We start from the raw sequence: 209,841 nt of genomic DNA, 5'->3' as shown, positions 1-209,841 counted from the left end.
CCCTCCCTTGTTCTGAAGAGTGTCAGGTTTCAGAATGAGAAATGTCACAGAGTTCTTCCTCCAGGATATTCAATGACAGGAAATGGCTTATGTAGCTTCACAGCTATTCAGAAATAATTACATGAGGTCAAATGGATAATAAATAATAATAAACCTGTATACTGAATAGGGGTACTATATAATCTTTCCAAGCAATTTTCTTGTGCAGAGTTAATGACACAGAAGCATTTTCAAGGATATAGCCAAGTAATTCAGTCAAGGATTAAACAGAAGCGTGAAAAATGAATATTATTGTGCACACAAGCACTATCCCAGCTTATGAGTGCAGAAGCAGATGTGACCAATCATGCAATTTTATCTATTCCTTTCAAGATGTCCTTGTGCTCAAAAGGACTTATAACTTGGTCCTCATCAGGCTATTAATCACCCAGAAAAATATAATTTTGTTTTCCAACAGACTGACCTCACTCACCTCTATGATAACTATAGACCCTTCCATTAGTGCCTACCAGATTTCATGCACTAGTTTTTTTTAAAAAAAATTAATCTTGGAAAAAATGGGGGTGGGTATAACAAAATTAGAAACTAGAAAGTTGAGCAAGACTAAGTTCAAACATAATTTCCAAGAATCCTTTTAAATTCTAGAACTATTCAAAATATTCATTTTCTAGGAAAAAATGAATCTACTGCTGTGTTTGGACACTTAGACCTAAAAGGATAAGATGGCAGAAAGCATTGATTGTGTTTGATCTCGGGGAGGGGGCTGGGGGGGCATGGCCAGATCAACGTTGCTTGTGTCAGGGGGCCCCAGCACCCCAGAAAATGGGCTCCAGAGGTCTGTTTTCAGCTGTGACGGCCTCCTGCAACACTGTCAGTGAAAATGGGCCTTGAGTTTGACACCCGTGCTAGAATTTTACTAGTTTGTTTTTTTATAAAACAGGGCTTTGTGGTTAATCACATCATCATACCATTCTCTCTTATAGAAAAAAAAAAGCTTTCAATTCAAAATACCAGAGAAATCTCACTTTAAAACTCAACTGGATCACAGAGCTCATTGGATAACAAGGTACCAAAGCAGGAAATCCTATACCATTTCAGACAAATGGTTGTCCAATCTCTTAAAAAGAGCACCCACAATTTCTAGAGACAAGTCGTTCCACTGATTAATTGTTCTGCCAGGAAATTTCTCCTTAGTTTTCACAGGGTTGTTGGGGTGGGAATAAAATAGGAGAGATACTTGCTTAAACTATCCAGACCTCCTAGAGAAAAAAATGGAATTTCAGTCAAATAAATGTAACTAAATGAATTAGGGAGAATTATAGACTTATGAGTTGTAAAAGATTGCAAAGTTCCAATGATCAGAAACAAGTATGTTGAGATAGCACCGATATTGATTTAGCTAGCGTCATTTATGTGGCACCAATACTAATGTAGTTAGCTTCATTTCTATGGCTGCCACATCGTCTTCTTGAATTGCTGTCTGAATAAAGCACGGCAATTATTCATAAAAGACCAGTGGTGCAACTCCTGTTCGTACGAATAGTGCTTCCATGCATTCCCACAAGTGATTACTAGGAATATCCTGCTAGTATAGAGAGCATTGAGCATCGAAGCAGGCGAAAGCAAATCAAAAATATACTTGTGGGATAAGTGAGACTACATGTAATTATAGCAAAATCCAGTTTTCTTTTTGGAGTTCTTTCAAAGTTTCTAACTTTCATAATTATGCATTGAATTGTGATGTGAAAAATCTTGTTCAAAAATAAGCTCTATCAATTTTCACAATAATAAATTCTCTATATAATTAATATTCCATCAGTATGGTATTGAAAATTTATACTCAAAGTATTACTAAATATCCACAGCAACATTTCCAAAACATGCAAAGGTTTAGTGTTGGTATTAAAAGATGTTGGTTCACAACTTCATCTTCCTTTTATTTATAAAATAGCATATATTCTTTATTTACTCTTAATTTTTTAATTTCAGTATTCCAAAATATTTAATAGCCTATTTATTATGCTGAATAATCATTATTTCATTATTAGATCACAAAGATAATTCCCAAAGGTGGTTTGTTTGTCAAAGGAGTGAAAAAATGAGGCATGAAGATTCACACTATGAATGCAACTAATTTACTGAATGTGTGTTAATTGGGTTATAGTTTCATTAAGTTTATGAAGATAGGAAATCTAATATGAACATACTACAAACTAAAACTAAAGAACATTACTATTTTTCCACACTAAATATAAAATGCAGATCTTTTTACTTAAATGAGAATTATTTTCTAGTATTTTGTGTAGGATATATGTGCTATTTAAACTAATTTGGGATTAAATTAATTCACCTATGGAAGAAGGCCAAAGTCCTGTGATCATTTAGACATTCATCATAGCAAAGTAGAAAATATTATGTGGTTTTTATTGTAATCATGGCTAGTCTCACAGGGTGTTTGATTCTGGCTTCAGGAAATAGATTCAATCATTAATCCCATACTGCTCATCATTCTATTTATTTACTTTTAAAAAATATTCTTTTGAATCTTCTGGGTTTGGTTTAATCTGCAAAACAAAAAGAGTTACAAAATAAGTATTGAATTATGCATTCGATCAAGGCAATTAAATGCTGTACAGAGTCCCTATGCACATAAATATCAAACATCCTTTCTTATCTCTTATAAGATAGTAAGGAACTTAAAAGTATAGCTACTTCCAATTCATTCAGCAACTGTTCAAAACTGTTCAATGATAGTGAACAAGTACAGTACTTACAACCAGTTTTTAGGACCTACAGCCATCACAGTGTCATCTGTGGTCATTTGATTGTGGTCTGGGTGGCCAGTGGCCGGTCCTCAATTATGGTATCACAGCATCCTATGGCCATATGATTGCCATTTGCAACCTTCCTTGTCAGCTTTCTACAAGCAAAGTCAACGAGGATGCCGACAGAATGTTGCAAATGGCAACCCTACGATATCCTCTCTTAATTGCAGCAGCCACACAATTTCCATTGCTAAGCAGCGAGGTCACTTATCACATCACGCTTTAGGGCCACACTATTTAGCAATGAACATTGCAGTCAGAATTGCTGTTGTAAGGTGAGGACTACATTGTTTAGGTAATTTCTTCCCTCATACTGGCATCCAATCATAAGGAAGAGGTCTAAACAATCTGGCATGCAATAGTAGTAGTGCATGGAAGAACTCTAGATACTGACGGGGGGAAAAGATTTTCTATAATTAAAACAAGGAGCATTATGTTTTACATATTAGCTTTAATAACATACCGTGGGGGAGTCTGGAATCCAGTTTGCTGGACAGACTTCTCCATGTGTTTCTACATACTGGAATGCTTTCACCAACCGAAGTGTTTCTTCTACACTGCGACCCACTGGGAGATCATTGACACTTAAATGCTTGATGATGCCATTAGGATCCACTATAAAAAGGCCTCTTAAAGAAAAGTAAATGCATCTTTTTAAATTAAAAATATACTTCCTACAAAAATGGCTTTATAATGTAAAACATAAACTGAGATCTCATGTTTACCAGTATCCCCTTCTTCTTTCTCTACCAGATAGCAGTGAAAAAGGCAGTTGAATTTATGTAATTTGTTTGCTTGAAAAGAGCAAGTTCTAATTCTATTGGGAGGTTAATGTAGCTTCCACTGTATTTTCCACTAGTGTTTTAAATTATTGTTTATACCTACTCTGAATACTCTGAAGCCATAACAGACTTTCAGTTTAAATACAGCAAGAAAAAAATACTGCACATCAGTAATCGATGTCACATTTTTATATATGAAGATTTATATATGAAGTTTACCAGTATGAAAATGTTTAAAAGACCCTTAACTGACCAACTGTAATCAAGGCAGACAGACAGATTCATAGATAGTTATGTAGATAAGAGGGAAGGAGGGCATTTCAGCTCTTAGATTTGCATGGTAGGAGAGCTCTAACGTATTCCCAGTCTTACATTCTATCCAGGAGATTCCAGCAAAAACCAAAACATATAGTATTTTATTCTGTATTACATTCTATAAATAAAATATTTTTCAAACTTTTTAAAAGTCTTGTAAATGATTAAGACAACTCTTATTGATTGTGGGGTGTGTGTGTGTGTGTGTGTGTGTGTGTGTGTGTGTGTGTGTGTAAAATTACTGATCCTAAAAAATTAATCTCTTTCTCTAGTTAGCTAAGTCAGGTTAAGTGGCATTTTAAGAATCTGCTGAAAATATTATCTGATACAAGTATTCCTGTCTCTTCTGCAAGACGGCAAGCAGCTCGAGAACCAAACTCTGCTTGCCATGCCCAGGGAAGCCACAGCCACCAACCAAGTCCTAGTCACCCTTGCCATCCAGCAATTCATAGTCCCAGATAACCTTTGGCACTGCCTTCTTGCTCCCACTGCTGACAAGCTGTGGCCAGCCTGTCTACTGGTCTAGAGAGTGAAAAAGAAAAAAAGAAGCACAAAGCAGTTTAAAGAGGTCGGAGCATTTTAAAATGTCCATTTGCACCATATTCCTTTGTGCTGTAAAAAAAAGGAGGGGAAGCAGTTCAAAGGCAGCAGAACATGGAAAAATGCCCCTTTTTGTTGCCTGGTCCGTATGGGTTAACTTGGTGCTGCGAAAAAGGGAAAAAGAGCGGAAACAGCTTATTTCCCAACTCCCCTCTTTTTTTCCCAGCCCAAAGTCATGGACTTACCCGCAAGCTTCAGGAAGAGACAAATTTAGTTCACACAATGTACTAAACCAGGAATTTAGGTTTACAAACTACAACACTTGACTTCACACAATGTACTAAATTAAAATCTATTCAAGTATTTTATGGTATCATATATAAATCCCTATCCTATCTTACTAGAGACATTCAAGGTAAGTAACAAAACAAGATTCCTTACCTTAATGCTATCCCAGAGCTTTCTATGAGAACACCATAGTCTCGGGAAATCTGTTTTGTTAAATCTGATAGTAGTGGGATATTCATGTGGCCTAAACCACCAGTCTAAGGAAAAAGACAAACATTTAGCTTTTCTGTAGCCTTCCAGATTTTTACTATTAATCAAAAGATGATGAATGAAAAGTGAGTATATATCCCTCATACACTATATATAGTTTTCTATACCAAAGGCAACCCAGTAACATACAGCCCAGTTTCCATTTCCCCCAAACCTCAAGCAAAGAGCTGCAAAACTTTCGGTATTTCGTAGAGCCTTCTCTCCAAGATGGCAAAAAGGAAAATCTTATAGCAAGCAAGAGTAAAAACTCTTTTGAGTGTTTGGGAAAACAACACTTGTGGGTTTACTGAATTAACATATGATGGAGCCTCTGTGTATGTGTGTGCCTGCGCACACATTTGTTTTTTGCACAATGTTTTTGCTTCGTTGTTTCTCTGCTTTCCTTTTTTTTGTTGTTGTTGAAGTTCTGTATTTTAAATTTGGAAATAAAATTCTCAAGTTTTCCAAAAAAGAAGATTTTTGTTGTTTTCATAATTCATGATTAAATTGTTACCAGTGAATTAGAAGGCAATTGATTTTACCTATCAAATGGGCACAATAGGGTAAGGGTGGCCTATATAAAATCAACCTGCCCTTTTCATATGAAAGGACATAGATCCAATTATGCTGAGGCTACAGCGGTTTTTCATTAAAATAAACAGAAATAAAAAGCTTTTATTTATTGTTTTGTACCATGGGCATCAAATATTGCCACTAATAAGAGGTTTGGTCTAGTGGTTAAGGAACTAGGCTAGAAACGATGAGACTATGAGTGTCTCATGTGAGCTGGCTGGGTGACTTTGGGCCATTCACCCTCTTTCAGCCCAACTCACCTCAAAGAGTCACTGTGGAGAAAATAGGAGACAGGAGAAGTATCAGGTATGTTTGCCACCTTGAGCTATTTATAAAAAGTAATAAAGGTAAGATAAAAAATAAAATAATAAAATTAAATAAATTAAATAAAAGTTCAACCATCTGATTTTAAATTTTAAAATTGTAAATTTTAATTGTAATTTTGATATTAGTAAGATATATGCACACCTACCCAGCTGCCTGTACCCAGGTGTCTTAATCATACGGCATGCATCATCTGCTCAATTTAACTACAGCACAGAGCCAAGGAGATAAATGACCTGTCCTTGAAACAAGGCCAGCAAGTCTCCTTAGTATTTAGGGGCCATCTCCTAGACCAGTGATTCCCAAACTGTGAGCCGCGGCTCCCCAGGGAGCCAGCATCGCCATGGGCGCCGAATATCGCCCGCTGGGTCCGCGCTGCAGTTGCAGGTCGGATTTCCGGGGGAGCCGCGGGCGAAAAAGATTGGGAACCTCTGTCCTAGACAAAAGTGTATGGTCACCACTTGCATTTTAGTTGTGGAAACCCTGTCACACAGTCATAAATCTAGCTAGAGGATTAGACAGACTTCAAGGCTGTAGCATACGCAAACTAGTAAAGTATGTTTTAAAAACCTCAGCCCATTTCCCATTCATATTAGAATTACTTGAGGATATGAAAATAATTTATCAATGATTTTAAAGTTCCAGCCAGTGTTCTGCAGCACAGATTTTAATCTAGGTCTCTGAAAATTTACAGGTTCGATTGATAAAAGGGCACAAGATTACGTAACAGGACTTCTAGAGAAAAAGCAACAGAACCCCCAGACAGAAAAGTTCAGGAAATAGGTAAGAGCAAGATCCAATTTGCCCAGGCCTTCCAAATTTTTCCAGGAGAGTTGATTCTTTTAAGTCAGCAAGAAAGAATCACTATTTCAATAAACGGTCCCACCTGAGGGATGTTCTAAGTGATGATTAAAATCTGACCACTAAGTCACATTAATATACAACAGAATAATAAACACTAATTTTCTTGGTTCCATACTATATATTTCACACAACTGCTTTTTTATTTTACTAATAAAGATTATAATTATCTGTTTCAGAATTTTATATCCTGTTTTCCCAAAAATAAGATATCCCCTGATAATAAGGCCAATTGGGCTTTTGACCGCATGCGCTAAAATAAGCCTCCCCCCAAAAATAAGCTCTCCCTGAAAATATTTAAACACAGCTGGAAATCAGGTAAAATGGCAAGAGGAGCCCCATCTTGCTCCACATGCCCCAAAATAATAAGACCTCCCCGAAAATAAGGCCAAGCGTTTATTTCGGGGTTCAAAAATATATAAGGCAGGGTCTTATTTTCAGGGAAACACAGTAATTAGATTTAAAATAGTAGCAACTTTTGTAGCTATCAGTTACTTATGGCCTTGGGGTTGGGCCTCTCCTACAATGACAAAGCATAATAATTTAGACTGTTTTATCTTTCCTTTTCTTACTGGGCACTACTTTTCTTATGGTTTAGAATAGATTAGACAAAATGAACACTGGTGTCTGAAGCCGGTCACAATGATACAACAATTATGATATATGCATGCTGACATCATGATTTGATGCAGATTTTAATGCATTTGATGAAAATAACTGAGTCACAATACCCGTGAGAAGAAAGCACAAATAAAATTAAATATCGCAACAATTCAATTAATTTCAGAAACAGCAGAAACCATTAATAGCTCATTTTTATTAGGTGAAAGTGAAATGCCTATCTGGTAGGAAAAGCATACTATTCACAGCTGGAAAATGATCAAATTTCTGTTTACATTTTAAGAAAATCTTATTAAAACGCCCTTTAAGAAACTAAGAAATTTATATACGAAACTAATATTAATGTAAATAAGATGAATCTAGATTTTAAACAGATTTTAAGTATTTATTATTTTAAGTATTTAAGATTTTAATAAATATCCAAATAAGTAAAAGTAATTTTCTTCCACATTCAATATCCCAGTAACTGGGTCAGTCAAATTAGCTAGCATAAGCGGTGCTGTATAAATAGATAAAATTAAATATAATGTTAATGCAAGAATATGTGATAATGCAAGAAACTTAATTTCTACCTTTCTTGGTGTATTTATCCAGGCCAGATGACAGAAGTGAGAGTCCACTGATACAGCAACAACTTCACAATTCACATCATGGAATTCATTTGCTTTGTCACTAAAAGCTATAATTTCTGTTGGACATACAAAAGTGCTAGTGGGGGAAAAATACAGACAGAAAATGAAAAAGAATGGAACAGGCCTCTAAAAATCTTTATACCACTATGTTGTATAAAGTATGAGCAAAAGAAATATTTATCCATTTGAGGCACCCTGCTTATCCAAATAATTCCTTGGGACATAAATAGAAAGGACAAAGTTCAGAAGAATAATGGCATGTAATCTAGAAAAGATGCCAAAAATGTTGCTTTAAAGTTGAATCCCCAATTTCTAACAAATGTTTATAGCGTTTATCTGATTGCTATTTATCATTCCCTTATCATAATTGCCAAGAAATCCAAAAATATGCTGCAGTCTCTATTCCATATAAAGCCGCTGAAATCCACAAATGTTCCATCCTGTTTCATTACAATTCTTTTTTAGGGACAGGTCAAAGCATCATAACAAATATAAGATATAGAACATAAGATAAGAAATGTAAGATTTGAAGATCATAGAGTTTCCAAATTATAATTTGTACAGTTTTAGCAATCATACCACATCGAAAGCATCTGACAGGTGTTTTACAAATATTTATCTGGACTCTTTATGCAGTATTGTAATAATACTCATTAGGAGCACTATACGCAGATATCCAAATACTGTTACTGTACAAAGGCTAGCTACTATAAGATTCTGGGAAAGAATGCCTTTGATTTAAGGAATCTTCAGATATTATGTGTACAGTACTTGGAATCACATTTGCCCTTTCAATTTGCATCATTGCACAACCCTTCAATTCATGCTCAAAGCAGGTTTTATTCTACACTGATTTCTAATCTGCACTGTCCACAGTATGGCATCTGGGTCAGTAAAATTGAGACAATAAACTTCTCACATCTGCAAAACAAAATTACTGAAGAATTAAGTGCGTATATTTGTTTAATCCAATAACCTTTTGCCTAAATTATATAATTTACTTGTTTGTATGTAAATGTGGCATATACCACTTTATCTAGACAAATAAGCAATTAATATTCCAAGTCATTTTTTTCCATCTCTGAATATGACAGCCAATGTAGGAGGAGGTAGGAGTAGAAATGGGCAGATTCAGTTTTTAATCCACTAAGTCAGGGATCTCCAACCTTGGCAACTTTAAGCCTGGCGGACTTCAACTCCCAGAAAGTTCTGGAAGTTGAAGTCCTCCAGGCTTAAAGTTGCCAAGGTTGGAGACCCCTGCACTAGGTGACTGGGCCAGTCACTTTCTCCCAAGAAGCATCTTGACAACACAGAAGGACATACAGTGTAGTAGATTATGATCCATCACAGTCAAAACAACTTCAAGATATCATGGATTAATTGGAGATGATAATAATAGTATCAACAACACATACTCTCCTTAATCTGGAAAGGCATTCATAAGAATGTCTTTGGCCTATTTCTTATCACTGAACTTGTACATAAAGAAGGCCACCGTTACATTATAACCAGAATGCAAGTCAGGTTGAATTAACAAACAAGATTATCTGCCCAAAACATGAAGGCCAAGTCTACTTAAGAGATACAATATAGGAAAATACTTACAAATCCAAGGGATAGAAGAAAAGAACCAGGTATTTTCCTTTAAAGTCATCTAAACTGAGCTCCCTGAAATCTCCATCCACCACAGCTGTCCCCTTAAAAAATGGAGCATGCTGAGTGACAGCAGGAACAAACCTTGCAGCACCTAGTAATCATTAGGTACAGTCATGTGTTACAATGCAGATACTGTGTTTGAATTAGAAACAAGCAAAAGTCTTAACTTGCAAATTCATAAAAACAAAAGAACAAACATCTCAGTAAATGTACATCAGCATTTTTAGAAAATAAAAAAGTAATAATGTGCAATCACACACTTTTTAAAAAACTCTATTTTGTTTTTAAAAATGGTATTTTATGACCGGCTACACTCACCCCAAGACAGCCATTTTGTAAGAGTGCTATTACATATTCTCACAATTCCCCCAAAGGCTGAGACTTCAGTATGATGTGAATTAGCCACTATAGTCTCTAATCTATGCTCATTATCTAGGTCATGTTATGACTGAATATATTGTGTGCCAGTAACATCTCCTCTGTTTGGATGTCACTAAAGGGTCTACTATTGGGAAAAGACCTTTAGATGCACCAGCCATTCTAAAGGAGAAAGTATATTTGTCAGATAGCCAATTAGTGAAGGTTGATGTTCAGGGTGTTTATTTTTCTTGAAACCCGCATTGCTCCAACCCAAGGCCAGGATTCATACAAATATGGAGTTTGTAGCCCTGAACCTTAATGTAAATAGGAAGAAAAGTAGTCTTGCCTTCAACAAGGCTAACTCAATGAAGATGACAAAAAAATGTTTACCAGTACCTGAAATTTTAACTTTATTTTAAAATCAAATTATGCCTCTATACAAAAGAGACCATACTAACTTATTGCCAAATAAAATTGAATATACGAATATACCCACACCAGTCTGTGTGCAAACTATTAGAAACATTTAGTAGTACTGATGTATAATTTTGTGTATCTAAAACACAGTCCCTGATATTTCCATTGAATGGCTGTCCCCATTTATACCCGTCTGAAATAATTTAAAAATAATATCTCGTAACTACAGTAGTAATTCTGCAGTAGTAAAAACTTGTTGAACCCCACATCCATGAAACCTATGCTTAATTGACATAACAGAAAAGCAGGTCTGAAAAAATAGAAGAAACAGTAATACAATTTACAGCATTGTGCCAACTTTGGAATATATTCCAAGAAAACAGCAAAGTAATAGAATCATTGAGGTGAACGGCTCTTCTGGGTTACTTAGTCCAATTTCTGATGTGCAGGATCTACTAGAGCAGTTGTTTTTAAAACTAAGCAGCCTTAAAATGTGTGTGGATTACACAATCCATAATCCCAAAATAGCGTGCTACCAAGTTGTCAAATTTGAAAAAGACTGTGCTAGACTAGAGTATCTGACAAGATAGTTATCTAATTACTATTTGAAAAACGTTTCACATCAAGTGGCAGCCTATTCCACTGGCCAAAAAAAGCCTTCTTTGGTACTTAGCGTAAACCTTTTTCCTTAGTAGTTTTAACCCAGGAGTTTTGGTCTTTCCTTGTGGGACAAGAGCACATGTGTCCCATCTGCACACCATAATCCAATGTGTCCTCTGCTTTTTAGGTCACTGCAAATGGAAATGATTGCAGACTAAATCAGACAATATGCATGGGGGAGACAGACCCTTGGCCAGTAAGCACAGGGAGAAGAGTTTTTAAGCGGGGATTTAGAGTTCACCCGTGAACAATTCGGAGACTATCGCAAGGTGCTGATTATAAGCGATTTCATTCGCTCTCAGCCCCGGCAACTTACTAGTACTGAAATGGAACCGAGGCACAAAGGGCTTCGCGTCGGCTGTGCACTTCCGCCCACTCGCCACTGCCGATAAACACCTTCCGGCCACCGCGCTTGTTCTCCATAAGGTGGCACCGGTCCAACCACCCTAGGAAAAGAGGGCATGGCTCGGTATCAGAGGAAGACGGGCAGCGGGGACCAAAGGGTAACATGCACGCGAAAGATGCACCGCAGCGGAACAGAAGCAGCCTGAAATGCTCGGGAAAGACCTGCAAAGCATGCGAAGATCGAGCTCGTTTCTCCTCCCAAGAGCCATGAATGGAGGATTTCCCAAGATCTGGATGAGTAAAGGGGCAGGTGGGGGGGCGGGGAAAGAGTCTTATTAAATTGTGTGTGTGTGTGCATGTGTATATACATACAAACACACACATACATATATATATACACATACATACATGCATACATGCATACATGCATACATACAGTGTAAAAGGAAAATCTGAAGAAAGCAGCGTTGATGGGTCCATTTTGCAAAAAGCAGCCAAAGGTTCAAGACGGGGGAGCGAGGGGATCGATAAGGAATCTGGTCCTTGCCCCTAAGCAAGCCATTATTAGACCCTGCGAGCTTTTTCGTTATACTCTCGTGCAAAGAGCGCGCCGGATTTAGAAAACAGGACGGGGAGAGAAGCGCCGCGGGGCCTTCATGCTGTAACGGAGAAGCCCCAAGACTGCAGCCGCCCTGCCGAAGCGAAGCAATGCCCGAGGGTCAGCACTGGTCATTTTTCGGAGCCGGCGCGGCAAGCGAGGGGGTCGCACTTACGGAGGGTTTCAGTAACCTTCGGAGCGCCCCTGTCACGGCTGCCATTTTCAGCTTGAAGAGCAAACGAAGGGGGCGGATCGCACTCTGGCTTTTGCTGATGGAGATACCGGGGAGGAGCCGCGAAATCCCCATAACCCCAGGGGCGGCCTTTTCATAGGCCGGCGGAGCTGCGGGTGGGATCGGCCCAACCTTGCAAAAAATGTGGGTTTTCCCGAGGATAAGGAAAGGGTCGAGTTAAAGTTTGTAGTTCGGTCCGATTCTGGAGCTGGCACTGAATTTGGAGCTTGGTCTATCGGAAAACGAGAGACATCTGTTGATACAATGCACTGCACAATTTATTTTATTTATTTATTTTTATTTTTCAAATTTATATACCGCCCTATCTCCCTAAGGACTCAGGGCGGTTCACAGGCAGTTAAAATACATATAAATACAAATTAAAAAACAATTAAAAAACTTATTCTATTGCCCCAAATTTAAAATAGTATAAATAATAAAAACCCCTTAAAACCCATAACTTTAAAATCTAATCCAGTCCCGCGCAGATAAATAAGTGTGTTTTAAGCTCGCGACGAAAGGTTCGGAGGTCCGGAAGTTGGCGAAGTCCTGGAGGGAGTTCGTTCCAGAGGGTGGGAGCCCCCATAGAGAAGGCCCTTCCCCTGGGTGTCGCCAGACGGCACTGCCTAGCTGACGGCACCCTGAGGAGTCCCTCTCTATGAGAGCGCACGGGTCGGTGAGAGGTATTTGGTAGCAGTAGGCGGTCCCGTAAGTAGCCCGGCCCTATGCCATGGAGCGCTTTAAAGATTGTCACCAGCACCTTGAAGCGCACCCGGAAGGCCACAGGTAGCCAATGCAGTCTGCGCAGGATAGGTGTAACACGGGAGCCACGAGGGGCTCCCTCTATCACCCGCGCAGCTGCATTCTGAACTAACTGGAGCCTCCGGATGCCCCTCAAGGGGAGCCCCATGTAGAGAGCATTGCAATAATCCAGGCGAGACGTCACGAGGCGTGGTGACCGTGCATAAGCCTCCCCGGTCTAGAAGGGGGCGCAACTGGCGCCCCAGGCGAACCTGGTGGAAAGCTCTCCTGGAGACGGCCGTCAAATGATCTTCAAAAGACAGCCGTTCATCCAGGAGAACGCCCAGATTGCGCACCCTCTCCATCGGGGCCAGTGACTCGCCCCCAACAGTCAGCCGAGGACTCAGCTGACTGTACCGGGATGCCGGCATCCACAGCCACTCTGTCTTGGAAGGATTGAGCTTGAGCCTGTTTCTCCCCATCCAGACCTGTACGGCTTCCAAACACCGGGACAGCACTTCGATAGCTTCATTGGGGTGGCCCGGTGTGGAGAAGTACAGCTGGGTGTCATCAGCGTACAGCTGGTACCTCACACCGAAGCCACTGATGATCTCACCCAGCGGCTTCATATAGATGTTGAACAGAAGGGGCGAGAGAATCGACCCCTGCGGCACCCCACAAGTGAGGCGCCTCGGGGCCGACAATGCTGAGCTTAGGATCACAGGATGCCCAGATGTATAGCTATATATTCTAAATCGTCTGTGATTAATGTGTGTGTGTGTATATATATATGTGTGTGTATGCATACATATATATATGCATACATATATATATGTGTGTGTGTGTGTGTATATATATATATATATATATATATATATATATATATATATATATATATATATATTCATTTTTTTAAATTTGTGTCAATGTGTTCACACAAAAAAGTGACAATAAAGGCCATCTTTCAATCAATCAGAATAGAGCTAGAAGGGAACTCGCAGGTCTTGTAGTCCAGCCCCCTGCTCAAACAAGAGACCATATACCATTTCAGACAAGAGGCTTTTCTTAAAAGCCTCCAGTGATGCAGCACCCACAATGTCTGAAAGCAAGTTACACCTACTTACATCTTCTCTAACCATAATTTAATTTAACATGTAAACCTAGTCTGTGTTTTTCTTAGCTAATAGTTCTTTTTTTGGTACAAATCCCCATTAAATAATTATATTAAATAATTGTTTGACAGAATAAGTTCTGGTTACCTATGTTCTGTGAAGGCATTTCTGGGATCTCAGTAAGTCTGTCATTGTTTTGGGTCTCTTGATGAATAAAACAAAGGACTGTATTGTGCATTCTTAGGTAGCCTATTCAAAACTAATTCCCACTGATCTTTTTGGGCCGTACAGCATGCAATATGGGGCTGCAGAATAACAGACTATCGTTTCCTACTAGTCAGTCTGAATCCATAATTGGCCAGACTCAAGGGCATATAGCAGTATTTTTCAAAGTTGATGAATCTGGACTTTAACTCCTAGAATTCTCCAGCCAGGATGCTGGTATTTGAAATTTATTGGTCTAAACACCAGCATTTAACTTTTTTGTCCATGTCCATACCTAATCAAGGAAATACCAAGGAGAAAACCACACACCCTAACAACAGTGGCAGGGCAAACCTCACATTACTTAATCGGTAATGAAGAGTCTGAAATCAAACAGCCAAGCTCAGAAAAGTCTGCAAGCAAACACCTGCAAACACTCAAGACAGCAGCAAGGATTCCACAATTCATCCTTGAGGTACATGTATTTTCCTCTGTTGCAGAATTAAGATATGTTAGATGTTGATATACACATTGTACAGAATTTCACTGTGTTCCTTGTATCTCTGATCCTTGAATCAATTACTATCTGTCCATTGGTATTCTTTAGTTTAGAATACCATTTTATGACTGAAAATTCCTTCTAAATTTTAAAATATTTTGGAAAACCTGTCTTATTTTTCAATATGTTACCATTTTTACCTCTTTGCAGATATTATGATTCAGTTCCTTGTACCTTTTAACAGTTTTCTGAAAGTCTTTTAAGTTTTGTCCTGAGATTTTTGTTTGTGCTTCTTGACTTTGGCTTTTTTTCATTTCTTAGCAATTATCTCCATGGCATCCAGTTCGCTTTTTTCTGTTTCTTGATCTTTAGTACCCATATTTCCCTGGAAATAAGACCCAGTCTTATATTTTATTTTATTTTTGCTACAAAAGACACATTAGGGCTTATTTTTTGGGAAACAGGAGATCAGGGTGATCAGCTCACCTGAGCACGCCACTCGGCGCACACACAAGAGGTGGCGAGTGGACACAGGCTGACGGTATCTGGCTGTAGCCTGCCAACCCCTTAGTTGGCGCATTCTGGAGCTGCGCAGCCTGCATAGCCCACACAGCGCAGATGAATTGATTACCTGGCCAAGCAGCAGATGGAGGCAGAGGCACGGGCAGGGAGGCATTCGATCTGGACACGCAGCGTGGGCTGTGGGCAAGCCAAGAGATGGTGGGACAGACCGCCCACCCACTCCATTCCATAGACTCTTAGCTTTTCCACGGCCCTTGCTGTTGTGTCTTGTCCGCTCTCACCGCAGCAGGGGTCTGCTTATCTGCTCACGAACACGGAGGAATGTATGCCTCCCGGCCCCAGTCCTGGCTCCATGCCCAGACAAGCTGCAGAGGAGGGGGCACCTCCCGGTCCCAGCCCTGGCTCCATGCCCAAGCAGGGTGCAGAGGAGGGAGCATCCCCCGGCCCCAGCCCTGGCTCCATGCCCAGGCAAACGGAGCAGCTAGACCCCTCCCCCTCCTCCACAGCATGTGAGCCTGAGGAAAGTTTACTTCCAACAGCTGATTGGAGTGACCCTCGCATCAGAAGATTGGATAGGCGGAGGCAACAGAAGGAAGGGAGGGGCAGGCCTTAATGAGTGCTGAGTCATGGAGCCACACCCCATGGCCTATATAAAGGATCTGCTTTCTGGCAGTCTCTGAGTCAGGCAAAGTCGAACTTATCTTGCTGAAGTCACTTTCTGGTCTCCTGCCTGCTCTGAGGACTTTGCTAGGACTTTGGGCAGAGCTGCAGAGGCAAGCCTGATTCGGATTTCCCTGACCCGGCCGTCAGCGGAGGAGTGGGACACGACACTTGCGGTGTGTCCGGATTGCCTGCCTTCCCCCACCCCCCCACCTGGCCTTCTGTGCCTCTGCCTCTAATTGCTGCCAGTGCCACCGTGCAAAGATCAGCCTCTGATGGCCGGCCGGCTGCTCCACTCCACTGATTCGGCTTTCCCGCAGCTCACATAGCACAACCAGATCGCCTGGCTCCCCCCCTCTCCGCACCTCTGTCTCCACCTGCTGCTTGGACAGGTAATCAACTCACCTGTGCTCTCAAGCTGTGGCTGCCAGTCACGGTCGGCCCCTGTGCCCTCGCTGCCTCCGGTGCTGGCCACACACACACACAGAACTGATGATGACCTTAACTGGGGCTTATTTTGGGGGTATGGCTTATATTAGAAGCACACTAAAAAAATTAGGCTAGGGCTTATTTTCTGATTCAGAGAAACACGGTAGTCTCTTTTCACATGAATCCTTAACAGGTCCATTGATTTTGTTCCACAGCTTCTGATTCTCTATCTAGGTTCTGTTTGAAACTGGTAAGTATATCCTTATGATAATATTATGGAAACTGGTTTTGTTCTTTTCCTTTAGCTTGATTTGGAACTTGCCCACGAATAGTTCGTCATCGTTTGCACAATAAACCCTTGGCTACATCTTTGTTATTATAACTGATCTTTCCACAACCTTGTACCACTAATATAGTTAATTTGATTTTATTGTGTTTATTCCATCTGGTGTTTTCTAGTTATATAAATGTCATCTTGGTTGTCTGAAGAATATATTAGCAATGTAAATAAAATTATTGGATTGACAGAAACAGATAAATTGGTCCCCTGCTTATTTTTTATTCCTAATCCATATATAGTTCAACAATATTTTTCTCATTATTCCATCACTGGCATTCCAGTCTTCCTTGCATGTTCTGTTGATTTCAGCTTGAACCTAACCACTTAACCATACAAGTAGTAGTCTGCATCAGTAGTTAGGGCAAAAACTTGAATAACTTGAATAACTCTCATATTAGATATCTGGGGGGGAAATGTATATTATTACTATTATTATATACACAACAATGTGAAATCACAGCTGTCAGTTCTTTAGCTGGTGGTGGAATTTACATGTGAGTTCTTCTCAAGAACCTAAAATATTGTAATGTATCAACATAGTATATGTGCAGATCCAAGCAGTGGGACCTTTTGTAATTGACAAATGGAAATTTTGCATAGATTTTCTCAGTGCTGTCCATGATGTTTTGATATGGCACCCAATTTGTCAATAACCCCTGCAATCACTGCTACCAGTTTAGGCCATAATCTTTTAACTTCAGTTTTCAGACCTTGATACTTTATAATTTCCTCCAGTTCTGCAATCCCCTGATATTGCCATATCAATTATCCATACTTTTGTCTTTTCAACCATAGTTAAATCTGGTTGTAATGTGTCCAGAATTTATCAGTTTTATTTGGAAATGGCACAATATTTTACCCTGCTTATTTTTTACTACTTTTTCACCTGTATCATCGTCTTTTAATGACCCATAATCCCTTGTGGAGTGGAGTCTAGGCAACTGAATGGAGCTGAGTGTTTACTGGCCGTATGTTCTTCCTGTCGCCAATGCAGAGTTATATTCAGCAGATAAATTCTCATCGTGCCCAGAGAGAGAAATATCTGCCTCTACCTAGGATCGAATTTACAGCCCCTTGATTGCGAGAGTTCCGCCTGTAGGCCACCATACCACTCACTTTTTCACCTATATGTTCCTATCAATTTTCCGTAATTGGCTTTTGATAATTTTACAGATGTTCCAGTGAATAACTTTTGCATATCTGTGTTATGATGCTGTTCGTAATATGTTTGTGTGATCTTCCTGCACAAGCTAAGTATATGATTTTTTCTGCTTCTTTGCACAATCTGCATGGTTTTTCAGTTATGGCCTGGATTACATTGGTTTAAATAGATTCCTCTTCAGCAGCCAAATTCAAGTCTTTAGTTTCTTTTTTAATGTTTCAGTTGTAAACCTTTGCCAGGTTTTATCTTTATCCACTTTCTTCTCAAACTTTTGTAGAAATTGACTAGGTAATTCTTTCCCGTGCCAATATTCTTTTGTGTTTTATTACATGATTTCAATATTCATGTTTTCTTTGCTGTGCACTGAGTAAATTTCAGTTTTTAACTTGCATCAATGATTGTTCTTAGCTGTTTTTTACATAATCAGCCAATGCATGATTTTCTTCTTTAACAATTACTTGAAGTATACTTCTACCTCCATTTCTGCAGGACAAATATAATCTGTCAACATCATTCTGAGGATGTGATGCATAGCAAATAGTCATCAGTTTTCTTGTTTTTTTCAATCTAAACAGTCCAGTTCACCCTGTGTCCAGTTAATAATTCCATCAGCATTCATAATACAGTGAAGACTTTGATGGTGTTTCTAATGTTTAATTTTAGTTTTAGCAATTTTCTCACTGTTTCTATTTATCCTTACACTTTTAACTTGCCCATGCTTGATGATACTTAACTGTAAAATGCCCTGATCTTTGTAGGTTTTAATCCTGATGAGTCCTGATTGTTTAACCATTCAGCATTTCAATTCCATCACTATTCACCATTTTACTTTGATTTATTGCTACTGTGGCTGCAGCAATAAATACACTGCTACTGCCGAAGTAGCTACTCTAGCCCAAATTTAATTGCTATATATGTGCTAAAAATTCTTAAACCATTTGTTAATGACTGGATTTTTTCCCCCCGATTCTTCATAAAGCTTCAGATCATCTGTATAAAGCAAATGTAAGATTTTATTAGCATTTTTTGCTGTTTAATAGCAAAATTTATTATGGTTTGTTGCACATTTGGCCAGAGGACTGGATTTGGCACTTTTTTTTCAACCTATTGAGTCCTTCCCAAAGGACCTGAATAGACAGATGTTTCTTCAATAATATATTTTTTTTGTTTACATTTATACCCCGCCCTTCTCCGAAGACTCAGGGCGGCTTACAATGTATAAGGCAATAGTCTCATTCTATTTGTATATTTTTTACAAAGTCAACTTATTGCCCCCCCAACAATCTGGGTCCTCATTTTACCTACCTTATAAAGAGTGGAAGGCTGAGTCAACCTTGGGCCGGGCTCGAACCTGCAGTAATTACAGGCTTTGTGTTCTAATAACAGGCTTCTCTATTGCCTGAGCTATCCCGGCCCAATATTAAAGATATTTTCACAGGATATTAAGTTATACCAAGTAAAGCTGTCTTTTGCAATTGACAGTGGTGATTTTGTCAGTGCCTATAGTGCTCAAGTGGTACTACAGGTATTTTTTGGGATTGCACCCAAGGCACCTATTACTAGAACAGAACAGAACAGAACAGAATAGAATAGAATAGAATAGAATAGAATAGAATAGAATAGAATAGAATAGAATAGAATAGAATAGAATTTTATTGGCCAAGTGTGATTGGACACATATTTTGTATTGGTACTATCTTTGCTTTCTTTTGTCAAGTTCTTACACCTCTATTTGTGAGTATTTGTATTTTCTTCAGTTCTTTCTCTTACATTCTGCTGTCTCCAGATATTGCAATGTCTTTATTATCAACAGTGCTTAAGTCTAAGGTGCTATGTTTCAGGTGCTTCTCTCTTGAATTTTAAAGTCCCAGAAATACTTCAGCTTTTTTCATTTTTTATTATTTTGTTCACTTTATGGTTCCCACCAGTTTTTTCTTGCAGGCAAGTAGTATTTCTTGCCGATGTTCCAATACACCATTGTTGCTACTTTGTTGTACCGTTATTTGTAATCTGTTTGAAGTCTGTTTGAAGTCTTGCAGGAGTTAACTGGGTGGTCCACTGTTTCTTCACTTTCTTACCAGAGATGGCATTTGTTGTTTGTTGCTGTCTTCTCAATTCTGACTTTACATGTATTTGTTCATAAGACTTGGTCCTGTGCAACCAGAATTAGCCCCTTTGTCTTTCTTGAATTTTCCTGCTGTTAGCCATTGCCAGATCCTGTTATCTGCTTTGCCTGCTAGTTTTTTTGGGTACTGGCCATGTAATATTTTGCTTTGCCCAATCTCTATTGTATTCTTCATCTTCTTTTTCTTATAGATCCTTTTGATCTCTTTGGTATTTAATTAGCCTTCATAGGATACTAGTTTCAATGCATCTTCTTCACTGCTCTTCAAATATTTTTTCCAATGCCCTTTTTTCTTCCTTAACTATCTGGTGTACTTGCAAATTTCCATGACCACTTATGCTCCTTGGTGAATAGAGTCTGTCAGTGTCATTGCGTGGATGTAGAGCATGATTCATCATCATTATTATTATTCTGGTCTTCCTGTATAGGGCTTCTAGATCAGTTTGAGTCCAGTGCACTATTCTAACTATATATCTAATGATAGTATGTTGTTAAACTACTTGGCAATGAGTAAATGAAGACCAGTCAAATATTTCAATCAAAAACCTTCTACTGCAATCTTCCTTACCCTTTTTTTACCCACCATTTCTGCTATTCTTAGCTTCTTTTTTAGCCAAGCTGCATTCTTGAAGTATTTTTATGGGTTGGCTCTTATCTGTGCCCAGAACTGCACTGTTTTTTGTTGTCAGGTGTTGGATGGTTCGTTGCAGTCGCTCCATTAATGGATTGATAGAAATGTTTCTGCTTCAATTGAAATTGCAGATTCTGCCTATGGAGTGCAATTTGATCTTCCTATCTACTGACCTTGGCTATAGATGTTATTTGCTGTTTTATTATTTCCAGTGTTTCTTTAATCTTCCTTATTTCCATGTGATACTTCTTGATTGGGTATTCTTTGATCTTCTTGGTCTTTTCTTTATTCTGTTTTCTTGCTATTTTCTTTGTTCTAGCCTGCTTTTATCTGATCTTAGCCTGCTGTTCTTATTTTCCAGCCCAATCTTCCATTTTAATTCCATTTCCTTTTAATACTTTTGCTAGCTGTTTCTTTGAATCAAGCTTCAATGTAGTTTTCTTGATCCATGTGGTTTTCTTGATAAAATATGGGAGTTTTATTATACCCTTCTCCTGTGCACTATGAAATAATGCCTTTGTCATTATTAAAGTGATTGTCAGTTTCCAACAACTTCTTATATCACAATTCCTTGATATAGTTGCCAGCTTACTATCATTGGACCGCTGGGATGACATTCGCACATTTGGTGACTGGGTGTATATTCCCAAATTACTTCACTGATACCTTCCAGGCGCATGTGCACAAATACACATATGAACACAAGGAATCACAAGAAGCAACTTACTAGGCCTTGGGAAATATTCTATGACTATAACTTGTTGCTGGCAATCCTTATGATTTATATTAATATATTGACCATCAATTGTGTTGTAAATGTTGTACCTTGATGAACGTATCTTTTCTTTTATGTACACTGAGAGCATATGCACAAGACAAATTCCTTGTATGTCCAATCACACTTGGCCAATAAAATTCTATTCTATTCTATTCTATTCTAAATATAAAATGTTAAATTTGAAAGTCTATCAAGCTTTTTAAAACAAGATGTATTACCCTCTTAATGTGGCTAGGTGGCAGCACATTCTTTCAATAAAAACAGTGGTTTCCAGGCTGCTTGCCAGATGTTGTGCAGGAGGCCAGTACACTCCCAACCCACTGTTACGACACATCATGGAATGCTGAAACAATACGTCCGTTTATAGGACTGTAATCTCAACGTAGCCTTCCCAAATAATTGAAGGCAGGCAGACTGTTAAGTTATTCTAAGGGAGGAGGGCACTAAAAAGTATAATGCGATACAATTGTGAACTGTATATTACAGAAAGGGGGAGGGGAACTTTTCCCTAAAAAACTCTCCTGAATATAATTTGGATCAATTTTGTATGAACCACAACTGCCAGACATAATTGCATTTCACTGATGTCATTTGTTTGCAATTTTGGGTACATTACTAGCAGTAATAAATTCTGGGAGGCAATCATTTGGCTTCGAATGGCATTTATTAGGATTCATTTTGGAAAATATTTCCTTGCGTTTCTATAAATGTTGTTCAATCGGTCAGTTAAAAGAGCTTTTGTCTCTTTCTTTCTTTCTTTTTACATTTTTCCAACCACCACAAGCTCATGGAAGTTGGGACCCTTAAGGGTGTTTTAATAGCTACTGAATTGCTCGAATCCAACAAGCACCCTTTACTGCAGAAGCCTTCTCTGGAGCCCGAGCTGTATATCAACAATGGGGCCATTGACTCCCATAAAGGGTAGGATGGTATGTAAGAATGCCTCCTGCGGATAATATTTTGAAATTGTATTTCTCGTCTGAGAAAACGCAGTTTGAAAATTGTGGGGGGGGGGTGTTACACCCCCCTTCTCTTGTAGAGACAGGAGACAGTCTGTTGCTGCAGTACTCACAGCTGCAGACCTGCAAGAGGCCACTCAGCCGATGACTCATCGGCTGCAACAGCTCATAACGTAGACCTTCGTTTTATCCGTCCTCATTTCTCATTATAGGAAGGCCAAATTTCAGGTTTATATACTGAAAAACGTACTAACGCTTCCTTGGTAGTCTTCTGAAAGATGACCACTATCACCACTGTTATACCTTTTGGTGACCAAAGGGCATTTTTTAAGTTCCTCCCAAAAGGAAAAATATAACACTCCTTCTTTCTTGAATGATCCTGCAGCAAAGGTTTAGTGGAGATTTCCCCCCACCCATTCTCTCTTTATGCCTTCAGAATTTGAATGTTCCATTTTTCCTCAAGCCCTGCGCCAATGAAGTTTATCTGACAATCACTTAGTTTTTCTTTTAAAAGATCTCTTTATAATTAAACATGCAGATAGGGGGTTTTAACTACCCTTGCATAGAGTAAATAAAGGCTGATAAACTAAAGCTAAAGTTTAAAGGTTCTACTCTTATTCAAACAGATTGAATGTACGTCATAACAGAAATGATTTGTTTGTGCTCAGAGTATAACTGTATCAGGGTGCATAAGTAATTGTTATAACATTTATTAGTTGACCGGAACCTCTAGTCATTCCCATCTGCTGAGCAATATCTGCTAGTAACCTCAGGCTACATGGCTGGCAGCCTTCTTAGGTACAGTCCAAACATGAAACATGACCAGATGAGCTAATTCTACTTTATTGTAAGGCTACATTAACATCATCTTACAAAGTACAAAACTCCTGCCCTTTTCCCATCTGATAAATTAAGAGAATTTCTTTGTCTATTAGGCAGCTGTGGGCTATCCTGCCTCTTATCTGATCATTTTCTAGGTGGCATCTCTTCCCCCTCCCTTCTCTCCCTAGGTCATTCTCACATACCATTACAATGGCAAATAATAAAAGATACACTATTGAGCTTGTACCTCACCGACGCTTCTAAGGCCATAGATTCCTCATGCTGCTTAATCCATTTATTATCATTCCCTGCACTTTACCTCCTTAGTTGTTTTCCCATATATCTGTTAATTTCTTCAGGCAACAAAGGGTATGAATGTTCATATAATATAACATTTTTCTGAAGGAGAGCCTATTCATATCTATTCATATCTTCTGTGCTACAGTTCTTGTACTTCCTGACATGGTTCCTAATACACATGTAAGAGGTATCCAACACATTTGGCATGCATCAGTTCTCTTAAAAGCTGCTTAAGGATAATAATGCAAAGCATGTAATTCAGAAGCCATTCTATAGCTTATGCTTGGAATCCAGCTCTTTTAAGCCTCCTTTTTAAGAATGCTGTCAGTCTCATGACATAACTTTCGATACTCAGTAGCTGCAGGACAAACAAAACAACCATCAGATATGATATTTCACAGATATAATGATTGGGAGAGCTGCACATATTGCTGATGATTTACAAACAAGTCATAGTGTCAGTCATGAGAAACAGCTTGTTTCTGAGTTTAAAAATGGAAATGACCATTTAATGAATTTTGTAAAGACAGCAGAAAAGTATTGTAAAATATCCTAGTGATATTTTTTAAAAAAATACATAAAACTTAATGATGTTCTTCCATTTATGGTTTCTTCCTAAATCAGATAAGCTAGTACCATTTTGTTTTTATGTGTTTTAATGGTTTCAACTTTCTTCCAGAAGATTAAGGCAATATACATAGAACTTTGAAGCCAGCAACAGCAACACTATGAAGTAGTGTTATGTGAAAGACAGTGCTTGGCCCTGGGTCTCCTGGTGTGTTTTCATGGCTGGGTCATCATTCCTTAGCTACTGTGCTACAGAGTATGTTATATGCGTAGCTTTTTCCATTCTGCCACTGTCTGCAGATTTTGAACTACAGTTTTCAAACATCAGGCCTAATCTGTGTAGTGGTTTGAAGTGCTGAACATTCCAGGCCAAAACATCTTGAAGGCACTGCAGAAGATAAGATTGGAAGGCTAGATTCATATGTTGTGTTACACAAACCTTCCCTACCTTGGCATCTCAGAATTTCCTACTAGCATGGAGAATGCTATGGTAAGCCATAAAGTGAGAAGGGGATATTATTGATTCAGACAATGAATGAGTTAAAAACACCGATGCTGACTAATGAATACTGAAACAAGAATACTGATCTTTCATCAAGAAAAAAATCCTTGTATATGTGTGTGTGTGTTTTCCAAATGCCTACTTAATAAACAATGTCTCCCTACATTGGCACAAGCATATAAAAAAATTATAAAGATGCAACCATAAAACAAAACTTTTAAAAATGTCTAGAGTGCATCTTTATTCCTGTTTTGTTTTTTTCCTGAAAGACTTGGATGCATCAAAATAAATGACCGCAACACTTGAAACAATTCTTTTGTTGGAATTATTTACCCCATTATTTCCAAAGCTGGTCAAACAAGCAGCCCAGTAACAAGAATATGCAGGAGAAGTCAGTACTGGCCTGTATCGTACCTTCTGCCAAGCCCATGTATAGTTTGTTTTCTATATGCAGTACCATGCCAACCCAGCCATTTTGATTTGTAAACCATGTTTAATGTTTTCTGAAAATTCAATTGTAACAACCATAGGTAATTAATCTAAGATTCAATATGATACATGAACTCCATATTTGCAATGCTGCATGAAAGGGGAATACAGATATTTCCCTTCCAAATTTCCATATAACATTCTGTTAGCACGGTAGCTTTATCCTACTGTAATATATTTTGGTGTATCTTGCTGGATAGTATCTTAAACCTATTAAGTCTATGCTACAACAATCTGGATGACCATTAGATGATTGGAAAGAGATTGAGACATCTCTAAGCCTCTATATATTATGGTCATCTGGATTTTTGGAGTCCAGATTTGGTAGCATACAGTATAAAAAAACTTTACTTTTCACCCAAAAATCCTAAAGTTGCTTTGGAATGCTAAATGAGGTACCCAAAGGTATTAGGATGGAGAGAAGTCAACAAGTTGGAATTTAATGTAGTTAAACTGAAGTGCAATAAAGTTAAAAATCAACCAATCTCATTAGAGACAAAATATTGGCTTTGAGTATGTTCATTAATGAACTAAACTTCTGTGTTGCCTATTCCTGGAGGTGTAACTCTCCGGAAAGGCACCGGTACTATTGGTGGCTAAGAATCTGTTTTTTTCCAGCTAAAGCTGGTACACCAGCCAAGATCCTATTAAGATTTAACTTTTTTCACCAAGTCTCATTCAATTTAATGGAAAATGAAATGCTTTTGATTCTTTTTTTCAAAACAAAAAAATAATTTTGGTGAATTCTCATGGAGCATGTGGGATTCTCACACTGTTTTATTTTCAAAGTGATATAAAGATCCTGTCATTTATATGTCATTTTATTATATGATTATCTATCAATAGCTTGAAGCTTCTTATACTTCCATTGAATTCAATTTTTTAAAAAATCTAATAAAACTGCTTTCAGAGGTCTTTTTCAAATGAGAAAATACGAATTGTCAGGTAAGTTCCAGTCCGGAATAATTCAGCAATGTATAAGAGAAAAGAACAAACACAAAATACTCTCAGCAGGCTTTCAGCAAAATCAAGTTAAAAATGAACATTAAACAGGAACATGATAACCTGAAGTTTTCTGAGAATGAGACCGAAAATCAGAATCCTATTCTTTAATGAATAATACATTGTCTGCAAGCTCTAGTAACAAAGGAGTCAAGGAACACAGTGGGAAACAAAAGATCTAAGATTAAATATCAAGAAAACCAAACTAATACAAAATGTTCAGCAACCAGCCTTCATAATGACAAGATACATAACTGCCTTTTAGGAGCAACTATGAAAAATCAAGGAGCCAGAGGTATGCCACAGACTAGCACTTGGTAGATAAGCAGTGAAGGCCCTGGAAAATATGCTGAAGCATATTTATGCCCACAAAGACCAAAATCCTGCAGGCATTGGTTTTCCCTATGATATTGTTTCTGTTTTGCTTTTTGAAAGTCTTTAACCCTTTCTTTAATGTGCTGCAGGAGTTTATATCTAATTCTTGATTTCTTGACTAACCAAACAAATTTAGAGATTTCTTTTTGACATTGCTTAAATAGTATGCCACAGGGACGCGGTGGGTCAGGGGCTAGGACGTTGAGCTTGTTGATCAAAAGGTCAGCAGCTCAGTGGTTCGAATCCCTAGTGCTGCCGTGTAATGGGGTGAGCTCCCGTTACTTGTCCCAGTTTCTGCCAACCTAGCAGTTTCGAAAGCATGTAAAAAATGCAAGTAGAAAAAATAGGGACCACCTTTGGTGGGAAGGTAACAGCGTTCCGTGTGCCTTTGGCGTTGAGTCATGCCGGCCACATGACCACGAAGACGTCTTCGGACAGCGCTGGCTCTTTGGCTTTGAAACGGAGATGAGCACCGCCCCCTAGAGTCGGCAACAACTAGCACATATGTGCGAGGGGAACCTTTACCTTTACCTTTAAATAGTATGCCAGTCATCAGTAAAAGTAATGTCTGAAATTAACATAAGATTCTAGGTAAAACATTCATCTTGGCCAGGGAAATTCTTCCTTTCATTGACAGTCGTAATTTTTTTCCAGCTCAGCATATCATTTTTTAATTTCATTCCATACCTCAAGATAGTTATTCTGATATAGTATACAGCTCATATTAGTTGAAACCATACCCCAATATTTAATCTTTTTTTCAGTTCTGAATCCAGAGTTATTCAGACTTGGACATCTTGATCTTGTGCAGTCATATTTTTATCAACATCTTTATTGTCTGTATATTAATCTCAAAGCTGCTAATGCACTCTTTCAGCTTTCTCATTAGAAATTCAATCCCTTTTAGAGGGTCCTGTAAAATCAAAACCAAATCGTCTGCAAAAACTGTCAATTTAAAGATCTCGTTTTTTATTTTTAACTCCATTATCTTCTCATCTAATATTTCTAATGAAAATTTCAAGAACTAAAATAAACAAAGGAGGCAGGAGACAGTCCTCTCTTTTTCCTTTCTGAATATCATATGGTTTAATCAAATCATCATTAACCTAAATTAGTATTTCCCATTCATTTTATAAAAAGGCCATCCTATAGACACAAATGCCCATTTGATGCATTTCACAAACATACAAAAGAAGTTTATTTCTGCTTCCATCAAGGACTTGTATGCTAACCAACTTATACGTTCAAAAATAAGGACCTAGCTACTTTTCTCTTTAAATTCCTAAGCAATCCTTGAAGATGTGCAACTTGAAACCTTCTCAAGTCTTTTATAGTCCAATTTGCATGTCTGCTGTCTCCTGCCACATTCCACTAGACTGTAACTAAATGCAGCCTCATGACTTGGACAAAAGCCAGTCCTTTTCTCTCTCTCCCATCCCTCTTCTGTTTTATTTACAATTTTGCCAAATGAAGCAAAATTATTTCATGATTTAGAATGTTTTCTTTTGTTTACACTTCTTTGGGATAGAACCCTCTGGAATGGCAGTCCATAAATATAAATCTATAAAATACTTCCTGGGAGACAATATATACTAAAAACTCAAATAGATAAATGTGAAAGTCTAAGAAATTATTGCTGAGACATTTTGATTGTATACATTCTTCACTAGGATAGTACAGTACTTCCTAATGCTTTTTTGGTGTGTCTGTAAATTGTTTTGGATTACAGCTCTCATAATCCGATAACATTGGCCATGTCAACCAAGTCTAATGAGAATTCTAGCTCAAATATGAATGGCATAGGTTTGTCACCTGGGTTCCCATTTTTTTTAGGTCAAATGATTGTGCAGATCATATTGCTGTTGTTTTAATTCAATTAGTGCCATTTTGCCACAAAGATTAGCCACAGACTTGCTTCATCATTTGATATAGGAATGCCACTAGATGGCACTTCGGTACAACTCAAGGTCTAGCATGAATATTGTCTTGGTCAATTAAATGGACTTCAAGCACAGCTGTGGTTGAACTGAGATTGTTAATATTTCCAAGAATTAAAAGAGGTTCTTGATATGCTTGCTTCCAAACTGTAAGCTTTGGAGTCATATTTCTCATAAGATTTCATAATAGTTTAAGTAAACAGATTTAACTACAAGAAAGAAGGCACCAATTAGCAAGAGGACAGAACTAGGGTTGGTTCATATATTGCAGCAACTTCCACTTAATGTTAAAGGGCACTGAAAATTGCTTCCATGTGATCTTTGCAATAATTTAAAACTGCTTTCCATGTGATTCACCCTAATTGGTTGGCAGACTCCATGTTTGTGCCAGAATTATTGAGAATGTGGAATTAGGCGATCAGGAAATTCTCTTCCGAAATGACCCAAACTGTAGACAATCCAATAGTCTAGAACAACTTGCCACAGCCAGCTCACCATGGCCAACTCACCATGACCAACTTGCCATAGCCAACTCACTGCATGACAAGAGTTACTCTACTCGCTGTGGGACAAGAGTTACACTAATATTGAAGAAATGGTGGAATAGAATCATTAAAGAAAGGATATCAAATATTTTATTATTATTTTAAATGATTAAATTGAATGGTTGAATTGTCCCGCGGCAAGCTGGCTATGACAAGTTGGCCAAAGGGAGTTGACCATGGTGAGTTGTCCTATTCTGGATCCAATGGTAAATAATTGCATAGGCCACTCTTCAGTTTTAGTTTATGCCTAAAGCACAACCGAACCTCTTCTATAAAACCAGAAAGTGATTTTTTATTATTATTATTATAATAATAATAATAATAATAATAATAATAATAATAATAATAATAATAATAATAATAATAATAATAATAATAATAATATTTTAATTTGTATAAATTAAACTCCCAAAGGACTCAGGGCAGTGAACAGGCAAATAAAATACAAACAGAAACATACACAATATTAAAACAACCCTTAAGAAACTTATTAAGTTAGCCAGGAAATTTAAAATAACATTACACTCTATAAAATTACATAAATTTAAAACCCATTAAATTCAATTAAAATTTAAAAATCAGGCCAGTCCAGCCATACGAAATAAATAGGTTTTAAGTTCGCGGCAAAAGGTCCTAAGGTCAGGTAATTGTCGAAGCCCAAGGGGAAGCTCGTTCCACAGGGTAGGAGCCCCCACAGAGAAGGCCCTGCTCTTGGGGGCCGCCAGTCGACACTGTTTGGCTGACGGCACCCTGAGGAGTCCCTCTCTGTGGGAACGCACCGGACGCTGGGAGATAGAAGACGGCAGTAGACGGTCCCGTAAGTAACCCGGTCCTAAGCCATGGAGCGCTTTAAAGGTGGTAACCAATACCTTGAAGCGCACCCGGAAAACAACAGGTAGCCAGTGCAGTCTGCGCAGGATAGGTGTTACGTGGGAGCTCCGAACCGCTCCCTCAATAACCCGCGCAGCCGCATTCTGGACTAGCTGAAGTCTCCGAGTGCTCTTCAAGGGGAGCCCCATGGGGAACCAAGGAGCTGGTTGAGACCGACGCCGGGTCAGAGGCCGCAAAGGCACAACACAGTCCAAAGCTCCAGCCGCGGCCTGTTTCCGGGCCGCGACTAGTTCTTCAGTCGTGTCGTGGGCCAGATTCTCTGGAAACGGCCCAAGCTCCATCAGGAACCTCTCTGGGTCCATCAGGCGCCTGGGACGGAACCAACGCATTGGTTCCGTCTCCCTGCGGTGGTGGGTAGTGGTCAGAAAGTTTAGATGAAGGAGAAAATGATCTGACCATGACAAAGGTTCGACAACTAAATCATTTAAAACCAGATCATTCAACCACTGGCCAGAGATAAAGATCAAGTCTAGGGTGCCTCCCCCAACGTGGGTAGGGCCGTCAATTAATTGAATCAGGTCCATGGCCATCATGGAAGCCATGAACTCCCGAGCCACCGAGGATGCCACGCCGGTTGATGGCAGATTGAAATCCCCCATGACCAACAGTCTAGGGGTTTCAACTGCCAACCCGGCCAGCAACTCCAACAGCTCGGGCAGGGCTGTTGTCACGCAGCAAGGAGCCAGGTACGTGATCAGCAAGCCCACCTGAGTCCTACGACCCCACTTCACGTAGAGAGATTCACACCCAGCTATCTGAGGCACAGTGGTCTCCCTCGGCTCAAGACTCTCCTTAATAATAACTGCCACCCCACCACCCCTACCCTGGGCCCTTGGCTGATGGAATGCTCAGAAACCTGGTGGGCACATCTCCACTAGGGGAAACCCCCCTTCGATGCCCAACCTGGTTTCCGTAATGTCCATAACATCCGCGATCCCTTCCTGAATTAGATCTGAAATCAGGGGGGCTTTATTAACCACAGACCTGGCATTACATAACATCAGCCGAAGGCCCAAGTCCCGAGTACTCTGGCCACTCGGGTCACGGGAAAATCCTGGGGGGCCGGAGCATGCAATCGCTCGTAGACAGCAAGAGCGAACCCCCGAAACCTGATGTGGCCCCCCCTTTCCGTCATATCTGCCTCTCCCACTTACCATATTAATAGCTCGACCCTGATAAGCTGGAACGACACCCCTCCCCGCTACCTTCGGACCTGTTAAGTTACTGCCGCGAACACATGATGGACTTAGCACCCTCCCTGATGGGTTTCCCCACCCACCCATCCAGCCCCCCAACCCAAACCCATCAATTTCCCTCCCCCCCTTAAAATTTCTATTAAAACTCCCCCATAAAAAATGATTAAAACAGTTTGTTAAAAATCCCCTAAGCCTCCTAGATTTAGCATGCCAACTCTCGGGGTTCCAAAACCTGTCCTCAAGATGTGCCCTTGATAGTGTGGAGGACCAGACCTGCGAGAGAGGGGAATCTCGCAGGGCAAGAAGGTCCGCAGTTGAAAATCTTCGCATAAATAAAAAGTACAGTACGGTTAGCAGTCCATCCAAGCCGGTCAAGATGTCACTACAGCAGGATTAGGCTCCCTGGCTGGCGAGATAGACCGTGGACTTCCAGGACTCCGTGGGGCCGTTACTCTACCCCCAAACCCAAACGGCCACCACTTGCCCCAGGTCCGGATGACACCAGCCATTCTCCTCCAAGCCAGTCCATTCGGCCTCGATGTTAAAAGTCGATATGGACCTTGATGTAGAAAGTTGATATAGGTCAGAGACTCCATACCCGGCAACTCTGGCTCTTCAGGCCTAACCTTCGTGAGGGCCTCGACCCTCCAGAATAAACCCAACAGGCGAAAAGGCCATCGCGCTGCCAACGGCCAGGACTCCAAGCCGCCACCGCCGCCGCCGCCGCCATCTTGGGCAATCCTGGGCCGAACTGCAGAGGGTCTGAAAGAGGGCCAGCCTCGCCTCCAACTCCTTCTTCGATGGGCCGGACCCTCCAGATGACTCGTCCGACCCTCTGCCTCTGCCTCTCAATGACCGATCTTCTCCTCTCTCCTCTCCTCTCTGGCGTTGATGGAAAAAACCCTCAGGCATTGATAGAAAAGCCCTCAGCCCTTTTCGGTGGGGGGGGGCCCACCGCCGCCGCTGCCACCGCCGCCGGAACCCGGAAGCCAAGCCGTGACCGCAGCGGCCATCACCTCAGCCGAAGGCCCAACAGAAGGCCGAAGGAAACGCCGAGGGAAGCGCCGAGCACCGAGGGAAAACGTCCGGTCATTCCCTCTCCGACATTGATGGGAAAGCCCTCAGCCCCTGGGGGAGGCCTCCGCCGCCGCCACCACCGCCAGACCCGGAAGTCATGCAGCGTCCGCTGCGGCCGCCGCCCCAAGCAGGCCGAGGAAAACGCCGAGAGAACCGCCGAGCCTACCACACGTCCTGAGGCTCTCAACTCAGCCGGCCTCATCCTAAACGCCGCATCTGATGTTCCCCCAGCAGGGTCTGGGACCAGAAGGGCCAAAAAGCAAACCCTCCCGGTCCCAGGCCCCAGGAAAGGCCACCAACCGCTCCGCCGAAGATCTTCACCACGCCATCTTGGCGCATGCGCAGTCTAAGTTACTAATGATTGCAGGTTTTTTTTTCCTGAAGCATCTCAGATGGCATTACCACTTTATTTCACTGAAATCAGAACTTGTCTTAAAAATAAGCCATCAGAACCTCTCCATCCTCTGAAAATCGAGGTACCTTCAGATGGTTTAACAAAAGACAGGATTTGTTTTCTTCACCATGGCACTCTAGGGCAGGGGTCTCCAACCTTGGTCCCTTTAAGATTTGTGGACTTCAACTCCTAGAGTTCCTCAGCCAGCTTTGCTGGCTGAGGGACTCTGGGAGTTGAAGTCCACAAGTCTTAAAGGGACCAAGGTTGGAGACCCCTGCTCTAGGGCAAGTTTGTTTGCACTCCATATGGGCAGGTAATCTTCAGATATTATAAAAATGTTGTGAAAATAAACCAACAAAAAAAGAGTTGTTACATATTTAGGAATAGGCCCTGGTCCCAAACTGGCACCATGGGCATAGTTTGGCCTCATGCCCTATCCAAATTTAGTTATTTTTCCATTTCATTCAAAACAAAACAAAACCAAAAACTCTACACAAGGAATGGTAGCATGTTACAAAACATACCGGTAGCAAACACTCAGAGGTCTAATCTTGATTTTCAAGATTGGCTAGATTGCCACTTATTTCTCCAAGCATTTTAAAATATATATATATAACAATAGAAGTGTCTGTGCCTGGTATGCCATGATTTTATTCATCTATCCAGGCAAACAAAACAACAATAAAAGATTCAATGATAGTATTTGGGGTGCGATAGAGAAATTTTACCTTTTAGTAAATTGATTTTTTTATTAGCTAAACTCATTATAGCAGCCATTAGCCAAATGGACACAATACAGTAGGAAATGAGTTTAACTACTAAAAAATAGATGGTTTGAAGGTTTCAGGCAAAATCAGGATTTCTTCACAGATTACAAATGAGAAGGGTTTTACCCACAGTCTCCCAAAAGATGTTTCTTTTAACCCATATTTTTGCTATTCTGCCTCAATGCTGTCGGGCATAAAGAATCGGGACCTTATGTTAAGATTTATTGCTCAAGTTTATACACAAGAATCTAGTCAACTGATGGTTGGCTAAATTGGCACAGCACTAAATTGGCACTAGATATAAGTCAACTGATTTCAAAGGGGGGGCTGGACTTGGAACATTTGTGAACACAAGGATATTAAACTGAGTCCTCTCTTGACACCAGCCTCAGGCTCTGCCCCTTCTTCTAGAAATATTTTCTTGAAGCAATTTTACATGCATCTGGTTGTTGCATGTTATCCTAAATGTTTATGCCATAGATCCCTTATTTTTTTTAGGTTAGTGGGCACATTCCAAATTTTGAAAAACTGTCATTTTTAATTGACAGTTAACAGTTTATTTTGTTAGTCCAATTCTCTGGGATTGCCAGATAACCTGAACCGTGAGTCAGTTGACTAAAATATGGTTTAGGAGCCTGTGGTTCATTGCTTTGTGCAAACTCACCCATTAGCTAATTAGGTTACTTTAGGTCAACTATTATTTTTCAACCCAAACAATCTCATACCTATCTTTGTTTTATGGAAGCAGGATTATCTTAAATTCCTAGAGATGTGTGACATACATCCAATACATATAATTAAAGATTTTGATGTGTATTATCAGTTGGAAATTATATTAGGCCTCATAATGGCTGTGACGTGAAATCATATATTTTTGTTTCATGCTGCATAGTAGAATATTCCTAATAACAGCTTCATGTCTTGCCACTCTATAATTCAATCCATGATCAAAATACTATTTCCAAGTAACAATATTTCCAAATATGCATAACTTCTGAATGGTTAGTCATATTTACTTGGAATTTTTAGTTATTATATTAATTAAGGAAGACAGATTCCTAGCTATCAAACTGAATATGTATAATTAAGAGTATCATTTTACCACCAGATAAATCCTTTTGTCTCAACAAATAGCAGTACCTGGTTAATGTCATCTGGGGTCAGAAATCAATCAAGGTCAGACCTGGATAGTACTTGAATGGAAGACCTCTGGGGACAGTTAGGATGTTAAGTTAGACTGAAGGGAAAAAATGACAAACCCTCCACTTGTGTTTCAAAGAAATCTGCATGAACTTGCCCATGAAATCAGCAGTACTTTCTTTGCTTTATATGCTTTTTTTTTTACATTACAGCTATTCACACAAACACAGAGGCACAAACTGATTTTAGTTTAGCGTATTTGGGTGAGACACAGGGGTGAAATCCAGCAGGTTCTAACAGGTTCTGGAGAACCGGTAGCGTAAATTTTGAATAGTTTGGAGAACCGGCAAATACCACCTCTGGCGTGCTCCAGAATGGGTTGGGAATGGAGATTTTGTAATATCCTTCCCCTGGAGTGGGGTGGGAATGGAGATTTTGCAATATACGTCCCCTGCCACGCCCACCAAGCCACGCCCACAGAACTGGTAGGGAAAAATTTTGGATTTCACCCCTGGTGAGACCATCCTATAGCACTAGTTTGCTTCAGTATATCATGAAAACCTAGGATAAATAAAACATTCATTTGGAAGATTGTCCGAGGCAAGACAGGAGCGACAGTACAGGTAGTCCTCAAGTTATGACTAATTGTGACCAGAATTTTCATCCCTAAACAATGCAGTCATAAAGCATGATGTCATGTGACTGCATTGCTTAACAACAGTAATGCCAGCTGTCATTAACTGAATCCACCCTAATCCAAGCCACTTCTAGCTTGGTTCCTCCCAGCCCTGATCTCAGTAAGATAAAGGACTGTCTCCTTTTAACTACCCCACAACCACCTAACTCCCCACATCTCTATCTCTGTTTTGGATTCCTTGTAACTTTGTTGCTTGTATCATTATGATTTATACTGATATTGATTGTTTCCTGATTGGTTATTTGTAGCCTATGACTATCATTAAGTGTTGTATCATTAAGTGTTAAATTTGTACCCTATGACTATCATTAAGTGTTGTAAGTGTTGTACCTTGATGAAGGTATCTTTTCTTTTATGTACACTGACAAATTCCTTGTGTGTCCAATCACACTTGGCCAATAAAAATTCTATTCTATTCTATTCTATTCTATTCTATTCTATTCTATTCTATTCTATTCTATTCTATTCTTGCACTAACTTGTCACCCTGCACTGCCAACTTTGCTGCCTCCAATTTGCTCATCCTAGCACCCTGCCAATTTTGTCACCCTGCACTCACTGACCTTCATTTTTGATGACACCATTACAGGATCTAAGAGTTTTAGATAACTATCATTTGGCCTCCAACCATTTTAGGGAAGGTTGTTAAGACAATTGTGGCAGACAAACTTCACAGTGCTCCAGAAGTGGAAGGTTATTTGAACCTTTTTCAGGCAGGGTTCAGATCCAGATATGGGACAATTGAACCATTAGTGAGTCCCTTGGGTGACTTTGGTTGGGACCTGGATCAGAGCTGTGCATTGCTCTTCATCCTTTTGGATCTCTCAGTGACTTTTGATACCATCAACAGTGATAATTTACTGAACCACATATGGATTTGGGAACAAAGACCTTGTTTGTAGTGGTTCTGCTTCTTTCTCCATTGGTTTTAGGCATTTTGTAGCTATTTTGTGAAGGGCTTTGAGAGGTTAACCCAATGGATATGTGGGGTGTCACAGGACTTGGTCCTCTTTCCCAGTACTTTAACATCTATATGAAACCGCAGGGCAAGATCATCCAGCAGTTTGGGATGCTCATATTAGCTAACTTAACCATAAGGGAGATCTTTCTGATGCCCTATGAGTGCTTGGAGGCTGTAAAGATCTAGATAGGAGAGGAGACATTGAAGCTGAATCCAAGTAGGACAGAATTCATGTTCCAATACTGTAGGTGTTTTCTGTCAATGCCAGTGTTATTGTTGTATAGGCAAGGGAGCATTGTCATAAAGGAACAGCTTTGGAATCTGGAGGTCCTTCAGGGCTTATGTGTGATGGATTTTATCTATGAAGGGAAGTGGTGTGATAGACTATAGTGAAGAGCAGCTTCCAGGAAGGAGGAAGCACATTCCAAGGAATCGGACAAGACAAGAGGTAACAAAGACTGGAGCTGGATCAGAGAGAGAGATTTAGGATAGCCAGTCCTAGAATTTTCCCAAGTATATCTGTTAGGGTTGAAGTACCGTAGTATAGCATTCATCGGACAAAATGCTGTATGGTATAAGTAAATAAAAGAAATAAACTTCAGTTGGGTTGTTCTGTGTTATTCTTGGGCTGGGCCTGACAAAACAGTAGAAGCTATGGCTAAAGGATTTTGCCAGCTTTGGCTGAAGTGCCAATTGCCATCCTATCTGATTCAAGAAGACCTAGCTATATGTCCAGTAACTCATACTTTCATTACCTCCTAATTGGACTACTGCAGTGTGCTTTACATGCAGTTTACAGAATTCAGGAACTGCAACTAGTCCACGTTTTTATTGCTTGTCTACTTATTGGCTCCTGAAGTTGGAAGCGCACACTGAGGGTCCTTCATTGGTGGCCAGTTGGTGCCTGGATATAAATAAAGGTTCTAGATTTGACTTAAAAACTCTCCATGACTTGGCACCTGGACACTTGCAGGACTGCTTGCTCTAGCCAGAATCAGCCTGAGTCCTTGGAAAGAGCAACTTCTTGTGGTCTCCATCCAGTAGTGGGTTCCACTTACCTTCGTTACCAGTTTGGAACTGTGAGCATGTGTACATGGCGCTTCTGAGCATGCACAGAACCTTCTGCGCATGCACAAAGCGTCTGTGATGACGTCCGGGTGGGTGTACAGAGCCTCCTGCTGCTGCTACCAGATTGCCCAAACCAGGGAAAACTGGTAGAAACTCACCACTGTCTCCATCTCTCCAGAAACTAGGCTAAAACGTAGCTCTGGGCTATAGCCTTTAGGGAAATGACTGAAAATTGAATTTTTCAGAGGGCATTATGCTACCTTTTTGTTTTCCTTGTTTGTTGCTTTCATTGGGATTTTCTGATGCCATTATTTGTTTAAACCATAACCTGGATAATTTAACTGTAGTATTTTATGCACCCAATTTTGTCCGAATGCAGCAAATTATAAGTTTAATCAATTTAAAAAAAATGGGTTCATTAGTGTTCAGTCAACATGGTTAAAGCAAGCCATATAGTCTAAACTCATAGATCAACAAGTCCTCTTTTTCCTAAAACCTTAGTGGAGCTCAAGGTGCTAAAACGATCCACAGGCATTGTGCCTAATTCATTTGGCTTCCATGTCATTTATTTTCGTTGTTCAGGTAACAGGAACTTGTGCACATAGAAACATAACAGCATTTGAGGAGCTGTCAAAATATTTTCACCAGCAGCTTATTTCATTAAACCAAAGCAGCAGATTGATAGTCCTGGAACGGATTATGAATCATGATGGTCTTTCCTCCGTTCAACCGTGAGAATTATAAAAAAAAAATTTAAAAAAAGAAACCAGACTATTTCCGCTTCCCTTTATACTCTGGAGTTGCTCCATCATCCTTACCCCAGGAAAGCATCTGAAAAACCTGATCGGGCATCGGCGTGCTCACCCGCCCCCCCCCCCCGGACCGCCTGCATGTGCTTTGCAAGGAACGGATGCTGGCTGTAAACCCCATCGCCTCCCCCCGCCCACCCCAACCATTACAAAAAAAAAAAAAAACTACGTCTCCCGACACGCTCAGAGGAACGAGCCAGCTGTTGAGCATGGCGCTTGCGCAATGCTGCGGAACCCGCTTCGTAGTACCACACCCCCGCGGAGGGAGGGAGAGAAGCCCGCCCATCTGAAACCTTCCCAACAGAGGAGGAGGGGGCCCGGTGAGAGGGTGGGCTTTTCCTTTTTTTTTTGCTTTTACATGTAGGCGCCCAGAATGGAGTAAGCGAGATCCGCGAAGCGGAGGGGAGAAAGAGTTTCGGGCTGGAGGAGGGCGAGGGAGGGAAGCAGGCGGGCAAGCCAGCCGGCCAAGCCAAGCCAACGAGCGAGCAAGCGGTGGTTCTTTCTCAAGGCAGGACCTCGTCGGAGGAAGCCAGAGAAAGCAACGCAAGAATGCCCTAAGGGCAGGGGGTTGGTGCCGCGCTGCCGTAGTCGGTGAAGACGAAGCGCCAAGTGCCTCTGGAAGCTGCCCATCGTCCGCTGCCGCGCGTCGCGACCGAGCTTGTCAATGGAGCTGGAGAATATAGTGGCCAATACGGTTTTGCTCAAAGCCAGAGAAGGTAAGCTCGCTCGGCGCCAAGCATCTCTCTCCCCTGCCACCCCTCCCTTTGCCCTGTCGCATTTCGACCTGTGCGGAGCGATGCCAAGCGGCGGAGGCGGGAAGGGGATGGGGAAGCTAAGGCGGCATCCTCCGGGATTTCAGCGTGTGCGGTTGATGATCCCCTCGTTCTGGAGTCGAGTTTTGGGGGTTGAACGCGGTGCTTTCAGCCCGGGCTTCGCTTGCGGGAAGCAGAGCTAGGCGTTCCGCTAAGCCGGCTTGAGGAGAAGCGGCTCCTTCTCAAAGATTCGCCGCTGCCACCCTAGCCCAACTCTCCATCTCTTTCACTCTCGCCCCGCAGACGTGCGGGATTTCGCCCTGGATTTATGGCGTTTGGAAAGGTCGGCGGCGAAGGTTCGCTCTCCACGGGTGGAAGCACCCTCTGTCAATCCGAATAGTTCGGGAGCTCGATCGGGATCGACTCAATGGCACGAGGGGTGTGAGTGTGTGTGTCTGCCCAAAAGGGGGGGAGCCACGAGCTATCAGGAGCACGGAGGGGGTCTTCTCGTATTTTAAACCAATGTCATTAAACACGTCACTGAAACTGGCGGAGAAGAAAGGGGAGAGAGCGGTTCAAACGTAGCGAGGGCGGCAGGCAATTACTGAACCTTGCAAACTGCACATGAAAAACCTAACCGGTCCCCCCCCCGTCCCCGTCCCCGTCCCCGTCCCCACCCCCGCAGCTGCACGATAAAGCACCGATTAAAGAATGGGGGAAATCTGGTGGTGGAGGGTTTTTTTTGCATCAGATCCTGGAGTTTGGTGCTATGTGTGCGCATTTGCAAAATAGAACATGTATGGGGCATATTTGGAGCGGGTGAGGGGGGAGAGGGAACCACGCTTTTGCTGTCAGTCCTGAGCGATTAACAGAATTACGGCCATTCCGAACTTCCTCCGTGTTAACGAGTGATTCTGAATCCGTTTTACAACCTTTGGTCGCCTGGGTGAAGAAGAGGGTTTCTCTGCTTCGATGACTGGATACCATCTGGATTTTCGTTCTTTCTTTCCTTCCTGGCTCTTCCTGAACCTCTCCGAAGCGGAAAAGTGATAAAGCTTAGCTCCTGAGCGCGCAGCTTGCAGTCTTTGGAGGGGAGGTTTCATTCACTGCATTTGATGAATGAAAAAGAAAAATCTCCTAACTGGCATCGCGGGTTCCTATAATCTCTTGTAGCTGTGCTTGGAGGTCTTGGGTTTAGCAAATGCTAAGGGAGTGTTTCTTATCTGGGAAATGGGGGGAGGGCTGGGATGAGCAATTGCATCTGCTTCCAGGAAAAGCCATCCCTTTGAGGCATTTGTTTCCCCCTTGTGCCTTATCTACACAGTCTTTTAATCAAAGGGTGGGTGGGGTATTTAAAGTCAGCATCTCTCTCCTTACCTTTCCTTAGCAAACCCACACCTATCTGTTTAAAAATACAGGCTAATGTTCATTGGGCTGAAGATTCTGGTCTAAATTGGATAGGAAAGATTGGATGGATGGCTGCCTCAGGGAGCCTTTTAAGAGTTCCAGAAGTAGTAGTAGAATTAATATAACTTCTATACATTCGAGAAAACTGCTTCTGGTGTTTATGCGGCTGTGTCTCGTAGAGATCTTATCTAATAATCAAAAGTAATTGATCAGCCAGTGAACACAGTCATTACATAATAACCCAGAAGATACTTATGAAATTAATTATTGGGTACAAAAAAAGGTGAGGTAACATGCCAAGGGAGAAAGGTAGGGAAATAATTTGCTTTACTTGAAAAGAGAATCTGATAACTGTTTCTTACAAGATCTTCATCTCCTGTGAATCCTTACATGTTGATTAAAGCTTTCAGTCTAATGTTTCTATATGCTTGAATTGAGGATTAAAAATAAATGAGTCTCATCTCAGCCCTAGTGGATCCCTAGAATCAGGCCATAGTATTTCTAAGCAAGGAAGGAAATCTAGTTGCTGACTGAATGCTAAGAGAGAAAAGTGATCTCCGAACATCTGTGAGGAGCCACCTTGTGGCAGAACATTATTAAGCACCTTAAGGCTTGAGAAAAACTTCCAAACCTTATACCAGTATGTAAAATGTGTTTCTGTGTGGAATAAATATATGACTATTAGATGGTTGAGGATATAAATATTGCCTTCTTTATATTCATGTAAAGAATGTAAAGAAAACAATGAATGTCTTTAATTTGTAAGGGTGCTTTAAGTACTGGGTGATGATCCTCATACAGAGTTTTTATTTGTTTCTTCATTTGCTGAGTACTAGATCAGGATTTTTCTTTTCTTTTTTTTCAGATTGCAGAATCTGCTATTTAAAAAAAAATCCCAGACCCACCTCGCCAGGTCAGATAGTGTTTTAATGGTAGAAAATTGGCTGCATCCAAGTGATTTCCTTCCTTCCTTCCTTCCATCCTTCCTTCCTTCTGTCCTTCCTTCCTTCCTTCCTTCCTTCCTTCCATCCATCAATCCTTCCTTCCTTCCTTCCTTCCTTCCTTCCTTCCTTCCTTCCTTCCTTCCTTCCTTCTGTCTAGTGGACCCTTAGGATTCCCTAGAATGCAGTTTGAAAAACCTGTCCTAGACAATGTGTGAAGTGAAGCTTACAAACTATGGGCTCTTGGGTTATCCGTTATAATAGAACTTCAAGAATGATTCACCCAGTATATTATGGTTTTTTTAAAACATGCTGTTTTGACAAACCTTATGCTTCAGACATTATTCGCGTGTTCTGTCATGTGAGTACATTTCATGCTTTTCTTCCCAGAAGACCTAGGGGACTGTGTAGTGAAAAAGCAATGTCTGAATTGGCTCTTGTCGTCTGTCCTGATGATGGATTTTGACTTGACAAACTGTCTTCAGAGATTACATATTTCTTTGATTCTATTTTATATTACTTTATTTGCACAAAGGTTTCTGGGCTCTGAGGATGCAGTCTTGGATATTACCTTTTTATGGATATAAGTATTAGTGCAATTGTTGCAAAGGAAGATTACCATGAGTGCGTGAAACAGAACTTGATATGTGTAGTGATAAATGGGTATACTTTATCTTGTTCTATTATTTCATTTATACAAAACTATACTGATGACAAATGTTCATAGGGTTTCTGTACCAAGCTGTCTAGCACAATGTACTGAACGGCCATTTTTCCACTTTCAGAAAAAAAAATCATGATTTGCTCCTCGCCTGATCTTTTTAATCTGAATTATCTATTTTTTTAACCATATTTAATTTCATTTTATTGTTTTGGTTTTATTGGTAGTTATTTCCAAGAGCCCTATATATAGAAATGTAGGATGGAAATAAATTAATAAACATTTCATTCCATGAGAAATAGATGAAGATAATTGGGACTTCCATCTGAGATGAGCTTCAGTGACAGAGACTCTCTTAGTCTTTATAGGATTAGAACATTTTTAGTGGATTATAATTCAACATATCTGAAAGGTAACAAGAACAACACTGGATTCAATGATTGTAGTACAGTTCTATTTATAAAGGGTGGGTCTTTCAGTTTATAGCTGATTTCCCAATGAATTTCATACCAATTCAAAACGTAGGGTAATAAATATATATATCTTTGCCATCATGTTAGATCATATGTGAAAAGCTGTTTGGTGAAATTTTTAAATTGTTTAATGTAGATCTTCCTTGGATATATTCTAAAATGTCTAAAATTTCCAAAGGGTGTTTAGGAAATAAATCAGTCAGCCTAGCACCTATTGTGCAATAGTAGTTTAGTACTTTGGTTCTGTTGTTAGAATTTATGTTTTTGGTATAAACTACTGGGAATTTATTTTTTTTAGTATGATGGTATCTAAATATAATAAAATAACCAGTGGATCTAATGATAACATAATAAAGCAAACTGTGGATCTCCAGATGTCTCTCAGTTGACAGTCACAATGTATTTGGAGAGCACCAGGTTCAGAAAGGAAATACAGGAGAGTGCATTTTAGTTAGCACTTTTAAAAAATCAGTTAATGGAATTATGGACTGCATTCTTATGCAGATCTTTATGGACACAGGAACAGCATTTCAGTTTTCAGCTGTTTAATCGTACTATAGCTTATTGAATTTTAGCTATAATTTGAAAATAATAATTATTTCATAATTATTTATATGCACAGTATATATAGGACCGAAATATATATCAAAAACATCTGTATGGGTGTATTTTTGTATGTATATGTATGTACATATGTGTATACATCACACATAGTATAAAGAAGTAAGACAGAAACTAAAATTACTGTAACAAGAACTAACATAAAGAGAAGGGAACAAAAAGAAAAAGACGAAGCCAAAAATGTAGAAAAAAGAAAGAAAATCTAAATAAGTTATTTCCAATTTTCTTTTATAAGTTATAAGTACAAATGTAAATTAACCTTTTGCTCTATGATTATAACTTTACTTACATTTTTCTATAATTATTTCTTTTAAGCATTATATCATGCTTTCATTTTTTTTCCTGTTTCATGTAAAAAATCAATAAGGTTTACACTCAGTTTTAAGCATAGGCAATATATTTTCTTTAACAAAGCTGCCAATTTGGCTATCTTCATAATCCCTTCTTATATTGTATCTAAAATTGAATCTTTATACCTTTGTGCATATAATAATCTTACTGCAGTTATCGTATATAAAAAGTTCCATGATTTTATTCCAACTGTTTATTGATCAGTCTTTAAAGTCATCTATATTTTACCTGTTTTGTGTCTCCAGCCAGCATGATAAAACTCTTGTTGGTTACATTTCCAGCATAAATTTGTACCTTATATATTCTATGCAATTTGTCAGTGATATATACGAGCAATACATCATTGTATAAAAATTATCTTTAAAAATATAGTAATGTATATTTCAGTTCTTTCAACCACCTGTTTTCCCACTATTCCATTTGTATATTCTAAGAAACAAATACTTGTTCTATTTCACATTTCAATAAAAATTGATAAATTTTGTCAACACATTTATCATCTGTAAACAATCCTGTTTCAAATTCAATCTTATATAGTTCAATATTAAAAATTATTTTACCTACTTCATATTTTTCTAATAATGGTACATAAGAAAACCATTGACATGTGTATCCTTCTTCTGCCAACTCTTCTCTTGATTTTATTTACATTCTTCTGGCAATATTCTGGTATATCAGAGTTAGTTAATCATTTATGTTATTTATCATTTCTCCTCTATAAAATACTTCTTGTATTTGGAAGCCACAAAGGTATTTTTGGGCATAACCTAGATTTATATCTATTCCATATTGTGAATATGGACTCTAACTCAAGAGCCATAGTGGTGCGGTGGTTAGAATGCAGGATTGCAGGCTAATTCTGCTTACTGCCGATTGCCAGCAGTTCAGCAGTTCAAATCTCACGAGGCTCAAGTTTGACTCAGCCTTCCATCCTTCCGAGGTCCGTAAAATGAGAACCCAGAATGTTGGAGGCAATAAGCTGACTCCGTAAATCACTTAGAGAGGGCTGTGAAGTGATATATAAGCCCAAATGCTAAATGCTATTGCTAACAAAATTATTTTTAAAGTTACATTAACCCTAGTTTCTCATAACACAAATATTCATGTCACCCTTAAGTAAAGTCCTAACTTCAAAAGCTTTCTATTTCTCATCAGTATCTATTCTTCCATCCAAACTAACCAACAAGATGCAAAGTATCATTTCAAGTCAAGTAAACCCAATTGTCCTGTTTCTTTTAGACCTTATAAAATATTTAACTTGTTTCTTTCTCTGCTACACAAATTTAGATTTATATTTCAGCCATTATTTAGTTGGTACATTAGACGTCAAAATAGATATAATAGTGTGTTTTATATATATACATAAGCATTTTATATATAAGCATTTTATATATATACATAAGCATATACATTGCCTGTATAAAGTCCTAGATTCACTTTGTGATGCTTCCAAGGAGAGCTGTGACATATTCTTGCCTGTCATTTTTGAGACTGACTGCTGGTCAGTGTAGATAATAACAGTATCAACCAATTACGTGGACAAATCTGCTGCCCATGTTTCTATTGTTAACTTTTGAAAAACATGCATGAGTAAGCTAACTAATTTTTCAAATACACATTATCTCCAAACTGCATTATGAACACTACTATAAAAACAAAGTTTGTCTCCTGTCTTAATCATCTTATTTTTCAGCAACTTGGCCTCATCTATCAGAATTTAAAGCAAAATACTTTTTATCACAAGCTCCAGCATTTGCAGCTAAATATAATCTGAAATGTAGCCATGTCATACCTGGCCAGCAAAAATCTGAATCATTACTGAATATCAGCAGAGAGATGTAGAAAAACTTAACTTTTTGCTCCCATCTAGTGGTTGTCTTGGTTTTTGCAATCCAATTAGGAACTGTCTAATTCTATGTTAGCTTTAGCTTAAAGCTACGTTAGCTTTAAGAAAAGATATTCAGTATTTTGGATATCAAAGAAAAAAATAGTTGATAGAAGAAATCAATTCAGAATTATCATTTGAGAAATAAGTTCCCAGGTTCAAATTATTGTAAAGACATTATATCAATAACTCACAGTCAAGAAAAGTCTATAATGCTGGAAAAGATGGAAAAAAAGAGGGGTAGAAGGCAACTAGGGACAAGGTGTATCCACTTGATTACTGCAATGATTGGGGCACTATTGAAGGACATAAAGGGCCAAATCATCCTGGAAAGAGTCTACCGGTGTGTCCCAAAGGTGCTTTCTTTCAACCATACCCAGACGACTTGAGAATCTCCATAGACATATACCTATGTGGTTGCCAAGATTCAAAATTAACACATAACTGGGGGGGGGGAAATCACTCAACATTTCTATAAAATAATGTACTGCACACACATATAAAAGCTCAGTTGTAGGTGTTAAGACGAATAAAACAAGTTATGTAAAAAAGATTTTAGAAGTCCCAATGTTCTAAAATGCACTTGTGTAGACATTCAAGATAACTGCTTGCTTAGAGGCGATGGAGTTTGAAAAATGAGTGTTGTAGTGCTCACACAGCTTTTAGACTATTTCTGAGAAATAGATTAGAAGATTAATGTAATAGAGGGAAAGATTCATCTTTTCCAATTTTGCTTTTGCCTTCCAGCTTAAATACAGTAGCTTAACACAGAGTACAGTAGCTTAAGTACAGAGCTAAATAACTGGAGACGATAGTTCATAAATTCGAAATGAATAACCTGTTTAACTTAATCCCATTGTGAACAGGATGTTTTATATATCTAATCTTTATTGATCTATCAGAAAATGCATAGTTTATAAAATATTGTTCAAACACAATTACAATAAAGAAATAGCAATGTCCTACTACTATTATTTAAATTTTTATACCGCCCTGAGTCCTTCGGGAGAAGGGCGGTATAAAAATTTAAATAATAAATAAATAAATAAATAAATAAATAAATACTACCCAAACTTCATTTTGGAAATCTTTCTATAACTGTTCTCAGTTTTAAGTTGGGCAGCCAATCCATGAACTGCAGATGACCTATCTGCATGCCACTAGTAGATCCCAGGGCATCTCATAATAGATTAGGGCCAGCTTTTGGGAGTTCTGTTTTGGATGAATTATGGGACAAAATTGAGACATTTTGATCATACAGTGTCTATTTCAGTGACATACCACCAGCCACACCCCTTATGGCTCAGAAGCAGGAAGAAACAAGAAACAAAACTATGGTCAGCAAGTTGCCTAATCCTTTGCTCAACCAAAATGTAAATTTTAGCTTAGCATGACCTATGAATTCAGCCATTGTGATTTGTCTGTCAGAGTTTATGGTTTGATGCATATTTATCTCTAGTCCTTGTGCTTTCTTCTCAAGCCATAATTAAATAAAACATGACCCGATGCAATTTGTAAGCCTGGTCATGATGTTTAACAATAAACTTTACAAGTGTTTTCTGGACTGTGAGCTGTGAGTAGTCATTATTGGCAGTGTTTACCCTCAATAACTGAAGAAATTGAAAGCGGTTTCCATTACAGCTTCTGAAACTGAATGCCGTTTTAGTAGAATGGTTTTAAACTTCATCTAATGGGAAAGATATGAGATCAGTCTTCTTGTACTTAAACTGTCAAGTTTATTTGTCTTCATTTGTCAAAAGCTGATATCTGTTCATATGTTAAGTTCTATTAGCTTGAGTATCAAGTGATTGTACAGTATGTACAAATATACTATCCATGTGTAATATAAGGAGTGAAATGCATGTAATGCATTCACGTCTATGCAACTATCCAACTGCTAATTCTCCAATAACTGGATCCAAAATCCCAAGGAAATGATGTAGAGTCAATAACATAAGGAATAAAAAATAAAACAACAGTATAAATGATTTGACACAGACTCAGCAAGCTTGTTTATGATAAACTTTTCTAGTAAAATATTTTTTTAAACTTTGTATTTTGACTATAGTTTTCAGAAGGATAACCCCACAAGTCTTTTGCTGTCATCTGAAGCAGAGTACTGTAAGCCCTGAAAGCATATGCTATAGTTAATCATCAAAGGCTCTCATCTGTATTTACCAATACTTCTCCATAAGCAGTGAAAATGAATTGGAATGTTTATCATGTGGCACAAGGTTTGCAGCCCCAGGGCCACTTAACACCAAAATACATGGATATGGATTCCTGACCTTTCCAGACAAGAACTTCTAACATAATATTTGATTTAGCTGAAGAGGAAATAAAAGAACACATGATGAAAGAATAGCCATAATACAGTTTATTATAATTAAATACAAATGAAATACATTTAGTTCTTGCCTGGGCTTTATCTGCAACTTTCCTTGCCTGTGGTCCTAAGCTAGGTGTGTGGGGGGGGAACATTTGCGATCTAGTGCTTCTGTTTTCTGAAAGAAGGTTTCGTCACTCCATCCTGGCCAAGATATTACATCACAGCAGGATGCAGAATTTCTGCAATCTTTTTTTTTAAAGTCAGTGCCTTTAACGTGTTTTTTACAAGATTATGTGGTTTGAGTAGAAGAGCTGCAGCCTTCCAAAGCTGTATGTTCATTGGGTGGTAGTTATGCAAGACTTTGCATGACTAAAAGGGAAGCCAGACCTATACAGGAAAGCAGAATTTCAAATACTCCATTTCAACTATATATCTCTGTAGAGCTGTATTCTTGGGCTTGAAGGGGTTATAAAGCAAGTAAAATCCCATGAAAACATTGAGACTACCAAATCCAGACATGGTAGTCTTTATAGATCATCTGTGTTGATTCCAGTTCTGTCTAGCATCTGTTTGGGAAGACTTCCTGAGTGTTCTGTGTTAATAGCAAGGTTTGGTCTTTAACATAAAGAATCATATTATATAGAAATAGATGAACTTATTCTTGGTCCAGATACACTGCACTATATATGGAAACTGGTGAATCCAAGAGATTTATGTGACACCCTTTTGTGTTACTTCCTTCAGCTAAACACTAAATTTGGTTTCCTGCCATTTGGAGCTGAAAAATAATTTTAAAAAATGCTTATCCATTCTGGAAAAAAAATTCAGCTGTATGAAATATTCTATTTTCTCCAATGTTGTGCTTCTAAGTGTGTTATGATATAATACCCATTGTTTTGCAATATAGAACGGGGATTAGGTGATTGAAACCATTTAGATACAAGATGCTATCCTTTAATTTCAGTTCCAGTACATTTAATGCGTGCAGCAAAATCCTTGCTTTGCCAGTCAGTCTCTTTGAGCCCAACTCACCTCACAGCTCTTTTGGGTTAAATAGGAGGAGGAAGGAGTATTAGGTATGTTCACCATCCCGAGTTATTTATAAAATTTAAAACAAATAAATAAAATATGTAAGTCACCTTAATGATGTTCTTTAATATTGGATTTGGAAGGTTTGTACAAGAAGGAGTTGTCACATGCCAATGGCAGGAATGAAAACTTCAAGAACTGAAAATTACCAGCAGTTGTTACCTCCTGCTATGAGATTAAAGGTAATTTTTTCACACCACCATTGTGTGACAGCTTGTCATTGTGACAGCTGATGAAACAGGGGTTCACCATTTTGATCCAGAAACAAAGCACCAGTGCATGGAATATCATTATAAAGCTTTACCTGCAAGGGAAAAAAAATGTTCCATAGCTTGGTTTCCCATAGTTTCCCTGTAGTAGGAATTATGGGGTTTTCTAAAAAATTCAAATGGTGTTATTCATATAAATTTCCTTGAACTTGGCACTACTATTGACATAGAGCACTACATTGTATCATTAAAAACTTTGATCAAACAATATTTGGAAATACAAGAAGGAGAGTGTGCTACAAGATGACAACACGAGACCTTGTACTTCCTGAGCCACCCAAGAGACAATTGCGAAGTGAGACTAAACCATTTTATTTCAGCTGCATACAGTCTCTGGTGCCGTGTGAGTTCCAACTTTTCCTACAATTGGAGAAATACTTTCATGAACATCTACTTGACTAAAAGGCTTTGGTTGAAGACACAAAACATGGGGTGAAGTGATGGCTTAAAGAAGCTAGTTCATTGTTGACAGAAATGTAACTAGCAGTGGTGTTTATGTGAAAAAATAAATACAGTTAACAAAAGAACTCATTTTGAAGCTTTTTGTGTGTGTGTTTCATTAATTAAAATATCCCTATGTAACCTAAATTATGGGGGTGGAGACGTTACTTGTCATGCAACCCTTGTACAATCCATGAATTCTGTGGCTTTACCACTTCATTCCGAAAAGGCTAAGCAGGAACAGCAGCAGCTGATTGAAAATATGTCTGCTCTTATCTGATGTGGTGGCAACTCTTTCTAAATTTGGTTTTATCTGTTTTGCACACAAACAGAACACGAGCAATTAGCCAACAAGCTTTGCAGCTGCAAAACACCCTCTGTCCATGTGGAAAAGTCTACTGATGCGTGAACAACTGGAACTAATTAAAGTCATTCTTTTCATTACGGAGTGATCTAAAGAATGTGGTAAAAATGACAACTGCTTGAACCAACAAATATTTAAGTCTCATGGAATTTCTAGATTTTTTTTTTTTAAATAGACTGAAGAATATTTTTTCCTGTGCATGCATGACTTATGAGGCTATATCTCTACAATTCACTGCTCTAGCTTTTTCAGAAGTGTAAAGGAAAGCATTACAGCTTTTTGATCGAAAGGAGCATGGTGTGATTACTCAGAGCTGGCATCACCACTGCCTGCTGCAGGGGTTATTCAGGTGTCAAACCAGATTTGCAACCTTTGGCCTGCTTCCTCTTTTTTAGAAGGCAAATAATTTGTACTCATGTCCTAGCTTTACAGGACAGTTGATTCTTGCTACTGTATGCAATTGGCATCCTTCCAGAGTCCGGCTGGGAACACTGGAAACTGCCTCAGACTATTTATCTAGTAGCCCAATATAAATGTTCCTCTCTGATTAGCAGGAGCTCTCTGAAGAAATTTAAATGATTTTCTCCTTATGTATAGTATGTGGTGCATTAGGTAGCGGTTATACTTAAGAGCTTCTGCATATAAAATGTGGGCTTCTTCATTTCTGTAAGGGCAGGTTTACTGACAGGATCTCACTTCTAAACCATCCTTTTTAAATGATGGAAAAGGTTATGTTAGATAGTTCTGTGATAAAATATGAGTTGTCTTGAGACTACCAAATCCAAACATGGTAGTCTTTATAGGGTCACCGGTGTTGAATTCCAGTTCTGTCTAGCATCTATTTGGGAAGACACCCTGAAGCCTTGATGGCGAACCTATGGCACGCATGCCACAGGTGGCACACGGAGCCATATCTGTGGGCATGCGAGCGTTATCCTAGCTCAGCTCTAGTGCGTATGTGCATGCCAGCCAGCTGATTTTTGGGCCTTCCGGGCCTACCGGAAGTTGGGAAACAGGCCGTTTCCAGCCTCTGGAGGGAGGGGTGGGGAAGGCCGTTTTCACCCTCCCCAGGTTCTAAGAAAGTCTCTGGAGCCTGGGGAGAGCAAAAAATGGGCCTACTGGGCCTACTGTGCCATCATGTGCCAAAAGCGGGGGGAGGTCGCATGCCCAAGCCCGGGGGGTGGTGGTGGCCAGGGCACATTGAATTATGGGTGTGGGCCCCCGACCCCCCCCCCCGCGCTCTCCCCATTTTTGGCACACGATGGCAGAAAGGTTAGCCATCACTGCTCTAAAGGTTCTGTGTTAAGAGCAAGGTTGGGTCTTTAACATAAAGAATCATATTATATAGAAATAGATGAACTTATTCTTGGTCCAGATACACTGCACTATATATGGAAACTGGTGAATCCAAGAGATTTATGTGACACCCTTTTGTGTTACTTCCTTCAGCTAAACACTAAATTTGGTTTCCTGCCATTTGGAGCTGAAAAATAATTTTAAAAAATGCTTATCCATTCTGGAAAAAAAATTCAGCTGTATGAAATATTCTATTTTCTCCAATGTTGTGCTTCTAAGTGTGTTATGATATAATACCCATTGTTTTGCAATATAGAACGGGGATTAGGTGATTGAAACCATTTAGATACAAGATGCTATCCTTTAATTTCAGTTCCAGTACATTTAATGCGTGCAGCAAAATCCTTGCTTTGCCAGTCAGTCTCTTTGAGCCCAACTCACCTTTTGGGTTAAATAGGAGGAGGAAGGAGTATTAGGTATGTTCACCATCCCGAGTTATTTATAAAATTTAAAACAAATAAATAAAATATGTAAGTCACCTTAATGATGTTCTTTAATATTGGATTTGGAAGGTTTGTACAAGAAGGAGTTGTCACATGCCAATGGCAGGAATGAAAACTTCAAGAACTGAAAATTACCAGCAGTTGTTACCTCCTGCTATGAGATTAAAGGTAATTTTTTCACACCACCATTGTGTGACAGCTTGTCATTGTGACAGCTGATGAAACAGGGGTTCACCATTTTGATCCAGAAACAAAGCACCAGTGCATGGAATATCATTATAAAGCTTTACCTGCAAGGGAAAAAAAATGTTCCATAGCTTGGTTTCCCATAGTTTCCCTGTAGTAGGAATTATGGGGTTTTCTAAAAAATTCAAATGGTGTTATTCATATAAATTTCCTTGAACTTGGCACTACTATTGACATAGAGCACTACATTGTATCATTAAAAACTTTGATCAAACAATATTTGGAAATACAAGAAGGAGAGTGTGCTACAAGATGACAACACGAGACCTTGTACTTCCTGAGCCACCCAAGAGACAATTGCGAAGTGAGACTAAACCATTTTATTTCAGCTGCATACAGTCTCTGGTGCCGTGTGAGTTCCAACTTTTCCTACAATTGGAGAAATACTTTCATGAACATCTACTTGACTAAAAGGCTTTGGTTGAAGACACAAAACATGGGGTGAAGTGATGGCTTAAAGAAGCTAGTTCATTGTTGACAGAAATGTAACTAGCAGTGGTGTTTATGTGAAAAAATAAATACAGTTAACAAAAGAACTCATTTTGAAGCTTTTTGTGTGTGTGTTTCATTAATTAAAATATCCTATGTAACCTAAATTATGGGGTGGAGACGTTACTTGTCATGCAACCTTGTACAATCCATGAATTCTGTGGCTTTACCACTTCATTCCAAAAGGCTAAGCAGGAACAGCAGCAGCTGATTGAAAATATGTCTGCTCTTATCTGATGTGGTGGCAACTCTTTCTAAATTTGGTTTTATCTGTTTTGCACACAAACAGAACACGAGCAATTAGCCAACAAGCTTTGCAGCTGCAAAACACCCTCTGTCCATGTGGAAAAGTCTACTGATGCGTGAACAACTGGAACTAATTAAAGTCATTCTTTTCATTACGGAGTGATCTAAAGAATGTGGTAAAAATGACAACTGCTTGAACCAACAAATATTTAAGTCTCATGGAATTTCTAGATTTTTTTTTTTTAAATAGACTGAAGAATATTTTTTCCTGTGCATGCATGACTTATGAGGCTATATCTCTACAATTCACTGCTCTAGCTTTTTCAGAAGTGTAAAGGAAAGCATTACAGCTTTTTGATCGAAAGGAGCATGGTGTGATTACTCAGAGCTGGCATCACCACTGCCTGCTGCAGGGGTTATTCAGGTGTCAAACCAGATTTGCAACCTTTGGCCTGCTTCCTCTTTTTTAGAAGGCAAATAATTTGTACTCATGTCCTAGCTTTACAGGACAGTTGATTCTTGCTACTGTATGCAATTGGCATCCTTCAGAGTCCGGCTGGGAACACTGGAAACTGCCTCAGACTATTTATCTAGTAGCCCAATATAAATGTTCCTCTCTGATTAGCAGGAGCTCTCTGAAGAAATTTAAATGATTTTCTCCTTATGTATAGTATGTGGTGCATTAGGTAGCGGTTATACTTAAGAGCTTCTGCATATAAAATGTGGGCTTCTTCATTTCTGTAAGGGCAGGTTTACTGACAGGATCTCACTTCTAAACCATCCTTTTTAAATGATGGAAAAGGTTATGTTAGATAGTTCTGTGATAAAATATGAGTTGTCTTGAGACTACCAAATCCAAACATGGTAGTCTTTATAGGGTCACCGGTGTTGAATTCCAGTTCTGTCTAGCATCTATTTGGGAAGACACCCTGAAGCCTTGATGGCGAACCTATGGCACGCATGCCACAGGTGGCACACGGAGCCATATCTGTGGGCATGCGAGCGTTATCCTAGCTCAGCTCTAGTGCGTATGTGCATGCCAGCCAGCTGATTTTTGGGCCTTCCGGGCCTACCGGAAGTTGGGAAACAGGCCGTTTCCAGCCTCTGGAGGGAGGGGTGGGGAAGGCCGTTTTCACCCTCCCCAGGTTCTAAGAAAGTCTCTGGAGCCTGGGGAGAGCAAAAAATGGGCCTACTGGGCCTACTGTGCCATCATGTGCCAAAAGCGGGGGGAGGTCGCATGCCCATGCACGGGGGGTGGTGGTGGTGGTCAGGGCACATTGAATTATGGGTGTGGGCACGCGACCCCCCCCCCCGCGCTCTCCCCATTTTTGGCACACGATGGCAGAAAGGTTAGCCATCACTGCTCTAAAGGTTCTGTGTTAAGAGCAAGGTTGGGTCTTTAACATAAAGAATCATATTATATAGAAATAGATGACCTTATTTTTGGTCCAGATACAGTGCACTATATATGAAAACTGGTGGATCCAAGAGATTTACTTGACTCCCTTTTGTGTTACCTCCTTCAGCCAAAGTTTTTGTTTCCTCCAATTTGGAGCTGAGAAATAATGTTTAAAATGCTGATCCATTCTGGAAGGAATTTTCAGCTGTATAAAAGTATTATTCCCCCACCCCAATCTTGTGCTTCTGAATTTGCTATGGTATAATATCCATCATGTATGTATGTATGTATGTATGTATGTATGTATGTATGTATGTATTGTATGGCATAAATAATGAAAACTTTTGCAATATAAAATAGGGATGAGGTGATTAAAACCATTTAGAAGAAGCTATCTTTTAATTTCAGTTTCAGGATATTTATATTTAATATATGTAGCATCCAATCCTGCTATTTGCCGTATATAGTATTCACAATATTGTGAAAAATACTATTTTCCAAGCCAGTATTTTTGGAATTGTACCTCTTAATTTAGCAGCAAGATTTTGTAGTTCAAGGAAATTAAGGAGAAGATACATGATCTTACTTATTTTGGAAAGTGAGACCTTAGAAAAAGTGCAAAGACCAGCTAAGATGATTAAGGGCCTGGAGACGAAAACATATGAAGAACGGTTGGAGGAATTGAGTATGGCTAGTCTTGAGAAAAGAAGGACTAGGGGTGACATGTAGCATTGTTCCAGTATTGAGGGGCTGCCAAAATGAAGAGGAGGTCAACTTATTTTCCAAAGCACCAGAAGGCAAGACAAGAAACAAGGGATGGGAACTAATCAAGGAAAGAAACAACCTCGAATTAAGGAGAAACTTCCTAACAGTGAGAACAATGAACCAGTAAACCAGCTTTGCCTTCAGAAGTTGTGGGTGCTTCATCACAGGAGGTATTTAAGAAGAGACGAGACAGCCACTTGTCTGAAATGGCAGGGAGTTGGACTGGAAGACTCCAGGGTCTCTTCCAGGTCTGTTCTGATTGACTGACTTCAATGTTGGCAACTTTTTGAATTAAAAATTCTATTACTGAGTTCCAGGGGCTACTTGTTCTTCAAAGTGTACTGGGGGGGGGGGAAATCAGCTGGAAAGAAAGGAGTTGCGATCACACATTGCTATAACCACAATTGTTGAGGCAAGGTTGTTAAATAAGCTATAATAGACTTTCTACATCGCTCTAATCCATAAATTATGGTTTATAGACTAGAAAGACTGAATTCCCACATCACATAAAGTCAATAGCAACAAGCCCTCTTATGACTAATATATGAACTAAACATATTTCTTGATCCTTTTTTGTCTGGCTCTTTGTTTCTGAAAACAAAAACCATAGGCAGGATATTTTTGCTCTGGTTTTTCATCAGTCTCATAATTCAGTCTCCAGGTAGCATTAACTGTTTTAAGGGATGTCTATAAGAGCTTGATATATCTTCCATATGAAAATACTGCTTGTAAGACTGACACAATATTAACTCAGAATGTAACAATGATTTATTATTGTTATCCAAGCCTCTCACCCCCAAAGGTACAATACTGTATCCTGTGATCACTGAAGCTAATCTCACCTCACCTTTTGTTTGTTTTGAAACTTGCTTATTATATAATTCACAGTTTTTGATAGGTCCATTGTGATTTTCATGTATTCTATGTATAGCTTTTATGAAGCCTTAAACAGAGCAACTATCTACCATATTTTTTGGTGTATAAGACCCACTTTGCCTCCCCCAAAAGTGGGTGGAAATGTCTTATACAGCAAATGTTGTAAGTCCTGCCCACCCACTGGCCCCCACCCTTCGGCCTCTGCTTCCCAACAATTTACCTCCTTGCAGCAAACAGCAAACAGCCTGGTCAGCTTCAGCACAGCCTGTTTAGCACAAGCAGCTGATTGGCGGTTGGATTGGCCTCCCAGAATATCGCCTATCAGCTGTTCCAGGCTGCAGGGATTGCCATTGCCTGTCACCCCCGTCACCTCCCATTGCTGCTGCTGCCTATCACCACCTCCACACGCTTCATTTTCGGCCTCCGCACGTCCTGTTTTTGGTCCATTCCAGGTGGTGGGAATAGGCAGCGACTGCAATCGCCCCCCCCATCTGGAACGAGCCAAAAATGAGACATGCGAAAGCCAAAACGGGGTGTGTGGAGGCCAGGAATGGGATGTGTGGAGGCTAAAAATAGGGCATGTGGAGGTGGCGATAGGCGGCAACAGTGATGGGCGGTGACAGCAGTGACGGCAGTGGCAATCCCTGCAGCCTGAAACAGCTGATAGGCAGTATTTTGGGAGGCCGATCCAATCACCAATCAGCTGCTTGTGCTAAATCGGGCTGTGCTGAAGCTGACCAGGCTGTTTGCTGTTTGCTAAATGTAAAGGTAAAGGTTCCCCTCGCACATACGTGCTAGTTGTTGCCGACTCTAGGGGGCTTTGAATCTCCGTTTCAAAGCCAAAGAGCCAGCGCTGTCCAAAGACGTCTCCGTGATCATGTGGCCGGCATGACTCAACGCCAAAGGCGCACGGAACACTGTTACCTTCCCACCAAGGTGGTTCCTATTTTTTCTACTTGCATTTTTACGTGCTTTCGAAACCGCTAGGTTGGCAGGAGCTGGGACAAGCAACGGGAGCTCACCCCGTTACACGGCAGCACTAGGGATTTGAACTGCCGAGCTGCCGACCTTTCGATCGACAAGCTCAACGTCCTAGCCCCTGAGCCACCGCCTTTGTTTGTTTGTTTGTTTGAGCTGTTTGCTACAGGGAAGTAAATTGCTCTGAGGCAGATTTTTTCCCCCTTGTTTTCCTCCCCAAAAGCTAAATGCGTCTTATACTTCGAAGCTTCTTATAGCTGAAAAATACAGTAAATTAAAGAAAAACAACAAAGAGGCATATTTTATAGTTGGTGTTCTGAAGGATTCAGGCAATGCCAGTCTCTTAAACAAGAAAATATGCATTGCCAGTGTTATGTCTCATTTCGTAAAGAGGGCAAATCAATGGGATCTTCAGCATTTCTCCTATCTGATGTACTTTGAATGTTGGCTTGGTAGAAAAGTCTTCCATTTGTAACCCTCAAAGCTTTGGAGGAAGTATTATGGAGAAGGTGTCCTTGCTGGAGAAAAGCCTGCTCATCATGACTTTTACCAAAAAGAAATTACAGTGAAGGTCCGAGTTAAGGGGCTCGCTGAGGGCAGCCTTTTTTCCCTCCTATCCAAATGTGTTGGACATTGTCTGATATATTGTACTGTACTGTACAATACTGTACTGTACTGTATTGTATTGTACTGTAGAAAATTTCCAAAGCGAACTTTTGGAAAGTGTTTTTACTTCAGGTTACTGACCATTCCTCTAAGGCTAACTTGTACAGGGTGATTTGCATTGGAAAATGTTCTGATGTAAATTAAAAAATATCCTGCGTAATTAGCCTATGTAGTTTCCACCCCCCCCCCTTGCATAAGAATTTTTCTCTGGAGAATTTTCCAGTTCAAAAATTTCTGAAAACCCACATCATTGTGCAGTAAAGTGACAGGTTTGGCAGATCATTTCAGTTCTATTTAACTAAAATCCCAACACCAACTGTAGATCTTTACTTCAGCAGAATGTCTTAAGTAGTTTGCTTAAAATGCAACCTGTTCTTCTACTTGGCTATTTTCCTTTGGTGGTGCCCAAACATAGTTTAATTGGAGCCAAGGTTAAATAATAATTTGAGGGCTAAGAATCTGTCCTGGAAACAGAATGCCTTTGGACATGTGTAAAATGTCTTTTTATTACCATTTCATGCATCTTTGTTTAAGAGATATGGCTTCAGGATACAGCTTGGCACAATGTGATATAATGGCAAGAGCACAGTAGAAGCAGTGTGGATATTTCAGTGATTATGCTTTAAACATGTTACCTTAGTTGTTCTCAACCTGTGATCTGCGGAGCCTTGTCATCATATGGGGTCCGCAATTTAAATCTTGAGTTAAGCCTTGGTGGTGCGTAGCTATGTTCTGTGGCCACAAAAGGTATTTAAAGGGAGTCTGTAGTGAAGAAAAGGTTGAAAACCACTGTTAGCTTTTAGCTATTTTATCACTTCTACCACTTTAATCACCATATTGGGGGAAGGTGAATAAGACTTCAGAAATAAATGTCGCTGTCTGACCATTGAAGTAGCTTAGTACAAGGAAGGTTTTTAATCCATAAAACATCACATAGGCTCAGAGGAAATATCAAGGCAGGTAGCAAGCAAAACCAATAAGTTTCATGAAACTTGCAAAGATAAACAGATATAATCTAATGTAAATTATGGATACACTTATAGGATGAATTAGGTGGCAAAAATATCTTTCAGAATCCTTCTGCATCTAGGCTCTATAGAAATCCCATAGAAATATTAAATTTAAGTCTTCAGATAATAAGTTACTCCTGTTAGGAATGTGCAGCTTCCATTTGGTTATGTAGAGTATTTGAGCAACATATTGAGAGGTTTATCTGAAGTGAGTAGCCCTAGGAATGCTCGGGGAATTCAGGAGTTTCGAGGAAGGGAATGGGTGACTTGTGCCATTGCAAGAAGCCTCCTCTCATGCCACAGTTCTTATGGCTGCAGGACGGATTGTGGAACTCAAGAGCTCCAGAAGACCAGTTTAGGAGCTTCTTTCCAAGGAGCTGGGCAATAACTACATTGTGATTCTACAGACATGGATGAAGTTGATTTCCTTTAAGATAATGTCACCTATGAACTAGAAGCTCATTTGGTACCTTTCAGACATTATACAAGGTCTCATAATGGTGACTGTAGACACTGATTCACTCCGAGAGATTCTACAAATGAATTTAGAAACTAAATAAACAGCTAACACCTCTGAGTTGCATATAGCAATTCACAGATCTTGCCAAAGATCTCCACTTGATCACCACATACATATACATACACATACACACACAAATATTTACAATCTTCCTTAAGTATTCCTATCTCAAACGTTGTAACTAGCTATTATGACTTCACAATTCATTGATGATTACTGTGGAGACCAAGCTGCACAGGTGGCTTCCATACTACAGTTGGGATTATAATTTTCCCAAATACCATGTCCAGGGTAATATCCTAATAAAATATACAAGAGTATAGATTTGTTATCCAAATAGAAATGGATTAGAATCTTTTTTAAAAAATTATTGTTGTTTTTGTTAAGAGCATTGATTTTCATCTGGAACAGATTATATTTTCACTAAGGTGCACCTAAACTGATAGAACGTGACTCACATCATTGGCCCCTATGGAGAGGGTCCGCAACTTGGGCATTCTCCTGGATGCTCGGCTGTTGTTAGACGAACATATGACAGCCGTCGCCAGGGGAGCTTTTTATCAGGTCCGCCTGATTCGCCAGTTGTGTCCCTTCATAGACCAGGATTCCCTATGCATGGTCACTCATGCCCTCGTCACTTCCCGCCTGGACTACTGCAATGCTCTCTACATGGGGCTCCCCTTGAAGGGCACCCAGAGACTCCAACTGGTCCAGAATGCGGCTGCGCGGGTAATAGAGGGAGCTACTCGAAGCTCCCATATAACACCTCTCCTGCGCAAGCTGCACTGGTTGCCGGTGGTTTTCCGGGTGCAATTCAAGGTGTTGGTTACCACCTTTAAAGCGCTCCATGACATAGGACCGGGCTATTTATGGGACCGCCTGCTGCCACCGATAGCCTCCCATCGACCTGTGCGCTCCCACAGAGAGGGTCTCCTCAGGGTGCCGTCAGCCAAACAATGTCGGCTGGCGATCCCCAGGGGGAGAGCCTTCTCTGTGGGGGCACCTAGCCTCTGGAATGAGCTGCCTCTGAGGTTACGCTTACTCCCCGACCTCCGGACCTTCGGACGCAAGCTCAAGACCTTTTTGTTTCACCGCGCAGGTCTGGCCTAATGTAATATGATTTTTAATCGGGGTTTTATTATTGTTTTATTACTAATTTTAATGGGGTTAGCCAAATTGAATCAGATTTTTAAAATTGTTTTTAATTTTATTGATAATATTGATAAAATTGTTTTATGTTGGCTGTAAACCGCCCTGAGTCTTTCGGGAGAAGGGCGGTATAGAAATCAAATAAATTTAATCTAATCTAATAAAGAACCAAAGACCTTTCAGAAAAACACCACACAATCATGTCCCAAGCTATGGGACATGTTCGCTGAGGAACTAATGGGTCCCACCAGCCACCCTTGATTATTCCAGCATGCCAGGTCTTCTCTGTGTAAGAGGACCAGATATGAACTGTAAGCACCATAGGAAATATATCTACCTACTAATGTTTTCATTCAGTTTATCAAAAAAAAGGTGTAAGAGAAGAAATTACCTCCAACCTGGACTTTCTCAAGCCAGGTTTACTGTTTTTACTGCCTCCTCATTTGAAGCATCACACAGACTAAATAGTTGTTGGGGAAAAAAGTTGTAACTGGCATTTTGTCTCTAGTGACTACTTATTGCTAGGCTTTTTTTTTCACATTTCCAGTATAACTTGGGGGGGGGGAGAGAAGGAGGAGGAAGAAGCTTGAATTGGTACTGGGAACGTACCAGATTTGACATAATAATGCGTCTTGATTATTAAACTACAAGTCACATAATATATTGCCATTGAACACATTGGCTAATGTTGATTGAAGTTGACACCTCGGATTTTGAAGGGCAAAATGTCACCAGCACAGTTAATCCTATTGTTTTCCATTATCCACAAACATCAATAAGCAGAAGGTGTGCTTGCCAGCTGTTCTTCCCAACCATCTTTGACTTGCTTGTTTCTTTTGATTGTTCAGCTAGCCATCCACAATATGAACATTCTCCAGTTATGTGTACTTCAGCTTCAGAAATTCCTCAACCAGCAGGGTCATTACTGACAATTCTGGGAGCTGAGACCACTTATTAGAAAATGTGTGATTATTAACACAGATTATTAATGAGATTCATGCTGTGGTAGTGATGTGGCTGCCTAGACTAACTGGCATGGCTGAAAGAGGCCAGCTTACTCACACTAAACTTAGGTACAGTGGTGTAGGCTACTTTTGCTGACTGCCAGCTGACTGCAATTTGGCAGTTCAAATCTCACCAGGTTCAAGGTTGACTCAGCCTTCCATCTTTCTGAGGTCGGTAAAATGAGAACCCAGATTATTGGGGGTAATATGCTGACTCTGTAAACCGCTTAGAGAGGGCTGTAACACACTATAAAGCGGTATATAAGTCTAAGTGCTATTGCTACTTTGGGAGGAGCAGGCTGTGGTGCAAGTGACCAGCATGGAAGGCACCCAACATTGGCATTGAAGTGCAGAAGAGCAGCTTGTAGTCAGTGGTGGGTTTCAAATTTTATTACTACCAGTTCTGTGGTGTGGCTTGGTGGGCATGGCATGACTTGGTGGGCGTGGTATGACTTGGTGGGCATGGCAGGGGAAGGATATTGTAAAATCTCCTTTCCCATCCCACTCCAGGGGAAGGTTACTGCAAAATCCTCATTTTCTCCCAGTCGGCTCAGACTTGGAGGGCAGAGAATAGAATAGGCCAGGCAGAATTTTTACTACCGGTTCTCCGAACAACTCAAAATTTCCGCTACCGATTCTCCAGAACTGGTCAGAACCTGTGAAACCCACTTTTGCTTGTAGTAAGTGCAACTGTAGCACTGAAAGCATAAACTGATGTTTTGGTCCATAGATTAAAGTTCTATTGTTGCTGTGATCAGACCACTCTGGTTCATGCAGAATCCAAAGAATAAGTCCAATCTGTTGCATGTAGGAAAACAGGATCATATCATTTTGAAGATAGAAAAAAAAGGACAAAGCATGATAAGAATTAATTCGCAAACAATTCTAATTCTAACCTACCCCCTAATTACCAAGGGGCTCATGTGAGCTGCCCCCAAGCCTCTTGCCAGTAAGATCCTGAGCAATAGGGGTTCATTGAGATTCTTTAGTCAATTCACAGAAATTATAGGCAGGTCCAGGTAAACCTACTTCCCAATGCCAAAGCTGTGATGATAAAAAAAAACCTAGACTATTTTGGCAGGTCCGTAGCATTTCTGTCCAAAATACCACTACCCAGTCAACCTTCTAAAACATTTTTAAAAGGTGGAGAGCATAAAACCATTTCAGGATCAAAAGATGCTCCCAAACCTATGGCAGTTGCAACTTGTTTAGAAATGTGAGGTGAGCTAGAGATAGCAAGCTGTCTGTGTAAATGTATTACATCACTAATCATACTCTTCACCACACTATATACATTAATTTTCTTCATTGTGGCTTTACTAAGAGCTATGCAGTGTTGTGGAGAAGATAAAAACATCTCTTCACTGTGTTATCAGAGTTTCTGTATGTGTCGCCTACGCTCATCAAAAATCCTGTCTCTAATTTCAACCTATCTGGAAAATGTATTTCATAGAAGGATTATTTTCAAGGAGGAAGAAAAAAAATATGCCCCAGATTCAGTCTGTTTTTAATGCCATATGTTAGATGCAAGATTAATATTGTGGATGTTTTAGTAGAGGGCAAAAAATGATGGCATTGTTGTGAGAGGTTTCCATGCAGAATCTTATTCCTTTTCATCTGAAGGTTTGTGGTTTAAACATAGGAACAATTAATATAATATGGCACTTCCAGACCCCTATTTGATTCTTCTTTTAGAAATTCCCATCAGCTTCCTTACTTACTTCCTGCTTTTATTCTCTGGGCAAAAACTCTACTGTGTCCTGAATGAAAGAAAAATGTGTGGTTTCAAACTATATTGCAGCTGTTGAATCTACAGATGCTACTTTCTTTCTTTCTGTGCTTGGTATAGAAAAGAAGTCCATCATGTAAGACTGCCAGAAATCTTGGATGTGGCTGCCAAAATCCTTCCAAAAGTACCACAGAATTGTATTTATTTTATAAAGCATTTTGCATCCCATGTTTTTAATTTAATATAATATTATACGATTTAAGTATGTTACTTCCAGTCATCTCAACTCTAACCTGAATTAAGGGATTACAAGGCTGTAAAATTGAGTTACTTAATTTATGTTAATATTATTCAGATGGTTATGCTTTTTCAAAAAAAAAAAAATAGACACCATCTCATTGATGCTATCTCTTGGCCCATCAGTCAAAGCCAAAAGCTAAATGTTGCTTCCAAACTATAACCAAAAATTGCTACATCAAGGTGGTGGAATATGGATTCTAACTATCCAAACAACGCAAAGAGAGCAAATTCCATGGTGTGCTAAAGATGTAACCTGCAGCAACCATTTGGGGAATTAATTCTTCTGCTGTATCTAGGATTCCAGAATATTTTAACACAGTGGTGGTCAACTTTTTCTTTACAAGTAACTTTTGTGACAATGAACTACATGGTCAGTGCTAGGGCATGTCAAATTTTTCAACTTTCAATTTCCAAACATTAGGGGTGCTCAAAAATTGTGACATGCCTTGGGGATTGTAAAGATACTTTGCTTACTTTAATATAATTTAGATGTGCTCGTAAGTAACTACATAAATATCATAACTTTTTAACATTTTGTTTGTTTTATGGCCACATCAGGCCCCCTCAGGGATCCATGGGTTGAGGACCAGTATCTTAACATATTCGGAGTTCACCTCTTTTTCCTGACTGTTGATTCCACAGCTGAATGGCAATTCCGACTTGATAGTATTTACCAATATTCAATGAAAAGTTGCCTTTTGAGAATTGATATCCATTATTCTGTGCCTTGCACTATTGAGCAGGGCTTGCTATTCTTCTGTATAACATTACTATCAGCAGTTTGAAACCAACTTATTCTACCATCAACCAGCCTTCTCTCTTAGGACTAAACATGCCTAGTTTCCACTATTTCACCTTGCAAGACATCTCCAAGAAGCATCCTCATTGCCTTTCTTTACATTTTACACTTTTTCCTGGTTCTTTGACCAGCACAGACCTAAGAAAAAATATATATTAAACTTTATCTTCCTATGCCTGGTTTCACCATCACCATTTTTGTGGAAGCAAAGAAAAACTCCTTTCATCTGAAAGGGATACAGTGCTATTCTCTGTTTTAGCTCATGGAAGTTTCTTGAATCATTTTATATAGGGTGGCAATTTAAAAACCAAAACCAAAAGACGACTGTAGAGATTCTCAGTCATTCAGGTCATAATTGTCTCAAAGATGGTTTTTCAAAAAGAAACTGGTCTATTTTTTTTTCTCTGAGGAAGAAGTTAAGACACCACCTATCGCCTATCTACAACACAATCCTTTCGGCAGTTCCAAGAAGATTCCACTCCCATTTGCACTCTGATACAGGTGACCCTGAGAGCACAGGTAAACCTCAAAGTGGCATCAAGAGCTCTCAGGGAGAGTAATTACGACTAGATGACAGCAAAGAAATATGATCCTTTTACAAGATCCCCCATCCTGTAAAAACTAATCCTTCCATTGCCCCCACCATCCTGCCAGAACTGATGAAGCTTCTTAGATGAGAAGCAAAACATCTTCCTTGTGGTGGGGGAGTGGGGGGATAATCCCAGTTGCTTTTTGAAAAAAACACCTTTTGAGCAATGGTGGGATTCAAATAATTTAACAACCGGTTCTCTGCCCTAATGATTTCTTCCAACAATCAGTTCACCAAACTGCTCAGAAAGTTAACAAACAGTTCTCCCGAAGTGGTGCGAACTGGCTGAATCCCACCACTGCTTTTGAGACAAAAACAAAAGATCTTTGTTTAAAAAATTCTGGATCTAGTTATTGTGGTCTTACAAGGAAGTAAAGACAAAAGCCATGAGATGTACTGTATGGTGTATATATTGTGTATTCTTCCGTTTCTTCTTGAGATGAACAATTTGTAACAATTGCACCTGTTCTGATTGCTTCTTTTCCTCCACTGTGTATGTTGCAATATGTATAAGCCTGGCATGCGGGTGCGTATCTGTGGATGTATTGATAGAATCTCTGTCCCATTTCCTGACCTAGTAAACACTTTTGGTATATACTGGGAATCTAGAAGCCGTTCTTAAGCGACATGACGTCTGTTTTGTGGCCAAAATAAAAAGGGTTGTCTAAAACACTTAGAGAAGAGCTGGTAAAGCCTGTACATTAGCATTTCATTTATCTGTGCAAGAGGCTTCTGCCACCGAGTGACAAATCAGTCAATGCAAAATGAGCATCGAGGGGTTGCTGCAGCAGTTGTTTTAAAAACAGCAACTTGTGAATCGAATGTGTGAAAACACAGCCTTGGCTGAGAAAGAAATAAGTAACATCCAGTGAATCTTAAATCTTCGTAAATGTGTATATGGAATTATCAGGAGTAAAATGGTGAAAAACCATATAATAGCCAAAGTTAATTCATCTTACCTCTTCTGCACTTGCGTTTGGATGTAGCTAAATGTTCTTTTATTGCTTATTTTTTCTGAAATAGAAAAGCTATATAAGAAGAATATTCTGGCATTTATCCTTGACTTTTAAAGGATAATAATGATGTCAGGTGGCTCCTGCTTAATAAAATTTACCCTATTATTATTTTGGGAGAAATGAAAGCAGAATTGGGAGTAGGGATAAAAGAATGAATACAATAAAGCAAAAGGGCAAAGTATAACCCAGCATTTGCATTGCTGCTAATAACTTAAAATAATTTTGGGATCAATTTAAGAGTAAGCCAACACATCTTTAAATTTTATTTTTCATTTAAGGATCTCACTTCTATGAACAACAAAAAGTTGTAAATTGAAACTGTTAGAAAAGCGATTTCTTCCCACTTAGCCTGAATGAGATTCCCGTTTGGTGGAATTTTTAGTGTTTATGTTGTTCTGGCAGGAAGATATATCCTGAGAAATAAATACAGCTAGTCCTTGACTTATGATCACAATTGAGCCCAAAATTTCTGTTGCTAAATGAGACAATTGTTAAGTGAGTTTTCCGCATTTCAGACCTTGCCACAGTTGTTAAGTGAAGCACTGCAGTTCTGCTAGGAAGTGAATCTGGCTTTCCCATTGACTTCGCTTGTCAGAAGGTCACAAAAGGTGATCACCTGACCTTGGGACATGGCGACCGTCATAAATATGAGTCAGTAGCCAAGCATCTGAATTTTGATCAATGACCATGGGGATGTTGCAAATCGTAAGTCTGAAAAATGATTGTTGTTGTAAGTCGAGGACTACCTGAATGCTGAAGAAGGCAAATGAATATATGGAGTATTTTTTTAGAGTGGATATGCTGGGATATATAAAACAAAAATAATTTGTTACCATTGCTAAGAATCCTGTCTATAATTTTACTCTTCTACTTTGGGGTTTATTTAATTCTGGGTACATAAACTGCCTCCCAAATTTTCCAATTAAACTCTAGTATTTGTGGGCTGGATGGGTAACCACACCTTCATCCCATATCCCACAGTTATAATTAATACTTTCTGGGGATGTACCATTCAACTTAACATTTTCCTTTTGTGTAAGGCTGTGATGTTTTGTGCTTTATATATAATAATCTGTAATGAAATGTTCTGTGCAATTATGTAATGAAATACAGCAACTGATATAGTCAAACATTTCTGAATATCGTAATGTGTTTATTAATGTTGGTTTTAGGTGTTTTGGAAAGTAAGAGCTTTTTAAAATTGTAATATTTGTTTTTTCTAATATTGTTTTCTGAACACCTAGGAATTATTTCACTGTCTGCCTTCTACAACTGTATGACTGGTTTTACTGCCATTTCAGTCCTCATTTCACCTTTAATTTTGTGCCAGATGAATAACACCACTAAATAAACTGACCAGTTCATAATGTTCTTGTCCTACTTCAAAATTCAATTCCACTGCCAGGCTCTGCAACTTATGGTCATATCTCATTTTTTAATGTTTTAGTTTCTTACATTTGCAGCTCCGTCAAATGTGTATTTATTTAGAACCAAGTTGCACTAACTCCATTTGGATCGTCTTCTAGTAAACATATTCAGGGAGATAGATTTAAGCTGAACACAAACTTTAGATTTATGTTTATATGGGGAAAACAGTTTTCCCTTGATCATTACATCTTTGGCATTCAAAAGAAGAAGAAAACTGGTAAAACAAGAATTATCTTCCACTCTAGCAGTATTGTGATAAAATGAAAGTGGTAGACTTCAGTAGAAATACATTCCAACTACTGCTTTGATTTTTGGGTTTGAAAAGAAGTAACTATCAAAAAAATATTCCCTGTGCCAAGTTCCTTGAGTAGTATATAAAGGAATGTTCAGTCAAATTACTTAATCTCAAAAGTATTTCACAACTTTTTCCTTCTAACTTGGAATTCAGAAAAGAACAAAAAAGAGTCCATGTACATGGAACTAAATTTTGGCTTCATTAGAATATGATGATTTATGTAGACAATCACATATTAATACTGGCATTCAGCCTGAAGGCTGGTAAGTAGGGCTGAAATACACTGATTTGTTATATATTTATAAAGCATCCTGTTTTCAATTTCCTTCATGGATTGCCTGAAGAAATAGAACGCCATCTTAGTTGAGTCAGGGGCATTCGAGACTTTTCAGAATCATAAAGTCAGGGATTAATCTTCAAACATTAGGCATTGATATTGTAGGAATTCCATGTTGTCCTAATAGGTTCTGCTGAAAGTCATTCATATCGAGCTCTTAAATATATGTGCTTTGGATATAGTCATAGGATTGTGTATTCATCTGGAAGGGAGATGGCCTGAAAGTGAGAAAGTCCCACTGCCAGGAAGAATATTTGTCCAGGAAATAAAATAATCTCTTTCTCCTTTGTGGGACTTTTTACCAATCTGGGGCTGTCATCCCATTTAAGAATAAATTGCTTAGGAAAAAAATAGTATTTCCTTTAGGGATAAGGTTATATTGAAATGGGAATGAACTAAAATGCTATTTTGACTTAATATATCTCTTTTTTCCCCCCAAGTCAACTTGCATGGTGGAAATCTTGTGTTTATAGGACCGGAAAAAATGCAAATCACCCAAGGTAGTTTTCAATTCCACCTTCAGCAAATGTTCCCCTCTTTCCTGATGTCAAATCTGATATAGTGGTCAATCTGGAGAGCAGTGACCTTGATTTGCTTCGCCTTTCTGACTTTCATTATATGAATGAAGTCAATAGTCCCATCTTTTTTCTTAGTTTAGCTGACTCAGTGACATGATTTACTAAACACCTTCAAACTAGGCAATGGATGTTTTGCCAACAGCAGATGTATTATCTTCTATACGTGGAGTGTGTACATATGGAGCCTTATAGATAGCCCATTACTAGCTCAATTCTCACTTATCCTTGTTTGATATGTTTATAAATTTGTTCTAACAACAGTAGTAGTTTTCTTGCTATCACAATATTTACTCAGAAACAAGCCATGGATATTTCTTATAATGAAATCATTCCCAGAAAACATTAATAGAAGACTTCTTCCATTCACAAACTGCAGATTCTGATGGTGTGTGAGGTGAAGTACCAAGTATGTTTCTGGAGAATAATGATAGATGTAGTTTCCCGATCATTTGCTATAGTTTCTATGTTTCATGATACTAAGAAGGTCACAATAGAGCAAGGGGAGGGGACTATGGCCCCTTTATGACTTGTGGATGTCGATTCCCAGAATTCCTGAGCCAGTTAGGTGGGGCTACTCAGTACTTGTCCTGAGCCAGAACTTACCTTCGCTACCAGTTTGAAACTGTGAGCATGCGTGGCACTTCTGCGCATGCGCAGAGTGTCTGCGATGACGTCCGAGTAGGTGGGTGGAGCCTCCTGCCGCTGCCACTACTGGTTCGCCCACCACTGGGGCTACTCTTAACTAGCGATGAGCCCTTCAGGGAATAATATGGCAAGGTAGATGTACTTCCATACAATGCCTTACAAAGAAGTTACACTTTCATAGCAGGAGGTGCATTGGGACTTCCTCCATCTCCTTATGAGTGCCAGCCTTGCCCTCCTTACTCTTTAACATTCGCCTGGTGAACAGAAAGGTCGAAATGTGGTTTCTGTATCTTTTCTAGCTATCATGCAGAAGAGTTTAGAAACAGAGCTTGCAGAATGATGGCAGACAGCTGCAGATGTACTGACCTCACTCACAACCTAGGAGAAAAAAATACAATCTGTTCCTCTTTTCACAATAAGCTACAGCTTGTTTCCCTCCACACTTTTGTTCTAGCAGCTATTTACAAAACCAGCCTTCCTCACCTTTTGTTCTCTTCCTCTTTCTTGTCATGAGCAAACTCAGTATCCTTAACAGCCATCTCTAGCTTAATTCCTGCCAACATTTGACAAGGCCGAATCTGGGACTCTATTCTAAAAGCTTAAGAAATAATAAGTTGTCTTATTATAAGCTTTATATGAATCCCAAACCATTACTGCAGTCCAGATTAACTTCAGAAAATATTTATGTCTGTTTTAGTCTAATTTATAAAATTATCTTGTTGCAATAAATTATTCATATACTATTATGTATTGAATACATATAGTTGTGTTAAGCCCTGCTACAGTGAAACTAACCTTTAGACAACCCTAACTGTTAACTTCAACTGTTTTGGAAGGAAACTTAGAACATTTATATTTGAGGGGAGGGGCTTTTTCAAGTATTATGATTGGTTGAGGCCCTGTGGGACCAGAGTATAAATTACAGGAAATTGCCTGTTGTTACTCAGTTCCAGTTGAGTCAATAAATGCTGTTGTATCTATGGTGTCTGTTCTTGCCTGCCGTAGCCCACAACATAATATATACTACCTGAGTTTCTTTAAAGAAGTACAGGTAATCCCCCAGTTACGATAGTTCACTTAGCGACTGTTTGAAGTTATGACATAGCTTCCCCCAAATACTTATGACCTAGTCCCGAAATTATAAATGGTGTAGCACCACAGCCATTGTTCACGCTTATGAACTACGACAGAAGCACTGCAACATTCACCCTGCCTATTCCTCCCACCACATCCCGCCGGGTATTCACAGCCATTGGGCCTGTGGAGACTCACTTACCTAGCAACAATCTAGCAAGCTGTCACTTCCTTTGCCTGCTTTGGTGCATTTGCAGAAAACAGAGGCCTAAAGTAGTGTAAGATCACGTGAGAGTAGCAAAATAGCGCGCTATTGATTTTGCATGATCTTGCACTGATCTTGCACTATAGTACTTTAGGCATCTGTTCTCTGTGAAGCAAGGCCTGTACCAGATCCGGCCGAAGAGCACTTGCAAGCCAACAAGACTTTGGGGCAGTGAAATCGTGTTGCTTGAAGCCTCCCATCAGCTTGCAACATTTTGCACCATTCCAATCTTAGAGCAAAGGTACTTGCAAGCTGATGGGAAGCTTGAAGCAATGTGATTTTGCTGCTCCAAAGTCTTTTTGGCTTCCAAACACTTTTTGTGCTGAGATTACAAGCAGGCAAAGAAACCACGGCAGAAAGGCTAGAGAGGGGATACAGTGCAGGATGGGAATGGGGGAGGAGCAATTGTGTGGACCCCAGGGTAGGGAACATGGGGTGTCTCAGTGGGTCAGGGGAGGCCTTCGGTGATCTGAAGTAGGTGGCCTGTTCTTTTGCTAGACCCCCATTATCTTCCTCACCCTGAGATACCTCATGTGCCCTTAACAACTTGCGCATTCAATTACTGAATGTGTGAGCAAAATAAGGGCGTGATCATGGTCAAGTTATGCAATTCACTCAGGGGTGAAATGCTCCCGGTTCGGACCGGCTCGCACAATCTGGTAGCAATGACGGCTGCTGGTTCGGAGGACTGGTAGCAAAAATCCCTGGCCCCATCCCCCTGCCTCTGCTGAGCCGCACCATCAGCAGAGGGTTTTTTTTTTTACTTTTAAAAGCAGGTTTTTCTTCAGCCGAAACATGCCTTTAAAAGTAAAAAAAACCTTTGAGGATCCCGCCCCTCAGCTGAGATCGTCAGAGCCTTTAAACTTTTTTAAAAAAATTTTTTAAGGCTCCTCTGGCGATCTCACCTGAGTTCCTCATCAGCAGAACCTTAAAAAACATGTTTTCTGTAGAAAACATGTAGAAAACCTCCTTTTAAGAGATTCTAAGGCATTTACCTGATTACTGATCGACCGCATGGCTTTTTTCCTAGCCCGAAAGCCCCAGTTTCACTTTCAGCACCAGACAGAACTAATCTAAACTTAGCTAATCTATTTCATCACTGAGCAACTAATGCTGGCTGGCTTTGCTGGCTGAGGAACTCTGGCAATTGAAGTCCACAAACCTTAATAATAAAATAAAATATTTGTGCAGCTTTCTGAGATTTGGTGTGTTTCTGTAGTGTTTCACTCTAACTACACAAACACACAAAATCTCAGAAAGCTGTATGTGGTATTTTGTGTGTGTGTGTGTGTGTGTCAGTTGTGTTGTGTGTGTTTTAAGTGTGAAAGTTGATTTTTGAGCTTTTTGTGGCTGTGTGAAGTGTAGCTGCTTTTACATTGTGTGTGAGTCAGTTGTGTTGTGTGTGTTTAAAGTGTAAAAGTTGGTTTTTTGTACCTCTTATTGTTTTTTATACTTTGTTTATTATTTTTATTATTATTATTTTATTTGCATTTATATCCCGCCCTTCTCCGAAGACTCAGGGCGGCTTACACTATGTTAAGCAATAGTCTTCATCCATTTGTATATTATATACAAAGTCAACTTATTGCCCCCAACAATGTGGGTCCTCATTTTACCTACCTTATAAAGGATGGAAGGCTGAGTCAACCTTGGGCCTGGTGGGACTTGAACTTGCAGTAATTGCAAGCAGCTGTGTTAATAACAGACTGTCTTAGTCTGTTGAGCCACCAGAGGCCCAATTTATTGTTATTGGCCACGCCCACCAAGTCATCTGACCACCAAACCACGCCCACCAATTAAGCCACGCCCACAGAACCGGTAAGGGAAATTTTTAGATTTCACTCCTGAATTCACTCCTATTAATCCCCAGATTATGAATGTAATTCATATTACATTGATAACTTGAGGATTACCTGTATACTGAATGTTAAGTATCACATTAAGTTTTCAGTCCTATGCCTTGTGGAGAAACCTCCATTCTGATATTTTGGTATTGATGCTTACTGGCCATATAAATAGATTTTTATCATTTATCCAGCATTTAAAGGAGACCTTGGGTATTATGGGATTTCAGCTGCCTTTTCTCTGGAATGTTGTAGGTAAAACTAGATTCGAACCACAAATAGTTTTTCTGGTCATCTAATGACACTTTTCTTTATCACAGCTTGGGCATTTAGGAAAGAAAGATCCTTGACTCCAGTTGTAATGAAAGGTATACTTTTACTAAAGCCAAGTAGTTACAGCATAAACAGAGCCAGATCTGAATATTCCTGTGTAAACCCAGTTCTTTCGTAAATGTCCAATAGTATTCACACTAGGTGTTTTGATAACAGTCCTAAAGTTTGTTCAAGATTATAAGGCTGGCTCTCTATTGAATTTTGTTCATTTATAATGGTATTTATTTATTTATTTATGTATTTATGTATTTATTTATTTATAATTACATTTCTATACCGCACCATCTCCCAAAGGACTCAGGGCGGTGTACAGCCAATATTAAAATACACACACCAATACAATATAAATACAATAAATAACACTATTTAAAAACAATTAAAAACAGATATTTAGTGGCCGAATCCCTAAAACTGTCAAAGACCGATTAAAACCCATTAAAATTTCGCTAAAATATGTCTTAGGCTAGTCCCGCTCGGTGAAATAATAAAGTCTTCAGTTCACATTTGAAGGCCCGGAGGTCGGGGAGTTGGCGTAACCCTGGAGGTAGCTCGTTCCATAGGGCTGGTGCCGCCACAGAGAAGGCCCACCCCCTGGGGGGCCGCCAACCTACATTGTTTGGTCAACGGCACCCTGAGGAGGCCCGCTCTGTGGGAGCACACAGTTCGTTGGAAGGCAATCGGTGGCAGAAGGCGGTCTCACAAATACCCCGGTCCTAAGCCATGGAGCGCTTTAAAGGTGATAACCAGCACCTTGAATTGCACCCGGAAGGCTACCGGCAGCCAGTGCAGGCCGCGCAGGATGGGTGTTATATGGGAGCAACGCGGTGCCCCCTCTATCACCCGCGCGGCCGCATTCTGGACTAGCTGGAGCCTCCTGGTGCTCTTCAAGGGGAGCCCCATGTAGAGAGCATTGCAGTAGTCCAGGCGGGAAGTGACGAGGGCATGAGTGACCTTCTTGTAACCATTTCCATGGGATAACATAATTTAAAATTCAGGATCATCTTTCAGGTAAATTTGGTAGATATTAATTATTTGCATAATTATTCAGATTGTAATTCTTTATTGTATTCTGCTCTGAGTGCACTCTGAGGAGAAAGACATGATACCAATCAAATAAAACAACATATTCATCTGTTCTGAATATAATTAGCATTGCATATTATAAAAAAATAGGGCCACATTTTGTGGTTCTTCATATCAGTTTTATTATTATGGTTCCTTGCACAGTCAGCCAGATGTTCAGACTGGATTTGGCACTTTTATATCCATCTATGGAACCTGGGATAGACAGATGTGATGTTTTATGATGTTAAAAGATATTGTCACAGGATGTAAGCTATTCCAAGTAAAGCTGCCTTTTGCAATTGACGGTGATTTTGTCAATGCTGATGGTGTTCAAGTGGTATTCCAGTTGTTTTCACCCAAGAACACTATTACTATCTTTGCTACCCAATTCTTTCTCTTCTATCCTGCTGTTTCCAGGTACTGCCAGGTCCACTATCCCCAGACCTTTTTACCTTTCTTATCAATAGTTATTAAGTCTGGGATGTTATGTGGCAGCTGCTTCTCTGTTCAAATTCTAAAGTCCCAGAAAAGTTCTTCCTTTTCTGTTACTTTCTCTATTTAATGGTCCCACCAGAACTTGCTTTCAGGCAAATGGTATTGCAGATTTTCCAATACACCATTGTTGCTATTTTGTCATGTCTTTGTTTGTAGTCAGTCTATGCAATCTTCTTACAGTAGCTAACCAGAGGATTCACCGATTCTTCAGTTTCTTTGCAGAGATAGTATTTGCTGTCTGTTGCGGTCTTTTCAATTCTGGCTTTGTATGCATTTTTTCTTAAAGCTCAGTCTTGTGCAGCCACAGTTAAACTCAATTTCGTTCTTCAACTTTCCTGCTCTTAGTCATTGCCAGGTCTTGTTGTTATCTGCTTTTTAACCTGATTTTTTTAATGTAATACTGTGTCCTCTATGTCTTCTGTGTCTTTTGATCAGAAACTATTCTGTACTTCATTTGTTCTTTCTTATAGGCTAGTTTGGTCTTATTGGTCCTGTTGTGCTTTGGTATTATTGGTAATATGGTATATGGTAATAGTTTATAAATTTTGTGCTGCCATTTCCCCTATAACAGGAGTCCCCAACTTCCGATCCGTGAACCAGCCCTGGTCCACGACATGCCAGAAACTGGATCATACAAACAACTGAAGCCCCATCCGCGGGATGCAGGCAGCGTGTGAAACTACACCTCCTCCGGTCCACGGAATAACCTCTATCCATGGAACCGGTCCCTGGTGCCCAAAGGTTGGAGGACGCTGCCCTATAAGGTGACTCTGGACACCTTACAGATTATAAAAAGATAAATAGAAAGTAATTAATATATCAGAACTATGCAAATTAAACATTTTTAAAGTAGAGAAAAAGACAGGAGTAAGAGATGGCTAGCATAGGGATGAAGGCTTCTTACCCAGTCAACCACTTTGAGTTACAGTTGAATTTCAAATGAAAATGCCCCTGATATCCCCTTGCTGTGAAAATCTATAAGGTTTGATTCTAGCTTTGATTCAGAAGTCTTGTAAGTTAATAGTAATATTAAATGATAACTTGTTTATTAAATATCACTAATTGATTCTTTTAGTGAGTTTTTGCCAAATGTGGTGCTCATTAAATTATGAACAAGCACTCAATTTTCCAAAGCCTTTTAGCATTACACAATGGCTTACTGTGTGGGATGACAGGAGTTGTGGATCATACCTCGTGAAGAACACTAAGTGGAATAAACAAATCTTTGCCACCACAGGTTGTATTGAAATGAAAGTTACGAATATGACTTAACATTTTTGGAAGGGAACAAAATGTGGCAAGGAATTATATGTATGGGCTAAAAAAAATCATAGTGCTTATGCAGCAGTGCTGATGGACAAGGTATACAGTAACTCATAGGAATAAGCAATAAACCCTCATGTTTCATGGTCAGAATAATATAGAAAGTTTTTAAGTCAAATATGTAGAATCAGCTACTAGCATTTGTCATGAGATGTTGTGAGGGTTTGTTTCAAGCTGGGATTGAGTCCAATTTAAGAATAGATTTTGAAATTAGATCCAAATCTGTGGAGGGTTATAAATGAATTTTATAGTTTTTCATTGCAAAACTGACTGGCTGCACACAGGAAAATTGCTCTACTGTTAGGGGAGAAAGGCTCCCTTTATCTCAGCGGTTCTCAACCTGTGGATCGGGACCCCATTGGGGGTTGAATGACGATTTGCCAGGGGTCGCCTAAGATCATCGGAAATATGGGAAGTATACTTGCGAGTCGAAGAATCGTGCTCTGATGGTTGACTCCACAAGCCAGCTGCCGGCTCTTCAAATCGCTAGCCGAATTCGGCTTCAGGCGTGATGAATTAAAAAAGAGAGAAATCTTTGCTCTGATGTCTCCCTCTCAAGCCAGCTGCAATCACTCCCAATCGCTAGCCTAATCTGGCTTCAGGCGTGATAAACTTAATAGGGGAGGAGTCTCCGGTTTAATGCCTCCGTCCTCAAGGCAATCGCAAGCAGTTTAGATCGCTAGCCAATACGGCTTCAGGTGCAATAAATTCAAAATGAAAATAATTTTATGGTTGGGGTCGCCACATCATGGGGAATTGTATTAAAGGGGTCACCACATCGTGGGGAATTGTATTAAAGGGGTCGCAGCACTATAAAGGTTGAGAACCACTCCTTTATCTGAAGTCTTAGAGCAACCCCAGTCTGTGGATCAGCACTGGTCTGCGACATGCCAGCAACCGGGCCACAAACAAGCAAAGCCCCATCCACAGGATGCAGGCAGCACACAAAACCATGCCCCCTCCAGTCCGCAAAAAAACAAAAAACAAAACAAAACACCTTTCTCCACGGAATCAGTCCCTGGTACCCAAAAGGTTGGGGGCTGTTGTGTTAGAGGACCTCTACCAGGAATAGGAACAATATATAGAGTAGAATTCTTCATTGGCCAAGTGTGATTGGACACACAAGGAATTTATCTTTGGTGCATAAGCTCTCAGTGTTCATAAAAGCTATAAATGATAAATCATGATCATAGTCGTCATAAAAATACATTCATCATAAATCATAAGATACAATGCTTAGTGATAGTCATAGGATACTAAATAAGTAATCAACATGAATCATATTAGGAAACTAAATAAAACAATATAAATTGTAAAGATACAAGCAACAAAGTTATAGTCATAAGTAGAAAAGGAGATAGGTAATAGGAAGGATGAGAAGAATAATAGTAATACAGTCTTACTAAATAGTTTGACAGTGTTGTGGCAATTAGTTGTTTGGTAAAGTGATGGCATGGGGGAAAAAACTGTTCTTGTGTCTAGTTGTTCTGGTGTGCAGTGCTCCGTAGCATCGTTTTGAGGATAGGAGTTGAAACAATTTATGTCCAGAATGTGAGGGGTCTATAGATATTTTCACAGCCTCTTTTTGATTCGTGCAGTATACAGGTCCTCAATGGAAGGCAGATTGGTAGCAATTGTGTTTTCTGCAGTTCTAATTATTCTGATCCAAATAAAGCAGCTTCCTATTTTCTGTGAAAACAGAGCTTCATCCTTCTCGTTTGTTTATCCTCTAACTCCAGCTCCCCATATCCCTCCCCTTCCCCGTCAGATTTTTTTCCTCTGACACTCTTCCAGCCCTGCCAGAATTCTTTCACATTAGGAATGGATTTTGTTTCACTGGTATGGCTGACTTTCCCTTTCATCAGTATAAATATTCTTTGTCTAAATAGATAAGTGTGGTCCTAACAAAGGTCAGATAAGTTTTCTGATTTATTGCAACAATAAATGTAAGGGCTAGTCTAAGAAAGTAATAAAGCTTTAACTTACATGCTTAAAACAAACCAGTGTCACTGTTAAAGAAAACTTCATTGTTGTTCCATTTTGAGAAAGGTTTCTAATAACACTGGACATTGTGGCTACACTTAATGGATTTTAGACATCCGAAGACTTTTCTCTCCCTGTCTACAAAACAAAATAGTGACTTTTTCATAGCCAGAATTTCTGCTTTCACAATGAGCACAGTGAAAGTGAGAATTTACTAATATGGCGTTGGGAAGAACATCAGATTAGGGGACTGGAGGCTAAAACATATGAAGAACGGTTGCAGGAACAGGGTATGTCTAGTTTAATGAAAAGAAGGATTATGGGAGACATGATAGCAGTGTTCCAATATCTCAGGGCCACAAAGAAGAGGGAGCCAAGCTATTCTCCAAAGCACCTGAGGGTAGAACAAGAAGCAATGGGTGGAAACTAATCAAGGAGAGAAGCAACTTAGAACTAAGGAGAAATTTCCTGACAGAACAATTAATGGAACAACTTGTGAAGTTGTGAATGCTCCAACACTGGAAGTTTTTTAGAAGATATTGGATAACCATTTGTCTGAAGTGGTGTAGTGCCTAGGCAGGGGTTGGACTAGAAGATCTCCAAGGTCCCTTCCAACTCTGTTATTCTGTTATTTTGTTATTCTGTTATAGGGTTGAGTGAGGAAGGGAGCTCACTCATAAAACTTTAAAGTATCATGGCCAAAATTCTTGTGGCTTTGAGGAATGAGAAGCTGCCAAACAAAAATCTTGTAGCAAAACATCTGTTGTGATCTATAAAGGAAGATGTAAAAGCAAACAGAAATGGGATGTTATTGGTTGTGTTGTGACCCAGGTTCCTGGACCCGGACTCCTGGACTCGGATGATTCAGAAAGTGAGGGAGAAGACCTGGCCAGCCCTGCTTCTCTTGAGCCCTTTCCCTCCCTGGCACCCACTCAGAGGAGGGGCCGGCAAAGCCTGATTCCCTGGAGCCTCCTTCTGATTTGGCAACGCCCCAAGAACAGTTTTGGAGTGATGCAAGATTACGCAGATGTGATCGGCGTGCGCAGCAGCGGAAGAGTTGGGACAAAGCCAAGTCATAATTGTCATGCAGTGACATCTGCAGAGACTATAAATAGGAGGCGGGACTTCCTGGTTTTTTGTCTTGGACAAAGTAATGAATTTGCGTGGGCAATCTGTATCAACGGAGGGAAGAATATATTCGTGAGTAATTCTGGCCTTATCTGTAATTTCCTTGTTATCTCCAGAAACTTGGCAGGCCCGTGGGTAGACGTAGCCAGGACATTTATATATATGTAAATAAATCAGAAAAGGAGGCCTCTGACTGACTCTTTGCTGGGAGTATTGGGGGAAGGGAAACAGAACATTTTGTCCAAGACCCCGACTAAAACATCTTCTACCAAAGATCGACCAGGCCTTTGTGACCCAGTTTGCGGTCCCCGTGGTTCCGGTGGACCCTCCGATGCGGGTAGAGACAATTGATGGACGAGAACTGGTGTCCAGCCCCATTAAATTCGCCACCCAGCCTTTGCGCCTGGCTATTGGGGACCATGAGGAGGCGATCCAGTTTTATGTCACGGCGAACCTTCATTTTCCCTTGGTCCTTGGGATGGCCTGGCTTCGGACCCACGATCCTCAGGTGGCCTGGTCGCGGAACGCCATCTCTTTCCCGAGTCTGCAGTGCGTCGACCACATCCGCCACACCTGTGCCGGCCAGAACGTCCCCACCGCTGCCATCACCTTGCCTCCTGAGCTGACGGACTTCGCCAACGTGTTCAGCGAGAAGGAGGCGGACCGACTACCCCCGCATCGGCCCTACGATTGCCCCGTGGACCTTCTGCCCAACGCACCACTGCCTGTGGGATGCCTGTATTCCATGTCGGAGCCCGAGTTGGCCGCCCTCAGGGACTTCCTGGACAAAAACCTGGCCCGAGGGTTCATCCGGCCTTCAAAGTCCCCTCTTTCGGCCCCGGTCCTCTTCGTGAAGAAGAAGACAGGGGACTTGCGCCTGTGCTGTGATTACCGCCGGCTAAATGCCATTACGGTACGGAATCGCTACCCCCTGCCGCTCATCCAGGAGCTACTGGAGAGGTTGCGGGAGGCCACGATCTTCACCAAGCTCGATCTCCGGGGGGGCTACAACCTGGTGCAGATGCGAGAAGGAGACGAATGGAAGACGGCATTCGGCACCCGATACGGACACTACGAATACACTGTCATGCCATTTGGGTTGACCAACGCTCCCGCCGTTTTCCAGCACTTCATGAACGACGTGTTCCGAGACATGTTGGATCGGTTCGTGGTTATCTACCTGAACGACATCCTGATTTACTCCCGGTCCAGGGAAAGCCACCTTCGACACGTCGGTCTGGTTCTGCAACGCTTGCGGGAGCAACAACTCAATGCGAAGCTGAAGAAATGCGTCTTCTTCCGGACTTCCATAGAATTCCTCGGGCATATCATCTCGCCCGAGGGCATAGCCATGGACCCATGTAAAGTAGAAGCTTTGTGTAGCTGGGAAGCCCCTCGTCGGGTGAAGGATGTTCAGCGCCTGTTGGGCTCCGCCAACTACAACCGGACCTTCATCCCGGGCTTCGCCACACTGACGGCTCCACTTACCCAGCTCCTCAGGAAGAAGGTTGCGTTCCGGTGGGGTCCCCCGCAGCAAGAAGCATTCACAGCCCTCAGGAAAGCCTTCGTCACGGAACCCGTCCTGAGGCATCCCGACCCGCTCCGGCCTTTTGTGGTGGAAACGGACGCGTCAATGTGGCTCTGGGAGCGGTGCTGCTACAGGCTCCGGCGAATGGCGGCACACTTTTTCCTGCGCTTACTACTCCCGGAAACTCAATCCTTCCGAGCGCAACTACACTATCTGGGAAAAAGAGTTGCTGGCTATCAAGGCTGCATTCGAGGCTTGGCGACACCATCTGGAGGGCCCGACATCAGGTGGAGGTCGAGCGGACCATCGGAATCTCGAGCACCTCACCACAGCTCGGAAGTTGAACCAGCGGCAGATCCGGTGGTCGTTGTTTTGCCGGTTCAACTTCCGTGACCTACATTCCCAGCGGTTACAACCGGAGGGCGGATGCCCTGTCCCGCAAGCCAGAGTACCTCTGCGCCAAGGACCCCTTCCTCCACGGACAGTGCTGCGGCAGAAGCCTTGGCCGCAGCACGGAGCCAGTGGACTTGCGGGCCCAGGTGCGAGGCGCAGCGCCAGGACGCCTGGTCGCAGCAAAGGAGGCGGAGGTGGGCCCCGTCTCCTTGGACCTTGGAGGAGGACTTACTCAAGTTTCGGGGGCGATTATATGTGCCCACAGGACCACTCCGAGCCCTCGTCATGACCCAGTGCCACGACAACCCTGCAGCAGGACATTTTGGGTTCTTCAAGACCCTCCACCTGATGACACGGACCTTTTGGTGGCCCCGAGTGCGGCATGATATACATGCCTATGTGACATCCTGCGTACTGTGCCGGCAAGCCAAGACCGCCACGGGGGCACCTCCCGGGCTCCTCCAGCCCTTGCCGACACCCGACAGACCCTGGGGGGCGATCTCTATGGACTTCCTGACAGACCTGCCGCCATCCTCTGGGTTCACCACGGTGCTGGTGGTGGTGGACATGCTCACCAAGATGGCACACTTCATCCCATGCCGCGGACTGCCCACAGCCGCAAAAACGGCCCGTCTCTTTCTGTAGCACATCTTCCGCCTCCATGGTCTACCGAACAGGGTGGTTTCGGACCGCGGAGTTCAGTTCACAGCCCGCTTCTGGAAGAGCCTGATGGCCGCGTTGGAGGTGCAGGTATGTCTGTCGTCATCGCACCATCCGGAGACCGACGGGGGTACAGAGAAGGTCATCGGTATACTGGAACAGTATCTCCGTTGCTTCATCAACCAGCAACAGGACAACTGGGCCGACTACCTGTCCCTGGCGGAGTTTGCTTTTAACAACTCTCAGCACACCTCTACTCAGATGACCCCGTTCTTTGCCAATGTGGGGTACCATCCATGGCTCTTCCCTCTGGCACCACCGGACTCTCCTGTTCCCGAAACGCAGACCTTCCTGACGGAATTGCATGCGGTCCAACAGTTGGTACGTCAGCAGCTGAATCGGGCAAAGGAGGACTACAAACGGTCCGCCGACCGCTCCCGACGGGCAATGCCCCCGCTGGCAGTTGGAGACCGGGTGTGGCTCTCCACCAAACACCTCCCGTCCGACCGCCCGGTAAAGAAGTTGGACCACCGATTCATCGGCCCGTTCCCTGTCGAGGCAGTCATCAACCTGGTAGCCTACCGACTGACCCTGCCACGATCCATGCGGATCCACCCCGTTTTTCACCAGTCCCTTCTGGTTCCTGAGGCCACACCGAGTCCCCTTCGGTGCCCAACAGCACCCGTCACTGTCGCCGAGGACGGATCGGAGGAATACGAAGTCCACAGCGTACGAGACTCCCGCTGGCTGAAGGGTCGTTTCCAATATTTGATCGCGTGGAAGGGATACGGGACTGATTTCTCCTGGGTAGATGCCTCCGACATTCATGCCCCTGACCTGGTGCAGGCCTTCCATGAGCAGAACCCAGCCCGACCGCATCCCGATCGTCAGCCCCGGGGGAAGGGCCCTGCGGTGAGGGATAGTGTTGTGACCCAGGTTCCTGGACCCGGACTCCTGGACTCGGATGATTCAGAAAGTGAGGGAGAAGACCTGGCCAGCCCTGCTTCTCTTGAGCCCTTTCCCTCCCTGGCACCCACTCAAAGGGAGGAGGAAGGGCCGGCAAAGCCTGATTCCCTGGAGCCTCCTTCTGATTTGGCAACGCCCCAAGAACAGTTTTGGAGTGATGCAAGATTACGCAGATGTGATCGGCGTGCGCAGCAGCGGAAGAGTTGGGACAAAGCCAAGTCATAATTGTCATGCAGTGACATCTGCAGAGACTATAAATAGGAGGCGGGACTTCCTGGTTTTTTGTCTTGGACAAAGTAATGAATTTGCGTGGGCAATCTGTATCAACGGAGGGAAGAATATATTCGTGAGTAATTCTGGCCTTATCTGTAATTTCCTTGTTATCTCCAGAAACTTGGCAGGCCCGTGGGTAGACGTAGCCAGGACATTTATATATATGTAAATAAATCAGAAAAGGAGGCCTCTGACTGACTCTTTGCTGGGAGTATTGGGGGAAGGGAAACAGAACAGGTTGATGATGATGATGATGATGATGATGATGATGATGATGATGATGATGATAGGCCATTTTTCCTCTAAGGACCTTATTGTAGTTTACAAGGTTCTATTTTTTTCTCTTTTGTGCCCTCAGAACAATTCTGCGATGTAGCTGTAATTGGTAGAACTTCATGTGGTAAACTTTATGCCTGAATGACATTTGAACTTGACTCTCTGCTCCTAGTCTAACTTCTAAGCAAGGACTAGACAGCCAGGTGCCTTTCTGAACATACAGATTTCAACTATCATCAGGTACAACAGCAAGGAATATCTGACGTGCAATATACAGATTCATTATGACAGCACAAAATTACAGATAGTCCTTGACATACAATAGCTCATTTAGTGACCGTTCAAAGTTACAATGGCACTGAAAAAAGTGACTTGTGGCCATTTTTCATTCTTATGATTGTTGCAGTATCCCCATGATCACATGATTAAAATTCAGACGCTCGGCAACTGACTCATATTTATAGCATTTGCATAGTCCTGGGTCATGTGATCACTGTTTGTGACCTTCTACGAGCAAAGTCAATGAGAAAGCCAGATTCACTTAACGTGTGACTAACTTAACAACTGCAGTGCTTCACTCAACAACTGTGGCATCAAAAGTCGTAACATGGTGCAAAACTCACTTAACAACTATCTCACTTAGCAAAAGAAATTTTGGGTTCAGTTGTGGTTGTAAGTTAAGCACTACCTGTATATGCTAACCTGACAGTAGGTAATTATAAAAATTTCCATTAGCAATGGTATGAAATAATATGCTCAAATGTGTATGCAACTGTCCAATTGCAGGTTGGATGTGGGGTTTTTGTTCACTTTTTTAGAACTCTGTGCAAACATAAACTTGCAGTAAAAAATTGAATAAATGCACTTATGAAAACAATGTCCCATTGAAACATTGTTTTCATTGATTAAACAATGTTTCAATTACACTTCAGTTATTTCTCACACTGTGATAACTTTCATTTACAAACCACAGGCGCATAACATGCTAACTACATGGTACCTCACTGCTATAATGCTCTTATGTTATGGAGCTGCCCTTGCATTTAGTCTGGAGGCCAAAGCTGGTGCAGAATGGCACACCTGGCAGTGCTCATGTGATACTATTCCTGAAGCATCAACACCAAGGGATAATTAGCTGTTGAACTAAATACAAGGTTTCCTTTGGAAATACATGGCTTAAACTGGACTTCCCAGTGTACAGTATTATCTTTCTTGTTATAGGTTGGGTCAGTGCTGGGAAAGAACCTTGTTCCTGGACCAAGAACCACATTGTACATTCTTGTGACTTGTCATAGAATTTCTCAATGGTGCGTTGCACTCTTTCCTGAAGTTCATGAGGTGATTATAATTACATCTTTAAAGGCACCTTTCTTATCTCAGACTTTACTTGTGGAAATGCTGTTTTGAATTGTTCAAACAATTTTTTTGTTTTATGTTTAATTCGCTCTCTTTTTAAAATTGAAATTAACAATTATTTTAATCTGTTTATTATACTATTTGCATTTTGCATTTCTTTTTTTCTTTTTAGTTTACATTGTTCTAATTTTGATGCATTATATTGTTTCAATACAATTATATTTATATAGTATTAATTAAAGCTACGAACAGTCTATTGTGTAGATAATTTGGAAATCAGTTTACGATATCACAAGCATAAATTTTATTTTTCAGATATAACTAAGACATGTATTTCAGACATAATATTAGAGGAAAAAACTGCCATATTGTAAACATTTAAGCCCCCTTAGAAGCCATGCTATAAGTGATTTTATTTGCCATGTTGTGTAATATATTGTGTGTATAAGAATTCTTGCTTAAATTTTGTTAGACTTCTTTTGTGTACATGTACTGTTTTTCTTCAAGTTTAACCTACTTCAATCAGATATTGTCAAAACTGTATCTTTCTTCCAGTATTGAGAAAAAATTATCCTTGCTGCTGTAAACATGTATCTGATTAAATTGTTATTACGGTATATTTCTTGTTGAGTTTTTCTGAGATTATATCCCATAAGAAAAGTTGTGGTTTCATTTCAGATTTAAATCCCTTTTTTTAACCATTGTACTATATTTATTTTTACGAACTTTGGGTGTTTTTTTTAACATTTGATTAAATGTTCCTTCTGTTTTATGAAATTTCCAACATTTATTTCTGTATGATATGTCTTAGATATCATTGATAGAATTGTATGCCACTATCGAACATTTTGTACCAATTTTCTTTTAGATTATAACGTGGTAGTCATTGTAAACCTTTAGTCCATAATTCTTTCCATTGTTATAAGTATTCCTTTACAGATTGTATCAATGTTTTCATACGGTTTTCTCTTTCTTCTGTCTCTATATCATGTATAAGTACAAAATTAGATGCCCTAATAGGTATTGTTGATTTTGTTCAAGCATTTCAAATTCTGTCTTTTTTAAAATATCCCTACTTTTCTTTTTGAGATACGAATTTATCCTTCCAGCAGTTTGTAAGTATTCCAAGCAAGTTATCTTTCAGCCCTCACTGAGTAGTTCTTGCTGTATCTTTAATATGTTTTGGAATTTGAATAAACCATATCTGCATATGTAATTACATTTTTCCTGCTGTAATTGCCTCCAACATAAAAAGGATTTGTGGGGAAAGCTAAAGGTGAAATTGTTGGACTTATTATTATTATTATTATTATTACTACCCTTTGGGGAATTGCATGCTTTTATCAAATTTTGTCTATGGTTGTGTCCTTTTAAATTTGTATGTTTTGTGTCCCGATACCATAAATATCTATTAAGTCATTAACTAAGCTGGCTCCTTCCATATTTGCTATTTTACTATTTGGGGATTTTATCTGTTATCCATGCCAAGGAGCTTGCTTTATGATACAGCTTTTTGAAATTGTGTAGAAATTTTTGTTTTGCCTATTGATCTTTGTCCACCCACATGAATTTATTGACAGGTTGTTTCTATTCTTATAAATTTATCTCTGAAATTCTGATTGGCACAATTTGGGATAGTTTATTTTCAGTAGGAAATCCATTAAATTGACGGCTGCAATTTATTCTAACCAAGATTACCGTATATACTCGAGTATAAGCCGAGTTTTTCAGCACGTTTTTTGTGCTGAAAAACGTCCCCTCGGCTTATACTCGGGTCTATACGGCTTATACTCGAGTTTTTGTTTTTTTTTAAGCCCCTCGGCTTATACTCGAGTATATACGGCTTATACTCGAGGTTTTTTCTTCTTTTTCACATTTGCGGACGGAAGCCCTGCGGTGCAGTGAGAGGCGGGGGGGCCCGCCAGCCTTCTCAGCGGAGGGAGGGAGGGTTTCCCCAACCGGTAGGTGCCTCATTTCCCACCCTCGGCTTATACTCGAGTCCCCAGTTTACCCCAGTTTTTGGGGTAAAATTGGGGACCTCGGCTTATACTCGGATCGGCTTATATTCGAGTATATACGGTACTTTAAATTTCTCCACCTTTCAAAGTCTCCTATTATTTCTTTGTTGATTGTAAGCAATTTGAGATTATAAGTTTATAATTATAATTACTTAAATATATTAAATAATATGTATATATTTAAATAACTTAACATGATGTGTGAAGTGAGCCTGCTATGAAAAAACCCACTTCTGTTTCAATTCATATGATATGACAGGTTAGGATGTTTTGCTGTTTACTTAGCCATGGCAGATTTAGAAGCTGGATTTCCTGATGAAATGTTCAGTAATGGCATCTGGCCCATATTCTTACCCTTACTCCTGATATACTTCTACGTGCAAAGCACTCTAGCTATAGCCCACCTGAGAAGTCTCTGCTTTCTGGAAGGGGTTTTGTAGAAAATAAAGGCAGAAAGGATTCACTAGAACTGTGCAAAATCAGCCTAGCAACGGTGACTTGGAAAGACTGTAAAATTTGCTGCCTAACTCCATTCCTGATATATCACACTTCGAGTGCTGTCCAGTGAAATGCGAACTTTTTTTTTACATCAGCTTTGTGTATATATGTGTTCATGTGTGTGTTTGTGTATATGTGCTCATAAGCTATTCCAGCTGATTGCATCTGTCCTTGACTTTTTAAATATGGTAACTGTCTATGTTTATTTGTTTCAGTGTTTAATACATGGCAAGAGATGTTATCACTGTTAATCCCTGTGGGTTCTGGAAGAATTTCTGGTTGGTGAGGATTAGTGGTTCATTCCTTTAACTGGCTGTACACTCAGCTGGCTGCAGGAGCATTTCAAGGGCAACTCAACCATATAAAAGGCCCCGTCATTGACAAAAACCACAGACTCAAACAAGAACTTTGAGGGAAGTTCGGGCAGCTCTCCTCGTAATACATTTTCTTAAGCTCACCTAGCTCAGATGTAATTGCGCACAATAACAATACATTATTCCCCTTGTTTATTCTTTATATATTTTATTTTACTTCCAATACAGGGGGTGTCCAACCCTGACAACTTTAAGGCTTGAGAACTTCAACTCCCAGATATCATCAGCCCACAGGTCTTAATGCTGCCAAGGTTAAACATCCCAGTTCCAATGTTTCTCTTTCACTAATATGCACGATTTTCATTTTTCATTTTCCTCTGTGACTTCAGAGCAGAACAACAGTTAAAACTTTACCAGCTAATAAACAGTCAAAATTCTTTTGGTTTGCCGTGAGAGTTTCTGAATGTGGATTACAATGATATGGCTTGACTCTTGTCAATTAATGGTTATATGAATATTTCTTTACATTTGAGGAATATCCCTTGTTTCTTTCTTATAACTCTAACTGGCAACAACAAGGAACATTTCAACATTATGGAAAAAAGCCATTTTTTTTTTTAGTAATACATAATTATTACTAGACTCTAAACCCAAAATATTTTGTGAATTATTTGATATATGATAAAAAATTGGACTCTAGTCAGACAAGGCAGGAGTCTTAACCAATATTATCTGAAAAATATAAGTTCTCCCCCTCCTTAATTAAGGCAAGTTGTTTACCAATTCTAATAGTGTTATGAGATCTATTGTAGTAGAGCATTTTTGAAGTGTGTTTAATATGAATCTCATGGATAGATTTCACTATGCAGTATATATTTTTAAAAAGCCAGCATTGGCCATTTTCCATTTTTAAAGGAAAAAATAGCTCACAATGTCCATTTGTCATATTCAAATGTTCAATCTTTATATTATGACTTGTCTGAACAGTTTATTAACCCATTCCAAATTATAAGCTGTGAAGTATGTAATGCTGAATGTAGCCATAAACATCTCTAATATTATGGAAAAGAACGTCTGTTGACCTCTCTGTTTTGTAAATAATTTTCCAAAGTCTTCCAAATGAGATAAATTCAGCATGACAAAGCTCTTCATATTGTAAGTAAAAGCTTCACTTTTGACAGTAGATCAAAATAAATAAATATATACTTCATTAGTAACAATATTTCTTATCATACTACCTTTGGTTCTGCCAGGAAAAAAACCACTTCTGTTCTGTCTCCAGCCATGGAAAATATAAACCAGATAGCTCAGACTCACTAACACTATTCTGGTGATCAACCATCAGTGCCATGGTTTATCAGGTACATTAGCAAAGACATCATATGTTTAAAAAGTTGTGGTTTGTCTGACTAAGCAGATTAGAATAAGTGCAGTATTACAATGTTAGACACAGCGTAAAGATGGAGAGAAGTCTATCCTCGTGTTTGCGTATTTTTTTCCCGTCAGTGATTCAGAGATGGCTAATTCATCTAACCTTCCAGAGGCTTGTCAATTCCTAGAGCAAATTCCCTACTTGGATCTGCATGGCAGATCTTGTCTTTGATATGCCAACCTCCCTACGTGTGCAGGGCCTCTATTGACGTCAGCAAGATATACTGTCTCTCAAGGATAAGAGAAGTTTGGAGTCTAAATTGATCTTGTCAGCAGAGTTTTATCCAATGTTTTCAAAATGGTAAAGGATTTTTTCTCCCCTTTAAAAGTAATTACGTGTTTGATTTTCTTGGTAGAACTCACAACAATCATATTGGAACGTGCATTGTCTATATTTGGATGCTTTTTTTTTGAAGGTCAAACATTCACTAAATACTCTGATTAAAATATCCTCTAAAGTTTTTTTTCCCTTTTTTCCCTGTAGATGTAGCTAATTAGTTCTGGTGATCTTGCTGCATATTCTAGTGAAGAAAATATTTTGTTTTGTGATTGAAGACTGTGCGGAAACATTCTATTCATTCCAGCCTGCTGTGTGCTTTTGTTTTGTTAAGAATAGCACATCTGTCAGCATTAAAGCTCAATATTTGCTTTAATGTGTTTGTGACCTTTGGCATTTAAATTGAAACGCTAAAGATCGAACTATATTCAGATCAACCATCAGAGCTCTGGGAAGCTATTTTTAGAATGTGATACATTTGAAACCCTTAAATGAATGACAGTATCTTCAGTCAATTGTAAAAAAAATATTGCATTTAGTATGGTTAGTATGGTTGTGTGATATAGATGTTCAACTGCATTGCACATGCCTTATTTGTGATTTTCTTCTTGGATCTGTAATTCCAGTTGAGCATAAATTATGAAAGTTAACAATTCTCTACTGGGATTTTAGCATTCAGAATTTTTTATGATTCAAGTCTATTTTTTTCCTACTACTCCTTGATTTTCCCTTTACTGGCAGGGGAGTATAGGGGAAAACTGGAACTGTTTCTCATGCTTTGTGGAATGAAGAATGAATTACATATACATTCAGCTCTGAACTTCAGTCAGAGCCAAGACCTGTCAAGCTTTATGATGTTTGATGAATGTGCATATTCTTAATTTGAACAAAACATACTGCATGCTTAGTGCCTCTAAAGATAAGATGTGTGGTTTAATGCAGGGGTGGGAAATTTTTGTGGGCTTGAGGCCCCAATTCATCCTCCCAATCTCCTGGATAGTTGTAGGAGAATGTCTAAGGAAGCATGATCAACATTTTTGGAAATGAGAATGGGAGACCTGTTTATTATCATTCCTGTAATTAGATCTATTTCAATTCAGTTTGGCCATTTTGCTGCTTAATTTCAGTAGTGTGAGCTGGGGATGCTAGAAGTGAAGGCTACAAGTGTTTTCCAAGTCATTGCTGTTTCAGTTCTAAATTCAGCCAGGGCAATGACAAAAACTAAAGTAAGAATGTTTTCTCAGGCCTAATGAAATAAGGAAAAAGTGATATATGAGTCGTCATCTTCGTGTCAGTTTTTTTTTTAATCCATACTATTCTTTAAAATTAGTGGTGGATATAAACAAAATGCCTGTAAAGCTTGTTTACACTGTCCCCCCCTTTTGTTGAATATATCTTTGAGAATTGTCAGGGCTTTGGAACTAAAATCCTTTCACTGTGAGGCTGTTGTGACATCAGGGATTTCTGTGCCATAAAGACTCATACGTGGTAAGCAAATAGAAATATGGAGAAATAAATTTCTCCCTTCAGATTTAAATGGAAAAATCTATTGTCCTTGAAACTTTATTTTTGTATTATTTAATCATAAAATAATGAAAATCCAGGATTTTCTTCTAAATAATGAAAACAGGTTTTTTATCATGATACCTACATATTTTTTGGGTGTAATACCTACATCTGAAATATAAGCCTGTATAGACCCTATTTAGAATCTTATAGAGCTATTCCAGTCACAGATATTATTTCCCACCAAATGATTCTATACACTTAGAAGGTTCTAAACAGGCTCTGCAAAAGCCCATAACCCACATGCTTTTTTTTTTTTTTTTTTGTTTACATTTATACCCCGCCCTTCTCCGAAGACTCAGGGCGGCTTACAATGTATAGGGCAATAGTCTCATTCTATTTGTATATATTTACAAAGTCAACTTATTGCCCCCCCAACAATCTGGGTCCTCATTTTACCTACCTTATAAAGGATGGAAGGCTGAGTCAACCTTGGGCCGGGCTCGAACCTGCAGTAATTGCAGGCTTTGTGTTCTTAATAACAGGCCTTACCAGGCAGAGCTAAACCGGCTTGATGCCATCTCGAACATATTTTTAGTTTCTTTCATTTTTTTCTTATATTTATGAATCTTTTTTTTTTTAAATCTCTTCATGGGCACCCTGCCTTTCCATTGCAGGTGCCAGTACTGCAAAGGGGTCAGATAACCATCTTTATTGCTTTGGTCAAGGTTAGGCAATAGAGTTTGTTTTTCCAGGTATTTCCTAAACAGTTTCATCACAATCACTCTTCTTCTTTTCAAGCTGTACTCTTAAAGCAAGCTTTAAGTGTGTCAGACTGAATTATTATAACTCCCTGCTTTTCCTCCAGGTTTCCTACTATTCCCAAAAAGTAACTGGCAGCACATTCATTTTCAGGTCTGTTTTATGCCATTATCAGCTTGAAGAAAATCATCTACTAAGGATTCAAAGCTTTCCAAGAAGCCTGCCATGCCTTGCTCAGAGCCAACCAGGGTGAAATTGCCTTGTTAGTTCTGGCTGTAGAAGCCTTGAATTCTTCTTCACAACAGTCTCCTACAATTCCATCACATCTAGTCCAGGAGTGGGTTCTACTTACCTTTACTACTGGTTCGCAATGGGAGCGCGATCATCATCTGATGCATGTACAGATCATCCATGATGTTGTTCGGGCAGGTGGGCGGAGTCTCCTGCCGCTTTTAATACCAGTTTGCAAGAACCGGACCAAACCAGGAGTAACCCACCACTGATCTAATTCCACTATTGATAAATTTTGCAATTTGTTCCATCCAATCCTCACTGGTTGTTCTTCAGGTACTGAATTTAATATTAGAAGGAGAGGTTTTAGACCAAGGGTGTCCAAACTTGGCAACTTTAAGACTTGTAGACTTCAACTCCCAGAATTCCTCAGCTTTGCTGCCAAGTTTGGACACCCCTGTTGTAGACAGATGTCCTTTGAGATCTATTTTGTCCAAGTTGTCCTTTTATCTGTTTCAAGAATCAAAAATGAGATCCTGTTCTTTAACCATATCAGAATCATTTGAGTTCTCATTCAACATCTGAATGGTGTCTTATTCACTGGCCACTCTTCTACGCCGATCATTGTTCCTTTCAACACCTCAGCCACAAAGGAATGTGGTTCCTGTCTCTGGAATTGGCATGTTCACATCTATACATCATTTTCTTCTTTTGTTTTGTAGTCTATGAATCCATATCCCAATTTCATCTTTTACTACTTATCTTCTCCATAGCCAGGATTGTTGATATTCTTAAATTGATGTGTCTCACCACAAGCCCAAGCCTTTGTATGCTTGCTGTATTTTAGGCTGTGGATCAATCATGAGCATTTTTCCCTTTTCTTCCATCACAGTTTATAAGGGTAGCAAAATATATCACCAGAAGAACATTTTCCTACTGTTGCCATAACATTGTACACTTCAGCTGCTTGAACATAAAATCTGCCTAACAGGAGTCACATCCCATGTTACTCTTCTAAGTCTTTAACTTCAGTCATTTACTTTGTCCATTTTGGACATAATTGGCAATTGCCTTTCATACCTATTAATCACTTCTACTCTCCCAGGGCAGGTCCTCTTCTTAGTTCCTCTGTGTGCCAAACTATAGTTCCCTGTAGATGTTTCAGTCTTATCTCATTGGAGGTGTGCCATTCCTTACAAATGATACATCTATATCCAGCTAGAGAGTTCACATCTCTCTCTCTCTTTCTACATTCAATGTGCTTGATCCAAACTGGAAGTATTACAACACATCAACAAATTTCACTATGTCAGTTTTTGGAAGACAAGGCTATTTAATGAGCGTTTGGTACATTAACAAAAAGAATGACACAAAGTCTGTTCCCCTGTTCACCCTAAAGTATAGATTTGCACTGGTATTTTTATCACTCCATATTTATCCTGGCAAGAAGTGACAAATTCTCATTGATCAATTCAGCTATACCAGAATGGCTGTTCACTAATATAAACTGCACCCTCACCAAATTCTGTTAAGGTTAACGTAGGGACAACTTGTTTGCATCATGGAAAAACAAACAATGTATTATCTTTTTCCAGAATGATAGGATAGATTCTTAGTTTCTTACTTACATTTTCTTTTAGTTGGACTGGACCTATGTTTCTGCCCTTTATTTCCTGACCAGAATCTTGGCAAAGATCAAAGATTAGCAGGATGTGACTAACTGCTTATGTATTAAAAGTTGGTGGCCTTATCAGCCATCTAATTGCTGATCTGACCTCTACTCCAGGGACAAATCTTTCATCCAGATTGCTGTTGTTTCCAGATTGGAGGGATTCAATTTCTAGTCCTTGTGGGATGGCTGTAAAGCAGATTATGTTGGTTGCTAAATTAAAACTATTTGAGGAGTTTACCCACAAATAGCAATTTAACTCTGCAATATCAGGTCCACATGTTTTATCTTTACTCCATACTTGAAGCATTGAGGCTTGGTTCTCTTATAAATGAAGGGTTCAAACTTTCTATGGGAACTGAACTCAAATCCAATGAATCCTAACAGGAGGAATCTGGTGACATGGTGCCTCCCAGTGGTCAGTTTAACTGAAAATATCTATTAGAAGCCTTCCTCCAGAGAATTACAGTGGCACTTAAGAGTACCATCTTCACCCGTATCTTCAATAAATCGCTAGAGATGTGCTATGTTCCTTATTGCTTCAAATAGTCTATTATCCTCCCAGTGCCGAAGAAACCCACCATCAAGGAACTGAATGGCCACAGACCAGTTGCTCTAACATCTGTAATTATGAAAACCTTTGAAAGGTTAATGCTGTCTCACTTGAAAACCACCACGGATCTGCTGTTAGACCCCCTGCAATTTGCATACTGAGCAAATAGATCAACAGATGATGCCATTAATATGGCTCTGCACTACATCCTACAACATCTTGAATTTCAAAGGACTTACGCGAGGGTCCTCTTTGTAGACTTTAGTTCAGCATTCAACACCATCATTCCAGACACTCTTCTAACTAAGCTAAATCAGCTACAGGTACCTGAACAGATTTGTAAGTGGATCACAAGCTTTCTAACAGACAGTAAGCAGCAGGTGAAGCTTAGCAGGATCACATCAGATACCTTTACAATTAGCACAGGAGCCCCACAAGGCTATGTGCTCTTTCCACTTCTCTCTATATACCAATGACTGCATCTCAAATGATCCATCTGTTAAACTACTGAAGTTCGCAGATGTCACAACAGTGATCGGTCTCATTCAAAACAATGATGAATCCGCATACAAATGGGAGGTTGAACAACTAGCTTCGTGGTGCGACCAGAACAATCTGGAACTGAACATACTAAAAAATGTAGAAATGGTGGTGGACTTTAGGAGAAACCCTCCCATACTACCATCTCTTACAATACTAGACAACACAACACAGTATCAACAGTAGAGACCTTCAAATTTTTAGGTTCTACCATATCTCAAGACCTAAAATGGACAGCTAACATCAAAAATCTCATCAAAAAAGCACAACAAAGAATTTTCTTTCTGCCCCAACTCAGAAAGCTCAAACTGCCCAAGAAGCTGCTGATACAGTTCTACAGAGGAATTACTGAGTCTGTCATCTGCACCTCTATAACTGTCTGGTTTGGTTCTGCAATCCAACAAGACAGACACAGACTTCAGAGGATAATTAGAACTGCAGAAAAAACAATTGCTACCAACCTGCCTTCCACTGAGGTCCTATATACTGCGCAAGTCAAAAAAGGGGCTGTGAAAATATTTACAGACCCCTCACATCTTGGACATAAACCGTTTTAAGTCCTACCCTCAAAATGATGCCATAGAGCACTGCACACCAGAACAACTAAACACAAGAACAGTTTTTTCCCAAGCACTAAACAAATAATTCCCTCAACACTGTCAAATTAGTCTGTCAAACTAGTTACTAAGTCTGCATTACTATTAATCTTCTCATCATTCCTATCACCCATCTTCTCCCACTTATGACCGTATGACTGTAATTTTAAGATTTACTTACTTATTTGTTCCCTATGACTATCATTAAGTGTTGTACCTTACGATTCTTGATGAATGTATCTTTTCTTTTATATACACCGAGAGCGAATGCACCAAGACAAATTCCTTGTATGTCCAATCACACTTGGCCAATAAAGATTTTTTTTCCCTTCCTTCCTTCCTTCCTGCCTTCCTTCCTTCCTTCCTTCCTTCTTCCTCCCTTCCTTCCTTCCTTCCTTTCCATCTATCTAGCTATCTTTCAATGTTCAGTATTTCTGCCTAAATATGACCTATCACATTATCTGTTTTCCATACAAGTCCTTAGTAGTTTTGGACCATTTTTTAAAATGAATAGTTTTTTAAAAATCATTTTACTCAATGACTAAACAAACAAGTATGTTTTTCTGATTCATTTGTTTAGTTGGATTCTCTTTAGGTAATGTTGCGATTTGCATGGTGAACAGATAATATGCTAAGTCATATTTATGTAGAAATTTTAAAAGTTCAAAAAGGTTCACAAACTTTTAAGTCCCATTGTACCTACTAAAGTTATGCCAGTTGATTACATGGGTTCAACCCTCTATTTTTATCCAGAACTATGAACTAGATCTTTACTCCAGAGAGATGCAATCACTGAAAGAGTTGTTGTGCCTTCAGTATCTTATTATGACCAGACCTTCCTCCAAGAAGTTTGCTATTTGACAATGTAAAAGTAATTACTTAACTATAACTATAGTTGTTGTTGGAGGGAGACTGGCCAAGCCAGAGGAGCAGTCAAACAGGAATTAGTCTGAAACCATTTCATAGGCACAAGAAAGCAAGGTCTGATCCTCCATTAATGCTGTTGAACCTTATCTAGTCTGGACGAGGTGCAAACTGCCAATCTCAGAAGATTATTATGAAATAGGCATTGAGCAATGAAGTAGCTAATTTAAACTCTTAGGTGTGGGTTTGGTTGTGCCTGGCATTCCTGAATAATCAGCTATGCATTCACCCAGTTACTTGGTTTAGACAACTGTTCTTTTGAATCTGGTGTCTCAGGCTTAGGAACTGAAAGTTGGAGACAAAACCAATTGTGTGATACATTGGGGGAAAGAGAGGCATGGCTCTAGACCAGGGCTGTCAAGCTTGCAGCTGATAGGCCAGATCTGTCGTGTGCTGGCCATGCCCACACCTGGTTTAGCGAAGGGAAAAAAGTTGTGATACGTCACGTGACACCGCCATGAAGATGCGAGTTTGACACCTCTGCTGTAGACTAACAGGCTTATAAGAGGAACAGCACAACCCATAATACCCAATTCCCAAAGATTTGTAAAATAGCAAATACAGGGAAATAAATAGTTTGGGGGTAAAATTAAATTTAATTTTTAATTTTAATTTTTAAACTAAATTTTGCAATTTAAATGCAAATTTTAAATGTCTGCAATTTATAAGTGTTCCCAGAGTTGTCTGAGATGGCCTATTGTTTTGTAATTTGATGGAATTAAAACCATGAAATGGAAACTATATTTTGAAATATAGTAATGGTAGAATAATAGTATAATAGTAAATCTCTACAACTTCTACAAAAAGGAGCTATTTATTCCAAAAAACTTTTTATAACACTACTTATAAATAGAAACTGGAGATTGATGCTGTTATACAAACTATTTAACCTTCAGCATATTAAATACTGTATAGTTGTGCCAAAAGCAAAATATTTGTGAATCTTTCACTGGATTAATATCTTTCTAAATGCATGAGAATGTAATGGTCTTGGTTATGAGCTCATGATGCAGCTGTTATTCTTGCTAGCCTTGTTTACATTATCTTCTTTCTTCATGAAAAATGTTAAGAGAAGAAAATACTTTTGTCTTTTTGAAAGATTCCAATTTATTCTACCTAATGTAATTATTTTGAGATCATGGGAAAGCTATTTCTCAACTCTTAAGAATCACAATGGTGCCTGCTTCTCAGCCTTGCCAGCTTTAATCTGTATGGACTTCAATTCCCAGAATTCCCCAGCCAACAGATTAAAACTGACGAAGTTTAGAACACTGCAATAATGGATGAGTTATTGATGTTCTGGAATTTGCTGTTTAAATCAAATTGCTGCTTGTAAGTACCTTGCTATTACAAGTTAAGCAGAACTAATTATTTCATTAAAAGAAGGTTGAGACAAAATCCAGAAAAATATTAATAGATTAAAATTCTTTAGTAATTCATAATGTATAAATAATGTATTGTTTATAGTAACTGAAAGCCAGTTTGGTCTAGTCTAGTGGTTAAGGCACCAGACTAGAAAGTGGGAGACAGGAGTTCAAGTTCAGCCTTGGCCATGACAGCAAGATGGATGACTTTGAAACAGTCACACTCTCTCTCAGCCCAACCCACCTCACAGGGTTGTTGCTGTAGGGAAAATAGGAGGAGGAAGGTATGTTGGATATGTCTGTTGCAGAGGTGGGTTTCAGCAGGTTCTGACTAGTTATCAGAGAACCAGTAGTAAAACTTCTGACTGGCCCTGCCCCCATCTATTCTCTGCCTCCCTAGTCCCAGCTGATCTGGAGGAAATGGGTATTTTGCAGTATCCTTCCTCTGGAGTGGAGAGGGAATGGAGATTTTACAGTATCCTTTCCCTGCCAAGCCTGCCAAGCCACGCCCACCAAGCCATGTCATGCCAACCAAGCCACCCCCACAGAACCAGTAGTAAAAAAAATTGAAACCCACCGCTGATCTGTTGCCAAATAACTTAGGGCCTTGTTGCCTTGAGTTATTTGTAAAAATAATAAAAATGAGATTGTGCAAAAAGTGATATATATATATAAACAAACAAATTGCCTTAATGGCAGTTCTTCAACTAGATATATTTGAATTCACAGAACCAAACATTCAATTCTATTTGGATCGAAGTGACATTATTAAGTTGATTATTCAAACATAGTGAATTGTACTGGACAGTGTAGTCTTATTTTTCTTTTGGACTTTGAAAATATACTGCAGGATGCCTGTTTCAGAGGCTTGTGAAGTAAAGACCCTGAGGTATATATGTCTAACAATACTTCTGTTTACATAGAATTTATATCAATAGTCTCAAATCTTACCAAGGCAGTACAGATAGTAAATAAATTAATTCCAACTTACTTTTGATTAGCAGGTTAGCTATTGTTCATGGTTTTGGATCAAGATATCATTTTCTTCACAACTTTGGTACAAGGACAGTATAATTTTTTGTGCAACATTTGTCTTGAGCTCATTAGATAAATGTTAATCTACAAATCAAATAGATTGACAAGATTTTAGCATTGCACATATGGCCAAAAAAAAAGGTTGTTGTTCAAAATGTTGACTTCAAAGCCAACTATTTTAAACTAAAATAGTTTAAAATAAATAAATAAAATTGATGCTAACCTCTCCCTCTGTTCCATTTTTGTCTGGTTCAGATTGTAAAACCTGAATTATTCAGAACTAAAACTCCTGGCTTGGCTTTTCTGGCAAAGTGGCTAAATAAACCATGGAAATGTCTTTCATGATTTCCTTAGCATTATGTCCAAAAATAGGCTCTTTCAAGCCAAATCCTAAAGCCACATTTGTTCACGACCAGTGCATGCAAACACAGCAGGCCTTACCCGCTAAGAAGGCAGCTCACAAATTGTAATAAGTCAGAACATAATTTGTTTAGTTTGGCTTAATGTATTGTAGGAATCCAACTATTTTCTTTTATTCCAAGATTTATGGCTTAATCCAATGCATGAAACAAATGAATAGCTGAATGCTTGATATATAACACAGTGGTAATGCATAACTCATAATTCAGTGGTAAACACAGGTTTGGCATGCAGACAGTATCTCTGGTTTGATAAAGAGTATTTTTTTTTTCCGGGAAAAAAAATGACCCACTGATGGAGTTGGAGAGGTCTCTTCCATCATGGAGATCCTAGAAAGCTCCTGCCAATCAGAGCCTTTACCCTTGAGCGCAGTGCTCTAAAGGTGTAACTTGGCATAAGGTAGTCAAATAAACCCATATTCAGTATATTTCCTTTGGCTCACATTCAGAGCTCTCAGAATAAACTGGCACAATTCGGAGGCACACTTTGGAGATTGCTGTACTAAATCTTTGCATTCCCCCAACTTCTTACAATTAGATCTTGGCCAAGAATAAAGGAGCCATACGATTTCTCTTTATTTAAAATATTTCTTCTTCACCAAAGGTGTGTCTGTGCCAGCATGCATAATCCATGTAGTAGAGTGCAAACATTAAACAAACATATAAAAGCAGTAATTCAAAGTAATTCAAGAACCGGAATATATATTTAATTATATTTAAAACATCTTCAGAATGTCTAGGCAGAGGGGGAGGAGGAGGAGGAGGAGGATAGAAAATCATCCAGGCTCTTCTCCAGGAAGGAAATCTGGAGTCTGTGTGCTCTGCAAAAATACCATATTTCTGCAGGTATAGAGTACTGAACAACTATATTCCAAAAGTTCTTCCTTTTTAGAAAGTAAAACAATATTTTCATAGTTTTAAGAGCTATAACAAAATTTTCTTGACAGGAAAATTTTACTATGTTTAAATCTCTAATGACATTTAAAATGATGTGTTACCCAAGAGATTAATGATAGGATTAATGTTTAAATTCCAAGGCAAGTCTCCAAATATTGTTCAGGTCAACTAGGAAGCAGAACTGTTATTTCAAGAGATTGGGTATGAATTATACGTTATGGCTGTCCAAAGGTGTGTGTGGAGGGGGGTGGAACTACACATCTAAAGGCAGGAGAAAGCTGCTTTAAAGATTTGTTTAAAGCTCTTATAAACGCTTTTGGGAAACTTTAAAGAACTTTTCCGCTCAGTATCAATGTGACACAGCTACAATCTCCCTACTGCTGCTATGCCCAGGAAGGACTTAATGGGTTAGGATAAATTAAGGTAAATCTGAGTGGTACTCTTTCCAGAGTGGACTGCTCTTCCTGAGGCCATAGCACTTTTTTTGGCACCCAAACTTTTATTTGCATTGTATGCTTAATCACAAAGATACCTTTGCCTTTACATTCCTTGATTACATTAAGTGTTTTCTGTTCATCTCTTTATGAAAGTATATAAGCAGACATGTAAATTATCTCTGAAAGTCTTTGATAACAGATTCTATTAGCCAGTCTTCAACTTACAACTCACAATTGAGCCCGAAATTTATGTTGCTAAGTGAGAACTTTGTTAAGTGAGTTTAACTGTTGAAAACTGAATCAGGAGGTTATTTTACAATAGTGCTCAGAACTTCTGGTACTTAAGAATCATTTCTATGTTTATGGGACCCATGTAATTAGAATTAAAAAACTGACTTAAAAAAATTAATAATCCTTATTTTCAGGATGCAAACCACAGTAGAAGAGGGAAGTGATAATTAATAGTACCAAGGTCTCAAAAGGAATTAGGACAATAAACAGGGTCACTTTCCCTATCCTCAATAAACTTAAGTCCTTGCCCAGAATAATTACGGCAGTAATTTGCTAAATTCAAAAAAAGAAGAAATCTAGATAACCAGATAACAATTTTGTCTATGAAAGTTGGAATTACTATTATTTAAAGTATTTTGTCTAGAAATTCCACTTGGATTATTGACTGGGGGTAGGTAGGTGAGGATTTCAAATACTGTTTTAGATTCCACTAAAGAGTTAATACAGTCTTGACATAGTGTTCAGTTTTGACTAGCATTTAATGTCTTTGGCTTTTATGGAATCAAGATATCATCCCTCATTTGCCTTAAGGGGTTAGGAACCTATCCACTTTATTTTCCAACTTACAGACATTATTTTGTAAGTACATGGCATCATGGCTTGTGTGAACAACATTAGAAGAGAGGAAACAGCCATTAATCAATGTTATTCATTGTATAATTAAATCCATGACCTCTGACTTCACATCATTAACTGCTGGGCTCAGGGAAAGATTGCACCAGAACATCTGTTCATTGTCAATCTTCAGGCAGTTTTTATTTACAGAGGATCTTAGCCTTTATCTAGTGCCAGACATATAGTTACCCTTGTAATGAGAACTACTATTATACTACCCAGCTAATGCTATTTTAACCTGAAGATCAGCGACTACAATCATGAACCTCTCTCTCTCTCTTTTTCTGTGTAATGTTGGGGTTGTCAAAATCAAAGTTTATTTACTGATATTATTTAAATATCAGTACAGATTGCATGCTATCTTCCATTTTTTAAAAAAGCTTAGCGCTTTAAGTTCTGGTATATGAAACAGGTACTCAAACATAAGTTCTTTTGCTATTTGAATACAAGGGAGTTCTTAACTAAACACAGTTCCTGATCTGTATCACATTGAACGGTATATTCCCACTTTAAACTCTTCATTGTAAATATAAGGCAGTCTGGGGCGGGGGTGGTGGTGGCATGGATAGAATATTCAGTTCTACTTGTTGTCTGCATTTGTTGTTTTTTTCTTGAATTTCCTAAAAATAGGGTATGTGACATGTAGCATTGTCTAAAGAATAGATTTAGCTTTTACCTTAACCACGCAAAACACCATGCATATGCTGTATATTCTTGTTCTTCAACAGTATTTCATCCAAAATATAGCCTTCATAGCTCCTGAAGCGACTCCATGTTGACACCTAACACTTCATATTAATAGCAATGGCATGTGAAAGGAGTAATTTTGACCCAACATGATTATAGATGCACCGTAAGAAGTAAAAAAAAAACCAGAATAATGATTTACTTGATAATATCCGAAGTGTATAAGGTTGCTACGAGTCAACAATTAACTGATGCACATAATCAATGCAATGTCTTAGAACAGAAGTGGACTTTATTAGGCAGTAACTGATGCACTGATGCTGGAAACATTTCTTAATTATTCTTATTTTGTAAGAATGATCTGTGGTTTGGTAATTTACATGCAAGTAGATTTTATAATGATATCAGCTTTGTTGTAGCAATCTTCTGAATGTGTGACGATTTAAAAGTGGGTCAAGAAATGTCAGAATACATTGTAAATCAGTTTGATCTATTGTCTGCTCCATTCTTCGTGATTCACATAAAGCTCTTCAGGAGGGCATGTGTGTATGTTCAGATACATGCCTACAACAGTTTGGGAATTCTGTTTAATGAAGATAGTTTTGATTGCTTGAAGGTTTATAATTCTCCTACAGACTTCCACAGCAAATTTGCACAGATTGAAGTGCCACAGTTGAAGACAGAGCTAATGTGTACCTCCATGCATATTTCTTTATGCCACTTGTATTTTGGCTTTTTGCTCACAGTCCCATTCTTAGCTATGACTTGTTCAGCCTAACATTTGAAAATTGGCAAAATCAGGTTCCTTACTCTTGCTGTATAAAGCCATGAGTCCCACAAACCTTTATACTTAATTAGCTAAGCAGCAGTCAGATTTGTTCTGCTATTTGGAGGATTCCCACGTAACCTCAAATAACCATCTCTACTTCCTAGGGCTCAAAATGAAGCAGTAGAAATTGTATGGTCGATCTTCATAATGCTCTAAACTATTGCGTACCAATGACTAAAAACAGGACGCAAGAAGCTCTGTCCAAATGCTGAGCCTTTTATTTAGAAGCTTAGGAATTGAAACTTGTAAGAGCATAGATACACATATGTTCAACCAGAAAATTCCCAGACAACTAAGTAGCAAACATGGTACATGCTGGGTGATGATTTTTTTCAGTTTTTGTTAACAAGACAACTAGTGGGAATCCAGTGAGCGTCCTAGCATAAAAAGACACTGAGACTCAGTGAACTTCAAGAATAGTTCGTCATCTGAACCCTTCCGCAATCAGGAAAATTTCATTTTAGCTTTTGGTTTGGCCATTTTACCTGGTCTTACCTGTTTTGGTGCATAATGTCCTTCATAGCCTCGTGTTCTTACACGCACACACACGTACGTATATACACATATATTCCTGTCATCATGCCTAATTGCGTTTGAAGCAAGCGAGGATAGCTTCAAGACAGAGGCTGAAAACTGGAAAGGTCAGCCAGATTAAAGCAGTTGATTGGAAACCTCAACATAAAGACGTCACAGGGAAGAGAGTGCTGCTATATTGCACTTGGATACAAGCAAATGAGTCATCAAGAGATGCTCTTCTTGTAGGACATGGAACTGGAAGGGAGAAGCCATTGGCTGAATTGTACACCAATCATCGCTGTAACTAGGGAACGTTTCAGCCTTTTTTCTCCCTTAGAGCTTGGCAGAAATGAATTTCTAAAAAAACACCATAGTTTGGGTTTGCTTGTGTACATCTTTTCTGCGCAGAGTATTTGTGTCTCATGGTAACAATTCTTTGCTTCTGCTTCATTCATTTGCGTAATAATTACTTCACACTGTTTTTATTCCTCTTCATTTAATGCCTGTAATTGCTGTTTCATATTCTCCTTGATGCTGTAAGTAAAGGAATTTACAGATTGCCAAACTTGATAAGTCTTGTTGCTTGTTGCTTGTTGCTTGTTGCTCTAGTGATTATCCAGCTCAGTAAATTCCCTAGGAATATTACTGTAGGAATTGCAACTACAACCCCAATCATCCCATTAATAAAAGCTAATATATTTACAAGATCCCAGGTTAGAAAAGAAAGGATACTGAAGCAGAAGTTTTAGACTTGTAACTAAGGCATTTCCTAAAATATCTTTTTAAATGTAATACATTTGAATAAAATTAAGAATCAAAAGAAAAAGACAGAAGTCAAAATAATGTGAATTTTTTTAAGGAAAACTGAGATTTGTATATATATATATGTTTTCTAGAAGTTTTAGTTCTTTATCATGTTTGAAAAAATCTGTTATTGTTTGTTAAAATGTCCATGTTATTATTTGAGGGGTTTTTTAGATAAATTTGTAAGTGTTGCATTATGTTTTAGAACAGGGGTCTCCAACCTTGGCAACTTGAAGACTTGTCCACAAATCTTCAAGTTGCCAAGGTTGGAGACCCCTGTTTTAGAATGTTTCTGGCATTTTACAACTTAATGTTCTTTTTTATAAACTAGCTTGAGATTTGGCTACTGGGCTGTAGAGCAAATTTAATACAATAATAAAAGGCACCTGTGTGATGGTGTTTAATGGGTCGTGCCATGGTAAACAAATCAGGAAATGTAGGACAAGGTAGAATTATATCCTTTTTTCATTAAAAGGCTACAGACAATAAATGCAGAGATTGATCTGAGAAAGAACAAAAAGATGAGATATTGAAAAGAAAAATAAGATTAAAGATACGAACACTCAATAGGTCAAAATTTAAAGAATAAATTCAGAACAAATCTGAGGATGCCTTTATACATAAATCTAAAGTAGAATACAGTGCTAGCACCTTGCTTCATCCTAGATCAGGGGTGGGGAACTATGGCCCTTTTATGACGTACGGACTTCAACTTCCAGAATTCTTGAGCTGGTAAGGCAGGCTCAGGAATTCTGGGAATTGAAGACCACGGGTCATAAAGGGGCTGTATTTCTCTGCTCTGTCCTAGATGGTGGAGTGGTAACTGTGGTTCAGAAAACCTTTGTCTAGCTGTCTATATACCAGGTCTGTATACCATCATTTAAACCAGGGGTCTCCAACCTAGGTCCCTTTAAGACTTGTGGACTTCAACTCCCAGAGTCCCTCAGCCAGTCTTAAAGGGACCAAGTTTGGAGACCCCTGATTTAAACATTAAATGATGAACACTATTCAGCAACCCTCATATGGTGCATAATGTTAGATCTAGCCTTTTGGTTTGGTGCATGGGTTACTATTACTATTAAAGTGTTATTTACCTTTAATTCCTCCACAGAACTATATCAATCTAGTCCTTCCATGTGAATCTACTTATCTTTGAAGGCAAGCGGAAGTGGCTTGCTTACAGTTTGCAGATAAGCAGATGTGGGTTTTCTCTCTGGTAATTCCTCTTTGGTGAGAAATTCTGCTCCAACAGTCTTCTATTTCCTTTAGCAATATTTTAAATTTGGCATTGTTTGAAGGATAATCAAGGAGAAACAACCATTTGTTGTTCTAATACTTTGTTCTTTTGAAAACTTAACATCCAATAACTACTGAAGAAAGAATGTATCATCTAAGTATATGGGACCAGAAATTTCTCCCCCCTCTCCCTATATACTATACACAGAGAGAGATATAGACTATAGTTGTGTTGATGGATAAACATAACTGCTTCTTCCTGGTACCAGTAAAGATTTTTATCAGGACATGTTGCCATTGAGCATGTGAGTGATTTTTGTTGAATTCCAGCTGGAAGCTGATAAATAGGTTGATTCTGGCATTTTAAACTTTAACAGTATATTGTGAATATACACACAAAATCCCGCAGTAATCAAAAAGCTGCCATAGTGTGTTAATACCCAAAAGTCATTTTTAGAGAAAGGCATTCAAGTTAAATTGTTCCTCCTCCATCACCCAACTCCCTTTAATTCCCCAGAATGCTGTCTACTATTTTTTTTTTTTTGTTTACATTTATACCCTGCCCTTCTCCGAAGACTCAGGGCGGCTTACAGTGTGTAAGGCAATAGTCTCATTCTATTTGTATATTTTTACAAAGTCAACTTATTGCCCCCCCAACAATCTGGGTCCTCATTTTACCTACCTTATAAAGGATGGAAGGCTGAGTCAACCTTGGGCCGGGCTCGAACCTGCAATAATTGCAGGCTTCGGTGTTCTTAATAACAGGCTATTACCAGCTTGAGCTATCCGGCCCCTACTATGGTACTATGGTACCTTAACTTTGCTTTTATAGAAGTCCTTGATGCTCTCTTGATTGTTTACTTGTATATGTTTAATTACCCAATTTGTAACATCATTAATATTTTGAATGTGGGGTTTGCTCCCTGTTTATATATAATAGCTTGCCTGGCCAGTATTGGTTGGGATATAGTTTTGTCATTGGTAATTCCTTGATTAGGGTATTCTGCTTGGTTATTTGTATCATGTTAATTTCTGCTTAGCTGGGTGTTAGCTGCTAGAGAGAATCTGTTCCAGTAATGTTACCTTTTTTACTGCCTCCTTTGAATGGTGTGTAAATGTGGTTTTTCTCTATTTGTCTATTGATGGCTGATTTGTCTGAATACCAAGCTTTCAAGAATTTTGGATTTAGCTTGATCTACAGTTTCACAATTATAACTATGGTTGAATCTGTCCATGTGTTATGAGATTAAAGGGGTTTATTTGTGTCTTCTGATTGCTAGCTTATATTCATGGATTGTTCTGCAAATTATGCTTTTTGTTTTCAAATAGGCATTAATTCTAACACTGAGCTGCTTCCAGTCACCAGTTTTATTTCCCAAGAAAGCTTATAAACTCTATGTGGGATGCAAAGACATCCTGTGGAAAAGATGATGCTAGGGACTGTCTTTGCCAGATGCCATTGTTTTGGCAACAAGGGAGTTAGTGGCAAGCATATTAATTTCAATAGTCTGTATGAAGCCTATAAGAGATGATGAAATTTAGAAATGATATTGAAGTGAAACAAGGTACAAAGATTGTGTCACTGCTCTCATCATTGCTTAGACTAATTGGCCATCTATAACGAAGTTTTTGAAACTGTTGATAAGCAGAAACAGATCTCTGGAGTTGGTTGACAATTATGCAGCCCAGTCTGTACTTTGGTATCAATGTTGTATAAGGGGGTTTATCAAGCGGAAGAAATTCCTCGCTGTTCAATAGATGAGATACAAGATTTTGGATGATGCTTCCAGTTTGACTGGCAAATAGATGTGTGTGTGTGTGTGTGTGTGTGTGTGTGTGTGTGTGTGTGTGTGTACGCCCCCCCCACACACACACACAGAGCACAGTTTTTCTGCATATGGCTGCTTCCTGTTATACAGATGGCTGTCTGTGCAGCAACTGGCCATTCTGCTTATTTTTGGAACAAGAGGAGGAAGTGTTTACAATTGCCCAGTAACTGTTGCACATCGTTATAATCCGAGTCCTAGAAATCCCCATCAGTCAGTTTATGATACTGAAAACAATGGGTATTGTAAAACATGTACATGCATGAATGTACCAAACAACAGCTGGAGCGTGTGTGTTTTAGAGAGAGGCAGGGTATAAGGAAAATGAGAATTGGCTATAATAACAAACTTAATAACAGAATCCTTTCTTCTCCTGCAGGAGGTGGAGGAAAGCGCAAAGGTAAAAGCAAAAAATGGAAGGAAATCCTGAAGTTTCCTCATATTAGCCAGTGTGAAGATCTTCGAAGGACAATAGGTACAAACTTGCTTTTGTTTTTCAAATATTTAGTTTGAGAGCCTTTCTTATAACAAAGTAAAGCAGCTTTTTAATATGTGAACCATTACTAAATCAGGTGAAATCTATAGCCTTCAAAATGAACTTTTTAATATTACTGTAAGTAATAATGCAAAAATACTAGGTGATGCATTGTTAGGCATATGCAAAATCTCCTGCTTCTGGCTTGGAGGATTAATTTCCAGAAAACTACTGCATTATTCCCATTGAATGGATTATCATGTTCTGGGAGAGTTCCTGAAATACTAGTAGATCTTGTACAAACCTGCTATTCGTATTGTCATATTTTTATTTATGTGCTACTTTTTCAAAGATCCCTGTGCATTAAGGACAACAGTGGTTGGGCTGAGCTAATATGGTTTGCCATTTATACAGAAATTGTTGAGTGAGCCTACATGTTTGTGTTGGTGTGTGTAAGTTGCTACAAGAGAGAGGTGTACACAGAAGAACAGCTTTTTTCTGGAATTCTAGATGAAACAGAACAGTCTGTCTCTGTTTTCTCAACAGTTGGGTTTCTACTTCCATTTACACATATATCACTGAAATTTTGGGCTGTGGAATAATCTATCTTTCTACATGGCTCTTTGGGAATAGATGTCACAGTGTTTAAGGTGTTTGAAGAGCAGGATCTCTGGCAACATCAAACTGCTTTTATCGACTTTAAAAAAAGTAGGCTCCCTACTTCTCCCAGAGAGAAGCTCCCTTCCCAACTGAAGGCAGGCAAATGGTACTCAGGGTGTCCACTGTTAAACTCTACAACCATTGCTAGGAGTCAGATGCCCTGCAATTTTTGTCACACAGAATTAGGCTGTAATAAAATTCTGTCGAATATGGAAGAAGAAAAATGTTTCTCAAACATTTGAGAATGGCAAACAAGAACCAGATGGACATTCCAGCCTTATCTGCTAAGTGAGTCATTATTCCAACCTTTAGGAATTTTTGAAAATGAGGATCAAATCACTCCAGGAGACTCTGCCTTAATGTTTTCTCTGATACATGGGAAATGGAGTCCAGCATACTATAACTCCTTTTTCCTTGCATTAAATCTTTTTACTGAGACTTATGTATGAATCTCATACATAATAGCAATAGCACTTAGACTTACATACCGCTTCACAGTGATTAACAGCCCTCTAAGCAGTTTACAGAGTCAGCATATTGCCTCCAACAATCTGGGTTCTCATTTTACCAATCTCAGAAGGATGGGTCAACCTTGAGCCAGTGAGAATCGAACCCCTGGCAGTCATCAGAATTAGCCTATAGTACTGCATTCTAACCACTGCGCCACCATGTATCTCATTTCTTGTCATCTACTGCTGTTTGGGCCTTGACCAGGAAAAGGCTAAGAAGAGCAGAAATGTTTGTCACTTTCATTGGGTTGGCATGGTGTCCCATTTGGAGCCACTGCTTTCTGCTCCAGCTGAACCTGTCACCATGTAAAAGTTCTGTTTGGAGATGTAGAGAAGTTGTTGCAGATTTGTGCTGACCATGATTCTCTATTTCTTTTGCTATGATTGAAATATTGGGAACAATATTTTAATCCTTTTAAGGAATCCACCATCAGCATGAGAATACCAGAAGGTCCACCCTCAATCTATGAGCCCTAATTGAGAGGGGACCCATAAGAGTAGGAGAAATGCTGGGCTGTGGCTATAATGAGGAGGTACAGAAATCCTTGGTGGGATGCTCCAAACTGGGATTTTGAAAGACCATCAGGGGAGATCAAGAGAATAAGGAATCAATTTCCAGTATGATAGGCAGAGAGAAATACAGCAGGATTATAGTTCAGTAGCAATTCCAGGAAAATGGGGACCAGCAATTTAGCTCCCTTTTTCCAGCCCTGCAATCTTGTTTGCAGGTCATGGATCACATCTTTCAACAGAAACGGCATAAACAACATGAGCATCTTTTCTTTTGGGGCATTCACATTGGAACTTTCACCCAACTCCTTCCGCATAGCATTTTGAAAAGCAATGAAAATTGCCCTTCTACCAAATTTTAAAATCCAAGTAATTGCTTAGGTGTCCATCTTGGAGGATGAATTTTAACTTTGTATGTTGTTTTGCATTGTTTCAAGTTTTTTATTCTGCTCTATTTCACCCATATATTTATTTATATAAATAAGCCTACAGATTGCTACACAACAGCAGGCCTCACCTGCTTTACTTTGATCATGGATGAAAGGGTGGAATTTGTAGAAATTTAAATATTGGAACAGTTTACCGTGCACGAATGGCTGGCATTACTCCAAATAGTTTATCAAGAAATACAATCATTTATATAGTGATGCCCATAATGAGTTGGACTAAGATTTAGATGTGCCACTAAACACTTGAGTTATGAGTTCCAGTCAGTATATCAAGAGATGTATTTAAAATAAGGTCAGAAAGATGATTGAAGCTTTTTACATCTATTTGCTCTTCTGAATGGAATAAATTAGAATTGATTTTAGATTTGGTGAGATACAAATCTAACGTGCACACACACACACACACACACACACACACACACACACTCACACACACACACACACAGAAAACACAGTCAAGCAGCCAGAAAGTAATAGGTAAAAAATGTTAAAGACACGACAGGTGCAGAAACTGTGGCCATATCTAGTTTATAAAAATAACACCATTCAGTCCACTTTTCTGACCTTTCAAACTGCTTCTACCGTTTCCATAACTGATTTCATACACTGCGGTGTCTGTTTTTAATTTCTCACTGTCATCTTTTTGAGGAACTCATCAGTTCCATCAAATCACAACGTTCTTGGTCTTCCCAAAAAGGGGAATGTTATCCATTCATTATTAGTTTTGCAGTTTGCTTTCCATTCATTGTCTACACCTGATATATCACCTCAGGGTTGTTCTTGGTCAGGTCACTACTTGGTCAGGTCACTACATAAGTCACTACTTATGACTGAGAAAATAAGAAAAAAATCAATTAGCACTGTTATGATTAACGATCGTGCATGGATATCCTCACTTTTATTAATTGAAGTAAAACAGTAAACAAACCCATGCTTTTGAGGTTTATAGTTATTTCCTGTGAAACGTTCAGAAAGACGTGTGGCCTGTTATTAAAAGATATCTTGAATTAGCGGAAATTAAGTCCTTGTGGTTGGTTTCTGAGTAAGTTAACACCATGAACAGAGAATGAAATGCAAATTTAATGTCAATGAGATGATCAAAGATAATTCTAATCTCCTCTCTAAATATGTCTGATTGTGTTGTTCCCACCATGGGATAGGAGTGGGGTTTGGGGTGCACCAAACTGTGGATTTTCAACTGTGGATTTTTTATGTTGTACATCACCCGGAGTCACCTTGTGTGAATTGGGTGGCTATATAAATCTGTTAAATAAATAAATAAATAAATAAATTTCATGGCATTAAAAAAAAAAGAATAGAAAACCCTTTCTGGCTTTCATAAAAATATCTTTGGTTTAAAGTCATTAGTCATTGACTAATACTGTAGTGTAGGGGTGAGGAAAGATTGCCCTTTTATGACTTGTGGACTTCTACTCCCAGGATGCTACCTCAGGAAATTGAAGTCCACAAGTCATAAAGGGAACATCATTCGCCACCTCTGCAGTATATGAACTTATGTCTGTAGTCTGTTTCATTCATTGCATCCCCCCCCCACTGCAATAAAAGCACTTGTCTCATCTGAAAGCAGTTTTGATGTATGCGAAGTTTTCTAATCCTTGATGTTTATGGGAAGCTCTGATTGCCTACTAGTTTTATCCTTCAGACTGAGAGCAGACTTTCTGAACTGTCCTGAGAAAGCTTTGGAAAAGAGGGAATCATTTCAGCCACATTCCAGAATTTTGTATATGTTGTATTTTGTTTTGACTTGGTGATCTCACTCCAAAAGCAGCATTTCTGGCTTTGTTCACATCTTAAGCTTTTTAAACTGGGAAATAATGGACAGATTTATAATTCACAACTTTCACCAAGAACAGTCTGTATGTCACAAGAATTGGCACCTGATTAATAAACTCTAGTCTAGTCACAGGTGTAAGGCGGTGGTGGGGAATGATGGCAACTTTGACTTGTGGACTTCAACTCCCAGAATTCCTGAGCCAATTCTAGGAGTTGAACTCCACGAGGAATAAAAGGGCCACCGTTCCCCCTCCCTGGTGTAAGGCGTTCACTTTGAAAGCTGTTTCTGGGTGGAAGTGGGCTGAAAGAAATTACATGTATCTTGATTTTATCACAGACAGAAACAAAGCATAAATAATAATATATATTTTTTATCCCTCTCGAGTTATAGTTTTCCATCCAGTCAAAAACAATCATCTTTTTCCTAGACATCACATTTGGAACAAAAAATAGTTCACCAGTTCTCTCCAGTGTTTGCAATTCTAGCAAGAGTTCACAGTACCTTCTTATTTTGAAATACCTAAGTTACTGAATAGCAGTTTCCATACTAGTTGAAGTAGGATTTAGTATAACTGAATGTTATTATTATTTAGCTATTCTTGGATCTCTTCCCTTAAAATCTTGGAATCTGAAATTTATTTTCCTTGAGTGTTGTCCTAGAGTTGGATGATATGTGATGTATTTTCTGCCATTGAAGATTTGGATGGACTGCAATGGAAGCAATCAAGAGGATGGAAATGTACTTTCCCCCCCCCACACTTCATACCACCACAGAAACTATGCAGAAAACTTAGTTAAGGGAACCTGAAACGGAAAAGACGAGGATGCCTGAACTCGACAGCTTCCAGGACTTTAAGGGGTCACAGGGGAAATGAGTCCAAATGATTTCAGTCCACATTCTTTTGATATAATTTATTTCACAAAGCTTAATCCATGGATGACTATTTTTGCAGCAGCAAAATAGAAGAAAAACAAACAAGTTGTTGCTCTTTCAAAAGGATAGGCAAATCTCCCACACGACATAGCATTAGACCATCCGTGTTTGACATGTTTGTGCAATCAAAGCCCAGCGCTACCAGTATTGAGTTACATACTTGGTTTCATTTGTGTTTGAAAGTCATAAACTTTCCGCAGTGAATTCCCAGCCACGTGTTATTTAAATATAATTGTCAGCTGAATTTGTTCCAAAATATAGTACAATCACAAGGTACCATAGGAAAAATCCTTTTAAGACAGTTTTACTTATTTATTTGCTTTCTTGCTAAAGAAAAAAAACTATAAAACATGTTACAAAGTCTGAATGCTACAAATAGTTAAGCTAAATAACTAGATAAACACGTAAGAACTATTGTAAACTTTAAACCTTTATAACAGTTTATTCTGTTAGAAGAATAATAATAAAAGTATTAATAATTTAATACTTTTTGAAGTCCTACTAGAATTTGATTTGAAATAAATGCAATCATAATCCAACCCACTCAAAGAAATATAATAACAAGGTAAAGTATAATGACACCAAGTGATCTGTGTTTATTTCGGGGGTGGGGGGGAAGAAAAGCAAGGATTATGAGATACGTATCTTTTGGACTATAAAACGCACCGAGTGATCAAGGTAACTCCCCTGCCAGGTAACGCACCAGAGTATAAGACGCACCAAGATTTCGAAGAAGAAAACAAGAAAAAAAGTTTTTGGCCTCTGCTTGTACGGTTGTTGCCCTCCCTGACCCCCAGGAGCACTCTGCAGGCCTCCCAAACCCTGTTTTTGTGAAAAATGGGACTGTTTTTACCCTCATCAGCCCCCAGGAGCATTTTGCAAAAATGGGATGCGTGGGGGGGGGGTGTCGGGAAGCCAAAAATGGCCATATTCAGTCTATAAGACACACCAACATTTCCACCCTTTTTTAGGGGGGAAATAAGTGTGTCTTATACTCCGAAAAGTACGGTATATTAGCTAATGGTAATCTAGACAGGGTTCTGCGTACTTTACTGTGCTCAGTTGTAACCCAGATACAGAACCAGCCTACACAATATTTATTATTGAAAAGGATAGAAAGTTGGCAGTTGGATGCTTCAGGGTCTATCACAATCTTATTGGGTAATACAAACAGTAACATTATTTCATATTATCTTTCAGATAAGAAGACTCTGCACTGTGCACTGTGCTCAGACAGAGGGCTTTTAGCAAATAATTAATTGAACTGTCATTCAATTAAGTTCGAAAGATATATTTGTATCTCTTATTTTATTCAGAAAATTATGGAAGACCTGCTTGTTTTTCCAGGCCTTGGGGACAGGGTAATTGTGCCAGCTTCTTTTTTTTCTGCTTCGTTTTGTTTTACTTTGATGTGATTTGTATTTGTATTTTGCTGTTCTGGTCTGTTGTATTCTTTTTACATGTTGACGTTAATTGTAAGCCACCCAGAGTCATTTAGGAGTCAGGTGGCCTAATAAATAATTTATTAAAAAAATTAATAAAGGTCAACTTAACTAAATAAACAATGACCAACTTACAGATAGCAGAGACAAAAAAGAAAGGTACAGTATGGTCTCCATATCGGGTGAAATCCAGCAGGTTCTGACAGGTTCTGGAGAACCAGTAGCGGAAATTTTGAGTAGTTCAGAAAACCGGCAAATACCACCTCTGGCTGGTCCCAGAGTGGGGATGGAATGGAGATTTTGCAGTATCCTTTCCCTGCCACTCCCACCAAGCCATGCCCACCAAGCCACACCATGTCCACCAAGCCACGCCCACAGAATCAGTAGTTAAAAAAATTGGATTTCACCACTGCTCCATATGTATCTATCTGCTATTAATAGTAGCTTCTTGAGAAAAGATTTGCACTGGGAGATCTGTCAGACTACAGCAGGTAAATTAGATGAAAAAATCAGCTCCACAGTAAGACTAGAATCATATTTTATTAAAAAAGGTTATACCAGGGGTGAAATGCTCCCGGATCGGACTGGCTCGCGCGATCCGGTAGCGATGGCGGCTGCTGGTTTGGAGGACCGGTAGCAAAAATCCCTGGCCCCGCCCCCCCTGCCTCTGTTGAGCCGCACCATCTGCAGAGGTGTTTTTTTTTTTTACTTTTGCTTCAGCTGAAACATGCCTTTAAAAGTAAAAAAAAGCCTTTGAGGATCCCGCCCCTCAGCTAAGATCGGCAGAGACTTTAAACTTAAAAAAAAATATTAAAGTCTCCTCTGGCGATTTCACCTGAGTCCCTCATCAGCAGAACCTTACTTGTACTCTTACTTGTAGAAAACATGTTTTCTACAAGAGTAGAGATTCTAAGGCACTTACCTGATTACTGATGAACGCATGGCTCTTTTTCCAGCCTGAAAGCAGTTTCACTTTCAGCCAGACAGAATCAATCGCTTAGCTAATCTATTTCCTCGGTGATCAACTGGCTGGCTTTGCTGGCTGAGGAACTCTGGGATTTGAAGTCCACAATAAAATATAATGAAATAAAATATTTGTTCAGCTTTCTGAGATTTGGTGTGTTTCTGTAGTGTTTCACTCTAACTACACAAACTACACAAACACAGAAAAATCTCAGAAAGCTGTATGTGGCATTTTGTGTGTGTGTGTGTGTGTGTGTGTGTGTGTCGTGTGTATGTAAAGTGTGAAAGTTGGTTTTTGAGCTTTTTGTGGCTGTATGAAGTGTGAAGTGCAGCTGCTTTTACATTGTGAGTCAGTTGTGTTGTGTTGTGTTGTGTGTGTGTAAAGTGTGAAAATTGGTTTTTGGTACCTCTTATTGTTTTTTTATACTTTTTTATTTTTATTATTTATTGTTATTGGCCACGCCCACCCAGTCATCTGATCACCAAGCCACGCCCACCAATTAAGCCACGCCCACATAACTGGTAGGGAAATTTTTTAGATTTCACCCCTGGGTTATACTAATAGAATCTTATTGTGCTTGACTACCCTCGTTCTTATACCTGTGACTTAGGGAGAAATCTACCTAAACTGCTTTTGAATATTATCTTACTTCCCAGGATTTCCCAAATATCAACCATCTTTGCTAAGCAATGGTTCTTGCATATTGCATAAATGTTGCATTTATCTCTTACTCTCTACAGAATCAATTTTGCGGTCTCTCCAGATTGTGTCCCTGTATCTCGTTTCCCGTGGGAGATTTAATGAACCATGTGGTGGTCCTAATATTTATTTGGGGGACATAAAAATAGTAATGATTAGAAAAATGTCTATGGAGATTCTCAGTCATCCATGTCGTGATTGTCCCAAAGGTGCTTTTTCAAAAGGCAACTGGACTATTTTTTTCCTTAAACAAAGTCCAGTTGCTTTTTGAAAAAAACACCTTTGGGACAGTGATTAGAAAGTTCCTTTTTGCATTTGGGGCAATTTAGATTTCTTGATGAAAAGATTATCCAATCCTAGAGGGCTTGCTCACTTTGGCCATTATGGGATGTAGTGAAGAGGGAGGGGTTACATTCCAGAGGAGTAAGAGGCAACTCAGTCCAAATATTATGTGTTTGGAGGCAGCCCTTCCCGAATAAGTTCATAGAGTATATTATATAGATCAGGGGTCTCCAACCTCGGCAACTTTAAGACTTATGGACTTCAGCTCCCAGAATTCCTGCTTTGCTGGCTGAGGAACTCTGGGAGTTGAAGTCCACAAGTCTTAAAGTTGTTGGAGAGCCCTGATATAGATAGGGATAGTAGAGTCCTCAGTCTGGCAAGATTTTGTTTATAGGTATGAAAGAATAAAAGGTCACCTTGAAAGAATTGCCACGTTTCATTCTTGGATTTGGGCCTGTCATTGGCTTAGAGATTATTTTGTGTAATTATACCTCTGCTCAGTTATGTGTTGAATCTTGGCCCCTGGCTTTCATTTCTGGTAGTACCACAAGGTCTTGAATCATTTAATAGTCGTTGGGCTGCAAAGACTTTCTTCTTTGTGGCCTGTTTATTTCTGTCCACCTCCGGTCCTGCAAATGTTGAATCATAACCTGGTAAGTAATAATGTTTTTTTTCTTCCGTTCGATTGTGTCCAATTTTCAGAAACTGCCTGAATAAGTCCTTGCAATTTTCTTGGCAAAGTTTTTAGAAGTGGCTAACTATTGCTTCCTTCCTAGGACTGAAAGAAAATTGGCTTTTTGTCTAAAGTAGAATTAGAACTCATGGTCTTCTGTTTTCTAGCTTGATGCGTTAACCACTATACCAAACTGGTTCTCAATAATGTAATAAAGTGACATAAATACATCATTATAATCTCAAGGGCTCTCTCTGGCACAGTACATTTTGTGACATGAACCCAAATGCTTTTGTTAGTTCAGGGGTCTCCAACCTTGGTCCTTTTAAGACAAGTCTTAAAGGGACCAAGGTTGGAGACCCCTGGTTAGTTGACATTGGGGCAGTTGACATTGGGGCAGAAAAATGCTTTTATAAAGGTTGTTATTTAGTTTTATTTTCTGGGGCTTATCTAGCAAGTCCGAGCAATTAATACTTCCTTCTTATGGTCAACTACAATTTCAACAATTATTTATTTCCCCTTTCCCCACCCCACCCCACCCTCAGTGCAAAAATGTAACAACAAATCATGGATAACAAGCAGAAGAAGCCAAAAATAAAATGCACACACATATCATAAAAATAGTAAACAAAATAAAATAATTACGCTGCTTGTGGGGTTCACTCTTGCTGAGAAACTGCTGGAAAAACCAGATATTTCAAGTTTTCCCAAAAGACAGAAGAGTGAGGGCTGGGCCAGCCTCAGTGGAGACACGATATTCTTGCCACTTGGAGATGCATGTACAAATCCTTTTACTTTCTTTTACTTTTCTTTACATCATGGGAGGCCGCAGCCATATACAAACACACAACCTTTCCCTTCACACAAATAATAATATAAGCAAAAAACTCTAGGGGTTGGTAAGGGGCTGACCCCCCTAGGTCAAATGATCTCTTTGACATTTGGCCAAACTAAGAGAATCTCATCTCCCCCACAACTAAATATCTCTGTACTTTTCCACCACCCACCGTCCTACCCCCAGCAGATTTTGATCTAGGTTCTAGTCAACCTTGAACAAGATACAGCTGGATACGAGAAGCTTCACAAATTCCTTGATGAAACTCTTCCTATTACAAAGTCAGCTTAATAAATCAGTGAAATGTTTAATTGTGCACCAGAATGAGAGACCAAAACATACAATGAATTTTATTCCTGTTTATAGATTTCAGTTCCTGGTATTACAATTTCTCTCTTTCTCTTTCTCTCTCTCGATTATCTCATTTCTGGGGTTTTCTGCTCTTATGTGTCATTATACCATGGCTTAGAAAGGACCACACCTAGAGGAGAGTTTTTAATTCCATTCCCATTAAAGCCAACATGGTATTGAGGTTTTTCTATTTCATATAATTAAGGGGTTGGTTGCCAATTTAATTTGCCAAATGACTTCACAAATTTCTCTTCAAGGGACAAAACATCCTGTAAGTTAAAGTTTAAAAATCTAAAATAATTTCTATAATACGATTCAATAATGCATTTACTAGTGAGGTTTTTTTTAAAAAAAAAACTGTGAGAAGAATCGCACATCATTTAAATAGAAATAGTATATTGCAAGAGGCATTACTGAAATCTAAACAATTTCTGGATGTCTATAATAGGTGGAAGCTGTACATTCAAACATAGATTACAAATACAGTTGGGATTTTGGTAAACTTCTATTATGGAACATTGAAAATAAAGCTTTTCAGTGGGCTTTGGGGTGGAGTTTTAATTAGAAATGCATTCCTGAAAGTGACATATTTAGATAGAGACTATCAGCAAGTTAACTGGCAAAAGGAACTGGAAGCAAGCTATGTCTTGAGGTTATTCTTTGTTTTTGCATTTGAACTACTGGATGATTCCAGATGGAGACTTGCACAGTCAAAAAACATTGCACAATTATTTTGATTCTTTTCATAGTAAGGTTTAAAAAAAGGGGGAAGAAGCCATAGAAAAACATGAGCAAATGGGGACTACAATATGAAAATGTCTGTATCCTTGTTATCATTATCATCAGACTGGGACCCCTCAGGACATAAAGCAGTGTATAAAGCAGTTTATGAAACGTTCCTTCCTTCCTCACCACAACAGCTACGCGAGTCACTTTAGACTGAGAGAAACAATTGGCTAAAAATCAGCTTTCATGGCCAAGGGCACACCAGAAAACTTTCTCCAATGCAAGCCCAACACATTAACCACTGTGTCCCAAAGGAAAAAGAGCGGTCAAACATCCCTCTCTCAAGAGGGAGGGGGATACAATACCATCTATATTCTGTCTACAACACAGTTCTCTCAGTAGTCCCAAGAAGACTCCACACACCCATTTGCACTCCGATTTAGGTGATCCTGAGGATACAGATAAATCCCCAAGTGGCCTCAACAACTCTCAGAGAGCTAATGACTGACCTTCAGGTGACAACCAGATGACTGCAAAGAGAATAGACTCCTCCTATTCCCCACCATTCAGTCAGGATGGAAGATGCTTCTTGTATGAAAAGTGAAACATTTTCAAAAGGAAAAAAAAACAAAGAAAGTCCAGTTGCCTTTTGAAAAGCACCTTTAGGACAACCATGACCTAGATGATTGAGAATTTCAAAGCATTTAGCCACTGTGCCACACTGGGCTCTCTCCTAAGATTCTGGGAATGAGATGTGATTGCTCAAAAAACACCTTGGCTGAAAATATCTCTGGTTGCACATAATGAATTTTGCATCAGTGCATATATCATAAATGCCAAAGGGAACTTTATCCCTTTTGGAAATTATTTGGAAGTATTTATTTGCCAGAGTTTTCAGCATATTGTCTACTAAACTTTTATACATTTTATAAATATAGTACAGGGGTCCTAAACTTTTTAAACGGGGCCAATTCATGGTCACTCAGACTGTTGGGGGGCCAGACTGGAGGGCAGGTGTGGCTAGGTGGTTATTTGACTAGGTGGGTGTGGCCAGTTTAGCAATCCATTAAACAATGCACACAAATTAAACTTTAATTTGTTTTGCTCCTGGGGATATTTTATTCGCTTTTGTTTGCATGTTGATCTTTTGGTTGACTTTTTACTAGATCATTTTTTCAGTTGTTTAGGAATGTAGTGGTCTGCTTCAGGAAACTCAGTTTTGCAGCAATTCTTCTCAGCCCCAAGGAGCATACAAGCAACAAGTCTCTCTGCCCTTCTGTCTCTCTCTCGCTCTCTCTATTTATCTCTCTCTCGCTCTCTCTGTCTATCTATCTCTCTGTCTCTATCTCTATCTCTTTCTCTCTGGGTGTCTCTGTCTTGTCTCTCTTTCTTTTCCTCTCTCTCTCTCTTTCTCTCTCTCTCTCTGTCTCTCTCTCTCTGTCTCTCTCTCTTTCTGTCTCTCTTCCCTCTCTCTGTCTCTCTCTCTCTCTGTCTCTCTCTCTCTCTGTGTAGGCCAAAAATGTCTTGTCTCTCTCTCTTTCTTCTTCTCTATCTCTCTTTTCCTCTCTCTCTCTCTGTCTTTGTCTCTCTCTTTCTCCCTCCCTCTCTCTCTCTCTGTCTCTCTCTCTCTGTCTCTGGAGTCGGGGGAAGTCAAAAACAGGGCATGCGGATGTCTCAGAAGATCTCTGTTTTTTGCCTGTAGAGTGCTACTGGAGGTGGGGGAGGCAAAAAAGGGGCCATTTTTGGCCTCATGGAGTGTCCATGCTTCCCATATTTTACCTCCCCCTCCTCCAGAAGCATTCTGCAGGCCAAAAATGTTGGCCTTACCCTCCAGTTCCAGCCCATGGAGCTTGCAAAGGTAAGTCCTGTGCTCAGCCGAAGGGTGGGGGCTGGTAGGTGGGCAGGGTGATGTCGGCGGGGCAGCCTCGTGGTCCTGCGCGGGCTGATTTAATGTTTTCAGCCGACCGTATGAGGCCTGTGGGCCGTAGTTTGAGGACCCTGTTTTAATGGATATCTCACTTCCCAGCAATGGTCCCAAACTAGTTTTAAAAACTGCAAACTGGATATAATGCAACTGAGACATAGGATCTTAGGTGGAAAACAGACAGAAAATTAATTCCAGTGGGGAAACTAAATCTTCCTAGACTTAACAGGATAATTCTATAAAATCTATACAATTTCATAAGCCTTTTAATAATAATAATAATAATAATAATAATAATAATAATAATAATAATAATAATAATAATAATAATATTTTAATTTGCCGAAGGACTCAGGGCGGTGAACAGGCAGATAAAATATAAATACACACAATAATTAAAAACATCCCTTAAAAAACTAATTTAAATGCCCAAAATGTTAAAAAACGTACTCCCCCTTAAAATAACACAGTTTTCAAAACCCATCCAATAAAAATAAAAATCAGGCTAGTCCAGCCATACGAAATAAATAAGTTTTAAGTTCGCGGCGAAAGGTCCTAAGGTCAGGTAATTGTCGAAGTCCGAGGGGAAGTTCGTTCCAAAGGGTCGGAGCTCCCACAGAGAAGGCCCTCCCCCTGGGGGCCGCCAGTCGACACTGTTTGGCTGACGGCACCCTGAGGAGTCCCTCTCTGTGGGAACGTACCGGACGATGGGAGATAGAAGCCGGCAGTAGGCGGTCCCGTAGATAGCCCGGTCCTAAGCCATGGAGCGCTTTAAAGGTGGTAACCAATACCTTGAAGCGCACCCGGAAAACAACAGGTAGCCAGTGCAGTGTACAGAACCATCACAAAGGACTGACAATACAGCATCTTCGAGTAGATAAATGCCGAGATAGCATTTATCACCAGGAAAAAGAATGATAAGACAAATTACTCCTGAGGAACACAAGGAACAGATTTCACCACCCCCATCCCTGTTCTGTTTGGTATAAAAGAGAGCAGAAAGAAATGCCAACAGACTTTTGGGATTCTTTTTACTATACCCTACGACAATAAAGAATTCATGTAATCCTTACATTGTTTGTTTCTGATCCGGGCTATCTCAAAGTTCTGACAACATGTGGATTTTCTTTTTCTTCTTAGATTCTTCTACCGGGATTTCTCTCTTCAGTCTAGCTCTAGGAATATAGAAAAAAGTTGCTTTATGTCCTCCTAATTGAAGCTCAAAACTTCAAAACTACAGGACTTAACAAATCCTGGGCCAACTCTAAAAGACAAGATGAAATTGTGTAACTGTTACACCCAGTTTAAAGGGTTTAAATGAGTCTTATTCTTGGGAAAAGGGAAGCAATCACACATAAACGTCCTAGTAAAATTAAGGCAGTCCACTTTCCTAGAACTCAAGATATTTTTCTAAAATGGCTTGACATCGCCCTCCCCTTTCTGTGAGTCAAATTCATATTTCTTCACACTTTCTCACACTTCTTCAGTAGTTCTATTTTCTCTTCATTTTGTCCTCTCATCATCTCCAATATCTCAGAATCCTCTTATTGGTTCACCATTAGTTGACCTTGTCTTCTATCTTCACTGCTTAAAAGGTTACCTTGGCTTCAATTTGTGTTGGTATGCCTGTTTGAGTTTCTTTTATCCTTGCTTGATTGTATTGTTTCCCTGCTGTTTATCCAACTCTATTAAGGTCATAGGGAACAGAGAGACTTGTAGCTGGCTAACAAGAAACCTAGTTCAGGTTGCACAGACATTCTTTAAAATTCCCAACAGCAGTAATCTATGTGCAGATGGAATGGTTGAACCTGTCCTTAATTTTGAAACAAAAGTAAGTGCTTTTCAATGTAGACAAAAGTTAAGCTCTAAAAAGGCAGACCTGACTGTTTGGGAAACATTAAAGGAACCACTTACTTATGTCTTACCTATTTGACTCTGGCCATGACTCTAGTCCACAAAATTTTAATTTGTAGTGTGCCACAAATCTCTTCACTGGTTTATCAGACAGTTTTGTTTGCTAGAATTTTTTGTGCATTTTTGAAATAGTTTCTCTTAGAAACTATGGTCTCATTCGAGACAATGACGAATCCGCATATAGACGAGAGGTCGAACGACTAGCCTTGTGGTGCAACCAAAACAATCTGGAACTGAACACACACAAAACCGTAGAAATGGTGGTAGACTTTAGGAAAAACCCTTCCATACTTCCACCTCTCACAATACTTGACAACACAGTATCAACAGTAGAAACCTTCAAATTTCTGGGTTCTATCATATCGCAAGATCTCAAATGGACAGCTAACATCAAAAACATCATTAAAAAAGGACAACAAAGAATGTTCTTTCTGCGCCAACTCAGTAAGCTCAAACTGCCCAAGGAGCTGCTGATCCAATTCTACAGAGGAATTATTGAGTCTGTCATTTGCACCTCTATAACTGTCTGGTTCGGTTCTGCAACCCAACAAGAAAAACACAGACTTCAGAGGATAATTAGAACTGCAGAAAAAATAATTGCTACCAACTTGCCTTCCATTGAGGACCTGTATACTGCACGAATCATGAAGAGGGCCGTGAAAATATTTGCAGATCCCTCGCATCCTGGACATAAACTGTTTCAACTCCTACCCTCAAAACGACGCTATAGAGCACTGCACACCAGAACAACTAGACACAAGAACAGTTTTTTCCCGAAGGCCATCACTCTGCTAAACAAATAATTCCCTCAACACTGTCAGACTATTTACTGAATCTGCACTACTATTAATCGTTTCATAGTTCCCATCACCAATCTCTTTCCACTTATGACTGTATGACTATAACTTGTTGCTGGCAATCCTTATGATTTATATTGATATATTGATCATCAATTGTGTTGTAAATGTTGTACCTTGATGAACGTATCTTTTCTTTTATGTACACTGAGAGCATATGCACCAAGACAAATTCCTTGTGTGTCCAATCACACTTGGCCAATAAAATTCTATTCTATTCTATTCTATTCTATTCTAGAATGTTGAGGTTATACTTTATTTGCACTGATTTTATGAAGGCAATGATAATATATTCAGTTTCATATAAACATTTGAGGTTACATTTGTTGTATTCACAACACAGAGTTCCTCCATTATGATTTTACGTTAATAACAGGTATGTCCTATGCATAGAATATCCTATGCATTGCTACCTGTTGCTAATTCTCTGAAAAATTGGTCTGAAAAAGTGTGAAATCACAAAAATCTCATAAGATAAAGTACAAAAGGGCAGCAGTAGAGGACTGAAATCACCAAAACTTTTCCATAGGTAGAAGTGTTTTCACTAAGTGAAAGGCTAAGTTGAATACAACCTAGCGAAATAGTTACTACCTGTTTCAATACTTTTGTTTTCCCACATTCAGCGTATAAATTAAATGGATGTTCTTATTTATTTGCTTAAAAGATTTAACTGGCCACTCATCTTAAGCAACTCTGGGTGTCTCATAACAATAGTAAAAGCAGTAGCTATAAAACAACCATGAAACAATAAAACAGGAAAATGAGCCAACAGAAACCAAACTCCGTGTATGACTCATCCTCCCAGGATGCCCACAGCATCATGATTCTGCATTCATATGCATCCTTTTTCTAAAAGTGTTGTTATTTGGAGACTCTTTTACTTAAAATAAATATGGTCAGGACAGTTACCCATGCCAGAACAGAATAAACTGGTTTTTCAGAAATTAATGAGTGTTTTCAAGATTACTTTTCTGTTGATGTGTCATATCTAAGAGGCTGCTGAAATACCAATCAGCAGTTCACAGTGATAAAAATACACAACAAAACACACAACGAAAACACCCCACAATCTAATTAGATAAAGCATTGAATGCAAACAAAATAATAAAAACAATCTATAAACCCAGGCAAGATGAAATCATAGGCCAAATGTCTTCTAGAACAGGGATCTCCAATCTTGGTCCCTTTAAGACTTGTGGACTTCAACTCCTAGAGTCCCTCAGCCAGCAAAGCTGGCTGGGGAACTCTGGGAGCTGAAGTCCACAAGTCTTAAAGGGACCAAGGTTGGAGACCCCTGTTCTAGAAGAACTCTGTTTTGGTTGTTTCAGGAAGTAGTCCTTCAGGAATGAGCCTGAAAGTCCACTCAGAGGCTACTCCAAAGAAGCAGCATTGCCTCTGGAAAAAAAGCATCTCTGAGTTTTAGCTCCTCTCTATTCCCTAAGGGTGGAGCCATTAGCATCTCCTGGGTAGACTGATTCTATTGTGAGAATGTGGTCCAAGCCCTGGAGAGGTTTATAGATCAGCACTAGCCCTGTAAGTTGCTCCCCTACAGGAAAAAGGGGGCTGGAAAGTATAGAGTAGCATTTTCTTTTTAAAAAGTATTTGAAGTCTGTGAAGAAGGGGAAAAAAAGACATGTGGGCCAATATGATCCCTTGAAAAGTAAAACAGACTGCAAAACTCAAAATATCTGAAATTGGTACAATGAATATAGTTTTGCAGGGGTTTTTTTTTCTTTTTGCGTTTGACATTTTGAACATGCGATTTAATTGTGGTTTGGCTGGTTGTGGAAAATGAGAAGAAAATGTTCCTGGCTTTTTGGCAGAAAAGAAAGCGACAACCTTCCCAACACCCGAATTTCCTTTCGTTTAAGAAATGACTTCCAGAGTTGTCGTCATAGCGTCAGTAAGTTCAGATAAGAACATCATCATACCAAGGAACTAAAAATTCAGGGAGAAGGAACGGTGAAAACCAACAACTTGATTTGTTTCTTACAGGGCACGTCCCAACTATATCCAAGGAGAAAATTGTGACATAACTTTAATTTCACCCCACAAGAAATGTTACTCAATGGTCTGTACCACATCTGTGGATGATTGGGATCAATTACCCTCTTACAATTACAAACAAATCAGTTGTGATCTGTTCAGTTTACTCTCTGTGGACCTTCTGGAAAAAGCCAAGACATTGGGGCGTTGTCTGGGTGCTTTTCTTGATGTGGTAAAACAAGTATTTTGGACAAATTAATTCTTGAGTGTATGGGTGATATTTGCTTTCATATTCTTAAAATAGATTGCCTAGTTGATATGAATCTCTGTTACCATTGGTGGTGTAAGTACTTATGTCAGCCTGCCCCAGCCTTGGGCTGTCTGGTTGTTGGAACTACAATTCTCAGAAGTCTTCAGCCGATGTGGGCATTGACCCTGACGGCTAACAATTCTTTAGCTGTAGTTTAAGCTCAGCTGGAGGGCACCAAATTGGAAGAAACTGAGTTAATGAATATTTGAATTCTGAGGCTGAGTATCTTTTTCTGTAGCAAATACCCTGGAAGGCAGGAAGATTTTTATAAAAATGAAGCTGAATTGTTGGTCCGCCTTGATCTAGTCTTTCAAGAGCTCTTTTACCCAGACCCAGGTGTTTTTAAAAATTGATATTTTCATTGACCTACTTCATGTGGTACATTATTAATTGTTCATCTTCCGTAAGCAGGCAGTTCTCTTTCATTTCAGAACTTGCTAGAGATTTAAAATCTGGATTTTTCATTTCTCAAATCTCTGCCACAGAAACCTAGTAAAAATCGTACATGCATTTTTTTAAAATCCCATATGCAACTGAGAGAATATACCCAATTTAAAATACTAGTGAAATCATTCTCATATCATTACTCAATACAGATTTGGACTTCAAATGTCAGCATTTTGCAAAAGCAGCCCCTGAAACTTGGCACAAGCTTGAAACTAATACTTGAGAGACCCAAAATAGGTACAGGTTAAAATATTGCTTCATATTTTTAGTTTGTTTTTTTAGCAAAGACATAATTAACTTGAATTGGTTGTACTTGTATTTTTAGGCTTATTGAAATAAAGTATTACTTGCTTATCTCTGATACATGGGATTTTAATTTGACTTTAAAGGCCTTCTTGAAGACAGTTAAGACTTGACTGTTAAGACCTGTCTTTTATCCAGGCATTAGGGTTAGGATGTTCAGGGAACCACTTACCTTAGCTACTGGTTTGCAAATGAGAGTGCGTGTGAACACTTTGCTCATGCACGACATCTCTGCGCATGCGCAGGACCTTTTGCACAGGCACAGAGTGTCAAAAATGTGATGACATCCATGCGGGCAGAGCCTCCCACCACCGCCGCTACCTGTTCGCCCGAGCCAGATAGAACCAGCGGCATTTCACCACTGTGATTCCTCATTTGTTTGGCTTCCTCTGATACATTTTAACTTTATCTTCTAGCATATTGTTTTTATATTGCTTTTTGCAAATTGTCTGTTTGTTACCAAGATGTTAGCCATATAAATTTTGTAAATAAAATAATTCCTGATGAAATAGCAATAGCTTATTAGTATGGAGAACCAAGTAGAAAGAAATATTTTGCATATATTATTATAAGCAGTTTGCAGTTTTGTTTTAGCCCATCCAAATAATGAAGATAATTATATGCTTCCATGTATTTAATAATCACTTATTGATTTTGGCCAAACAGATAAAAAATGAGTCCGATTGTAACGGTTTTACATAGTAGCATAGTACGAAAGTTTAATGAAACACGTTTTAAATCAGACACGTTCAAGAGAAATAAGTTGTGGAAGAAAAATATGACAAGAAAAATATTGACATGAAAGAACATTTCTACAAGTGTTCGAATGTGTGAGCTGTTTTCACTACTTGGAACACTGAAAAAATCATGAGCCAATCTATGTTTTCCCTTTAGATCAGGGGTCCCTAACCCCTGGGCCACAGCCCACTACTGGGCCATGGTTTATTTGCAAATTGGGCCGTATGAATGGTTGATTTGGAGCAAGCACACATGCGCAGCTCAACTTGTGTGACCAGCAAACCGGAAGGCACTCATGCTCGTGCACACCAGCTCACTGCTCATGTGAGTTGAGCTGTACATGCTTGGGGGACCCAATTCCCCTCTTCCCCCCAGCTGGGCCACGAAACCGCAAAAATTTGGTGAAGTAATAAATGAAGTAGTCTCTTCCTCCAATTCATATTTTGACTACATGGTGAATCTGCTTATCTTTGAAATTATCTAGATCCCAGACATTCAATCATCCTTTATTAAAATTGCCTTTGATAGCTACAAAGATGATACAATTGATGCTTTTGAAGCTCCACAGTGATTAAAGGTTCTTTAGGAATTATCTGTGGTTCCTAAAATAGAATATTTCTTAAAATAGAGAATTGAGGGATCCTTTGCTGAATAAAGTTTGATTACAATGACTTTGATGCTGGTGATGTAACTCAGGAACTGGAATATTAACCCATATGGTTTTGTCTTGACCAATATTTGGATTTGCAATTGTTAGTACTTTTCTGGATCACTAATGTTAAGGATGCTAATATCACTGATGTTAAGGATGCATATATCCTTATATTCCCAATATCTGGAATCTATCAAGACATCAAGAATTGTGTCTTCTTGATGGAGATTGGCTAAAATAATAACTATTCAGCATTAAAAAGGGAAATCTCTACCTGGTATACATTATATTATTTTTCATTGGTTTAATTACTTTTTATTTCATAAAATGAGAATAGAAGATTTTCGAGCAATATGAACAATTTTTTATTAATTTTGTGATAACATGATTTCCAAACTTCCCTCCCCATTTTTGTTCACCTTTGGTTGCTTCATTTATTAATTTTTCAATTCAGTTGATCCTTTAATGCTGATGTGTGCATTTGTCCTTTTTTATTAGTTTACATAATAAAAGTATTTTTTTTTAATTTGAATTTATATCCCGCCCTTCTCCGAAGACTCAGGGCGGCTTACAATGTGTCAAGCAATAGTCTTCATCCATTTGTATATTATATACAAAGTCAACTTAATTGCCCCCAACAATCTGGGTCCTCATTTTACCTACCTTATAAAGGATGGAAGGCTGAGTCAACCTTGGGCCTGGTGGGACTTGAACTTGCAGTAATTGCAAGCAGCTGTGTTAATAACAGACAGACCTAGTCCGTTGAGCCACCAGAGGCCCCCCCCAAAAAAAGTAATTTTAAAAATAATTATAGGCTGTGAAGGAGGTATTATATATAATCAAGTTTTAAAGTGTTTTCTTCAATTCTTCTAACCTTGGTCATAGGTTGTTGTGGTGACTAACACACTACTGCAAGAGGCAATAAGTTCTAACAAAAGGCATAATTTCTGGAGCATGCATTGGCACTGCCTTTTCCATTGCTTTACTGTTCTGTCTACTCCAAAATCCCTTCCCTCAAGTAGCTTTTGAGTGCCCACTCAATTCCTGCTGAAGCAGAAAATTCTTTAATTTAAGCCCTGCCAAACGTAGACCACATGAGGCCAGAAGAAGGGGTGAGGCGAAACTTGTCTAATGAGGGATGACTGTCCATGATATCTGTGATTTTGATTACTGAAGAAAGACAGATAATTTTTTAATAATGTGGATTCTACTGCAGCTGAGCCAGAAAATGTATTGTTTTAAATTCTAGGACCTTGTTGGGTCACAATGATTGGAGTTGCTCTGAACTCCTGCAAGCCTCATAAAAGTTCTCATAGTATTCTTTATTTTTGTAAACTTTTACTTAAAGTTAGACTCCAAGCTAGTTTTAGCCAGCATGTTCAGTGTGCAAATATGGAATTTACAGTGATTAAAATTTGGAGTACTACTCCACTCTGTTGGGAATGGATTTCATTTAACAAGAAATATTGCAATTGCAAAGCATATAGCTTGTATTCAGATGGGTTCTAGTTCTTTCAGTTAAAACGGGGAAAACAAAGCTAAGAAAATATTACAGACTGTTATTCTGTCAGATTATACCTTACTAGGTTAGACAGACCAAATATTATTCTTTATAATTAATCAATTTCTTATATTTATATATTCAATACAAGAAAGTTGTATTGAATCTGCCTCTGGTGGCTCAGCAGACTAAGTCTGCCTGTTATTAACACAGCTGCTTGCAATTACTGCAAGTTCAAGTCCCACCAGACCCAAGGTTGACTCAGCCTTCCATCCTTTATAAGGTAGGTAAAATGACCCAGATTGTTGGGGGCAATAAAGTTGACTTTGTATATAAGATACAAATGGATGAAGACTATTGCTTAACACAGTGTAAGCCATCCTGAGTCTTCGGAGAAGGGCGGGATATAAATTCAAATTTTAAAAAAATTATAGCTTTTGTACATAATTCTCATTTTGCTTACCATTTACCTTTATGGTAAATTTCAGATATTATATTCATTTCATTGCATTACATTGCATTGCTAATCTAATTCCCAACTTTGGACAACTTACAATTAAAAACCAACTCACAAAAAGAAGAATACAGTGGATCAGAACAAAGTACAAAACCAAAATTAAACAAAACAAAAGCAAACCGGGCTCGACAATCTACAACAATTTCCATGTTGTCAAGAATAGATACCCTACCTCCCCAGTTCTTCTGTGCTAAGTGTATGCCAAGAGTTTCTACTCCCAGTAGGGTCCAATAAAACTGCTGTTGTTTTTCTAGTTAGAAAGGATATAGCAAGGACAGTACTTGGTTACAATGTAATCAATGCTGAATAATATTGATTAGTTTTGTGGGCAGCCCTTTAATATGACTATCATTCTAGTTAATGTTCCAATCACTGATGCAGAAGAAGAGGAGGTCAATGACTTCTATGATCAAGTTCAATTCAAAATCAGCAGAATATGCAAGCAAGAGATACTATGTGTGATTGATAATTGGAATACCAAATTTGGAAACATGAAAGAGGAAAATATCATTGGATTGTATGGTTTAGGAGAATGAAATGGCAGAGATAAGCAGTAGACCAGCTTATCAAATTCTGCTGCTCCAATGATTTCTTCGTAGCTAATACTTGTCTTCAAACAACGAAAATGATGCCACTATAATGGACATCACCAGATGGGTATGCAGAAATCAAATTGACTATATTACTGTTAAAAGGAGGTGAAGGAGCTCCATTATAGCATGAAAGACATGGCCAGGTGCTGACTGTGGAAGAAATCACAAACTGCTCATGTGGAAACTCTAAATTAAGCTAAAGAAGAAGAAGAAAGTTTACACACTATGACCTTGGACATATACTCACTATTTTCAGGGAGAACATCAGGACATACTTTGATGTGCTAAATTTCATTGACAGAGAGCCAGAGATACTATGGAGTGAACTTTAAAAGGGCCTTAAGATTGAATGTGAAAATAAATTAAGAAAGAGAAGAAAGCAAACTGGATGTCAGAACAAACTCTGGAAATTGCCAAGAAGAGACGTCAACACCTTAGAACTTGATAATGAACATATTAAAATGTGGATTGCTTTTTCCTTTTAGGATCAACCATTAACAATAAAGGGACAAGCAGTTGAGAAATACCCTGCAGATTAGCACTTGGTACAGGAACCATGAAGCGCTTGGAGAAGATATACAAATGTCATAATGTGTCTTGACCTACAGAGATCAGAATTGTGCAAATCCTGATGCCCTCAGATTCCTCCTGAGTGGAAGTGATGCCCTTCCACTCTATGGAAGTGAAAGTTGAAATTTGAAGAAGCAGAATAGGAAGAGCATTGATGCTTTTGAATTTTGGGTTGTAAAAGATTCCTGAAAATCCTTTGGAAATTAGGAATAGGCAATGTATAATAAAACCTTTGCTTGTGATCCTTTATTTTAGGATCTGAGTATTATCAAAATCTAATATTCACATTTTCAATTGGGTGCTTCTCATTAATGCCGGAGGCTTCAGTTGGTCCAGAATGCGGCTGCGCGGGTGATAGAGGGAGTCACTTGTGGTTCCCATATAACACCTCTCCTGCGCAAGCTGCACTGGCTGCCTGTGGTCTTCCAGGTGCACTTCAAGGTGTGGGTTACCACCCTTAAAGCGCTCCATGGCTTAGGACCGGGTTATCTACGGGATCGCCTTCTGCCACCGTTTGCTTCCCACCGACCCGTGCGCTCCCATAGGGAGGTCCTCCTCAGGGTGCCATCAGCCAAACAATGTCGGCTGACGGCCCCCAAGGGGAGGGCCTTCTCTGTGGGGGCCCCTGCCCTCTGGAATGAGCTTCCCCCAGGAATTCGTCAACTTCCTGATCTCCGGACCTTCCGCCGCGAGCGGAAGATGTATTTATTCTTCTGTGCAGGACTGGCATAGAATTAGTATTATTATTTGTAATTTTAAATGAGGTTTTATGGTTTTATGTATTTTAATTTAGGGGCCAAATTTATCAGTGTTTTTATTTGTATTGTATTGGTGGTTTTTATCTGGCTGTGAACCGCCCTAAGTCCTTCGGGAGAAGGGCGGTATAAAAATTAAATTATTATTATTGTTGTTGTTGTTGTTGTTGTTGTTGTTGTTGTTGTTGCAAAAAATTGACCCATTATTATTTTTCTAAAACTGATTTTTCAGTCTTATTACCTGATAGATGATGGTTGCCTGTGTGTGTCTGTTGGTGGGAGATATACAATGAACTGTTGGGAAATTGACAGCCTCACAAATATTTTTTTACCATTATCTACTTCATGGGTGTCAAACTCGCCACGTCACGTTGCCATCACGTGATGTTTCACAACATTTCCCCCCTTTGCAGAGCTGGAGTAGGCATGGCCTGCGTGTGACGCATCTGGTTCGCAGGCCACCAGTTTGACACCCTTGATTATTTCTACTTTCACTTACTCCAATAGCAGTATTTCTTTAATTATTTCTTTAAAGAGGTAATTTATATCTGTTTCAAAACCAGCTACGTATCTGAGATGGAAAGAGGACTTCTTTTTCTTATCCCCTTCATTCTATCTTGTCCACCTTTAAACTAATGTACATTAACTTTGACAGAAGCAGAGTTGCAGTAGCTTGCTGATCATGACCATCTGCATATATTAGAACCTCATAGGTTATGTTGTAACTGGCCTCTAAATGTACTCAAATGCTCAGTTCAACCAAAGAAAGACAATTTTGAGAAAGATCAAAGTGGGAATTTTAATAAACAATGTTTTCAATGCTGTTGAAAACATTGTTTATTAAAATCATGTTGGTTGTTGCGGCAGTGAGTAGCTAGGCTATTTTACATTAATTTGCATCATTAGTAATTTTTATAACCTTGAATGAGCCCATGAAACAGGAGACAACGAATCATTGTTTGTGTTGAGAAAATTCAGCAATTTCAGCACACATAATCTTTTTCTTCCTCCAATTTTAGATAAGCAAAGAGAATTAAAAGGCAGATGTCCAAGGCGAAATGACTTAGTCAAACAGATTAGCTTTCACCAAGGTACACATATAAATGGTGGGCAGGCATAGCTTAGCTTACCTTCCCCCTGCCCCCAAGTTTCACAAATGGCATTAATCAAAAGCAAAAGAGGAAGGCCATATTAGATGGCAATATTTATTGGAACAAATGTACTATTCACACTTGCTGTTCTGATTGCATATTCCTTTCTTCCTGATGAAAAACAATATTAGATTTTATTTATGTGTATCCCACCTTTATTTGTTTTTATAAATAACTCAAGGTAGCAAATGTATTCAATGCAATATCCTCCTCCTATTTTCACCCAGCTTCAAGGCTAAAGTGGGAAATCATGGTTTTCCGCTTTCTAGCCTAATACCTTAACCACTAAACCAAACTGGTTTTCATGCTGAACTGGGACAGTAGTTAGGCAATCCAAAACCATAGCTTCCATATGCCAGTGAAACTTTCCATTGATTAGGGCTGGAATAATTCTCATTAGTATCCTCTTTTTTTTTTCTATCATAGCACTATGCTTGCTAGAATAAATTTGCAATAGGCATTCTCTAAATGTAATACAAGCTCTGCCTTTCCACCATTCCTGCACCCTTTAAATCATGATTAGAAAAATACATTGAAGTAAATTATATTTTCTACTTTGATATTGCTGGCACTTTAAGGACTTAGTTAATTACTCAATCCTCAGTTTTTTGAAAACAGCTGCTCTAGAAGTTTTAATCTAAGAAGCTCTTGCCCTTTAAGAAAAATGGATGAATGTGAGAAGATCAAACTATACAAGTAGCTAAAATAGACTCACTGTTCATCGAATCATCATGCCTGTGCATCTCTTCTATCAAGACTCTCCAATTTTGTAGTGTCTCTAACTTTAATTTTTAAATTAAAATGTTTAGATATTGCATATGATGGTAAGAATTTTCAGGCCAGAATGCAGTACATATTACAAAAGATAAAACTAAAATTAGGAAATATAATAAACAGTACTTGAAAATATTAGAGCAGCAATAAGTGTGGTATAAGAGCATATTTTTCAAGGCTAAGTTATAACTTTTAAGTTCTAAATGCAAGGGTAAAACAACCTTTAGTTTGTACTGAAAAGCTTCTTATGTTGACGCCAGCCTGGGTTTCCAGGGGAAGGGGATTCCAGAGCCAGAGTGCTGAGACAGAAAAAGCTTCTCCCCTCTAACCATGTTCAAAATCTCTGATACAATCTAGAGGTTATAAGGCCAAACCTGAAGGATGCTGTTCCATATCCAATAAGAAGCTATTGTTGATATATCATAATCAAAAGCTGCTGAGAGATCTGAAGGACCAAAAAAAATATATGCACAGATCTCCTTCCAAATTATACAGCTTATTGCTTCCTGAGGTTCAATAGATGGAGACTATTGGCCATTTTAAGCCAGTTTTAAACAATATTTTATGATGAATGCGCTTAGTTGGCTTTATTGGGTTGTGCATTTGTTTTCAACTAAATCAGATATCACAGATACATTTTAGGTATGTGTTTGTTTCCCTTCCACCCGACAAAACATATGGAAAACTAATAATTGTAGAAATGTAAAATAATGATGTTTGTTTTGTAATAATTTTATTAAATGCTATTAAAAATACACATAAAAATGAACAAGAAGAAAGATAAAGAGGAAACAGAAATAGGGGTGTAGAAAGGTATAAAGAAAAAGAAAACATATATTCAAATAATGATTCCCAACAACTTCCTACAACAATATAACTCATTGAATTCTTAGTTTAACACTATGATAGTTTCCATTTTCCCCCCCAAAAGATTTTTTTTTCTTTTTCAAATTTTAATGATCAGCAAAACAATGTCACAATTTGATTCCCCTCCCCCCCCCATCTTCTACAAAAAATCTACAAAGAGGACTTCCGGTTGTAGGTAAATATATTTGGTGACTTTTCTCTGACAAGAGCCATTAATTTAGCCATCATTGCCAGTTCCATCATCTTTACTAACCATTCCTCTATTGTAGGTTTCTCAAAGTCTTTTTTTAAATAACTCAAGCCATCAAATATATCCAGCATGCCTTTCCTCCTTCTGTTTTCCCCACAACAACAATCTTGTGAAGCGAGTTGGGATGAGACAGAGTTACAGACCTAAAGTCACCCAGTTGGCTTTCATTGACTAAGGTGAGACTTACATTCTCTCTCACAGTCTCTCTCTTTGTAGCCTGGAATCTTAACCATTAGACCAAATTGTCTTTCCATAGCTCAGCATGCTAACGTCATGTTGCTGCTGTCATATATAAAAGTAAAAAAACACCTGATTTTTCCAATAGTTTATCCATTAACTCTAACAGTTCTAACTGGTCTGAGTTGTGTATTACGGTAATTTCCAATTTTGTTTCAATTTAATTATTGATTTCACTCTGATATTGAATAACATAATTTCAATGGTCCTGAAAAAATGCAGTAATTCTTCCTATTTTGCAAAATCTGCAAAAACAATTCACATAAATATTCTGATGCAAATATTTGTATGAAAACGTGTGTGTATGGAATTCTGCATTAAAAAGGGGGGGAATTCCATCATATGTTTGTGGAAAACCTTTTTTACCATTGTAGCATAGTTCACTGTAAGACATAGGAACATTATTTTTTTTCTTTTCTTTTTTCGGTTTTTGTCTTTTTTCATTATGTTTTTGGTTTTAAAAATGTAAAATACTCAGTAAAAACTATTTTTTTAAAAAGATACATTATTTGCAATACTTTCTTGGAATGATTCCATCCTGAATAAAATTCTGAATGAAGGGAGAGATAACAAAAAGAAAAAAAATGTTGGACATTCAAAACAAAGTTTGTCTAAAACCAGACAATGACATTTAGTATGTCAAATATGGGAAATGATTTTCATTTGCTTCTAAGAGATATAATTGACAAGCAAGAGAAATTAAACTGGCAAGACTTAAATAGCAGTTGAAAAGAATGATGTCATCAGATCTTGATTGCATCTATATTTTAATTAATTAGACCAGAGTCATATGCATCAAAGCTGCAGTCACTCCAGGGACTTTTTTAAAGATTTGTCAGAGTTTCCATTCTAAAATCCTGTATTATAAAACGATGCTAGACAGTTTTGAATTATGCAAGCGAATGAGTCTTTTTGTGTGTGTGTGTGTGGAACTAACTGGAAGTGTTTGCAATTTAATATACAACCTCTGGCAAATGATTAACTTTTCAAATAGGTAATGGTCTTCAGTATTGTGATAGAAAATTGAACATTGATGAGATGTATTTAAATGCAAATGTTCATAAAAGCTTCTTTTGGAATTTGCTTTATGCACCAGTACAGTAGTGGTGGTATGTCCCACAATGGCATAATTACTATCTTTTTTTATTCAAACTTTATATAAGCCTATGTAAAATAATAGACTGTTCTTAGTGTGAGAAGCATGCCTCTCTCTTCATCATGCCCACATATTTTTATGCACATGTACATTTCTATCTCAAAGGTAACGCATTGCCTCACATGACTATAGCATAAATTTGCATAGCAATGAAAAAAATGGACCCTACAGATCCTTGCTCATGTTTTGCAGTCAAGATCTTTCTTTATTTCACATGGGTTTTTTCCAATACCCAATTCAGTGGGCTCCCACACCCCAAAGGCCTCCTGGCCATTTTTTAGCCACCCAGACACCTGCAGACTCTTGGGTAATAGTCCCAGTTTGCTCTGTTTTACTATCAGGAATGAGCGTCTCCAATTCCTTTTCTCTTGGGTTGCTTCTAGTTTCCTATTTGGATTAGAAAACCTGTAACTCTCCTCACTTCCAGAACCTTTCTGCATTCATTCTTCTCCAAACTGGCATGCCAACAACCACAACCACCACCACACCACCACCCAACTGCTGCTGCTGCTGTTGTCCTTCTTCTCCTCTCCCTTCATTTTAGTGGTGCTGGATCTGGGTTATTTCTAGATACCATTAAACAGGATGTCAGTCTTGTTGCTCCTCAAAAATGCCATAAAATATTCAGTGATTTTTCTCAGGATTGGCCACTGACCAAGTTGAAGGAAAAGTGCTGAAGGTCTTTTTCTCCTTTGCTACTTGAATCACATTTCCTATTGTATTTTATAAAAGACACCAAATTGTATAAGCCAGTTTTCTGGGATTTAAACAAGTACCAAAATCAACTAACTGCTACACTGAATATCTAGGCAATGTTATTCTCCATGTTTGCTTGGGAGATTGGGAGCACATATTTTTGTTATGTAATTGAGTGATACAGTTGACAGACCATTAAGTTAGTATCAACTTTTAGCAACCACAGATTCATCTTATGGCCTGTGGGCCACTTCGGCTGTCCCTGTCTGTCTCATAGTGGTGACAGCAGGGGAGTAGGAGCAACAAGAGGTTAGACAGTGGTGGGGAAGAATGATGTGGGAGGGGGTTGTAGGGGCTGAGCCAATGGCACTGGCCCTTCATAACTGTCCCAGTTTTTCACGAGGGCCCCTAATCAACCTGTTCTGGTTGTTCGCTTTCATTCCACTGGTTGTCTTCTTTCATTCCATTTCATTCCACTTTTCCCAGCATTACAGATTTTTCAATAAAGCCATGACTTCATATAAAGTGTTCTGAATATAATAATCTGAGGCGCATCATTTCTGCCCTGAAGGTTATCTCTCCTGGATCCACCACATTGGATTGATTTAATCTGAGGACTATTTGTTGAGGTTTTTAAATTATCCACAGTATTATTATCCCACCTTTAGTTCAAAAGCATCAATACCTTTTGATTTTCTTCAACTCCATAACTCTATAAAAGGGACATCTTTCCTTTCTATAAAGGAAAACATCTTTCACAGGGAAAACTGTATATATCACTATGTAATAAGATTATCATCATCATTCTCACTTGTATGTAATAGATACAAGCAGCCCATGGGGATTGTCTGTTACAGTGGCTATAAGTGCACTTTTGGAGGACTTGAAAGACCAGGTTAGGGACAGATTGTCATGGAGAAATATTTTTATATGGTTATTAAGACTCAGGATTGACATTATGTCACATAATTTACCAATTGTGGGGAAATTATTTGTCCCTTTTTTGTAGGTTTTTTAAAAAAATGAAAGTATATTATGAATAGGTTCTCACAATAACTGTAACCCAAAAGATTGTATAGCAAGATTTAGTTCACTGGCTGCATTGGCTTGGGGGCTAAGGGAAAATGGCATTTGTTTATTAAATTGAAACCAGATACTAAGACTGGATTATTCTCCTTGCAAATAAAGAGAAATTAACATCAACACTAATCCTTCACTCCATATTGGCGTTGAGACATCTTTCAAAATCATTTTGCATTATGACATAAAGGTGTGCATTTCAAAGAAAATCAAAAGTCAAAATCTTGCCAGGTGTGCTTGAGCTTTAAGATTGCTAAAGTAGCTTTTTGGATTCTGGCCATGTTTATATGGTGGGTGTTCTGCAAGGAATAATGAGCACTGAGTTTAAATTTCTTTGAGAAGTGAATACCAAGATGATCCTTTGTGCTTAAACTTTATCAGTACAAAAGATTAACTCTTGCTATCCTCTCTTAGTGACTCCACTTGCAATGGTTGAGGTTCAAGCTATGCCTCTTAGTCTAACTTTTAATGGCAGCAGATGCAATGTTTATTGATTCAAATCAAACAGTGGATAAGTCCTTTTTAAAGAGTCTCCAGAATAGTATTTGAAGGGAAATAGCTTTCATCCTGTTTTCATTCATTAAAAGCTAGGTGGATCAGTGCATGTCATTATTGTATTTAAATGGAGGCAGCTACATTTGAATGCTTAACTCATCTCCATTAAAACAGCTGTAAATTTGCTTGTGAACTTGACAAATCAAAGTGCAAGAGGATTGCTGTGTGTGAAAAGCTTTTCTTTCTGAGGCAGAAAGGCTATTCAGGACTGGGTGAATTTTGAACAAATGGATACACCCAGGTGATGGCCAATTGATACCACAAAGCCTGTCAGGCATGATACCATGTAGGTCTCAATTGTCATTTTATCATACAGACTTATTTGTTCTTTTCCCGTCTCATATTTCAACACAAGTTTGTACCTTTTAACAATAACATGTTCATTAGCACGTAATTCTATTTCTAACACAGTGTTACTTTGTTCATAACCATACAAGTCTTTATTTATATATCAAATTTCTATGTTGCCCATCTCACCTAAGTGATTTTGGGCAGTTTACAATAAAAATCCACTTTAAATCTTTCTAAAAACCATTGACATGAAATCATTTGATTTTACAATCCATTAAGAAAATTCTAGTACATCATGGTAAGTTAACAATTTATATTTATTTGTCATTTCTCATCTATAACATGCTTCCTGGGCTGAAAGCTACAAAGGAGTTTTCAGGCAAAAATCTACATTTATATTAATTCCACACTCTTTAAGTATAACCCGTCTAATAATGATTTTTAAACTACATTCACCTTAGCTACCATTCCATTGATACTGGTGCGATCCAAATCTCAAATTATGGCCTTCTAGAACCTTCTATTCCTTGACAAAATCCACTTTTTCATCCAAGCTGAACAACAGGCAACAAAATATGACTCTAAGTCTTATCATCTCCTTTGCTTTTCATCTTGTTGCACTTTATATTTAACTCAAGTTCTTCCCCACTCTAAACAAATTTGGATATATCTTCTGCCATTGTTTAAATGGTACATCAATTTTCAAAATAAGTATTGTCTGGAGCAAAAATAACAATCTAGTTAAAACATTGACTTTAATCAGAGAAATTGTACCAACATGACAATTCTAATTTGTCCCATTTTGACATATCTTTTTTTAAAATTTCATTCTATGTCTTCACATAATTATTTTGAAATAACATGCTATTCTTATTTGTTACAGTGTTACCAAAGTATTTTCAAGATTAATCTTGAAATTTCCTAATGCATCAAATTCAAACTTCATCTCATGTCTCAAGTACTTTGTATGTGAAGTCCTTTTCAGTTTTTCAATGGACCTTCAAAAAAGATGAGGGATAAAAATATATTTCTTAGCATCAGGAATATCTCTCATTCACACTTAAAATGTGAAGTGCTTTGGAACAATTCTCTGTATGCTTACTTCATAAACATGTATTTTCCAGCAAATTAGTGATGGGCCTGATATACATCATCCCAGAACTATAGACCATTGTATTTACTTCATTTTACCTTCCTTTTAAGCACAAAGTCTTTGAAATCATTTTGTGCTTCTTAAAAGACAGCCGGCATTATGGATTTGTTAAAAAAAAAATGCCACCAAGTTCATTCTGTTCTGATAAATTAAGGTTGCCAAGGATTTGATGACTTAGAATGCCTGCTTTTGCATTTATCCCAGTTTATTTTTAATATGCCTTTTTTCAGGCTTGCTGTCATTACAGTTACCAGAAGCCCCTTTGAATATGAAGAAATTCAGGGCACTTTTAAAAAAGGCTACAGCACTTTTTTTAAAAAAAATGAAGAAGAAATGAAGGGTTCTTGCTATCAAAATAGAACAATGCCCACTGGACTATTCTGTTATTGCAGCCCAGATGCTGTAGCAGCAGATGTCAAGTTGTACAAGTCTTTCAGTGGTGTTTTGATGATACACTGTTTTTCTTCCCTTCTGCATCCAGATTTCCCAGGACATCTGGAACTATGTATTAAGTCTTGTAGACCAGTGGTTCTCAACCCTTTCTTCCCCACAGACCCCCCCCACACCTTTAAATATCTTTTGTGGTCCACAGACCATGCTCACAACACCCCCCCCATCTTGATTTAAATCATTTCTTAATCTTTGCAGACCCCCTGGGATGACATTGTGGTCCCAGGAGTCCGCAGTCCACACGTTGAGAACCATTGTTGTAGACCGGAGATGTTAAACTCATGGCCCGCAGTCTAGATGTGTCATGTGCTGCCCTTGCCCACATCCGGTTTAACGAAGCAGAAAAAAGTCATGATACATCATGTGACGACACGAGTTTGATACCCCTGCTGTAGACCATTGTTGCTGCACTTTCTATACTCCAGTCTCAGTCCATGAAATACTTAAAACATGAACTATTATTTTAAAGGCTAGTGCAGTTTCAGCATGGAAGCTGAATATTGAACAGTGATACCCAAGTGCCAACATCAGTATGCAGAGTATATGTTCACTGACCAGTGCAAGGATTTAGAACAAACTATTCACTAAACATGGATCAATTTTAGGTGCTAAAAAAATGTGCCCATGTAATCTCATCCTAGTGTTGAGTTTCTTTCAAGAAAAAAAGGCTTATCACAATAATATTGCTTATTTACCGGTAGTTCTATTCTGTTGCAGCATCTCAGTAGCACTAGAGCACTGTTGGTAGGATATCAGGTACAGGTCGTCCTTGACTTACAACCCTAATTGAGCCCCAAATTTTTGTTGTTAAGTGAGACGTTTGTTAAGTGAGATGTTTTGCCCCATTTTATGACATTTTTTGGCACAGTTGTTAAGTGAATCACTGAAGTTGTTAAGTTAGTAACCCTATCTGGTTTCCCCATTGACTTTGCTTGTCAGAACTTTGCAATCAATGAACACATGATCCCAGGACACAGCAACCGTCATAAATATGAGCCAGTTGCCAAACATCTGAATTTTGATCACATGTCCATGGGGATGCTGTAAAGGTTGTAACTGAGAAAAATGGTCATAAGTCACTTTATTCAGTGCTGTTGTAACTTTGAATGGTCACTAAATGAACTGTTGTAAGTCAAGGACTAACTGTACTACCCACATTTGCAGATGGTGGGAAAGTATTTAGAAGCATAATGCATTGAACTGTTGCAAGTATCTGTAAAGGACTCTAACGTTTTCTGATTACTGGAAACCCTCCTGAGATAGCTTTCCTATCTTATTTCTCTGATTTTAACAGGTTTCATCTGCACACTTTTAAGCCTGTTTTTGCAATTGTAAGAGCCAGAATCAATGCATTTTTCCTTTTCCTTTAATGGCAAAAAATAAAGTAAAATCAAAATTCTTGGAATGTGTTTAATTAAATCCTATACTAATTTCTGTGCAACCAGGATATGATCTCTAGTAAAGCTGACTAACTTCTATACCATACCTTTATGAGTTTTTAAATTTGCAGCATTCATAACTGGTTTGATTTTTTTAAGATTAAAAAAAATATATCATACATCCAGCCTTCCCAAACTGGACCAGATGTAAAAAACACTCCAGTGTTTCACTTTCCTTCCTTCTCTTGTTATTTCCTCCAGAGAGAGATTATTACAGTTTATGTGACAAGCAACCAATAGGAAGATTTCTCTTTCGGCAGTTCTGCGAGACTCGCCTGGAGCTGGAATGCTGTATTAAGTTTCTTGATTCGGTGGTAAGTTGGTTTTTCTCAATGCTTCAAGAGTTGATTGTATCTTGTGGGCCTCTCTGTACAGGTACAGAAATTTCCTTCATTTTTTGGTTCTTCCACAGATTGTACCTGCATAACTTTTGTAGTTCCACTGTTAAACTGTTTCCTCTTTCTGCAGACTTATGTATATGTGTATTTCTGTTTTCATGTTTACTTGTATCTGAATACGTATCAGCAATGTACAGGTAGTCCTCAATTTACGACCACAGTTGAGCCCAAAACTTATGTCGTTAAGTGAAAAGTTTGTTAAGTGAATATGTCTCTTTTATGACTTTTCTTGCCACCTTTGTTAAGTGAATCGCTACAGTTGTTAAATTAGTAACTAATTGTTAAGTGAATCTGGGTTCTCCATTGACTTTGCTTGTCAGAAGGTCACAAAATGGCTCCTGAATACTGCAACCGTCATAAGTGTGAGTTAGTCACATGACCATTGGGATACTTCAATGGTTGTAAATGTGACAAACGGTCATAGGTCACTATTTTCAGTGCTGTTGTAACTTTGAATGGTCACTAAATGAACTGTTGTAAATCGAGGACTATCTGAATATATTGCACTTATTGATTTGATTTCTGTCAAAGCCTTTAGTCCTCCATGCTCAATATACAACTGAGGAGCCATCTCGTCCCAATGGGACTAGACTCTTTTCTACCGTGGTTCCTGCCATCTGGAATATATCCAGCTTGAGATGAGGTGGCCTCCACACTCTTGGCCTTCTGGAGGTGCTTTAAAATTTGGTTCTTCCAGCTGTCCTGGAGCCCCAATAGAGGCTTCCAGACAGGAGTGGGCTTCAAAAATTTTAGCAAGGGGTTCTCTGCCCGGATGCTGAGTGGGCATGGCCAAGTGGGCATGGCCTAATCAGCCTCCTGCACCATGGTGGGGGGAGGGGCATTTTTGCCTTCCCCGGCTCTGGAGGCTTTCCTTGAGCCTCCGGGAGGACAAAAACAGCTTCTCCAGGCTCTAGAGGCCCTCTGGAGTTTCCGGCCTTCCCAAACTTCCAGTAGGCCCATTTTTCACCTTGCCCGAGCCTCTGCACACACCCTGCACTTACCTGCATCCAAAACCGGCCGTGTGGGGACTCCTGGGAGGCGAGGGGAGGGGTTGGCGGGGCCAACCAATAATGGGATTTGTCCAAACTGCACAGAATCTTAGCTAGAGGTTCTTCCGAACCCCTGTGAACCCCCTGCAGCCCACCCTTGCTTCTAGACCTGTGTGACTGGTAGGGTAGAGAGAAGATCACCACCCCTGCATTGCCCATCCTTTTGGAGTTTTTTTTTTTAGTTTCCTTTTTAATCCTCTTAATTTTAATCATTTTGTGCTACCTTTTTTACCTTATTATATTGCAAGCTGCCCAGAATCACTGTAAGAGTCAGATGGGTGGCATAAAAATTAATAAATAAATATATTATGTTAGAAATAGTTATATCAGGAATGGCTTCATGTGTGCTGGTTAAAAAAAGCAGAGGGCAGCCTTAACAGTGTGCTACACATAAAAACCGGCAGAGATTTGATTGCACTGTTGTGTCCACCATTTTATTCTTTTGACCATCCCTTGTGGTCAAAAATTTAGTTTTAGATATGAGTATCCATCCTAATGTTGCTATGTTAAACTTACACCTTATAAATTTAAAATTGGAGCTATTTAACATAGCATGTATAATAGAAAAAGCAAATCAAAAGGATTCAGCAGAATTCAAAAGGAATCAAAAAGCAAATACTTTTTTTGTAATGTTTCAGTGGCTGGTCACTGAGTGATAATGTTGCCGAATAACTCTGGGTAATATGTATCTATATAGCATTACCTGTGGGACAGTGATTAAAGCTTTGGTTCAATGTACACTGAGTCTTGGAGTAAACTAAACCACTAAACATAGTAGAATTTACTCAAGCAAATAAATGTAGGATTCAGAGAGTACAAAGCTGAAGTCCTCCACTGATTAGCTGTTCCATGAATTCTACTGGTACCTTAGGCAAGTCTCAGTCTATTTAGCTGAGCCACTCTCTTAAAGGTAAATACTTTCCAGTTTGTTGGATTACGGAAATAGTGCATGTCAATATTTTTCAAACATGGCAACTTTAAGATGGGTAGACTTCAACTTCCAGAATTTCCCAGCCAGCTGGCTGAGAAATTCTGGGAGTTGAAGTCCACCCATCTTAAAGTTGCACAGTTCAGAAACACTGGTGTATATGAAACCTGTTGAGAGCTTGGATACAGCACAATATAAACATCACTATTCCTTCATTCTATTGTGAGTACTAATATTGCTATTACCCAGACAGCCAGAAGACCATTATATCCTCCCATAAATCATTACATGGACAACTCTGTTTGTTGTACTACTGATATATTACATCTACCTGCCAAACAGTCTCTTGTCTATTGGAGGTCTCTCCATTTTAGGTCCTGAAAATTCTCTTAATCCTAGACTGTATATTTGATAAAGATGGTGAAATGGGATTATCTAAAAATAGAGGGCTAGGTTCACTGTTCTTGGTTTCCACTTATATGGAACTCCAAATGGTCCTTGACTTACAACAATTTATTTAGAGACCAAAATGACAACAGCACTGAAAAAAGTCACTTACAACCAGTCCTAACTTACAACCCTCACAGCATTCCCCAGAGTCACATGATCAAAATTCAGGCAGTTGGCAACCGGCATGTATATGCAACGTTACCAGCTAGTTTCCAGCAGTCAGTCAATGGCGCAAGCTGGATGTACTTAATGATTACATGATTCACATAACAACTGCAATGATTTGCTTAACAACCATGGCAAAAAAAAGTTGTAAAATCAGGCATGACTCAACCGCCTTGCTTAGCAATGGAATTGTACTCTTAAGTCAAGGACTACTTGTATGTAGATTTATACAGGTCAAAGAAAAATAATTAAAGTCCAAAAGACATCAACAAGCATTTCAGATTCTAGATCATAATAGAATAGAACAGATTTTTTTATTGGCCAAGTGTGATGGACACACAAGGAATTTGTCTTGGTGCATACGCTCTCGGTGTACATAAAAGAAAAGATACCTTCATCAAGGTACAACACTTAATGATAGTCATAGGGTACAAATTTACCGCTTAATGATACAACACTTAACGATAGTCATAGGCAATTATTAATGATAATTAACACTTAATGATAGTCATAGGCAATAATTATTATGATTAAGCAATCAGGAAACAATCACTTACAGTATATAAGCAACAAAGTTACAGTCATAAGTGGAAGGAGATGGGTAATGGGAGTGATGAGAAGATTAATAGTAGTGCAGATTTTGTAAATAGTTTGACAGTGTTGAGGGAATTATTTGTTTAGCAGACTGATGGCGTTAGGGAAAAAACTGTTCTTGTGAAAAGCCCTGCTGGACCACTGATTAATTGTTCTAACTGTTAGGAAAATCTGTAGCCAAGCAAATGTGGCCTCTTCCATTGCCCTTTGTAGCAGCTGCTATTCAGTATATGCTGACTGTGTTCAGGAGACAGTATGTGGCTCCCAGTAGTGGTAACCCAATCTTCTGTCTATTTATCCAGCCCCTTATTAAAGTCATCTAAAATTACAACCATCACTGTATCTAATAGATAAAATGCCATAGTTTATGTACTGACTATATAAATACTGACTTATATCCCCTGCCATATTTTCCATGTGCCTCATTTACATGCCCTACTTTACTCCAAACTAAGTATCAGTTATGGTCTTTCTAGATAGAGAAACACCTCTAATAATTTTGGGTAACCTTTTTTGTTTAGTGATTTTCATTATTACATTATTCTATTTTGAGACATGGAAACCATAGCATAAGTTGAGGGTACTCTGACCCTAGATTTAAATAAGAGCATTGCTATGTTCTCATGATAAGTGACAACACTTGGTGATTCTGAACCAGCCTCAGAAAAAGTAGACACAGGTGGACTTGGATAGGAAGGAGATTATACCTTTTAGGTTTATGGGTTAGAAAGTAACATACATATATACACATGAACACTGTATTAGAGCATGAACTCTCTCAAAATGGCCCTTTGGCACTATGAAGCATCATAGTGGAGGCATCAAATGGCAGTCGAAAATTAAAACTCTGGTCCTGGTGACTGACTCAGATTGGATCCTGAAAAAAGAACAATATTTACTCCAGTTAGGTAAATAACATTTTAGCAGGTTCTTCCTCCCCCTCCCATTTTTTTTAATGAAATACTTCTGTTTTGGGAGGAATTGGGGAAGAGGACTATTGCAGAATGTTGCTATTTTGGTTGTTCCGGGATAGCTTTTATTTCTCCATAAAACCTCTGGATATTGAGTGATAAGCTACATGAAACAACCTTTTGAAGCCAGCTTATATAACATAAGCCCTTGTGGGTTGTTATTTTTTTTTTAATCATCTGGAAGAAAAGACAATAAGGCAGAGTTACATTACATGTCATGGGAGTTCCCCAACCAAAATGGGTTGAACCCGAGGGGAAATTTTGATGGGGTCTGCCATGTTCTGCTGTTAAGACCACAAAATATCTGAACAAATGCACTTTATCAAGTTTGTGAATTTATTCCTTTATAGACTTAGAATAACTTTATTGTCATGATACACTAATCGGCATACATTAAAATGAAATTTCGTTGCATACAGCTCTCAAAGGGTCTCCACCTCCAATATACACTACTAAGCAGTATAGTTTCTAAGATTAAATAGTCCCACTTTAGATATGAAAGCCAGTTGTGTGACTTTCTCTCTCAGCCCACTTACCTCACAGGGTTGTTGTTCTGGAGAAAATAGAAGGAAGAAGAATAGGTATGCCTGCCAGCTTGGGTTATTTATAAAAATAATAAAGGGGGAATTAAAACATCAGAAATAAATAATAATAATTAAGCAATTCTTAGACGAAACTATTTATTTTTTTCTAAAGTAATATATCTTTTCAAGTGATAAATAAATAAAAAATGTGGCAAAGGGAAACATACTGAGTCATAAGGGTTAGTACCAGAATTGTGTTGGATAAAAACATGTCAAGGACCGTTATTCTGCCTCTGTGTATAAAAATGACTAGAAATTAAAGTAGAAATAGTTCCTCTTTAGATTAAAAGTATTTTGTATATCAGCAGGACTTCAGATTCCTTGCCACGTGCTATTCTCTCTTTGCAGCAGTCATGAATTGTGTTGGTTGAAGATAAGACTCCAGATTTTCTAAGATTTTTTTATTAAATAGCTCTTTTATGCCTATGATTTTTAATCTCTGAAATGAGTTCCAAGGGTGATAATGGTGGGATGATGGAAAAAGCATCATTAAGATGCTATAAACATTCTTGTCTATTGGTGCTTTGAAGAGGAACATGACCTGTGGCCTGATAAAATCTAAATGGATAAGAAATTTTATGAAAGAAGCTGCAAGTCTCTTTGTACTGACTTTTATGGGTATTTAATTGCTTCATCCTCTTCCATTTAATAGGGATGGAAGGGTTGTAGTCATGTCTATTTTAACAGTCAGTGTGTTTCTTATCTAAAGCATGCTTATCTTGCAGTATGAAAGTTTATTTCTATTTAATAAGGAAATGTAATTATACTGCTGATTTCTAAAATATTCTGAGATAATATTATGATATTATGATAAAAATGGCTGGTTCATCGTAGGTCCGTTTTTTGAGGTGATGTTAAAAAAAGCACACTTCATTTGCAGTAGACTGAAATGCTCTGCGGAATAGAGAAATAGTTTTACTCTGCTACCAAGAACATTTTCATGGTCTGAAATGAAGGTGATATGATATTCTAAGGACATTGTGCAGATGACCAACGTCCGTTCAGGTGGTCATGAGAGTTCTCTTTGGCAAAATCAGGAATCTAATTCTCCTGAATGTTTTTCACATACTGCATTTTTTTAGTAAACCTGAATCGGTCGATGGAGAAGGAATAATTTCATTTCTATTCTTTTTTTGTGCCATGTCCGTCATCGGCTGTTGGAAATCATGTTGACAATCCTATTTTTATCAACAGCCATACGAAAAAGTGCTGCTGAGTTTTGTCCAAACCAGTCCCTTAGATTTTAAAGCCATGATATTCTTCTTCTGCCTGGACCTCGTTTGCCTTCAATCTTTCCTTGTAGGATTAAGTAAAGTATGCTGTATTTTTCTGGGTGTCACATTACATGTCCAAAATATTCTAACTTTTGCTTTTTTATGATTTTGATGGTTTCCCTTGCTTTCCCAGATGGTTTATCACCTCCTCATTTCTGATTTTGTCAATCCAATTTATACATAACAGCCACCTGTAAATCCACATTTCAAATGCTTCTAGTCTCTTCAAGTGCCTTTTTGTCAGAGACCAACTCTCTACTCTGTAGAACAGGATAGAAAAGACGTAGCATCTGACAAGCCTGATTTTCAATCTTAGGCTTATGTCGTGACTGCAGAAGACATTTTTCATTTTGAAGAATGCAGTTCGAGTTTTCTCTGTCCTTGTTTTGACTTCAGTGGCCTTCATTTCGATATTATTTCTGGAAGTGCATTTTAAAGAACCTATGTAAAATATTTGAAGGAGTAGTGTGTGCATTAGTGCACATGAAATGCCTTTCATCAAATCACTTTGAAGAGGCAGCTTCAGAAGGTTTGCCCTAGTTGCTTTGTCCTTTTTCCTGTGTGATCAGAAACAGCTTCAGATTTGAACACAAAGTGTGTATTTCTTCTTTGAAAAAGCAGTGAGGATCTAAGAACTTTATTAATTAATTACATTAATTTCATGAACTGTGGAGTGCCCTAGATGTAGTTTATGAAGATGAAAAACCAAAATCTTTAAAGCTCTTTTTGAACATTATAATCCTGAGATGTTTGTTGATTCCTAGATAGTAAGATCAGTAATGCCTGGAAGATGAAATAAATGGGAGGATGGACAAAGAATGCACGTTCACACAGACATAATCACACAAATGTCACAATTTCCATACCTGAATCAGACATCCTGATGCTAATACTTAATTGTGGCATTTGTGAGGTTGCATCATTGTCATCAATTTGGTATCCCAGTGGTTTGATTTGGACACCACTGTGAGGTCCTGAACATCTGGAGGATACCAAGTTGAAGGATGGACCTATAGATCAATATTTTTTTGGAAGGGATGAGAAAAGGAATGTGTGGATTGGGCAAATGTTATTAAAACCATTTTCTCCATATTTAAAAATTTTCATTTTTCTGAATATTTTCCTCTTAAACATGTCCTAGATTCAAATCAGCTGTTGGTAAATTTAATAAGAAATGCTACCATGTTTCCTAAAAGCTGAAATTATTCTCATAAAGATGATTCAGCATGAATTCTGCAGAGCAAGATTGTCAAATTTGCATTTAGATGTATAGAAATTAATCAATTATTTGAAATATAGTAAGTTAAAGAACAGTTTCAAGATTTCTGCTATTCTTTTTACACTTACTTTTTAAATAAAACTTTTGACACCTTTTCAAAAGAAGATGCCTTCAAATCGTGAACTGCCCTTTTTAAAATAGGTCTGTAGCATCTTTCACAGGTGGGAAAATCTCTACCCACAAAAGCACTAGATTGCTAAAAGTGCTGGTTTGCCATTTAAAGCAATTCATTATCAAATATGATTTATTATATGATGTCATACCACATTGAATGTATATTTTTGCAGAGCCAAAGTTCATTGTCTGTCATTAATAAGAAGTAATTGACTTGGCATTTTTACCTGGGAGACTCTAACATTTGAGAATCCTTTTCACATACCCATGGAATTATAACCATGTTTAGACTGAAAATATCAAAATTACATCATTTTAATTAATTTAAATATTAACATATAACTACACACATGAATGAACATATGCAGATAGGATATGGTAAACTGGTTCCTCTTTAATATGGATCCTGCATAGTTTGAGTGGTCCCACCTGGGTCTTCATTTCTAGTTTTTTTCTGTCCACCTAAGTTTGTTCCAAAATTTCAGCAGACAGTTGACCTTTAAGGCTGAAGAGTATTTTGAGAGTGCATGTCTCATCAAGTAGAGATTTTCATAGTGCAAGCTACCTGATCCTCCTTGTATAGAGATGCCGTGGATTTAAATTCAAAATAGTTGAATTTTGTTATTATGATCCTTCCTCATATACATCTTTATGCAAAGAAATATAGGGGTTTGTAAAAGGTTTTACACTGCTATGCAGATCTATTCCTTTATCATGGTTTTATGTGAGGGGACCAATGTTTGTGCTATGTGGTTTTTATTTACAACCATGGAAAAAGTATATGAATATTTATATACAGTATATGAATACATGAACATTCATATTTATGCATGTGCAAAATACGAAGCACAATTTATCATTTTGCATCTTTTTTCTAGGCAGAATATGAAGTACTTCCAGATGAAAAATTGGGAGAGAAAGGCAAAGAAATTGTGATGAAATACCTCATCCCAGGGGTAAGGAACACTTGAAATCTTCTATGTTGCTGTTATGTCTAGTGAAAATTTTCTCAATAGTATTAATCTCTGCAACAAATGTTTTAAAAATTATCTGTGGAACTATCCTGGATTGATTATGCCTGGTTGGACATCTCTATTCCACATGTACCATCAACAGATGCTGTACCAGTAAGTCATTTTAGCCTGGCGTTGTCTTCCAGGTGCCGTGTTTGTATACACAGAAAGTAGATTATCTATTTTGGACGCCATCTCTTTGCTTATAATTATTCAATGACTATGTTTTGCCAAAAAGTTCCACTAGCTTTCTATGATATATAGTAGAGCTATGATGGAACTTTTGTTCCATAAACGCTTGAGTGAAGCATGCATTTAACTTTGCAAGACATTCTTATTGTCTCCAGCAGTTGCCAAGTCAGTGGAAGCTTCTGAATATGTGCAGAAACTGAAAAGTAGGTTTTTCCTAACTTTCAACTTATGACAGAGCTAAAAGAAATGAGGATGTTTCAGGTAGACATAAAGTTTTTCTTCAAAGCAATTTTCAACAGAATCACATCACTTCTGCTGTATAGAGCTCCTTGTGAGACAAATTGAAGTCCGTACCTACAGACTTAAACAGGAATGTATGCTGTTGAAGCCCAGGTATTTCACAGTGATAAAATTTATCTGAATATCATAATAAGAAGCAAAAGATCTTGGAACACTCATAACAAATTTAATTTAGCTGTAATCCCATTATAGATATATTTTCATGTGCAAAAGCAGGCTGAATTCTCTGTCAGTGGTTCTCTCCACTTTCACAGAAGAAAATTTAATAATTCCTATGAAGTAGGTTTGTTTATTTCATGCTCTTCTCTGTGAAATCAACTGTTGTCAATAAGCTAGCCATTTTATCTAGGAATATATAATCTAATTAGTATGGTAGGGTTATTTTTCTGAACAATAATTATTAATAAAATGGTGGTCTTCCAATGTAGTTTGCAGAATTTAGATTCTTTTTTTCATCCCTTTTGGTATTTTGATCTAGTGGCACAACTGTCCTTTTTTCCTGTACTCACTACTATTCACTATACATAGGTCAGTGCATTCATCATTCCTATGCAAGACTTTATCCATGTAAACACAGCCTGGGAAACAGTCAGTGAAATGAGAAAGGAAAGGAATATTAAGTCTCCTTCTTAAAGAAGATATTTCCTACTTTTTAAATGTTAACTTACAAATGAAGATGATATTTCTAACCACAAAAAGCTTTGTTTGAGCTTCCTGGGGAAAGTTTCCTATTAAAATGTACCACTTTTCATTTTATAGCCACATATGAGTTACAGCCACATAGCAGTTACTTTTCCTCAAGACTGAATGAAGCAATGGCTTTGCCACCAACATTCTTTTCAGTTCAGATGCTCCCTTTCATCTTGTATGAGGGAGTCATTATGCTTAAGCTGGGTTCAAATAATAAAGAAACATTTGAAAACTAGTCAACTTGGCTTAGATCTTGCTACTTGTAAGGAAATATAGGTGTGAGTCTGTACCCATTAGGTGGCAATCTCAGCAGGACCCAGATTCTGTTGAGTTAGTTTGATATTAGCAAATGGACTGAGACAATTTACTCTGTTATTTTCATTTGCTTGTAGCTTCAGTGTCAGAAACAGTGGACCAAGGAAGTGCTAAGCCTTAAATACCTGAAATCCCTAAGCTTTCTTGACTATGACTTGGGTCTGTGAGCATTGCTTATATTCCTTTTCAGTAAAAAACATGCCTGGCCCATGGAGCAACATTATGTCGCTTTTAAGTACATATTATTCAGAGCTGTGGTGGTGTAGTAGTTAGAATGCAGCACTGCAGGCTAACTCACTGCTTACTCCAGGAGTTTGATTCTGAGCGGCCCAAGGTTGAGTCAGCCTTCCATCCTTCCGAGGTTGGTAAAATGAGGACCCAAATTGTTGGGGGCAATATGCTCTGTAAACAGCTTAGAGGAAGCTGTAAAGCACTGTGAAGTGGTATATAAGTGCTATTGCTATTCTAAATGCTATTATCCATTCATTATGAGAACCAGAAACGAAAACCTATTTCTTTTTTAAACTAGATTGTATTTTATTTTGAGAACCTGAAAGCTAACAGACTAATAGGAACTAATAGGGAACAGACTAATTTGTGCCTAAAGACCATTGAATCCTTTTCTCTTAAAACTTAAGATAGCATTTAGTATTGTTGTCCAGTAGGACTGATTTCTTTTAAATTTTGAGAATAAATGTTTGAAAACTTTTGTTTACTAAAAATCTGGATGAGTGTTTAAATTATCTAGAGTATTGTCTCCTTTCTATATATAATGAAATGTAGTTAGCTTGGCCCAATATGTCATGAAAAGAGCAACTTTCCTCAGCCTCAATTCTCAGGCTCAAGCCAGGCTCCAGGGATAAATTCCCAGTTGAGTAAAGAAAAGTGATGTTCCTTGTATTTTGCAAGAGATACTGAGAGTATATCTCACTCTTCTCTATAACAGAGAAGCAATATTTCTGAACAACTCTCTTTAAATAAACCAAAGGAATTTCCACTTACGCTGTAAAGATTTTTTTTAAAAAAAGAAGAAAACTTGAAATAGATTTTTTTTTTATTGGCCAAGTGTGATTGGACACACAAGGAATTTGCCTTGGTGCATATGCTCTCAGTGTACATAAAAGAAAAAATACCTTCATCATTGCAAATATCTAGTTCAAATCTTTTATGTCATATATTAATAACATCAGTCTAGTCATGTTAAGTAATAAGCCAGCTGTCTCATGTAGCAGTAGTATTTTTGGAGAGAAAGTTTATTTCTCAACAAAAAATTCACATAACACTGAGTTGTCTTATGCCTATACAGGCACGTACACAAAACTGACACTGCATGAAGCATAGAAATGATTTGTACTAAAATGACCGTATGAGCCAAATATCACATCTTCTGGAAAATTCTATCCAAGACCTTAAAAGAATGAAGTGACAGTTCCCAGATACGTTTGAAAACTCATGTCTATATTAAACCCAAGTACCATTAAAAAAAACTACATAAATAAATTTAATACATTTATAAATAAATACAAGGCTCTTTTATTCCATGGACTGATTGAATTGTTCTGCTGCAATTTTAAAAAAAGTTTCAAATGATCCTGAGGCCAGTGACATATTCATGAATGAGAAATACTGCCTGAACCAGTTTTCACATTAACACCATTCCCTGTTGCTGCAGCTGAAAGCCTTTGAGTGGCAATAGTGAAAGTTGGGTATTGGCAAGAAGAGCATTTCTCAAAAGGAGACTCTTAAAGTCTTCTTTAAGGAGCACCTGGATGGAAAGCAAATATTGGTAGCCAAGAATTATATTCTTATGATTGCCATGTTTAGAATAATTAACCCAATTTTATTTTGGTAGTAATCTTGCAGGACATGACAAGAAATGAGGAAGGATAAAACATTTTCATACTTAGAAGCAATGGTTCAGATTTATTAGCAATGTATTCACCAGGATTTTTCTTTTAAAAAGTGAACTATATTTACCAGATGCAGACCCTAACTGATATTAAACTTGACTTCATGAAATAATTAATTTTAATCCAAAACCATTATATTTATTCCATCCTGGAGGAGTGCATATGGAAACTTTTCTTTCAAAATGAAAATGTCCAGCATGAATGAAAAGCAATCAAAAGACCAAGTTTAACCATTTCAAGGCAGAATTGTCCTTGTGGATGTTCCCATTTAAAAGAAAATACATCCAGTTCAGAAACTGATTTAACTCATAGGCAATCAGAAGTTTTAGTACTATGATTGTTCCATTATGGCAATTGTAAGAAGTCAAGTTATTCCAGTACATCTTTTCCCCACCACTGCTACTCCAAGACAGGTGATAATGTACTCAGATAAGTCAATTTTCTATATGATTTCTTGTGCAAAAAGCAGGTTTTGAGGGACTTAGGGAGGGGGTAAGCCTGTACAATTGTTTGGTTCTCTATAGGAATTTTAAAATAATTTTAATTAAAATAAGTTGAAAGAGAACTGAAAACGAAATTCCTATATTGAACCTCTTAGATACAAACATTTATCTGAAAAAGAATAGTTTTCAGAATTATCTTTTTTTCATAAAATCAAGAGAGTACTGCATGCAGATTAATTTACCTGTTGCCTCAGTAGGTGAAACTATAACTTGCAATAGATTTTGCTTGTACATAGTTTTGTGAAATGAGTAAGAGTATAGAATATGTCAGAGCATCCTCACTTTTGTTTCTGCTGATCTTTTAACCAAATACTCTTTTGTGTTTGGATCTGACTTTTATTGTTAAATCAAATTTTAACTGCAAAGGAATGTCTCTTTTAGTCACATATTCTGTATTGTGGGAAGCCATTCCCCTCCTAGAAGAATGAAATATTTTAGGAAATATTTAAAAGGCAGAATATTATATTTCCCTGGATGATAAAAGAATACACATGTTTTAAAGACAGAAAACAGTTCCCTGACCCCAGCAGATATTTGGTGCCCGTTAAGAAAGACTGGGCCAGCCTATCTACAAAGCAAAAGACCTTCAGCTCCAGGGTGATGGGATTAAGACATGACCCTCCAGGACATTATAGGATTATCATACAGACTCAGAAGGATACTAAACATTGGTAAATAGAACATTAATATAGGTTCTTACTGCCATCAAAGTTATTTTCAGTTATTGAAGAACAACTGCATCAGTTTTATGATCTGAATTCCTATTTGCTATTTTCTCTTGAGGGAGAAAAACCATAACCGTGGAAACATTGAAAGGTGAACAGGACAAGAATATCACCTTAATCTAGCCAGAAGTAGGAAGGGGGAAGAACAACAAATTGTCCCCTTTGCTTTTTAAAACAAGCGATGAAAGAGGGAGCTCCCACTCTTACAAAGAAGAACGCTGCTAAAGTTTATATGAACACGTTCTTTCTCCTTTGGATTGTTAAAACAGGGAAAAACTGAATTTGTTACCTAGCAAATTATCTTTTCTGAATCTTCTAATGAATATGACTGCCCAGAAATGTGAACTGGTATATCAGAAATAATACTGTAATTATGATTGAGAACAGTGAGGGAAATGCAGCAATGCTATACTATTGAAAAGGGTAATTCAAGGTCCTGGAGGCATACATTGAATTCTGCAGGTTAGCTGGTAGTTCTAACCCAACATGACACAGTCTGCATAGTTTCCAGATCTGCTGCTATGTCTTGGCGGTAGTCCATGCTGTATGAGTTAAGGAGAGCCTGGCATTTCAGTTGCTTTTCTTAATCATTAATGCAAATTAAGTGATGGCATGCAAAAAAAAGGCAGTTCTGGCTCACAGAAAATGTGTTAGCTCTAATTGGGTCTAAGCCCTAAAACAAGGCCCTATGTACCACTTATTAATTATATAGAAAAGTTTCTATAATAGTTGTAACGATAAAGACATCTTTGATCTTGCTGGAAGAAAAGTTCTTGGGTCAAATCTGAACCAGGTAACAAATAACACACCAGGTAGCTGTTTGAAAAGGAAGATAGCTTTATTCAACAGCTTAACATGGAGTATAGCAATTGAAGGTAGGCCACAAAGTTAGAACACTAAGAGTGGTAATATTTATAGTAATAAAGAACTTTGATTGTGAGGCATGTCAGATATGTAAATTGAGGTGTTCCTGTCCTGGGACTTGTGAAGCCTGAAAAGGAAGATTATTCATTGCCCTGTGGGATGTCTGGATCTTAGATGTGTATATCTTTTTCTCTGTGTGTAATTTTATGAGGGATCTGGTATGGAGTGCACTATTGTGATGAAAGATTTTCCCCTTATCTTGAGGGGATTCAATTTTATGTTTGTTTACCGGTGTCAGCTGACTGAAATGCTTAATTGGTTAAGTACCAATTGTAGCCCAAGCCTCAATGTGGGTGATAAAAGTTTAAGCAGTTTCTTTGTATCTTTATTTTGCACTTTCTTTGTATCTTTATTTGAGGTTGCCTGTAGATCAGGTATTATGGTATCCTATCCATGCCTTACTACTATGGGGAATGGTGCTTAGATCTGTAACTTTTCTTCTTTCTATCGTTCAGCTGCTTAGAATGCATGCTGGGTTAGGAGTCTCCCATTATAGTTTGGGAGACCCAAAAAACATAAGGTACTTGCCTTCCTACTAAGAAGGTAGTTCTGAATGGCAAAGGAACAGCCCAAGATGATGCATATTGATAACCTGTTTTTCCCAGAGTTATTTCTCCCTAAATGTCTGCTCCTTCTTCACACATACTCTGCAAGTGGCCAAATATTGAATCATCTTATTCAGGGGACGCGGTGGCTTAGTGGCTAAGACACTGAGCTTGTTGATTGAAAGGTCAGCAGTTCAGCGGTTCGAATCCCTAGTGCCGCGTAACGGGATGAGCTCCCATTACTTGTCCCAGCTTCTGCTAACCTAACAGTTTGAAAGTACTTAAAAAAAGCAAGTAGAAAAATAGGGACCACCTTTGGTGGGAAAGTAACAGTGTTCTGTCCACCTTTGGCGTTTAGTCTAATTCTTTTCTAATTCCTATCCCTTCAATTGAATGTGTGTCTCAACTCTTCTACCAACAGAATCTCCCAAGAATATCCAATATTACCCAAGACATTTCAAGTTATAAATAGAGCACACTTCTTTATTATCTGGATTGCATTTATATTAAACAATAAACATACCTATCTAGAACCAAGTGTATACATATACCAGAATAACTTCAAATTCTCTTCACCTCCTGCCCAAAACTCTTAAGAGGCTTTCTTGGACAATGTATGCTCTGTATGTATGTCATCCAACAGCCAGGGAGATTCTTTTTTAAAAAACCAAGTGCACTTTAAAGTCCAAAGTTATTCACACAATTCACACAATTCAACAATCTTACTTGCCTTGCAAAAATGTCAAGGAATAGCCTCCTCTTCCCTCTCTTCTTTTCTCATTTCCTTTTGCACCTCTTCCTCACTGGCCCTGACCCAAATCCAAATGGACTGCTAAGCTGTTCTTCCAGTCACGATTTGTTCACTCAGCAGTGAGATGCTGATCACACCTTATTCTTTTGGCCTCAGTCCTTTCTTCAGCTGGTCGATTTTCTTTATGAGTGGGACTTGTCCTCTGATCCACTTCCATTGACCCCAAATTGCAGACAGGTCTACTTTTTTCCTTTGCCTCTTATGAGTAATCTTTCCAGCCCCAACTGGAGAGCTTTGTCTTTTATCTCTCCTTGATTTTTATAGGCTGCCTGACTCATTAGGCATCTTTCTTTCAGACTTGAAAGTTTTGCTTCTTACTCTTAAGTAACATTCATGCCCCATGTTAAATCTTCGACTCCCTTCCTAAAGAACTAACTTTTCTTTTTCTTCATCCACTTTTCATAGTCATTTCATCTAGGCTTCTGTTCCTGTTCTCTGGGTCATCCCTTGCTTGTGTGAAACAGAGTCCTTTATCTCATTCTGTGACATCTTTACCCATTTCCCCTTGTTTATTTACATTTTCTCTTTCTTCTGTTCTGCCTCAGGCTAACTGCAATCTCTGGACATCCAGATTCCTAGCTCCTGGATTATTTCTTTCATTGTCATGGCGAATGTCTTATCAGTTTTCACCAGATTCACTCGTTTCCTCATCTTTATGCCATCCTTATATCATACCAATTAATAATTGTAGCAATATACATAATACAAACAACATCAAGAAATATGACAGTCTCATCAATATCATTGCTGCTTATTGCAGGGATCTCCAACCTTGGCAATTTTAAGACTTGTGGACTTCAACTCCCAGAATTCCTCAGCCAGCTTTACTATGTACAGTACATAATCCAAAATGTCTGAGATGCTTCTGTTGACCTAGAGAGCTTTCCAGATAAACGCTTGATTACAGCTTACACAAAGTACAAAGTTTTAAAAGCAACTGAGCTGCAGATCCCATCTCTCTCATTAAGTAGGGCACTTCCTTCCTTTTAACAATCCTATTCAAGTTTCCAATTGCCCATGATTGTTAGCTGTAGGAATCCCATCCCTGTTAGCCAGTAGATCAGACTTACCGTATTGATCCAAAGCCATGAACATGTTAATGATCAATAACACATGCTTTGTTTTAGCCTAAATTTTATACTAACCTATACAGGTGTTGTTGTTTTTTTAAATTAAATCATACCTAAACCATTTAAAAATAAATAAATAAACCTGTGAATTCTCTTAACAGACTGGGTGAAATATTACGAAGTCCTTCAGACCTCTTAAAAATAACATTTGGTATGAGTTTCTCTTCTTTAGGAGATTGCCTTTTATGCTGTGAACATTTTGTGTCTTCTCTAGTCCTGTTCTTCCATTGTTCCAGCTCTAACTTTTCTTTCCTCTCTAGCGGTAGTTTTTCTAAAAGAAGTCTAAATTGTATAGGAAATTTCCTGACCTGGAAATTTGCAGCTGAAACACCTACGTTTTACAGCTGTCCCCCCAGGTTAAGGAATGAGATATGAGATATGATATGATATATGGCCTTAGAGTATTCAGTTGAATAAGTGAGAAGCTTCAGACTGAACAGAAACTGGCAAGAGCAGTCTGGGCCTTTTCTTTTTTTTCTCCCTGATTTCCTCTCCTTGATAAGATCTGAGACTTTAGTAGTTCAGTTAAGCAAAAGTATTGCTCTCCTTCAGTATATCCAGTTCCATGTAGAAGTTGGAGAGAATGTGAAGCTAGTACTGTGAGCAGTTTGAACTCTTTTGTATATTTAGCTAAATTCCTGAAGAGGGGAACAGCTGGATAGAAGTTCAGGGGGAGAGAGAGAGAGAGAGAGAGGGAGGGAGAGGGAGAGGGAGGTTGAGATTGTGGAGTGTCATACTCTGTGATTTTGTCCCTTATATCACCCCTGATTCCCACTGCTGTTCTATTTTTGGCAAAGATTGCATTAGCAGAGCTAATTCTTTGCATTGGTTTACTATAAGCAGACTGTGCAATTATTTAAAAAAATGTATATCAGTGGGACTTAGCAGCTCCAGAATTTTTAAAAAATGAAGAGACTGCCTTGATTAAGTTTCTATTTCTTTAGAATCAGTAGCTTTCTCACGGTCTTCTCTATCTCTGCTTTCAAGCCTTTACTCAGCTGTTTATAAGCCAAGTGCAAGTTTAATTTTTTTTTTCTTTCTGCTTGTATATTAAAGAAACAGACAAAAATAAACAATATTGACTATTTCTCTTCTCATGTATAATTGGCAAATGATGATAGCATATGCCATTTTTCACACATCATTTTTTAAAGAAAATCAATTTTCAAAGATAGCGTAGTATGGACAACTTTTTACAGAATAATATTTGGTGGCATAGTACCACATATATAATCTATTTATTAAATGTGATTTTTGTCAGCGATCCAAAGAATCTGTAAGGCACAGTATTATGTTATATAGCTGAGCAGGATGAGCTTGTTTCAATCAGTATTCATATACAGTATATATGCTTCAGGGAAAATATGAGACCAACACATAAATGCTATGTTTTAGTAGCACACAACTGTATTCTTTCTACAAAAAAATATTTGATAAAAACTGATCAAGTTTTTCAATTATAGTACAGTAATTCATAATTTTCACCATTATTCAAACTTGCAATTTGTTCCCCCTCTTTTTTCCCAAGTTCATGGCAAAACACCATTTTTTTATCTAATCTGTTGCTACAAATATCTTGGTTTTGCATGTTTCTGCCCAGAAATTCATACCTAACAAAAAGATTGATATGGTCTCTTAGGCTCCACACTTTCAGACAAAGGGGAATTGAAGAGATTTTCTTCCTTTGCTCCCAGCTTAAATTTTCATTGTTTTAGATACTGTAAGGCTGTTGAGCAAATGGTAAACAATGCAATTATTATGGAAATGATAGATGCTCCAGTGGAGTATTCCTTAAAAATCAAAATTCAGAAGTAGTTGCTAAGTTATCAGACTTAAGTTCTGCCAGACCATTGTGAAAATTTCTGGGTGACACCAACATTGCTTTCCACTGATTGGATTTTTTATTATTATTATTTATTCATATTATGTGCATTATTGTCATTACAGTGATAATAAACTCTTAGTGACCATCTAGATTTTTTTCCCATGACAATCTATCCCTCATCTGGTCCTTCAGCAATTCTAACTGTGCCCTCATTACCACTGTAACTGAGTCTATCCTTCTTTATGCAGCTGTTCCTTCATTATTTTGTTCATAGATCCTGTTTTATATCCATCAAACTATTTAAAGCAAACGAAACATCGTGACTCTAGCTATTTCAAATTCTGTTTCACTGCAATGGGAGCTATGAATAAATACCATTTTTCATGCATCTGTGAACCTTTATTTGTATGTAATGCAAATGCCCAAACTATGAATAAAACTAAATGGGAATGGTTCAATAGTATAGTTATGCCGAGCTTTTGAAAAAGGTGCTTCACAATGCACTGGAGTGTGAACAAAGCACTTAACTTAACTTCAATGTGTTCCATTATTTATTGAAGCTCTGTTTTTCCAGTCAGGCTAGGTGACCATTCATATATATGCAGGGGGCAGTTGCAGGAGCCTTATAAAAGATCCTAATACATTAAGCAGTGCTGATGGACAAAGCACCTAAAAGAGATTTCTATCCTTACCGTTCTCTTCCCTGCACAGATGATGATTGGGTTTAGAGCTTTTGAAAATGTTTAAGCCTGGAGGTCCTTTTGTATCTGCAAATGTCTAGGACGGACCCTTTGCATCATGCTGGATGGAACTGTCCTTTAGGACTTCAGTTTATGAAAAATTACTTTCCCCATACTTTGGCTCTGCTTTGATGTTTTGTTTTGTTTTTGGCACTTTCAAGTCACTGTTGATTCCTGGCAACCAGCTGGGCAAGTCCTTGCAGTTTTCTTGGCAACATATTTGGAAGCACAGTAGCTTGCCATTGCCTGCTTCCTGGGCTTGAGAGACAGCAACTGGTCAGCTGCCTTTGTGTTTAAGGCAAGACTAGGCTCAGAGTCTCATAGTTTCTAGCCTGGTGTTTTAGCCACTGCTCTATACTGACTTTCTGTTCATAGCATTATTAGACCCACCATATTTTTCAGACTATAAGATGCACCTGACTGTAAGACGCACCTAAGTTTAGAAGAGGAAATCAACAACAACAAAAAAGGTTTTGCTTCCGCACACCCCATTTTTGGGCCTTTTTTCGCACCTTTTCCAGCCTTTTTCCTGTCCATTTAAAAGGCTTTTTTTCTGCCCATTTTCTAGGCTTTTTTGGTCCATTTTTGAGGCTTTTTTCAGCCTATTTTTGAGGCTTTGTTGGCCTGTTTTGAGGCTTTGTTGGCCCTTTTTTCAAGGCTTTTTTCAACCCGTTTTTGTGGCTTTTTTCAGGCTATTTTTCCCGAAAAATGGGCCAAAAAGCCTTGAAATTAGCCGGAAAAAAGCCTCAAAAATGGGCCAAAAAAGCCTCAAAACAAAAACATAAAAAATGGGCCGAAAAAAGCCTCAAAAACAGGCCAAAAAAAGCCAAAAAATCAGCTGAAAAAATCCTCAAAAATGGGCTGAAAAAAGCCCCGAAAATGGGCCTGAAAAAGGCCGAAAAAAGGCCCCAAAATGGGGCATGCAGAGGCAAAAAACAGCCGGTGGGTGGGCATGGCTTCGGCAATATTTGGTCTATAAGACGCAAAGATATTTGTTTCCTCCTTGCTATTTACAGTTGAAACATTTTGGTGGGTATTGTCAAATGAAACATAGCAGCCACCATCTAAAATTTTTTGCCAGTGTTGCTCTCAGAGTTACTCAGACTGCAGATCTTTACTTTATTAGACATCTGAGATGAAACAATTAGCAATTAGAAGACTGCAGATGGTGGCACAGTGGTTGGAATGCACTACTGTAGGCTAATTCTGTTAACTGTCAGCAGTTTGATTCTTACTGGCTCAAGGTTGACTCAGCCTTCCATTCTTCTGAGGTCAATAAAATGAGGACCCAGATTGTTGGGGCAATATGCTGACTCTGTAAACCACTTAGAAAGGACTGTAAAACCCTGTGAAGTGATATATAAGTCTAAGTGCTCTTGCTCTTGCTATCACTGTGTCTTGTGTTCCAACAGTGTTGTCTTGAGTTATGGATCCTTTGTAAATCACCTCATTTATGATTTATGTAGTGGTTTATTTGTTATTTTGTGACTCTGAAGAGAACCAGTTTGTACTATGGTTAAGACACCAGGCTAGAAACCAGGAGACTGTGAGTTTTACTGCCCCCTTAGGCATAAAAACTGGCTGGGTGACTTTAAGACAGTCTCTCTCAGCCCAACTCACCTTTAAGATAGTTGTGGTAAAAATAGGAAAAGAAAGAAGCATTAGGTATGTTTGCCGCCTTCTGTTATTTATAAAAATAAAGGTGACATAACAATAAATAAGTAATCAATAAACTAAAGCTCCCTCTGAACAACAGGTTTGTAAAACATTTAAAAAGAAAGCAATGAAATTCCAAAAATGCAATCAATGATAAGTTGTGTGGAACGAACTCCCCCCAGGACTTCGTCAACTTCCGGACCTCCGAATCTTCCGTCGCGAGCTTAAAACGCATTTATTCATCTGCACAGGACTGGATTAGATTTTAAATTTATACTGGTTTTAAATGGGTTTTATTATTTATATTGCTTTTTAATAATTCGGCCATGTAGAATAAGTTTTTTAACTGTTATTTTAGTCTGCATTTATATGTGCTTTTTTACCTGCCTGTGAACCGCCCTGAGTCCCTTGGGAGATAGGGCGGTATATAAATGTGATAAAATAAATAAATAAATAAATAAATAAATAATGTAAGCTACTGAAGTCAAGGATTTAAAAAAAAATCAGGATAGGAAGTTATAGGACTATTTCTAGTACTAAGGTCTTGTCCTGGAAGCAACTGCAGATGGAAAATGCATGAAGTTTTGGTTAAGCTCAGTTTTTCCTCCTTCATATACATCCCCCAAAGTAACCGTCCCATTTCTCTCCTCTCCCTCATACACCCACACTACACGTAACATCAAAAAGAGAAGATAGATTAGTTAAAGAAAAATGGACATATAAAGTTCTTCCCTTCCTGTGATCCATGGAATATACGGTGAAACTGGATACTTGTGCAGATTGCATCTGCTTCTAGTTAAGCCTTCAGTTCAGCCCCCTCCGGAGAGACTCTTGGGGTCAGTGCAATTTGAAATAGAGAAGCAGCAGCTTACAAGGAAAGTGTTAAGCCCACACCTTCTGTTATGGCTTCTTCACTCTCATTATGTTTAACTGAAGTGGCTTTTTTGGTGCAGATCATAGTGTAGGGCATGTTTGTAATGTGTCATTTGGTCAGAAATCTGTGGATGTCCTACGGCTAGAGGGATTTGGTGGTTTTCTTGCTTGAAGACTGTGAGACCCACACTTGTACTTTCTTAGGAAAGTGGTTCCTTCTGTGGTTTTTGACAAGCAAAACATTTTCTTGTGCCATGGAATGTTTGTTTTCTAAATCTTGCATGGCTTAAAAGTAAATGGAATATAATTGCTGAGTTAAAAAGCTACTTGCAGAAAAGCTCTCGACCTGCTAGCCAAGTCTCTGCCTTTAAATTAAACTAGTATCAGTCAATTAGGCTAAAACTGGACTCCGTCCAAAACATTGCAGAGCATCACGGATTAAATATTCTAGCACAGCTATTGTTTGTCTCAGTAGGTAGGGTTGAGGACAAACAGACTATACCACTGCAAGTATGCAAAGCTCTCCCTGGAAAAACATAACCACTTGGCGGGCTAGAAGCAGTGAGTGCGAGTGATACCACCTGAACGGATGAAATGATCAATGGAATTGCTTTTTCCCAAGAGTCTTGCTAGGAAAGCTGGAGTTTACCATAGACCTAGAAAGCATTCTTTGTTTTCCTCTTCTTCCACTTTCTGTCTTAGATTTACTTTTAGGTGAAGTACGTGTAGAATATTTCTATGTAAAATTAAGCTGTCTGCCTAGATTGAAGAACTGACTAAAACATTGTTGTGTAATAACAGCATCCATTTATGGACCTTTATGAGTGAGTGTTACAAGCATGTCTACAATCTGTTGCTTTATGGGAATCATTTTTTTCCTTTCATGCAAGAACGAGAAGTAACCTGTGATTTGGCACAGGTCATTTGGCATTTTGTGATGCAGCATTGACATTACTTCCTCTAATAGTAAAACTTGTACAGAGTTTTGTCTAATTATTAACATATTGGGATGCTTATCTATAGTCACTTAAACTTCCTTTGAAGATTTTTATAAGTATAGGGGGAGAGATATAGCAATCCAGATGAAAGCAACTTTTTTTAAAAAAAATCTTGTAATATCTTGGCTATGGATAAATGGTGCCTGAGCAAAGGTGACTAAGGCCAGTGACCATCATTTTTCTATGCTCTTTCTGATATTGGCTTCTTCCTTCCTTCCTGCATTGTCACCAAAGATGCAGCTGGCAGGAAGGGGTTAACTCCACTTTTTGTTAGAAGGCAAGGCTTAAAGCTGCTTCTTAGTCTATGGAGGAAATCTCTACTTAAGAATTATTTCAGCCAGCTTCAGCCCAAGGGCTAAAAAGAGAGGGGGAGAGATGACATAGCAAAACAGTCCAAATCCTGCCTAGCAGCCAGTTTCTTGATAAGCAGGAAATTGCATCAGGTAAACAGTCAGGGAAGAAATAATACTGTAACAAAGGAGCCTCAAAGAAGAAACCACACCCAACCAACACTTTTGTGAGGCAAGCTACTATATATAAATAACCAGCAACTTCACTCTTTCATGCTCTGATGATGTTACCTAGCATGGTAATGAAATGTTGGCAGAAAAACAACCAACTTCAGAGAACCACACAGTATCAACAATGATCCCAAAGAACAGGAAGCCACTTGCTGCCACCTATTTCTAATGTTGAACTGAAGATGCTATTTCTGGTCTTTTCAGAAATAATTTAGGAATGAACAGATACAAGACGTGAACACACTTTGTTAGATAAACTGGTTGACTCACCCTTGCCAGGATGTTGCTTGCTGCTGAAGGTCAGTGTAGCCCTGATACAACTATTCTTCCAAGAAATGAAGAAAAGAGTCTTGAAAGTAGTAGGACATAACACAAAGCACTAGCATTACATATCAGGGCTGAACTATTTCAACCTTGACGACTAAAGCATTGGTCATCTGACTTGTAAACAACCCTAACCATAATCCTAACCCTGAGAAAAACTCTTACAAGTTCTGCTAGAATCCAAATCCCTAAAAATGATGTATTGGCAAGTTTACCAGAAATGCTCAATCCATGGGTTCATTTATGATTTGCTTAAAATTTGTAGCCATATCTATGATTTGGGGAGTCAAATCATTAGGGCTTCCCCTACTGATACTTGAATCGTAATCCAGAGCTAGAATTGTAGCAAAACTTTTGGAAGGAAGAAGATATTTGGGGAGCAGCAAAAGGGAATTCCTACTTTCAGCCACTAAGGAAGAGCAGATATATGATACAAAAGAAGGTTATTTATTTGTTAATATAATAATAATAACAGAGTTGGAAGGGACCTTGGAGGTCTTCTAGTCCAACCCCCTGCCCAGGCAGGAAACCTTACACCACATCAGACAAATGGTTATCCAACATCTTCTTAAAAATTTCCAGTTTTGGGAGCATTCACAACTTCTGCAGGCAAGTTGTTCCACTTATTAATTGTTCTAACTGTCAGGAAATTTCTCCTTAGTTCTAAGTTGCTTCTCTCCTTGATTAGTTTCCACCCATTGCTTCTTGTTCTATCCTCAGGTGCTTTGGAGAATAGCTTGGCTCCCTCTTCTTTGTGGCAGCCCCTGAGATATTGGAACACCACTTCATGTCTCCCCTAGTCCTTCTTTTCATTAAACTAGACATACCCAGTTCCTGCAACCGTTCTTCATATGTTTATGAATATGGTCTATGCCTTTTCATGCCAAATTCTGAATCATAGAATAGAAAGCAGGAAATGAGAATTTAATTCTTTCCTCCTTACAGACAAGTGTCCTTGGTATTTTTTTTTTAATTTGCATTTATATCCCGCCCATCTCCGAAGACTCAGGGCGGCTTACACTATGTCAAGCAATAGTCTTCATCCATTTGTATATTATATACAAAGTCAACTTATTGCCCCCAACAATCTGGGTCCTCATTTTACCTACCTTATAAAGGATGGAAGGCTGAGTCAACCTTGGGCCTGGTGGGGCTTGAACCTGCAGTAATTGCAAGCAGCTGCTGTTAATAACAGACTGCATTAGTCTGTTGAGCCACCAGAGGCCCCTATTCATCCATTGTGCAAAAATTTGGTAGATGCAGCAGCCGGTGCTTCATCAGTTAAAGTAGCATTAGAAGACAAAATTCATGAATGAATAGGTTTTTGGGAGGAAGAAGTATAGAGATTGCAAAATAGTCTACATGCAAATGTCAACCATCTGTATTTAAGATGTACTTATTATTGGAGCTGTCCATATCAGATTGGAAAGAGTTATAGCTTCAATTTCTGTCCAGTGAATGAACCATTTTACCTGTTTTAAAAACAAATTTTAATCTAGAAGACTTTCCAGATTTAAAGTGTAAAATATATTGAGCAACATTTTGAATGAATTACATTAGTTAATTTGATGGCATTAACTTTTAAAATCTGGCAACAATGGAGACAATTCTATACTTAAAGAGCAGATTAAATAATTCAAATCATAAACCTAATAATGTGATTTTTAAATAAATATTTTTATTTAAAAATCACATTTTTCAGGTTTATAATTTGAATCTGTCCATAAATTTGTGTTGTCCCATGAGAAAAAAATAGAGTTTAATCAGATATCTTGAGTGGTTTGGAAACATGTACAATATAGTCTGTATGACACTAAACCAGAGGTCCAGACACAATCACTATATAGTAGCCAAGAATTAGGATTTATAGGACAACTTTGCTGCCATTTTAGCAGTCATCCAGATTTTTGCTGCTCAGATATGGTAGCTCAATATATGTTTTATGTCTCTGGTTTTTTTTTTAGCTTGTCATGTGAATTTAACCTCTGTTTTATGATTTAGTGCAGGGGTGTCAAATTCACGGTGTCACGTTTCATCACGTGACGTATCATGACTTTCCCCCCCCCTTCGCTAAAATGGGGGTGGTCGTAGCCAGCACGTGATGCATCCATCCCACAGGCTGCGAGTTTGACACCCTGATTTTATGTATTGTATCAGTGCAATCAATTGTTGTCAGCTAAAATAAAATAAAGTATGATATAACTTAGGGTATTTAATGAACTCAAGAGTTGTCTGTGGTCAAGAAAATCAATGATTTGGAATGTGGGCTATTGAATCCCATTTCAGGAAATTGTCATTGTGCAATTAGATGCTGAAGCACTTGTCACCTAATTGGTGGCATTGGCCATCCTGACTGAGGATTTTAAGAACTGTGATCTGACACAGATGGAGACCGCCAGACTTGAAAAGATAGGCAACACTGCTGTCTTATGTCACATTGTCCTCTCTGCTTCCTACCGTAATATGTGGAAAAGATTTGGTTGTGGTTTTGCTATTGCAGCATAGTGCATTTCCATAAACCTACATGCCAGCATAGTCAATAATATAGGGCAAGGAGCCCTATCCAGAGGTTGTTTTTCTACATTTGATAGAAAAGAAGCACAAACACTTTTATCTGTCTCATCCTCAACATCTTTTCTAGCTAGAAATGTAGACTACTTGAGATATATTTATATGCCACATGATGCAGTGTGCTTAACTGCTTCTCCCTATTTCCTCCATAGTGGGATAAGTGTGTGAATGGGGTAGAATGGTTGCATTGAAAATAATACTTTTGGAATAGGTCATTTAGGCCAACCTCCTGTTCAGTACAGGGATCAGTGCAGTGCAGGGATCCATACTGGAAAATACTAGGCGCCCCTTGAGGGCTGGACAGATACGAAGGAACAAATGTTGATTTCAGAAAACTAGCGGTCTTGTTTTCAATCTGCATTGAGATCTTCTATTAATTCATTAATCCAGCTCAGTTAATCAATGCATATGCTCCATGCTAAAAATAAATGTTCAGAAATTTCAATTTTGCTTCTAATTTTCCTCTGAGAATTCAGACATTAAGACATTAGATCTTTGTGTATGTATAATATGAAAGTTAATATTATAGTTGTCAGTCTTTGGACTCAAGAGAAAAGGGTGCTTTGGACTCACATAACACTTGTTGGCAACTTCTCAAAACAGCTGTATTTTTTCCTGAGATTGGGTAACTCTCTCTAGAGCTGAAAAGCAATCCTGGGAAAATAAATGTTTGGTTTAAGGGCTGTTGACTTTTCCCCCCTCAAATCTAAAGCATAACACAGTCTAATTAATACCAACATCGTTGATAAAATCGCTTCAAATAGCATTGCAATGTGTGCTGTGTTGTATTAAATAAGTAGAAAGCGCCTTATGAAAGGTATGACTTTGCAAGTATTACAATCCATTACCCGCAGACAATAAAGCTATTAACTCATAATGTCTAAGCCTATGGGGCAGAAATACCAAATCATCTACAGCAGCGTCCAGGAACCAGAGAGACAGAGGGAGGTTTTTCTGAGGACCAGAGGAGGTATGGTTGTGCAGGCTGCCTGCATCCCGCGGATGGGGCTTCACTTGTTTGTGCGGCCCAGTTTCTGGCATGCTGAAGCCCAGTGCTGGTCCACAGATTGGGATGGGGGATCCCTGATCTACATTATATAGAAATATTCATTAAAATTAAGTATCAAAATTTCTATCTGGCTGAATTGGATGCCTCCTTTCAACATCTATGATGTCACTATTTCTGATTTGAACTTAGTAAATCCAGGACGAGCTTACCTGAATTGATCACCTAAATAGATACTAAATGTTTGATTTGGCTACTCGGATTTCCAGAAAAGGACTGTAATCTAGATTAGGAAATTGAAAGAAAATACAGAAGACAAAAACAAACATTTCCATAAACCAGCCAAGAAAGGGCAGTGTCAAAGGTGTCAATTGTTAAGTCTTCCTGAATGATAAATAAATTATTGGAATTTCTCAGCTTTAGGAAAGGTTTGTTTGTTTGTTTGATGATGTCTCAATCAGCCTTCTGTGTTGTTTTTCTCCTAGCCTATTAGGTTCACAGACTGTACTAATTGGAGTTCAAGCTTAACTTGAACCAAGCTTTTCAAGAATGTTGCTTGTTGTTTTTATTTGAGATGTTCTCAAAATATGTTTGTTATGAAATATTTTGTATGGAGAATCATTAATACTAGAAAGTCAGGAAGATAATTGTGGACAATCATTTTTTTCCTCTGTACTACCTACAGCTCTCTACGAAATTCTGGGAAAGGATGCAGCAATTTTATCTCTCTCCATCAATATATACCACACTTCAATTTCTGAAATGATGACAAATGACTTGAAATGTTGTGATGTATTGTTGGACTAAATAACATTTCTTCCTGCAGAACCTAATTAAATTTGGCCTGCCACAGAAACACAATTACATATGGAAACCATTTCTCAAAAGCATCTATTTCTTAAATACTTGGAATAAGAAATGGAATATAACATTACTTGCCAGTGATATAACTCATCCCTTTAACTGGGTTCTTGTAGAATAAAACAACCTCTGGTTTACAACCACAAAAAATTATTAGCAGGTGCTTTAAAAGAAAAAATAAATAAATATTTTGTCAGATTTCTCCATTTTCATTATTTGCAAATACAGATACATAGGCACATATGCACACAATTAGTTCCCTATTTCAGTCATTCAAGTTTCATCAAAATAAAAGTGATAATCTGAATAAAATCAAAAGATACAGTTACATTACTTGTCCTTGTCCAAGCTAAAATAGGAGTAGCTACGCAAGTCCAATTTCAGGAAATATGCATAAGAAGAAGAAAGAGTCAGTATGGAAAGATGATTTAAAATATATTTATTATTAGGCACTTCAGATGGCTGGCAAGGCTTCAGTTTGTACACATAGCCATGCCTGCATTTACTGAGAGTGTGAATAATGAAATTTTTCCCCTTGTGCACTCTATATGGACAACACATTTGGGAAGTACCAGGTTGTGGAAAACTGGAAACATGTCTTTAAATGTTTTAGTGGTAATTGAATTATGTATGATCAGGAGTTGAGTTTTATTTTATTTATCTTCCCTTCCCTTCCAAATTATTTTCTCTGTTTCCTGATAGGTATGTTTTCTAAACGTTCTATGAAGCTAGACAAATAAACTTTCTACAAAAACATAAGAAAGCTCATTTTCATGCATAGAATCTATATATTAATTTATATGAGATATCTAAATTGGACTTTTAATATGTACTAAATGTGAATGAATTAAATATCGCACAGTTTCAGCTGATTTATGTTGTACTGATTATAGACTTTGTTACTTATTTTTAGCTTAAGTTTAATAGTTATTTGATTAGTGATGTTATATATCTTATCTTTATAACTATTTCTCATAATTAATAATATTTTAGAAAGCTGTAGCTTTCATAACATTTTAAATTCCCTGTTTATTTATTATATTATATTCTTTTCTCATTTTTATGTTTTATGTTGTTTTTTTTAAGTGTTCAATAAAGGAATAAAGAAAAGAGTTTATTTCTATTTACACTGCTTAGCAAATGTTCAGCAATATCACATAATGTATCAATCCAGGGGTTATTTTTCTCTTTTTAGATTGTATGCTATGATTATTATTTGTTTTTAAAAAAAGTTGACTCATGCTTGTAAACAAAAGAAAAATATCCACAGATTGATTCAGAAAGAAAAAAAAATAAGACATTACATCAAAAAATATTTTTTTAAAATAAATGCTGTTTGTTTCATGACTTTATAGTGGGAAAGGTTATTGCCTGGATTCTGCCTTTTTTTTTTTATGGTAGAAAGTTGAATGGAAGTTTCTGTGAAGTGTGAAAACTTATTTGGGTTTATAAAAACTGTAAATGAAGACATATACCCTCCCTAAAAATACATAAAAACAGTGTTTTTGATCAACTGTAAAGTAAGTAATTTCAGTACACCATATACTCACAAAACAAAGATGAAAAGAAGAACTGTACTCAACTTTTTATGAAAGAAATATCATAGTAAAAACATGGAATCTTGGTCGTGTTGTTTGTACATGAATAGGAAATCAGAATTTAACTCAAATCTTTAATATACCAAGTATTATAACTGCTGCACTTGAAAAATCAGAATCATCCGCTTTGTTACACTATCCTTGGTTGTCTGATTTAGAAAACTGGACATATGCACATACACGACACAGAGGTGGTATGTGTTTTGTGTGTGTGTGTGTGTGTGTGTGTGTGTGTGAACTTGATTTTGCCACTAGTACATATTTTCTTTTGCTTGCCACCTTTTTTCTCTGATGTGAGTTAATGTAACTACATGGTTGCCAGATTGCAGTGGCTGATTGTAAAGCATTCTGTCTTTTTTATAGTGTCAAAAAAATACTTTTTTTCCCTTTCCTTAAATCCTCATCTTTTCATAGAGTTGTCAGGAACAGAATAGATGCATACTTATGAGACTAATTTTTTTCTGGTTTGTGAGAAAAGAATCCTGGGTTGAATTTGATTATTGTATATTTCTGGAAAGTTTGTTAGTCATTTTTGTAGAAGGTTTTGGAATATTTTTGTTTATTAGTAATATATTGTCCTATAACCTCACTAGAATTGTTAGCTTGAAGCAGTATAGATGTCTCAATAATAAATAACTATGAATATTATTTTTGTATATTTTCTTACATCTTGGTGCTAAATGTATTCGGTTGTGAAGGAAATACTTTCTCCTGCTACATAATGAACTGATGATTCTCTCTCCTTTTTCATAGTCTCCAGTTTATGTAGCAGAAGCCAGTCAAGATCTTGTACAGCAGATAAAAGAAAAACTTGAAAATAGCCCATGTAAAGAGCTGTTCTCACCCTGTGTAAAGTAAGTGCATTCTGACATTCAAAGATTATTTTATTTTGTTGTTAATTTCCATAAGACTTGTTTTTTGTAAATACATTCTCAATAATAGGCTCTTTGTTATAATTTAACGTTATGAATATGAAAAGCATTCTACATACAGACTCAGATAATTTTGAATGATTCATGTCCAGACCAAAAGTTAGGTTTTATCTGGATATCAACTTGAGATATAGGTAGTCCTCAACTTCATACCACAATTGGAACCAGAATATCCATTGCTAAGCAAGGAGTTGAAGTGAGTCCTGCCCAATTTTACAATCTTTTTGCCATGTTGTTAAGTGAATCATTGCAGTCATTAAGAGAATCCAGTTCCCCCACTGACCTTGCTTGTCAGAAGCAGCTAAGAAGGTCACAAATTTATTATTTATTTATTTATTTAATTAGATTTTTATACCGCCCTTCTCCCTAGGGACTCAGGGCGGTTTACAGCCAAATAAAAACAAGCAGCAATATAAATACAAGATAAAATACTGTTTAAAAAACTTATTCAATTTGGCTCTAATTAAAATAAATTTAAAACAATAAAACCCCTTTAAAATTAAAACTATAAAATCTAAAATCCTATGCCAGTCCTGCACGAATGAACAAATATGTTTTCAGCTCGCGGCGAAAGGTTCGAAGGTCAGGCAGTTGGCGTAGTCCTGTGGGAAGTTCATTCCAGAGGGTAGGAGCCCCCACAGAGAAGGCCCTCCCCCTGGGGGCCGCCAGCCAACATTGTTTGGCGGACGGCACCCTGAGGAGAGCGCATGGGTCGGTGGGAGGCAATCAGTAACAGTAGGCGGTCCCGCAGATAACCCGGCCCTAAGCCATGGAGCGCTTTAAAGGTAGTAACCAGCACCTTGAAGTGTGCACCCTAAAGACCACAGGTAGCCAGTGCAGCCTGCGCAGGAGTGATGATGATCATGTGACCCAAGGATGCTGCATCCATTGCTGGATGCTGCATCCATTGTGAATACATGCCATTGTGAATACATGCCATTGGCTGAGTGCCTGAATGTTGTTTATGTGAGGCTACAACAGTTGTAAGTGTTCTGATCATAAGTCAGAACAGAACAGAATAACAGAGTTGGCCAAGATCTTGGCGGGCTTCATTCCAACACTTTGCTCAAGCGGGAAACCCTATACAATTTCAGACAAAATAGTTGTCCAATCTTTTTTTAAAAACTTTCAGTGATGGAATACCCATGACTTCTGGAAGGAAGTCCTTCATTATTTCCCCTGCTCTTATAACTCTGAATGGTCACTAAACAAATGATTGTAAGTCAAGGACTACCTGTATGTATGTCCTAGTCAAAAGATATTCCAGGATGGAATGTGACAGTAAAACAGGAAGTGGACAGTGAACGAAAGCAGGTAAAAGAAACGAAGGTGAAGACAGGAAGAGGCCAGATAGGCCTGGAAATTCCAGGCCCTAAGACAGACATAGCAATTGACCTGAAGGAAGGTGCTGAATTGATTTCCTCCAGATTTTGTCTCAACTGTGAAACTATAACACCTAAGACAGTCGGGTTTTCTGTTCAACTGAACTGTGACTTAGAACGTTTTGACCAGTGGTGAAATCTGAACTGGTTTACTACTGGTTCGCTGTGCGCACGTGCACAGTGCACACCACACACCAAATGTGTGTGGTATGCACTGTGCGCAGTGCACAGCAAAAGGAGGCATGCGGTAAGTAGAACATTGCGGGGGGTGATCAGCTGTGGCACGCAATCTTTTTTTTTACTTTTAAAAGCATTTTTGTACAATCTTTTCAGCCAAATAGATTGTAAAAAATGCTTTTAAAAGTAAAGAAAAAGCCTCTGACAATCGCGCAGCTCTGCTGGGATCGTCATAGCCTTTTAAAATCACTTTTTTTACAAACTCTTCGGCCAAAGTGGTTGTAGAAATAATGCTTTTAAAAGTAAAAAAAAGGTTCTGATGATCGCGCACCTCAGCTGTGATTGTCAGAGCCTCTTTTTTTACCTTTAAAATTTTTTTTACAACTTATTCGGCCTAATAGGTTGTAAAAAAAATGCTTTTAAAAGTAAAAAAAAAGGTTCTGACGATCACGTGGCTCAGCTGGGTATGGGCGGGCGGGGCAAGGATTTTTGCTACCGGTTCTCCGAACCACCTGCCACCATCGCTACCTGATCGGCCAATGCGGTCTGAACCGGGAGCATTTCACCCCTGGTTTTGACTGAACTTCCAAGTCATAATGCACTTCTTTTATGCACATAACAAAACACATTTTTTGTTTTGTAGTAATTTTTTTTATTAGGTTGTGGAATCCACATAGACAAAGAAACACGCAGATGTTTCAAAATTCCCTTCAGGTCTCAGAGACCTGAAATAGGAGGTCTATTTTGGTGGTGTCATCCTTTTGTTCAAAGAAAGGCTTACCGGTTTCACAGAGGACTTTATTTTTATTGTACCCTAGAGCTCCATGTGTAAATATTTGTATCTAGAACGGCTGATGCTTTTGTGGTGCTATTTGCCAGGCCTTAAGAGATGAAAATATCAAAAGAGAGAGATCATTAAAAGCACATTATTTCCAGCAGATGTTTTTGTTGTTCATGGATGCTTTACAGAGGTACTTGTAAAATTTAGAAGCTTTCATTCAAGTAATTATACTCCTAATTTTACTACTCTCATTTTGCTCTTTGATGGAAAAGAACTATATAAATTATTCATGGCCTTAGGAGCAATCTGATATTGCTTGGATTGTATTTTATAGTTAGGATAATATATATTAGATGGATGGAGCCATAAGAAAAAATAGAATGGGATTAGATAAAAAATACTCGATAAAAAAGTAACACATTATTCCTAAAATATGCTTTTCTAATACTTTTGAGTTAGTAGATTTAAAACTAAGCATCTTATCTGCAGAGAAACTGGGGCGCTTATCTAGACCCGGGAGCAAGCTTGTCAAATATTTCTTTCTTTTTCATCTGAAATAGGTCGGTTCATGAGTACCTAAGTGGAGAACCTTTTCAAGAATACTCAGACAGCATGTATTTTGATAGATTTCTCCAATGGAAATGGCTAGAAAGGTAAGTGACATAACAGTGGATGCAGTAAAATGTTTTTTAAATTAAAATATATAATTAAAAAGATAAAAGCAAAAAAGCAAAAAAGAAAAGAAGAAGAAGAAAAATGCAAAGTGTAGAAATTTGAAAAAATAAGACTATAATAAAGAAAAAGGAAAATGTATAAAGAAATGGCCCACCAACACAATAAGTATAAAACATTTTACAAATTCATCAACTCTTAAAATACAATAAATTATCTCTTTTTACCATATCACATCTCTTAACGATAAACAAATCTTTAAAGTTTTGTTTTTCAATACCAATGAACAAAAGTCCAGTAAAAGTTACCAGAGAAAACTGGTAAAATAAATAAATATTATTATTTTAACCTAGATCAAATAAGCCAACTTTATATTTTCCACTTTTAACAATCTTGATTTTTTTAATCCTTTCAAATCATGTCCCAGAACTTGATTTATTTTCATTTTTCTTTGTTCCTTCTCACAAAATTCTTCAGGACTATAACAAGTCTCTTTTGTAAATCTAATTTATCCAGGTCATCTTTTTAGTTTGTTATTTGTATATCCCTTTTCATATAATTAGGTGTTTTTTTCTATGTCCAGTGTAGCACCTTTTTCTATATCATTCTTTTAACCTGTCATTCTTTTAATCTTTCAGATCATTCTCAATCTTGTAGGTAAAACTTGTTTCTCTTTCATAAGATGCTTTAAACACAGTCTATCTATAGAGGCAGACACTCTTAAAATTAACTTCTAGATTAATTGTTCATAAATATCCTTCAATGTGTCCAACGTTAAAATATTTGCTTCATTCTGTAGTAGTAAGTCAAATTTAAACTTTCCTCTCTTTTGAATGTAGTCATTAGTTCCTTCCAGTTTCCTCTAATATCTAACCTTCAAAGTGTCATTGTATTTTTAAGAAAATTCTAAACAAAAGCGTTTTCCCACAGGAAAAAGTCTTATAATTAATTTCAAAATCTTATTTCAGATCCATCTGGATCCTTAGTAACTTTCCAAAATCAAAGTTCTAATGACTCCTTTGCTGGTTATTCCAAAAAAAAACATAATTAAATCCTTAAACATGTGTTTAGAATTTCTTTTGCTAAGAACAGAAGAAAATTTATCCAGGGCTGTAAAATATGGTGATTTCTAAATAACTAAAAAACAATTTCCTAAAATGATTAGAAAAGAAAGTATGTGAACCCTTTTGAAGACACTGACTGTTGTTTGAACAACAGCTAGGTATTCCCGAGCTTTAAACCCTCTCAAGGCCGTTGTCTTATGGTCTCTTCACGAGGACCATCTATCTGGAGTGCTTGTGGGCAATTTCAAGTCTTGTCCTTGTCTGGAGAAGAATTAAAAGAGCCGGTCTACTCAGTGGCTCTTCATTGTACTGTAACTGTCACTTTCAGTTTAACAGAGTTATTTTCAGTTTGCCATTTCTTCCTCAGAACTCCAGTGCAGTACAGCCTTCATCTGATACGGAACATGAAAAAGAATAAGCAGCAAATATTTTTAGTACAACCTTTCCCAATTTGCTGTCTTCCAGATTAAATTTCTTAATCCATATTCAGACAACTTTATCCATCAAAAGGTGACTAATGAAGAAGATAGATAGATAGATAGATAGATAGATAGATAGATAGATAGATAGATAGATAGGCAGGAAGGCAGGCAGGCAGACAGACAATAGATAGAGATAGATAGACACAACAATAAATAGAGATGATTGATAATAGACAAGTGATCTTCTGTGCAACAGAAAGACAGGCAGGCAGGCAAACAATCGAGTGGTTGAAAAGCAGTCATTTCCACAGCTGAATAATCTTTAACAAACAATTTGTAGATTGTGAAAAATGAAGGATTATACAATACTCACCCATATTTCACTTTTAGAAAAACAAGCAGTTAATTTGTTAAAAGGAGAGGGATTTTTTTTTAAAAAAAAATCAGTGTTAAGGATGGCAACGGCTTTGAAACTGAAGCTTAATAAAATGTATTAAAACATATTGTTTCCCTTTTCCAATTTTCTTTATTTCAGACAACCAGTAACAAAAAACACATTTAGGCAATACAGGGTATTAGGAAAAGGTGGCTTTGGAGAGGTGAGTAAATCTTCTTTTACAAACTCGCTAAGGGTAGCCAATTATTTTCTGCTGATAAATCTGATCAATTGAAGCATGAAATTGCATGATTTCATTCTTGCTGTTTAAGAGTTCTTAAACTTGATCCATTGGGTGTGTGAGAAAGGGTTTTTTTTCTCCATGTTTTGTAATGAATTACAGGTAGTCCTCAGTTTACAACCACAATGGAGCTCAAAATTTATATGAAAAATTTGTTAAGTGAGTTTTTCCCCATTTTTATGACTTTTCTTGCCACACTTGTTAACACAGCAGTTGTTAAATTAGTAACATAGTTCTTAAGTGAATCTGGTTTCTCAGTTGACTTTGCTACTTTGCTTGTCGGAAGGTCGCTGTGACCCAAGGACACTGCAACCGTCATTACTGTGAGTCAGTTGTCACGTATCCGAATGTAAATCAGGTGACCATGGAGATGCTGCAAAGATTGCGTGAAAAATAGTCATAAGTCACTTTTTTCAGTGCCGTTGTAACTTCGAACGGTCACTAAGCAAACTGTTGTAAGTCAAGGACTAACTGTGCTGATATAGTTTTTTGGATTCTGGTCTTAACTATTGGAAGTGAAGATGGAGTCTCCGTACAAAGTGGCTATACTGTAGATGTAGTCACATTTTACCGTCCCAAGCATTGGGTGGGTTCCCCAAAGATTTTTACCAAATTGAAAATAAAATATTATTAAATTCACTAATACTGATGATATTAACTATGTTTTATTATTATCAATACTATTGCAGCTTCCCACCTATTTTTTTGCCTTGGCCTTTCTCACTTTTAGAAATGTAACATTCAATATTTAAATCAAGGGTGTGAAACTCAAGGCGCGGGGTCGGATCTGGCTCACAGGGTGCTTAGATTTGGCCCACAGTGTTACCCTGAAAACAGCAAAGGACCTGCCCGTGTGCCTCTACCAGTGAAAATGGGCTCCCAAGCTCTGTTTTTGGCTGCAACAAAGTTCCCGAGCTCTATTTTCGCTGGCAGAGGGTTGCAGGAGGCTGTCACAGCCAAAAACAGGGTTTGAAAGCCCATTTTCAGGCGCCCACAACATGAGTGACCTCAAGCTGGCCACACCCACCCTGGCCCCCAAGGTCCAACACAACTCTGATGCGGCCCTCATGAAATCGAGTTTGACACTCCTGATTTAAATCAATGGCAAGTGATCTTCTGTGCAAACATCCCTGATTTACCTGGTGTCCCAGCCTGAGATTGTCATATGTATTATTTCTCTAAATTAAGAATATGGAAAACCAGACCTGTTGCATTGGAAGATTTCCTTTCATCATCCTACTAAATGTGTTTAGTTTCCAGTCAAAAGGATTTTGTTAAAAACAAAAAACATAGTAGAGATTGATTTGGCTCTGTTAACTGATGATTTGTCCTGTATCTTTTTTTTTTCCTATTGTAACTTTCCTCTTTTCAGGTATGTGCCTGCCAAGTACGAGCAACTGGGAAAATGTATGCATGCAAAAGATTAGAGAAAAAAAGAATAAAGAAGAGGAAAGGTGAATCCATGGCCCTAAATGAAAAGCAGATTCTAGAAAAAGTCAATAGTCAGTTTGTAGTAAGTATTGCCAAATTTGTAATGGGCATCAGCTCTTATTAACAGGTCCATCAGTGAAGGGCACTTATAACAAAATGTATGCAGCTGTACTACTTCCAGTCTGCATCGTGACTTAGATCAGGTTTCTGGTGCTAGCTCTGTATGAGTTCTTCAGTTATTACTTTTGCAATCGCAGTGGGTTTTTATGTATCGTTCACTGGAATTTGACAGCACTGTGTGGTTCCAAAATAATTGTTTATGGAAAAAACGGTGCTGCAAACTGCTCACTCTACAATGGAATGCATACTCCTATTAGCTCTCTACAAGACCCTACCAGAGTCCAAAACTCTAGAATCTGCCAATCCTCTTTTATTAGTTGTAGCTGGTGCTGCTGGTTCTGCTGGAAGAATGTGTCGTAATAAATAAGACAATACTTAATCTTGAATCAATAAATTTCCTAACTTTTTCCTGAAGAACTAAATCTGCAGTACTGTGTGTTACACATCTTATGAAAATATCCGACTATGAATGAAGACAAATATATGTGTCCGAGGATGTTGCAGGATCTTGCTTGATCACCAGGACCAGATATCTAGTCTTCTGAGCTTTCGGACTTGTGCTGGAGCCTATTCTAAGAACTTCATTGAGGATGGGCTCCAGTATGAGTCCAAAAGCTCATAAGGTTAAACCTCTGGTCCTGGTGGGATTGGATCCTGCAATATCTGCCTGTATTCTTGCCCTGTGGTCTTTTTTTTTTAAAAAAAAAAGTAGCCAGGATTCTATCCCATTTCTTCTTCCTTTTAACTAAACGATGTCATGTCTTTTCTAACACAAAATGCTAGCTATGAGTGAATTCTGGGCATGAATAATTTTTGAACTATAACTGTTATTTGACAACTCTCATTCCAGGTCAATCTAGCCTATGCCTATGAAACAAAGGATGCCCTCTGCCTGGTTCTAACCATCATGAATGGGGGAGACCTGAAATTCCATATCTACAATATGGGAAACCCAGGCTTTGAAGAAGAAAGAGCTTTGTTTTATGCTGCAGAGATTCTTTGTGGCTTAGAAGACCTACACAGGGAAAACACTGTGTACAGGTAGATTTTCTTTCATGCTTTCAGAAACTCGCATGGATTTGCAGCTTTAGAGAAATTCTGTTGTTTTTTTTAAAATATAATAATTCCATGTTCAATTAAACAGTTTGTCATCCGGGTACAGATATCTGTATAGAATGATAATCAAAATTTACAACAATATTCATTACATTAACACTGATTCTATATTTAAATGATAATATTAAACATAATAATCATAATATTTGCTCCTCTTTCTTAACATATCTTCTTTATTTCACTAAACTTTTTCTTTTGTTTCCGTTTCTAATTTCCGTTTTTGTTATATAACCATTGACAAAATAATAAAATTCTTATTATCCTCATATAATACTTCCTGTTTCTATACATAGGTATCAATATGTTTCTCATTAACTTTTTTTTAGCACCCTTAACAAACCCTTAACCCTTTTTAGCATCCTTAACAAAAGAGCAAAAAATGCAACATAGGTACCACGTCCAAATTAATTGGAATTTATGATTAGGGTTTAAGTGGCAAACTGTTAAATTCTCTCCCACCAAAAGGTGTGGCCTTGAACCAACAGTTATTGCACAGTTTATCATTACAAATCTAAATAAATTAATGGGTGTTTCAAAAATAGAAAAAAATAAGGTCATGATAAAAGAGCACTTTTCTTTTGCAAAAATGTTCTATTTCTTTGGAGAAAGAATTTATTTACAATTGAGTATTGGATTACAGGAATTATAATAATATATGGTTATGAAAATCATCTTACCAAGAAAAAAAATGATAATAATCCCATGACACAGCTTTTATAAATAATGGTGGGGTAAATATTGAATAACAATGTATGAAAATGATTTTTAACTATTTATATTGCAATTTAAAGTATGGGAAAAACTTTTTTTCCCCTAATGGCAAGTGAGCTATGAAAGAAAAAAGAGAGGAAAATCAGTCCTATCTCCAAGACATTTTTTTCTGCACCATCATATCTCATAAAATCTGCACAAGATTTTGCTGAATCACTGTGTTTGAGGCACATAAGGAACGTCCATATTGGGATTGGAGTGTCTTCAGTGCCTGGCTGAGAAATTGGCTCAGACTCATTACCTCTGCCTTTACACTCCAGAAATTGTGTTTCATTTGGAACCTGAAACAAATATATTTTGGCGTAAAAATTCAGACAAACCATTCTGGAATATTTTGCTTGTTCCAGGTTTTGTCATTAACAAATTCCAGAGGGGTTTTATGGGGTGAGTAGAGCAAGGATGATGCACCATCCTTCTCTCCCTTCCTCTGCCCCATGGTCTGGGCACTGGCCCATTTACCAATTTTCCCAACAGTTTTATTCCTATCTTCCCTTAGCCACCATCTTGAATTCAATTGGATTTCTGCCTCTCAGCCTCTCCGGGTCAAAGAGATGCTACAGTCCAACTTGGACCACGTAACTCCCCTCTCTCTTTTCCTCCTGTTCTTCCTTCTAAACTAGAAGGCTTTATGGCCACTTATCTTCTTTTCTTAGACATAAGGGAAGGTAGGGAAGGAGGGGTGCTAGGAAAATTTGGGGAAAGGTGGGCTGTATTTGAATTTTTGGATGGTAGTAGACCACCTAATGGTCCTCAAATTTTTACAGTGCCTTTCTTTCCCTGCCCTCTGTAGTTGTAACCCACCACAGTTGCTCTTGAATTCAAGTATTTCCCAGCCTGCCTAATTTCTTCTCTGCGATCTTCCAGTTGCCTTTGTTTCTCTATCCCTAACTCACTGCTGTTGATGGCTTTGCTTTTTTCCCACTTTCCCCATCCCACTACAGTTTTGCTTGGACCAGTCACATGTGGGGCAGGTGTCATGTCTTGACACTTATTCTGGATCTATATTCAGACAAAACATGCATTTCTTCTTAACGTGAGCTACCCAAAAGTGACTGTTCCATACGTGAAATGCTCATTTCAGATATTATCAAGTGACAAGCAATTGTTCCTGCTTCTTTATTTGTATACATAATGCAGGAGGGGTTGTTATTCCCATTAAACTCCCCTTAAAATCGGTTAAAACCCCCCTGGACTTCAACAACTATCTGACCTTAGGACCTTTCGCCGCGAACTTAAAACCTATTTATTCCGCCTTGCTGGACTGGCTTGATTTTTAAAATTTTTAATTTGATTTTATGGGTTTTAAATTTTTGTCAATTTTATAGGGTGTTATTGTTTTTTAAATTTGGCAATTTGAATAAGTTTTTTAAGGGTTGTTTTTAGTATTGTATGTATTGTTCCTTTTGTATTTTATTTTGGCTGTTCATTGCCCTGAGTCCTTCGGGAGAAGGGCGGTATACAAATTAAAATATTATTATTATTATTATTATTATTATTATTATTATTATTATTATTATTATTATTATTATTATTATTATTATTATTATTATTCAGATCCTGCAAAATACTAACACCATAGGGATTGTAATGTAATTAACCATAACAGTTTCTGATAACATCTGCACTTCTGCAAAATTCTCTCTATGCTTTATTCTTCATAGTTCTTTCTATCTCCATGTGATTTCCAATGCCTGAATATTGAGCCCAAGTGCTAAATACCGTTTTGATCAGGAACCTATCTATTAAAGGTGCTTTTAAAGATAAATAAAACAAAGAGGCAAAGATCTGAAGCATCCAAAGATCTAATAGCCCTGCTTGAAATTAAGGGATGAATTCTTTTGCCTTTTCATAAGAATAACTGACTATGAGAGTAATTATTCATTTACAAGAGAAAGTTTATGGCATTCATTAGGTCACCCAAATGCAAGAATTGCTAAAAACCACTGTGCTATGTTGTTGTTTTTAAAAGGTAATGTTTTTGGCAATGCTGATTTATATATATTTATATATGAACTGACAAGAGTACTCCTAAGGTGATTTTACCACCTCACTTTTACCCAGGAAACAATTTACTTAAATAAAATAATGCAAGTGAGTGTGTTAAATAAGATAGTACACCTTCACAAATTACATCCCTAACATACGAAAATTATGTTTTTGTTCTAAGATTATGACACAAGAATTGTTTAGAATACATCAAGTTGTCCATCAGACCAATTGGCGATAGGAAGGGTCCTGAAACTCCTTTTCAGTATTTTAGATTGTTCTCAGAAATGATTTAAGCTTTGTCGTTACTTGGAAGTAAACTTAATTATTTTTCCTCTATTAATCACTGGGGAACTTTTTATTTGTTCAAAATATATTATGTGCACTATTTGTTATTATAAGCAAAGGCACATGAACTAAGAACATTTTGGTTCTCTTCTTTTTGTTAGTTTAAATTCCTATTGACCTCACAAGATAAACTTCACAAGATAAACCAGTGCTAACAAGCCTCCTTTTAAAACAAATAATACTGAGAAAATATGTGAAGAGAATGAGGATGTAAAATGGATGGCTTTATTTTAAATACCACCAAAGGCTTATTCTTGGTGTTTAACAAAAAGGCACATGTTGGATTAATGTGATAAAGGGCTATTCTCAGCGTACTTTTTCATCCTAATTTTAAACAATTCTTTGAACAGCTAGAGGTCTTAATCCATTGCTTTCTCCACATTGGTTGTAGATATTTAATATTGGAGGGGTCATTTCAGGCACTGAATTCTGAAGAAAGAAAGAAATAGTTGCAATTCCACAAAACGTAATAGCTGTGCTTTTTGAATATCCGTCCATCCACAAGACCTGTTAAAACAGACCTACCGCCGGGGTGAAATTCAGCAGGTTCTGACAGGTTCTGGAGAACTGGTAGCGGAAATTTTGAGTAGTTCAGAGAACCAGCAAATACCACCTCTGGCTGGCCCCAGAGTGGGGTGGGAATGGAGATTTTGCAGTATCCTTTCCCTGCCACACCCACAGAACCAGTAGTAAAAAAAATTGAATGCTACCACTGACCTATTGCATATATCCATATCAGTTTAGAATCTTGCAGAAGACATACCATATCTGTGCGGTCTTTTCTTTTTAACAGACTATCACTTATATCTGAATTCATTCCTAATGGACAGAGAAAGAATAACCTAAAGATATCTCCTTTCAAGAGAACTCTACATTCAATCATCCTATATTTCTGAAACAGAAATAGTTAATAGTTTCCATTGCAATTTCTCAGTTGCAGACTGAGACGTGGTTTTCATACTATAGACAAATCTACAGGGCTTCTCAACCTTGGCAACTTTAACTCCCAGAATTCCTCCAGCCAACTACATGAATTGGAAGTCCAGACATCTTAAATTTACTAAGATTGAGAAATGCTGTTCTGACGGCTGCCACAATAGCTGGCTAAAGAACACATACAAAATACTCTGCATGGTGTCCTTATTGGTCACATCCAGCTGAAGTGAATGGCCCGAGATTGTGGTAGGCTATGATTTTCATGTTGCTGCAAAACCATGTTTTTTAATTGACTTGCAGAATTCTTTTGATAGGTAAACTGACACCCAACTGCCTAAATGGTTGGAAAGTACTTGCAATTTCCATTTTATCAAAGCAATTTCCACAGAAATAACAGCAATGTTTCTTTTTTTTTTTCCTCAGGGATTTGAAGCCAGAAAATATCCTGTTAGATGATTATGGTAAGTCTGAGAGCTTTAGGTAAAACATTTTTGTCTACAGTAAAATGGCTTATATATAGCTGTCAACTTACTTTCATGTTATTAGCCATAATGTACTTTCAAAAAAACAAAAATCCACCTTTTTCACGTTTTCTTTTTTGAAAGTCAGGTGAAAAAATTGTATAATCCCATCCGTGCCCATATGTGTGACATATCACTCTCAGTTTTGGATTTTGTCCCTTCCATAGTGGCCAAATTTGTTTAAATACAATCTGTAGCCATCAAAAGTTTGCCCATTTCTGTAGGAACAGGTAACATACAATGCTTGGAAAGTCTGTTAGTCAACAATGCAGTTTTGTTTTTCAGCCAAGTTTTGCTTTTCTGGGATGGAAAGCTTCTGGCATGGCATCCTTTCAAGGGGATTTTGAAGAAATTAAATGCATTAAAAAAGTGTTTTTTAATGTTTAGTGCATAGTCAAGATTAACATTCTTTAAATTCTCCCTACTATCTGAGACCATCTCATGTTCAAGCTTGTACTTTTATCTGAAAGCAGAGGGACATTTGGCCTGCCCTAATACCAAGCAGTTTCCTTGATCAATTTTTCAGATGAGTTCCTCCAAAGAACTGGTATTATTTTCTTCCCTGCAGTGGTTAGATTTGTTTTGACAATATATTTAATAGGAAAATAATTGTTTTCTACAGATTCATGCCTATGCTAAAACAAAATTTCACCTCCACTTTAGGCCACATCAGAATATCTGATTTGGGACTAGCTGTTAAAATTCCTGAGGGTGACTCTATCCGTGGACGAGTAGGAACAGTTGGTTATATGGGTGAGTGGTCTGAAATAGTCTGTTGTTTTCAACTTTGAAGACTATTATTTCAACTCTGTAACATAAAAGAAAAAAACAAACTCTGTTCATGCATGATAAGCAGTCACAATTCAGCATGACTGAACAGATGGCTGAATCTCTGATATGTAGGATCACTTGACCAAGTCACAATTCTCTGTAGGTCCTCCCCTAACTGCTTGAGTACAAAGGCAGCATCCCCCAGATTGGCTTTATGTAACACTCAGCTTGATAAAAGTTAAAAATATATTTATTTAATAAGAACAGCACATGAAATAAGGAATTGTGAGGATTGTCAGTAAACATGGCAACCATGAATGGCTTGAGGAAGAACAAAATAGCACTCACCTAATGAATCATCTGAATATTAATCAGCATTTAGATCAGTGTCAGCACTCCCATTGTTTTAAAGTTATGTCCTAGATACTTTTATGACTTAATTCCTCCTCCCTTCACCACCACCACCAAGAGCTATAGTTGTCCATTTATATTTCATACCAAACTCTGTATTGCAGCTGACTGCAGAGAAAAACATTTAATATAGGAATTGTTCTGAAAAATTGTAAGTAGGTTTTTTTTCATTTTTGGTAGTTTTCATTTCATTTCTCTAAGGTGAATGACATATTAAATAGAGTCCATAGAACTTCTAGCATGTATTTGTAAATCTTAGTAAATATGCTTCAGAGTATTTAAAAAAAATGAAATGAGATTATTGCAAATAAATGGCACTAAGATTTCAATTTAAATCAGAGATGGGCATGTGAGATTGTTTCCTGGGTCTTGTGTACTCTTAGCACCACTTTTGCAGTCCCTTAAGCCCCTTCCCATTACGCTACCAAACACTGGGGATGCAGTTGCTTGCTGTAATGATTGTAGGCAACACAAAATTGTCATGATCACATGAGGACATGATGTGATTTAAGCAAATTAGTAAAATTCACATCATTCACATAATAACATCATTGTAAAATCATTGTGACTTGTACCAGACTCCAGTGTGTAAGAAAACTAATTTCATATCACATATAGTAATGTCAATGGTGAAATTCGAACCGGTTTGCTACAGGTTCACTGGACGCATGTGCGCTACATGCCAAATGCACACTGCGCATGCATGCACTATACACACCAAAAGGAGGCTTGGGAAGGTAAGTAGAAGCGAGGGGAGTATCAGCTGTGGCACGCAATTTAGCTTTGCTAGAAAGCAGCATTTCCTGCTTTCTAGCAAAGCTAAACCCTGTGCTACAGCTGATTGTCGGAAATACCGGTTTGGAGGAACCGGTAGCTTTTTTTAACTACCAGTTCGCCTAAATCGGTAGCTTTTTAAACTGCCAGTTCTCCCGAACTAGTAGCTTTTTTAACTACCGGTTTGGGCGAACTGGAGTGAACCGATAGCATTTCACCCCTGAATAATGTGATGTGTGATAAAAAAAATTAATCAAATGCATTATTGAGGGTCTGGAGGAAATATCAATATAAATTAGATGGAAAGATTCCAATATGGGCAATCCCGAGACACATGATAGAAAATATAAATATATATCAAAAGATGGAGGTAGTTACCTATAAAGAACTCCTTTGTATGGAAAAGGGGGAATTACAATTAAAATCCAGAGAAAAGATGGGGGAAGAAGGGAAAAATTATACATGGTTTCAATATGGACAATTACAAGCTAGATGGAAATTAGATCAAAAAATAGGTATTAAGCAAACTGAGGATAATTTGTTAAAACAAATGAGAGATCAAGGTCAACAGCATATTAAGAGGTTGTATAATGTATTAGTAGAAATAGACTCAGAGACTGAATTGGTTAAGGATTGTATGATTAAGTGGGCACAAAATTTTCAGCAACCAATAATGTTGGAAACTTGGGAAAGAATTTGGGTGAGGAATGTTAAATTTACACAAGCGCAAAATATGAGAGAAAATTTTTATAAGATGTTTTACAGATGGCATTTAGACCGCAAAAAGTTGTCATGTATGTATCCTAATGTACAGGCTAAATGTTGGAGATGTGATTGTGAAGATGCCACTTATTACCATATATGGTGGACTTGCAAAAAAGTTAAAGCATTTTGGATTAAAGTATGGTGGATTATGCAGAACATTCTGAAAAAGAAGATTAAGTTTACTCCACAGTTCTTTCTACTAGGAATAATTATGGATTGTACAGCTATAGAGACTAAATTGATTTTGAACTTAATAACAGCCGCAAGACTTTTGATTGCTCAATATTGGAAGAAAGAAGAATTACCTACAATTGAAGAATGGACACTCAAAGTATCAAATCTGGCAGAAATGGCAAAAATTTCTGCTTATTTGAAAGACTACACACAAGAAAAATATATTTTAGAATGGAAAATGTGGATTGATTATATTCAAAATAAGTATCAGATAAAAAAATATCGAATAGCATATGAGTAAATTTAGGAAATATTTTGTATTAGATATATTTCTGAAGGAGAGGGGAATTGAGAGTGTGATTAAGTGTGGAGTGACTAGACATTATAATTTAAGATTTATTTCTGATTATGATTGTTAGTTTTGATACCCTGCATTTTGTTCTGGGAAGTCGGGGGGAGGGGTAAGGGGGAGGGGAACTGGGGGGTTGAGGGTGGAGGATGGAGTGATGGTTAATGTACAGGGATTATTGAAGATATATAAATATAATTAATGTAGGATCCGGTCTGCCCAGCTACCATTTTAGAATGGTGGGGAGGGAGAAAGGAGGAGAGAGTAGGAGGTAGGAAAGAGGAGAAGAGGGAGAAGAGGAAGGAAGAAGGGTAGAAGAGGGAGAAGGAAGGTGTAGGGTGGAGGGAGGAGAGGATGTAGATAAGAGAAGGGGAGGAAGGTCTGGAAAGTAGAAGAAGGTAGAAGAGAGAAGAGAGTTAAAAGGAGGGGGTGGTGACTGGGCAAGCCCAACTAATTGTATATGATTGTACATTGGATGCGTTGTTGGATATGAATGTAAAAATAAAACTTTTTTAGAAAAAAAGGGGAAAAAAAGAAAACTAATTAAATATAGACTGTTGTTAGGGGTAAGCTTATATGATACCATATCCTTTACAGATCCTTGAAAAGATCCATTCTGATATTTTCTGATGGGGCAAAGCAAATAGTTGGAGTGATGCAGATTACCACCTGACACATATCCTTATGTATTCACAGTATATATTATCACAGGGTAAACAGTGGTCTCCATTCCTATTTAAATCCTGGAAATACATATTTGAACTATCATGGAGAATAATTGTTTCCAACTATACAGAAGTGACCCTATATTAATGGCTTAATTTTATTATTATAATTACCTGTGAAATAAGTTCCACTAAGTTTCCCTCCTAGTATCAAATTGATCCTTGGCCAGACTAAATGGAATCTCTTATTTCATTCTTGCTTTGATACTCATGCTGACGTCAATATAGACATAGGAATTTTTTTCCATTGTCTCTTTTCTTTTTCCCAGCTCCAGAAGTCTTGAATAACCAGCGATATACCTTTAGTCCTGATTACTGGGGATTAGGCTGCTTAATCTATGAAATGATTGCAGGACAGTCACCCTTTCGAGGAAGGAAAGAGAAGGTGAAGCGAGAAGAAGTAGACAGGAGAGTCTTGGAGATGGAAGAGGTGTATTCCCATAAATTCTCTGAAGAAGCAAAATCTATCTGCAAAATGGTAAGGAGGTGACTTGGTGTGAAAATCAATCAGTCGACTGTAATGATCAGATAATTATGAGATAATGATTAAAACTACTTGTGGAAAAGCTTTTACATGCCTAGGGGTGTACAGATATATTGGCCTTTAACCCACCATAGACCTTGAGCAGGAATTATAAAATCTGAATTCCACTGCATGTGAAGTGACACTATTGAGGTAATAGGTCGTTTGCTGATCAAGGCCCTAGCAAATATTAAATTTTGCTACCTTCTAGAACTAGCCTTAGTTTTCACAAGTTTCTTTCCCAGTGTTTCATTTGTTAATATAGTGAAAGCTGTCAATGACTTTTGTTTGCCTTTCCATGAAATGTGTTTCCCCTTTGGTAAGATGTACATTTTGAAATGTTTCTCACTACAACTACTTCCTTGCTTTCATGAGTTCTAAATGATTTGAAGTTATACCAAGCCAGTGCTATCTACGGTGTTATACCAAGCCAGTGCTATCTACGGTGTTTTCCCAAATTCAGACTTCCACTAAGCAGCTTTTCCACCATTACTTGGAAATGCCAGGACCGAGCTGTTTTGAACTTTTTGCCTAAAAAAGATTAAACCATTAAACTAGGAATCATCAGAATGTGAGGTCATGATGGAGATCATATTTGTTCCCACTCAAAGAAAGCTGCCTTCATTTCTTGGGATCCATTTATTTTTATTTATTTTATTTATTTATTTATTTTGTCACATAGTATATATAAGCATAAGCATGAAATAACTAAACAATACATAAGCATATATATAAGTATGAGTATATAATAACTATATTAATTGGATCTAATGAAAGGAAACAATAGGACAGGAACGGTAGGCATTCTTGTGCTCTTATGCATGCCCTCTTAGGAATGGTGTGAGGTCAATAGTAGACAGTTTTTGGTTGAAGCTTTGGGGATTTTGGGAAGAGACCACAGAGTCAGGTAGTGTATTCCAAGCATTAACAACTCTGTTACTGAAGTCATATTTTCTACAATGAAGATTGGAGCGGTTCACATTAAGCTTAAATCTATTGTGTGCTCGTGTATTGTTGCAATTGAAGCTGAAATAGTCTTCAATAGGAAGGACATTGTAACAGATGATTCTATGAGTTAAACTCAGGTCATGTCGAAGGCGGCTTAGTTCTAAATTTTCTAAACCCAGGATTTCAAGTCTGATGGCTTTTTTTTTTTTTTTTTTGCTGGGAGTCTCCTTTGACAGACTTTATTTGTATAGCCACAGTCCCAGATCACTTCTGAGCACCACTTGCTAGGCTTGTGGCATTCTAGACTAGGGTCACCAAGCATAGCTTTCAATAGGTTGCTTTCTTGGGGCATTTTACCATAAAACATTGGTCAGTTGCTGTGACAAACTTGAACTAAACTGGGACATCATACTGGATTCTGGAGTGAACCTGCATTATCTGAATGCAACCCATGCTTGGCATCAATTCTTGGAGAAGAAGAAAATCTAATGGTGGAAGACTGGGCTGAGTACTAGAATATGGAAAACCAGGCACAGCATGATGTCCATCATTTAGAAGTTGAAAGAAGAATAAGGGGGAAGGTGGATAGATTATCTTGTAAGGTACTCAGGAATAGGTTGAAGCTATAATAGGAACTACTGCTGAGAGGACAAAAGCCATTGAAGGCAAATCCTGATCTCAGGATTGAGTTGTGTCAGATATCGAATTTTGAATATACAAAATTCTAACACAGAAATTACAGTTCCAAACTACAGTTTGTCTAAGGAAAACAGGATCCCTGTCCTATTCAGAGACCTTGTCCAAGGGTTTTCTGACAGAATTTTCATAGATAGATATACGTTCTGAGGTTATGGTTAGCACCATGAAGTTTGAGAAGCCCTACACTGTAACTCTTTTCTGTAAAGACACAGTTTGCCTTGCTCTTATCTCAGAAGTTGTGGGAAATTACAATCTACCATTTTTTCATGCTTTAAGCCAGTTGCATGGTGTAGTCCAGTAGGCAGATATTTTACATCCATGTTTTTCTGGTTATGAAACCTTCTGTTATGAATTGCTATGTAATAAGTCTAACGTGACTCATTACTCGTTCACAGGAGTTTACTGTCACTGTATAATGTTTTTTTAAAAAACATTAAGTTTGCTGAGAGGAATTTTTTATTTCAAAATTAGATTTTATCCTTTTCAACATTTAACTCAGTTATCCTGCACAGGGATTCTTGAGTATCAGTGTAGAGTATCGATTACAATTTTGGACTGGGCCTGTGGAGACCCAGATGAAACTCCCTGGTGAACTGCATAACTCACAAGGTTGCCGCAGTGCAAGGAGGCTGTGTGATCTCCTTGAAAGGTAGGGATAAAAATGAAATCAATTAAAAGGGATCTCCCCACAGGGCCCTCTCTACTAATTTCTTCAATGAAAGGCTTCATTTTTTAAGGCCAGTGATGAGCATGTTGTGGGGGTGGGGAAACCTGAATCAAAGGAGTTTCCTAGACTTTCTTGATTCTTACTGCCATCCAGTCCAGAAATATAAATTTCCTGTGCTGCCATATTCCAAAAGGTGTTGTGTTCCAGTAAAACACAGTTCAGCAACACCCTCTGAAATGACCATGACTTGAAACTGTGGGTGCCTTGATGCCAACACTGACACATGCAGGAAAATCTTAGAGGTTTGTTCCATTTGCCGTGTGTCATCCACCCATGCCTGCTTTTAAGTCCTGAATGCATCCACAGTTGGATCCAAGCACAACCAGATCCAAGTTCTAGAAACAAGGCTCACTGTTGAAAAATTCCTGTGATGTTTCCTAACGTCAGTAAACGGTGTTTGTAAACTAAATGCTTCAGTAATATGCTGTGCCGGGGATACTGTAATTAGTGTTCCCTTTTCATTTAGATTTGTCCAGCCTTGGGAACATTTTAGCTGGAGAATTTTCCAGAATCATTTGCCAAATCTTGGCTGGAGTGTGAATGCATCTACCTGCTTCTGTCCCTTCAGACTGAAGAATGCTTATAAAACCAATCTGGTTAAGCAATTGAAGGAAACCAACTGCAGTTAACTTTCTATTACATATGTTTTCTGGGGCCTAATTACATAAATTCATTATTTTAATGATTTCTAAATTGCAAGTTTATACAAATACTTCATGCTTATGAAATTGTTAACTTTTCTATTGCTGCCCTCTAACGGACAAAGAGTGAACATCCTCTGGAAAAATCTTTCAATCTGTTTTCTTCGTCATTTTTCTAATCAATGAAGTTAACAGTCTAACCACACATGTTTGCTCAGAAGAGAGTCCAGTTGAGTTCAATCATCTTTTCCTTAGTTTATTTTTGTTACTGAATGAAGCTTGACATTACTAGCCCATAATCATTGAGCTACCTTAGTTTTCTAATATTCCTCAGCGAAATTCCTTTAGCATTCCCCCCCCCACCCCAAACAAGTAATAAGACTGAAATAAAAACCAGTAAAATAGTATATGCTTGGCAGAATAATATTGATGATGGATTGATGATGATATCTGTTGAATGCTAGAATAATTTTATATCTCAGTTACCAGAGCTGCAAAATGAGTGAGGTAATAATGATGCTTTCAAGTTCTACTACAGTTAGTCCTCAACTTACAACTAAGTTGAGCCCAAAATTTCTGTTATTAAGTGAGACATTTGTTAAGTGAGTTTTGCCCCATTTTACAACTTTTCTCGCCACAGTTATTAAGTGAATCACCACAGCTGATAAGTTAGTAACCCGGTTGTTAAATGAATCTGGCTTCACCATTGACTGCTTGTCAGAAGGTCGCAAACCTTGGGACACAGCAATGGTCACAAATATGAACCAATTGCCAAGCATCTGAATTTGAACACATGATCATGGGAATGCTGTAATGGTTGTAAGTATGAAAAAAGGCCATAAGTCACTTTTTTCAGTCCCATTTTAACTTTGAACACTAAACAAACTGTTGTAAATTGAGGACTACCTGTATTAATGAGTATTGTATATGATTTCTATCTTCACATTACCCATTTATATGCTAACCTTTCTTTTGCAAAATGATTTCTACTTTTACTTAGAAGCTGAAACTGCACTTCAGCCAGTGGTGGGATTCAGCCAGTACGCATCTATTCAGAGAATCAGTTTTTAACTTTCTAAGCAGTTGTTGGAAGAAATCTTATTTTGTTTTTTTCCACTTTACGGGGCTCATCATGTAAGGAAGGCAGGAAGGAAACATTCTGATGTTGTTTCTAGCCTAATCTTTATTGCCCTGCTTACAGAAACTGCCTCTCTGGTTAATCCTTATTACAATGTAACAGCTAAGGTTAAACACCCATCGATGTGAGTGATGTTGTGTTGGCCACGCTTACCCAGCTGGTCATTAGGGCAGAGAACTGGTTGTTAAATTAATTGAATCCCACCACTGACTTCAGCCAACTGAACATCATCTCTCTAAGCTCATTGTGTTAACACATATTGAAGGATAAAGCACCTTGTTGATCAATGGAGCTTATTCCCAGCTAACAATTATTCATGGAGTTTAATCTTCTGGTCTTAATAAATTGGATTCTCCCATAGGGCAGTGCCTACTTTGAAAATTATTAGGAAAAACTTTGGACCTCACCCAAGTGTTGTATCTCTGTCTGATTCCTTAAAAACACCTACTATTTTTGCAGCCAGGAAAAAAAAAAGATAAATAAAGGAACATGACTCTTTAAAGCAGCAACATCTTTTGTTCAGGATTGCACAGAAGCATATAGTTGTTTTAAGGAATATTGGAAGGCATTTTATTCAGATGAGGTTTGAACATATCAACCAAAACATGTCCAAACATACTAGACAGTGTGGCTCTTTAAAAATCGGGGGGAAGGGGTGTTTATTTTATTATTAAATTTATATGCTGCACATCTCACTATCCAAATTCGTAATGAGCTCTGGAATTTTGTGCTGTGCAGATCCAAGCCTCAAAGCTCTTGAAGACGCTGTCTCTTTGCTTCTATCTAGTGGGTTTCAAGAGGTTTGCAGCCTGGTTCTGGTAAATCTAAATCTAGTAGTGTACAGAACTTCATTTGTGATTATTGGTAAAGATATATGGCAGAAAACAATTTGCATTCACCTGCCCAAGCATTCACAAGTAAATCTATCTATTATTCATTCATTTGTTGATTTTTAAGCTATTATTTCTCTTCATATATCCCATCATCCTTGATTTTTTCCCATCAGAGTAACCCTGTGAAGTAAATTGGGCTGATTGACTAACCCTAAGTAATCTAGTGAGACTTTCCAATTGAGGTGGGACTTGAATCTACTCTTAATCTATTTAAACTTTCACCACTAGTTTATTCTGGCTCTCAATAACTCTGGAGTAAGAGATAAAATGTTGGAAAACTTTAGGAACTCCTAATAATTTATCAGGCATAATTCTATAAAACATGGTTACATTCAAAGTTAATCTTGCTTTTGAGCTCGAAACTATTATAAGGAACCCAGTATGTGTTTAAATCTGTAGCACATTCTACCAACAGTTTGCAGATCAAATCATATTGAGTAATGCAGGGAAAAATCTGTGCAGGAATTTCTTGAAGGTCATTGACAAAATGAGATTAGGTATATGCAGATAGGATTATGGTAGCTAAATAAAATAAATAAGACAGTTAATTAGACTTAAAATAGAGAAGTGATATGAGTTATTTTATAAAACATTGATAAGATTATTAAATATATTCAGTAAGTAAAGATCCAACTTTTTAAAAACACATATGTGAAAGTAAGAATTAATAGTTGCATTTTAGCTCCAGCAAATAAGGATAACGAAATGAAAGAACCTGGGAAAATTTTTCAGAAAAGTTACACAAATTTGTGCAATGTTCCTCAAAATTCGTTTGTGCTTTATTGTGCTTAGCCAATAAAATATTCAGTTCAATTCAACTTCTTGATTAAGGAAGTCTAAAGAAAAATAATTCTGCTGGGACACATGAATAGATAATTTCCTGATTGCTTATTTGTACCCTATGGCTATCATTAAGTGTTGTAAGTGTTGTACCTTAACGAATGTATCTTTTCTTTTATGTACAGTGAGAGCATATGCACCAAGACAAATTCCTTGTGTGTCCAATCACACTCGGCCAATAAAAATTCTATTCTATTCTATTCTATAATTGGGAATGAAATAAGAGTGCAGAAAACATGATTGGGCTATTCAGAGGCTTGAAAATGTAAAGATTTCATGAGTTATTTGCCTAAAAAATATTTTTGGGCAAATAACTCATGAAGAATTGGGGGTGGAGTGGTGAAATTGAAGAGAGAGAGAATGCTAGAAGAACTATTTCAGAGGCTGGTACAGAAATGAATGAATGAATAATTAATTAATTAATGTTAGTGTCCAAGAACAAAATGCTGAAAAAGAAATCATAAAGCTTTAAAAACAAATATACATTATGTAATAGCAGAAATATGGGTATGGTTGCCAATGAAGTACAGTGTGATTTATTTAGCACCTGTGTAAAGATTGCATCTGTGTCTGACAAGTGGAAGAACACATTATGGCTCCCTTAAACAAAATGAAAGGTAACAAGACTAGATGCAAAAAAACCCAGAGGATAAATTTGTTCAGTTTACCCAGAGGGGTGCTTGTTAGAATTCTGATTAAAATGATGCCAGAAGTAGCATGAAATTATCAAACAAAATTTGATAAGTACAAGTGCACAGTATGGACTTCTTTTCTGAAGGTCACTTAGAAATGCAGGAATGTGAGAAATTAAATCCAGTATGATAAAATGGAAAGGCTTGAGTAATGGAACTTTTTGCAAATATAGAAAGTTGCCAACTGTGATAAAAGCAGTATATGACGGAAGTAATAGATGAAAATTTGCAGAATGCTTTGTGAATGGTTCAACACTTAGGCAAGGATATTGCCTTGGTTGTTTAATATATTCATAGATATATTGTACAAAGAATATTTATCGTAACATTATATATAGTTTATTTTACAGCGTGAATTAATATTCAAGGTTAGACAAGATAATAGTGTCAGCCAACAGTATCTACTAGGGGTTGGGGGTGGAATGAGGGTCAAACTGAAGAAAGCATCACCACAGTATTGTGATACAAGCACACACCTTTTCCACATTTGTCTCAACATTGTATACCTGCTCCAAAAGGACAGGGACTCTGACATGACATTGTAACATTGCTGTCAATATTATAATCAAAAGGTTTTTTAAATGTTATTGCAATTTTTAAAAGAGACATATTGGGGGGATTATAAGAAATAAAGTATACTAGAATAAACAATAGTATCAAATTAATTAATTTTGAATTGTAATACCATCACAGATCCTTTAACAATAACTCTAATTGGACTAGGAGTATGCAGCTTAGTATAATTATTGTCTGCATAATATCTGATCAGAACCCACCAGGAGTTCGTCAACAGGACTCGCCAGAAGTGGCCTCATTACAAAGATGACCCACAAAACAATTTGCTACGGCTTGCTGTTTTCAAAAGGAGCACCATTTTCACCTTGTCACAAATTTCACTTACTTTTTCATGCTATATATATTGTATTACTTAAATACTTTCATTTCATGGGAAAAATGCCAAAGATAATATTGCCTACATTCCAAACATGAGATATCTCTTATTAAAGGCTGGACTGCCACATATTTGCCTTTATTTTTTATTACATAGTAAAGTACGAATGGCAAATTATTTTTTATAAGTACCATTCCCATTAGGATATAAAGAAAATGTTTGGGTTTCTCTACATGCAATAGGATTCAACAAATATTTTCTGATAATTGCCTTGCCATCTTTTCAGCTACTGAACAAAGATGTGAAACAGAGGCTGGGATGTCAGGGCGGTGCAGCTGAAGTCAAGAGTCACCCGTTTTTCAAGAGCATGAATTTCAAACGTCTCCAAGCAGGAATGCTGGAGCCCCCTTTCATCCCTGACGTAAGTGACGCTTAAAAAAGAGAGCTGAAGTAGAATTTGAAAATATATATATATGACCTACTGCTTAAATCTGTATTTTTAACGGTTGAAGTCTATCATCCTTGAGAAGCTGTTGAATATGTACTTACGATGGTTGAAATCTGACTTCTCTAAGTTAGGGTCATATGCAGTGGTGAGATTCACGTAATTTAACAACCAGTTCTCTGCCCTAATGATTTCTTCCAACAACCAGTTTGCCAAACTGCTCAGATAGTTAACAACCGGTTCTCCCGAAATAGTGCGAACTGGCTGAATCCCACCACTGGTCATATGTATCTTGACTTTGAATGTCTAATAATTCTGATTCCATCACCAATTGAAATTTCATAACAGTGTTTTGGATGAAGCCCCTATAGGCAGCCTTACACATCTTGTTCTCTTTAGATGTTTCCTGCCTTCATCTATGGCATGCTTTCAATAATTATGTCAGTTGTTAACTTACTATTTGTTAGCCATTAATAGTGAGGTCCCTAATGTTCAGTTGATACTCATCAAGCTCCATGCCCCCTCTATTTTAAAGCAAAAATTAAATATTCTTTTAATTTAAAATAAAATTACTGTGAAAGCTAGCATAGTGCAAAGCATCAGGATTATCTGTATTTTCAAAAAAAAGCCCATAGATTGCATAGATATCCCCAAAACTATTTTTATTTTTATAAGCCCAGTGCTTCCTTTTTTTCTTTTTTTTTTTGAGTGTATCCAACAGCCCATAAAAAGGGGGACGGATCCATATGGTATGATGGAGATAATATCAAAGAACAGCCTGATATGTTTGCCTTCTAATAAATGGGTTTTGGATGGATTAGTTCAGCAGAAACAAATGCTAAAACATCTCGGTTGTTTTGGTCTTAACCACAACAAATCCAGACGAATGGGGGGAACGGTTATGCAAGGTGATTAGGCCAAGGCTGGGGTGTATTATACCTGCCTTTACTCTCACCTCTGCATGTCCTAAGCGCTAGCCTCCCAGTCTCCATTTCCTCTTACCAGTATATTCCCTCTCGGCCTCTCTTCAGCTGCTGCTGCCACAAAAGTCCCAGCACGGCATCACTCATTCACCTGCCATATGATCTCCCCAGCACTGTACCTCCCTTTCCTTTGTTCCCTGCTTTCTTCAGATGCCAATGTGTATGCCATTCTCAAGGAAATCTTGGCTTGCTCTTATTCTGCCAAATCATTTCTGCTTTTTCTCTAGAGTCTAGAGCTATCATATCAGTGTTGCAAAAACACAAGGGACCAAAAGATGGCAGGAAAGAATTAGATACAGATTTCAAATCTTTTTGCTGCCCTCTTCTGGTTGCGTTTTGCAGATCTGATAGACCTATTCTTCTAACTGTTCCAAAAGAAACAGGATTTAAAATAAAAAAGTGGTGGAGGGCCCTGGTTTTAGAAAAACAAAATTCTCAGAGTTATAGCTCTCTTTCCCAAAGAAAAAAATTACATTTTTTTTTCTTTTGAAAAAAATGCAGTCTTCAAGAAGAAAGGGTATAGATTTATGAATGCTGTGAGAGGAGAAGCAGACAAACTCAGAAGGATCAAGTTAATGTTGGGAAAACTAGCACGAGTAGCTTGGAGAGTCTGGATAGGCTTAGAAGGATTGGATAGACTTGGAAAGATGGAATGTATGAAGGGTGGAAGGGCACAAAGGGACTAGATGAAGGGCATTGCAAGGGCAGGAAGGCAGTGAGTGAGTGGATACAAGTGCTGAGGAAGGTGAGAGGAAGAGCAGCAAGGGGATGCAAGGGAGCGCAAAAGGTCTGGGGGACATAGAGTGCATTTGACAACTCACTCATTTGACCCATCGGCATGGACTTTTTGCCCAAAGCAAGAAATGTTCTTAATGACCTCAAATAGTACCAACCATATGTTGTTGCTATCTTACTCTTACTCTTTTTTTTGGTGCTGGGGCAGCCAAGAGCAGTGTACTGCAAAGATGTGTTGGATATTGAGCAGTTTTCCACTGTCAAGGGAGTGAACCTGGACCAAACAGATGATGATTTCTATTCCAAGTTTTCTACAGGTTCTGTATCTATCCCATGGCAAAATGAGGTAATTATATATTTACTCATGCTTCCCTAAATACTTTTCTATCAGCCTTTCAGAATTTCATAAATGTCAAGCATATACTTGAAATATTCTAAATAACTTACTTCTTCAACTTGGATGTATTCTGCAGAATTTTAAAATAAAAAAAGTATGTTGCTTTAATATTTAACTATGCACTTTGAAAGGATGTACCATCAGTTTTGTTTTATTAAAGAGACAGAAAGTGATTATTTCAAAATATGCAATTGTAAAATTTCAAACATCATTTTTTTGCAGACAGGGCTACAATTACCTGATGATAAAAAAAGCTAAGAATAACTTTTGTAATGAAAGACATTATTGCTTCCATGTGCAACAGTTAGTTAATTGGGATTAAGACCAACTAAAGTTTAGTTTTGCTGCATCCAATATGTTGTGTAAGTCAGTTGAAGACTCACCATTTTTGCTACTCATAATAAAGAAATATTTTGGACATGTAAGGTTTGTATCAGATTGAGCAAGCTGAAGAAAATAGTGATTGGACTGGAATGATAAGGCAGTAGAGAAGAGTGTCCAAAATTTAGAGAGAGTTGCAGAATATTCTAAATTGCTTTTTAAAAAGGATGCATTGGTTATCGCCGTGAGCTAAAAACACACTATTTATTCAAGCGGGACTGGCATAATAGTTTTACTATTTTAAATTGGGTTTTTACTATTTTAGGGTTTTTAAATTTTTAAGCTTTTAATGTCGGCCTTTTTTCTGTAATTTGCTTTGTTTTAACTTCTGGTTTTAATTGTATATATATTGAGTTTTATTCTTGGCTGTACACCGCTCTGAGTCCTTCGGGAGAAGGGCGGTATAAAAATCTAATAGATAATAATAATAATAATAATAATAATAATAATAATAATAATAATAATAATAATAATAATAATAATAATAATAATAATAATAATAAATAATAATAATATATAATAATGTATGACTATAACTTGTTGCTGGCAATCCTTATGATTTATATTGATATATTGATCATCAATTGTGTTGTAAATGTTGTACCTTGATGAACGTATCTTTTCTTTTATGTACACTGAGAGCATATGCACCAAGACAAATTCCTTGTGTGTCCAATCACACTTGGCCAATAAAATTCTATTCTATTCTATTCTATTCTAATAATAATAATAATGATAATAATAATACTGTATGTTATTGTAATCATTTATGTTAGATTTATATCTTATGTGTGGTTTAGGAGCTCAAATTCACATCATGTCCTGCTTTTGATTTCAGTACTGACTCACACAGTTCATGTAGTAATTCAGTATACTCAAGGTCAAAAGATAATAATAGCAAAACACACAAACACTTGCCCAAATGATTTGCTTTTCAATAGGAGCACACAGAAGAATATCCGATTTCAGTCCAAGGTTCCAAGAGCCAGGTCAGGATTGTCAACCAGTCCAGAAGTGAGAGGTTGATGGTTTCTTACACAAGATTCATTGAAACACTGCACAAGAACCATAAATCCAATGGATATTTCCAACAAAGAGTCGGGGCTGCCTCTTAAATTAGCCTGTAGCTAATCAAGTGATTTACTCCTTTACTTGGCAAAGAGTCTCATAAAATATTGCTCTGTTCTCCTTTCTACTTGCCTGGTGCAGAAGCTCAGTGGCTTTATATCATCTTCACCTGACTGATCCAATGTCCATGTGATGCCTGTTTTTGATCAGCCACATGTGACTCTGGACTTGTGTCTAATCAGGCTGGCATTCCACATGTTCATGTGGAGCACCTTATTTGGATTCAGATTCAGAATCTGGGTCCTGAGCCTAGATCAAGGCACATAATGCTCCTTTCTCATAATTTCCCCCATAAGAAGTAAGGTAGGTTGAGAGAGTGACTGATGTGATGGAATGTTGGATTCCCAGGAGGGAAATGATGCATTCCAGAGATGTAAGAGGCAATTCAGTCCAGATGTCACATATGGAAAAAAAAGAGAGCAAAGACAGTCCATTTCTAATTGTTTATGGAATATTTTATAAATGCGGAGTGCTCAATCTGGCAAAATCCTATCTACAGGCTGCCTCTGTACTTTCCATAACTTGAAAACTGATTATCTTTCAATGAGCAGCCAATCTTCCTCCTATCTAGGTATATTCTGTTGCGTCTTTATAAATGATGAATTCTATCTAATAAGTCTAGAGTTTTCCCTGGTTTTCATTGTGGGTTCCAATAAATAATTTTTTCTCTTTCATCTTGCTAGATGATGGAAACAGAATGTTTTAAAGAACTAAACTTATTTGGACCAAATGGTACTATCTCACCAGACCTTAACAAAAACTATCCTCCAGAACCACCGAAGAAAGGATTGCTGCATCGAATATTTAAACGTCAGGTAAGAGTTTCTAAAAGCATTATACACAAATAAGAGCTTCTATATATGATGCAGCATATTCATAATGCATATATTTTATTAAATAAATATTCAATAAACTTTATCTATATTCCAAAATGTCCAAATATTGTCATGGCATATGACATTTACCATTATAGTCTAGTGATGGATGAAAACAAGCTTTTGCCATGCTGGTGTCCTCAGATCATATTATATGCAGCTATTCATTATGGACTGGGGCAAGTTTGTGATGAAAGAAAGTTCAGAAACTAAAACACCACCTTTTCTTCAGGTCTTAGGTCCTGATATATAATTACTGTTGACCAAAAAATGAAACTTATTGCCTGAACATGGTATAAGAAATCCTACTTGGACTGAATGACATAGTTGCAGCACATGGCAGTATGTTTGTAAAACATTTGGAAGGAGAAGGCATTATCTATTCATAATTGACTAGCAAGGTAGATATGGCTAGTCATAAAACATAAAGGTACTAGAAGACACACTAAGAAACTTGTCTAGTGCCACAGTGCTAGGACAAATAGGCACTTTGCAGGTTTGCAAATGGCCACCATTTGCAGATTTTATGAATGCCAATCAGGTTTATTATATAGAAGATTTAGAAGCATTCTTGTATATAAAGAAGATGCTAGGAGCTGATGCTTTGCATTCTACCAGATAATAAAATTGCAGTAGCTCAAGAGGTCCTGGTCCAAACAGAAGTCTCCTCAGAACCCAGTGGCTTAAGGAGAGTTGAGGGTAAGAAACTCTTGTAAATGGACATGCAGTTAAAAGAACGCGATATCCCCTTCTTTTATGCCACACTTTATATCAATCAAATGGACAGATGTAATCTAGAGCATTACAGGCAAATAGTTACGTTTTCTGGAAATTGCAGGCAGATTCATCTAGAATGATTTGGAAAAACTAACTTTTTCACATCTTTCTTCCATTTTAAAAAAATTTTCCAGCATCAGAACAATTCCAAGAGCGCTCCAAACTCAAAGGCCAATTTAAATCATCACATAAATTCCAATCATGTCAGTTCAAACTCTACTGGGAGCAGTTAGCTTTTTCTGGCTTATGGATATTACATCCTTCCACTGATAGAGTATCAAGCATCAAGAATGAGAAGAGCACCCACCATCGAGCTAGAAGATCAACAATTTCTAACCATGGAAGGTTTTTTCCCTCCTGTCTGTTCCTTCTAGGGAAGCTTCCCATTTTATGAAGATATTTACTCTCAGGTCTGTTTTTAGGGGTGGAACTTGAGGTCTTATGACTGAACATTGTATCATACTGCAATAGAAATTGGAAGCTGACAACTTGCACGTATTTAAAATTGCATCCTAACTAGAACTGAACTTCGTCCTTATTATTTTTAAAGAAAAGGTTTTGTAAATTTCTCTATTGTCTCAGTTTACATTTTGTACATTTGTATTTAAATGAAAGTCAAACTTGGGGTTGTATATTTTCTGAGCAGCAGCTTGTAAAGCCATGTGTTTTAAGACCTTTTTAGTGTTTTTTTTTTAAGAAAAAGTGATCAATACTTCCAGTCTCAAATGAGAGAGGTTGTTTTTTGTTTTGTAAATATAGAAAATTGTACATATGTTCCTTTTTCCTATTGCTTCAGTTGATACTTTTTTTATAACTAACTTCACTTTTGTGTTTTGTTTTGTTTTTTGTTAACAGCAACACTGCAGACTAGTGTCTTCCCTCCCCCCTGTTTTGTTAAAAGCCTTGTATCTAATCAACTTAGACCTACAAAGTTTGCTCACTCTAGAGAGGCTAAAAGGCTATGTCTGAAGTTCATGACATCATGGGACCATTGTTGCTATTTGCACTTTTTTTTGTAGCTCTTACATTCGTTGCTGAAAAATCAAATCCTGTTTAAAATCTCACATTTTTTTTTCTTCCCTGGGCTGAAATTCTATAACTATTGCTAGAAAAAAGCAAAAAGTGAGCACATGTGAAGTTGGACCCTGGTAGCTCCCTTCAAGAAGACAATAAGATAGTTCTTCATTATGTTATCTCGTGGTTTCACCTTTAATTGGGCTTGCACAGTTCATGGAGAAATGGCTCTTAAATGTACACTGGATTTGCAGAAATGCCCATTTGATTCCTGAGTCAACATCTGTTTGCTAGTGTATTTGCTGCATCCCAGAACAAGAGTGTAATTGGTGCAATTGGTGTAGTCTGTATGCCAGCTGGTGCTTCCCAATACTCCTGCTCTCGTGGATGTAGCTTCTTGTGCTCTAGCTTCCATTTACGATATGGCAACAATGAAGGGAGTTGAATACCAGGAAGCTGAGCTCTTAATCGGAGCTTCTGTATGTAATGTTTTTTTATCTGTCCACTTTCCATTGTTCCAAGAACTTTTGAGATACCAGGAATGTGAAAAAAGATGTAATAGTTAGAGCTTCTTTAAACATCTTGGCCACTTTCTGGTTGTAAGATATGACTAAATTGCATGGATTATCTTTCCCTGATTGGGGAAGTCAAACTTTGGACATTTATTTATGAAGAAGGAAGAGGCAATTTCTCGTTTGGACTTAATTCATAAATAATCTCTTTTTTAAATAATAGTTTGCAGTATGATAGAAAGAAGTGTCAATTTTACCTTTAATCTCTTGAATTTAAGGAAAATTTAAGAGCTTTAAACTGCAGAAATGGAGGTTACATAAATGCCAATTTTCACCATCTACATCCAGAATACTACAACCAGTACCATGTTTCCCTGAAAATAAGATCCTGTCTTTCATTTTTTTGAAGCCTGAAATAAGCGCTTGGCCTTATTGCCATGTGCTCAAAAGCCCGATTGGACTTATTATCAGGGGATGTCTTATTTTGGGGGAAACAGTGTAGTATCCCACACCAATTTTAAAAGGTGGGATTTCGGATGGTTTAATGTTTCTTCTTTCTTAGTAGAGGAAGATAGAATTTCAAATGATCAGTAATTTTGAGTATTTCAAACACTCAATAATTGTGAAAGAGATTTATCTCATGTGAATATTTGAATCCATTTGAAATGTCTATATCTCTTTTTAAATCAGAGAGACATGGATCCTTCCCCAGTAAACAGGCTATGTTTAAACAAATATTTATGAAATATAATTGTGGATTGTAATATACTTGCTTTCTGCAGGTGATAGTATTTCAAAGGTGGGAGCCTGTTTCCAAGGTTTTGGTCTCTTAACATATTTTTACAGGATAAACTTAGACTTTTCAAAAAATGTGTGTTTGGTATGAAACATGTTGGGTTCTTCCTCTGAGGTATTTCAACATGTAGCACACCTTTCTATGTCTATATAAAATATTTCCCATCAATGACAACCAAGATCAGGGTTGAGCTTTAGACTAAAAAGCCACTTGCATTTGTATCCTGAGACATTAAAAACATTTGATTTTTCTGCCATAATCATTCTTGTAGTCAACCATAATCAATAATCTAAACCAGGGGTCCCCAATCCATGGGCCGTGGACCGCCACTAGTCCACGGACCACCAGGAATCAGGCCATGCAAGCAAGTGAAGCTTCATCTGCTCATGTGTGAGATCCAGGCAGTACGCAAAACCACACACATCCAGTCGGTGGAAAAAATGATGGAAAAAATGCCTGCCCCCAAACCGGTCTCTGGCATCAAAAAGGTTGAGGGCCTCTAAACTATAAACTTCATCTAAATCAGATGAAAAGATTGCAACCCAAGTCAAGGGCATAAATGCTTCATTTTCACACCACCAGTTCATGGAAATTCAGCTGTTCTGGATTTCTGGATTTTGAAAGTGTACATAAATGTGTGCTTCTCTTTGTATTTACACATGCACACATGAATTCTCTGGTATCTCATGCATTCTGAATAAAAAAAGATAATTACTAAGCACAATGCCATACTTACGTTTTGCATGTGTAACTTTCTGAGTAATTCTTAGTGGAATAGTAGCCCGGGATTTCTCTGTTAGGCTGATACACAAATGTAATTAACTGATGCAAGGGATGGATGTCAGTTAAAAATATGGGCTGCATTAATCTGAAATGAAGATCTAGGCAATCTACCTACAAAAAAAAAACATTTGTTTTAGAACTGTGGGTTCTATACAGTAAGAGATAAAACTTTTCTCCCTATGTTCTTGAGAGCAGCTCATCTTCCTTCCATACAAGTGGAAGCAATTTTAATTTTGGATGAAAGAGAAAGACAGTGAACCCTCTCACTAAGGAGTATTTACGGTGTCATCCACTGAAGGCAGATATTTCATCCATTAACACTGGTATTTCTGCCCTTTCATCTGCTTCTGTCAAAGTGCAAATCACATCATAGCCTTTTTTCTCCTGCAGCTTCACTTTCATTATGATAATGGTCTCCTCTTTCCCTAGGCCAATTTAATTGGAATGGAGTTCCAGGTAGTAATAGGCAAAAGCTCGACACAATTCTGGCAACCTCAGCAAAGAAGAGCAAAATTAAGTTAAGTGGTGGAAAGAAGATTGAACTTGAAGTAGGGGGCCTGTCTGAGTCGTTTCTAAAAAGACATCCAGAAGCTGTGAATTTTCTTTCAGTGTTTTTCTTCACTATTGCAACTTATTAACAACAATAATAGTTACATTACAGCAATAAAACACAACTTAGCTTGTATAGGACATCAGCTCATGTACATACATACATACATACATACATACATACATACATACATACATACATACACCATGTTTCCCCAAAAAATAAGACCTTGCCTTATATTTTTTTGAGGCCCAATATAAGCGTTTGGCTTTTTTTCAGGGAGGTTTTTAGATTTGAGGGGGGTGTGGAGCAAGACGGGGCTCCTCATGCCGTCTTACCTGATTTCCATCTCTGTCTCCCTAACCCTAATCAGAGGAAATGGCAGGAAGCAGCTGCGCATGTGTTTAAATATTTTCAGGGAGGGCTTATTTTTTTGTGGGGGCTTATTTTAGTGCTTGCACTCAAAAGCCCAATTGGGCTTATTATCCGGGAGGTCTTATTTTTCGGGAAACTCGTAAACATTTTTTTCTCGTTACAAATATTCATACATCTACATGGAATTCTCACCTAATTTATAAGAATCATGGAACATAAGCTACTTTTTGAGTTACTTATTTGTCTATGAATGAAGTAAATTATTCTGCAAATATTTATTTTATAACCCATTTTATACCCTAGGTATATCTTGACTTATATGTATTCAAGATATAGAGAGTAATGAAAATATGAAATTCTGTGAGGCCAAGCTGTCATTTGGGCAGTTGCTATTTTAGGCAGTATTTCTTTTTATTATCTGACTGGGGAAAACCACAGTAATTTCTTTTTAATACTATCTAACAATCTAGATTGTCAAGGGTAAGGGTATGATAGTACCCTTTCTATTGTAACTAAGAGTTTGAACAATAGAAATTCAGACATCATTAATAGTAAGTTCAATAAGTACACGAAGAAAGAAATAGAAAATTTATCCCTGCCTTTATTTATTATGATTCATTAAGCCCTCATCCAGAAATACTGATAGGTGCATCATTCTGAATTAGTCATCCTCACCCTCTCTATGTACAATTGATGCTTGGATTAGTTACTCTGTAGGAAAATTAATCTGTTTGAAGGGAAGGGATTCTACTTTTTATAAAACCAGAAAATTTGTTTGATAGTTGAGCTCCATCTACCTATTTACTACTAGTTGCTACTTGGCTTTTTTAAACTAGATATGCTGGGGGTGAACTTCTTAATGCAGTCTACGTGCTCTTCTTCCCAATTCAACAGGATTATGTGTAGTTCTCCCTCCTCTTTGGGACATGTTGGTGAAGCACAATATATTCAAAGAATGTCATACATTCTACAATCAAAAAAAGTCCCAGATTCTTTATTTTTTACCAAATAGGGGTATGTTGGAAGAGCAATATTTTTACATTCTTGGGTGCTTGGTGTGGAGTTCTCCTCCTCCTCCTCTTTCTCTTTTGCACATACAATCCTGACTCAGCTTACAACCTGATTTCACCTGCAGCTTGACTTTGCCAGAATGGAACACCTTATAAAAATGTCAAAACTACATCATTCAGATGTATCTAAAACAGGGTGATACTCCATGTCTGAACATTGCAACAATTATTCTTCGTGTTTGTGACACAGGTGCCATATGCTGAGGACCAAAACAAAGCTTATTTATTAGAAACTTTTATTTCTATTTGTGCCATAATTTGCAATGCTAAGGGGATTCTTGGTTATTATTTTTTTAACTCTAAAAAAAGAGGCAGTGGATATTAGTTCAGAGTTGCATTTCTGAGTTTTAAGTATGTTCACAAATTCAGTTATAGACTACCGTAGCAGACTCTTGATTAAAATAGTGCGATATGTATTAGTAATATACTTAACACTAAACTTTTTAAAAAATTACATTTGCACACTACTTCATGGGTTCAATTAAAAAACATTTAGAAGTAAATATTTTAAAGCACTTGTAATATTGTAGTCTGCTAAATAAATAAAATACACTTTGCTTCTCATAACAGTTTTTCCTAACTTAACAAATTATACATTTATAATAAGTGGAAACAAATGTTCTCAAATAGAAAAAATAGTGGCTGTTGATATTGTAAAATAATCATTATAATAATTCTAGTATCCAAAGAATTTTGTCTATTTCGTTTTAATATTCAGGGAGGTATTTTGGTTTATTAATTGTTGAAAGAAAACCATTTTTATTTTGATGTTGTTACCGACATCTACAGCTTCTGTGTTTTCTGACTGCTTGAATTCTTGTACATGTCTGATAATATTGCAGTGCTGCTGTATCTAGATCAAACCACTGTTTTTTTTTTCAGTTTTGTTTTGGGATTTTTTTAGGAAAAAGAAATAAATTCTTTTATTTAAGTAATGTCAAGTGTCTCTTATTTATATTCCATAAAGTCACTTTTATTAGTTAGATAATTTAGCTGGATCCTTCTCTTGGTTAGTCATGTTGCTGCTAAGCAAAATCCAGTTACATTAGGTGGCTGCTTCCAGTGAGAGAAATTAGTTTGTGCACCCCTTTCTGGAATAAATTTAAAAAAAATGAAATACGCTGCAAAAGAATGTAATCATGAATGAGAGAATGTTTCAATTTTTCCCCCATTCATTCATCCTTCATACTGAAAAGCTTCTTTTGGAACTGCTCTGGAGAGCCACCATTTTGTTTTTCCATAATGTTGTGGGAAATTGTTCAGGGCAAGCTGGGGACTTGGTTTTTGTGGGATTGCATTTTATTCCTGAGAATGAGATAACTTTCAAAAATAAAAAAGAGGGCGCTACCATGGATTGTTAAGGAAACAGATTGCTTGTTTCTATGGATGGAGAAATTTAAATCCCCAAATGAGTGCAAATATTAAAACCAATGTACAATTCACACATCAAATGAGTATGATATAAATGATCAAATTGTGAAAAATAATGGAATAAAGGACAAAAACAAAAATGTTATTTGTGCAGAATGTTTAAAAGTTACTGGTGAAAAATAATAAGAAAAGTGATATGAACCTGACTGTTCTTTGTATAAAATTAATTTTATATTAACTTGAGTTGGATTGATTCATGTCTTCAGATTTTAGATACTCTTCACTGTATTCTTCTATTATTTTTCAGTTTCAATTTTGTTGTCACAAAAGAGGTTGATTGAATTACATTCCAAAAAAAAACAAAAAACAACTCAGGGGGCTTACGTGTATAATAAGTGAATCCTGAATTTCAAAAATTATTCATCCACAACTTTAAAATTACAGTATAAAAAAGCCTACACCACAGACATTCCAAATCCAAATCAGTTATACATTTTGATCACTATTCATCTATATCTTAACAATTAAAGTGTAAATATATATAATAGAGATCCAAACTCAAATTAGTTCCATACATCATCTGAAGGAAGAAACAAGATGAATATCTTGCTGTAATTCCTGCTGTGATTGAAAATGATTCTAAACTGAGGTATCCGAGCAGATAGTAGCATCTAGCTGAGTCTGGGTGATAGATTTGCTTAGTACTTACTAAGAAAATTTCAGGTTTCAGACTAACCTGGGATTGTTTAAAAACACACCCTGGAAGAAAATAGTGCCAAGAAAGCACTATGGATTGTGTCCATGTAGCCACTGGAACTTCCATGGTTTTCAAGAAGACTTATATTACTTTATAACTGGATCTCAATTATTTCAACAAACTATTGGCATTTTATGTATTCATACTTGCATTTGCTTTATTATAAATAATTAAAGCTCTGCATGATGATGTTTTTCCTACTATCAGAACAGTAGGTGCTAAAACACAGTGAAATAGATAAGTATAATCCTTTCAAACATAGAAGTTAAATTCAGATAATTTGTTAATTATAGGTGTTAAAAAGTTCTATACTATTTTCTCTGTATAATCAGGAGAACATTCTCAGTCCACCCAATTTCTCTAACATTGGTGGTTCACCTTATGTTCACTGCACTATTGTACACAAAATTCTAAAGAGAAATTGGTATAAATTTTCAGCATCATTAGACAGGACACAATCCATGTGGAGTACAACAGAAAATAATTATATAAAAGATGCATGCCAAATGGCTTGTTAATACAATTAAAAATACTAAACATGCTAGTCCTCTTACAGAAGCCTTCTGCAACCTACAATGGAGTACCCATAGACTCAATTGCTCCTGTCCCAGTACAATCACCAGGAAAAGCCCACTGAAATAGGAGAAAATGTCCCAAATGACCATGCCTCCAATCCCCAAATCATGAAGACAATCCAGAACAATACTATAGTTAATGTCTTCAAGATATCAAATAGTGTCATTTCTGCAAATTTCACTACATTGCATTTTCTCTTTTCATTTTCAAATGCTTAAAGTTCTCAAATGCATATCATAAGAGCACACTGGAATTCAATAACTATGAGATGATTTCATTTACTATAGTGCTGTTGTCACCTCTCAAAACGACTCTAGCTGAAGCCATAGTTTGCTTCGTTTATAAGTTGCCATGCATATGGGGGAAGGGGGATGTGAAGAATGTAGAATGTTTTCCTTTATGGTGCCAGACATAACAGCTATAAGTCTCATGAGAACCAGAAGTCAGCTGAACATGTCCTAACAATGGCAGGAGGGAGTGATGAGAAGTTCATCATTTGCTCAGTTGGTTAACATGACCTGTGACATAAGGAGTGGACAATATCTATTCTTTAATTATACCAAAGCACGGGAATTATTCAGAGTTGGTTTTACATTTGAACGTGCCAATATGATGTACCCAACAAATAGGATCTTTGAGAAAAGCCACCGCCTCAAAGTTTTGAATTGATTGGGAGCATTACTTGGAACCATGACAGCTGTTTTATCATTTCGTGTTTTTTCATCATGCGGACATTTTCAGCGGCTGACCTTCTTGCCCTACGAGATTCCCCTCTCTCGTGGGTTTGGCCCTCTACGTTATCGAGGGCCCATCTTGAGGACGGGTTTTGGAACCCCGAGAGATGGCATGCCAAGAATAGGAGACTTAGGAGATTTTTAATTAATTGTTTTAACCGTTTTTTTAAGGGGAGTTTTAATGGGAATTTTACAGGGAGGGTGGAAATTGACGGGCTTGGGTCGTGGGGGGAGAGAGGGTGGGTGTTGGGGGAATCCCGTCGGAGAGGGTATGTCCAGTCCCAGCACGTGCTCACGACACTATTTCAGTTGGTCCG

General features: G+C 38.1%; 2 protein-coding genes across 2 annotated transcripts; one reads left to right on the top strand and one right to left on the bottom strand.

The window, feature by feature from the left end:
* Positions 1-2,405: 2,405 nt before the first annotated feature.
* PRDX3 (peroxiredoxin 3) lies at positions 2,406-12,361 on the bottom strand. Its single transcript, XM_058188449.1, has 7 exons — positions 12,222-12,361; positions 11,420-11,549; positions 9,616-9,757; positions 7,951-8,086; positions 4,904-5,007; positions 3,289-3,454; positions 2,406-2,564 (listed from the first exon to the last, which is right to left on the bottom strand). The coding sequence occupies exons 1-7, from the start codon at positions 12,351-12,353 to the stop codon at positions 2,511-2,513; spliced, it is 864 nt and encodes a 287-aa protein (XP_058044432.1). The 5' UTR covers positions 12,354-12,361; the 3' UTR covers positions 2,406-2,510.
* Positions 12,362-38,329: 25,968 nt separating this feature from the next.
* On the top strand, positions 38,330-203,364 carry GRK5 (G protein-coupled receptor kinase 5). Its single transcript, XM_058188420.1, has 16 exons — positions 38,330-38,694; positions 106,041-106,136; positions 140,332-140,444; positions 148,815-148,892; positions 170,721-170,821; positions 173,800-173,892; positions 175,933-175,996; positions 177,447-177,587; positions 178,476-178,666; positions 183,206-183,243; positions 183,967-184,056; positions 187,542-187,750; positions 195,552-195,686; positions 197,637-197,774; positions 200,018-200,149; positions 201,121-203,364. The coding sequence occupies exons 1-16, from the start codon at positions 38,643-38,645 to the stop codon at positions 201,217-201,219; spliced, it is 1,770 nt and encodes a 589-aa protein (XP_058044403.1). The 5' UTR covers positions 38,330-38,642; the 3' UTR covers positions 201,220-203,364.
* Positions 203,365-209,841: the final 6,477 nt, after the last annotated feature.

This window comes from Ahaetulla prasina, chromosome 6 (assembly GCF_028640845.1).
Source record: "Ahaetulla prasina isolate Xishuangbanna chromosome 6, ASM2864084v1, whole genome shotgun sequence".
NCBI classification, from domain to species: Eukaryota; Metazoa; Chordata; class Lepidosauria; order Squamata; family Colubridae; genus Ahaetulla; species Ahaetulla prasina.
This window is presented reverse-complemented; position numbering and strand designations above follow the sequence as displayed.

What these genes read in the sequence shown, in the direction of transcription:
- PRDX3 (XM_058188449.1), bottom strand. Translation starts at nt 12,353, where the DNA reads ATGGGGATTTCGCGGCTCCTCCCCGGTATCTCCATCAGCAAAAGCCAG. An exon ending in TCGGTTCCATTTCAGTACTA is followed by an intron (nt 9,758 to 11,419) that starts GTAAGTTGCCGG and finishes AATGATTACTAG; the next exon opens with GTGCTGCAAGGTTTGTTCCT. An exon ending in GGATAAATACACCAAGAAAG is followed by an intron (nt 5,008 to 7,950) that starts GTAGAAATTAAG and finishes CTTTTTCCTTAG; the next exon opens with ACTGGTGGTTTAGGCCACAT.
- GRK5 (XM_058188420.1), top strand. Translation starts at nt 38,643, where the DNA reads ATGGAGCTGGAGAATATAGTGGCCAATACGGTTTTGCTCAAAGCCAGA. An exon ending in TGAAATACCTCATCCCAGGG is followed by an intron (nt 148,893 to 170,720) that starts GTAAGGAACACT and finishes CCTTTTTCATAG; the next exon opens with TCTCCAGTTTATGTAGCAGA. An exon ending in CTATCCCATGGCAAAATGAG is followed by an intron (nt 197,775 to 200,017) that starts GTAATTATATAT and finishes TCATCTTGCTAG; the next exon opens with ATGATGGAAACAGAATGTTT.